The 288,358-nt window shown below is 41.7% G+C and overlaps 1 protein-coding gene across 1 annotated transcript; it reads right to left on the bottom strand.

Moving 5' to 3' along the window:
• Positions 1-145,741: 145,741 nt before the first annotated feature.
• Positions 145,742-288,122, bottom strand: HIBADH (3-hydroxyisobutyrate dehydrogenase). Its single transcript, XM_007053647.4, has 8 exons — positions 287,962-288,122; positions 267,909-268,069; positions 259,906-260,015; positions 251,751-251,872; positions 164,244-164,377; positions 163,570-163,646; positions 154,297-154,453; positions 145,742-146,766 (listed from the first exon to the last, which is right to left on the bottom strand). The coding sequence occupies exons 1-8, from the start codon at positions 288,041-288,043 to the stop codon at positions 146,608-146,610; spliced, it is 1,002 nt and encodes a 333-aa protein (XP_007053709.1). The 5' UTR covers positions 288,044-288,122; the 3' UTR covers positions 145,742-146,607.
• Positions 288,123-288,358: the final 236 nt, after the last annotated feature.

Below are 288,358 nucleotides of genomic sequence, written 5' to 3'. Positions count from 1 at the left end.
AAAATATTGAATAGCTGCTTGTCAAGTCCTCTCTGTACGTTGAAGGAGGCTGGGGTCCAGAGGAAAAAATAGATATGATCATGTAATTAGAGACTGTATCATAATGTATATGTACCAGGGGGCTGAGTTAAGGTTGCACAAGCAATCTTAATTCTAACACTTCCTAACTTTTGGGTGATTGGCTTTGCAACTTCAATAATGTTCTTTTAACATACTTGAGGGTTTTGTGTGTGTGTGTGTCTATAATATGTTTTATGTGCTTTAGGGCTACAATGTGAGATACTATGTATGATACTACTGTACCTATCATTATTTTATACCATGGGCTAGCAGTGTCATGTGCGTATCATGCAAAGTTAAAATACTTAGGTGGCAACATGAGCTAGTTCGGGCACTGGACTAGAAGTTGGGAGACAAGAGTTCTAATCGAAGCTCTGTCATTGATCTGTTATTTGACTTTAGACAACTAATTTCACTTTTGGTTCTCAGTTTCCACATCTTTAAAATGGGACTAATTATATCCCCCTTTATTATAGTGCTCTGAGATCTAAGGGCTAGATCCTCAGTGGGTGAAAACTGGTACAGCTCCATTGATTTCAGCTGAGGATCTGTCCCTATGGATGAAACACGCTGTAGAAGAACTAGATATTATGACTAGAGACAAATTTTCAACCAGCCTCTGATTTCATTCATATACATTTTGCATGCACATGTATCTGTGTCCAAAAACTAAATTTGGTGTAATTCCTCCTGCCAACTAGCAATGCTGCAGGTGACAGGACATGACCAATGCTCACTGTGCTAACATATGCTTGTTTTACTATTACCTTGTCATCTACCTCTCTCACTTCCCATTTGTTTGTTTCATCCACCTGTTGTAACATAAATTGCAAGCTCTTTGGGGCAGTGACTCTTCTTTGGCTAAGTGTTTATATGGTGCCTAGCAAAATGGGGAATGGACCTTGTTGTAATAGTGATAATTAACCACTGGTGTGCATAGATTGGGTAACTGCCCATCTAATCATTTGATTTGCATGACCAAATGTAGGATTTTGTGCATGTAAATGAGCGTATGTTGAAAATGTATCCACATTTACAGGCTAATTTGAAAATCTGGTCTAAGGAAGAAAAAGTGCTGGACATATTGGCCCAAATTTTCAAAGGAGTCAACACACATCAACTCCCATTGTTCTGATCACTTTTGAAAAGTTGGCCTGTAATAGCACTTGTGTTCCAAATCAGGATGTATGCAGTATTGTTGTAGCCACATTGGTCCCACAATATTAGAGACAAGGTGGGTGAGAAAACATCTTTTATTGGACCAACTTCAGCTTGTCTCTTTCACCAACAAACGTGGGTCCAATAAAATTAAGATATGACAATCATTTTAACTTAATAAGAAGTTGCATTACCTGTTTTTCATACCTAGATTTAAAGGTATATGGATATTTATTGACTGGGAGGGGTAGCAACAAAAAAAAGTTGAAAAACAGGTATGTTCTAATATTGATGGGTGGGATTTTCCACAGTTTGCTCTAATGACAGTGCAATAAGTGAAAATACCAGCATACCCCACTGCATGTCAAAGCAAAAATACACACAAATACTTCTGTGACTGAGGACAGGAATAACTGACACTCCAACCTTCAATCAAAGGTTTAAATCCAGGACACATGCTTTTCCAACTGGTTAGGTAGGGAGAACCAGTCCTATATTAATAGGGATACAAAAATGAGAAGAGGAGGGAGTATAAAAAAGGCTACTCATAAGTTCTGAGAGACAAGTTCAGGATATAATTCAGCCTTTCTACATGCTGTATTTGAAGGCCAAACCTGAGGTCCTTACAGTCTCAATTAGAATCACATAGCAAGGGATGACAATAAACAAAGGGAAGGGAAGGAGAGGCTAAGGTGTACCATAGTAAAAGATTATGAGATCTGCCTATAAACCAGTAGGATGTATTACCGTTCACATACAGGGTCTGAACTGAAGGCCGGGGGGCAGGGAGTTGGTGGGGGAGCGGAGGGGAGAACAGCAGTGGAAGGATGACCAAAGTGAGATTTGAAGAAGAGCAAGCTGACAAAACACCCAGGAGCTGTGACAGTGGGGGAGAAAGTGAGAGCCACCTGCAGGAAGTTACAAAAGGCCTAGCACCCATTGAAGTCCGTAGGAATTTCTCCATTGACCTCTGTCAACGCTGGACCAGGCCCAATGCACTACCCTGATACAGCATCGGTTGCAAGCAAGGGAACCCTGGTAGAAGAGAGGAGATGAGGGGCAGAGTTGTGAAGAGCCTTGAAACTTCAGGAAAGGTTTCATTATTGACGTGTCCTCTTGGTACACAAAATATGCATATTTTCCCACTTCTTCTACCCAGATATAGATGTGTATGTGTGTGTGTGCACGCACATGTGTATCTTTTCTAGTTACTACTGATGTATACTGGTTACAAGCCCTCCTTCAAAGACATAAGCGCTTCTAATTTCTTTCTGACTTTCACAGATAATGGTGTTTGACATGGCAGTTTTAACAGCAAGAATTATACATTTCAGTGTAGAAGGAAACAGACATTTGACTATTAAGTGAGATGCAGATCTTTTAGCAATGGTTATTTAATTAAGCAGGCACAACTCTGCGACGACAACAACAGACCTGTGCCTGTTTTGCCGAGGTTGAATTCATCTCAGTGTACAATAATACTTTCATCCCATTCATGACTAGAATCAGAGGGGATGTTCTAGTCCTATGTAGATAAGGATCAGAGGTTAGGGAGAGAAATATTCAAATGAAAGTATAAATATGGAAATACACCATATGCCACCTATGTGTGCCAGCCTAGCTTTCTGGATGGTCTTGTTTTCTCAATACATACTGCAGGCTTTGCTTTAGCTGGAAAACACATGTTTAAAAACTGGAATCCTCCTTCCAAAGAAAACTGAAAACATTCAAAAACCCACCCACTCCACAATATAGTCTGAGAGGATCCTGAAATCTCTAACTCCAAGAGAGTCACCCCTCTTTAGTAGCAAGTGACTTTTTCTAAGAAACAGCATGTTTGGGGATATGCAATAACCATGAACAAAGTAACACGATGTGACATTTGGGGGATCACCTGGCGCAGTAAGGGGTTCTGTCACTGCCTGCCTCAGAACTTCGGGTGCTGTAATGCTATGCTGCTATAGCTCAGAGCTCCGATACCAGCTCCCAGTCTACAAGCAGAAAGCTTTCAACCCTGACTTCTACCCGCCTAGTTATTCCTTACCGGGTGACCTCAACAACCCCCTCAGATCCTGAGCTCCCCCAAATCCATCTCCCTGAGTTCTTAACTACCAGACACTTGGACTTTTCCCCTCTGGTTCATCACCCTGGAACACGTGAAACATGCCCCGAATTATTAGTTCATTTTGAGACACACATTCCAGACTGTATGCTCACCAGAGACCTGTTTGGGGTAAAAATAAACAAAATATTTATTTAATAGCACAATCACAGGCTCAGAAATGAAACAGTAAGGGAGAGAAAACACATACATGTTACACAGAAAATAAACATCAAGAGGCAATCTCATGCTTTACATTTCTATATTAGCCAAATTCCCTTTTCCAATACAAGTTACCTATTGTCTCTGAACAGTTTCCCAGCATGCCCTCTGTCCAAGAGGGGATCCACTTTTTTATGAACAGCACCCTGCTAGATACTGGCCCTCGGTTTCTGGATAGCCTTCCTTTCAAACCCCTTCTCTTTTAAGGGTTTGCAGGGGTCTTTGTTTGTTTGTTTGTTTTCTTTTCTCTAAGGGCAAGTCTACACTCAAAATGCTGTATCAGTGCAGCTGTACGGCTGTTGCACTTTAATGAAGACACTCTAAGCCGACACGAGAGAGCTCTTCCGTCTGTGCCGTTAATCCACCTCCCCGGGAGGCAGTAGCAGCTCTCCTGCTGACATAGCACTGTCTACATGGGGGGTTAGGTTGGTATAACTACGTCACTCAGGAAAAATCTGCGGAAAAAATGCGAAAAATCCACACCCCTGAGTCACGTAGTTATACCTATATAGGTCTGTAGTGTAGACCAGATCTAAGACTATGGTGAATTGTGGTGCGGGAAATTCCCTCCTCTCTCAGGGCTTTTCTATACTTGAAATGCTATAGTAGCACTACTGTAGTGCTTCAGTATAGACACTGCCTATACCAATGGGAGGGATGCTCCTGTCAGCATAGGAAATCCATCTCCCCGAGAGGCGGTAGCTAGCTCAACAGAAGAATTCTTCCATTGACCTAGCGCTGTCTACGCTTGGCGTTAGGTCAGTGTAGTGTGGATTTTTCCCTGAGAGAGACTTAGCTATACCAATGAAAATTCCTAGTGTAAACCATGGCCCAGTTTTCCAAAGCTGAGCTTTCTTTTCATTTCTGTTTCAATGTCTTTCAATTAAATGTAATGGTCCACCATTGTGTCTTTCCTAGGTTGTACATGCTAGGTACTTGCAGTTAATTTTATGTAAACAACTAACCCAGGATGCCAGGATGACCCTCCTTGCCTGATTACCAGGGTTCCTAGTGTTCCGTGATAAAAGCAAAATTCTCTGATTAAAAAAAACCAAAGATCTACATATTTCCATGATTAAAATGAAACACTGAACTTTAGTTTCCCTAGCCACAATATACATAGGTATCAGTTGAACACATACAGTACAGAACAGAACATTACCATGTACATGAAATTTGTCCCTGGCCAGGCGCCCAGCTATGAAGGCAGTGCAGAAGTAAGGGTGGCAATACCATACCATGCCACACTTACTTCTGTGCTGCTGGTGGTGGCGGCGCTGCCTTCAGAGCTGGGCACCCGGCCAGCAGCCGCTGCTCTCCACTCTGCCTTCAGAGCTGGGTGGCCGGAGTAAAAACTAAAGATTCTCTGAAAAAATGCAAGTTTGGCGTTTTTCCATGGCAAACAGATTTCTAGGATCCCTGCTGATTACTTCACCCCCTGTTCTGAGGTGATGCTGTAATTGTACCACAGTTCCACACATACATACATGTACCCGTTCATAACAATAACCTGTATGCACATCTCCTAATGATCACCAAGACTGGAACATTACAAACTTTCATAAAAGACCTTACTTGACATATATTTGTACATAATAACATTATATACAATCAGTAGATTTAATTGCTTATTCTTTGAGGTTCAGACCTCCTGTTCTTCCTGTGGAGTCTGGACACTGACTGTCACACAGAATGCCCCATGGCATCAAAGTTTTTCTCGCTGCCTGTCTGAGCACTCTCTGTGAGGTTCATTTTTGTGTCAACAGAGCTCAGCTAGGCACTTGGTTTAGCAATACCTTGATTCTCTTGGTATGTTCACATGTCCCATGATAGAACTGACACAGAACTGGCTATAGAATCGGGCCCTTAAGTAGAAATATATAATTATATATTACTTAACACTGAATTATACTTAGGACTTATATAATGCTTAAAATGTTCAAAGTTCTATACACACACAATGTACCATTTAATTTTTTAATTTGGTTAAAAATGGATGCAACAGTACATTTTATGGAGTTTAGATGAATACAGTACATTGTCTTCCTTGGAGGCATCAGCAGATGAAATCATCTGGTGGTTACAGTCATAATATCTAAAGACTGAAGCCTCCTTTATTACCTTTTTCAGGTTTTCAAATGCCTGATTATGATTGGCATCCCATGTCCAGTGGGCATTTTTACACAGGCTGCTCTCATGTTGTTAGTTTTATCAGCCAAGCTGGGTTCAAACTTCCCTACCCAATTTATGATTCCTAGGGATTTTGATATCCCTTTTTTGTCTGTTGACACTAGTATATTGGTAATCAACTGTACCCTGCTGGGCTCTACCTGTACCACTTCTTCCATCAACCTTTCTCCCAGGTATGTTGTTCTCTGACCTTAAATTTACATTTTTGTTAATTTAGCTTTAACCTGGATGAATGAACCCTTTTTAGCACACTCTGGAGCCTTCTGTCATGTTCCTCTAGCATACGTCCCCACATTGAAACGTCATCCATATATATTTAGGTACCTACAGCACCATTAAATATTTGTTGTACTTTTCTGTGGATCACTTCAAATGCAGAACATAACCCAGAAGATAGGCTGCAAAAGCAGTATCTCCCAATGATTGTGTTAAAACTTGTGCACAAACTTGTGTTCCTTTTTTCTAAGGGACTTTGCCAAAATCCAGCAGATGCATCTACTGTGGAGAAATATTTGGCATCAGCCATTTCTCCAAAAATGTCTTCCCTTATAGGTAAAGGATAATGTTCCCTTTTTACATACTTACTAAGTTGCTTGGGGTCTAGACATAGATGTTCAACAACTACTAAAGAATGGACACACTCTGTTGGTTATTCTACTTTCTCTATCATGTCTAGTGCAACCAACCTGTCCATTTCCTCTTTGAGTTTCTGCATAAGAACAAGAGCTACATTCCTAGTGACATATATAGTGGGACTATTGGTGCCAGTCAACTCTATCTTATATTCTGTTGATAGCTTTCCAGTTTCCAAGTTGGAACTAGTCCTCAGAGTGTGTGATCCCCTGCAACTCCAAAGAGGATGCTCTCTGCATAAGGTCCAGGATCTGACATGCTTTCAACCCTTGCATTTGTATGCTTTTCTCTTGCACAATTACAAACATTATCCTTTCCACACTGTCTTTTACCTTTACTTCAAGCTCACGTACACCAACATTAACTTTACCTGTATTTTTTTCAACATGCCTTGTTTTTTTCTTTAAGCCCTGTATAATAGATTCTGGCACCATATTTGTTTATGCACCAGTGTCCAACAAAAGTCCCATTTGTTTCTAAAGTAATAGTCCCATCACTTGGTGCTGCTGTTTCATGTATATTTCCTATGAAGAATTTTTTGCTGGTGCTTGTTCTCTTCTTGGTACAGGGTGTTTGAGCATATGTTGTTGCTGCTTTCAAACTCTTGCAAAGTGGTTAAGCTTTTTGCAGTTGTTGCAGCATTGTCCAAAAGCAGGACATGGCTGCGTCCCATGTCTACCACCACACATGCATGCATCTCTTTTTGCTGCCTTCTGGAAGCTCATTCTAACTTTTTTTTTCAGATTTCTCTTTAGAACTCTAAAATCTATTTTGCCTCTTTTGTTTTCTGTAACTTTGAAGGACTATAATCCTGTCCACTGCTTCAGTCTATTTTGTTTTCCCTCCAACAGTTTCCATCTGGCCCTGAGTAACCTCAGATGCCTGGCAAACTCTGACTGCCTTTTCTAAATTCAAGTCTGAATTTCCAACAGTCTCTATCTCAGCTTTATGTCTCTGATCCCTATAACAATCTGGTCTCTAATCAGGGAATCTGTGGACTCTCCATAATTACATGATTGGCTCAGCAGTCTGAGATGAGTCACAAATTCTTCAAAAGATTCTCCCTCGTTTTGAGCTCTCATACGAAAGTTGTGTATTTCAAGTCTCATTCTTTTGGGGACCACAGTACTCCTCAAATTTTTGCAGCACAGTCTCATAACTAGTCTGCTCTTCCTGGCTTAACTGTAGACTATTATATACATCCAGTGCTTCTGGCCCAGCTACATTAAGGAAAATAGCTACCTTTTGTTTATCCGCCTTCTCAGTGGCTCTGCTTACAAACATGTAGAGGCTGAGTTAATACTTGAAACTCCTCCATTTGTCTGCTGCATTGATGGAGAATTTGAGCTCTGCTGGGGCTCTGAGCTGCTCCACTTCCTGTCTTTGTCCTCTTCACCCCACTCCTGGTAAAATGTAATATTTGTGGGTTCTTTTGAAGGAGATTTAGGCAAAGCTGAGGGAGATGGTTCTTTATTACAAGTAAGATCTCGACCATCTGACCACTCTCTCCGAGAGTCTCTCTGGCACCGCACCTCCTTCTGCTTAGTCAGACTAGGTGTAGCCAACTCCCAAGCATGGCTCTCGTAAAGTGAGATCCTCACAGGAGAAACATGGGACAGAGATTTGCATGATCTAACAGACTTGCTCAAGAGAATCCTGACAGATATTTCGTAACAGAAAGATCCTTAGAAAGACAATTCTTTTGCATGCTGATGAGTCTGTTATATTAGCAGATGTTCACCTTTTAAATAAAAATGTACTTTTAAGAGCTCCTGTGAGACATCACAATTATCCCCCCTTATTAAAAGGTACTTTGATTGATATTATTACAATTGTTGAAACATCCCTCAGCAATAGAAAGAACTATTTTACGTGCAACATATTAATTCACTTCCTTCATTTTAGACATTGCAATTCAAATATTTCTTGAATACCTTGTGGAATATTAAACATTTTCAAGCAACGAATTAAATCCAAGACAGTGTGTGTGCAGCTCTGCAACCAGGTCTCCCAGCTGTGCAATAAATTGCTGGGAGAAACAATTAGTGTAGAGTAATTTGTTACAGAATGAACCAAAAATGTATCTTAAAATGCCAATGCTAAGTGTGCTGACAATTAAGAGGAAATTACTTAGCAAAGATGCCATGTGTTCATACCTTGCTTCAGCTATAGAAATTTGATGCCTAAGTCCACATTTTGTTTAAAAAGTAATTGCACATTTTGGTCAATGTAGTATCTTTACTGAAATCAGATGGTATTGCGTAATAAGTTTTTAAGCAGAATTTCACAATGACTTCAGATATAGTACCTCTCTACTCTACGGGAAATCTGCATTTGAATGAAACCTGGTATACACCATAATCATACCCTGTTTTTTCCATGCCCCATCAAAAGTGCTAGAGGAGCTTTAGGATGAGAAAATAGAAACATCCGATGAAGTGAGCTGTAGCTCACGAAAGCTTATGCTCAAATACATTTGTTAGTCTCTAAGGTGCTACAAGTACTCCTTTTCTTTTTGCGAATACAGACTAACACAGCTGCTACTCTGAAACCTGTCATTATGCAAGGAACTGAATTTAGCCGTATGGAATGGAAATCTATCAACTTCATGAAAAAACTCGTACAGATATAGACAGACATCATCTTCCTTTCCAAATGCAAACAGATGGACATCATACCAAAAGGACTGAAGATAAAAAAGCCATTACAATCTACATACCACACAGACTATGCTGACAGCTTGTGCCACACACTCTCAAAGAAACTGCGGAACCTCCTGATCAACATCCTCTAGAGCAAACAGGGAAAGATTAAGAATGAGCTCTCAAAACTGGATATTCTCATAAAAAAACAACCTTCCATACAAACTTCCTCATGGCTGGACTTTACAAAAACTAGACAAGCCATTTACAACACACACTTTGCTTCTCTACAAAAGAAAAAGGACACTAAACTATCTAAACTACTACATGCCACAAGGGGCCACAACAGTGGTTCCTTTAACCCACCCAGCAATATTGTTAATCTATCCAACTATACTCTTAGCCCAGCAGAAGAATCTGTCCTATCTCGGAGCACTGAATGCATCCAATGAAGTGAGCTGTAGCTCACGAAAGCTTATGCTCAAATAAATTTGTTAGTTTCTAAGGTGCCACAAGTACTCCTTTTGTTTTTGTTAAGTTTAAGTTACAGTGGAATGGTCTCTCAAGTGAAGTGTTAGAAGTTCTGTTCGCTGATTCACTGAAAACTAGACTGGACAAAGGGTTTAGGAATATACCATAAGGAATAGTCCTGCATTGGTGGGTGGCCATTTGAAGTGCTTACAGGGGAAGTGCTCAAAGAACTGAAAGAGCAGACATTTACTCAAGAATAAATTGGACACGCAGTGATCGGTGTCAATAAAAGAACCTAGGTAGATAAAATTTTCAGAACAAATTTAATTCCTGTTGCATAGAATGGGTTTTGTCATCTCATATAGATTGTTTAATTTTTCTATGTGGTTCCTTTGAAATGACTGCTATTGTTCGAGAATAGATTTAGAGTGAAATTCTCAAAAGCACCTAAGCAACCAGAGATGGACTGACCAGAAGCTGTGGGGTTCTCTGGCATTGAGGAGTCCCAAGTGTACATAGGGATGGCATAGCTGGCTCCTATACCAGCCCCTCTGCAGTTCCATGCATAAGGGCATGTAGGGGCTGGGAGGAGATATGGTCAGAGCAGAAAGTTGGGGTGCAGTTGAAAACAATCTTATAATAGGAATTTAGCATAACTATTGTCATAAATATAAAGGGAAGGGTAAACACCTTTAAATCCCTCCTGGCCAGAGGAAAAACCCTTTCACCTGTAAAGGGTTAAGAAGCTAGGATAACCTCGCTGGCACCTGACCAAAATGACCAATGAGGAGACAAGATACTTTCAAAGCTGGAGAGGGGGGAAACAAAGAGTCCTCTCTGTCTGTGTGATGCTTTTGCCGGGACCAGAGCAGGAATGCAGGTCAGAACTCCTGTAAAGGGCTAATAAGCAATCTAGTTAGATATGCATTAGATTCTGTTTTGTTTAAATGACTGATAAAATAAGTTGTGCTGAATGGAATGTATATTCCTGTTTTTGTGTCTTTTTGTAACTTAAGGTTTTGCCTAGAGGGATTCTCTATGTTTTGAATCTGATTACCCTGTAAGGTATTTACCATCCTGATTTTACAGAGGTGATTCTTTTACTTTTTCTTCAATTAACATTCTTCTTTTAAGAACCTGATTGCTTTTTCATTGTTCTTAAGATCCAAGGGTTTGGGTCTGTGTTTACCTATGCAAATTGGTGAGGATTTTTATCAAGCCTTCCCCAGGAAAGGGGGTGTAGGGCTTGGGATGATTTTGGGGGGGAAAGACATTTCCAAGCGGGCTCTTTCCCTGTTATATATTTGTTAGATGCTTGGTGGTGGCAGCAATAAAGTCCAGGGGCAAAAGGTAAAATAGTTTGTACCTTGGGGAAGTTTTAACCTAAGCTGGTAAAAATAAGCTTATGGGGTTTTTCATGCAGGTCCCCACATCTGTACCCTAGAGTTCAGAGTGGGGAAGGAACCTTGACAGTTGAAAACAATCTTATAATAGGAATTTAGCATAACTATGATCACCAATGCTTAATAAAAACACGTTTGCACTTATTCAACACTTTGAAAAAGCATTACTTTTTCCAATTATTTTTTTACATCTTAATTATCCCATAATATAGAATTCATTTCACCCTGGCCCTGAAAAAGTCCCTAGCCTACAACCTACTTGCTCAGGCTCTATGCTGGAGATTCACCTTGGACTTTTCATACCGAATTCTTATCCAAATGAAGTCAATGACAAAACTCTCTCAATCCTATTATAGGATTTGGCTCTTGAGGGGTTTTCAAAAGGGTACACATTATGACTTATGGATAGATATATCTATCACGCTGTCTGGAGTGGTTCATGACCATAAGTGCCAGTTTCAGAGCAGACTGTCAAAAAGCAGGGCAGACACCCCAAACTAGTTGTATGTTCTGTAATTAGATTTCACCAACCCAGTAACAAATGTGAACCTCCATAGTGCTTACCGTGGAGTCACAGACAGTCCCCTTGAGCATTCCATCCCCTCTATTTTGCCACTCAGACAAGCTGGACTTAATGATAGTTGGTTGCTATACACCAAAGATCCCAAAAGAGTCAGGTTGCTTCCAATGCCAAAAGACCAGTCACTTACCCCGGTTCAACTTGTCTGTGGTGTGAGATCTGAGGTACAAGGCTTGTAGCCAATCCTTTAGTAAACTAAGGATTTATTAACTAGGAAAAAGAAATGAAAGAGTGATTTACAGGTTGAAGCAGGCAAACATACATACACAAATGAGTCACAGTGGATGGTTCCAAAAGGTGACAGAGTTGTAGTCATCTGTTAGCACTGACTGTCTTTTAGGGCTAACCCAGGTTGACCTGATGAAATCTCTGCTTCTGTTTCCTAGCTCCAGTCCTGTGAGAATCAAAACAGCAAAGAGATGGAAAATGTTCGTGTCAGCTGTCTGTATTTCGTTCTCCCAGCTTTCAAACTGATGGGAGGAGCCCTTTCGAATGTCGCCTATGCAGAGGCAATTAGCGAAAGTCTTTGTATTGTGATGTACCACAATGGCCCATTTAGTTTTGGTAGTCCTTCCTGAGGGCAAGAGGCAATACTTTTCATAGGGCTTTAGCATTTAGTACTGGGTAAAGTTTTTCCTTGTTTATTGAGTTACACAGTGCATAGCAAACATTTTACAGCTATATAGCAAACACAGAAGTATTACCTTATAGCTTGGGATACAGACATTATAAGAAGGATCAATACTCATAGCAAGTTACGAGCATTTCATAAAGTCTAAACATTAAACACATTGTTATAAGTCCAATACCCATCTTAACAATACTAACCTACAAGAGAGCTGGACTTGAGGTTTCCAGCAATGAATTTGTCTGTGCTTGGGTAAGGTTAAAAGCCTTGGCAAGAGCTGGCATCTAGTCTGCCAGTGTCACAACATCATGATCTCAACGACAGCCTCTGCCTAGAGCAAACTCAGGATGTCTACGGAGAGGGAAAAACTGCTTCCGCTTTAGAAGCTCTTGTCCCACTTTACATCTTGTACCTTAATGTAAATCCTATCAGAAAAAAGCATTATACTATTCCTGTTTGTGTGATGTACTGGGCTCAATAGAAGATGGTGCGCTCCATAAGATTGCACAAAAGAACCTGTCATAGAAATAGTCAAAGCTAATTTTGACCTAGTTTGGAGGCAGTTGTGTGACTAGTGCTGTGTGAAGCATTTGTAATTAAATCTGAAGCTCAGGCCTGATTCATCAAGGTTCACAACCAATATTTAGTGAGCCTGGACCTAGTTTTGTACAAACTTGGCCTGATGGATAGTTTCAGGTGAAAATCATAAGAAACTTGGTGCTTTCATGTGGTTTGGCTTGGAATTTGTGGGGTTTCTTTTCACAGCTGAAATTAAAAGTGGCATTCGAGGTGCAAAACCAGAAAAAGTTCACACAAACTGCCCAGACAAAGTTAATATAAAACATCTAGCTCAGTGGTTCCCAAACTTGTTCCACCGCTTGTTGCAGGGAAAGCCCCTGGCGGGCCGGGCTGGTTTGTTTACCTGCCGCGTCTGCAGGTTCGGCCAATCGCAGCTCCCAGTGGCCGCGGTTCGCTGCTCCAGGCCAATGGGAGCTGCTGGAAGCAGCGCAGGCCAAGGGACGTACTGGCCACCGCTTCCAGCAGCTCCCATTGGCCTGGAGCAGCAAACCACGGCCACTGGGAGCCGCAATCGGCCAGACCTGCGGATGCAGCAGGTAAACAAACCAGCCCGGCCCACCAGGGGCTTTCCCTGCACAAGTGGCGGAATAAGTTTGGGAACCACTGATCTAGCCATTACCCAGTTTGCCCAAGTAAGTATTGAAGACTCTGAAGAACATTAAACATATCACAAAGATGTCCTCTGAAGCAAGGGAATTATTTGTAGGCCAGCAAACCTCAAAATCTATTCTAGTACCTACATTTCAATCAAATCCATTTTATGAACTTCTAACTTACTCCCTCTAAATATGTTTTAGATAACCATAAATGAAAACAATTATGTCAAGCACACTAGAATCAAAGAATGTTGCAAATTGGGAGACTTTATACTGCTGCACTCATACTACACATATGCAGGGAATAAAATACCAGATCTGTTCGGACAACCTCTCTCTTCTCTTTTGGCCATCAGCCTTTCATATTTGGTAACCTACATCTGAGAAGTTGCTACTTTTGTAAATGTGAATTGAGCCAATAGACTTGGAATAGCTAGTAGAAATGGGCCTGAATCACAAAGTTTGGATCCAGATCAGAACTTTTGTGAAGTTCAGAGATATTCAGATCTGAATGTTTGGTTTGTGCCCATTTCTAGTCACCATCCTAGTAATCAACACATACCCATGTACTAGACATATCTATGTAATTGCATGGGCATGTATGCTTTCACCCACCTGAGAAAACCTTTAGATTCCTCCAGGTGTCCTCCTAGTCATAAAACCCCATTTTATATGAAATTCATAGATTGTATTTGGCCCTTAGTGAATCAGATATTCCATGCAGGTTCCTTGCATTCACAGAGACCTTTAAAAAAAAATTCAGTTAACCATTACTAATTTATTCCCTGAATTATTGTCACCTGGATGCAATATATGCTGTTGAAATTATATACGAAACTAGATTGTAGAAGTGTGAATGGAAAGCCAGTCCATCTCTAAATAGATTAATTTACTCTTGCATATAATAATATTTTGCATTTCTATAGCACCTTCCATCTGAGGATCTCAAAGAGCTTTACGAACATTATTTACAAACCTCTCAGTCTTCTCTTCCCCAGACTAAACAAACCCAATTTTTTCAACTTTCCCTCATGTTTTCTAGAGCTTTAATAATTTCTGTTGGTCTTCTCTGGACTTTCTCCAATTTGTCCACATCTTTCCTGAAACGTGGCACCCAGAACTAGACACAATACTCCCGTTGAGGCCTAATCAGCTCGGAGTAGAGCAGAATGATGTTTGCTTTTTTTGCAACAGTGTTACACTGTTGAATCATATTTAGCTTGTGATCCACTATGACCCCCAGATCTCTTTCTGCAGTATTCCTTCCTAGGCAGTCATTTTCCAGTTTTTAGGTGTGCAACAGATTGTTTGACAAACTGCATTTGTCCTTATTGAATTTCATCCTATTTACTTCAGCCCATTTCTCCAGTTTGCCCAGAACATTTTGAATTTTATTCTTATTTTCCAAGACACTTGCAACCCCTCCCAGCTTGCTATCATCTGCAAACTTTATAAGTGTACTCTCTATGCCATTATCTAAATCATTGATGAAGATATTGAACAGAACCGGACCCAGAACTGATCCCTGTGGGACTCCACTCGATATGCCCTTCTAGCTTGAATGTGAGCCACTGAGAACTAATCTCTGGGAGCAGTACTTGCATTGTTGGGGGGGTAGCTGGAAGTGGAAAGTAACTGGTTTAATTTACTGAGTGACAAAAAAAGGGGTCAAGTTTGCAAGAGGGATGAGAGGTGTCAAGTGTTGTTTTGAGAGCCATACCCTATTTCCAACAGTGATGGGAGGGTTAGTCTTGTGGTGGCAGTCAACAAACTTATAGTCTGCCTTGGCAGCATTCAGCTGATATCTTAGTTCCCCCTGGAGGTGTTGGAGGTGTTTGACCAGGTCAGAAGTGGTAGAGAGGTGGGAAGTTGAGGGTAGGGACAGGGAGAACCAAGTGTGGAAACTAGCTGGAGAAAAAGGAGCTCTAGGAGGTGGACTTATCCTCAGAATTGTTATAGGCAAACTCCGCAAAGGGTAGGAGTAGGTAGAGGGACCAAGGCACGCCGGGGCTTAGGTGGGGGACGGCAACATACCTTGCACGAGTTGATGTATGATCTCATGGAGGTAGACAAGCTGGGCCACCAGAAATGTCACACAATCAGTTTTATGGTCTTCCAGTGTCCAAAATAGCAGTCTGAGTTGAGTTGTGGCACAGTCAGAGAATCGCAAGGTAGGGCGGGCCTTCAAGGCCATAAATGCAGTCTTTGAACAGAAGTACCCCATCTCTAACAGAGACATCTGGGTGGGGATTTTACAAGGGCTAACAGGTCCATGTTCATTAGCACACTGGCAAAATGACAGGGCTTCAGTATGGTGGAGGATTCTGATAGTCCTTTCTTGTCATCAAGGTACACTCCCTTGCAGGAGACAGCATTGGGCTTGCTGTTGCAGCCTCTGGCCAATAATGTAGCATGAACTCAAAACAGGAGAAAAACAGTGACCATTGGATCTGCTGCTGGTTGACGGCCTTTGCAGACAGCAGGTGTTCTACATTTTTATTGGTGTTGAATACTTGGACAGGGAAATGCAAGCTTTCCAAATGGTGACTCCTCTCCTCAAAGGTAGCCTTGATGGCTAGCCGATCTTTGTCGTAGATTTCATAGTTCTGTTCCTTGGGAATTAGCTTTCTGAAGTAGAATGTGCCTGGGTGGAGAATGCTCTGTGACCCCTGCGGTTGTGACTGTACCACTCCAATGGCATAATAGGAAGCATCTGCCTCAACAACAAAGCGCTTGGATGGGTGTGAGTGCTTCAATGTAGGTGCAAATGTGAAAGCCTTCTTTAGTTGCTTGAAAGCCAGTCGGACCGCTGATATCCAGCTCAGTGTATTTAGTTTGTCAGAAAAGAAGGTTAAGAGATGATGGTATAAAAGCACTTACCTGGGGTGAGATTTCTCATAGATGAGAGTTCTTTAATCTAGCAGAAGAAAGTATGACAACATCGAGTGTCTGGAAGTTGAAAATAGACAAATTAAGACTGGAAATAAGGTGCACATTTTTAAACAGAGTAAATAACAACTAGAACAACCTACCTAAGGATTCTCATCCCTTGAAGACTTTAAATCAGAAGTTATAGGCTTGATGTAGAAATTACTGGATGAAATGTTATGATCTGTGTTTTGCAGAAGATCATAAAAGATGATATAATAGTCCCTTCTGGCCTTATAATCTGTGCGTGAAAATACGCCCTTTTGAAGTTAATGGCAAAAATCACATTGACTTCATTGGGGCCAGGATTTTACCCTATGATCTATGAATGACTGTTTTTTTTCATAAACAGACCGCCAACCAATCCAAACTTTGTCATTACCTCCGCACTGGCCAATCATAGCCAATGATTCCAAACTTTTCTAAAGCAGACTTACGCAAAAAGTACTTTCACACAGCTCTCAGAGGCCTTTACTCAGCAAAGCATTTAAGCCTTCATTTAACTTAAGGTTACACATATGCTTACCTGCGTTGCTGAACAGGGATGGATTTAAGCATGCTCTCAGCTGAATCAGGGCAAATCTTGATTGGCTGACAAGTTAGTTTTTTCTTGATGGAACATGCTACCACAGAAAGAGAGGGTATTGATTTTGTTTTGCTTTTAAATTTTCTAAATTTTGTTTGTGACCTGAATTCTTCTGAGAGGTTTTAGCGTTTGAAAAACACACCTTTTATTTCCTCCATACTACAAGCTATTAAGCAGGATGTGACCACATAATCTACTGGCCCCAAAGCCAGAAACATACACACCTGAATCAACCAGCCACCCAGAGAAAGATTGCAGGCTGACAGCTCTGGAGACTAAAGTCACAGAAAAGATAACTCGTGGACAGTTCAAGCTTCTCCACATTGCTCTATAAATGTACCTCAGTCCTGACCTGGAGAATACCACCTGGAACGGTCAACATTCAATGCTTGGCCTCGCTGCTGATCTTGCCAACAAGGTCAGTTCAAATTGTCATGGGTTGGATTTTTTTACACTTATCCTCTGGGAACTGGGCTCAGAGCACCAAACCACTCGTTTCACACAGGTCCCTCTGAATAGCCATCAGAAGGTAACATCAAGAAGGGTTGTTCTATCGTGTCTAACAGACAGTGAAAACTCTGCCAAAAATAAATTTGAATTATTTGTAATAAATTGTTTGGGATTTTTTAATGTAGGTGATCATCTGCCATTGGTTAGACTGAGCTCATCATTTATTTCTTTGTGACCTGTCAGACCACATTTAAACTCAAATATAGAGTAGTAAGAATCTAATGCCTTAAACTACAGAGATGCTGTCACCTTCTTGCCACTCCAAATTTACCAAATCAAATACCAGTTTAATTCCAATTATGACTACACAGTCACATCAAGTATAATTAAAACAAGAGATTCATCATTTGATTTTTGCATGCACCTACATTCTTGTTCAAATATTGTCCTCATGCCACTATGCAATTAAGCACCTACCTGCCAAGGTCTCTTTCTGAATCCAGCATCTCTCTCTCACCCATCCTGACTTGCATATTAATATCACATAGGAGACTCACAGAGAATCAGAATATATAGGGGTCTGCTCCTATGTCAATGGTATTTAAGTCAATGGCAAAACTCCCACTGACTCCAATGGGAGTAGGATCAGCTACACAATCTGTTTACTACCCATGTGTAATCATATATATGCACCTGTCTGTTTACAGATTTGGAGTTAATATCTTATTATGTAAAATCTTAATTAAGACTAAATTTAAAAAATGCTGATACAATGTAACTTTATTGTTTGTAACATACTAATACATAATGTAATCTACCATAGCCAGAAAATCAAGTCCCATTAACCTAAAGCTGTCAAGTCTCATCAAAAATAACAGCGTCTAATGCTAAAAGCTGGCATATAAAGTGTGAGTGGACCGATAAACTATCCTTTCCCCTGGGCTCTCTCTCTCTCTCTCTTTTTTCAAACGACCCTTCCCAAATAATAGAACACAGTGTTTTATGTTTCAAATGTACCATATGGCATGATGTGAGTGCAGTTTAATTACGTATTAGCATATTCTTACAACAAGGATTGACTGGCTAAAGCAGCTTGACAAAACATGAATTAAAAATATTTGCACGAACTCTTTGGGAGTAAATCTGGCTTTGTGGTTGTCACTTTTTTTTTCCGCTTGTGCATGTGTGATGGTCCCACTTTATCCTTCACAAGTGGGTACGGTGAAAGAGAATTGAATCTAGCTGCCCATTTATCACTGTGATTGTAACTGTCGTGGTAAAGATCAGGAGGCCTTTGAGCAAGTACAATTCACAATGATGGCCAGAGGGTTTCACCCCTTCCCCAAATTGTACAGCTTCCAAATAAGTGCGACCGAGGCTGAAGCATATTTTCCTGTTCATTTACAAAGTGGAGAAATTTGCCAGGCAAGATTTACCCTTCTTTCTGCCTCATTAAGCCTGTTTCCTCACTGATACGTTTAACCACCCTTATGCTATCCTTGGCGATTGCAGCTGATCAATGGCATCATTTGGTTTCTTAAGAAGGAGGAAGCAATTAGTAGCCAATTTATAGGAGAGAGGCCTGTGAACATGAGCCTTCTCCCACTCTCTGCCTGCTCTTCTATTACCGCCCCTCATTGCCAGGTTATCACATTTTTTTATAAAACAGATTTTTAAATGGTTTATTAAAGACCTCCATCCTACCCTGCTTGTCTACTCATCACTTGATTCCCTCAGTTGATACTACTGGAAGTATATCTCCATTTGGCAATTCCAGGGGCACTATCTCTGACTAGAGATGCTGTTTTTGCACCAAGTCCTGCAACCACTTATACACATGAGTTCAATGGAACTACTCATGTGAGTAGCAGCTCATGTGTGTAAGTGCTTTGCAGGACCAGACCCTATGTTTTTCAAATTAGCTGGATCTGTTCTGTATTGACATTTCAAGCTCACAAGGTTCAAGGTAATTAAGGAAACTCTTTACACATGCCCCTACAATCTCTGAACACTGATATTTTTATTGCAGTTTGTCCTGAACAATTTTTACTTTACTTACCTAAGGTAAAATTCATGCAAGTGCAAGGGAAAAGGACTGAGGCAGCAGATCATTGTAGGAGAGGGGACTAGTGGAAATGGAGGGAGAAAGACTTGAGTTATAAGGGAGAAACAATGACAGAGGATATGGGGGAGAGATTGGGACAAGGTCTGTGCACCACTAAAGTCGTCAAAAAAGGTTTTATGTGGAACTCAAATGGTGCATTGGCCTTATGCTGGCCCTCTGTAAAGTAATGAATGGCACCCATATTGAAATGTTAAGTTTCTTCATAGTGCTTGATACAGGGATAAGTACCCTGGTCTGTAGGCTAACAACAACAAATCAGCCTTTTAACATAATTTCTTCAAGCAATATTTATAATTAATGCTTGTGTTGAAATATTTAGAAATATAAAAGAACCATAGCTTTGTCAATAAAATGTAGTATGGTTAAATTTGTGAGATAATTTCCACTATAAGCCCAATTTTCACCCACCCCACACTCAGACCTGTTGCTGAAAAAAGCTCCTTTCTGCAGAAAATGTTTCACTGTGTTGACCTTCCCCAGCTAACTATGTGGGGTGGGCTGGAATGCGGGTGGGGGATGTATTAATGAGAGGAGTCATGAGGTTGCAATAAGCAGACAAGCCATTTTGGAGTCACAAGGCTTTGTTTCCCACTTTTTGACAGTTGGTCTGATGGTTTTGGTCCATCCCTAATTCCAAAGGGTCATTCTGTAAAAACCTCAGACCTGCTTTCTGTACTAATCCTGGACAAGAACTAGCACACTGTGCTATTTTTACAAAGCTGGAATTGAAAATAGATCTCTAATTATGTAGAAACCTGCATGAGAGTTTTTGTAAATTTCACATTTTATTCTGCCCTTTTTTTTTTTAATGTATGCTTTCCAGCTCATGCCTGCCAAGTGTGCCATATCTAGAGTGACAGACATTTGCCCCTGCTCTGGCACTCATCCCAGCTGAAATGTCACTCATCATCAAGACTGCAGAGTGAGAAAGGTTTTTCCTCCATTTCTTCCTCCCAGTTGCTAAAGGCTTGGCTAGGAGCTGCTGCAGGGGTAAGCTCACACGTCCTCCAACTCTGCCTTCCTTTTCTGTCGTTCTGCTAGCCACTCAGTGAAGGACAAAGGGGAAGGCAATGGGGAGAAGAGACGTACAGTAGAGAGGAGGAGGAAGTCAACACTGGCTGTTTCATATTCACTCACCTACCTGGGCCGTTGGAGAAGCACCACCACCCATGTGAAAGGTTCGGAGGAGACAATATTATTGTGAGGGAAAGAGAGAGAGGAGCTTCTGGAAGTAAAGGGGAAAAAGATAGGCTGTGGGTTGGATATATAGGAGGGCGGGAAACAGGACTAGAGGGTGACGAAGAAGTGCAAGGGAAAAGGACTGAGGCAGCAGATCATTGTAGGAGAGGGGACTAGTGGAAATGGAGGGAGAAAGACTTGAGTTATGGTCAAAGGGAGAAACAATGACAGAGGATATGGGGGAGAGATTGGGATCAAGAGAGGGAAAGGGAGAAAAAAAAGCTTGAAGGTAAAATAGGGGCAAGATGATTCTGTAGCTTATGCACAGGACTAGAAGTCAGGAGAACTGGGCCCCACTTCCAGCTCTATCACATGTGGACTCAGGCAAGTCACAGGAATATTTTGTGTCTCCATTCACCTATCTGTAAAAAAAAAAAGAAGAAGGCTAATAGTACTTCTGTGTTTCACAGGGAGGTGAAAGTGCCTTAAAACTCTCAAATGGAAGGTGTTCTATTACTGCCCATTTATTATTAATTAAAATTAAAAATTATTATCAGAAAAACCTCTCTCATTTCACTCACGCTCATGAAAAATGTCACTACCTAGGACTTGGTAGCTACACTAGCCCCTTTTGTTCTAAAGACAGCCTTCAAAATGTAAACCGGTTTCTAGGCTTCTACCTTTGTTACGGTAATCGTTCCTAAAGCCCACGGTTTATTCACAATAATTTGTTCATAAAAATAATAGGAGCTTTCCAGTATAGTTTTCTCTTCCCATTTCCCCCATCCACCCACAGACACTGGTTGCCAGAGCTCCTGCTTTGAGTTCTTTATCTCAGCAGTAAGCATCTTCGTCCCCACCTGTCTGCAAAAGGGATGGTGGGAGTGCTTAAATTTGATTGAATAACTGATGTGGATTTCTAGCCCATAGGTGGAAGGTGAGCAGAGATATAGGAACAGTTAAGGTTTGTGTTGCAACTGCAAATTTCTTGACTTTCTAGCCATCAGAGATTTATTTTAAATTATAACAGTATGGGGGAACTGGCTGCAACTTCATAGTTAAGGATGAGTACAGTTTTGCACTTAAAGAAGAAATTCAACCTCTTTGTTGTGTATGAAAAATACAACTTAGCCTCGGCAAACTTATAGCACTTCCTCTTTGAGTATATTATGAATTTGCTGAAAAATTTACAAGTACATTTGTAAATTTATATGTTAAAAAATCACTTGAAAACTGGATCTTTAAGAAATTTAGCATGTTTCAGTCTTTGTCCTGAATGATTTTAATAACAGAATCAAATAAATATGAAAAATTTCCAACATAGTTAAACTTAATTGAAAACTTGTTGCATAGGCTGCATTTGAAGAAATGAGGCTGTCATTAATGATTATTGTATCTAATTATTATGATTATATAGACTATAATAGGGTCAGGTCAACAATTCGGGTAACTGTTGTGGAAATGCACAGATAAGCATCCAAACAGCCCTGTAGTGATCCCAAGAAGGGAAAAAAAATATAAAACAAACCTAGTGCATCTTTACAAAACAGTTTAATCTAATTTGAGAGCACAAATACTAAAATGCCTTAATCATACCTGTATTTTTATTGTATGGTGTTGCTGCTACATGTGGGGGAAGGGGCAGAGTTAAGGTTGTTTCGGTGCTCTTACTGTACATTTCTATACCTTAACATATTTGTGTTTCTTTTAAGTGTATCCTTAATTCTGAATTTCCTGGGTTTGTAATGCTTGGTATTGCGATAATTACAACATCTCTATAATACTTTTTCCCTTTAAGTTACTGATATGTACTCTCAACTTTAACTACATTTTAATGGTTTTGAGGGTTTTTTTTCCTTTCTGGTTTTTGTCCTGGAATACTGCTGAGGTAACAAAGTAAAAGCCTTCTGCATACATGTCAGAGTAGCATGAGGCTTTTGTCTTTCCTGTGATGAATTCACTGATTTGAATCACATGTTGTTTTACATTTGGTGATGTAACAAGCTTTATCCTTCAGTATAAATTAAATTGGTTCCCTAAAGAAAAATCAGAACATATTTTCTATAGAGTCAAGCAGACTCCTGATGGTGAAGGAACATTGGTGTATGAACATCCTACATGTCGTTAATATGCAGGAGTAATAGCAGTGGCCAATTGAGAGGAATGATGCTATAGAAGCACCACCCACAGCCTTTCTTAGGATAAGGATGACCCATAAACATAAATTTTGAAATGGTTCCTTGGGATTTCAATACAGATTAGAGATCAGACTATGGGGTGCAATTTTGAATAGACTAACAGTTGTACAGAAAGGAAGAAACTGGAAAAGTTTAGTGCTAGCCAGTTGCCTTAGAAGCAAAATTGTAAAATTTAAGAAAAAAGTCTGGATAATTGCCAAATAAATGTCTCAGCTCTTAGTCATGTGATGAGTTTATTTCTGTGGAATCCAATCCTTTTATTTTATTTTAAACACTTGTGTTTTAATTACTTGTAAACCTCTAAGACATTACTATAAGCTTATCAGGCTTCATTATATGACATTTCATTTTGCCCCAGGAAGCTATATTTTATAAAAAGGCATAAGAGATAAAATGCATACCAACCTTCAAAATTCTAAACAAGGAATTAATTTGATGGATAAATAGTGGTCAGCAAGCACCACTATCTTAGACTCCAATATGAGAGGGTCCTCTTTTAGAATCAAGAAAGCCAAACAATCAAGAGAGCATGACAACAAAATACTTCTGAGTTTTTTCTCTTTTTTTTAAATGATCTTAGACTTCAGTTGTTACATGCAGAAAGAACAGCTGTGTCATACATCTTCCAAATCTGCAAAATGTTTGCACTAAATCACAGATGAGCCTCCTAGGAAATAACTTCAGAAAAGCTTGAATTCATCCTTTTGCAGGATATGCAATCTAATCAGTACCCAGGGCAAGGGAGAACGGATTAGAAATAACAGACTTTGTTTATTTTTGTCTGGGAACTATGGAAATGTACATTTATGGCTTTATTTGAGAGCTAATAGTTATAAATATTGTATATAATTCAGTATTACTGCCTACATACGCCTTAAATAACTTAAACCACAGAAGGATCCATTTAGAGTAGAGATTGGCTGACACCAAACTTCAAATTCCTTTGAATTTCAAGGAGTGGAGTTCATTTATGAATATCCAGATCTGAATCCACTGGCATGGGGATGCTTCTGGATCATATCCACAAATGGCCTGGTTTCTGGTTCAAGTTCAGCTGTGGTCAATATCTTACAATAAACATTGAGTTTGTGAGGTTTCTGCCATCTTGGGCAAAATTCTCAGGAGAACAAGTCTGAAAATGAACTGATCCCTGAAACCTCATGTACGCTTGGTTTGGCCTCAAGCTCAAGCTTCAAAGCCTATTTGTAAACTAGCCTGATTTTAAAACTTCATTTACCCACATCACTGCTGATGTGCTCAGTTGGTAAGGCCTCAGCTGCTTAGCAATTTGACTTATCCAAAGAAGACAAGTGTACTAGATAGTTTCCTGTTCATCAGGGTGTGTCATAAATATAAAGGGAAGGGTAAACACCTTTAAATCCCTCCTGGCCAGAGGAAAAACCTTTTCACCTGTAAAGGGTTAAGAAGCTAAGATAACCTCGCTGGCATCTAACCAAAATGACCAATGAGGAGACAAGATACTTTCAAAGCTGGAGAGGGGGGAAACAAAGAGTCCTCTCTGTCTGTGTGATGCTTTTGCTGGGACCAGAGCAGGAATGCAGGTCAGAACTCCTGTAAAAAGTTAGTAAGCAATCTAGTTTGATATGCGTTGGATTCTGTTTTGTTTAAATGACTGATAAAATAAGTTGTGCTGAATGGGATGTATATTCCTGTTTTTGTGTCTTTTTGTAACTTAAGGTTTTGCCTGGAGGGATTCTCTACGTTTTGAATCTGATTACCCTGGAAGGTATTTACCATCCTGATTTTACAGAGGTTTTTCTTTTACTTTTTCTTCAATTAAAATTCTCTTTTAAGAACCTGATTGCTTTTTCATTGTTCTTAAGATCCAAGGGTTTGGGTCTGTGTTCACCTATGCAAATTGGTGAGGATTTTTATCAAGCCTTCCTCAGGAAAGGGGGTGTAGGGCTTGGGGGGATATTTTGGGGGGGAGACGTTTCCAAGTGGGCACTTCCCCTGTTATTTTTGTTAGGTACTCTGGTGGTGGCAGCATAAGGTACAGGGACAAAAGGTAAAACAGTTTGTACCCTGGGGAAGTTTTAACCTAAGCTGGTAAAAATAAGCTTATGGGGTTTTTCATGCAGGTCCCCACATCTGTACCCTAGAGTTCAGAGTGGGGAAGGAACCTTGACAGGGTGCAAAAATGAGATCACTCGACTGAAACACTCTTAGCCTTTTCATTATTGAATCCATATAACCAGAAACACTATGTCCAAGGAGATATTGTTTCCACAAATGATCATTCAGTGCACCCACAGAAAAAACAGTAAAAAGATGTCTTTTGGTAAAGATATGTTGACTTAGACATTTACTAGGTGTCACAGCTCAGGGCAACTGCACCTGTATTTCCCCTCAGTGATTCCACTCTTAGGCTTCTAAGGGCGGAGACATGCATCTCTCTCTCTCTCTCTCTCTCTCTCTCTCTTCTGAGTCAGATACTCCAGACTGAACAGTTCCCTGCCTTCTATGTGTGATACCCAGCAGAGGTGGGCTGCTTAAGCAAGCCTGCATGCTTCCTCTTCACAGATGTTTAACGGTCTGACCACCCACTGTTATAGTTACCACACAGATCTTTTTATGTAAGTCTATTTTATTCTTAAGGTAAAAGCACTAGAGAAAACATATTGAAAACAATAAAAGAACCTTCATGCATGCTAATAAACCTGCCAGAGATCACCTCAACCCTAACATGTACTCTTGCAGGAGCAGTCCTTCAATAACACAATGGGTTTCCTTGTGGCTTTCAAGTTCATCACAGCTTCAGCTTCAGAAAAAGCACACAGACTTATGGGGCCTCAGTAGGCCCAGTCCTTCTAACCCTTCCCTAAGGATTGGAGCCTTGTGTGGATTGGGGTCCTGTCCATTTGCTGGATCAGACAGAAGGCCTTGAACCTGTTTAAAATCAGGCTATTTATCCAAAAACCCTTTCTTTATCTGTTGGTCCCTGGAGAATCCAATTTAAACTAGTATATACAAACCTCTCTGGGTGTGGCTTCAAAAGGACAGATAACCAGAGTAAATACAACTGCATCTCCCTTCTTCTAGAGGAGTTACATAAAATTTCACAACAACACATACACAATTGCATTTTTACTACAATGGACCACAAAGATAGTTAACCTAATTCAATAAGGCTTAACTTAATTCAGTAAAGTTTATTTTAATTCCATAAGGTTTGTCCAGGATATTGCTAGTCTGTCACACTGAATATCTTAGGTGGTGTAGTTATCATCTTTACTATTTCATAAGCAGAAGGGGGGAACATTTATCTACCGTTAAATATTACTATTATTAGTTATTATTATGTAATATTTATTATTAATCAAATTGTAGCTGGCAGTTTGTAAAGGAAATGTGTGTGGGGAACATGTCCGTGGCACCTAACAGTGGATTAAGGGATAAAGAGGTAACAATTACCAGGGCTACTCATAAATCAATGCTCCGAGATACCTGTATTATTGCATATGTAGCCATCAAATATCCAGCTCCATGGAGCACAGATTAAAGAGCCTGTGAGCTAGAAATTAGAGTAAAAGACTAGGAGCAAGGTGCCATGAGATAATTCTGGTAGAGCTACTTTAAAGATGGATTCGCTAGGCTTGTTAATTCTATTTTTTGTTTTACACTGTTCTCACTGCTATCATTTCAGTCATACTTTTCAAATGTCCCTCATTTTGAGTAATGTCAGTCATTTTAGTCTGAAAGTTACCTACATTCTGCACAAATTTCATAGTCCCTTGGTTTTATTGTTAAAAATTATTTACATCAGAAATACAGGCTCATGAAACTGAGGTTATAAAAAGAGTTATTTGTATTAATAGGATGAATGTGGCAGCATTTGAAATTTCCTGCATGAATAGTTTTATTGGCATCTCACATTTGGGTCTTGTCAGGTACAGAGGCATTGACTTGAGTGGAGTTACTCCTGATTTACATCAGTATAAATGTTAGCAGCAGTCTCCAGCCCAATGTCTATCCTTAAAGAAGTAAGCGAAGTGCCTTGTGTGCCTCCTTCAGTTTGGAAAGAAACAGTGAAGTAATGAAAGCAGTTGCCTCACTGAAAATCAGATTCTGTGCCTGAGGGCAGCTTGCCTAGGTAAATGAAAGACCAAAACACATCCCTGGTTCAAAACTATCATTACATAGGATAAGGACATGAAAATGTTTGGTCTATGGAAGATCAAAACCACAGAAATATCCAGCGACTGAATTTCACTCTGTTGCGAGCTTGTTCCAAAGCTTCTATTGCTGTTTTTTTACTGATTAGGCTATCTCAACTGAACTGACTAAATGGTGACAGACTTTTAAAAATTCAGCTTTATCTCCCTTTTTCACCAACCAGGTCATGGACAGATTAATCTTGGAGGTTTAATTCTGTGGAATTATATTACATTAGAATCCATTGTTAGAATAGCTGTGGAAAACATTTTCCATAGTACCATCTGGGATACAGTAAGACTAGTGTATTAATTTTGATACCCCACAACACTTGAGTTTTATTAATTCACATGGCTAATTATGTTATTCATCCACTACCATGGAGCATGCCAAAAACATTATTTTATTCCTCAAAAGGAAGAATTGTGAATAAAAACTAAATATTGTATTACAGGAGTTGTATTACATGAAGCTACATGATATGCTAGAATGTGGCTGCCTCTCCTTAAAAAAGACCTCGTCATGAATGAGAGGGCCAAATTTATCAATGGGCCATTAAAGTGATAAATTTAACTTTATTGCATCTTGTTTCCCTTATTTTAGCAATTTAATATTTATTTATCTTGATTTCTAAACTGAGCACTTGTCATTACTAAAAGTTCTCATACAAAAGTTAAAATTATAGGCCTGGTAAGACATCATTAGAAACATCAGCCAGCTTCGCTAAAGTGCCCATCAACACCCGGTGGTGTAATAAAAGCAAGCAGGAAGATCTACCTCAAACTTCAGAGTCTTTGCAAGAAAATCATTTCCTTTCTAGTTTTGTAATGCTTCATAGCACTGCCTCTAATCATAACTAATGCATACTTTGTGGCTAATGGTCCAAATATCATACATGATGGCATTTTATCTGAGGAAGCATAAAAACGGTGCAAGAAATCATTACAGGAAATACAAAGCAAATGTGAAAAATCAGCAAAGTTTAAAATGAAATGTTCTCTCTTGATTTCATACGCTCTTGGCAGAATAATGCTATAGCATATAATTATCATTAGTTGTGCTGCTTTAATTGAAGTAGTATAAACCAGTCTGGTATAACCTTGTTTTGGAAGACATACTAAAAGTTCTGACTACATCTCAGCTGTATTAGCTGCACACTTCTCAGAGACTCCAGAATGAAAGACTATCTACCTCGCCATCACTTTTACATTTTCTTCATTTCAAGCTTTGATTTGCTGTATAAAAAGATGGGCTGAAAACTACAAATGTACCTTCAAACAGTGTCAAAACTGAAAATAATAAGTGGCAGTGAATTACTGAAGGCCTGCTCATGAGTCCAGGCTCCACCTGCAAACCTGAGGAGCTGATTGTCCCTGTCAAAATAATTAGCATGTATTCAGTAACACAAATAGTTAACAATATTGACACTGAGATTTTTTTTAAATCTTGGGGTGCACCAGGGTCCCACTTAAAATCAATGGGGCTCTGTGTAGGATCTGCCAGCATGGAGCAAGTTGCAGGATCAGGACCCTAGACATATAGGAATGACCTTACACAACATATTTTAGCTTTTGTGGGACATAAGTTTAAGAATAACTTACTGGCCAGAGGCTTTTTTCAAATCCACTTTTCCCCTTATGTAGCACCCACCGTAGAAACCTTTCAGAGATGATTTTGCTTAAATTATGTGAAAATCCAAAATACACAAACATATGAACTGAGCCACTTGCCATACATACAGCAATAATTACAATCTATATGTAAAAATCTTGCTGCACTTCCTGAAAGATGAAAAATGAAACAGAAGCAAATGAAAAAGGCAATGCCAAAGACCGGAGGATCCAAATTTCCAGAATTGCATACACTTGTGCTTATGATTTCATGTGTTCCCAGTTTGAAACATGCAAACTCCAGCATGAAGATGAACATTGATTTGCACACAGATAAAAGTGTCTGCACATGCAATACAGAGTATGCGTGTGCACTGAATCTTACACACACACACACAGCCGGTACATGCACACAAGAGTGCACGTGATTTGTCACTCACTCTTTCAAAATACAGCTCAAGATATCTGCACTCTTGATTTAAGATCTTTGAATGGCTTCAGGAAATTAATGTTTGGAAGTAGTGAGTTTCATACTGTATATGGTGAAGCATGCAAACAAAGAGGCTCAATCAGTGATCCTTCAGATTAGATTATACCACGCAGCCAAAACCCTCCACCTCACGAGGCACAAATGTAGGGTATCGTGTAAAGACACAAAAAATTGTTCATTCAGAATATTTCAAATGCTATTAGATTTGTACCTTCACTGTAAATATATTTTTCTACAACCTCAGTTTCATTGATTCTTTATTTCCAATGTAAATAATTTTCAACAAGAAAAGTGAGGTAATGCCTAATTTGTGTGAAACCTAGGTAACTTTGAGTCTAAAATGAGTAATGTCCCTCAAAATGAAGTACCCTGGAGAGATGTGCACGTAGCTTCTCGGAAATTATGGCTTCTGGTGGATTTGTTTGGCTTAACTGAAACCAGAGAGTGTTGAAGGGAAGCAAAACGTTATTCAAATCTCTTATCTGCGTCACTGGAACTTTGCTGATCAGAAAAAACCCAACAATGTATTTGTTGGAACAATATCCTTTAACAAATTTTCAAATGTAGAAATAGTAAAGAACTAGGCAATAACAAAAAAGATTAACGAGAAACCCCAAATATATTTCCACAAAGCACAGTATCAACTGAGCTAAATCTTAATTTTATGTACCAAACACTTGTACCACATCTATATTCTGATATATTCCCAGGCATTGTCTCTAAAGGACAACCAACTGCACAATGCAAATTTTTATGCACCTAAGTGATATGTGCTCAGAATAGTGATTGGCCCCCTGTGGTATAGGGGGAACATGAAAATCTTTGCTAATTAGCTACCTTATAAAAAGGAATTTTAATGATTTATATTATGCAATCAAGTATGAGAATTTTGTTTCATTATAAAGTGCTATACTTCACTGTTATGCCAGAGCAACTACTAATTTTATTTTGAGATCAATAGTTTGTATGTTGAGTTAATAACTGTGAAATGTTAACGCAGTATCTAATAGCAATTTAGGCCTCTTGGTTCTAGTAACATCCTTCTAATCAGTACACTGTTCTGTGGTGTATATGAACTATCTATAGAGACCGCTGAATCATATAATGTAGAGAGCTGCTGCTGGCTCCTACAGCCATTTGCTAGTTTAGATAGGCCTTCTGAAAGAGATCACAATGCAGCTTGCTTTTTTTATCTTGTTTGTCTAATAAAATCTGTGTAATTCTGAAATGTGTTTTCTCAAGAAGTATAATGCATATTTACTCTCCTTTAGGTAGGTTGAACCAATAATGATTGCAATCAATACAAAAGTCTTTCATCAGTATAGTTTTATTATAGAAGCTTTAAGGGTCTCCAACTATCAGATGCACTCACTTACATTTTGTGGGTGATTTACCAGATGTACCTTGTGAAAACTACTTAAAGAAGTTTAAAATGTATTTTCATTTGGAATGAGTTAAAATCCTGATAGATCAAGGGACAGCAAAGAGCATTTTATCTCTACAGTAGATTGATAACCGGTAGGCTCAGTTTTCAAAAGCATCTCATCACAGCCTCTGAAATTGTATGAGCCGTTGGTGCATGCAAGTTTTTCAGCTCACAAATATGCGTGTTTGTATAGGCCAAAGCTGACATATAAAAACCAGGCATGCAAAATTGCAGCTACGAGTTTAGAGACCCCCTTTGAAAATTTGGCCCTAATTGTCTATTTTGTTGGATTTACTGCCAATATATATTTATGGGACAGGTGAAAACCACTGTATTGTCTTTCTGTTTATTTTCCCCAGTTCAGTCATTTAGGTTCTGTAACATTTCCTTTGTGTAAGCAATGGCAGTTTAGGGCCTGATCCTGAGAAGTTCTAGGCGCCCATAACTCCCATTAAAATCCAGGGGCTTTGTAGATGCTCAGAAATTCTCAATCAAATCCCTTTGATTGCATGGACTCAGTGCTAGGAAAGCTACATACTTGACAGTCACACTGGACATCATGAATTTTTGATACCCCAGTGCTGCCAATTCCCACAATTTTTTCACAATTCATGCAATGTTTGATGGTTTACTGGAAGCCCCAGCTCCTGGGAACAAGTGATTATATGAGAATCTTGACTTTCATCTTGATAAAAGTAATTTTCTAGCCATCATGATGGCGGAGAAAAGCTTGAAAATGTGACCCAACTGCACCCTGAAGTCTCTAAAACCAGAACTTTATTTTTTTAATTTCACAATTTGTAAACAATCTCATGATTTTTAGGGACTCAACTCAAAATTTGGGAATGTTTGGGATTGGCCATTAATTCCATTGTTGTTATTATTTATTATTAATATTGTAATATTTATATTGAGGTAGCATCTAGCGGCCAACCTGGTCGGGGCTCCACTGTGTTAGGCGTTGTACATACAAAAGTAAAAAGCTATGGTCTCTGAGCCAAAGATCTAGAGAATATGTCTTCTGAAATTTCAGGCTTGAAAAAAGTGTGCCTATTTTAATCGAATGCGAAAGCTAGTTTTCTTGCTGGAGTTTTTTGACTACAAAATCCTATAGTGCAATTCAGCCTTACACACAGATACTTTAAATCCGTATGTACAACTGCAACATTTTTTTCCTCACAATAAAATTTCTATGTAAAAACAAGGCAGGGAAACATCCTCCAAATGGAATGCTTACTATGAGCCTCTCAAGTACGACAACCATTTAAATATTATTTTGGTTCTGATGCGGAATTCCATTCCTATTCAAAAAATCACATAAGCACATGTTAAAATTCAATGGGACTTATTACTTTGCCTATGTGCCTTGCTGAATTGGGATGGAATTAAGTACATGCTTACATGTTTTGCTAAATTGGGGACCTGTAGCACCCTTGAATTGTAAATATTTCAAAATAAACCGAACACGGCTTAAATATGTATAAATTACTTGTCTTGTGTAGTTGACAGTAATATAGTAATATAGGCCTAATCACATCAGCCACACTATCAGAGGCTCGTTCATCTGCACATCTACCACTGCGATATATGCCATCATGTGCCAGCAATGCCCCTCTGCCATGTACATTGGTCAAACTGGACAGTCTCTATGTAAAAGAATAAATGGACACAAATCAGACGTCTAGAATTATAACATTCAAAAACCAGTCGGAGAACACTTCAATCTCTTTGGTCACTCGATTACAGACCTGAAAGTGGCAATTCTTCAACAAAAAAACTTCAGAAACAGACTCCAACGAGAGACTGCTGAATTGGAATTAATTTGCAAACTGGATACAATTAACTTAGGCTTGAATAGAGACTGGGAGTGGATGGGTCATTACACAAAGTAAAACTATTTCCCCTTGTTTATTCCCCTCCCCACCCCCCACTGTTCCTCAGATGTTTTTGTCAACAGCTGGAAATGGCCCACCTTGATTATCACTACAAAATGTGTCCCCCACCACCCCCCGCTCTCCTGCTGGTAATAGCTCACCTTAAGTGATCACTCCTGTTACAGTGTGTATGGTAACACCCATTGTTTCATGTTCTCTATGTATATAAATCTCCCCATATATTTTCCACTGAATGCATCCGATGAAGTGAGCTATAGCTCACGAAAGCTTATGCTCAAATAAATTTGTTAGTCTCTAAGGTGCCACAAGTACTCTTTTAGTAATATAGTAGGTATTACATTGTAATACAGGCCAAATTAATGGAAAATATCCTAGATTTAAATATCTTTCCTTTTTTATCTAAACTAGGGAGAAATCCATGTGACTAGAACAAACCTAAAAAAGGAGCAAAAAAGCTCATAGAAAAGAGAATGCTATTGTGTGTACATATTGAAAATGAGAGAAATGTACTGAATATAACACACAAATTAGTAAAGTTACTCATGCCAGAAACAGGTCATTTCAAGTGAATGAAAACAGATGAAATTTTAAAACCAAGCTCTACTAACTCAGTTTATCCTTGCAAATAAATAAAATTCTAGCAAAATTGTATATTGCTTGTCCATACATTATCTGTATAGAGATTATTAGGAATTTGTGACACTGGTAATGGCAAATTCTGTCAGAGAGAACTTTTCCATGCCAACTGAATATGAATGGTCAAACTGAGGTCAAATGTCAAATTAAAGACTTCATTGCGTATCTAAGAAAAATTACCTTTCAGTTTAATAGTCCAGGAGGAGTCCAACCGTTGCTATAGTCATTCAGGGTGACACAATAATGTATATACTACCACCTCTGCTGTTATTGTCATAATACCTAAATTCACACTAAATATAAAAAGGCAGAAAAGAAATAGGCAATTTAGCTTGAAAACAGCAAAAGTCTAGTCAGATATCCATTCCCTATAGAGATATGAGGCAAATATTACCATTTAATATACTTGTCTGTTGAAATTGAATCTTCAGATAGCAACTTTATCAGTGAAATGCTCCTCTACGTTAACTTAATAACAGTACTTATCCACATCAGAGTTGTACAGGGAAGCAGTGTGAAGGGTTCTGTCTTGGAATTCAGCTGGCGTGGGTTCTGTTCCCGGCTCTTCCACTATGTGACCTCAGGCCAGTCACTTAGTCTCAGTGGGGCTCAGATTTCCCATTTGTAAAATGGGAAGAATGATATTTCCTCACTTTGGTAAAGCTATTTGAGATCTAGGTACTGAAAATGCTATGTAAGTGCTAAGTATCATTCACTTTTGATGAATAAGTAAGTAATGTTTTTTTAAAAATGCTTTAAATGCACTGTATAACTGCTTACTATTATTTATTAATTGTTTTCTGGTATCTTGCATATTTCAGTTGAACTTAATCAACTATTAATAGCTCCTTTGATGGTCTATGCCCTTCCCCACCCTGGCAAATGAACATTCATACTTGACTATTTCTGTGAAACATCCTTCTGTTTGATCGCTTAAAATGTTGGTAAATGTTGATGATTGACGGTGAGCACTGTGGCGTTACCTGAGAACAGCAGCTGTCGTCTTTATATCTTGTAAAGTCTGCTTCATATGAGAACTTCTTTTGTAACACATGTGCTTCCTCTGTATGAATATGTAATTGAACCTGCGAGGAACATGCTATGTAGCTTGCTCACATAGCAAAATTTGTGAGTTTCAATATTTTCATTACCAGGATAACATTCCTTAGACTCCATTAAAATGTCTTTTTATAGAAAACATTCTTTCAGAAGCACACTCCAGGCAAGACTGTGGTCAGTTATCTTTGATGGCTTACTGGATTTGCAGAACTAATCTCACGTACCTGATCTGATACCGTGTATTTGTAGAACAGCATTTCTAACTTTCTATATATTACTCTGGAAAAAAAAGCTGCTTTGCAAATAAGTCCTCAAAATGACATTTACATCCTTCTTACAAGAAATTAGTTGTAGCTTAATGGGCAACTATTTAACAGTTATATATTCTGAGGATTTCCCAAGGCCTGTCCTATTTTGACTAACAGAGTTGCACTCCTCATTAGATTTCTTAGTGCCAGATGGTATTCCCCCTGAAAAGTATCCTATTCTGGAAGTAGTTCCGTTGACTTCAATAGGACTATTTGTGGATTAAGGTGCTATTCAACATGATTTTCCCTAGCCCTTATGTGGGTGGGCAGAGGATAGGGAGGAAGGAGCTCCTGCCATCCCGGCATACCCCCCCATAAGGGCGAGGAACAATTACAGTCCTTATGCATAAGAGAGCACAGTGCACTGAAGAGATGGGGGAGGAGTCAGGATAAAGGCCACACCCTCTTCTCTATAGCAGAGTGAGCAGCATAATACTGCGGCACAATCCCTCCCTGAGCACTGACAGGTAGTGCAGTTACATACCACCCCAGGTATGGGGCAGTGCCTTTATGAACATAATCCCTCAGATTCAGGACAGGCATCTGGGGGTATCTGGTAAGCAACAGCGTGTCCCAGTCTCTTCCCTTTCAAGTGCACTGTATGTGCCCAAATCACTAAGGAAAAAGTGATTATAAAAAAGGTTTGTCTCATCATGTTTTGTATCAGAATAGTCTGTGATTCAGATATGTTGAAAAGACAGATGGCAATGGAAAATCTTAACTAAATGCACAATTTACATTGCTTGTAGAGCTAGTGCAAAATTTTTCACAACAGTTTTCATTTTTTAAATGAAAATTTTCACAGAAAATATGAAAATGTTTCAATTTTTCAACAAAAACAGATAATTTTCACAGGAAATTAAAAAAAAACAACTAAAATTCCTACAAACATCAATTAACATTTTTCAATCAGCTGTAATTGGAACAGTTATAGTAACCTGTACTGTTCACACATTAACTAAACATTTCCCAGTTTAACTTCCCTACAACTCAGTCACATGCCACATAGAAACTTTGCAGTGACCTGTAACTTAGAATTTAAGATTTAACCATCATGTCAAGCACATTCCCTTCTTTTATTAAAAAAAGGTTTTGCATTTCAGCCCTGACAAAAACAATTTGCACATTATAGTGGGTCTGGCAATGACCACTATTGTTAAGCTTGCCAACCCACTGTTTTTAGTGGCTGCTAAACTTCATTTTCATGGTGGAAAGTTCTGAGGCTTGATCTCTACCTGAACTTGACTCTTTTTGGAACATTTGAGCAAATATTGTTGAGCTGTTCTTGAGTGTGAGAGAGGAAGTCTGCATGTGGTGCACAGTAAGGAGTGCATAGTTGTCGTGTCCCCTAAAAGCGGGAGCAGGGGATCTGTCTGAGCACAAATAAGGTTAAACTCTAAATACCACACTGAGCAGAGTAATGTCTCAAATTCCCATGCACCTAATCCCTTTTCTGAAAGAGTACAGGTAGAAAAAAAATAGAGTGGGATCTGCGTGGAGAGAGAATGAGCTGTCTGAGGAGAAATGATATTAGGGACCCCATGCAGCTATGGCATTTAGCTCTGTATTTCCCTTTGTCCTTACTCTGCAACTAGACAAGTAGACAGTATTAACTGTGGGGGCCCTGGAGCAGTGCTTTCACTAATGCAAAAACAGATTACCGTGTACTCTTCACATTTTACCTTAGATTTTCTATGGGCAAATCTTTACAACTTCCTTATCCAGGTTCATCTGGAGACATGTTGCTTTGCACTCATGTTTTCTTATCAAAGACTGGCAAAATAAAATGAAAAAGTTTAAAAGTAGCAAAAAGTGAAAGGTGGGAAATCATGTTTTTCTCCACCAACTAATAGGAAAAGGACCTGCCAGTTTTGGTGGTTTAGTATAAAATATGGTATTTCTTGCACAAACTGGCAAATATTTCTGGTACACCAAACTCTTTGATGCATCTATAGTGAATATTTACAATGAAAAAACAGTCCAAATCTGACCTTCTCAATCAATAATTATTTCACAACCTGCATTAAATTTTCTACTGAGTAGCTCTGTGGTTTTCTATTCATTTTGCAGGAGGCCCTGTTGACCTTCAGTCACTGGAAATCTCTATGTGTTGTTATGTGGATGTCATTAAAATATAACATTTATCTGCTGAGAACAACATTATGCTATTTATGAATCCATATAATTTCAATAACCAAACTCAGCAAGATTATATTGCTCTCTCCACCTGTAATCGCAGAAGAGCTGATTCATCTGTCCATAATCATAGCTCACCAATGCACTGCTTCACTGAATTTTGCAAAGTGACTTGTTTTCTCATCTTTCCTGCATAACCTTTTTTCCCCAGTAAAGGAGCCCTCTCCCAAAGGTGTAATCAATTAAAAACTCAGATTACTACCAGAGACACATTCATGTGACATATTCTTCACTGCCTTGATAATCAGAAAGAGCTATATATTTTTTAAAACTTATTTAGCAAGTTTTAACAAGTTTACAAAGCCTTGCCATATAAATATCAGAAACAAAACAATCATTATAATAGTTAGCTTCTGTTTAAAGAAACGTTTTACCGGAATATAGTCATCAGATCTTTGTATTTAACAGTGTTTCCATATTACAGCATGAGCATCATTACAGCACCTATTATATGGCATTTCTAATGATTTTTATTAAATTGAGTGAAATATCAATATACACATATTGAGCAGCCCAGGTTTGTCTATCAAATGTTAATATCCAAAACAATTGGATAGGTGTGCTGGCTTTTTTGCAGGTGAATGCATTTTGTACTGAATAAAAGGTAACCAAATGTCTAAGTATCTATCTGTCTTCTCTCTATTTTGCTGGGGACATAACTGATATGTTAATTTTTCCATACCTACAACCTCCCATATATTTTTGAACCATTCCTCAATGGTTGGGCTATTATTCTTTTTCCAATGAGAGGCTACAAATAGCCGAGCAGCTACTCACAGATGAGAAAGTAATTTTTCATTTCCTCTTCTGTGACCATTTCCACTAGAAGCCCTAGGAGAATTACCGAAGGATCATTTGGTAATGAATATCAAACAATTTATGATATTTGGTTATGGATTGCATCCCAATATTCTCTAATGACTGGACTTGTCCATGCTGTATGTCTAAAATTCCTCTCCCCACAATTTTTCCAACATCTATCCCCATTCAATTGCTCTACATATTTTTAACTGTACCAGTGTGAGGTACCATTGAAACAGAATCTTAAAGAAATTTTCTGTTATTGTGCTACAGTCTGAGGTTGCTGGTTCTCTTTTCCAGAACAAATCCTATTCCTTGGTAATTTGTCTGTCCAGATCCTTTTTCCAGGATGTCATATATGGACTTCTTTTGCTAGGAAAGTTGTCTGCAAAGATTGATATAAAGTAATTATAATTTGTTTGTTTCCTAATTGGCTAGATACCATTGCATCTATTAAAGTTAGCTTTCTGTATAAAACAGATTTTATAGAAAGTTGAGAAACATAATGCTTGATTTGGAAGTACTGGTTCCAGGGGTGAATGGGCGAGTTAAAGTTAATTTTGGAACAATATATATTTTAATAACATGAAGATAAATTAAAATTCATGAATAATTATTTTTTAAAAATAGATATTTTACCTTTTCCTTAAGTTGTGATAAAATAGGCCTTCCTTCAAGGATTGAGATAATTTCCTTTGTACTTCTTTATTCACTACCGTGGCATATTTACTTCATCACAAATTTCTTCTACATGTCAGGTTTTTCCACCTTAAATCCTTTAATGATTAGTATCATCCTTTAATGATATGGCCTATTTGTTAAGGAATAGAACTTTTGATGGAGGCTATAAAATACTACTTTAGCTTTTTCACTCACAAGATAAAAACACCGCAGGATCAAAGGAAATGCTATAGTGCAGTAGACTCGTGATGATTCACCAAAGCCAGTATCTGATCCCTAACAGTAGCTTATACCAGGTGCTGCAGAGGAAAGCATCCACTCCTCTTTCCTGCAGTAATACACCTGAACAGTAGTGCAGAACTAAACCTTGTGGGATCAGGTATTTCTGCCTGAACCCAACCTAGTGATCAGTTCGAAGCGTTAGAATTAGCCTTTCTAAACTTTATTCTACCTTATGGCACTTAAGAGATTTTTCTTATTCATAACGCTTTTATCATCATTTCTATAGCAACGTTGGCATGCATGACACTTTTTAGAGATGTATAAAGACATTGGGTCAAGGGAAGAGTTAATGTAAATCACACACCCACATATGTGATATATGCCATCATGTGCCAGCAATGCTCCTCTGCCCAGTACATTGGCCAAACTGGACAGTCTCTATGTAAAAGAATAAATGGACACAAATCGGATGTCAAGAATTATAGCATTCAAAAACCAGTCGGAGAACACTTCAATCTCTTTGGTCACTTGATTACAGACCTGAAAGTGGCAATTCTTCAACAAAAAAACTTTAAAAACAGACTCCAATGAGAGACTGCTGAATTGGAATTAATTTGCAAACTGGATACAATTAACTTAGGCTTGAATAGAGACTGGGAGTGGATGGGTCATTACACAAAGTAAAACTATTTCACCCCCCTCACCTCCCCCCCCCCCCCCCCCGCTGTTCCTCAGACGTTCTTGTCAACTGCTAGAAATGGCCCACCTTGATTATCACTACAAAAGGTTTTTCCGCCCCCATTCTCCTGCTGGTAATAGCTCACCTTAAGTGATCACTCCTGTTACAGTGTGTATGGTAACACCCATTGTTTCATGTTCTCTGTGTATATAAATCTCCCCACTGTATTTTCCACTGCATGCATCCAATGAAGTGAGCTGTAGCTCACGAAAGCTTATGCTCAAATAAATTTGTTAGTCTCTAAGGTGCCACAAGTACTCCTTTTCTTTTTGCGGATACAGACTAACACGGCTGCTACTCTGAAACCACGTATGTTTGTAAGTGTAAATCGAGGAGGGGATCAGAAGAGTGGGCTGTAGCAGGAAAAGCATACAAGAGGAAAGTGTAACCTAGAAGGTTTAAGAAAAACAAGAGGGACCTTTCCCAGAGTTCCAATCCCTCTCCCATCTCCTCAGCCCACAAAGGGAGTGTCCATCCAAACCATTCCTTAGGATGGCTTGGTATGCTCCTCCCTGTACAGGATAGTGCAGAGGGAGAGCAGGACAGTGAGCTATGGCTCCACCTCCTCCCCACTCCCTTTCAGAAGTTTTGCACCCCTGGGGAACTAAGAGAGAAATCCCTGCACTCCCCCTGAGCACAGGGACTGCTGTTGTCTCTGGCCCTTATGTGGGAGTAGGACAAAAAGTGGGGGTAAGTTCTGCCTGTGCACCATTACTAGGACAGGGACAACTTATTATGTAACCTCTGTGCTGAGGGGCTTACTGTCGTCAAGTGCATGTAGTTTTATTATAATACAAAACAATGTCTTCTACAGACCATGGCTCCTACACCAGTCTTCCCATTTCACTGGCATAGGGGATGTGTTGGCTGAGGCAAGGACAGTGACCAGGATGGGGCAGGGCAGGTTGGAGTGGAGCTCCCTTAGGTCAGTTCTCAAGCAGGGTGTTATCTCTTTTAGAGACTGTAGCCAGCTGTAGTAAGGCATGGTCCTTAATCATGGAGCAGGTCCTCAAGGAATCAATTCTGAAGCACTTAGAGGAGAGGAAAGTGATCAGGAATGTCAGCATGGATTCACCAAGGGCAAGTCATGTCTGACTAATCTAATTGCCTTCTATGATGAGATAACTGGCTCTGTGGATGAGGGGAAAGCAGTGGACGTGTTGTTCCTTGACTTTAGCAAAGCTTTTGACACGGTCTCCCACAATATTCTTGCCAGTAAGCTAAAGAAGTATGGGCTGGGTGAATGGACTAGAAGGTGGATAGAAAGCTGGCTAGATTGTCGGGCTCAACGGGTAGTGATCAATGGCTCCATGTCTAGCTGGCAGCCAGTATCAAGTGGAGTGCCCCTCGGGCCAGTTTTGTTCAATATCTTCATTAATGATCTGGAGGCTGGTGTGGATTGCACCCTCAGCAAGTTTGCAGATGACACTAAACTGGGAGGAGAGGTAGATATGCTGGAGGGTAGGGATAGGATACAGAGGGCCCTAGACAAATTAGAAGATTGGGCCAAAAGAAATCTGATGAGATTCAACAAGGACAAGTGCAGAGTCCTGCACTTAGGATGGAAGAATCCCATGCACCCCTACGGACTAGGGACCAGTTCTGCAGAAAAGGACCTAGGGGTTACAGTGGACGAGAAGCTGGATATGAGTCAACAGTGTGCCCTTGTTGCCAAGAAGGCCAATGGCAGTTTGGGATGTATAAGTAGGGGCATTGCCAGCAGATCGAGGGAGGTGATCGTTCCCCTCTATTTGACATTGGCGAGGCCTCATCTGGAGCACTGTGTCCAGTTTTGGGCCTCACACTACAAGAAGAATGTGGAAAAATTGGAAAACGTCCAGCGGAGGGCAACAAAAATGATTAGGGGACTGGAACACATGACTTATGAGGAGAGGCTGAGGGAACTGGGATTGTTTAGTCTGCGGAAGAGAAGAATGAGGGGGGATTTGATAGCTGCTTTCAACTACCTGAAAGGGGGTTCCAAAGAGGATGGCTCTAGACTGTTCTCAGTGGTAGCAGATGACAGAACGAGGAGTAATGGTCTCAAGTTGCAGTGGAGGAGGTTTCGGTTGGATATTAGGAAAAACTTTTTCACTAGGAGGGTGGTGAAACACTGGAATGGGTTACCTTGGAAGGTGGTGGAATCTCCTTCCTTAGAAGTTTTTAAGGTCAGGCTTGACAGAGCCCTGGCTGGGATGATTTAGTTGGGGATTGGTCCTGCTTTGAGCAGGGGGTTGGACTAGATGACCTCCTGAGGTCCCTTCCAACCCTGATATGATTCTATGATTCTATAAGGCAGAGCAGTCCCTAGACAGCTCTATATTGCATTAGAGCTGGGGAAGGGGCAACTTGAAAATTAGGAAGCCATTTCCACCTCCCTGATGTCCCGCAATCCCCATCTCCCTGCCTGGAACTTATCTTGGTATAGGAGAAAATCTGAACTCATATAGGTAATTTTTTGGCTTTTGTGAAGGGATATTATTTTGTGAAGTGACTCATATGTCTACGGTGCAAGACTTCCATCACTGGAAGTCTTTTTATCAAGTAGAAAATTGGGAAACTGAATCATATATATGCATAGGGCATGCTGAGGAATACCTCAGCAACCAGTGCTAAACAAACACTGTATTGGATCAGAGACTCAGCGGGCAAAAATGGTCATCACCCCATCATCTTCAATGGAGCTAGTCTGACTTAGACCCATTGTGGATCTGGCCCATGTATTAAAAAGGATAGGAAAGCCAGTTTCTTAGTCATCTCAGGTAAATTGAAGGAATGCTCTGAACAGAAAGACAACGCCTTTTCTTTGACTTCTTTAAAACATTTTTAGGCCTTATTGTTAATAACATTAAAAAGGAGATGAGTAATAAAGATACGGGAGCAGAGTTTATGATGAGCAAGAGTACACTTTGGGAAGAGTCCCCTCCCACCACTTAGCTCAACACTTTGTGTACACATCCTTCCATTCAGATTTTTTTATTACTGTTTGCCTGGGGGTAAGGGTGGGGATGGGGAGGGGGGAGAAAGTCCTGTTAAAAGAATGTGAGCAGGAGTCAACTGACTTCACTTTCCAGTTTTCTCTAGCTGCATGGATTCACGTACTTCCCATAACTTAGCAGTTTTCTGCCAGTCATGACAGCAGACCCTTCACTGGGTGAAACTCAGTACTTCCCTTGCAAATAAAGCAAATCATCTGACAAACTGTATTCTTCCTGCCTTCTGTGAGCCATTCAGTGACTATTTTACTGAAGGAACAAGGGAAAGTTTATAATAGGATCAGTTTTGTTTGCAATTTGTTTCTAATAGATGCCAATAAGCCAGTTAACTAGGCTCTACTTAATGGAAATTTTATTGTTTTCCCCCCCTGCAGTGCACATGACCTTTTCTTACAAGCATTTGTGATTCTTGAAAACATGTATCTGCTGCCTTGCCTCTTAGAGCAGGGATATGACCACAGGCTCTTCTGAACTTGTTCACCAGCCTTCTGCCTTCGACCAAAATACTTTGATCATCCTGTCAGTGGCAAATTTACAGCAACATTCTGGCTTTTGTTCCGTGTGTATTTCTCCAAATATAATATCTCCCTCAAGAAATCAATGATAAGCTGTTAAACTAAAGAGCATGGTAACATCCACAGAGCAGTAAATTAATGGTCTTTTGTGGATAGATGGTTACAGATTTCATCATAAAAAATGGATAAAAGATTACATATCACACAGAGCGAAACTTTTAATAACTCAACATGACTTTTCTTAATGGGTTTTATTCATTTTAATCATTACAGTGTCAATGATGATTATAGCCTTATTAGATTCTAGTGATTGAGGAGCCTGTTTATGAGATATTGAAACTCTTAGTCTGCTCAGAAGTGCACAGCAGTCTGTGTAGGTTTGATGTGTAACTTCATCTGTGGGAGTAAAGCTTGTCAGAAGAGTTTCAATTAATACTTTTACTAAATTGCTCCTGTCTTTAGTGACCTAGGTCACAGACGACTTAAGGATTCTACAACATCAGCTTCTCAAAACAGTACCCCAGCAGCAGAATAAATCAGAGAGATCTGTGGAGTTAAAAAAAATAAAATAAAAAGGAAAAACCACGCTGTGAAAGTGGACCAGTCTGCTTTCCCATATAGCAACTACATCAATATCGAGTCTTTTCCTATCATTCTGTACTAAACCTTGCTTCTTAATAATAGAACTCATCAGTTTGAAGTGGAATTCGGTGTACACTTACATTACGTGTAAGATTGTCATAATTTCTTTTAATATTTCCTGCGACATGAATAGAACAGTACAGATAATGGAAGAGATAATTAATGCTATCACTATTGGATTCTGGGAGGAAAATTGCATTCTGGGAAAGAAAAATCTAGTACTATGTTTTACCACTTTTAAAGTGAACAGATGTTAGTAATTCCCTTTAATTTGAACAGGAATATAAAACACCTTCATCTTGATTTTGTATGATCCTGCAGGATGTCAGTGGAGAGCACACTTTCCCTTTCAAAAACTTTGATCCAATCTAAACTCTGTCATTTTAAAGTGACTTCAAGTGTGTGCATCATTAAAGAAATAGAATATGTTTAGCAAGCACATACACCTCCATTGTTGTCAGGTCAGCAACTATTCCCTGTGTTACAAATTAGTGATAGGGAAATCTCAAAAGGTTCAGAGTTCGGTTTGAGATAAGAACCCAGAAGTTTTGGTGTGTATCTAAACCTTCTCTGCATCAATACATCTTTCAGGTCTGAAACATTTGGCAAGAAATCTTGAAAGAATGCTTTTTTCTTGAGATTTCCAGACCTTCCCGCTTCCACTAAGGCCAGAAATACTGCTGATTGATTCATGTCTTTCCCATGGCATCTTTGCACTGACTATATAAAGGGACCACAAAACAGTCACATTGTTGCCTTTCTCCATCCCTCTGAATATCCCTAGAGCAAAAGACGTTCTTCACTAGGCCCAGAGCCAGTTTTTGTTCTCCCTCCACCTCCACAAATTCCTAATATGGGGGCAGTCAAAGGAGTGGGAGAGAGTGTGTCCAGAGTGGGTTTTGTGCCAGGTACTCAACCAGTCTCAACAGTCCTTTGGCTGGGGGAAGGGAAAACAGGACACAGAAGCCACCCCCTCTCCGTTCCTGCACAGAGACCTATACTGGTGCAGGGATGAATCAGGGCCACTGAGAACCTTTCTTACTCTACATAAAATCTTTCCCCTAACTCCTGTGCAAGAGAGAGCGATGGCAGCTCCTTCCCTGCATATGGGAACAGACCCAGGTGTGGGATAAGCAACGTGATGTGGAAGGGAATATGGAGGGATTACAGAGCAGAGCCACACTCAGGGGACCACACAGCTGCCAAAGAGCATGAGGAATTCATGAAAATGAGTTCCCCACTGCCACCTAATCTTGTCCCTCATTCTGACTTGCTGAGGCACTGTGGTGGCTACTGTGGTTTTGAGTCTGCAGGCCAGGGCCGCATTAACGCAGGGGTTTTAGGGGCTGCAGCCCAGAGCCCCAGGCTAAGGGGGGCCCTGGCACAGCAGGGCTCAGGCAGGCTGCCCGCATGGCGTGGCCCCATGCTGCTCCCGGAAGTGGCCAGCCGTTGGCATGCCTCTGCAGCCCCTTGGGGGCGGGGAAGCAGCTCTGTGCACTGCCCCTCCCCCAGCACCATACCCGCAACTCCCTTTGGCCAGAAACTGGCCAATGGGAGCTGCAGAGGCGGCACTTGCAGGTGCGGGCAGCGCACAGAGACACTCTGTTTCCCTCCCACAAGGGGTGCGCAGAGACATGCCAAGAGCCAGCCGCTTCTGTGATAAGCGCCTCCCAGCAGGAGCCTGCACCTCACACCCCCTCCCCTTGCCACAGGTCAGAATCCCCTCCTGCACCCAAACTCCCTCCCAGAAAGAAAATGATATAACAGCTGTTCTAAGGTAAGAAGTGGGCTATTTTGAATTAACAACTATATTCTACATGTAACCACAGAACAGGTAACCACAGGGGCTACATTAATGCATTAACCACAGAACGACTTTATGTTAAGTAAAAGGCAAGTTTAGTATAGCGTTAATAGCCTCGATGCCATAATTGTGATAATTTTGTTTTAAATTAGGAAAAAGACTCATATACAGGGGCTCCACAAAATCTAATAGCCCCGGGCCCACAGGAGAGGTAATCTGGCCCTGGCTCAGGCATCCCCACAGAACTACCACAGAAGGGAGAGGGGGTTGGCGACTGGTTGACAAAATGATCCTTTTTGGGTGGTGCTGAGTCCAAAAGGATACATTCTGTCCACCCTAATTTTTATGGGGGATACATTTGGCCTCAGAAGCTCTTCCTTTCCAAATGACAGCAGCAGGCTGTGAGTTGCCATCTTCTTCCACCTTCCCAGTTGTCATTCAGAAGAAAAGGTCAACTCCACCCCACTACCCATGTTAAGACATCAGTGCAGGCTCTGTCCCAGTTCCCCCATTCTCATATAAGGCAACGGGAAAAGTCAAGGCTCCATCAGTCTGCACTAACTCATTTAGATTCCCCCTCTGAACATAAAGTACAAGTCTGCAATACCAAGAGAATTACCAGTGTGTAAGTCAACAAAGGAAGTCTGAGTTTGCCGTAACAGGTGCAGATTCCCCCACTGCACTGCTCCTCCCAAGAGAGGCAGCAGCTGGGGGACAATGCAGGGGCATGAGGCCTCCATAAGGGAAATCCGTCCAAATCATGAGGCCCATAGCTTTTGTGTGTGGAGCAAACCCTCCAACGAGCTGGAAGAATGAAGTGGAATCCCTGTGAGATTAAAGCCATTGGGCAGATTTCCAGCCCCACCTTGCATCACCAGAGCAGTGCACTGGGAAAACTAAATTGACAGCTATGGCCTCCCTTGGGGTATGGGAACTCTCAGCTGGCATCAGGAAGCATAACCAGCTCTATACCTGCCCCCACCCTATTCCCCAGCACAGGGGACATATTCCAATGACTAGAAGACACTGCTGTGCAGTGATTCTCACTGGTGTAACCATTAGGGTGATCTAACTTGTGCTGGGGGTTAATTTGGTTGTCAACTAGCCCCAGGATCAGGGGAGGTAGAACGGTGATTTACACCTACTTATGTCACCTCCTCCCCTCCGCTGTCTGGCTCAGCTGAGGATCATCCTCATAGTGTTATATCTGAATAATATTGTCACTCCCTATATACTCATGTAAGGTAGCTTGCATCTTTCAGCTCTCACTTGGGCAAAATTCTCACCATAGTCATTGGAAGTTTATCCTTAGAAAGTATTTAGCTCATTCTGACCAATTCAGTTCAGTCCCACAAATGCCAGTTTATGTATTATTTTTATTGCCACTCACCACTCCGCTTTCCACTCTGCCTAACGAGTTTCTTTTTAGAATTTTTGGATAATCTTCCGGGCTCATTAAGGGAGTCAGACCTCCCCTTACACCCACATTTCCAATTCTTCATGTTTAGAGGGTTCTGGATTCCCACCATTTCTTTTTTATACATTTGAATCTTAAATTTTATGCTTTTTATGAGTTAGCTATTAATACTTTATGTCTTATATCATTGTATTGTTACTGAATAACCCTATCTGCAACAGAGAATAATAACAGAGAACTCATTATCTATCAATAGATGGGGACACAAATGGATACCAAAGGTAATATACATGAAAAATAGTCTGTCAAGAAATGTCAGACCAAATGAGCAGGGATTTGCAATCATATACAGTAGCTACAATGACTTTCATTGTTGATTCACCCTCTGATTATTCTGTTTGCACTGCAGACAAAATGTTCTAAATGACGACCAAGATAATAAGTGAACTATCTATCATCTATTTTATTCTTATAGCCAGTGAGAGAGCCCTGCTGATTCACCACAATAACACCTTTCTCAGTGCCCAAGGTTCTGTGAATTGCTTCAAATAGGCAATAGAATTTTATGGTTATACTGGTGTATTAGACACCACACTACTGGGGGAAAAGCCATGGCTTCAGCATTACAACAATTATTGTAGCATGTGCAGTTGACTTTTCTCTTAGTCATTTCAGCAGGTGCATTAAAAAGGTAACAAAACAGCTAAAGGAAAAAAGGCAGGGACAAAGCTGGTTTATTTTAGAAATGGCTCTGGCTATTTTTAAAATAATCCAGCAATCAGTTTTTAAAACAGAGCTCAGCTTCACCAGCCAGGGCAATCCAAATAAAGCCCACATGCTCAAGCTTAGGTCCATATCCCCTTTTTTCAGGGCAGGTTTATTAATCAACCAAGAGAATGCTGATCATTCAAAATCATGGAAAACACTTAGAAGCAGGAACCTTTCCTGCTTTCCATGGCTGGGAAAGGGAAGGACAATCCTTCCTTCCCCATTAGTTAGCCCTTCCTGGCTACTAGTGAAAGCCTTTTCTTTGGTCCTTCACTGACCTACGGTCTCTCCTCTCTGCCCCCTGCCTAGCAGGGAAATCGTTTGTGTGATTACATGTAGGGAGCATGACTAGGAACAAGCATATGATCTGCAGCTACTGACCCCAGTTTGAAAGGATCAGTGGGTACACCAGGCACACTGGTGCATGCACACATGCTCCAAGACCCAGTGCTGTTACACAACTTCATCGTGATCTAGTTTATGCTGCATTTTAGTAATAAATATGGGCTAGACAGAGACCTTGTTCCTAGAACTTAGCGAGCAGCTGCCCAGGACTCAGCAAGTGACAGGCACCTCAGGGGGTGCTATGGGCTATAGTAACCTGCTATGGGCCCAGATCACTAGCAAATTACTTCCCCTCTCTGTGCTAAGGTCGGGGGAGAGCAGACCCAAGACTCCACTCAATTTCTGGCAGGCGTAGGTCCATGGAGCCTGCTCAGCCTATCAGGAACAGACTGGAGATGCAGGGAAGCCACCCAGAGTGTATTCACCCCTGTGTGAATCCATAGGGAAAGTGACAGTCTTGGCCTATATTAACAGGAATACACAAACAAATATATCAAAAGTGTTGAGATGGAAGCTGTAGCCTCTTTATTGTTATGGAATGGTCCTATAGAATTAAATAGAAAAATTAATAAAGTATATTTTTGAGACACCCCTATGGATTTCCATAGAAAATTTTACCCCTGTTATAGAACTTCATAGGATGGTTTAAAAACAAAATATGGAAAACTATTATGCTATATGTTTTAGAGTAATTTCTATAGAGCTCAATAGATTTCATCCCTATTCAGTTTTAGAAGACTCTCCCATCACAGTAAAAAAGTCACCCAACAAATGAAAGCTCAAGCTAGCCGAAACTGGAAGGTAAAGTAGTTGGAGTATGTGAATATGGTGAACAGGATTTGGCCAAATGTGTTAAAGCCAGAGTAAGGTAATTCCTGTGCAGGGATCCTTGCAGCATATCCTATGAAATATTCTCCCTTTCAGATAAAGTATTAAGGGACCTGTAATGAAAGCAAATAAATGATGATTGTGCCTCACTGCCTGATCAAAGCCATTAAATTAATGTTGAATGTATTGGTAGTATAATTGTATGATAAAATAAAATGGCCTAATATCTCTACAGTGAATGAGCCAAAAATACCTACTCCAAATATCTAGATATTTTTCTTAAGGTCAAGCAGCCTATTCCATTTTCTAGAGCTTGCCTGATAGGTTCATGGTCCCATCTTCTTTCTTTTACTATGGTAATAATTAATTGTTTCTGTTCTATACCTTTGTCACACGTAATTGCCATTTTATCATTCCCAATGGGCAATTTTACTAAGACTTTTAAAAAGCTGAATTTAAAATGACTAATGCCATTTAAAAGAAGGAATTCAGTGTTGCAAAGCCTATCACAGCCTTATGCTGTTTTCTGTGCTTGTATTTTAAGATAATTAAGAGATCTCACCATAATGCATCTTTGGTAAGGTAACCCTGCCAATGTATTAAGATACAGGCCTATGCATAAAATATTCACACTTGGTGGTGAGGTGGAAAGCTTTTTCCTGACTTTTTCAAAATATTTCAGCACATCCTAACATGCACCAATAAAAGTCCTACTAGTTAGCTATCACCGGAATTATTTTAACTGCTTTTCAGTAAGGAAACAGATCCAGGGAGAGAGGCATGGCAGATATGAAGGGCTTGATTCTTCAAGCTCTTACTCATGTGAGTAAGGCTAACAAGACTACTCATGTGAATAAGGATGATTCACGTGGGTAAGAATTTGCTAGATCGGACCCCAAATCTATTGTTTATAGAGCTTGAAAATATTAGTTTAAAAATGCTAAACAGGGCTCTTGTATCTCTTAAGTACACTGTATGTTCAAATAAAAGAGAAACCTTTATCTGCTTACAGACAAACATAGCCTAATTGTTCAGAGGTGATGAGCAACCTAGTGTCATCTGAAGACAATGGGATCTGTAGAAGTCCATGAGAGGTCCATGTTTGGAGTCCTTAAAGGATTCAGCCTGTTCATTTTTCAAAGATCCTGCTTTTGTTCTAAGGCTTTTACCGATCTACTCTGAATTAATAGTTTCAAAAATAGTTTAAATAAAATCACTTATATGAAAAACACTGGAAAAAACTGGATTTTTATGAAACAAAAGAGCTAAAATATAATGGTATGACACATTTTACATTATATATTACGTAATATTTTTTGCAGTTTTATGATGCACTCTTTTTAATGTAACATCAAAGCGGTTTGAATCAGGTGCCCACTATTAGGAAAGGTTAAAGTCCTACAATAGACTAACAAAGTAAGGCTAGTCATTAGTAAATAAGGGTTTATGGAAAACGCATAAATCATAGGGTCAAAGAAGGCATCAAAAGTTGAAGCTTGGGTAATTTATCTAATATAATACACATATTGAAGGGAGTCTAAGAGTGGAAAAAATACAGTTCTTTTTTATAAAATATTGGGAAAGGGCAGAGACATAAATTGATCAAATGGCACTAGCTGAAAAGACTCACCAAGAGTCTGAAATCTCAGCAGATCTATATCTCACAGAAAGTGTACATTTCAGCATAATCTGCATGTCAGATTATTAATACAAACCTATGTCCAGAATGCAGTCAAAAGTGGGATTTGAGAATTATCTGGCACGGACATTGCTAGATTTGCATTATGCTAGGCAATGTTCAGAAAACTGCATGGTTTCACATTACAGAGACTATACTGTCCCACCACTGAGAGCAGAGTAAGGCGGACAGAATGGAGCATATCATTCATTTCTGTTGCAGAGATGCCTTTCAAATAGGAAGAGTGAGACAGTCTGTCGCTGATGGCTACTTGGCACTGCACAGAGCTGTTTTCTCAATAGTGATATTCCCACAACAGTTAAAGTCACCTGGTACTGGACACATGACCTGCAAGAAGTCTTTTGATTTGACACCTTATGATGATGATGCTTTTGGCACACTCTTTTCTAATTTGTGATTAACAAGGATTATGTTGTTTTCACTTTTTAAGAGCTATTTATAGGGCAATGGGAGGTTTTTCCCTGAACCACCATGTGTCAATGGCATGGTTTTAGTCTTAAAATGTAACTGCACCTTTACAGTCAATTGGAGTGATTTTACTAAAAGAGCTATTTATAAAATACAAAGGATTAAGTAAAACCACAGTAGCAATGCTTTCCATTTACACAGCACACATTTCTTCCAGAAGACGCAGAGCCCCTCAAACTCTTTTTCAATGAACGACCACTGAAATGCAGCCACCTCTGGGTGGAATATGCTTTCTGTTTACCAGTTCCCTACACAACAGTTTAGGACAGTAAACAGAGAATAACTATCCAGCTGAAATTATAGTAGAAATCAATGGCTCAACGCTTGCTCCCACTGAAGCCAATGGGAGGAGGATCAAAACCTAAAAACAGGCCAGAAAATAATTATCTGAGAGGGAATTTGGCTGAGACATCAGGGTTAGAATGCACTTGTTAATTCAGGAGAAAGTTCAGCTTGACATAGGCCAGTATCCATAACAAATAAAAGATAGCTGTGAGGTATGTCAGGTTACCAATATAAAATCTTGAGTTAGGGTGGGATTTTTAAAAGCACTCAGTGCTGGCTTAGATCTATTCCCACTGAAGACAGCTGTAAAAAAAAAAAATCCCATTCTTTCTTTTAAAATCTCTAGGTCTGTAAGCCTTGGGGTGTGGAAGATGGGGAGAGAAAGAGAGACTTAAAACCTGTCCTTCCCTGCATTTCACACCCCCTCCTCTCCACCCACAAACCATAACTATATGGGATTCAACTGTACCATTGGCAACATCGCATGCATCTCTATAGAAGAGGGTCATATCTTTGGCATCCCCCCAGAAGAGTAGCAACCTATGCAGACTATGAGCATTGGTATGTTCCAACAAAGCACAATCCATATTGAGGCAGGGGTCAACAGCAGAGGCACACACAAGAAGGGCAATAAAGGAAATGGAGCTGTGAACACGAGAAAAGGAGGTATACAGACTACAGCTGAGCAAACCTGGTATGCTTCTCACCTGTAACACAGATAGAAAATGGCATTCAGAGTAAGTAAACCAGAAGATGCTTTAAAGTTCCTGGTAAAGTGCTGGAAAGTGAGTATGTGCCGGGGAGGCAGCAACCATAGACAACAAATACAACTGACACTACTGACATAGGTCACTGATTGTCTGGAGAGGCCTTGCCTTCTAACAAATAGTTTCCTTTTGTTGTATCTCTGCAATTGCTGGCGGTTAATGAATACTAGAATATGGATTCCGTACTCTAAGTGAGATATGCACTTGGACCCAAGACTTTATTTACCTTCCCAGCTGGGCCTCCTGCATGGCTACTTATACCACTCCAGGCTTCTTACAGCCCTATTACACGTGCCATACAGAGATGTGCCCGCTATTATCACTTTACACTGCCTCCTATTCCCTGTCACTGCCTGGATTCGTTACCAATGTTTTGTTCTCTAGCCATTACCCTTTGGACTGTGTATTGCTCTCTTTTGAGACAATCCCTTTCCCAATCCTCTGTCCTTATGTGGCCACATTGTAGCCTTGCTGGACCATGGTCTGAGCTGCTGAGCACCTACTTTCAACTCACTCTTCTTCTCTAACACATGTTTTTGTGTGTATCTGGACATCACAATGCCCATGATGTAGACCCATAATGTCTCTTTTTCACTTCCTCTAACAGCTAAAAGAAAGATTTAAGCCTACAGTCAATAATTAATTATTATTATTATATTGATTATTCGTTGAATCTCAACAGTGTGCTCAGAATATGCTCTGGAGCATCAGATCTGAATGCCACTGAAATGCTTGGTTTTGTTTCACTTCAATCCCCTCCTCAGTTCTCACTTCAGTCAGCACCACAGAGTCAGTTGTCAGTTCCCTCCACTCAGCTTTCTCTTCCACCCTTAATTCTTTCCTTTTGCATTGTAAAGTCTATCCCTTTAACCATAATCTCTGGCTAACTCCCTACATCTGATTCCTTTGGCCAAGCAGACTTACTTCATTACAAGTTGTTCTCTCCTCCTTTGCTTCAGCCATTTTCTTGATCCAACAGCATTATTTGTCCTCTCTCACTGATGTCCAAACCTTCCATCCCTCTTGCCTATTTGCAATTACTGACCCCCTCCTTAAACCATTTCCTGCTCCTGCACCTTTCTCCTTCTCCAGGCAAGATCTTGCAGACATTCTCAAACATCAACAAGATCTGCCGTGACCTACTTCCTATCTCTACCAGTTTCTTTCCCCTCCCTCTCTAACAGCATTTTCTCCTTCTTCCCTGTGACTGATATTGAGGTTTCTTGGCAAATCTCCACTTCTAATCCTTCCACTTCCCCCATCCCTTTCTGTTTCTTAAGGTCCCTTGACCCCACTCCTACACTTTGTCTTGTCTTCCTCATTATCTTCTCACTCTCTTCTGTCTCCACCCCTCACATTACAAACCCATCCCTTGAATCCACTCATTTCTCCAATTTAGGCATCATCTCTTGTCTTCCGCTTACCTCTAACCTCACTGCACACACCATTTACAATTGTTGCCTTGAGTTCCCCTCCTCCAACTCCATCCTGGATCCTCTCCAATCTGGCTTTTCCCCACTGAAATTTGGGGATAGATTATATCATTTAACAAGGAAAATATTTCACCAAGACAATGCCTGTCACCACCTGACCTCTACTTATACTGTTCTATCCCTTTCCCCTACTTTCCCCCATTTATATTTGTTTTGCCTTTTTAAGGTATAAGTCCTTGGGGGTTTATTTAGTTATTGGGTAATCCCTAGCACATTAAGAGCACTGTGAAAAACATAAAAAACAACAATACAGTGAATCCTAGTTCAAATAATCAGAACACAACTATCATTGATATTATATTATAACATTCAATAATTTCCCCAAAAACTCTACAAACCCAAACTGACTGACACTGTGAATGCAATTTCCCTCAATCCTATTAACATTTCAAGTGCTCACTACGTAGGAGTCCTGATTTTGGTTAGGCTAGTACAACTGAGAGCCGAGTTTGGTTTGATGTACTTTTTTTCTTTTTTGCAGATACTCCTGTTATTTAGGTATTACTGTACGTGACTGTACTCTGATTTTCATGCACCTGTTTGATTACTTTGTCATTTATTTGTTATTCTCCTTGGCTGATTTAGTTACCTTTTCTGAATATTTTTCCATGGTTTAATAAATTGTGAAAGATAAACACATTAAGCATAGCTAAATTTAACTCAATCTTCCTTTATTTTAAGAAACAATTACATGGGTTCATTTACATTCTTTATTATTCATTTTCCTTATAAAGCCTCAAGAAGCATGTAAATTACCAGTCAGTTTTATTACTTAAATGTTCTAGCCATCCTTACTTAAGATTAAAGTCATTCTTGTCACAATTGCCCTCCCTTCTTACAAGAGAATTCAACTTGTGGAGAAACAAATTCAGTATAAATGGGTTCTGCTGCACCTCCAAGCTTTCAGCCTAGATTAGGGCAGGATTTTAAATCAGGAAATGACATATCTGAGCAGTGATCAGTTGTGCTATCCAGGCAAGTCTATTTAAAAGCACTTTCCATTTTAAATATAGCAATAAAATACCAGACTAGCAAACCTTCTTGATAAGGGTAAAAGCAATACATCCAAATCCAATCTAAATTTGACATTGCCTCGAACAAGAATTCACATTGATAAGTCAGGACTCATTTACAGGGCCATAAATGGGTGTGTAGCTATAATTTGGGTATTAAACTTGTAAAATATATTGATGGCATACAAGGGCTAAATAAATAATTTACTACAAGAAAATTGGAAATCTTTACACAGTACTTAATTGACCAGCCAGTCTCACATGTTCTTGATGACTTCCTAATTTACATTTCCTTATTTTTCACACTGAAATTTTCCCCATGTGTATTTTATTTTCAACTTTAGTGAATGATCACAAGTTAGTACATTTCTGAAAATATGATCAGTTTCCATGTTTGTTTCATCTGTCAATTACATTCTTTTGACATTTTCATTTATTTAAAAGCATGAATGAATCAAATGCCTTTTCTGGGTGGATTAGCTGCTTTTGTTCTTAAAACTAAAATAAAATTGTCTTAGTGAGCAACCTAACTGTGAAAGGGCCTGATCTAAAACACTGCAGTTAAGAAGTGTCTTTGCAGTGACTCCAATGGGAGTTCAGTGTGCCCCAATTCATTAATATCATAAACTGTATCTGATATGTGTCATGAAAGGTATCATTGGAAAATTAATAACACACCAATCATTAATATTCTTGTGTGGTGTATATACAGCAGTGGTCTCCAACCTTTTTATGCACAAGATCACTTTTTGAATTTAAGTGCAACACAGGATCTACCCCGTCCCTTCCACAAGGCCCTGCCCCTTCCCCAAGGCCCCGCCCCACTCACTCCATCCCCCCTCCCTCCATCACTCGCTCTCCCCCTCACTGGGCTGGGGCAGGATTTGGGGTGGGGGAAGGGGTGCAGACTCTAGACTGGGGCTGAGGGGTTCGGCATGTGGGAGGGGGCTCCAGGATGAGTCTAGGGCAGGGGGTTGGGGTGCAGGAGGTGGTGAGGGGTGCAAGCTCTGGGAGGGGGTTTGGGTGCAGAAGGGATCTCTGGGCTGGGGCAGAGTATTGGGATGCAGGAGGGGTATGGAGTGCTGGCTCTGGGAGGGGGCTCAGGGCTGGGGCAGGGGGTTGGGGTGCAGGAGGGGGTATGGGGTACTGGCTCCAGAAGGGGGCTCAGGGCTGGGGGTTGGGGTGCGGGCTCCTGCCAGGCAGCACTTCCCTTGGGCAGCGTCCGGTTGGCAGTGCAGTGGGGCTAAGGCAGGCTCCCTGGCCCCACGCTGTTCCCAGAAGCAGCCATCACGCCCCTGCAGCCCCTGGGGGGTACACGTGGCTCCGTGCACTGCCCCTCTCTGCAAGCTCTGCCCCTGCATCTCCCATTGGCCACAGTTCCCTGTTCCTGACCAATGGGAGCTGCGGGGTCGGTGCTCACAGGCAGAAGCAGCGCACAAAGACCCGTGCCTTGCTCACAGGGGCCTCAGGAGTGTGCTGACCACTTCCAGGAATGGTGTGGGGCCAGGGCAGGCAGGAAGCCTGCCTTAGCCCTGCTGTGCCACCAGACTTTTAGCAGCTGGAGATTGTGATTGACTATCAGAGGCTCCAGGATCAACCAGTCAATCACGATCTACTGGTTGGTGACCACTAATGTATGGTAAACTCTGAAGGGACCATAGAAACATGAAGGAAATGTGGAACTAAAATATGTTTACCAGACAAATATTGGGAGTGGGTAACCAGGTTTCTCTCAGACAAAGGATAGGTAGATGCCTCCAGCCAGGTGTCATCATAGTCAATTAGCAATCTCATGTCAAGTGACCATTCATTTGTATTTTAATAAACACAAGTGGAGGAAGAAACCAGCATGGAATTCTCTTCACCAACAGACTCCATGTATCCTTCCACACAGCTTGAATGAACTTACTTTACTAACCTTCAGAAGAAGCCATTTCAAAGGTTCACTGGACTATAAAAGAGCAGGGTAAAGAATCCCTAGCTATCTTTCACCTAAGAAGACAAAGAAACCAAGCAATTTGGACTTTGTGGGAGATCCTGACCAGAGGAGTGATCAGCCATCTTGCTGGAAGATAGTGTGGTAAAAATTTTACCTCGAACCAAGACTGTAAATTTATTGTCTTAGCCCCTAGAAAGCATTTTCCTCTTTTATTTGCTTGTAACTATTTCTAACTGTACCCTTCATATTTGAACACACTTAAAATCCTACCTCATTTTGTTAATAAACTTGGCTTAATTACAATCTAAACCAACCCAGTGCTGTGTTTGAACAGAAGTGACTGTTAACTCCAGTTAAAGTGATAAGATGTGCATTTTGTCTCTTTAGAGGAGCAAATGAACCTTATTATTCCTCTCAATGGTCCAGGAAAGGGTTGGACATTGAAAAGCACACAGTTTTGGGAAAATTCGGGATGAGGAGGTGTTGGGGGTCATCTTGCCAGGTGTAACCAAAAAGCTAGTGGATACCAGTGTGTGGCTGGGCTGTAACAGGCAGGCTGCTGGAGTCAGAGTTCCTCGTCCAGAGCTGCTTATCACACAGACACTAAGTGCATGCTTCTGTGCTGGCTGGGAGGGTCCGTTACAGCAGCAGAGCATTTTAAGACTCCCAGAGTTACAGGAGGCAGTGGCACAACCCCTCACTGAACCGGATTGCACCCCAGAACATGACGGAGTTAGATTGAAAACTTTTACAAAGTGACCTAAAATGCTCAAGGCTAGATCCTTGGCTGGAATCAGTGTAGCTCTATTGGAGTCAATTAACTGTGACTTCAATGAAGCTACACCATTCATACCTGCTGAGGATCTGGCCCTGTAGCTGTACAAGCCCGGCATTGCCATCCCCCGCAGTCGAAAATCGTGAGTCAGACCTGTGTCCCCTGTAAGCTGCGCACTTACACGGCCACCCAGGAGAAATTCAAATGCTGCCCAGCTGAGTAGCAGAGCATGCACAGCTGGCAGCATGTGTTCAGGTGCCCCACCGCCCCCATCGCTCTGTCCTGCAGCTGCCCCTGGGACCCTCCTGCTGGCTGTGCGGTGAGGGAGGGGAGGGAAAGGAGGATGCTGATATCAGGGTCTCCCCCTCTGCCTGCCCCTGTACCCCATCTCTGCAGAGCAGGCGATGGGGACACAACCTGGCTCAGGTCTAGGAGCTGCTGCGGTGAACAGTGAGTCAAGTGTCTTTCTTAAAGAGACAGTGCACTGTTTCTGAGATTTCCCCAGCAGCCAGCTCTCACAGTCTATCTCTCTCTTTCACACACACACACACACACACACACACACACACACACTCTGTCTCTTTCCCACTCACCTCCCAACACATACTTGTATTATTGTTGTTGTTACTTCTTGGTACTTCCTGCAGTGTATATACATTCTCTGTAATTTTATTCTTTCAAAGTGTGTTATTTTAGTGTTTTGACTGGTCTATGCATTTCATAATTTTTATTTCTCTTACACTTAAGTTTAATTTTTTGAGTAGTGAGTTCTAAAATGCCTAACTTGTCCTGGCTGGAGTAATTAGCCCTATGTAACTTTTAAAAAATATATATTATATCTAGGTGTTTTGTTTCTCCTGGTGGTGCACATCCGCACATACCTTGGTGCACATAACAAAATTTATTCCGCATATGGATGGAAAAAATTAGAGAGAACATTGAGTCAGACCCCAAAAATCACCAGGTTTTATTTTTAAAATAATATTTTTCAGTTTCTTTTTCTGTGCCCCCCTTTGGTTTCTGAGCCTTCAGGGTGCACTTGCTTCATGTTTTCAAGCTTTTCTCCAGCATCATGAGGACAGAAACTTACTTTTTTTTCAAATGAAAGCTGAGCTTCTCATGCAATCCCATGATTCCAGCATCCTGGGCTTTAAGAAAAACACCCACAATCATAAGACATGCAACGAAAGTGTGAGAGGTAGCAATACTACAGGCTATTGGAACTTGGTGGATGTCAGGGTCTGAAAAATGGCAGCAAAGAACGACATAACCAGAATCATCTCTGATAACAACCAGTTGCATCAGTGTAAGAATAGATTCACAGCTGCCTGAGAGATAAAGGGCATGGGAGTGCAGCAGGAAAAAGGAGGACTGACATATACAATCAAAATATGAATAGCCTTTTTGGGCAAAGGGTGAATATAGATTCATAGATTCTAAGGCCAGAAGGGACCATTATGATCATCTAGTCTGACACAGGCCAGAGAATTTCCACCAAAATAATTCCTAGAGTATATTTTTTAGAAAAACACCCATTCTTGATTTTAAAATGATCAGTGATAGAGAATCCACAAGGTCCATTGGTAAATTGTTCCAATGGTTAATTATACTCACTGATAAAAATGTACGTATTATTTCCAATCTGAATTTGTCTAGCTTCAACTTCCAGACACTGTATCATGTTATACCTTTCTCTGCTAGACTGAAGAGCCTATTATTAAATACTTGTCCCCATGTAGGTACTTATAGACTGGAATCAAGTCATCTGTTAACCTTCTCTCTGTTAATCTAAATACATTGAGCTCCTTGAGTTTACAACTGTAAGGCATGTTTTATAATTCCTTAATCATTCTCCTAGCTCTTCCCTGAACCAACCCTCCCCCCGCCCCCCCCCCACAATGTAGCAACATGCTTCTTGAATTGTGGGCACCAGAACTGGACACAGTATTCCAGCAGAGGTTGCACTGTGCCAAATACAGAGGTAAAATAACCTCTCTACTCATATATGTGGTTTATGAATGTGACTCTTACTCCAGTCTAGTTTCAGGTAATCACTACCTCCACTAATGTGAACCCTCAGGCCTTAACATGAAATTATTCCCATTGACATCACCTTTCAGCATCCCCTGCATGCAATCAGGCCCCCTCTCAGAGCAGGGAATTCATCCATCTCGCCCTGGAGAGAAAGGTGAACTCACCTGCTCCATGTCCTTCCCCCCTAAGGAAGCAGATCAAATTGCTGCTGGGAGTGGGAGGGGAGAGCAGGCATGGCACTGGTAGCTCTGCAGTGAGGAGCAGGAAGAGGTGGGGAGCTCAGGGTTGTGTTTGGTAACCATCCTAGCGAACACCCCTATAGCAGTACCCTCCTGCTCTTATCTCTCTTCATCTTTGGAATCTCTGTGTTCTTTCTGCTCTTATTCATTAGGTTGCCCCAGCTTCCTTTAGAGGGCTGTCACAAGTGCTACCCCCAACCTCCACCCTCCTCGGTCTCTCCCATTACTGGGGGTGGGTGGGCGGGTGGGAAGAGTACTCCACTCCCCTAATTGTTCTAGGTTACTTGGCAGGGCACAGCACATGTGTACCTGCCCATTCTCCACTGACTCCTTTGTGTGGCAGAGTGGAGTTGTTCCTTTCTCTAAGCTGCACGAGATCCCTCTATTAGGGTAGTGAGAGGACACGGGTGTACCTATCTGCCCCTCCATTGCCTTCTGAGGGCTGCTGCAGTCTGACAGTGGCTCTAGTTGACCACACTCCAGCGAATATGGATTCTAACTGGGTAGAGGACTTGGATAAAAACTTACAATCAAGAAGAGAAAAAAAAAGGGATCAGTCAGGAGCCCTTAAAATATTAAATAACAGCAATATTATAAATAGTGATATATTTAAAGGTCACGGCAGGCTTTTTACCTTCCCTGACCCTCACTTTCATGGAAAGTAAGCAAAGCAAAAAACAAACCCTGCACCTAGTCACACTTTAAATCTCCCTTTGGACAGTGCATCTAAATTCACATACCCCTTTAAACCCTACATGGACTATTCAGACTTTGAGTCCAGGTGCACAATAGTAAGCGGGATTACACAGCCATTTATTTCCTCCAAGGGAGTAGGAAGGGAGGGGTGGAAAATGGCTGGAGCATTTGTTCCATCCACCTATCCACAGGCCAGCTCAACTGAACCAGTGTATGTGACGTGGGAGGCATAATTTTACTTCAGGCCAGCAATAAATTATTACCCCCACGAGTAAGGAGGAAAAGGTGTGTCTCTGAGTTACAATGTCTCTTGGGACTCCTTCTGTGGTGGTATAGCTTATGCATCACCCTACAGTCAGGACTGTGCCTAAAGTTAAAATCTAGCCCTTAACTTATTTCTGATTCTATTCTTTTGTTAGTAGCTTTCATTACTAAACTCTTCTCTTTTGGCCCCTTGGCACCTACTTAGGCATTCACACATTCATCAGGCCAAATTCAGAGGTAAAGTAAAGGCTGTATGTATAATTTACATGCTGGTAAGGTGTCAGTCTAAGTCAGTCAGTCTAAGGGAGTCTAGAAGGCATCTAAGTCAGTATAATGTATTCATTATGGAGGCCAGAAGCTGTACTTTTTACCAGGTTAGAATACGTCTTAAACTCACCACTGAAGTTGGTCCTGTGTCTCCAAAGTGCCTTTAAATAATGTATTTTTGATCCAGGGTGTCTTTAAAGAAATGAATGGGAGAGGACGTTGACTCAGAGTCAAAAGTAACTCATATACAGTAGAGGCAATAAAACTTTACATACTAATTTGGTAATATAAAATGGAGAGATTACACTTCCAGGGCAAAGCCCACAAGATGAAACTCCACAAGGACCCTCACATGGATCTTTCCACAAGTTGTTCCATTCAGGGGCCGGTTCTGAACAGGGGAGAACCCCCAAATCCCTAGAACATTCAATTTCCTTCTCAGAGATCAGGGCCATCTTCACAAAACTCTATGTCCCCACATCAAATGTGGGGTACTGCACCTGCACCCCCATCCATGCTGTCTGGGTTTCTTCCCTCAGTAACACTCCCCAACTTCTGTGAGGAAAGGGAGAGATGTGCATGAAGGGCCCCTTTCATTCACTGTCCCTGTGGGGGACGGGAACGGAACATCCCTCTCACGGTACTTAGCCACAGTGAATTATATATTTATTACTTTTATGATGCAATAAGTATATCCTTTGCCTAGTACAATTTCCATGTACAGTATGTGCAATACACAGTGAAGGTGTATTTTATTATTGCTGTGTTTGCTCTTGAACTGTTTGGGCAAGAGAGCCGCAGAGAGTGCTCTGAATAAAATAGCCATTCTGGCACTGTGACAGCTATGGTATCTGAGTGCCTCCTCCCACTGGTGTGTGATGTGCCTACATAAGGATATACTGATCTGAGTCTCTCTTCCCTCCAGGCATTAGGGCCTGAATTTTGTTGTGGTTCTTTTGGGGATGGGGGAGGGTTAGGTGATGATAGTGTGGGAAGCTCAGATTAAAAAAAGGGGGTTTCTTACTTTTCACTTTCATCCAGGATTTTCAAAGGGCTGCACAAACATTAACAAATTCTGAACACCCGAGTGCTGTAAGTATACATTTTGTCCATTCTACAGATGGGTAAAACTGATTCACAGAGCGGGTAAGGGATTTACCCAAGGGCACGCAATGAGAGCGAGGAATATAATCTAAGAGCCTTGCTATCTAATCCTCATCTAGAGCCATTTGAGCACACTGCCTTCCAGATGAGTTAATAGGACAAAAAGAGGTTTAATCAAAGAGCACAAACTCAGTACAGATACACTAACCACAACTCTCACTGGGGTTATGTAATCAGTCACATAAAGAAAACAAGGAAGGGGAGGTATGCATCACGTTTCACCATGTATTCTGCTGATGAATAAGTAAACAAGAACTTCTGCCAGAGACTGGATCATATTTTAATACTCAAAACTGAGCTTTTGAAAGCGTTCTTCTTTTCCAGCTATGCTCTCCAAGATGCATAGCACAAGTGGGCACTGAACACAACAGAATTAATTGAACAATCACAGCAAAGGAGGTCAAAACCCAACAAACAGTGTAGCATCTAAAATGACTCCAGAGAATTTTAACAGATGGACACTTGTAAATCTAACAGGATTTCCTACTGGTGAGAATGCCTTAGGTAAAATGCAGAATGTCTCATTAAACTGTCAGCCAGCTATGAGGTGTTGCTCATGTGGATAACACCAGCTATACAATTCTACTGTAAATTCATACGAAGATATATTAGGAAGGGGCTTGAGTTGCAAAATTCAGACCTGAATCCAGACTTAGAACCCTTTCAAAGTTGAGGGGGTGCTCACGTCTGATGTTTTGGTCCAGCTCCTTTAAAGAGACCGGAGTAGAATTAAAACAGGATCCCGGCACCAAAGCCATATCTCCCCTTTCATTCCCAAAGTTCAAGGGTGTTTGGTGACCAGCCTATGTAGATTTCCACCCAAATTAGGAAAATATTTTAAAAGGCTTTTCTGATCCTTTTGTTATAGCTCTGTTGTGATTTAAAATCCTCTTACGTTGCTGATGAAATGCAGAGCGTACTGATTAAACTCTATGTTTCTCCCAAGTAGGTGCTGTTACATCAGTTATTTGAATGGTAAGTCAAGTAAATGTAGCGGTTACATATTTTCATTTTTACAGGTTTGCACTTATGGCATTGGTGATCTGGATAAGAGCACTTAATCTCTTGCTGAAATACTGCATCTGACTCTTTCTCACATTTAGTAAACCTATCGTTGAGATCTGTGAGTCTGTTGTTCAAGGCCACACTCCTATACAATCAACCTTCTTGTAAGAAATACTCTCTGGAGGGCTTATTGGCATTTCTCGCAGTATCTGAGTTCAAAGGAAATGATTATAAGTTAAGACAGAGCTCTGTTCTTTAAAGCACCACAGCATCTACATCTGTAGAGTGATATATAACATAACAACAACTTCCAACTGAGGAAAGCTTAGCACAGCTCCTGCTAGCTTGGCAATAGGAGGCTTCCATTTGGCTCAGCTGCTAGAATTACTGCTTACAGACCATAAAGGGCCCAGCTTGAGTTTCAGCTGTGGAGGCATGTGTGTTGCACACATAGGTTCAGCCCCAGGATGGGATATCTGCCAATTCTCTAACCTCAGATGAAATATCTAGCCACTAGCTGACAGGCAGAACGTGCTTATTCACTGCCCATCAGCATCAGACAACTAGGCTGCAAAACAGCTTAAGGACAAAAAGAAATGTGTGAAACCACCATTTTCTGCTTTCTGAGGATTACTGACAGGCTTTGCACCTGTTAAAACTGCCCTTCATTTTAGTGATATTCTTGGCATGAAAACAATCTGTAAATATAAATAGCTCCCGTCCCTCATCACTGAAAGGCAGGCACTCTGGGGTGGAATACCAAACATGTGGACCAGTGTCATAAACTCTACACAAAAGCTTAGAACAGACCCTGAGGGGCACATCTTATGGCCCAATTAAAAGAGCTGAGAGAGGAAAGGTTGAGTGTGAGGGGAGCACATGCAGCAGTCAAAACACCCTGCAAACCACAGACCAGAGGAAGCACCTCCAGGGGGACTCCCTGTGCCACTGTGGCTAGGGGAGTTTTGAGGATAGGCTGCGAATGGGATGGGGCTGGTGGATCTGTGACTATGCAGACACACTGACCAAATCCCCCTGCAGAGAGTAGGCACAGAAGCCTGGAGGCCAAACTAGTAACTGTAGGGTTGTATTTGCCACTCTGCATCCTGAATGAAAGATTTCATCCCACCAACCCCCTGCAGATCTCCCCAGTGCATGGCTCTTTTATTTAGTCTTTGTACTGGGGAAAGAATTTGGTCCTAAATCCTTCAATCTTAGTATTTGCTCGGGGGGCGGGGAGAATGTGACATCACAGGTGAGAGAATTGTGCATAGTGTTATTACAATTCAGATGTGTCAGTCCCAGGATGTTAAAGAGGCAAAGTGGGTGAGGTAATATCTTTTATTGGACCAACTTCTGTTGGTGAGAGGGACAAGCTTTCAAGCTTACACAGAGCTCTTTTATTATTTTTTTTTAAATTCAGTATTTGAAAACCATTTTTGGTAAAACACATTGCCAATTTTTTTTCAGTGTTTAATGTCTGTTCTTTTTCTCCATTTCTTCTCTCTCTAACATGAAGGATTCCACCATTATTCTGTGAGGCTTAAGTCTACTGAGTCCTCTAAGACAGTGGTTCTTGACCTTTTGGGGCTCAGGATCCATTTGCAAATGTTGATGGCTTGTCGCGACTCAGTAAATAGTCTGGGGGTGGAGGCCCTGGGGTGGTTTCAATTGGGTCCTGAACCCCAGGGTGTTGGGTCCTACCCAGCACTCACCCCCCAGTGGGAACTCCTGCATCTTCTGTGCTGTGGGCCTGGCTGGGCTTGGCTCTCTGTTCCAGGCGTTGCAACCTCCGGGGTTGCAGTGTCACTCAGGTTTGGCCCCGCCCCTCCAGACTGGATCAAGTTTGTGTGAGTGGAGTTGTGTCCTGGCTCATGGGGTTGCAGTGCAACTCACTCAAATCTGACCTACCTGGACTCCCGTCATCATGACGGCTGGGCCAAACATGAGCAGCGCTGGGACCCCAGAAATTGCAGTGCTTGGAGCAGGGAGGTAAGCCCAGCCAAACCTGTGGGACAGGAACTGCTACGCAACCTTTTGAAACATTCTGGCAACTCAGTTTTGGGGCCCGACCCACAGATTGAGAAGCCCTGCTCTAGGATTCTACCCAGCAAGCCTGTGGGTGGTTAGAACTCAGCACAGAGACAAAGACGTTTTTCTGAGAGTTCCTTTTGCATCTAAAATTTTCATTTCTATTCATGTTTATTTCTGCAGAGTTTGAGGAAAATTTCTTTGTTTTGGCTGTTTCACAATTTTCAGCTTTTTTCCTACTTTGTCATGGCTGTCTGTGATGATCCATTTTTATTTGACCTCTACCATCATCAATCAAATTTTTAAGTGCCTATTTGCATATCATTGTTTTGTCAAAGACTTCATGACTTCAATAATTCCATCCCCTCAACACCATTTATAGCTCACCAGCCTTACTCTTTTTTCAGTCTTTTGCTTATGTTTTTTTTTTAAAAAATCTCTATTTTACAGGTTGCAATAGGGCTAATGGTAAAAATAAGGCTACCCTTTCAAAATAAGAATGCTAAAATAAATTTGCACAAGTAAACAGACAACCCTAAATGCATGCAGAAATGTGGAGTTTGTACATGCATTTACCTGTGCATGCTCTGTTAGAGTTCTGCTTGAATTAAAATCCTGGAGCTATGCTGTGGATCTGAACTTTGTGTGTCTGATTCTCCTCTCACTTGCACTGGTGTGAATCTGGAGGAACCCTGTTGAAGTCAATGAAGTTATACAGGTTTAAAGGCAGAGGAAGAAGATACTTGGGCCTCTACATTGGAGAGAAACAGATACAAATGTTTGCACATTTGGGGTTTGCAATCCTATCCTGTCCTATTGTGTCCCTATCCAGGCTGAGCAGGTGGTATCCACCCTTTACAGACATCTGGGGGATCCTACATTTTGACATTTGTACAGATTGTTATGCATTTAAAGTGTCATTACATTGAATTGTAATCCAGATTGGAATTTAACCAAACTGCAGAGTGTTCTGATTTAGCTCTTTATAGAGACAGGCTCAAGATGTGAAGTCTGAGGGCTGGACTTGGGTCCAACACTACACAAAGTATAGTACAGCTTTGAAAAATTTACTCTGTAAACTGGCAAGGCAGGGTCCCATTTCATCTCACTTATTCCATATAAAATTTGCTCAGTTCACCAGAAAAATATATTTCTTCTAACTGGCAGCTCTGCAAATACAACCTGCGATCTGAGAGTCAAGCTGGGTTCTTATTTCATGCATTGTCCTCACTGGGCATATTTGAAGGTAGAATTTGATCTGCAGAATTTATATTACTGATGATGATATATGAGAAGGAAAGAACCTGCTGAGACTCTATGAGAAACAACAAAGAACACAGAACCACACAATGCCCTTTCACAGTTATTAGCAAGAGCAGAACAGCATTTAAAAGTCTAACTTCCGAAAATCTGGGACTACCATATACAAGAGTAGCAACTAGTAGGAACTCATTCAGTAGAAAGCAGAGATACGTCAGGGAAGCCAAGCCCTGGTTTTGCAAAAACTTTTTGGTGGCATTTTCATTTTGTAGAATCAGAATGAAATTAGTGGGGCTTGGAGCTAAGTCTACTTTATTGAAGAAAGAAAGAAAGAAAGAAAGAAAGAAAGAAAGAAAGAAAGAAAGAAAGAAAGAAAGAAAGACAAAGGGTTTATTTTGACAAAAAACATGTTAATCTGCAACTTTCTGATGTTTTTCTCATTAACCTTTTTTTGCTGAAAACTCACAGCTTAACACTAATGCCAGTACAAGAAAAAGACCTAATTTAGCCTGCATATCAAATGTGTAGTCAATACAATAAGAAGAGTCATCCCTATTTAAAGAATGGAAAGCTACTACATAATTGAACTCTCTACACAGATACAAGTGGGTAGGTAGGGAAAGATATAAAGCCTGATGCTATTAGATTTACAAGTCCAAATTTAAAATACCATGTACAGCATTTTCTTGGGACAAGAGGAGAGACAAAGAGCAATTATCTTGTTATGAAATTTTATATATACAATAGTTAAGCTACTAGGAACACAGACTATGCTCTTCAGTAAACATCTTTTTGGTGATTTGTTAAACAAAATGGAAAGATGTATTTTCTAGTAGAAAGCGGAATATAGAGTGGATACAAACACTCTGAAAAAGCAGAATGTTTTTTTCAAAAGGAGTTACATGGGCATGAATAGCACCTGTTTGAAAAGAGATCATACTCCAACAGCTTTAATCTGGGCAAGCAACTTTGCACTGTTCTTTTAATAAGTTTATGTCAACTTCAATAAGACAAGAAAGAATAAAGCATGTATTTCTTATGTAAGCACAACTGTAAAGTATGTGGGCCAGATTCTCAGCCTAACTGGCACAAAGGGAATGTTATGATAAATTTGTTAGTCTCTAAGGTGCCACAAGTACTCCTTTTCTTTTTGCGGATACAGACTAACACGGCTGCTACTCTGAAACCTGAGATTTCTCACTGTGTTTGAAGGGCAGGGGGAAGTCTTGAGGTTGGACTAGCTTATGCTAAGGACTAGTCTGGTCCCTAGAACATCCCAGGATCAGGAGAACAAGCAAAGGTGAAGGAAAGTCATCTTGTCATCCACCTCCTTTTGGGTCCTGCACTGAGCAGAACTTGGCCAGACCCAAGCACTGAGGCCCTACTTTCTTGAAGTCATTCGCTCCTTCTGATTACCAAAAGAGTCCTGTATTTCCTCTAAGAACCTGTTTGGGCACTCAGTCCTCGGCACATTATTCCACTTTGTACTCTTGGGGGAATTCTGCACCAGTTCGCAAAACACCCTCTCCCAGAACACACAGACCCCTCCAGCACTCCCAAATAGCCTCTCCAGCACCCCCAAATGTCCCTTTCCAGTACACACATATACCCCCACATACCCCTCAGATATCCTCTCCCAGTACACACACACCCCTACAGCATCCGCCAGATACCTACTCCCAGTATACCCCCCCAAATGCCCCCTCCCAGTACACACACACCTCTACAGCACCCCCTACAGCACCTGCCAACTGTACCCCCTTAGCTCCCCCTTTTCCCCCATCAGTAACCTCTATTTAGGAAACTCTATATGGTAACCCTACTGGGGCAGGGCAAAAAAACAAGAATTGAAAAAAAAAACTACTAAAAGACCGGAGGGGCAGAGTTTTCCCCCAAGGTGTGCCCAGCTGGCATGTGCGACACACCTAGACTGAGGCATCCAACAAAAGCATAACAGAGAAACAGCGACTGGGTTGCCGTAGGGGTTTTTTAACTCTCTACTCCTGGGGGGATCTTTTTTGTTGTATGTATTGTTACAGACATACTTGCTGACAGGTATTTTGCAATAAATTACCAAAATAATTGAAACTGGCTTGATTATATTGTGTTATTTTGACAAATAAAATATGCAGAGTTTTGTAGAATTTTAAAATAGTGTGCACAGAATTTTTAGGTGCAGCATTCCCGCAGGAGTAACTCTGTACACCTGTATCTGGGGTTTAAGCACAGTGCTAACTCCCTGCTAGCTGGAAAACAAAGAGGTCCTGTGAACCTAGTCACAGTACCTACACCTATGTCCACAACTTCCAGAGAGAAACAAAGTAATTAATGTAATTCACAAAAACAAATTGATTAGACTACATTATTGATTTGTCAAAAGATATTTTCTATGGCAATCTATTTCTCAGCTGTATAGGAATTACAGCTGGAGAGTGATCTAAATATATAACTTTCTCTTAGTTCCCTATAAAGTGAAAAAAAAATAGCGGAAACAGTTCTTAATTAAATAAATAAACTTTAAAATTCTCAGAGGACAAGACCATATGCTGAGTTCCCACCCTGAAAGGAATTTGTAGCAAGGAGTTACAAGTTCCTGAAAATAGCAGATTATAATAGTGATTCAAACTAAACTACATTGGTTCTAGCAAATGTAACTATAATGCATGTTGCAAATGACAGACATGCAGGGTCTTATTCTATATCCTTTCAAGTCAATTAAAAGACTCCCTTGGCTCCAGTGGGCATTGGATCAGGCCCTTAAGCCACAGAGCAGGATAACAGAAACAAGACTTACTGTAGTTGTGAATCACAGCCATGCCTTTATGCTCAATTTAACATACAGTTTAATGTAACAATTGCAAAAATTGCTATTTTCCATACTGCTGATTCGGCAGACTTTAAAAATCCTGAGTATGAAATAAATATCTTGATCTTAATAAATGTCTAATTTAGGTATGGATAATATATTTAAATGTGAGAAGATATAAATGATATATTTTTATTGCATTTCTGGTTACCTTTCTGTATTGATTCAGATAAATGCAAACTTTAAAAATTACAAGGAGCTGTCTAAAAACATTTTCTTATCATAAGTGACATACTGGAAAAATATTATGCAAAGTTTGAAGATTAAATACACTGTATCAGTGCAATCAACATTTGAGTATCTCCCAAGTGAAACTGTGGGTATATCATGTAGATGTAGTGATAAAACATTGCATAAAGAATAAAATTGGAATCAAAGTAGTATTCTTCTCAATTATTCTTCGTTAGCTGGACTGTCTGTGTCAATATACCATATTCCTTTGCAGAGAAAAGGCTCAGAAAGATGGGATAATTATGAAATATTTTTGGTACTTAGAATTGTGTTGTTACTGTCTTCGAATAAAACATTTACAATTTTTTAGAAACATGCTTTGGGAAGTTTTAAAGAAAAATTATTCATAATACAATAAAATGTGTAAGAAAATGGATTACTTGACATAATGGAGTGTGCTGGATAAAGTGGTAATTTAAAAATGTGTATGAATCCTCTTTAGCTGGATGAATTGCTAGGGGGTTAAATTCCCTCCATGAAAGGTTCTTACCCTTGCCAGGTAACTCTGTGGCCACTTTCTCTATAGCTTAGTACTTTATCCAGGTCTTTTGATTACTCTTTTGCTATTTGACCTATTCCATGACATTTCTGAATCACCATCATAGATAGATCCCAGATACAAAACAAAGCACTTAATTGAATGATCCATTAAGACTCTAATCTCCTCCATTTCCTTGCTTCAGCCACAGTTATTTTTTTTCTTTCCTTCCCCCTTCTTCTTCTGCCTCTTCCCTCTCATTATTCTGACCTTGAAGAATCAAGACAGATATGAAGATGAGTCAGGTATCCAGACCGCTATTAAATAAAACTCCCTATATCTATACAACCATTCCTCAGCTGTCATTATTGAATGAAGGTCTTGGTCAAAAGCTGGTTTTGGCAACTTGCTATGAAAACAGTCAGGCTTGAATTTATTCAGTCTTTCACTGAGAATGCTCAGCCCTGTGTTCCTGAGACTTTCACCCTAATATCCCTGAGTTGCAACATTCCCCCTAAGCACCTCTCTCTCAGTAGGTTGAAGATGGATAAGCAGGCTCTAAGAAAGCATGCCTTGACTTCATAAAGGTCCTCACTTGGGAGTAAAGCTTGACTGTAGCCATGCCAGACCAGCCTCACCTGGAACACCTATAAATGAAGATCTCTTCCCTTACCGCCTTGTTACATAAACTATCAGGAACTCCTGGGGAGCAAACCCTTTGGTCCTTCAAACGTCCATACTGGCCCTCTTGTTCTCTCCTCTGAATACTGCTTTGTGGTCTCGGGGCACAGCCACCACACTCAGCTTGCTGACATAGAGCTGAATTCAGCCACTATATTATTAGCGGCTGTTTGACTTATATACCAACTTCCAGTTTGCATGTGCTAGTACACACAGCTGTGCCAGACGTTCAGTGAGATGCCATTCCTATTGAGTCTGCCTGAAGAGTTGGAACAGATGTAACCAACCTATTACAGCTCCGGTTGACCAATGCTCCATTTTCAGATAAGAAAAAACACACAGTGCCAACTTGAAGGTCTGCTTGTATCCAGGGGAGGACTCCCACTCCTGTAGACCAGGATGTGACACCACAGCTGATCTCACAACACCCCTTTGCTATGGCAGCTCATGCACTCCTGGATAGGAGCACTATTGGCCCTTTACCAGGCATGGATGATCAGCACCACCAGGGAGCGGAAAACCATGTTCTTATAGAGTGGAATCGTTGGTGGGAAAGAGAGTCTAACACACTAAGTACATTCAGTAGTTCATTGCTGCTCCTGCTTCTTTGTTCACTTGATTTTAGATCCTGCACCAGGCTCAATATGCTACTCACTAGCTAATCTAGAGTTGCCACAAACATGTACCAGCTTTGCCTGGTTTCTTCTTCACACTGACTGTGGAGCACATTGCAGACAATAACTCGTGTGGTGGAGGAGTGCCCAACTCGACATCTGGAGGGCAGATTACAATGCCTAGCCTCCCTTGATACAGAGGTTATCCTATGGTAATGGAACCTGGACAATGAGATCTGATGTCTGCATTCCAGGAGGATGATAAAGGGTCTTAAATAGCAGGTCTAGGACCCTGCCTGTATCTAGGATCTAATGGGGAGCCAGGGAAGTGTGTGGAGCTATATTGTGATGTTCACTCTTGCTCAAAAATGGAAGTGCAGTGTTTGAAAGTTTCCATGTAGCTTCTCTCTGAATTCTATTCCTCCCTCTGCCTGTCACACATTCCTTTGCCTGCCCCTAGATCTCTCACTGCTTTCAGACTTATTCTTTTTGGCCTGGCCTACACTACAAAAATGACCCAGTGTTGACAACAGGTGTTGGCAGTGGGTGCAGCTGAACACAGTTTTCCTGTGTCTTTAGTAAAGTGTCTTTAATACCATTTCCAAAACAGAGGTTAAAACTTGATGAGTCCACAAGACACTAGACTTCACCAGCTTCTTTCCTGTAGGCCAAAAAGACATCATGCGGGAATGTGAGTTTCAGAGCTTCAAAAGAACGTCACTGATTTGTGAGGTCAGTAAAGACCGACTCCCAGAGATGAATTTGGCATTTGTTCCCACATGTGACCTTTTGCAATTCCCGGCCACTCACTGTATTATAGTTGCACACATGCATAATAATTCACTCAGCAACATCTATTAGTTCTTCACCTTCTAACTGTGCAAGGTGTTAAAAACAAAGGAATCACAATTGATAAGTACAAGAGAAAAAGCACTGAGCACTCTAAGTGTAGGTATGGGAACTGGGATTAGGGACACTTGATAAAAGCTAAAAAGAAAGACGAAAAATCTCCCTTCTCTTTCTCCAGCCTATAGGGATGTAGTGAAAATAAAGTCTTCTTCCCATTCCAAATTCTTCATTGTGAGTTTTACTCATTATCTTATTTACAACAAAAATATTGGTTTATGACACATGTATGTGTGTACATATGGCACATGATACAGGTTACAACCCTGCACCCAAAATAAATATCTGGATCAGTGTCCTACCTCATTTGCATAAGTATCCAAATTATTCAGACATCTCCTCTTGTGTTTTTTTAAAGATGCAGCCCCCAGTCTTACCATCCTCCTGTTTGCATATAAAAATCATTTAAATTACATTTTAAAATAGTGCCTGTCTCTCTACGATCTCCTTCTACTGCAAATCTCCGGGGATGTTTAATTCCTGCCTATTTACTAGGAGAGGTTGAAAAGTTCAACATGTAAAAAAAAATCTGCTTAATGGTTTAAAAACTGCATATATATTAAACTCTGAATCACTGAGTGGCTACAGTACAGAATTGGTTTGGTAAACTTATAATTAATCAGTAAGAATGAATCTGCAAAATGCCCTCTCTGGGTCAGGCTGGCTCAATAAGAATATAAACTACATATGTTGTTCTTATTAATTGTGACTAATCTTTTTTGGAAAGGAAGAGGGTTGGATTTGCAGCAAGTAAACTCATCTGAGCACTCTGGCAAAATCCCATCTTGCCATTTGCACAAGGCAAAGAGGTTCCCTATGTCATTAAGCAAGTGTGCATACAAAGAACAAGATGCTTTAGCTGCTGCTCTTTCAAAGTTTGTTTTCTTTTTCCGTCTGCTTTTATCTGATCCAAAAGCACATAATGAGTGTGCATGTATTAACAACATATAGTAAAGTTCCTCATACTGACTGCAATGATTCAGTAAGTTGGGTCAAATATAAAGGGCCCTCCTAAAAGTGTTTTCTTTATCCGATAGTTTTGCTTTCAAAGGCTTCAATTTCAAGTTTCATTTCTCCTGCCCTTCCTCCTTTTTTTTCAAATGACTTGTTTGAATTGTGAGGGTGGGGTAATTATGACCAGTGTCCATTTACTTCAGCTTTATAGCAGTGTAACTGAGAGCAGAAGTTGACTGTAAGTGATTTTATTAAGAGGCAATTTTGGGCCATGCTAGCAACAATATCCCCAACTCTTTGCAAAAATCGCACAAGATCTTTAACTTCCACCTTCTAAACAAACCTAGTTCTCTTTATAACAGGGAGGGCCAAATCAAGCTCTAATCAGTACAGTGTCAGGAATCAAAGATACTTCCCAGGGCATTTTCTGCTCCAGAGTCCCACGGACCACAACAGGATTCCACACAATGAGCCAGGGTACATTTGGTCACTCCTACTACGAGGAGCAGAGTGCACCCTTTCCCATCTGCTGGCTGAAGTTTGCTGTTTACTCCAACATATGTGCTATTATGATGGGACGGCTAGACACCCCTCTAAAGCATAGACCATTCACCCCTGGGTATAGGGTACACTGGCCAGAGTGTTAGTCAGTGGGGTCTCTCTTACAGGCCAATTCAGCTGCCACAAAATCAAGCAGATGACTCAATTGATTTCACTGAGTACTGGACCAGGAGCCTAGTGCTCATTTGAGCACTCTGGAAAATCCTGTCCTGCCATTTGCACAAGGCAAAGAGGTTCCCTATGTCCTATTTGCTTCCCCAGCCTTGCTTACCAATGTAGCCAAGGACTACTCTTATCCCTTAGATTACATAGTGCACGAGGTTTTTGCTCTCAGACCCAAAAGCCTCAACACCATTGCTGAGCCATCAGGGAAGGATATGAGTAAAAAGTCACCATATAGATTCAAGACTGCTTTCATAGAGCTGATGTTATGCATTCTGATATACACTGGGTCCTTTAGCAGCACACTTAGGACTGATTATTGCCTGCTCCTTGTCACAAGTTACCAAAGGAATGGGGATCCCCCTACCAAGGTGATTCATGGGGTTATGCAGGCATTGGTTTTTAGACTGCACGAAGATAAATGTCACCATCACCAATGACTTGAAGAATGAAATTAAAAGGATAAACATATCTACCAGAATGAAAATACATTGTAGGAAAAAATCCAACATGTTGTATGGTCTGAAAAACTAATGTGTTTGATTTAGTAATAATCTCTTTGTAGCATAGTCAATGCTAGGGAATAAGAAAAAAACGAACCACATATCTGAGGGACACTAAAAAGTATGCTCCCACTGTAAAACACTGACTCCTTAGTTGATTTATTCTAATTATTTAGAAAAGTATCTTTATAAACAAATATTTTATTTACTAGCTATTTTAAAATACATTTATGTTACTAACAATTTAATGTTTTAAAGTAAAGCAGACCAGGTCTGATAAGGATAGTAACATTCAGTGACAGAAGGTATTGGGTTCTCTAGAGGAACAAACCCTAATGATTCTTGCAGCCACAATCACCATAGTAACAGAAATGCCACTTATATTGGCTTTCCTTGTCTATGAAATGAAATATTGCTACTCTAGGGAATTTACAGAATTGCTTGCAAAGGCCTTGATCCGGCAAGGTGCTGAATACCCCCTGTATAGTTCTGAGAGCCCTTAACTCCCACTGAAAGAGATGGTTTAGGCCTTATCCCTTATGCCCATCAAACTGACTGGGAGTGTTGTCATCAGTTTTAATAGGAACAGGATTGGGTCCTTACTAAGATTATATGGTATTTATTTGAGACTATTAAAGATTACAAAAATCAGCCATTGATACAGTGCAGTGAGATGTTAAGACAGCCATGAGCACGCTGGTTTAATTTGCAGGATTCCTATTGTTTTCTTACCTGATTTCAGTCTTATCCAGCCAAGCATCCAGACTGTGAAGGGTACATCTACACTTTTTGATGTACAAGGTACCAGAAATAACTTGGCTCAAGTGGCCAAGATAGCTGTTCGTAACTTAATACAATTTGGGATTGTGCAGACCCAGAAAGGGATCTTATTTATCACAGAGAAAGCAGACTGGGGCAATAATCATCAAAGTAATATTTACCCCTTAATAACTGCCTATTTTTATATTGGTGTTAGAGGTTAATAGCACTGTTATTTACTTCTTTGCCAAAGAGTATTGAAGGATGTGAAATGTAACAGTCAATAAAGCTGAGCTGTCTGATAAATAACATTCATATTATTCCCTGGCAAATCCTTTTGCAACACAGAACTATAAATAACACTAAGAAAGCAGTTCCTACATTACAAGTTTACTGATGCGTAAAATGTAATTTTAAAAAAAGCCCAAAGCCCTAGGACTGTGACATTCTGTTACATGATATATAGGAAGAGGTTCTTGGAAATTCAACACTAGTAAGTATAAGAAACTGGGAAAGAGAGACATCTCTGTAAAGATGCGTTAGAGAACCAAAGTCCAAAGAAAGACAGATACTTCTATTCAGTGAGTGGATAATCAGGTAACTTTATCAGTTGAAGGGAGCTTCGCAATAATGAAACAATGATGATATTTCTGCCTTAACAGTCCCACATGGGATGGTGAGTCTATGATCAGAAGAAGATTCTACTCTTATTTAATATGTCTATTTTAGAGATGGGCCCAAACAAAAATGCTGGATCTGAAAACCAGAAAAACAATGAGCTTTGGACAAGTGCCCAGCTTTAATTTGGTTGATCGAAAGAGTGGATTTGATGAATTAATTATGCATATGGGGAGATCTAAATTGGAGGATTCTCCTGTTCAGTAGTGCTCAATATGGACCCACCCCTTCTCCACACTGGCTTAGCAAAAGGGGGTTGCAGCAGCCCTGGCACTCCCAGAGAAATTTTCTTGCCTCAGAATAATTCTTTACTCCCAGCCTGCCCGGAAGCAGAGAGCCATTTAAAAAAATAAAAAATAACCCTAAACAAGCCAGAAAAACACTGGAGAAGATGGAAATGGAAAACTACAGAGCACATGAAGTGAGTCAGAAGGGAATTTGTTGGGGAAAGGCAGAAGGAATGAGACATAAGTCCTGCTGTTTGAAGGCCTGTAAATCCTCCCTACAGCCTGCTAATGTCATTGCAGATAGCAGAGATAAGAGAAGTCTCATCCAGGGGAACCGTCCTGAGCAGTGAGCAACCTTGTTAAGCAGGTTTACCTCCATTCAGTTACTATGTTGAGCTTTTCTCGTTGTGAAAAAGAAATTTCATGAAAAGGCACTTAAAATCACTAAGGCTTGGTCTACACTATAAACGTAGGTCAACGGAAGCTGCCTTAAGTCAACCTCATAATGTACAATGTCCAGTGACACTATCAGCAATTGTTTTAACATATGTGTGTAAATTTAGGACAAAATAGATAGTAGTTATCTACTTGCTGGAATACGTGTAGGATAAAGAAGGTGTGGTGATGCATCAGCCTGAACAAGCTACACCACTAATGAGCTTCTCTCACTCACCTGAAACAAATGCCTTCACTTCCATAATCTCCCTCATTCACTAGGTGCACAGCTACTTTTGGCAGGCTATTGTAACTGCTTTCCTGCACCTGTATACCGGGGGTACTCTTGTATTTTCCACTGTTTATTATAATGAGAGCATGGCTGAGACTCAATGGAGATTGTTTATAAATGGGAATCATAATTTCACCTCTCGTAAGGATCTAGACTATTGTACAGTGTGCAGATATCCATGGACACATAGAGATCTTCATGTGTCTGGCAGCATTTTCTCCTCCCTTTCAATGGTTGAGCAGTTACTGAAATATAAAGAGTTTGGATTTTCTACCAATTGTTCTCTGGTTTGTTTTTCATTTTACTGCTGTCTGAATGATTGAAACTCTGGAGGTGCAGTTTCATTCCACTTCAGTCATGGTATAAAATATCAGCAATGACACTTCCAAATCATTAGGTCCATTCTTAAGGAAGGGCCTAATTCAAAGACCATTGCAGTCAATGAAAAGACTCCCTCTGATGGCAGTGGGCTTTGGCTGAGGTCCCCAGAAGGGAAGAGGGTGCTGCTTTGATGTCAACAGATAAAAGGTGTCAAAATCTGTAAATGCAGCCACCCAATTTCACAGTGCTGAGGCTGCCTTTGCAGAGCTCCCAGCCTCTCCTTCCCACCTTCCCATGTTCTTGTGACAATATGGACACTAACACTTCCCAGTTAATAGTTAATGTTGTTTAAAGAAACAATGGGTTCTGATTACCCAACACCAGCATGACAAACACATTGCGCCAGAAGGGAAGATAACATGGGTTACCACCACTGCTGGCTCAAGGGATTTTGTTGCTCTAGCCAAATTGGAAATAGCCACCTTTTCCAACCCATAGTCTATTACACTTTAAAGTCATGCAAAGTTTTGCTTTGGTAGACAGCAGCCTATTCTTCCTGTATAGTAAAGCAGGGGGCCATATAAACTACCACTACAAGTTATTGTGTACAACCTACTAACATAACTTTTATATACAGTATATAATAAGCATAGCTGGTTCCTACATAACACTTTTCACATGTATATCCTTAAAGTGCTTTACCAGGGAGGTAAAGATCATGATTCTCTCTTTATACATGAGGAAACCGAAGCCACAGAGATGTGAACTGACTTGTCACCCAACAGCTCAGAGGCAGAGCCAAGATTAGAACCCAGGTTCCCTGAGTCCAACTCCAGGCCTAGCCACTACCTCTCCTTTTATAAGAGAACTTTGAGTTAACTTTGACGTTTGCAAAATAATATATGTAGGGATAAATATATTAAGGCAAAGTAAAAAGCGCGAAATCCCACACAACACTGAGAGTGAAATGGTGGGAATTCCAGAGTTCTTTAGATGGAATGTAACTTCTAAAACATCAGGGGTTTCTTTGCCCAATTAAGAATATGTGCAGCATAAATTGTAGGAGACTGGGAATGCTTAAACCATAGAAATGTAACAACAAAAATAACTGTACTATTGTTGTTATTAAAAACAATCTTACTTACATTTGAAGAATTTCAGTCATATCTTCCCAAGGGAAAGAAAGCATAGTTAAACGTGAAATGGAGATGTGTTCCCTTTGGATTTTTTCCCCCAATTAACAAACTTCTGCTGCAAACAGGGAACAACAAGAGCCATTTTGCAATCAAAACAACTTTATTTTTTGCCTTTGTTCATGCAAAAAAAAAAAAAAAAAAAAGACGTAACTCAGTTAATACACCTTAAAGACAAAAAGGAAAATGGTTCTGCAGCCCTGGGCTAAGACCTATCTAATTTCTTTCAAAATGGGTTCAGCCATGGTGGCTGTCATAACCAAAGGATAAATTCTGTGAAGATTATGAATGTATCCATGTGGGAAGCAAAAACAAATATGATGTAAACCCACCTTTTGTCATAGATAAATAGTTCTTTACGTAGCAAGCCCATGAGTATTTAGAGCAAGGCTGCAAAGTCCAATGAAGTGTCAGCTCAAGCCAGCAGCATTATCATTTATTGTCAGCTAGAACCTTCATCACTTACAGCCATCACTGGAAATATTGCTGATGATTGATACTGATGGCAATGATGATTACTCTTGCAATAAGCTAAATTAAAATAATGAAGTAGTGTGGCACATAAATTTGTTGTTACCCAAGGAGGATAACGTGTAAGCAGCACAAGGAAGTCACCAGCTCACAGAGCGCTCATCCTTCAAGTTTGACACAGCTGGGAAGCCAAGGAGGCACTATGTGTTATTTCCCTACTAATAGCTCATCCCCAATATACATACCTATATAAATAATTGCTGGAATAGGCATGGCCACAATAACCTCTTGGATATTGATTGTCTACTGCAAAAAAGTAAAGCATATGTTGTTATTAAGGGGTGCTGCTTGTCTCTGAGAAACTTCTTTGTCAGTCAGGGTTCTTTGGGGAGTTGTTCATCTGACTCCCTGGTTGTGACATGTTAAGCTATCTTCCTTCCCACTCTTGGTAACCCACACAATCAAAGGTTATAAAGGATCTGCAGGGAAGAGAATTAGTTCTGGCCTATCTCATTCCAGGCAGCTATGTTAGAAAACCCAATGACTAGGCTATAATGTCAGTTCATTTTTCTTTTCTAGTCAACTCAAGCTATTATCTTCCCTCACAGAATCTCAGAATAAGAATCTAAACTCTGGCCCACACAAAAAGCTGGACTTAAACCTGGGTCTCTGTCAACCTAACACAATCTGTGGAAGTCTTAAAACCATAAGCAGCTCTTGGCTCATAATGGAAAGATCAAAGGACTGTTTATCAAATCATCTAGCTTTATAAACTAGAATACCAACCAGGAACCCCTAGCTTTATGGTTTGGGCCTATTAAAATAATTACTCAGACCATAGAAGGCTATAAGCATTTGAGAGGGAGCTTGACCATTAATAAGTGGTTTTTTTTATTGTTAGATTTGTACTTCTGATTGACTTCAACCCATTCCAGCTGGGGTGGGGAGGAAATCATCTGGTGAATTACACATCTGGCTAGCAGCACTTAAATGAAATGATGTACAAAATACTGATTCGGGGGAAAATCATGTAACAGCATGGAGAACATCTCTTTGCTCCTGTGTAATATGTCATATTCACAGCAGGATTATGAATGAAGTCTCGAGTTGCCACTCATGTTATTTGGTTCAGTCTAGTTTTGTCACTTCCTTTACTTGTCTTTTCCTATCTCTGGCTGTGAGACTATCTATCTTTTATAAAAAGAACAGAGGTACTTGTGGCACCTTAGCGACTAACAAATTTTATTAGAGCATAAGCTTTTGTGGGCTACAGCCCACTTCATCAGATGCATAAAATGGAACACATAGTAAGGAGATATATACATACAGAGAAGGTGGAAGTTGCCATACAAACTTTAAGAGGCTAATTAATTAAGAAGAGCTATTATCAGCAGGAGAAAAAAACTTTTGTAGTGATAATCAAGATGGCCCATTTAGACAGTTGACAAGAAGGTGTGAGGATACTCTATAGACTCATAGATGTTAAGGTCAGAAGGGACCATTATGATCACGTAGTCTGACCTCCTGCACAATGCAGGCCACCGAATCTCACCCACCCACTCCTGCAATAAACCTCTCACCTAAGTCTGAGCTATTGAAGTCCTCCACACTAAATCATGGTTTAAAGACTTCAAGGTGCAGAGAATCCTCCAGCAAGTGACCCATGCCCCATGCTGCAGAGGAAGGCGAAAAATACTTAACATGGGGAAATAGATTCAATATGGTAATAACCCAGCCACTCCCAGTCTCTATTCAAACCCAAGTTAATGGTATCTAGTTTGCATATTCATTCGAGCTCAGCAGTTTCTTGTTGGAGTTGTTCCAGAAAACACCATCCTGGCCACTATGGATGTAGACACCCTCTACACCAACATTCCACACAAAGATGGACTACAAGCCGTCAGGAACAGTATCCCTGATAATGTCACAGCAAACCTGGTGGTTGACCTTTGTGACTTCATCCTCACCCACAACTATTTCACATTTGGGGACAATATATACCTTCAAGTCAGAGGCACTGCTATGGGTACCCGCATGGCCCCACAGTTTGCCAACATTTTTATGGTTGACTTAGAACAACGCTTCCTTAGCTCTCATCCCCTAATGCCCCTACTCTACTTGCACTATATTGATGACATCTTCATCATCTGGACCCATGGAAAAGAAGCCCTTGAGGAATTCCACCATGATTTCAAGAATTTCCATCCCACCATCAACCTCAGCCTAGACCAATCCACATAAGCGGTCCATTTCCTGGACACTACTGTGCTAATAAGCGATGGTCACATAAACACCACCCTATACCAGAAACCTACTGACGGCTATACTCACCTACATGCCTCCAGCTTCCATCCAGGACACACCACACAATCCATTGTCTACAGCCAAGCTCTAAGATACAATCGCATTTGCTCCAATCCCTCAGACAGAGACAAACACCTACAAGATCTCTATCAAGCATTCTTAAAACTACAATACCCACCTGCTGAAGTGAAAAAACAGATTGACAGAGTCAGAAGAGTACCCAGAAGTCACCTATTACAGGACAGGCCGAACAAAGAAAATAACAGAACGCCACTAGCTGTCACCTTCAGCCCCCAACTAAAACCTCCCCAGCGCATCATCAAAGATTTACAACCTATTCTGAAAAACAATCCCTCACTCTCACAGATCCTGGGAGATAGACCAGTCCTCGCTTACAGACAGCCCCCCAATCTGAAGCAAATACTCTCCAGCAATGACACACCACACAAGAAAAACACTAACCCAGGAACCTATCCTTGCAACAAAGCCCGATGCCAAATGTGTCCACATATTTATTCAAGTGACACCATCCTAGGACCTAATCATATTAGCCACGCCATCAGGGGCTCGTTCACCTGCACATCTACCAATGTGATATATGCCATCATGTGCCAGCCATGCCCCTCTGTCATGTACATTGGCCAAACCGGACAGTCTCTACGGAAAAGAATAAATGGACACAAATCTGACATCAGGAATCATAACATTCAAAAACCAGTAGGAGAATACTTCAACATCTCTGGCCACTCACTAGAAGACTTAAGGGTGGGAATTTTGCAACAGAAAGCTTCAAAAACAGACTCGAACAAGAAGCTGCTGAGCTTGAATTAATATGCAAACTAGATACTATTAACTTGGGTTTGAATAGAGACTGGGAGTGGCTGGGTCATTACACATATTGAATCTATTTCCCCATGTTAAGTATCCTCACACCTTCTTATCAACTGTCTAAATGGGCCATGTTGATTATCACTACAAAAGTTTTTTTCTCCTGCTGATAATAGCTCATCTTAATTAATTAGCCTCTTACAGTTTGTATGGCAACTTCCACCTTCTCTGTACGTATATATATATATATATATGTGTGTATATATATATATATATATATATATATATATATATATATATATATATATACGTAATCTTCTTACTATATGTTCCATTCTATGCATCCAATGAAGTGGGCTGTAGCCCACGAAAGCTTATGCTCTAATAAATTTGTTAGTCTCTAAGATGCCACAAGTACTCCCGTTTTGGTTTTTTTTGCGGATACAGACTAACACGGCTGCTACTCTGAAATCTATCTTTTATGTTACTTTGCCTGGAAGTTTGCATCTTTCCTTTTGGACTCTGTATGATAGGTACTTTCTTACCACTTTTCTTTAAGCTCACACCAAGGTTTTAAAATAACCTTCTCCCTAATAAAATAATACTGTTAAGGTAGGCAGTATTCTGAATAAATTACTCTCTCCTGTGAAAAGAAAAGGAGTACTTGTGGCACCTTAGCCCTGGTCTACACTAGGACTTTAGGTCGAATTTAGCAGCGTTAAATCAATGTAAACCTGCACCCGTCCACACGATGAAGCCCTTTATTTCGACTTAAAGGGCTCTTAAAATCGATTTCCGTACTCCACCCCGACAAGTGGATTAGCGCTTAAATCGGCCTTGCCGGCTCGAATTTGGGGTACTGTGGACACAATTCGACGGTATTGGCCTCCGGGAGCTATCCCAGAGTGCTCCATTGTGACCGCTCTGGACAGCACTCTCAACTCAGATGCACTGGCCAGGTAGATAGGAAAAGAACTGCGAACTTTTGAATCTCATTTCCTGTTTGGCCAGCGTGGCAAGCTGCAGGTGACCATGCACAGCTCATTGGCAGAGGTGACCATGATGGAGTCCCAGAATCGCAAAAGAGCTCCAGCATGGACTGAACGGGAGGTACGGGATCTGATCGCTGTGTGGGGAGAGGAATCCGTGCTATCAGAACTCCGTTCCAGTTTTCGAAATGCCAAAACCTTTGTCAAAATCTCCCAGGGCATGAAGGACAGAGGCCATAACAGGGATCCGAAGCAGTGCCGCGTGAAACTTAAGGAGCTGAGACAAGCCTACCAGAAAACCAGAGGGGCGAACGGCGCTCCGGGTCAGAGCCCCAAACATGCCGCTTCTATGATGAGCTGCATGCCATTTTAGGGGGTTCAGCCACCACTACCCCAGCCATGTTGTTTGACTCCTTCAATGGAGATGGAGGCAACATGGAAGCAGGTTTTGGGGACGAAGAAGATGATGATGACGATGATGAGATTGTAGATAACTCACAGCAAGCAAGCGGAGAAACCGGTTTTCCCGACAGCCAGGAACTGTTTCTCACCCTGGACCTGGAGCCAGTACCCCCTGAACCCACCCAAGGCTGCCTCCTGGACCCGGCAGGCAGAGAAGGGACCTCCAGTGAGTGTACCTTTTAAAATACTATACATGGTTTAAAAGCAAGCATGTGAAAGGATTAATTTGCCCTGGCATTCGCGGCTCTCCTGGATGTACTCCCAAAGCCTTTGCAAAAGGTTTCTGGGGAGGGCAGCCTTATTGCGTCCTTCATGGTAGGACACTTTACCACTCCAGGCCAGTAACACGTACTCGGGAATCATTGTACAACAAAGCATTGCAGTGTATGTTTGCTGGCATTCAAACAACATCCATTCTTTATCTCTCTGTGTTATCCTCAGGAGAGTGAGATTCATTCATGGTCACCTGGTTGAAATAGGGTGCTTTTCTTCAGGGGACACTCAGAGGAGCCCGTTCCTGCTGGACTGTTTGCCTGTGGCTGAACAGAAATGTTCCCCGCTGTTAGCCACGGGGAGGGGGGAGGGTTGAGGGGGTAGCCACGTGGTGGGGGGAGGCAAAATGCGACCTTGTAATGAAAGCACATGTGCTGTGTATGTAATGTTAACAGCAAGGTTTACCCTGAAAGAGTGTAGCCACTGTTTTATAAAATGTGTCTTTTTAAATACCGCTGTCCCTTTTTTTTTCTCCACCAGCTGCATGTGTTTCAGTGATCACAGGATCTTCTCCTTCCCAGAGGCTAGTGAAGATTAGAAAGAAAAAAAAACGCACTCGTGATGAAATGTTCTCTGAGCTCATGCTGTCCTCCCACACTGACAGAGCACAGACAAATGCGTGGAGGCAAATAATGTCAGAGTGCAGGAAAGCACAAAATGACTGGGAGGAGAGGTGGCGGGCTGAAGAGAGTAAGTGGCGGGCTGAAGACAGGGCTGAAGCTCAAATGTGGTGGCAGCGTGATGAGAGGAGGCAGGATTCAATGCTGAGGCTGCTGGAGGACCAAACCAGTATGCTCCAGTGTATGGCTGAGCTGCAGCAAAGGCAGCTGGAGCACAGACTGCCACTACAGCCCCTGTGTAACCAACCACCCTCCTCCCCAAGTTCCATAGCCTCGACGCCCAAGAACGCGGTGGGGGGGGCACTGGCCAACCAGCCACTCCGCCACAGAGGATTGCCCAAAAAAAAGAAGGCTGGCATTCAATAAATTTTAAAGTTGTAAACTTTTAAAGTGCTGTGTGGCATTTTCCTTCCCTCCTCCACCACCCTTCCTGGGCTACCTTGGTAGTCATCCTCCTATTTGTGTGATGAATGAATAAAGAATGCATGAATGTGAAGCAACAATGACTTTATTGCCTCTGCAAGCAATGATTGAAGGGAGGAGTGGAGGGTGGTTAGCTTACAGGGAAGTAGAGTGAACCAAGGGGCGGGGGGTTTCATCAAGGAGAAACAAAGAGAACTTTCACACCGTAGCCTGGCCAGTCATGAAACTGGTTTTCAAAGCTTCTCTGATGCGTACCATGCCCTCCTGTGCTCTTCTAACCGCCCTGGTGTCTGGCTGCGTGTAACCAGCAGCCAGGCGATTTGCCTCAACCTCCCACCCCGCCATAAATGTCTCCCCCTTACTCTCACAGATATTGTGGAGCACACAGCAAGCTGTAATAACAGTGGCAATATTGGTTTTGCTGAGGTCTAAGCGAGTCAGTAAACTGCGCCAGCGCGCCTTTAAACGTCCAAATGCACATTCTACCACCATTCTGCACTTGCTCAGCCTGTAATTGAACAGCTCCTGACTACTGTCCAGGCTGCCTGTGTACGGCTTCATAAGCCATGGCATAAGGGGTAGGCTGGGTTCCCAAGGATACATATAGGCATTTCAACGTCCCCAACAGTTATTTTCTGGTCTGGGAATAAAGTCCCTTCCTGCAGCTTTTGAAACTTACCAGAGTTCCTGAAGATGCGAGAGTCGTGTACCTTTCCCGGCCATCCCACATTGATGTTGGTGAAACGTCCCTTGTGATCCACCAGAGCTTACAGCACTATTAAAAAGTACCCCTTGCGGTTTATGTACTCGCCGGCTTGGTACTCCGGTGCCAAGATAGGGATATGGGTTCCGTCTATGGGCCCACCACAGTTAGGGAATCCCATTGCAGCAAAGCCATCCACTATGACCTGCACATTTCCCAGGGTCACTACCCTTGATATCAGCAGATCTTTGATTGTGTGGGTTACTTGCATCACAGCAGCCCCAACAGTAGATTTGCCCACTCCAAATTGATTCCCAACTGACCGGTAGCTGTCTGGCGTTGCAAGCTTCCACAGGGCTATCGCCACTCGCTTCTCAACTGTGAGGGCTGCTCTCATCTTGGTATTCATGCGCTTCAGGGCAGGGGAAAGCAAGTCACAAAGTTCCATGACAGTGCCCTTACGCATGCGAAAGTTTTGCAGCCACTGGGAATCATCCCAGACCTGCAACACTATGCGGTCCCACCAGTCTGTGCTTGTTTCCTGAGCCCAGAATCGGCATTCCACAGCATGAACCTGCCCCATTAGCACCATGATGCCTGCATTGGCAGGGCCCATGCTTTCAGAGAAATCTGTGTCCATGTCCTGATCACTCATGTGACCGCGCTGACATCGCCTCCTCGCCCGGTATCGCTCTGCCAGGTTCCGGTGCTGCATATACTGCTGGATAATGCGTGTGGTGTTTAATGTGCTCCTAATTGCCAAAGTGAGCTGAGCGGCCTCCATGCTTGCCTTGGTATGGCGCCCGCACAGAAAAAAGGCGCGGAAAGATTGTCTGCTGTTGCTCTGACGGAGGGAGGGGCGACTGACGACACGGCTTACAGGGTTGGCTTCAGGGAGCTAAAATCAACAAAGGGGGTGGCTTTACATGAAGGAGTATTTCAGGCAGGACTTCACGGAGGGTTCCAATAATAAATGGTGCACCTAAGTTACTGTTCTTATTGGAACAAGGAGGTTAGTCTGGCCTCTGATTGATACATGGCTAGATTTACCTCGCTGCACCTTCTCTGTGAGTGACTGCAGTGTGACCTAGAGGAATGAGTCCCCTGGACAGGGGATGGGGGGAAGCAAATGAGTACAAAACAAATCTAGTCTATTTCTTGTTTTGATCTACTCCATCTATCTTTTACATCTTTGGCTGGCATCAGACAGTGCAGAAGGACTGCATGCCATCCACATCTCATGGCTGCTCGGCAGAAGATGGTACAGTATGACTGCTAGCCATCCTCATCTCTTGCCTGCCCGGCAGAAGATGGTACAATACGACTGCTAGCCATCCTCATCTCTTGCCTGCCCGGCAGAAGATGGTACAGTACGACTGCTAGCAATCCGTATCGCCTGCCTGCTCACCATAAGACAGTTCAATAGGACTGACTGCAGGACTAAAGAGAATGACCTGGTCAAGTCACTCCAAATTTAGTCCCTGCACCCATGTCTGCCCAGGCGCTCCCGGCCAATGTGGCCAGGAGCACCTCGGACATGATGATGACTGTTACAAGTCGTATTGCACCGTCTGCTGCCAGAAGGCAATGGGTTGCTGCTACTGTGTAGCAATGCAGTACCGCATCTGCCAGCACCCAGGAGACATACGGTGACGGTTACCTAAGCGGGCTCCATGCTTGCCGTGGTATGGCGTCTGCACAGGTAACTCAGGAAAAAAGGCGCGAAACGATTGTCTGCTGCTGCTTTCACGGATCGAGGGAGGGAACGGGGGCCTGACGATATGTACCCAGAACCACCCGTGGCAATGTTTTAGCCCCATCAGGCATTGGGATCTCAACCCAGAATTCCAATGGGCAGCGGAGACTGCGGAAACTGTGGGATAGCTACCCACAGTGCAACCCTCCGGAAGTCGATGCTTGCCTCGGTACTGTGGAAGCACTCCGCCGAGTTAATGCACTTAATGCACTTAGAGCATTTTCTGTGGGGACACACACACTCGAATATATAAAACCGATTTCTAAAAAACCGACTTCTATAAATTCGACCTAATTCCGTAGTGTAGACATACCCTTAGAGACTATGGGTATGCCACAAGTACTCCTTTTCTTTTTGCGCATACAGACTAACACGGCTGCTACTCTGAAACCTCTCTCCTGTGAGTGAGAAGCAAATGAGACAGCTGATACCCAGTCTAAGTAGAAAGGATCTGACTGAGGCTCTCCTGTTACTCATAGGGATGGGCTCTGTTAAAATTTCTCTGCTCCAGATCTACAGGTGATCTAAATCAATGTCAATTTGTGCCATTTGAGAATCTGGGCCAAATAAAATACATATATGTATACCTTTTTGGCTCACTTAAGAAGAAGCTGAATAGAAATCCTGCCTGGAGTTCATCCTGCTCTACCTGTTTGTTCTGTTTACTGCAGCTTTGCCCCATCTTTTCTCCTACAACAAATGAAAACAAGTTCTTATGGGGAAAAAAATTACACAAGCGTAAAGGAGGAAAACACCATCCGCTGAACTGTGCTTATTGTAAAACTGGTGTCCTGTCAGATTATGTCTGAACTAACAGTCCCCTGTGCGTGCTGGAGAGTTTTTTTCTTCTGTAAGAAGCTGTTCTACGCAGCATGCTGGCTGCACGCTGGGAAAGCATTAAAAAAGTCAATAAAAAGTACCCATACATCATGAGATCTTAATTGAATTTCTCAGATGAGAGGGAAACATTGTGTATGAGAGAGAGAGAGGACTCCCATTCCTGACATGTAAGCCAGGATGACATTTTCAGAGGGTGCATGGGGTCCAAGTTTACAATACAACACATTCCCCCCTGTTTTGTGAGAAACTGATTATGAAAGGTGCTCAAATGACCCAGTTTATAAACTTAAAGGGAAAAATAAAGTCAAAAGTATTTTAAAAGGACTTGTGTAAAAGATAGACCCAGGGAGGGAGAGAGGGAGTGCCATCATGCATGCATATGAAGGACTGGATTGTTGGTAATATTATCATGTTGATGCTTCTCAAACTGAGAGAGGCCCCACTCAGTTAGGTACTGACAGAGTGAGCATAAGGGAGCTTGCCGTGCGTGGGAATAAGAAGCTTAATTAGTTGTTAGTGGGCAAAAGTAAAGAAAAACTGTAAAATCAAAAACAACTACAAGACTTTAGCTACTAAGTAAAAGATAGAAGTAAAACCTAATTCGATTTAGCACCCAGTCACAGTTCAGCTCTGAACGTTGAGGACCAGACAGCAATAGATTTTGGGGCTGCACAGTTTAATACAAAGCAGCCCTGATTCAGCAAAGCATTTTTACTCAGCAAAGCATTTAAGTATGTGCTTAAGTTTTGCTTCACTGCCTAGGAACAGCCTTAAGCATGTGCTCTAATGCTTTGCCAAATCAGGCTCAGAGTGCAGAGTGCGCACATTGGGGCTGGCCAATATTTTATGATAAAAAATTGCAGTTTTAACAAATGAATTTTTAAGGAAAACTGTCCGCTTTCCCCAGAAAATGACAAACTTTCATTGAAAAATTGAATACCTGAAAGTTGAAAAATTTTGACTGAAAATAAAAGAATTTCTATTCCAAAATGTCACTGAGGTACAAACAGCTTATGGCCCTCAGAGCCCAAGATTAGGCCCCGTTTAATCAAGGTACACTCATGGCACTTGTATAGGGCTCCCATCTCAGCCCCCCATTCTCACCCACAAAAAAACTGAGTGGGGCTCAAATTTGTCCCAGTCAGCCTCTGCCCCCGCAATGGAAGAGAAGGAGCCATATGAGTGTGGGGTGGGCAAAGGGAGCAAGAAGAGCTGTGCAGAACTTCTCTAGCCCAGGATGTGAGCAAAGTGCTGAGCTGGTGAGTGGCCAGGAAGGTCCTAGGGACAATGGGTGAGGGGCTGGGGGTGAGTTGTTCATGAGCTATGGGGGTGAGTGCAGAGAACTGGGGGGGCTTCAGCATAAGAGGTTGGGGGCAAGCAAGGAATGTTGGGGCTCTGTGGGTGAGTTGTATGGGAAATGGGGGATGTCGGGGGTGAATGGGGGATGCTGGGGGCTTTGGCTAGTGGGGCTGAGGTGCTGGAGGTTGCAGCGCGCGGAATGTATGTGAGGGCTGCTGGGATTGTGTGGGGCTGTCAGAATAAATGGGAGATGGTGGAGAGTTGTTGAGGTATATGTGAGATGGGAGGGCCATTTGGGGGACCTATGTGTATGGTGGAGTGGGACAGGCATTCAGGGATCTGTGGAACGTGGGCTATGCAGGGGGCAGGGGCACTTTGCTGTCTAGTTAACAGAAGGTGGAGGAGCCCGATTTCCATATTGCACAAGGCCCCAAAATTCTTTAATCTGGGCCTGTCCAAGGTCATCATCTTGAGGCCAGAGTTGTTGAACTGATGAGAGAAGAGAGACAAATTTACAGAGGCAGCATATAGATCCAAGTAATTTGCACCCAAAACAAACAAAAAAGTTAACAAATGAGCACTCAAAACTGTTCATGTTAATTGTGAATAAATCTTGCAAAAAAGCAGAAGTTCCAGAAAACTAGAAGAAAGCAATGTTGCATCAATATTTAAAATGGTAAACAGGATGACGCTAGTAATTATGGACCTGTTAGTAGTCCAACATGCAAAATAACGGAACAGCTGATACAGGATTCAATCAATAAAAAATTAAAGGATAAAGTGTAATTAATGCCAATCAACATGTTTTGATGGAAAATATGTCTTGTGAAATGAATTTAATATAATTATTTGATGAGATTACAGATTCAGTTGATAAAGGTAACTATGTTTGTGTAATATACATAAACTTATGTAAGGCATTTGACTTAGTCTTACAAGTTATTTTGGTTAAAATTAGCATAGTACAAAATCAATGTGTCACACACAAATGGATTAAAAACTGGCTAAATGAGTCTTAATGAGAAATCATCAATGAGTGGGAGTATTTCTAGTGGAGTCCTGCAGGGATTAGATTCTTGTCTGAAAACTTTTCAATACTTCAATCACTGGTCTAGAAGAAAATATAAAATCATTGTTGATAAAGATTGGAGGAGATAATATTGAAAGGGACAGGTCACTGTTAGCAGTCTGGATAATTTGATAAGGTGGAAGCAGGTAAACAATATGTATATTATGTGATGGGGCAAGGCCAGATGACTATAGAAAAGTGGTGGGAGATAGATATATTAGCTCCAGGCTAAACAAATCCCTGGTACCAGGTTAAGTGAAATGGAAGCTGCTCCAGGTCAATTAAGACACCTGGGGCCAATTAAGAACTTTCCAGAAGGCAGGGAGAAGGCTAGATTGATTGGGACACCTGAAGCCAATCAGGGGCTGACTGAAACTAGTTAAAAGCCTCCCGGTCAGTCAGGTGGGTGTGCATGTCAGGAGCTGTGGGAGGAAGTTGTGCTGTTGGAGAGGCTGAGTAGTACACACCATATTAGGCACAAGGAAGGAGGCCCTGAGGTAAGAGTGAAGTGGAGCTTGAGGAAGTGAGGGCTGCTGTGGGGGAAGTAGCCCAGGGAATTGTCCATGTCATGTTTCTAAAAGGTCAGCTACCATAGCTGATACTATTAGGGTCCCTGGGCTGGAGCCCGGAGTAGAGGGTGGACCTGGGCTCCCCCCCACACCTTTGCCCCCTGATTAATCACTGAGACTGGGAGACAACAGAGACTGTGCAAGGAAGGATAACTTCTCCTCACCTCCCTTGCTGGCTTATGATGAAAATGGCTCAGTAGACTGTGACCCTTGTCTCTAGAGAAAGAAGGGTTAACGTGGAGGGTCACAGTGAGCCTCTGAGGCTAGCGAAATCCGCCAGGAAATGTGGGACCCACAGAGGCAAGGACAGAGCTTTGTCACAATTAATAAAGTCATATCCGGTCATACACTTATAAACAAAGAACGTAGGCCATACTTACCAAATGGAGGGCTATATCCTTAAAAGGATTGACAAGGACTCTGAACTCATGATAGACAAACAACTGAACATGAGCTCCCAGTGCAATGCTATGGCTAAAAGGGGTAATGTGATATTTGGATGTATATACAAGTGAATATCAAATATGAATAGGCATGTGGTATTACCTCTGTATAGAGCATTGGCAAGAACACTACTGGAATACTGTGTCCAGTTTTAATGTCCATGCTTTAAAAAGAAAGTCAAACTATAGGGGAGGGCTCCCAATACACAAGAATGATCTGAGATCTGGAAAACCTGTCTTACAGTGAGAGCCTTTAGAAGCTCCATCTACTTAGCTTATTGAAGAAAAGAGAAGAACTCTTGATCACGATTCACAAGTAACTACACAGAAAGAAGATTTCTGTTATTACAGGTCTTGAGTAACAAAGAAAGACATAACAAGATCCAATGGCCAGAAGTTGATGATAGAAAAATTTAAACTAGAAATAATGTGCAAGTTTTAAAAGTGAGGGCGATTAGCCATGGGAACAGATTGCCAAGGGAAGTGGTAGATTTCCCTTCATGTGCATCTTTTAACTCAAGACTGGATGTCTTTCTAAAACATGTGCTGTAGTTCAGTCAGAAGTTATTGAGTTTGAATCTATCACTGTATGGACATTGCAGAGTAGGTATACCTCAGAGCTGGCTCCCCCGCTCATGCAGTTGAGGAAGCTGGTCATATGATGGGAGGGTACCAAGGTGGAATGGAAGGCATCTGGAAGGGACTCACCTTCCAAAAGGGTTGAGGACACTGGTTGTTGCTCCTGAGGGTGAGTAGTGAGGTGGCAAAATTTGTAGACGAGACACAATTATTTAGATTAGTAAATAATAGAGAAGGCTGTGAGGAACTTCAGAGAGGTACCTAGTCAAATTAGGTGAATAGACAACATGGTGAATAAATAAGTTGATAAATTAATTCAGTGTTGATTAATGCAAGGTAGTGCACACTGGAGGGAATAATCTGAACTCATATACATTGCTGGAGTCTAAATTAACTTTAATCATTCAGGAAAATGACCTGGGCATCATTATATGCAGTGGCAATCAAGAAAGCAAGCAAAATGTTAGAATAAATGAAGAACAACATAGAGAATAATACTGAAAATATTATAATGTCATGATATAAGTCAATGGTATGTCCTCACATGAAATACTGTGTTAGTTCTGGCCCCCTAATTCACAAAGGATACAAACAAAAAAGAGAAGTTCAAAGACAGGCAGCAAAACTGACTAGAGACATGGGAAGATTTCCAAGTTACGAAAGACTGAAAAGACTGGGATGATAGTTTAGACAGCAGATGAATAAAAGGAGATGATAAAGGTATACAAAATAATGACTGGTACAGAGAAGGTAAATTGGGTGCTCCAATTTATCCTCTCCAATAATTCAAGAATGTGGGGACTTTTGCTGAAATCAAAGGGCAACAAAACTTGTATAAGGAAATCCTTTTCTCTTTTTCTAACCACACAGTGACTAACCTGTGTAACTCAAGACATCACTGTGGCCAAGAGGTTACCAGGACTGGAAAAAAGCTCAGACGTTTATAGAGACAAAGAGAATATCTATAGTAGCATAAGGCTCTGAATCAGTAGTCCATCCCTATTCAGCAAAGCACGTAGAGGAGAGATTTTCAAAGACACAAACGGCAAGTCAGTGGGAGCTGGGTGCCAAACTTACACTTGTGCCTTAAAAAATCTCCCGCTTAAGCACATGGTTCACTTTAAACATGTGCTTACATGCCTTTGATTTAAATGTCAGAGACTGGCTACTAGACTGGGCTGATTTGATATGGCCAATCCTATCTTTCCTGTACAATAAAACTGATATCTCTTTTCCTATTGTTAATTTCTTTCCTTTCTCTTAACTTCAAGGCACAGGGAAGAGTTAATGTTTTTCATCCAGGAGCAGAAGACTTCAGAGAAGAGCACCGCCATGGAATTTTTTATTTTAGGCACTACGAGAGACACACCTGCCATATCTCCTATTATTTCCTCAGAGGATGAGGATCTAATACTACTTCTGTGGGGAATTCTCAGGTCTAAGTAGTTTTCAAAAGTATGCCAGGGTACTTGCTTCTGCAATGACCTATGTGAGGTATAATACCAGCCTACTAATTATTAGCAACAATTATGTAATTTAAAAATAACCTTTTGGGCTAAGAGTAGGTATTTCAAATAGAAGTTTTGGGCCTGATCTTGCACTCATTGAAGGCAATGTAAAAACTCCCTTTCTCTTTTATGGCACCAGGATCTGGTAGTGTCACCCCTACGAAATAACCAAGGTTTTGCGATCCTCACAATTATATTATATGTGCCTCATAAGTTGTCACCTAAAAATATAAAATAATATATTAAAGCAATGGTCAAAACTATGCAACCAACACACTGGGGGGTGGGGTGGGGTGATGAGGGGCAGGGCAAGAGATGGGGCAAAGAAGTCATTTGCAGTTTCTCTATCCGAGTGCTTTAGTGTTTTGAGCCTTACTGTACACTACTTGTAGTATATTTCATAAGGGATCATGTGGTAAAATGAAACCCAGTGTGATGTGGCTTGAAAGTGGAAAATGCACAATGGGCTAAAATCAGCTGGGCCTGAGGAAAAATTAGTGCTACGGGTTTTTTTTTTTAGAAATACCACTGCCAATTCTGTTGTGTCTTGTACCTACTAATGGATTTTAACTTTATTGCTGCCCGGTTTTATTGGAGCTAATCAGAATGAGAGGGCTCCCACATTACTGAAACAGTTAATTTTTTTTGAAGCCAGGATACAAAAGTGCAGTTTAAGAGGGGAGCAGATCAAATCCATGTGCAGGTCATTTAAGAGCTCAGTCTCATTTTTGAAATATAGATTAGGCACAATAGTATGAATTCAGCATTTCTAAGTAATGTTGTTTCATTGATTCTTTAGATCAGCTGGACTGGGCTTTAGACAGATACTTAAAAATGAGTTTTAAACCTTTACCGTCTTTCAATATTTTATAACCTGTCAGAAAATCAGTTAGGGACTCTGCTTTTCTCAGCTCCTGATATCAAAGCAGCAGATTTTTAGCAAGAATGAGGGGGTTATTTTTTAACATAAACTAAATGGTAGTTGCCATAAAAGTGCTCAGTCAATCATAGCTTCAAGGAAATTCTTGGGTGAACAGTTTTCAAGGTGAAGTGAATGGCTATTTCCTGCCAAAACCTAAATGTACAGTGTTGATGTCATCACTAGTGCTATCACTTTGCAGGCAAAGCCTCAGGTCAGGTCTTGACAGCTAAGGGCAGGAAGCTATGATCTTCAAATATTCTATTTTGAGATGCATCGTTTGTGTAGTCCTTTTAAGGCTACACATTCATTCTTTTAGGGCTTGATCCTGTCAGCTGCTGAGCACCCTCAGCTCTCATTGAAGCCTAATCAGGATCCAGCCTTTACTAATCAGGTGCTAATTTATATTTACAAGCTTTTCTATGGAGTTCATCACTGGAGTATCTGGGGGAACATGCATATTAATTGAATTACCCTCACTATACGCTGTGAGTTAAGGAAGTATTATTATCCCTGTTTTGAAATGGGGAACTGAGGCAAAGAAATGAAATGATGACTTGCCCGAGGTCACACAGATCTGTAACAGAATAGAACCCAGATCTCCTGAGTCCTTAGCGCCTTCATCACAAGTCCCTCTGTTTTGGCAATCCAGGGTCCAGTCCTTTACTTCTGTGGGAGCTGAGGGATATCAGTGCCTCACAGGATCTGGCCCACTGGATCTTAAACAGTTTTCTTCTTCTTCTTCTAATATTAACTTGGTACTTTTCACAAGCATTAAGCCCACACAATTAAAAAGAAGACATTTTAGTTCAACTGTAAATTACAAACAGTCCATTTAGAGAACGAAACCTTTTCTTTCCTGAGCTAACATTCCAGAACCAAAATTCTATGTACACCCCTCTCCCACTGATCTACCTTAGCATGGTTGTATTGAATACCTTCAGCTAGCAATATGGAGGAAATATGGTTCAACGGACAGGGCGCACAGGGTCTGGAAGTCAGAAGCCCTCAGTGTAATTATTGGTTTTACCACTCCCCTACTGTGTGACCATGGACAAATTGCTTAACTACACCATGCCTCAATTTACCCACCTGTAAAATAGGCATAGTGATACTCACCTATGTTTACAAGGTATTTTGAGATTGTGGATAATAAGTGCTTTATTATAATTATAAAATTATAATATAATCAGAATTATAGTTCAGAATATATTTTAATATCCTACATGAAACAGCTGACTTTATAAACCTAGTTTCCCTAAAAACACAATGGCTGCTAAACTAAGAAATCGTCCAGTCAAATCCTGGGACCATCCAATTTACTATAGTTAAATTGCAGCGGTAGCAAAAAAGAAATGCAATATTTGTTAATCTGCCCAGGGTACTGTTTAGTGCACAACTGCACATGGAACTATTTAACTCTTGTGATAGTAAAACACTGGAGATCTTTATTATGTTGACATTTAATAACCAGTTGAAAAAGATGAGAAACACAAAGCAAATTGTAGTCTCTGCTGGAGTCTACTGAAAAGAGAAACAAATTATCTCCTTCACTTAAAAACTAACAAATTGTAGTACCAGCCCTGATAGCCAGCCTGACTGGCAATGGACTCAAAACTTCAGGTCACACAGCAGCTGAAGCTGAAAGTAATGTGAATGAAGGTGATGTGTTTAGCCCCAGGAAGGGTGGAATTAAACGGTCTGCCAGTAGGAAGAAGGAAAAAAAGCTAGAAACAGCAACAGTCCCTCACTTCAGCAACAACAGCCCACAGGAAGGTGGGGGAAATAAGGGGGGCTAAAACACAGCGAGTTTTCTCTTCAGTGTACCTAGCAGGAGATTAGCAAAGAATATGCTTAATTATTGCTTCCTGCCCACCTGCCTAGCTCCTTCAAGAGCCAGGACTCACTCAAATAACATTCACTCCCTTGGCAAATTTACTCATAATGTAAGTGGTTACAAATTAACCAAGCCTGTTTTCTTTATTTTAAATGAAAGGAATTATATTTTTTCCTTCTAGTTCTTATGAAGACCTGAGGATGACCTTTCTCATTTGAGATGAGTGAAGGCCAGATTATTAGCTGGTATAAATCAATTTAGTTCTGTTCAAGTCAATGGAGCTACATCTACTTACACCAGCTCAGGATCTGACCCTGGATGTTTACATTCATTGTTTTATTTACTATTTCAGTGTTGTGTTATTCTAGCAGGCACTGGATTTTTTTTTTAAATAATTCATGCAGTAACTTCATCTTATGAGTCTCTATTTTACACAAATGATCTGGAGTGATTAAACTATCTTTAAAGCACCTTGAGTGCCGTTAGCAGAAACAACTGCAAGTATTTAAAAGAATATTTAATACCATATACTGCCAGCATGCATGCTGGGAAACAAGCTCACATCCCAGAGCCTACCTTGGGCCAATCACTGGAGAATGGTTTAATTGGTTAATCATATAAATTACAGTCACTTAATCATTTTAATCACCATCAGCCAATTAGCTCTGAGTTATGGGCTCTGAGGTAACAGTTATGCAAATGCTTGTTCCGCTGCAAGCTATTAACAGCCATATTTTCCAGATCAAGCTGACAATGACTGATGTGGAGAGGGAAGTGAAGGAAAATGAGCATTTGTTTAGTTTAAACTTCTTTCCTGCTAGATTACAATGAGGCATATGACAGGAAGTGGCCTTAAAATGTAACAATTGACTTTTCCCCATTGAAAGTAGCCTTCCCACGTAGGATAGGGAAGGTTATGCTGGTCCATTGTGACCAAGAAGATTCCACTTCCACCAGTGAAGAGCACGATTTTGATTATTCCAATGCCCTAACATCTCCATTACTTTTAGTGAACTGTTTAACTAGTAACACAGAAGTAAATACCTGTTAGCATTCTATTACTGGGAGTTTGCAATAATTAATGGAGGCAGATTAGTTATTGTTCAGTTATGCTTTGATAATTTTCTAAAGCAGAGACACGAAGCCATCTGTATATAGCAGTGGTTCTCACTAGTTATTGTTCTACCAGAATTACCCCATTTTCCTGAGTTTATGGGCCAGATTCTGATCTCCATTACTTTTCTGTAACCCCACTGGTTTCAGTGGAGCTGCTCCAGATTTACACCAGAATAACAGAAATCAGTAACTAGTACTGGAAGCATAAGTTGTTCTCAAATATTTGCCCTGGGCTGAAAACTATGGGGGAGATTCTCCCCCATGTTATTGCCATTTTGCATCCATCTGCCTAACAAACAGGATAATAAGCCCGGCAGATCCAGGCAGCTGAGGATTCCCCAGCATGTTTGAATCTGCAAATGATGTAGAGATAGTATGTTCAGGGTATTTGTCTGAACCTGAATACTGCTGGAATCCAAGCACTTCTAACGTGCATTACTTTGCATTTATCAATATTGAACTTCATCTGCCATTTTGTTGCCCAGTCACCCCTTTTAGTGAGATCCCTTTGTAACACTTCACAGTCAGCTTTGGACTTAACTATCTTGAGTAATTTTGTATGATCTGCAAATCTTGCCTCCTCACTTTTACCTTTTTTGAATAGCACAGGTCCCAGTACAGATCCTAGGGTAATGCCATTATTTACCTCTTTCCACTGTGAAAACTGACCATTTATTCCTACCTTTTGTTTCCTATCTTTTAACCAGCTACTGATCCATGAGAGGACCTTCCCTCTTATTCCATGACAGGTTACTTTGCTTAAGAGCCTTTGGTGAGGGACCTTGTCAAAGGCTTTCTGAAAGTCCAACTATACTATATCAACTGGATCACCCTGGTTCACATGCTTGTTCACACCCTCAAAGAATTCTAATAGATTGGTGAGGCATGACCATGTTGACTCTTCCCCAGCATGTTGTGTTTATCTAGGTGTCTGATAATTCTGTTTTTACTATAGAGTCAACCAATTTGCCTGGTACTGAAGTTAGTCTTACCGGCCTGTAGTTGCCGCTGGAGCCTTTTTAAAAAAATCAGCATTACATTAGCTATCCTCCAGTCATCTGGTACAGAGGCCGATTTAAGCAATAGGTTACATACCACCGTAAGTAGTTCTTCAGTTTCACATTTGAGTTCCTGTAGAACTCTTGGGTGAATATCATCTGGTCCTGGTGAATTATACTGTTTAATTTATCAGATTATTCCAAAACCTCCGCTACTGACACCTCAGTCTGGGACAGTGCCTCAGCTTTGTCACCTAAGAAGAATAGTTCAGGTGTGGGGATCTCTCATATCCCCTGCAGTGAAGACTGATGCAAAGAATTCAGTTAGCTTCTCTGGAACAGCCTTGTCTTCCTTGAGTGCTTCTTTAATACCTTGATCATCCAGTGGCCCCACTGATTGTTTGTCTGACTTCCTGTTGTACTTTTAAAAAAATGTTATTAGTTTTTCTGTCTTTAGCTAGTTGCTCTTCAAATTCTTTTTTGGTCTAACTAATTAAACTTTTACATTTTACTTCCCAGAGTTTATGCTCCTTTCTATTTTCCTCACTAGGATTTGACTTCCAGTTTTTAAAGGATGCCTTTTTGCCTTTAACCTCCTCTTTTACTCTGCTGTTTAGCCATGCTGGCATTTTTTTGGTCTTCTTACTATTTTGTTTTTGTTTTTTAATTTGGGGTATACATTTAGTTTGAGCCTCTATTATGGTGTTAGTAGTTTCCATGCTGTGTGCCGTTTCTATGCTGCTTATTCCTTTTAATTTCCATTTAATTAGCTTCCTCATTTTTGTGTATTTCCCCTTTTTGAAGTTAAATGCTATGGTGGTGGGTTTCTTTGTATTTTTCCCCCTACAAGGATGTTAATAGCGACCATAATGTAATTAAATTTACCAAGTGGGTCAGCTATATTCACCTGTTGGCCAGATCCTGTGCTCCATTTAGGACTAAATCAAGAATTGCCTCTCCCCTTGAGGGTTCCAGGACTAGCTGCTCCAAGAAGCAGTCTTCAGTGGTATCTAGAAATTTTATCTCTGCATCCCGTCCTGAGGTGACATATATCCAGTCAATATGGGGATAGTTGAAATCCCCCATTATTATTGGGTTTTTTGTTTTTGTAGTCTCTCTAATCTACTTGAGTATTCACAGTCACCATCGCCATCCTAAACAGGTGGTCGGTAGTACATTCCTACAGCTATACTTTTATTATCCAAACATGGAATTTCTATACATAGAGATTTTATGGTACAGTTTGATTCCTTTAAGGTTTTTACTCTATGCTTTCTTTCATAGATAGTGCCACTCCTGCACCAGCACAACCTACTCTGTCATTCCTATATATTTTGTATCCTGGTATTACTGTGTTCCATTGATTATCATCGTTCCACCAAGTTTCTGTGATGCCTAGGGTATCAATATCCTCATTTAATACCAGGCACAAAAGTTCACACAGCTTAGTATTTAGACTTCTAGCATTAGTATACAAGCACTTACAAAAATTTGATAATATTTAGTTGTCTACCTTCATGTGATGTAATTGAATGGGACTCTTTTTTTGTTTGACTGTTTCTCTTCAGTTCCTACTTTATCAACTTCTATACTCACCTCTTCACTGGGACATATAGTATCCCCTTTAATAAATCCTCCCCTAAGGGATGTCTGTCCAAACTGCGTGCTGCTCTGCACCTATCAACTTTCCCCCACCCGTAGATTAAAAACTCCTCTGCAGGAATTTTTACATTACATTAGAGTGGCAAATCCATTATGTTCTCAGCAGAATGGTCTTTGCTAAGCCCTCAGCAGAGCTACTTATGCATGGCAAGCACTGTTTCTTCTGTCAATGTCATTCCACAGCACCACAGATTTAGTCCACCTGAAATAAATAACTAAACCTATCACTACTCATTAACATTACTCAAAATAGAAAATAAAAAAGAGGCCTGATCCAGATCTTTAGGTTTGGTCTACACCTAAAACTTAGGCTGACCTAGCTGCATTGCTCAGGACTGTGAAATACTTCACACCCTATACAACATAGTTAGGTCAACCTAACCCCTACTGTAGACACAGATAGGCTGACAGAAGAATTTTTCTGTTGACCTAGCTACCACCTCCAGAGGGAGTGGATTTACTACAGTGATGGAAAAAAACCTTCCAACACAATAGCAAGTGTTTACACTACAGTGTACAACAGCATAGCTGGAGCACTGCAGCTGTGACATTGTAACAGTTATAGTGTAGACATACCCCGAGAAGAGCTAGGGGGAATTTTTTTTCAGTGAATAATTTATTTGCCAAAAAATGCAGTTTCCAGTCAACTGAAACTATTTGCAAATTAGGGTTGAATTCAGCAAATGGCTTCAGCCAAAACAACAAAGTAAGAAAAAAATCCAGAAAAAGTCCAAATGATTCCATTTTGGTACTTTGCAAACAAAATATTTTGAACTTTTTGTTTTGAAATTTAGCTAGATTTAACCGACAAACAGAAACTGAAAGAGTAAAATCCATTCCAAAGCCAAACAACATTTTTCATTTCAGGTTGAACACAATGCTTTGTTTAAACCAAAATGACATTTTTTCAGTTTCTTATTTTGGCCACCAAACCAAAAAAATCCAATTATTCACCCAGCTCTTGTCTTTCATTAGGCTAGAGTAGGGGGCCTCAGGGCTACAAACAAAAGTCTTCATATGCCAGAAATCACTCCAAAGACTTAGTTTCAGTCAAAAATAAGATTGAGAGTCTCCTGCTTGGAGACCCCTCTCTGGCAGTGGAAGAAAGAGGGAGACTTTTAAAGAGTCTGTAAGACAAAAGGTTTTCCTGCAGAGGGGACAGAAGACTGTTAGTGGCCTCTCACCAGGATTGAAGCTCATTGCCTGGGAGAGTACAGTCTGTCCCACAAAAACACTGTTTCCTACACTGACAAAATAGATTTTTACACTGCCAGGTCAAAATTCTCCAAAATCCTTTCTGAGTTCAAAAAGTAGCAAGAGTCCAGGCTCCAAAGAAATTTATAGTATGCCAATGAGTGTAGTATAGATCCTGGCACCAGATCATCCTGTTGTTCAGAAATGGTTGCCATTTTTTTCTTACATTTTCAACAAACTTTTTGTAATTTTTTTAAAAAAAATCTTGCTTTCATTCCACCAATGTATAAAGTAGTCAACATTTTCCAAAAACTTTAAATGTTGATTAAAAAAACACTTGTGTGTAAAATTTTGAATTTTTTCATAAAAAAGGATCTTCATTTGTCAGTTGTTTCTCTTGTTTTTCCTCTGATGGCCTCTCCTTCATTCTTTGTGTCTACTGGCAGTTTGCACTGTGCGAGGAATGCAAGATCTGGCCCCAGGTAAATTAGGCTCTATTAAGTCAGGTCAGTGGCCTTTGATTGTTATCAACTGATTAGAAAGAGAAAGACAGATTTACAATAAATAAGTCAGTAATTTAACATTTTTTTACCTGGTAAAAAGTATCTCCTTTCTGTCTGTTTATTTTATGCAGTGTAGTTGTAGCCATGTTGGTCCCAGGATATTAGAGAGACAAGGTGAGTGAGGTAATATAACAGAAGTTGGTCCAATAAAAGATATTACCTCACCCACCTTGTCTCTCTCTGTTTATTTTAGTTAATCCATTAAGGCGCCATTATTTATGCTAACATGCCTAGACTGAATTTTTTTTATTCTATTGACAAACCTGTCACTTAGGAAGGAATATAATGTTGCTACTAGTTTTCCTGATGAGTGCTAGCTCTGAATACATTAACTACAATAACAGTTTTAATATATTGCCACTTAGGAGCAAGGTGGTACTTGTGTCTCAATCCTGTATGTGCAGGGATTGCACTGTACGAGGGATTTATTACTTAAAGATAATTTAGGTGCAGATAAGCACCTAGTGGGATTTCAAAAGCACCTAGATGGTTAACTCCCATGCAGGAAGAAGCCATGTCATCAGAAATTCTTGTGTCCCACCTCTAGAGCACAAGCAGAGGGAAAGGGATTAGCCAGGTCAAGAAGATATTCTCTGACCATAAGAACATCACACCAGGGGGCAGGAAGTCAAGAGGACACCTACAAGACTATCAAGAGATCCTATCTTAGAAAGAATACTTTGTAGAAGGAGACAAGATCCTTGCATGGTCCTGGGTAGACAGGAGATATTGGGGTCAGCAGGGGAAACAGTAGAGAGAAAAAAGAATGGAGACCTGCTTTTTTGACTGGAGCTGGTATAAAAAAAAAGAATCATAGAATCATAGAATATCAGGGTTGGAAGGGACCCCAGAAGGTCATCTAGTCCAACCCCCTGCTCAAAGCAGGACCAAGTCCCAGTTAAATCATCCCAGCCAGGGCTTTGTCAAGCCTGACCTTAAAAACCTCTAAGGAAGGAGATTCTACCACCTCCCTAGGTAACGCATTCCAGTGTTTCACCACCCTCTTAGTGAAAAAGTTTTTCCTAATATCCAATCTAAACCTCCCCCATTGCAACTTGAGACCATTACTCCTCGTTCTGTCATCTGCTACCATTGAGAACAGTCTAGAGCCATCCTCTTTGGAACCCCCTTTCAGGTAGTTGAAAGCAGCTATCAAATCCCCCCTCATTCTTCTCTTCTGCAGACTAAACAATCCCAGCTCCCTCAGCCTCTCCTCATAAGTCATGTGCTCTAGACCCCTAATCATTTTTGTTGCCCTTCGCTGGACTCTTTCCAATTTATCCACATCCTTCTTGTAGTGTGGGGCCCAAAACTGGACACAGTACTCCAGATGAGGCCTCACCAGTGTCGAATAGAGGGGAACGATCACGTCCCTCGATCTGCTCGCTATGCCCCTACTTATACATCCCAAAATGCCATTGGCCTTCTTGGCAACAAGGGCACACTGCTGACTCATATCCAGCTTCTCGTCCACTGTCACCCCTAGGTCCTTTTCCGCAGAACTGCTGCCTAGCCATTCGGTCCCTAGTCTGTAGCGGTGCATTGGATTCTTCCATCCTAAGTGCAGGACCCTGCACTTATCCTTATTGAACCTCATCAGATTTCTTTTGGCCCAATCCTCCAATTTGTCTAGGTCCTTCTGTATCCTATCCCTCCCCTCCAGCGTATCTACCACTCCTCCCAGTTTAGTATCATCCGCAAATTTGCTCAGAGTGCAATCCACACCATCCTCCAGATCATTTATGAAGATATTGAACAAAACGGGCCCCAGGACCGACCCCTGGGGCACTCCACTTGACACCGGCTGCCAACTAGACATGGAGCCATTGATCACTACCCGTTGTGCCCGACAATCTAGCCAGCTTTCTACCCACCTTATAGTGCATTCATCCAGCCCATACGTCCTTAACTTGCTGACAAGAATGCTGTGGGAGACCGTGTCAAAAGCTTTGCTAAAGTCAAGAAACAATACATCCACTGCTTTCCCTTCATCCACAGAACCAGTAATCTCATCATAAAAGGCGATTAGATTAGTCTTAACCTATGTCTTAACACACCTTAGTCAATCCTGCCTCTGGCATGCCAAGTCATTGAGTGCACCCAACAGACTACTACACTACAGTGCAGCTCACATTTTCCCCACCATAGATAAAATGGTAGTTCACAGTTGTTGAGTTCTTGGAGGAGTAGGAAACATTGAATTCCCCCATTGACATTCTCCCTTGCAGTGATTACATTTATAGATTGAAACAATGTTTAAGGTCTAGCGGTAAATTGAGACAAAAATCACAGCTCTACTGCCTAAGATATGTCAGAATAGAAATGACACAGTTAAATTAATAGGGGCGTTCTGTTGTTAAGACCTGGGAACATGGAATACGAGCCAGGTCTGGGCAATGAATGTTAAATGCAGCAGTAAAATGGGTAACATTAAAAGTATAAAAGGACTATTATAAACTCCTGATTAAGCTTTCTTAATAAAAACTGAAAGCTGGCAGTGCAGTAAGGACTATTGAAAGTTGTGACTGTGTTCAAATACTGACGGGGGCAGGGAGAGGGAAAGCAGAGCATGAGGAGAAATTGTAAGTTTATTTTCTCTTTTAGTTTTTATTATTAAAGTTTATAATAAAAAGGGGATAAATGGACTCCTCCATTTACGCAAGCAGAGGGGAGCTTGATACCAAGGATATGGCTTAGAGACCACAGAAGACAACTAGCTCTGACTCAGGCATGCTCCTACTTCATCTTTGATTTCACAGAAGTCCTTCCATGGTTGTTTCATGGGTTTTAGATTCTGTGCAGAAGACAGGGGTCAAAATAAAAGAGAAGGCAGGGAGAACATAGTTTTCCCTCCTCTACCTAAAGAACAAAGGAGCTCCCCCTCTTCTCCCTGGATTGGCTGAACAGCACCACATCTCCTTGGCTGATGTAGTGAGATCTCTCCCTCTTGTTTTGGTCTACTTTATTCACTGAGAAGAGGTGGGTGGGTTGGTGATAGGAGGGGATATGTGGGCTCAGAACACATGGGGTGAAAATCCTCACTCCCCCACCATTGACTTCAGTGGACCAGGATTTCACCTGTGGCGCTCAATCCCTTTTGACACTAAAAGAAAGCAGGTTTAGATTTTTATCTACCCCCAAATTTCTAACCATACAGTATAAGAAGCAGTTAGCAAATGATGAAATCTTCACACATAAAGAAAAGGTGATTTCGGATTAGCTAACCCTTTCAAATGATGTATCATTCTCTTTATCATTAACTCCTCTAACCACCATGATATAAATGGTGTTTATGTAGTATTGAGAATATAACATACTGAAGGATAAATGAATGTGGGCTGGACAGCATTTGTGGGACAGGGAGTAGATAGTATATGAAATATAGGAAAATCACTACTTGTGAGAGAGGGTAGTGAGAAAAAAGTTTGGTTGCAACATTCACTAAAATAGGGTTTGAAAACTCAAGTAAATCCAGTTAATTGATGTCCAAGATTCCATAACCAGCATAATACACATTCATTATTAGTTTGTAATAGTTATGGGTGAATGAATTTAATCATTATGGTAAATCACAGGGCTCTTACCCAGCTTCCCCAGTGACCATATTATCACAGTTGTTATGAGAAAAGAACATGTGCATTAAATTCTGCCTGGATAATGAGGTGGCCCCCACACATTTCAGTTTGGAGTCTTGTGAGCTGTGTCTACATTTCAGTACAGAGTAATATCCTTTAGTGCACTGAATACTGACAGTGAAAGTGCTTAGGCTTTTCCTACAGGCCAATTTGCAGCAGTTTAGTCAAATTGGTGCAAACCCTGTGTGGACACACTTATTTCAGTTGAAATGTGGCTGAGGCCATGACTACACTATGGCTGCTACAGTAGCATAGCTACGTATCTGTAGCTCTGCCATTCTAACCCTGTAGTGTAGATGCAGATTACAGCAAAGTAAAAACAGGAGTTTTTCTGCTCCTCTCCCACCTCCCTGAGCACTGTTAGCTAGGTCAATAGAAGCATTCTCCCATCGATCTAGCTGCATCTAAACTGAGGGTTAGGTTGGGATAGTTACGGCAATCAGGGGTGTGTATTGAGAAATGTAGCTATGTTGACCTAAGTTTTCAGTGCAGTCCAGGTCTTATTTTGGTTTCGCTTAAACATGTTCCTAGTTGACTTAAATTAAACTGAATTGAGATTCGGCCTTTTGCACCTCTTTAAAACTGGTTTAAAAATCACAGCTTAAGTTAAAAAATGCTTCAGTTCTGCATGTAGACAAACCCTAAAAGGTTTAAGTTCACTTAACTCCTAAGCATCACCTGAATTAATTACATCGCTTCTGTGTTGTGGAAAACATATCTCAAGGCATGATCCAGCTCCCATTGATTCAGTGGGAGTTTTGCCATGGACTTCAACGGATGGGAACAGGATCAGACTTGGCTCCCAATGTGGTGCTCAATCCTCTGGACCACTCTGCCTCTCCTTAACCTCTCTGGCCTGATACAAAGCTCACTGGAGTCAACAGAAGTGGTTCCCTATTCATGGAATTCCAACTGTATCTCTGCATTGTTTTCCACACATGGTGATTTTACAGAATTGAGTCACCAATCAGAAACTCAATGGTATACATTAAAGACTCTACCCAGTTCTATTGCAGTCAATAGCATAATTCCCATTGACTTCAGAGTGCGGGACCTGGCCCTTAATAAGAATAATTCTGTTTCCTGTCAGTTCATTTCTTATATGCTGTATATTAAATTAATTGGACAATTTTTACCCTGAAAAACTCCATCTTCTTCCCACCACACACCCTCCTTTGAGTCTTGCATATAATTCAAGATAACTGATAACCAGACTGAAAAATATCTGCATATGAAACAGCTGTTGATCCTGATCTTACAACCATTTCCTTCAATTTTAATTACCTTTACAAAGTAACTTACTATGAAGCTTAATAGACTGTTTTTATTGTCTTCTATTGTCTTCTTTTATGGTTTTCCAATAATTTGCTCAATCATTTCATGTAATAGTTAATATTGATTAAATTTACGTAGGAATTTTTCCTCAGAATAAGGTAGATTAGATTTAGTCATAAATATCTGACTAAAGCTATTTGGTTTATTCTTGCCACTTCTAAAATGATTGTTGTTGGAGTAAATACTCAAACTAACTGAGATTACTGGGCCTGCTTCACCACTGGTTTATTCCAGTTTGAGGCTGGTGTAGTGGATTTATATTAACTTAAATCTGGAGTAATGCAGTGGTGAATAGGATGTATGTAATTATCTTCTGCTTTTTTTAGTGACTCGCTGATGATGACAATGACTTCTCTGTGCACACTCTTCCAGCTGCGGTATGGAATTGCATATGCTGACATTAAATTAATTATAGAAGAGCTTCAAAAGAGCAGTATGGATCTGATACTGGAAGGTACTAAGCAGGTAGTGCTGAGTAGTCTCTACTCCCATGCAGGAGGGTACTCAGCATCTCATAGGATTGGCCACTCAGAACTGTTGTGGTTCACATTCATGACAACCAACTCATCCCAATGAGAAACCAACCAATATTTCAAACTTTGATCCAACCATAAATTGACTGCTGTTCAATTAAACAGAAATCAGATCTTTACTCACTGGTCCAGAAGCATTAACACCATGTATTTCTCTACAGCAATTGTTTTAGTAGTCATTCTACAGTCATAACCAGAAAAGTAAATAAAAGACATTTTGATCTGACAAGTTGTTGTTCTGAATCTTTCAATTGTCTACAGGAGTGGCATGAGGAGGCAATTGAAGTAGAATCGTAGGGATATGGGCCCCAGCCATCTGAGGGAGACTCCCCATAGTCAATCAGAGAGAAACTAAGTGCAAAATATTCAAAAAGTGGCTCCTGATTTGGGGTATCTAATTTGAGACACTGAGCTAACAGGGAAAGATCAAGAAATTAATTGAGAAGGGCACTGGGAGGAAGAGTCCATTTTAATGGAGTAGGAGAAGAATATCAAGTAATCCAAGGCAAGGCAAAAGATTTTGGGGGAGTTAGGCCCGATTTAGTCTTTATCCCCAGTGATAATATAAATCTAATGGGATTCTAATCTGTGGTGCCCTAACAATCCATTGGGTTTAAATGGAAGGGAAATGGATGATAGGCTAATCATCAACCACTGCAAAGTTTTAGGTGCCACTAAAGCATCCAGGTATTTCTGATTCTAATTATGCCATTGATATATTGTCATTTCAGGTCTCAAAAACTATATTTACTCGCACAAAAGCTGATGGTGACCTATTTTATTGGACTAAAAAACCAGGCAAGCTTTCAAGATTCACAGAGTACAGTATGTGCGCATGTAATTATGAGAGCTGAATCAATCAACATCCTCCCAGTACATCCGTGTCTCCTCTTTGTTTTTTCCACAGCTAGTTTCAGAGCAAGTGCAGTCCTCATAAGCTTTCCATTTATAATTGATTTAATTCACTTATTTTCAGTTAGCGCAAGTTAGCACCTACAACTTCTTAGCAGGAGGAAGGCTTGTCTAGGGGATAGGGCATTAGGCTGAATCCTGCATTCAATTCCCAGCTCGGCTTTCTCTTTTGGTCTTGGACAAATCACTCAATCTCATTTATATCTCAGTTTCCCATCTGTCAAGGTGGCTAGTACTTCCATGTCGTGAGGATAAAAATCTATTAATGATTGTGAGGTGATCTGATACTACAATGATGAGGTATCATTCAAATACCTCAGTAGATTCCTGGCTTTTATTCTCCATACACAGATTAACCTGGCTGGGACTTTTATGTCTGTCATGTCCCAGTATACCTGGAGAACTTGAATCAAAGCACTGAGGCATGATAGAAAGGTGTATATATAGCTATGTCCCTGATTCAAGAAAGCTGGGAAACACATACTTAAGTTCATCTCTATTCAGGACAATACTTAAGTATGTGTGACATTACCCAGGGTACAATCTGGTCTGTTGAACCCCTCAATTCTCCAGCCTGGGGTGCCTTTTACACTGCTTCACTATGAGAGCAATCACTCCTGGTCTGCCCACACACAGCCTCCAGCATGTAAATCGCTCCCAGCTATATTGTATGAGTGCTAGTCAGCCATCCACCCATTAATTATATTACACAATGACAACAGCAAATGCCCAGTCCCAGACTTGTCCCCAGAAATGTGTGTCTTGTACTGCCCAGTACCCTTCTGGATAGTATAAGCTTATAGAAAGTCTGTCATTTCATTAATAGAAAATGATTTGCACATATCTTGTTATCCCAAATGAAGTTCCCAAACACTTCAATCCAAACAATTGTTTAGATAAAACAATAAAAGAAGTTTATTAATTACAGAAAGATAGATTTTAAGTGATTGCAAGTAATGAGGCATAAAAGTCAGAATTGGTTACAAAGAAATGAAAGGTAAAACACAAACTAAAGCCTAACTTAACAAGCTAAGTGAACTTAAAGCAAAAGGGTGTCTCTCACCACATCTTCTGGCAGTCTTACTGGTTGAATCTTTCAGCAAGGGTCCCTCCCCAGTCCAGTGATGTTTCCTTTCTCTTTAAAATGTTGTTGATACCACGAGTAGAGATGAAGAGAGAGATAATCTGGGGAGTTTGCTCCCTTTTCTTATAGCAATTGTCTTCTGTGAGAATCATCTCCAGCTGGGGTTCAGGTGACAGAAAGTCTGTTTTCATGGGAACCTCCAGCTGTTCTATTGCCAAGATGTAAACTTCTTGCTCACACCTTTCTTCCTGCCAAAGAATGGCCATGTAACCAGGTGATAGTCCATTTGATTATGTTGATACCTGCCTGAGGTGTTGGCTAGCCTTTTGTTTCTGGGGAACTGGTTTGAAACTGTTTCCCCAGACTTGGAATATGTTTTAAATATCAGAATTTTATAACTTTACATGCAATGTTGCCACATTTTAGCAGGAAAATAATGTTCAGCAGATTGAGTTTTTAGCTGATGCCTCACAAGGCATATTTTGTATGAAATGTAGCATAGTCTTTTAAAAAGTGTGAACATAAGGGTACAGACTGTCACAGTTTGTACTTAATTTACAGCACATGCTTAAGTCCCATTGAAGTAAAAACTATTATATGATATGATAGATTGTTTGTTTATTTTAAATTATCCTAACTAGTTGTTTGCTTTGCAACATCTCCGTAACTACAAAACAGATTTTGATCATAACTTCAGTCTCTCAATCTGCTGTAATAGAAGCACTAAAAAACCAGGACAGAAATTAAATGGTCCCTCAGGAACTCTCGCACTTAAGAACGGGGGAGGAGAAGAAATATTTGCACATATCTATATTTTGTTGCATCAATTTAACCATTTCTGTTTACAGCTTAAAAACATAGCCATACAGTGCAGCCATTTGCAAACCATGTACAGTGTGACAGATTAAAATTACTCCACGTGGTGCTCCCTGGGGCCCATATGGCCTGTTACACCCAGGAGGGGTTTCTGTCCTGCAGGTGCAGAGGTGGTGGTTGTACTGCCATCTTTGCTTAGGGATTTCACTAGGGGATGGAAGATTTAATTTGAGGACAGATGCCTGCTGCACGAGGCTACAAAGGCATGCATTGGCAACTTGGACCCATACATTCTGTGGCCTTGCTTTACCATAACCTCCCTCCAAATATGCATTCCATCACTGGCTGTCCTGTGCACTGGCTTTTAATGGCAGAAGCTGATGTAAGCTAGAACTAAATGTCACCATCTGCTTATATTCCTCTTTGACTGTACTTTTTCAGTACTTTTTCAGGGAATTCAGTCAGGGCACTGCTTGAAGACATGTTACTAGAACTCTTCAGGATGCATTGGCTTGCTTCACAATAGCTGAATCAGACAACTAATAATTTGGATTATGGTCTGAATGCCTGAAAGGTGACTTTGTTTTAAGTGGATGAGAATCCAGGAAGCATGCATGGAGGTCCTTTAAAGGTTTGCATCTGCACTATGAAGCCAAATGTGAAATGGACATGGGACTGGGACATATAGAATAGAAGCATTTGATTGCTCTGACACATAACAATTTTCTTTCTGTGTCTTTCACCCCTTGGGCCATTTCAAATTCAACTGTGGAAAACCTGAATTAGCCTTATCCTTGTCAAATCACTTACCACTGGCAAGAAGCTCCAGTTCCCATTTTGGAGTGGGAGACATTTGCATGCCTTTTGGATATCTGCTTATTACTGTGGTCACCTTTCCATACTGGGGTAAGCATCTGCCATGCTTCAGGAGGAGCTCCTTCTTCTTACCCCTCTGTGAAGAGTTGACACTATTTTAAGACAGAAAAGCACAGCATAGCATTGACTTTCCACCGTTGTTATTTCTTTTAAACTAAGAAATCAATTTTGATTTAAAAAAAAATTGTGTGAGTAGCAATCAGAGAATAAAGTTATAGAATCATTTAGAATCAAATATGATATTGAAATTCAAGGAAAATGGTGCACAATAAGTATTTACATATACACAGTCAAAAAGTTGTAAGGCAGGTATTACCCACATGTCCAGTACTGACACTTTGCCTACCAATTCTTTTACAAAGCATTCCTGGAAATTATATTTCCCATAATGAACTACCACTATATATATTGGTCTACTGATAGATCTGCTATTTAATCCTTTGCTGATGATTGAGCTAGCGTGCTAACAATAGCCGTGTGGCCACAATGGCGCAGGCAGCATCTTGGGCTAGCCATCCGAGTATATACCGCTGGGGGCAGGTGGGATTTTACTTGGATAGCTAGCTCAAGTCGCCGCAGCCACATTGGTATTGTAGCACACCAGCTCGAGCAGAGCCAGTGAGTGTATATCTAGCCAAGCTGGGAATTGCGCCTCCCAGCTGCTGTGTAGAGACACCCTCAGTGTGCAAAAAATCATGAGTCAGCCCAGAAAATCTTGAAATTGGCTTAATAAGCATGAGATTTTAAAAACCAAAGCAATACATTTGGGGTTCTTTTTATTTGTCCTCTGGTTTCTCAGCTTTTAGGGTGCACTCTGGTCATATGTTATCCACATCCTGCCCTTTTTCTACACAGTTATGAGCTCTCTCATTGGCATAATAAACCTACCCCCACGAACAGCAGAAGTTATGTCGGTGGGAAAAGCTCTCTCCTGTTGGCTTAGAGGGTCTTCACCAGCTGCGCTGCATCGGTACAGCTGCACCACTGCAGTGCTGTATGTGTAGACACTGCCCATAGATACTTTTCAAAGTGCTCTCCTGCTGACACAGCACTGTGCACATGAAGGCTTATGTTGCTGTAACTTATGTCGCTCAGGCGGGTGGTTTATTCACACCCCTGAGTGACATAAGTTATGCCGACATCAGAGGCAAAGTACACTTTTGCTGGGCTCTGGGCCAGAGCAAGTGGGGGCCCCTCCTCACCCCTTCCATCTGCAGTCCTCCCCCGCCCCACTCTGGTGCTCCTGCCGGGGAGCAGGGTTGGGGTGTGGGGGCCTCCCCACCCTCAGCTCTCCTGCTGGGGAGCGGGGGTGGGGTGCAGGGGCTTCCCCTGTTCCGCAGCAGGAGTACCAGGCAGGCGAAGCAGGTCAGAGCACTGGGGCGCCCATTTTTCCAGGGCCTCTGGGCACCGGCCCCATTGGCTAATCCGCCACTGGTCAACATAAACTGTAGTGTAGACATATCTTAAGGATCCTTTTTAGGCCCACGGAAACTCAGGATAGCTGCTACTTCTTCAGCAAGAACTGCAGCCATTATTTTGGTAGCACTGAATCTAGATTTATGGTATTCCATTAAGAAGGAATGCATTAACTCTACAACTGTCACCACCACATTGATGTCAAAGGAAGTGCTTCACATGGCTTTGCTGACTTGATTGATATACTATTTTTCATCAGTCTAGTCTCTCTGAGATGAGAAAAGCAAGTCTGTTAGGCCTCGTCAGCTCAAGGGAAGTTCAGTTTTGCACACTTGGCTAATTTTGCTTCATTCTCTGGCACTGGCCATGACAGCCAACAAACACAGTTTAAAAATGTCAGTTTAAATTTTTCACTTTGTCCAAGTAGAGGGAGGCCAAAATCAGAGCAATGAATCTGAACCGCCCCCCCCCCCCCTCCCACCACAAACAAGAGCAGTTTAGCTCAAATTCCAGGTCTAGAACTGAACTTTGCAAGTCAGGCCTTTCATTGAAAAAGGCCAAACAGGCAACCACAAACCTTGGGGAAGCTGCAGGGTAAGATCAAAGTTAAGATCCTAACTTCATGAGTCAGATACTTCTCTGTGTACAACAAGCATGTTGAAAAAAAAAATCACACTGAAAAACCTGGGCAGTCTATTTATATGGCACCCATTACTATAGTATCTGAACTCCTCACAGTCTTTAATGCATTTCTCCTCATAATACAGAGATAAGGAAGTATCATGATCTTCATTTTACAGATGGGGAACAAAGGGAATAAATGACTTTCCCAATGCCACAGTGGAAGTTTGTCACTAAGCAGGGACTTGAACTCAGGGGTCCCAACTACCAGACTAGTGTCTTAACTATTGGACCTTCCACAAGGATGGTCAGTCCTAACAGAATCAGTCTGATACAAACCAGAAGAGTGTCACAAGGCTAGGACCATAGACAGTGCTATATGCTATAATACAAGAAATAGACCAATTCAAGAATGATGTACATGCCCCTGAGTTCTTTGCTTTCCCTTTCGACCATCAAAGTAGACTTGATCACAGAAGTAAACATTTTATCCACCTAGATGGCATTGTTTTGTTCTGATGTATTGAGGCTTTTGATTGTGTATCTATCAGGAAGAAGAAGGATTCTGGGTGGACTCCTCCTGAAGGTCGAAAAAACAGACTGGACTTCTACATAGAGTGCTTCTGCCGACATACACGGGCTGAAATTGTGGAAAAGCAGCATCACTTGCCCCATAACCTTAGCCGTGCAGACACAATGCCATCCACAGCCTCAAAAACAACTCTGACATCATAATCAAAAAGGCTGACAAAGGAGGTGCTGTCGTCATCATGAATTGGTCAGAATATGAACAAGAGGCTGCTAGGCAGCTCTCCAGCACCACTTTCTACAAGCCATTACCCTTTGATCCCACTGAGGGTTACCAAAAGAAACTACACCATTTGCTCAAGAAACTCCCTGAAAAAGACAAGAACAAATCTGCAGAGACACACCCCTGGAACCCCGACCAGGGGTATTCTATCTGCTACCCAAGATCCATAAACCTGGAAATCCTGGACGCCCCATCATCTCAGGCATTGGCACCCTGACAGCAGGATTGTCTGGCTATGTAGACTCCATTCTCAGGCCCTACACTACCAGCACTCCCAGCTATCTTCGAGACACCACTGACTTCCTGAGGAAACTACAATCCATCGGTGATCTTCCTGAAAACACCATCCTAGGCACTATGGATGTAGAAGCCCTCTACACCAACATTCCACACAAAGATGGACTACAAGCCATCAGGAACAGTATCCCCGATAATGTCACGGCAAACCAGGTGGCTGAACTTTGTGACTTTGTCCTCACCCATAACTATTTCACATCTGGGGACAATGTATACCTTCAAGTCAGCGGCACTGCCATGGGTACCTGCATGGCCCCACAGTATGCCAACATTTTTATGACTGACTTAGAACAACGCTTCCTCAGCTCTCATCCCCTAATGCCCCTACTCTACTTGTGCTACGTTGATGACCTCTTCATCATCTGGACCCATGGAAAAGAAGCCCTTGAGGAATTCCACCATGATTTCAATAATTTCCATCCCACCATCAAACTCAACCTGGACCAGTCCACACAAGAGACCCACTTCCTGGACACTACGGTGCTAATAAGCAATGGTCACATAAACACCACCCTATACCGGAAACCTACTGACCACTATGCCTACCTACATGTCTCCAGCTTTCATCCAGACAACACCACACGACCCATTGTCTACAGCCAAGCTCTTCGATACAACCGCATTTGCTCCAACCCCTCAGACAGAGACAAACGACCTACAAGATCTCTATCAAGCATTCTTACAACTACATTACCCACCTGCTCAAGTGAAGAAACAGATTGACAGAGCCAGAAGAGTACCCAGAAGTTACCTATTACAGGACAGGCCCAACAAAGAAAATAACAGAACGCCACCAGCCATCACCTTCAGCCCCCAACTAAAATGTCTCCAACACACCATCAAGGATCTACAACCTATCCTGAAGGATGACCCATCACTCTCACAGATCTTGGGAGACAAGCCAGTCCTTGCTTACAGACAGCCCCCCAATCTGAAGCAAATACTCCTCAGCAACCACACAGAACCACTAACCCAGGAACCTACCCTTGCAACAAAGCCCGTTGCGAACTGTGTCCACATATCTATTCAGGAGACACCATCATAGGGCCTAATCACATCAGCCACACTATCAGAGGCTCGTTCACCTGCACATCTACCAATGTGATATATGCCATCATGTGCCAGCAATGCCCCTCTGCCATGTACATTGGCCAAACTGGACAGTCTCTACGTAAAAGAATAAATGGACACAAATCAGATGTCAAGAATTATAACATTGAAAAACCAGTCGGAGAACACTTCAATCTCTTTGGTCACTCGATTACAGACCTAAAAGTGGCAATTCTTCAACAAAAAAACTTCAAAAACAGACTCCAATGAGAGACTGCTGAATTGGAATTAATTTGCAAACTGGATACAATTATCTTAGGCTTGAATAAAGACTGGGAGTGGATGGGTCATTACACAAAGTAAAACTATTCCTCCCTCCCCCTACCCCCTCCCCGCTGTTCCTCAGACGTTCTTGTCAACTGCTGGAAATGGCCCACCTTGATTATCACTACAAAAGGTTCCTCCCCTCCCCCTGCTCTTCTGCTGGTAATAGCTCACCTTACCTGATCACTCTCGTTACAGTGTGTATGGTAACACGCATTGTTTCATGTTCTCTGTGTATATAAATCTCCCCACTGTATTTTCCACTGAATGCATCCGATGAAGTGAGATGTAGCTCACGAAAGCTTATGCTCAAATAAATTTGTTAGTCTCTAAGGTGCCACAAGTCCTCCTTTTCTTTTTCCGAAGTTTTCTGTTAATTTTATTCCCACGGTGTTACTGGAAACGGCCCTTTTATATTAAAATTAAGTACTCATCATAATCAGAGGAATATATTTTATTAAATATTTTAGGACTAAATTAAAGTTAACCTTCATCCTAACCCTTCCCTTCTCAGCTGTTAATACTTTTTCTTGTTTAAACTTTAAAGTACAAGAATGTCATCCATTTAACTACTGCAGCCTTCAGCACCTTTTTCCAGGTAGAGGCCTGCTTAAAGTTACAACAGAGAGGTACTTTTGTTTTTATTCTCATTCTTTTTTGTTGAAAGACAAAAGCAATAATTACCATATATCTGTATATAACATTAACCATTTATTTTTGAATTAAGGCAAAATTAAAATGATTTGCGAACTATTTTAGTATATCCCTGAAATCACTTACTCTGTGTATATTAATTCATATATAGACATGCTTCCTGCTTTTGGGCAACTATTGCTTATCTAATTCAGCTAACATGGAGAATAAATAGTCAGTCCCAGGACATTTGGTAGGCCAGCAATGAACCAATGAACCTGTCCTTGACTTCCAAGAGCATAGCGTGTGCTGATTAGAAACTCAGCGTATATGTACCACTGAATCCAGAAGTAACATAAAATATCCAACAGCTACGGTGAATCAGTCCTAAATGAAATGTCCTATTAACATTTGGAAAATCAGTGTGTTAAATTCTTTTCTCACGTGCACCATTGACACAATACCATTAGTTAATGGGTTTGTACCGGTATAAACAACAGCAGGTTCTTGCACCTTATGTCCAAGATGGAAACAGTACAAATACTCACCTTTTAGTGTCTTCTCCTGTTCTCCAGCTGCCCATATTGTACCAAACACAAATGTACGACAGTTCTTCTGTTCCAATGGATGTAATGGGCCCACAGTAAACCCACTAATCAACGTTCTTGGAATTGAACTGTAAAGAACTCTCTCAATGCTGTATTCCTTCCCAACATTACAATAGATGCTAAGGCTGATCATTGATGATAATTATCACTTCCATCCTGTTCTGTAGTCAGCACATAATGTCAATTGATCTTTCTTGATACACTGGTGCAATTCTCCATATAGAAATGAATGAATCATGACACGTACTGAGGCAAATATACAGCAGTGCCAAAGATGAGTGAGCTTAAAAATAAATGTTAGGTCCATTTGTCCCTCATCTTTGTCTCTAAGCCAAAGCAAATGTGTGTTTTGCACCTAAAGGATTCTACATTTTCCTTGAGATCGTTTCTTGTCTAAGTCTCCTACTTCTATTAAATGTGAGCTATTGCACTGGGTTATTTTAATGTAGGTGATTCTGAAAACTTTTATCTCTCAGTACTTGAATTTATAAAACTTATTTATGAGGCTTATTTTGACGCACCAGTGCAGTGAGAATGCTGAAACTACTGAGAGTCATGAAATGGTGTCACTGGAGAAGTATCCTTTACTTTGTTCACAGCCTGGAAAGATACTTGGAAATCTTCCTACATTTTTAGATGTGGGGTATGGTATTGTACTGATTAGCTGGACACCGCTCCTTTCCAGAACAGGTGGCAGAGCTGTCTACTGAGAAAGCACTTGCCTAAGGAACACTTTGTCTATTTTGGCATTTATATGACATTCATCACCGTGGTATCAAAGCCCCAGGAATTCTGGTAAAGCTCCCATTCAGCAGTCTTCAGGGCAGGTTGTAAGGCACATGTGTTTGGTCAGTCTTTTAGCTAATTGACAATACATCAGCTGACAATGAGAGGGGAATTTGGCTGCAGATGTTTCCTAGTGGCAGCATGCTTGTGGCTTTTAGGCTACCCTTTTGGGTAGGGTAGAGCTTAATTCTTCTGTTTTTGTAAACAACATGGATAAGGTGATGAGCACTTAAATATGCAAAGCATATTCCTTTATGCCAGCATTTTATAATCATAATCTTTAGTTGCCATGGGTTTGCTTTCATAGAATCATAGAAGATATAAATGTAGAAGACCCAGCATGTGCTTTATTTGCTAATATTTTAAAAAGAAAATTTTGATTGCCAAAACCACTATAGAAAAGAAATTCTGTGCACCAACAAAACACTCTCACATCTTTCTATTTTATCACTGCTATGAAATAGCTGTTAACTAGAAGAACTGCTACAGTAATCATCTGTTTCTTTGCTTCAGAATTTGTACTGATGCATTAATTAGCTGTATGAAAGCGGGTGCTTTACAACCATACATATGTGGTGTAGTATAACAGGGCTAGTCAGTATAGTACAACAACTTCTCTTTAGAGGATTTCAACAGCCAATTTTTATTGTATTTAATCAAAAAGAAAGAAACAAGCTGACTGCATTGCTGACTGTTGAGTTAAAACATGTTTTACCAATTCATTTTTCAATAGACTTTCACAGCTGAACTGCATCAACTTTATTTTTGCTATAAAACTTTATATAGGTTCATTCATTATTCATTTTAAACAAACAGTGTAGTATCAGGTTGGCATACTTTTCTAGCAAAAATCTGTTGACGCACTTGCATTCATTTGTCATGAAGATGAAAGTGATAAAGTCCTTGCATCAGAAAACTCACTCAGATCAAGTTACATACAGTACTTCACTGATAACTCCCCTTAGTTTGCTGGAACAACTTAAATTACATGCATATATTGACACTGAGGGGCCGAGTCCTGTGATGTGCTGAGCCTCCACAATTCCTGCTGGCGCCAATGGGATGTGAGGGCAATGAGCACACTGCAAGATTAGGTCCTAAATTATACACACAGTGGATACAGGGCAACGCTGCAAGTTTCTGAATGGCTTCAATGGTAGTTGAGGCCCCTCAACACTTTATAGGGGGCCTGCTCGGCCCGAATGGAAAGATTCCTATCGACTTCAGTGGGCTTTGGATAAGAATTAGGCCCAAATTAGGTGTTCTACTTTACCAATTATTTTACTCTTAATCCATTACCCAACCTTTATTAATTACATTCTATGGGCCAAATTCTGACATCCATTTACACTCATTCAACCCTAGTCACTACAATGAAGTTGAGGGTACATAACTGATTATATGATTCATGTGGGCTAAATTCTGCCATCTGTTTGGCTTTACAACACATTTTTACCTAAGCTGCCTACTGTAGTTCCTGATTAACTCTTCAGATATGTTTTCAAATAACTGAGCGTTTCTACCAACATTTGCACATTACAAACAGACTATTTTACAGCTGTTGGGATTATCCTCAAATTAAGTTCTTCATCATGTGCTCTGTAACCTCATGATGGAAACTTTTCTTAGTCGTACCATCCTAGAGTTAATGTTAGTCTTTATTATGACTTACAGATAATAAATACTCACCTACTGCAGTGGTATTTCAACTGCATCTGCCAAAGGTTCTAAAACAGACCCAGGAGGGATGGGGCAGATGCAGAATTATAGAACACACACTGTTTCAGGCCACAGGTCCAGACAACACAAACCCACTACTACGTTGCTCAGATCAGTACAGCTGGCATGTGTGACAGAAATATGCTGAGTTGTGCAAAGATAAGTTAACTACTCAGCAACATGGATTATTGCAGTATTAGAAAGTGATGTGTCCAAAACATGCATTTTTAATGGATTCCCAGACTGCTAGCAGTGAATATTTTTTAAATGATGCATGGATAGTTCAGTTCTAAAGCTACGTACCATGTAAGTAGTATACCTGTATGTTTTTGCTTACCAAGTGGCATTTTAAAAGTGTTTTGGAGCTAAATCATATTCAAAGAGCTAAATCCAAATCCACTCCTACCATACTGGTTCAAAAGTACTGTATGCAGATGAGGGCCACTGTGACAAACTTGAGAATGGGTGATCTCATGACATTTTTCACCATGTTCTCTCAGGAACACCTTATGAGATTTCCTTGTCATTAAATCAGAACCTGAACCCCTCCCAAAGCCAGCCTGGACCTTGAAATCCATCCCCTAATTTTAAGGTGATCTCAAACCACAACTGGTCACCATCTCCTGAGCTCATATGCTAAAGGAACATCAGACTGGTTATGTCCTTTTTAAAGTGATATGCTCCCATTGGAAAGAGGAAGGCAGATATTTTTAATTTTTATATATTATAGTAACTTACATTTCTATGGCATCTTTCACCCTAGTCATCCTAGAATGTTTAGAATGTTTTAGAAACTATACAATGGGATCATTCATCGACCAGTGAAATGCATCTCCTTGTGTTTCACAGCAGCGCTACACTGCAATTTAGGAGAGGATGTGGAGAATTTTAATGGCCACAAATGGACAGGACCTTGGTTTTAAGTTTCATCCAAAATGTGGTGACTCCGTCAGCCTAGTCCCCCAAGAGCAGACTAGGTCAGCAGTTCAGTTCTGATTGCAAAGGGAGCTTGCCACACACTAAATCACTACCAACTCTTACGGCAGCTCCACACATTCATTGGGACCTTCTAGCCAAGTACAGACTTACCTCAAATCCTGCTTAGCTTGTGAGATCTAATATGATTACACCACAAAATGGTAGTCATTGAGAGGTTTTTCAACCAATTACGTGAAATCTTTGGAGCTCATTAATCCACTCATTAGAAGGTAGTGGGGAGGACAAAAATAGCATGTATTATGACTGGAAAAACGTTTGCCACCCAATCTACTCATTATTCTTGTCAAACTATAAATTAACCCATCAGATCTATTTTCAGCCATCATTTTAATATATATATATATATATATATATATAAAGAAATTTGCTAAAAACAACTATCATTGAAGCATAAAATCCAAACACATATTATAAAATATTAACACAGAAAGCTTGATCAATAAATTACATTAATACATTGATCATATGATCTTACTTTTTTATAGTGTAGCAGTTCGCTCAAGGATATAAAACATGAACTAAGAAAGTATAGGTTTCAAATTATAACTGAATTACAGCACTATCCAGACATGCATGATTCATTCAATAAAGATGGCAGTTCTCTCAGATTAGGTGCATTTCACATAGAACAACTATACAAATAAATTACTGTCTCAGTGTGCATAATTTGCTAATTATAAAAAAATCTATCTTCTGCAGGGGGTGAAACTCAGTCTTCTGTGTTTAGGGTGGCCAGACAGCAAATGTGAAAAATCAGGACGGGGGTGGAGGGTAATAGGAGCCTATATAAGAAAAAGACCCAAAAATCAGGACTGTCCCTATAAAATCGGGACATCTGGTCACCCTATCTGTGTTTTTTATAATATTCATTGGTACTTTAAAAATGTAGCTACTAAATGAAAGCCAAACCTCTACAATATTTATTTTTGTATAGCATTCCTATCACAGAAGGATGAGATAGAAAAAAGTTGATTTACAGAGCTGGGTAGAACTGTCATGGAGGCAGAAAAGGAAATGACATACAAAGATAAGGAACATTCAAAGAGCAGAGAGCTTAACTAGTAAAGATCGAGGCCAAGATTTTCAGAAGTGACTAGTGATTTTGGGTGCCTCCATTTTTTGAATGTCCAACCTGAAACATATTAAAGGGGCCTTCCTGATTTTCACTAAGGTATCTCTAGTTAATCACCTCAAATCACTAATCACTTTGGGTAATCTTGGCTGAAAAGTAAAATTTAAAAGTAAGACAGATTAAAGTATTTTCTTGGACTATAATCCAGTGCAGAAAGAATGGAAGGGTGTGGTGATTAGGGAAGGGACAAATATATAGGATTTAGAATCAACTGCTTGTGTAAGTAAAGTGGAAGGTTGAAGACAATGGCTCAAGGGAAGAACTGGCTCCTATCAGAGTTAACAACACTGACAGAATGCACCGTTATGATTGAACCAACATCAAGTAGCAGCTGAATGAGCACAGAAATTGTCTGCAGATGTAGTCTCCCTAGAAGAAGTCTGAGCCAGAAGCACAATTTTTAAAATAACACTTTGTGCATAATTTTAGGCTATGTCTTACCAATGTTGAACAAAAAAGGGCAAATCCTCATACTTTTGTCATGGTTCAGCCATGTTACAACTCCAACCCTGTGTGTTGCAAATACTCTTCCACTTTCCAAGTAGCAGGTCATGAGCAGGATGCCAATATTGTGCCTGCTCTCATGCCAGCGTTTAACAAGTGAGTCACAACAGCTATGTAAGGCAAATGCAACTAAAATGGCCAGACCCTCATCTGTGTACATGAACATAACTCTATTGGAGTCAATGGAGCTACACCACTTACACAGTCTGAGGATGTTTCCCAACAGATTTAGATAGCAGTTAAATGTCAACAGAGAGAAAAAAATTGGAAGGCTGGACTGATACAACAAAAGCAAAAGATTCCTTGCCAACCCCAAAGAAAGTTTAAGATGAGATTCTGAACCTCCCAAAAATGGGACAGAGGGCAGTTGACCAGAGTTAGTCTTGTTCACAACATTTCCATTCTTCTCACAAGCTCTAAGAATGGAATAAGAGGTACTTCTGTACAGCCAACATCAGCATAGCTTAGCTTGGCACAGAGAAACTTAATAAGACCAGAGCACTAAACTAAGTAAGATAAACTGTGCTATGTCAGCAGTTTGATCAGCAAAGTATACAATAATGTACTGTACTATTAAGGTATGCAATCCAATTACTAAAATATGTAAAAATTGAAACAAACATGCAGTCTGATTAGATGAGGTTATAAAATCTATGGTAGCGAAGGCTACATCTGAATCAACTACGTTTATGAAAATTAAACTAGTAGAGCATGTATTTCTACCACTTAAGCATACAGCTATTAGTAAAATATTCAAAACTTACTAGAGACAAAACATGCAAGTCTTGTTTTTGTGTAAAATGATGCATACAAGCATCAATTCCATTATGACTTCAGCACTACTGAAGTAAGCTATGTATCGAGCTGCACATCTGGCTTCACCTACATCAGATGAGCTTCCAATAATTTTCACCTTTGCTACTTTCTCATCATGAAAACTGTCAGGACCTGATTTTCAGTACTGCTCTCTGTTTCAGTAGGCACAATACTGCACATGCAAATATCTGTGCCAGTATTTTTGCACCCACAATAGAGTGCAGCACAAGTAAGGGAAGGCAGAAGTTTAACTTTGGCCCACAAACCCGGTACACCATTTACCATGAGGTGCTATTGACTCCCTTGCAGTATCCACCAGGGGCTGGATTTGCTCCTTTATCTTTAAAAGGTCACAGAATTATTGGCCAAGTGTTCAGCTTCCAGTCATCCCTCTTGTTCAATGTTTATATTAAGCCACAAGGGGAGAATGTGGTCTGGATTAGACTACAGAGTCATCAAAATTGTGATGCTCTGCTTCCTTTTCATCAAACCCAGATACAATTCTTGTTAACCTAACAGTATCTGGCAGAGGTAGAGATATGGATGAAAACTGCCCATGATTCAACCCAAATACATACAAGACTAAAGTTTGATGGCAAGAAATGCCAAAGAATGATGGAGCAGTGTCTGCATTATTTACTGTATGTATTCTTACCTTTAGCAAAATAGTTTCCAGCCTCAGGATTCTATTGGTTCCATCACTGCTCTTGGACTCCCTCTATCATGATTTCGTCATGAGTCTCATGATAGTTATTGTTTTTCTTAAAGCCCCAGCTCCTGGAGTCAAGTGGGTATGTGATGATTTCAGCCTTCATTCTTAAAGAAAAAGTAAGTGTCTAGACCTTGTGTCTGTGGAGAAAGCTTCAAAATGTGACCCCAGTGCACCTAAAGGCTCAAAAAGCACAAAGCACATAAAAGGATTGTGGGTTGGCAATACTGTAAACCTCACGTGGTCTATCACACTAGGAGCTATGACTGATGATGAACACAGAAACCCTGCTTCTGAGTGCTGCAGCCTGCCATGAGCACATATCATCTTGACTCTCGTCTCTGCACCGGCCTCCTGTGTGCCTCTAGATAAAATTTGTGGGGTTGTTTATGGTCATAGAAGCTCTGAATGGTTTAAGATCTATTTCTATTGGAGAATGTCTCTGGCTGGCTCTTCCAATGCCAGCCCTCAAGCTCTCTCAGTTTCAAGAACCCACCTTTGGAATTTGTTCTCCTTGGCAATCCACCAGAGCCCAGTCCTAGCAGCTTGCCATGCATAACGCAAAGCACTTTTTGTTAGTCTGTTTGGGTTTTGTTTTGCTTTTAGTGGAGAGGAACGGCACATTTAATTTGTGATTTAGTCTTTGTAATTGCAGCACCTCGCTGCCACGCTTATAGGTGTTATAGAAATTAGTACATAAAAAACATAATTTGAGTCTAAATGCACCCAGAGGATCTCTCTTGCTTGAAGAGCATGGATGATTTGTCTCCATGTATTAACTTTTCCATCACAACATTCTCCACACTTCGCACATGAAAGGATTATATTATGTAAGTGGAAAGGAGTGAAAATGCAGTAGCCAGTTTCTGAAAAGAGCTCTGTTGCAACAAATTGTTGAATACATCACATATTACAGCATCTTGAGGGCCACTGCCAATTACATAAAAAGGTGGCTGCTGCCCAAGAATGCATATCTGCCTTCTAATTTATGACCCTTCTGCTTCCTTTATTATCCCAAATTGACACGTTTTCCTTGATCTCTTTCTCTTGCTCTGGAGATCCATTCAAAGGTGATTTTCCCCAATGAGGAAGCAAGTCTTTAGGCAGATTTGTTGCTGTGTGTTTTAGTAACTAGGAGGCTAATTATCCCTCTACTTGTAGGTGTTATGTCTGTTCATCTGCTGATTGCCTTAGCCTTTTGCAAACCTCCTCAATGGCCTTTGGCAACAGATCTGTGTCTCTTCTGTCTTCATGAAGCCCTGCCTACACATCAACCAAGTGAGGCCATCCCCTCGAAAGTCTGATCAGTAGTATCTGATTGCTGGAGGGCTTGGAGTGATTAAAAGGGACATGCTTTTTTCTTTTGTCTGAGTGTTTTCCATTCTGTTACTTTTAGCCTTAGCCTCATGTTTCAGTGAGTTTTCTCCCAGCAGGGAAACTGCCTGCTGCAGGGCGCTTTGTTGCTTTCATAAATCTCTAATTAGATCCCTATCTGATTTAACAAGAAGTCAATGCTGTCCCTCGTCATCTTGAAATCCTTACAAATCTTTGCTTTTTGAAGTCTTCTGAGGGGAAGAAGAAAGCTCCCTACCCACCCCACTATTAACCTTTTCTCCTTGTCTTGAACAGTGCTATTTGTTATCCTCCCCCTTTCTAGATACAATAAAAGCAACCAAAATTGAGAAGTAAAAATAAACTACTTATTATATGTATTTTCATATTTGAAGGATGCTTGTGTGAAATAAGCCCAGTTGGAAGCTTAATGCTCTCTTGGTTGGGGTTGGGAGCATTTTATTTGCAGTGGAACAGCCCACAACACTCCATTTTGCAGCAAGATATTATTAGAATTTCCAATACTAAGATCTCCACGTCTGTTTTCCAAACAAGACTATTTTCCTCTAATTTAATCCAGCAACCATGATTCCTGGAATTTACAAGAAAGAGGATCATCAGTGGAATTCATGAACTGGGGTTCATGAACTTCTTCTCCACTCCAGTTAGGTCACCCCTTACAGGTGTGGAAGAAAGGAATAAGTATAAAGTCTTTCTAAACTGTTTGAAAGCTAAAAAAAAAATGGTTTGGAAATTGGAGATAATGCAACTTGAGCATTGACTATATATGGCTGGTTTCCCCCCAGGTTTTTTTTTTTTTTTTTAAAGGAAATGTAAAGTTTTCCAGAAATCTGAAAAGATCATTGTTCTTCATATAGCACAACTGGGATTAAGGATAGCACACTTGCCTAGTAACAACTGAAATAATAACAACACTCACGTTAAATCACCAAAACCAACATTAAAATAATGGTTAAGGGCTGACTTCTTTTGCAATTTATTTCCCAGGCAAGCTCAACTGAGTTACAACATATGGTTGCTAGTAAGGGCCAGCATTTTATCCAATTTTCAGGTCCAATGACTGGGGCACCAGGAAGTTAACTTGACTTCTTTCAGGTCATACATACTTATTACTATAGGTGACCATGCTTCCTTAAAAGATTACTATGGTACATGAGTACGTCAACTCTTGCAACGTTACTACAGGCATGATCACTCTGCTATGGAATAAATTACAGCATTTATTTATATGGAACTCGATAGTTTTACATTTCGTCTTCAAACAAGAAGTGCCTATAAATCAATTTGAAAAGAAAGCTATTTTAAATTACAGGAGCACAAATATTAATAAATAATAACAACAACAACAACACATCATTCTGAGGCGGTTTTTTATAACGTACAGTAAAACAATCAAAAGCTGGATTTTGAAGAAGACTGAGCACCCGCAGATACAACGGAAATCAATTACAGTTTTGGACTCTCTTGGCACAAAAAAATCAAGCCCTGTTTCACTGCTATGATATAGTCCTTCATATCTGATGCCAAAAAGCTTTACAAAGGAATGCACCTTTATCTCAAATACACCTATCCTTTGGCCTCAGTGTCATCTAAAGCGGTGGTACAATAAGGATCTGAAAAATATATTTGTCACTGGAATCATGGGGTCTTTAACGTTTATTAGGGTAGGATTTCAGTTTAATGTTACAATCGAAGAACTATATAGAAAAGAACTGAATCACAGGCACACCCAAATCTTTCAGTTTTTCATAGATTTCAAGACCAAAATGGAACTATGATCCTCTGACATCCTGCATAACATAGGCCACAGCAATTCCTTTAGAGCTCTCTACTATCAAGCCCAATAACATGTGGTTGAACTAAAGCATATTTCTTGGAAAGCTATCCAATCTTGATTTAAAGACTTAAAAGGTAGATGAATTTACCACTTCTCTTGGTAGACTGTTTCAATGATTAGTTACCTTCACTGTTCAGGTTTCAGAGTAACAGCCGTGTTAGTCTGTATTCGTAAAAAGAAAAGGAGTACTTGTGGCACCTTAGAGACTAACCAGTTTATTTGAGCATGAGCTTTCGTGAGCTACAGCTCACTTTCGGATGCATAGCTATGCATCCGATGAAGTGAGCTGTAGCTCACGAAAGCTCATGCTCAAATAAACTGGTTAGTCTCTAAGGTGCCACAAGTACTCCTTTTCTTTCTTCACTGTTCAGAATTTGCATTTTTCATTCTATTTGAATTTTTCAAACATCAGTTTCCAGCCATTAGCTGTTCCTATGCCTTTGTCTACTTTATTAAAGGGACCACTGTCAGATATATTCTCCCCGTGTAGGTCTCCTAGACAATAATCAAGTCACTTCTTAACCTTCTTTTTGATAAACTAAATAGATTGAGCTCCCTAAGACTCTCACTGCAAGGTATATTTTTCCAGACATAATATAATTTTGTAGCTCTTTTTTGAACCGTTTCCAGTTTTCCGACATTTTTTTTGAAGTGTGGACACTAAAACGAGACACAGTAGTCTACTAGCAAAATTCAGACACTAGCACTGATATGAAAGAGCTGGAAGAGAGCTCTGGGTATTGACATGCAAATAAGCAGGCATACCCAAATCTTGGTTAAACCCTACACTAGTTGAAAAGATACTGGGTATAGGACTTCTGAAGCACAGTAGGACATTTATTGGCTTGGTTTTGCATGTCAATACACAGCATGCTATCCCAGTTTACAGTGAGGTTGCAGCAATGCTGATATCTGAAAAAGGATAGGATTTTTGTATGTTTTAGTGTGATCTGAGGGTTTTTTCCATGCAATTTGTGAGCAAAAATTGTACAAAGTTTCCCCCACTTTTAACCTTCACACCTTTATCCAAATAATATCAAATTAATTTGCATGGCACCTTTTATGATTTTATGAGTGTATTTTAAATGGGGTATGCCAAGGTGCAGTTACCCTTTTGATCTAGATCAGACATAACAAGGTGAAAGGCCAGCTAATCAACACATTAAAGGCTGAAGTATTCCACTTTAAAGCTTATGGTATAAATTCACAGCACCACAGAAGAACACCTAACTGTGGAAATTATTGTGAGGCAGATTTGATTAGAGTGAAGTGTAAAGTCATTCAGAAAACAAGCTGTTGAAAAGTTGCCTAAGGCTGGCAACAGGGATAAACTCACAACAATGAAACACACGTTAGAGCAATATCAAAGTCTGGCATAATACTACCTAACAATTAAAAAAAAAAGACACAGAAACCCTTCATGTGTCCACATACTAGACCTCTATGAATGCATAAGGAAAACAGGGAATTTGTTAAATTGTATTGGCCCTTTTCAATTGCTTTAGAGCAGCACATAGGCTATATGGCAGAAAACGTTGACATTTCTGCTGTGTGTGTCTCACCAACTGTTAGGTACATTGTATTATTTTCAAAAATGACAAACAAAATAGACTGTTTCTCCAAAGGTCACATCTATCACCGTTTTCAGTTTCTCATTTGAGTCAGTGCATTAGGGTTTTGTCGTTATTCTATTTTACTTATTTATTTACTTATTTGGTGAAGCAAATAATTTAGGAGGATTGTTCCTTATCTGAATAGTTTAACAAAATCCAAATGTTGTTCATAGAGTTGAAAGAATTAAAGAGACCACTAAAGGTTGCAACACAGAAAGTGAATTTTGACCCTTTCTGTTTACTATTTGTTTATGATTTTCTCAAATTTGAAATTAAAGTCTATCTAGATTGTTCAGCCACCTAACTGCTGCATCACTGAGGGTAACAAGGCATTGCAGTCCACACTGTAATCTTCTAATTATGAACTCCTGCTCCACCACATGTCTGAGCATCTGTGTTGCTGCCCCGCAGTCCCGCTATGAAGACTGAACTAAGCCAAATTCTGCATTGTGACAGCTATTCCGGAACAGAGGCTTGCGTTAAAAACAGGTAAAGAACTATTAACTCATGTAGGCTATCCCATATCAATGGAAGGTTTTTGGCTACTGCCCACAAAACCACCCTGGTTAATGGATGAATTACATCACAGGAAATTAATTGGCAGAAGAATAGAAGTCCACTAGTGTAAAATGTATTCTGAATTCAACTGCCAACAGCACAAAGATTTTATGAAGGATTATGATACTGCAGTTAAGGAGATAATGCAAAGCTCCTTTGCCTTGACAGCCACAAAAATCACATCCAACAGAGCTACCCCAGAATGAACAGCCTCATCCAGACTGCACAATACAAGCATCAGACATAAGCACCCACCAGTGCAAAGAGGTCTCATCCTACTTCACAGAAAAGATCAAATGCATTCACCAAGGAATTTGCTGAGGCAGAAAACTAAACCTCACTTTAACTGTAATAAATGTGCAACACACAGGAGTGCTGGTATGAGGATGAACTTTATTTTCTTGTCCTACTCACCTGACACAGATCAGGGTTACCAAAGTGTACATCCCATCACATGACAAGGGTCAGCATTACTGGCACCAATGGCTTTTACAACTTCATCATTATTTGAAAATGAAATGCAAATAAAACACTACTAAATACAAATAATCACCACAAATAAATACAGGCAAACACACAAATGAAGAGGTCTATGATAAAGACCTGGCTAGACAAGCTGAACCTCCTGACAGACAAGAGGATTTCTCTGCCTCTTACTCAAAATCTCTCAGTTACCATCTCTGAACTGCAATAGTTTCAGATGACATAACCACTTTTTGTTCTTCAAATGGTTCCTTTCACATTGCCCTATTTGGCTGCTGGCATGGATCTTCCACCTGGAACCTCGTTTTGTTGCTCTAGGTTGTAGTATGACGATTGGAACTGAAGAACAAGAGGTTGGTTTCTGAATGAACAGAGTTTGGTCAGACACCAAGGACTCAAGAATAAAGCAGTGGCTCTCAGGACAAGTGCTATGACTCTGGCCCTACCAAATTCACAGTCATGAAAAACGCATCACGGACCATGAAATCTGGTCTTTTGTGTGCTTTTACCCTATACTATACAGATTTCACGGGGGAAACAAGCATTTCTCAAATTGGGGATCCTGATCCAAAAGAGAGTTGCAGGGGGGTGGTCACAAGCTTATTTTAGGGGGAGTCATAGTATTGCCACCCTCACTTCTGTGCTGCTTTCAAATCTGCGCAGCCAGAGAGCAGCAGCTGTTGGCCAGGTGCCCAGTGCTGAAGGCAGTGCCCCAGCAGCAGCAGCGCAGAAGTAAGTGCGACAATACCATACCATGCCACCCTTACTTCTGTGTTGCCGCCTTCAGAGCTGGGTGACCAGAGAGTGGCAGCTGCTGACGGAGGGCCCAGCTCTGCAGGCAGCAGCGCTGAAGTACGGGTGGCAAAACCATACCATGCCATGCTTACTTCTGTGCTGCTGCTGGCGGTGGCTCTGCCTTCAGAGCTGGGCTCCCAGCCAGCAGCCGCCATTCTCCAGCTGCCCAGTGCTGAGGGCAGAGCCGCTGCCTGCAGCCGTACAGAAGTAAGGGTAGCAGTACCACAACCCGCCCCCCCTACAAAAACCTTGCGACACCCCCACAACTCCACTTTGGGTCAGGACCCCTATAATTACAACACTGTGAAGTTTCAAATTTAAATAGCTGAAATCATGAAATTTACGATTTTTAAAATCCTATAACTGTGAAATTGACCAAAAGGGACCGTGAATTTGGTAGGGCCCTAGCTATGAGGAAGCTGTAGGCTTCTATATGCCAACGGACATAGTGGGGAAGAATGGGAAATCATCCATTGGGAGTCTGTTGAGATGCCAAGTGTGCCAGAGAGCATAGAAACTGAGAATAATCCTGATGCTAGCCCTGCAGTCTTGGAAGAGACTCTAGAGAGAGACAGGTTAATAAATTTAGAAATGGATAATAAAAGCAGGAGTAATGCAGTACAGTCACCCACTGAGGAAATCATATTATATCAGGAATTAAGTGCCTACTTGAGTTCATGGCAAAGGCAGAACTCTGACTAGGCTACGCGATAGTAAACTATGGGTGTTCTGTGGGATTAGAAGTTACTTAAGTGTTTGTTGATAAAATAGTAAATATGTAGTATGATGAGTGGAACTGAAGAAAGAGGGTCAGGATTAAGGAGGAATAAAGTTTGGTGTGGCACCAGGGTTCAGGAATGCAAGCTGGGACACAGGCTGCTGCATTCTAACTTGAGAACCTCAGCATGTAACATTGGCCATTCAGCATGCTTAATAAAAGACTTCTTTTCTAGAACTCTGCCTGCTTGCCGCAGCTCTGATTACACTGGTGTTTTTCATGGTCAGTGGCTGGGTGGACATGCATTACTTCTGTTACCACCGTGAGCACTGACATGGCAGATGTCTTCAAGAAACACAGAGCCAGTGCCCTCCTTTGTTTTCATATACTCTGTAGGAGTCCTGACCCTCAGGAGATGTTTTGATATATGCCTTCGTTCAGGATGGAACAGCTGTTAGAGTGGTAGGTTGCCAGCCACTTTCTGTTTGGAATCCAAAGTTCTCTCCTATTTATAATGGTGAAAACCAGCAAAGAATACCTTTTATAGAAACCATAAACATCTCCTTCAGAGAAGTGAACTTGTTTATATTTTGAGGTCTAAAAAATGATATTAGATTCAGATAACCTTTCTAACTACTGCCCCATCTCCAACCTCTCATTTCTAGGCAAAAACTTTAAGCAAGAAGTGACAACCTAGCTTAAATAACAATGTGTGACATATGCCAACATTCTGGATGCTTTGCAATCAGGTTCAGATGGGAGCATGACGTGGAAACAACCCTAGTGGCACTAACAGATGACCTCAAAATGGTAATAGATGTTGGCCACATCTCAATATTCAGACTACTCAACCTATCAGCAACTTTTGAGACAGTTGACCAAGGTGCTGTTGACCCACTTACATAACACAGTTGGAAGAGATGGTGCAGCACTCCAATCAGTCCTGTTCAAAAGGACACAGAGAGGTAGCAGGCTGCTGTTTTTCTTCCTCAGAGGTGGTCACCTGTGGATTGTCAAAGAGATATCTTCTGTATACATGAGGTGATGCATCCAATGTGGTGTCATCTGCAAATTTCAATAATGTGTTGTTAATCCCCTCTTTCACGTCATTAATGAAAACATCAGGACTAGATTTAACTGCAACACTCCACCACAAAACTTCCTACCACACAGTACATTGCCATTTATCATTACATTTTTTTGGTCCATTAGCCAATTATCCAGCCACATGACTTCTGTTAAGTCAATTTGAATTAATATTGAGCATAAGATTTTTAAGACACACTATGACACTTTAATAAAATCCAGAAATCTACTGCATTCTTTTCATGCACTAATTTTGTACTTGTACCCAAATAATCTAGATTCCTGGGGGAAAAATGGCTCTTTATAAACCCTTGTTGTTCATTAAAACACTAAGAGCCTGATTCTGGTTTTGTTTACAGGGGAACCCTTCACCCTACATTGGGTGAAATCCTGGCCCAACAGAAGTCAACGGCAAACCTCCCAGAGCAACCAACAGAGCCAGGATTTCACTCACTGACTTTAACACAGTCACTCTTGAGCTACACTGATATAACTGCAAGAAGAAACAGGTTCAGAGTAACATAGATCAAGCCAGGTAAAGATCTACAGAAAAGAAATGAAGACATGTACATAAAATCAGAACAGGATTTTCTATTATGTTTCTAGCCATAAAAGTACAATACTTAAGTTCTAGCTATAAAGAAAATGGCATAATTAAACTAACAAATATGCTTAGTTTTATCATAATTTTCTCTGTATACATGAGGAAGTACAAGGAAAATGGATCTTTCTTCAATATTATATGTTTTTTGGTAAACACTTTGGTAATGGTCTTTTAATACAGCACAATATGTTAATTTATTGCATGCAATAAAGGCTACTCACACCCATCCTGATATTTATTACTTCAGGTAGGAAGATCACAGCTTTCTAAATGTAACCGAGTAACTGTAAATTACTGTTAACAGCTACATGGGAGAGAAAGAAGTAGAAAAATCACCTCAACATTGATTAGCAGTTTCTATTTCACCTTAGTGTTTTTGGAGGTGATGCTTTCAGTTTCAGATAAAAAAGTAAGGTTTTTTTTTTCCTGAAACCCTTATATGCCTGAAACATCTGCTAAAGACTCCTTTTAGAACTAACACCAAAAGGTATTCTTTGTAACTAGCTAGGTCATTGATACAGCAACATTAGTCATTACATTGTTAAAAACTAATTTCCCAGTAATAAGGGTAAATAATTTAGAAATCTGTTTAAACCCAGGATTGTAAAAGCAATATCAAATAGAAAATAGATTTCAACTTGTTGCCTCAAGTTTATTTACATGGTTTCCAGAATACGATACTGATCATCTTCATAAAGAATACAAAACTAAACCAGTGTTAAAAGTCTTGCTTACACCCAACATGAAGATGGAAATTCAAAAAGTTAAGACTGACATTTATCCTTGATCCAATGTTCCTATTTTTTCAGAGGGAAATATTACAAATCAGCATTTTCATAGGGCAGTAAATTAAATATACATAGTATGTTACAAAATATAGAATAAGATCTAATTTGGGTCTCAATTCTGCTCTCACTTACATTGGTATGAATCAGGAGAACCCCCTGTGGAAGTCAACAGAGTTGCATAGGTGTAAACATAAAAGAGAAGTGAATCAGGCCCCCAGTCTCAGTCCTGAAGAGCTTACAATCTAACATCAACATGGCAAGATGCAGGCAGTGCTTAGGCACTATAGAAAATCACGTGTCAGATAAAACAGCTCAAGTAAGGAAGGGTATAGAAAGAGACTATTGTTGAAGTGGCCACATAGGAAATGTGAGAAAATAGGCTTGATGAAAGAGGGAGAGGGTATTTATTGGCTGGTTAATGGGGAAACTGTTTCAATAGCAGATGGTATGATGGAAGCTGCAAATTAAGAGTGTTGAAGACAAAGATCCTGATTCTCCACTGCCTTGAGCCTTGCATAGTTATAAACCGAGTGCCAAGTGAGAGTAAAACGCTTCCATTCTCATTGGCAGCATTAACATGGGAGTAAATGACTACATAAGATGCACGGCAATGGAGAAGATTGGGTTCAAAGGGAGCAGTAAGAAGACAGAAGAGCACAGGGAAGTAAGGAGGTGAGGCAGAAGTAAGAAACCAGAAGAGAAACCTAGACAGGGGTGAGGTTAAATAGGGTCTTGGAAGGGGAAAATGAGTTTAAATCAGATGTGATAAAAGAAAGCCAGCAAAATCATGTGAGGCACTGTAGTTGGCATGATTGTGGGAGAAGAAGGTAACTTTAGCAGCAAAAAACTGGATAGCACTGGAGTGTAGGGAAGAGGGATAAGAAAGGCTAGAGACAGCGAAGTTATAGATGACCAAGGTGTGAACAAGATCTTTATTAGCAGAAATAGAGGAAAATGATGGATTTTGTTGATATTATACATGGAGCAATGAGAAGGCTTCATGGGAGTCTGGTTGTAGCCAGATATCAGACACAGGATGTGAGCCTGAGAAACAAAGCAAGGTCAAGTTAGTAACACAGGTCGGGGTATATTTTAAGCGGTACGATTAACCCAACTGTGTCTAACATATAGACTCTCTGTTAACACACACTCTGAATCCCTATTCTCATTTTCTCACACCACCTCTGAAATCAATATGTTAATGCCGTGGCTCTCAACCTTTCCAGACTACTGTACCCCTTGCAGGAATCTGATTTGTTTTGCGTAACCCCAAGTTTCACCTCACTTAAAAACTACTTGCTTACAAAATCCGACATAAAAATACAAACGTGTCACAGTACAGCATTGCTGAAAAATTGCTCACTTTCTCATTTTTACCATATAATTATAAAATAAATCAATTGGAATATAAATATTGTACTTACATTTCAGTGAATAATATATAGAGCAGTATAAACAAGACATTGTATGAATTTTTAGTTTGTACTGACTTCACTAGTGATTTTTATGTAGCCTGTTGTAAAACTAGGCAAATACTGTATCTAGATGAGTTGAGGTACCCCCGGAAAACCTCTGTGTACCCCTGGCTGAGAAGCACTGTGTTAGTGGATATTTAGGGAAGAACTCAGCCAATTGTGTTTAGAGTCATTATAATATTGTTTCTAGATACAAGAAGTTTGCTCTGAAATTTTCTGAATGGTTCAAGTGACACTTGTCATGTTTTCTCTAGAGTTTTTTCTCTCTCTTTTGGGAATGACTTGCTGCTCTGTAGCTTTGTTATCGAGAGGAATAGCAAATCACTGGTTAGTCAGAAATCAAATGAGAGGTGAGTATCCTTAACAATGCAGAACGCACTGAAGTACTGTAGCTCTTTTATACTTTCTGTGAAACGGTGAACCTCACCATCTGTTGTATTTGTTGCAAAGACAGACTGAGCCTCTGTCTTCATATTAAACAAAAGTAATTGCTTGTATCAAATGATATTTAACTAGAGAAAGTGTAACTGCCTAGTTTTCAGGATGGCATCAACTTCCACACACAGAACTCCAAGCACACACGTCTCACTTATTCTTATTTTAAAGTGACAGCTATTTTACAGCCTAAAATACCCCAGCCATGAACTTTTTAGATCACGGATCCTACCGCACAGTCCAAACATAGGTCCATTTCACAACACTTCAACATTTATCGGTCAGGGAAGCAACATTGTACATTCTGTGTTAAACTGATGACCAATGCAACAATGAGCAAAAGGATACACCTTCTTTCCAGATTGTCTATCTATGACCCATTTTGCCCAACCCCCATTTATCTTATATTAAAGATTTCAGGCAAACAAGGCAAGCTGTCCGCCACCAAATCCCTATTAACTACTGAGCCATGCGAGGGCCCTCATTTCTAAATAATTACTGTTCTCCTTCCCACAAACTAATTTTCTACTGAGATTTCTAGCTAACAGGAACCTGGTAGCTTTCCTGAAAGTAGAGGCTTCATAGCTCATGAATGTTTGAAATAGGGCTAGTGCACAAAGTTTTTCCTATGCAAATCAGCGCTGATGAGCACTTAACTAATCTGTTTACAAACCAGAGCTTCTGGCAGGCCTCAGTGATTTTCTATCAAAGCAAACTACCCTTCTTTATGGGCATCTGGTTGTCCCTGAATAGGTAGTTTAAGCATATATCCTTTCTTCAAAGAAAGATCAAAAGCTTTATTACTTCTAAATGAGTGCATTATTTCCACTTACTACTTTCTTGTTTGTAATGTGTTAACAGCACCATCGCAAGTTTGCCTTGAGACTTACTAGTTTATCAAAATGCAACGGTTCCTTAATAGATCACTAGGTAGGTTTTACCAAAAAAAAAAAAAAAGGAGCCAACAACATGTAGTCCATCAGAGAGATGGATAATAAAGACCTACATTAATAAAGAAATCAAAACACACATTTCTATATAACTGGATAAAGGGCAGAAGAAATTGGGAGTATATGCTCAAGAGTTTATTGTGAATTTTTAAAAGATAGCATGTAGTTTGGTGTAGCTACATATGGAAAAGGCTGTTTCTCATTTTCTCTGTAAATGTAAAAGTTGCAATGAGAAAACCCATTTCAAAATGACGTTGCAATTTTGTTTATGTAGCCAGTGTATGAGCAATTTTCTACATCCCTATCACTTTGGCTCACAGTTTGTAACCGTACCTACCTACTAGCCCTCATTTCTCATTTACCTACTAGCCCTCATTTCTTCCAGATCGAGTGACACTTTGTGCACTTGCCGGCACTATTGTGAGCACATGGAAAACAAGAAAGAGCTAACATCTTATTTCCACACAAACTGGAGATAAACACCGAGACCAGCTACAGAAACAAAAGCTGGCTGTTCAAGACAAAGTCCATAAATAGGCTCTAGGCAGCCAGGCCAAGACAGACCTGCAAAACTTACACAGAGGGCCCCAGGGAGTGGTTGGAAATGCTAGTGTGATGTTTACTGCTCCGATTTTAATGCTGGGTGGGTGTAGCGGGGTGGTTACCCACTCCAGCCCTGAGAGGGCTGGAGGGCTGGGAGAACAGCCCAGGCTGAGTGGGAACAGCTGGGGCCAAGCCCCAGTTAGGGCTCAGCTGGCCCTTATAAGTGGGTAGGGAGCCAGGAGCAAACAGACTCTCTCTGGCTCTGACAGGGAGGGACCTGGCTGCAGAGACCTGAATAGAGGACCCAGTTTGGAGCAGCGTTGGGGGAAAGGCCAAGGGAGCCGGGGAGCTCTGGCCTAGGAAAGCTCCAGACCTAGGAAGGGCTATTAGGTACGGGGGTTGCAGGGGCAGCCATGGGTAGGCAGAGGCAGCAGGTCCAAACCCCTTTGCTTATGATGAGTAGCTGATACCCCTGCTCCCTGGGCAGACTGCAGTGTAAGTGAGGACTGGCAGTAGCCAAGACTGAGGTGAAGTGGCGATAGTGGGGCAAATTAGTGGCTGGGGCAAATTATGGGTTCCCCTATTCTCCTGTAACAGGAAACCTCCCATCCACTATTCCCCAAAATTCCTCCACAAATAAGACACACCAGTGCTAGACAGTTGCTACTCCTCACTGCCTACCCTTGACGGAATAACCCGTTCCCCACCCCTCATGTGAACTAGACTGGTATAAGAAGTTGAAGGTTGGTGCAGGAAGCTGGGTCCCACAATTGAGGTTGGGAGATACAACTGAATGGCTTTTCAGAGGGGCTTATTTGTGTGTGTTAACTCTTGGGGGAGTTGAAGAGCTGTTGCTCTAGTTTCCTTTAACAGATTTTTAATTCTGGCAGGGCAAAGTAGTTATCATTGAGCACACACAGAGCGTGTAGCACTGTACAAACATTATATGATGTAATTACATATATATATATATGTTTAATATACAATATAACCTAGTTGAGAAACATATAGCGCATTAGAAGCAGAAGTTCACAGCAGTGCAAGAGTCTTGGTCGAAAGGTTTAAAAAAATTTTTTTCAAAAAGAGCCCTGCTCTCTGCAATATAGGCTCAATCAAAGTTGAGTCAGATATTGTGTAAGGGCCAAGACTACATGGATATCCTGGCATGTCTCAAGTCCACATGTCTGGAACACATTTCTTGACTAGAATTGGGCAAGCAAAATTACCCTTTTCGTTGCTTTGACTTCAAATATCCTTCTAGCACAATCAGAGGTTTTTCCAGTGTTAGGAACATGACGCAGCCAGGTCTGTAGCCCTGGTGAGAGCTTCTAAGGTGCATGGTTTCTCCACGAGTTGGCAGACTAATAGGCATTCCATGTGTTTTACCACAGTCACATGTGCCTGGCCCTACTTCTGCGTATTGTATTTTACCTGCCAATTCTCCTTCAGTGGCAATTTAAACATCTCCAGCTCAACCAATCCTTCTCCACCCTTGGGGGAAGGCTTCCGCGACATCAATGTGCATGTTGATGTCCTTCTCAAACATTTTGAGCTGCGTGCACTACATTTCCAGTCATGAAGCCATGGGTGACTTTTTTAAGTGGCCCTGCTGCAGCTAAGAAGCTTTTTCATGTTTTCAGGTGGCTAACTGCTGCAATGTGACCATATAGCAGATGTCTGGTGCTTTCAACCTGTCATATTGTTCCATTTTGCTTGTGACCACTCTCCTAATATCCAGTGGAGTCATTCTGGCAAGCAGATAGTCTGTTCACATTTGTTGGCTTTAGACATCCTGTGGTGAAGCAGCAGCTGTCATTCAGTACAGGGTCCAGCTTCTTTGCATGAGTTGATCTTTCCCACACTGGACATGTGTATTCAGCTGTTGAATGGCAAAGTACAAGTATGGTGGATCTTAGTGTTGCTGGGTTGGTTCCCCATTTTGAATTAGCAAGCTTCCTGAGTATGTTGTTCTGGGTGCTAACATTGCCATTTGTCTTCTCCACGTGCACTTTGAAGGAGAGAGTGCTGTCTAGTGTCACTCCAAGAGACAAGATTCCAGCGGTGGGAAAGGGATACCCCATTCCAGATGATGTTGAGTTGTCTACTGGCTTCATGATTCCGAAAATGGAAAAGACTCACTTGCATTTTGGCTAGGTTGGTGCGCAGTTGGTTCTTGGTGTAATAGACAGGGCAGCAACGTGTAAATCATTGGCTTATATAAAACTTTTTGTGCCAAGATGGATTGGTTGGTCATTTGGGTACACGTCGAAGAGTATTGGCGAGAGTACACTCCCTCGTGGTAGGCAGTTTTTCTATTTCCGCACTGACTCTGCTTCCTGCATAGTTTGATGTAAAAAAAGTCAGTTCTCTAATAGAGATGGTATCAGTTGTACGAGATGGTTCTTTAATCATGTTGTATTTTAGTGAAGGGCCTTCAGTGATTCAATGTGTCATATGCTGCTAATATGCTGACAAACACTGAGCCTGTTACCATACCCTTTTTGAAGCCATCTTCAATGTATTAAATGATGTTCAGCACTTGACTGATGCATGATTTGCCTGGGCAGAATCCAGCTTGCTTTGGGATTAGGTACTTTTCAACAAGTGCTGATAGGTAGTTTAAAATGAGACACCTATACAGTTTGTAGAGGTGACATTGTAGTGACATAAGCCTGAAGATCTTAAGCTCTGTTGCCTTCTTCCCCAGCTTCAGGAATGCTGCAATACGTGCTCACTGCCAGATCTTGGGTACTTTAACACATACTCAGCAGCCGCTTAAAAACAACTTAATTCTTTGCGGCTGGTCTGAGGTGTTTGTTTGGTATGAATGTCATCTAGACTGGCGGCTTTGCTATTCTTGAGGGTGTTCATTCCAGAGGTTTAATTAGGTCATTATGTACTGTGCCCTAAAATTATAAGTCTCCTAGTCTTCTTGCCACTTAAGCCATGTCTAGGGGTGTTTGTTCAGTGCCCTGCCATTTTCTACAAGTTGGTATGCACCCTGGTCTGCAGTAATGTTGTAGTGTTGCTCTGCCTTCCTTGGGTCATTGTTAAGCATCCGGATGGTTATCCATATTTTCTTGGTGCTGTGGGTCACATCCACGTGTTCAGTGAGATTCTACCACAACTTCTGTTTTTCCTCTTTAGTGCAGAGACCAGTTCTTCACCATCTGCAATAGTATCCTCAGCAAACGGGGCTGCTTCAAACATCTGCATGTATTTTGCATACCAATCTAGTAACTCGGCTGCTAGTCCTGGTACATAATTTTTTCTGCAGACTCGTGGAATATGCTGCTTTGTGGCAGTGTGTACTGCATTGACAAACTGGTCATACTTTTCTGGTATTGATTCGCTCTTTCTTACAATGTCATTGAGGTTGTTGGTGGAGCTTTCCATTACACCTTCATAAAATTAAAGTGGTGCTGGAATGGTACTGAATTCGGTGATATACCTTTCCAGATCTGGTGGGCGAGTGCTGTGAATGTGGAATCAGACCCAAACTAAGTTTGTTACACAAACCAGCTATGTTGTTACTGACAAATGCTAGATCAGGGTTGTAGTCCTGTTTCCACTGGCTGCTGTTGAAGGAACTGGGGTCATGAATTAGCTAAAGGAATATGCATCTGCCCATGATTCAACTAGTTCACCATTTTCAACAGTTATGATGTAGCCCCATTTGATGCTGTAACTGTTAACCTGGAACATGACAAAACACTATGTGGGGTAGTGAACTTGAATTGTTTGCATAGTGGTTTGTAGACAGACGTGATGGAAATGCCACCAATGTCTCAGTCAGGACTTCAATGTCATTATTATTAGTCATAGATGCTGTGCTAATAAGATCAGGATTGACAAAAATGGTGCTGCCATATTGATTGTATGGTCCTATCCGGGGACAGTTGTCCTATCCGGGTGTCTCCTGGAGGAATAACACCCGGCAGTTGTAGTCAGTGCACATTTTGGCTTTAAGGTCTTATTTGGCACCCAAGAACCCTTACACACTTGCTGATACTATTATCAGTGCCAGCCCTGATGAGCACTGTGAATGACACTGACGACTGTCAATCTTCAGGAACAGTCGGTCGGTTATGCTGACATTGACATATTCTTTGGTTATATTGTGTGGTAGGTGCTTTGACTGGTTATGGACCTTTAAGCTGGCCTCCCAACCACCATCATACAATGACAGCATAAGAGTTTTTAAATTACAGTTAAGAAAATGTACTATTGTCCTAAATCTGCAAAATTTAGTTATGCATGGCCCCCAAGACAATGAGAAATATCACTTCCAAGCAAGGTGACATTTACTACACAAAAGGAAAAGAGAGCCAACTATACAACAGTACTGAGAGTCCTAGGAATAAAGCAGCATGACATGGAGATAGGAGATCTAAAGAGGGCAAGGTGGTGTGGAATTTGTAAGTGTGTGTACACAAGCTTAGCTGTCTTCTATTAAACTGTAAGCTCTTCAGGGGAAGGAGTTGTCTTTTATTCTGTATTTGTAAAACACCTAGGACAACAGGATAGCCTATCATGCCATACTGTACAATGTGTTTGCAAACTAGACAGTCATGGAGAAAGCAAGTCTCTTGGAAAGAAAGAGAGACCTAAGAGGAAGCACTAATTAGGTACCCAACCTGAAGAGAATTTTTAGTACTACTACCTGGGTCAGATTACCTTCTTAGTTTAGTTGCCTTCTTTTCTCTTTCCCTCTGAATGTTGGAGCCATACGTAAGTAGTCTGTGCCTACCTCCACCAGCTGTCAGGTATCCAATGTATAAATACTTTTTTCAGAAATCAGACCATGTGCAAGACCAATGTAAAGTGTCGTTTGAGTAGAGAGCACAAGTTCACCTTTGAGAGAAAAAAGCTTGTCCTGGCTAAATTTCAACTCTATTCTGCTCACCCCGATTCCACCCTGCAATTACAGTTGGCTATAGTATGATTAAGTTGTTTCTCTAAACTATTGTGCAATGATGCTATGCACTGTAACAGTTTCTGAATTTCACAGGGTGGTTGCATTTCAATTGTCAATTAAGTGATAGAGGTATCAGTCATGTACTAGTTACACTTGTAAAGTGCTTTGGGATCTTTTGAAATCTGTGTTTTGTATAAGCTGCAGGACAGTGTATTACTATTTCCAAAATCAAGGTAATGCCTGGTGATTAATGGCCTACTATTATACCAACACCACCACAAAAAGCCATCCTGCTTTCTGGGCTCAGTAAAACCTTCAGTTAACTAGCAGAGAGAATAAATTACCTCTGACCCCTAATGAGAATGAAGACACCAAGTCAGGGTTAAGATCAGTAGGGAAAGGGGAAAGGGGAGGGGGGGGGGGAAGGGAAGAGAGAGAATATTCAAACTGCTTTTAACTACATAGAAACTATATTTAGAAATCTATTACTTTTTAGAATTTATAGGTTTTAACACACCGCAAATATTCACTGAATGCATGAATAATGCACAACTGACATATGTACACCTTGATCAAGGTTTAAAAATACTTTTCCATATATTGAATCTACTCCAGTTCTACTACATGAAATAATTCATTCATTCATTCTCTTTATCATCCTGACAACAACAGTAAAATTTACAGTTTTTCCTTATTTACACAACTTTTACTAGCCATACTAGAGACTTGTCAGGCTTTGCCAAATAAAACGGGTGAAAGTGACAAGTCTTTCCAAATCTGAAAATACCAGAGTTTAAAAGATCGGTTACACATCTGTTAGGCTGTTGCATTCCACAGAAAAGAGAGTCTCAACTGTTGCAGGTATGAACCTGTCAGATTGAGAGCATTTCTGGTAATTTGTGGACACTGAACTAAATTCATTCCAATATTGTATAATAGCCTTTAAGTTTTGTATGGTTTCCATTAACAAACATATCCATCTGTCACTGAAGTCAATGAAAAGACTCCCACTGACTTTAAGGTTGTATAGTCAATGTTAGGGTGTATAATCAGTGCCTAAATCCATAATACGGAAGGGAACCTAGCTCTACAGTTGTTTCATCACCTCAAAAAATACAGTAAATTCATTTTCTTAGTACCTTTTTGGAGATTGAAATTTGGATGGTAGTTTCCACTCTTTAATAAATTGCCACACACCTCCAGCACATACAGTGACAATACACATCATATGCCTGACAACCATGCTATAGTGGAAAACCTTAACTCCTACCTCACTCTTCCCCATAGGAAAACACCACATACAGACGTGTTATATCCAGCATGTTGAAGTGTAACATGTACATTGAATTGCATGATGTGTTGTATTCTTGTGGTTACATACGCAGTCAGAGTTACAGCCTTATGCTACAGTGTGATCATGAGGAATGTGATGTGTGTACTGAATTGCTGTAGACATTGGAGGTGTATGGGAATTCCCTATAAACGGAGAGAAACTGTCAGTGGAAAGGTTTCAGAGTAGCAGCCGTGTTTGTCTGTATTCGCAAAAAGAAAAGGAGTACTTGTGGCACCTTAGAGACTAACAAATTTATTTGAACATAAGCTTTCGTGAGCTACAACTCACTTCATCGGATGCAACTGATGAAGTGAGCTGTAGCTCACGAAAGCTTATGCTCAAATAAATTTGTTAGTCTCTAAGGTGCCACAAGTACTCCTTTTCTTTTTGTCAGTGGAAAGCAAGGAGTGGAGAATAATGAGCATTAAAGAAGGGTATTTTAAGAGGACATTCCTTTACTTTTAAAGGGAACACCCCCTCACAAAAACCCTTAAGCAACCTTAACTGGTTTGTAACAAAGTGTTTTTTGGGGGATAGGAAGAGACCTTGCATACTGAGATAAATCCACCCCCTTTTAGTGCTAACCAGGCCTTCCCTTTTTAGGAACCATCGGAAAATATTGAGGTCTATTGCATATCTTTTATATCTCCATATTTTGAAGATGGCAAAGTATAAGGAATATCAACTACAGTTGCTGAGTATCCCAAACAATGATTGTTGCCTGTCACAGGGTAGTTGGTCCCTGTCAGCAGACTGGGCCCCGCTCCCCTCTGTCAGAGCAAGTGGGCCCAACTGAGCCACTTAAAGAGGGCAGGGCTACAAATGCCTGTCATGGGCAGGAAGAGGAGTGATTGGGGCAGGCTGTGTATGGGGCGAGGCACTAACTCTAATGATGGGCCCCTGACAGGAGGGAAGAGTGAGCTGGATTTTTGATGCCCAGTGAAAGATAGGGATGTGTGTGTGTGTGTGTGTGTGTGTAAACAAAGGCAGAGTGAATATGAATAAGACTGCTTAGATATACTTTTACTCCACCCCCCCGCCCCCAACTTTAGTGGTTAACAGTGGTTTCATGTTCGGCAGAATTCATTAGATATAGGCAGTTTCTCATCAAGCATGATGGAAGGGCCAGTTTAATATTCAAAGTAATTTAAAAATGTTATCTAAAATTTCCCTTTGGAACATTTACATAGTATGCAGTTAACTTGTTGCATCTAATTTGGGTGTATATACTGTTGGGTCATTAGTGTAGAAATATAAGAGTTTAACATGCTTTCTGTTCTGCTCAACAAGTTATCATTTTCAACATCTGTTGCTGGCAGTGACAACAGCCTTATTACTTGGCTAACTTGTATAGAGTAGTAAACCCCATGCAGAGGGGAAATTACAATTTTATATACTGTACATACAGTTCTAATATGAATACCAATATATCTAATTTTCCCTCTATAGAATAGGAAAATATAAATTCTAATATAAATTTTATTATTGGCAGGGCTGATTAAGGTTGCCAGACACTTCCCATTATAAGACCCTCTTTCCAGTTGCTTATAACTTTGCCAGATTTAATTGTCTGGGCTGAAACTTTCCAGGTTTCCCCAGCCAAAACAATTCAGCCGTATACAAAAATGAGGATAGGAGAAAACACAGTTTTGTGCTTGTTAAATTATGGCAACCTTTTCTCTGAACAGTTTTTCAACCCCCATGCTTTGGAGCAGGAACTTGAAATTTAACAAGTGGGTGGCTATTGTGTCAGGAATCACTCTCTGTTGCCATGAAAATCTTCCCACATTTGCCTAAGTTATAAGCCTTTGAAAAACTGCAGCTCACATATGCTCAGTAGAGACTTCTTCAATTTTATCGACTAAAATCTCTGAAGAGTCAGTCCTCACTGAGCATGCTTGAGCCTCTCAGATCTTACTGCTGAACAGACGACACATGCTCCAACCCCTCAGCTCCTACTGTGACCAAACTACACATTTAGCAAGCCCCACAGAGCAACTGAGCATTCTCCCTCCAGACTGGGGCTACAGAGGCAATGCCTGGCTACCCCTGTCATGGCTGCTCCAGGCCAGCGTGCGGCCATGCACTAGAATGAAGAGCAAGGAATGTCTGACAGTGACACCCCTACTGGTATGCAGGCAACGAGGAGGAGGAAGCCCTATGATTCAAATGCAGAGGGACCAGGTTCTTCCTGCAGTTCCCTGCTTCAATCACTGCACACCTTCCAACTGTGCAACAGATGAGGGACGGGGCCTATAGACAGGGCCAGCCTTAGGGAAAATGGCACCCTGGATGAACTTGTATTCTGGCGCCTCTGGCCCCCATGGGTGGCCCCCAGCATTTCACCTGGCCGTGTGGGCCCCAAACCCTAACCCCTGCACTGTTCCCCCATCGCCCCTAACCCCTGTATCCCCCCTCCTGCACCCACATAGGAAAATTGACCTCGATGCATGGAGCGCTTGGTATTACTCCTCACTCCCCTGTTCACAGTCCCCTAAGGGGGTGCAGAGGAATGTTGGAGAGCAGTATCTGTGCATCCGCACTTGCCTCCTTCTTCCATGTTCCTGCTCCAGATGAAGCCAGGAGAAATATGGGCAACCTCCTCCCCCCACCCCCCAGCACTCTCCTGCCAGCTGGGAGCCACTTCTGACTCTACACTGGCAGCAAACACCTCTGTGCTGCCGCACGGCGCTCCCCTTGACCATGGTGCCCCTGGGTAGTTGCCCAGATGGCCCACCCCTAAGGCCAGCCCTGCTTAACGACAACAGCCTCCTTCACTACGCAGCCCCGATTCATTCCCAGAGCAGGTCCTCCTATTCACTGAATGAGGCAGGAGTTTTGTGGAAAAATCTTATGTGATCATGTAATTAAAGACTGTGTGACAGTGCATATGCACAGGACGAAAATAATTAAGGTTGCACAAACCATCTTAATTCTGGCATTTCCTAACTTTTGAGTACTTGACTTTGCAACCTTAATAATCTTCTTTTAATGATGTTTGTTTTGTGTGAAATACTAGGTAGATTCAGAACCACTGCAATTGAGCAGATGAACTGCTAATTTTTATCTAATTAGTGATAGGCAGATGGATAATTTGGAAACATATGCTTGTTTTTAATAGTATAGTGCCCATACATAGTTGTAATAAAAGTCCTAGAATAACCTAGAGCTTTATTTAGATATCAAAACAAGCTTGGAAAGGAATAAACAGAACAACGGTAATATTTAATGAATTTTGTATATGTTGTTGCTAATTTATAAACATCTATGCCCAAATTTTCTGAGTTTTCCATGCACAACTGGTGCCTACGTTGTGCACACAACTGTGTTACCTGCATGCACCTATTAAATGCATCACTGTACATGCAAAATTCTGAAAATGTAGGATGCATAGAGACCATTAAGACCCCAATCCTGCAGATAACTTTACGCGTGAGTTGTCTCACTGAAGTAAACAGGAATACTCATCTTCAGAATGCTAGATCAGGGGTAGGTGAATGGCTAGGGAAATTAATATGCAAATATGCCACCTTACACATTTTACAATAAAAGCTACACAGTGCTTATGAAAGACTGACTGTAGAAGAGCAAAAAGTGAATGACATAGCACAACTTTGCAGCTATTTGTATTTTTGCAAACTTACATTTAAAAAAACCAAACAACTCCATAGCAGGCACTTACCAACATAGATTTTTATTTGATTTCAAAATAATGGGATTCATTTTATTTATATTTATAATAATCCAGTAATTATCTAAAGCAAATGTACATTTGTCAGAATTTTTAGTAGGTGCCATTTTTGACTTTTGAAAATATATGACAGGGTGCAAGAAGGAAATATAAAATTGGGTTAGTCAAATATAGTACTGGAGCTTTATAAGAGAGACATATATACTATGTTATTTTAACTAAGTCTACCAGTTAAACATGCTGTAACAGCTTTCCACTAATTTACACACCCCCATAAACATAAATCTGTAACACTAATCCCAACAGAAATCCACCACTGATTATCAGGCCCAAGCTAATAGTTAAAAATAAATAGCAAGAAAATGAAAAAAAAGTTCTGTTTCTTCATTGTAAGGACCTTCCCTTTTTCCATGAAGGCTTTATCTTTATTAAAAGTTAATGAAAGCTGGTTTGTCACCCTATGTTATTACTATTGAAGATTCAACTTAGTTTGCACAATTTAGAGCCATAATGTCAGTTGTTTTATATGCAAATCATTGGGTACTTAGTTTAAAAAAAAATACTTAACTGGATTTTGTGAATATGCTATTATGGTTCTTAAACAGTTGGTGTATTTTTTTTTTTATTTGACCAAATAAAGAACCGTTCTCCCGGCCTGTTTTTTTTTAAGAATTGATGCACAATCCTAGAGTTTGCTGAGACCTAGACAACCAAAAGCAGACAGGTCAGTGTGGGTTCATGACTTGTGACCTTTGATTAAACCCATATACTTCTCAAATGAGCTATAAGGAGGTTCCAAAAAATTGTTTGGTTTCTAATAGTGTCCATTGCCAAAATAACAGCTCACAAGTTCTCCTCCTCACGTAAAAACTGGAACACAGCTGAGAAGTCTTTCAGGGCATAGCCCTTTGCACACATGATCCTGTATATCTGATGTGCTAGAGATCCCAGAGGAACAGGTGTTTTCGTGTTGGTAGCAGTAATCTGTGCCAAGCCAAGATCCTGAAAGCAGAAAAAACATTGGGAGAAACAACAAGGAATTAAGTAGCCATATGAGTATTACCAGCTATTTGGCTTCCTTGTAAAGAGAAGCCACTGCCAACAAACGAAATACTGCAGCCTTAAAATTCCAGCCCTGGAAGAAGGCAGGTATTGCCTTCATTTTTTTGTATTGCTACGGGAGCTGCATCAGAAAGTCGAAAACAGCCTTTGATTAATTTCAAACAAAAACTGATTTTTTTTTTTCCAGTTTTTCCTCAAATGAAATGAATTCAGGAAAAAAAATCCATTTGAAGCACCTGAAATGGGGGGGAAAAACCAACTCAAAACAACCTTTTTCATTTTTGGGGGTCTCGTTCACCTTTAAAAATATATTGTTAAATTTCTAAATGAAATACCATTTAGAGAAAAACGTCAAAACATTTTGACATTTTCCCATTGTTTTTCTGGCTGAAACTATTAGCTAAATTTGACACAAATTCAGTGAATAGTTTGAGCACTGCAGAAAGTGCATTTTCCGGTGAATTTATGCTGAAGAACCAAATAGACCCATCAGTTTTTGGCACCACGTTGGAGCTCAGCTTTCTCTCTCAATCACTGTTTTAGAAGTAAAGAGGCAGCGTGCTGAGTGGCAGGAGCAGAGGACTCTGTCAGGATTCCTGAGCTCTGTAATTGACACTGCCACTGACCATGTGACACTTGCATAAAACCAGCTTCTCAGAGCCTCAGGTTAACCATCTTCAAGTGGGCATAATAGTATTTACTCTCCTCAAACCCTCCTAGGCTAGCCTGGTCTCTTGAGCTGCATGAGGAGTTTATACCAGGAGAAAGGCGCATTCTGTTTCCATCATAGCTCTCACCTGGGGACCACTTAAGATTTGCCTTGTCAGCTGGGAAAGCCCTGTCCATGGAGACCGTAGTAGGGTTCTGACAGAGCAGGTTCCTCGGCTGTCCTGACCATGCTCATTTCTCAGCTAGTATTGCTCCACTTTCCTCGGCATATTAGCCTAAAGGTATGTGTAAGCTGCAGCGGGGAGAGAGCAGACAGACTCACGCTAGCAGGGCTCACACTAGCATACTAAAAATAGCAGTTTGGATGTTGTGGCTCAGGCTGGAGCTCGTGAGTTTGTCTGCTCAAGCTGGTAGTCTCTCTCTCTCAGCTTCATAGGCTACATCTACTTGGGGATAAAAGCCCTGTGTGGCAAGAGCCGTGACTGCAGTGGTGAGTTGACTTGGGCTCATCGGGCTTGGGCTGCGGGGCTAAAAATTGCTGTGTAGATACATGGGCTGAGGCTGGAGCCCAAGCCCTTGTACCCTCCACCCTCACAGGACTCCAGAAAAGAGGTTACTGTGCTGTCTGGTCAACACACTGTTGACATCATTGGCTGGTAGTGAGCAGAAGACCGCCCTAGCCCCTGAAAACCAGTATGCTGCTTTCTTGTAGAGATACCTTTTTCTATGAATGGACACGAAATATAAATGGGCTCCCCAACTCTTGAGAATGTGTTTATGATCACGATTTTCCAGTGGTACACTCTAAATTCAGAGGGACCATTCACTAGCATAGGCAGAATTTCCATAGATCTTGGTATGACCATTCAACATGGATAATGAGTCCCTACTCCAAGACTGCTGAAACACAGAGCTGCTAGTTGTTGGGGGTGTACCTGACCTTTTGCTTGACATCATAAGCACATGACCCCTAAATGGACAAGGACTTCTCTGACTCCAGTGTAAGAAATGAGAGAAACAATTTTGCTCTTCTCTCCCATGATGGATGTGATTCCCTCATGTTCTGTGTCAGGCTGATCTCTGAAGTAGCATCGATGCTGTTACATAACAATATACTGCTAAGCATGATCATAAACTTCAGATTGTGACATTTCCAGCATCTTTTCTGTAGCTGCTTGAAGCTCCTTGAACAAGACAACTTTGACTAATCAACATTCAATAAGATGTACTTTGTATCCTCTTAAAGCAACTGCTAGCAATACTTGCACTTTTATAAAGGGGATGAAGACCTAAGGAAAGGAGCTATATTTACCTAAAACAACCCAATCCTGGAAACCGTGTGCCAACAGGCATCCTGCAACTTTATCAAAAACATATAATCTCAGGGCGCAGTCACTTGTCTTCAGCAGTTATATTCTGAATTTCTTCAGATGACAAAGTTGTTCTGACTGGGATCCGGCTCTTCCTGACCTTTTGGGAAAGGCAGAATCAGAATATACTTTCCGGCCCCTCTCCCCCTCTTGGGAACTGACACAATGGCTTCCAGATGTCTCACTATCAGAGACTAAAGCAATTTTTGCTGGACTTGGAGAAATATCCGTCTTTTATGGGGAAGCAGTGGCCAACATTTTTAAAAGAATGTTTGTTGTTATTAAGAAAATACTTTATCTATTTTTAGTTATTTTCTAGTCTCACCTGAATCTGATTCTGCCATTCAAAGGAAAACCCAAAGACTGTCCTGACCTAGTATCAGAAACTCTTTAGTAAAAAAAAAAAAAAAGAAAAATGGAAAGCCCTACTTCTGCCCCTACTCCGTCTGGATGAATCACCCTGACAAGGGTCAAGATTAATACGATCTAAATCTAGCTCCTCCAGGAATCCTAAAAGGAAGGCTGTTATCAACACCTTTAATGTTAATGGGAGGAGAGGACTTCTGATCTGTAATGTCTTCTCTGTATAACCCTCTGACCCTTAAAAGGAAAAGCAATAAATCTGATCTTTGAAGTGAAATCTCCAGACCACGGCTCATATTAGAGAGCTTGTCTAGACACTAGGTTACACTCCAGACTTCGAGACAGAAGAGAGGTGATTTCCAGAGAGGTGTCTTATAGAAAATTTGCTGCCAAAAAAACTTGGAGCCTATAACTTTGTCTGTAGGATCCATCAGTGGTGGAATACTTTAATAAATCTTTCAACTATCACCACGTTTGACATCTCAGAAGATGAAGTTTTATGACCATCTTAGGACAACAGCTATCTTGTGGTCATTTGACTCTTTAGATAATTTTTCTATGTAGACAGTCATCTTCTCCACTTCAAGAGATGCTCTTCCTCCCTTTCTCTACAAACTCTTATTATTCATTATTGTTTTATGTGCTGTGCAGTTCACAGGAAAAATAAAAGAGTAGGTCCCTGGCCTGAAGAATTTACAATCTAATTTGAATAATGGCATGAGTGGGTGGAACAAACAAAAGGATAAATTCTCATCTAACAAATCTCTTTAAATACACTAGGGACTGGACTGTTTAGTACCTGGAAGAGGTCACCACACCACCAATTTTCACCTTTTGGGATATTCAGTAACAGATAGCTCTAGTGCTTTAGCTAAATGCTTACTCAAGTAATTCTTCGATGCAGAGGGAACAATGTGTCCCCTGAGGATTGTTCAAGAAGTGCTAGAAAAATCTACTGCCTCTCCGTCCCTCCTGTGTTACAGATTCAAGATTAGATGAAGACAGTCCAATACTTCAGCTTTGCTCTTTGGGGGAAAGGAGGAGGAGGAGACTCAGCTGAGGGCAGCTAGCAATCTGACTATGATTTACATTATGAACACTCTTGTGCTTTAGGAAACCTTAGCTATCCCTGACACTTGGATAGGCCAGAGGTTGGCAGCCTTATCAGTGATAGAAATTAAATTCTGATTTTGAAGACTGAAGAGCTAAATTAGTTAGCTCACATCAATTTTAATGACAGCGCACACAGCTTTGCACTGGTGTCTCCTTTTTTCCTGTACCCTTTTCTTCTACCTTTTTTTTTCTCTTCTATCGACTGCTTTCTATCTTTCTACTCCTTCCTGTTCGCTAGTAACTTTCCTTACACCCCTCCCCAATCTGCTACTGCTCCACCAATATGCTCTATTTTATTCACATTAGAAAAATGCCTATCATAGTACCAGGGCACCAGACCCAAAAAGTTGTGGGTGGCATTGAAATTGTCCATACAGGACTCACCTTTCCACTCACTGCCCTGGTGTCCTTTATATTTTTCTTCTACTGTTTTTCACTATATGTGCAAGAAGATCAACAAAGTAAAACTGAGGTGGCTGATGGATGGATGGCGCTCCTTCCAGGCCCCTGCCACCATGACGGAACAACACTGACCCTTGCCTCGAGAGTGAGGCCCCAGGTGCCCCCTTCCAGTACACACACACACCCTTCCCATAACCCCAAATACCTCCTCAAATACCACTCTCAGTATACAAACCCCTCCAGCACCCCACCAAATACCCCCCTCCTAGTACATACACACCTTAGCACCCCTAAAATACCCCCTCCTAGTACATACACACCTCTAGCACCCCTAAAATACCCCCTCCCAATACACACAGACCCCTCCAGGACCTGAAAATAACCCCTTCCAGTACACACCCCTCCAGTACCCCCAAATACCACTCCCAGTACACACACACCCTTCCCATATCCCCAAATACCTCCTCCAGCACCCTCCAAATATCTTCTTCCAGTACACACCCCCCTCCAGCACCCCCAAATATTCCTTCCAGCACCCCCCAAATACCCTCTCTCAGTACACTCTCCTCCATCACCCCCAAATTCCCCCTCCCAGTACGTACGTACACACACACACACCCTTCCAGCACCCCCCACCCCCAACTGTACCCCCCTTCAGCTCCTCCCCTGCATCCTCTTTTGGGGAACCTGAAAGATAGTAACCCTAGCCCCATCAGTTTCACTTTCTAGGTCTGCTCCTGGGTCTCTTCATTCACCTGACCGTGTGGGATATTGGGGGTGGGGGTGGCACAAATAAAGGACGAGAGAAGGGAGGCAGGAGTTTTGTTTCTTCTGTATCCACTCACTTTCAGGCTCTCAGACAAGTGGGTGCTCACTTCAACATATAAACTGCCCTAATCCTGCAAGCTACTCCTGCATCTGTCCAGAGCCCCCCTGAAAACAATCTTGTGATGGGGAGACAAGTGAAAAATACTAACAGGCTAATATACTACGAAATATTTTGAGGTGGTTAAAACCAGAGAGACCAGCAAAAAATCCAACTTCCTTCTGCACACTGCAAATCCCACACATACTCCTAGACAGGCCCCAATCCCGCAAACCGACCTGGAAGGCTTCCCACCCTGCAGAGGTTTCATGCAGGCAGCAGGGCTGGCCCACAAGAATCAGTTTGCAGCCTAAGTATGAAAGAGGGAGAATGTGCGTGTCTATGTCACATACACACATGCGCGCCAGGGTAGGATTTTGGGTTGATGGTTTGTTTTTGCAGCTTTTGGTTTAAACTCTGAAGTATTAGAGTCAATGAAAAAAAGGCTCGGAAACTAGGAAGAACCCACACAAAACTTCCTTTCTGCAGCTTTTACTCCGCTTGAAAGTGAAGATGCTGTGAACAGGCCTGTGGCATGCAAGCTCCAAATATTTATTAAAAAAAAAAAAAAGAAGAAAATTAAGCTCCAAGCCAAAGTGTTCTGTGCAGCAGCAGCACAGCACACAGAGTAAACTCCTGCGCCCTGGGGAGCTTATTTTATAAAGACAGATAAAGATCCCAGGGAGCCTGTGGGGTTTTGGAAGACGATAGAATGAAAGGAGGGATGGAGCCTGGAGCACTGATGGGAAAGTAGCTTCAGGCCTAAAGGGTAGGCACAAACAGGAAGGAGGGAGAAGGGAACAAGAGGGGATGGAAGAGAGAAAGTTGAAAAATAATAAGAGAAAAGAACAAAGGAGGAGAAGGGAGCAGCATTGTGCAAAGACTTTAAGAGCAAGGATAACAGATGTGAGAAGACACTGACAGGATGGGATGTCGATCAAGTGAGGAAATTATTTAGCTGCTGCATTGTGGATGTACTGGAAAAGAGCAATATGGGACCTCAAGAGAGACCGAAGAGGAGAAAGTTGCAATAATAAGGAAGATACTGAAACTTTCATTCTCCCACCTCTTTCATCAAATATATTACAAGAGAGAGATGATTACTGTCTCTCTATGCGCCATGAAAGCGTCACTTCTCCACCTCCAATAGAGAGAAGGCAAGGAAATATGGCCTCTTTGTATCTGTATTTGACCTGTTAGATGGATGGATGGCTATCTATCTGGCTGGGGCAGTGCTACATTTGTTCCCTGAGACTCCCCCTCCCTGTAGAATATATTTATTGGGGAGGGGGATAGTACTGCTTCTCTCCCGTTCCCTTCCCTTTCCTTGGGCGGCAGGGCACAGGGGGTATCCAGGTAATCGAGACTGCCATAAGGGGCCAGCTGATGGCTCTTGCCTGCCAAGGGAAGGAGATAGCATCTGCTTACCCTTGTTGTTGGTGGGTGGCCATTTTGGGCCCACTTTGCTCTTGCAGCTATTCCATCACCATCTTGCTCACCCTTACCTAGTGAGCTGGATCTTTTATGATGCTAGGGGCTAGGCCAGTTGCCAACTGGATGGGAATTTTCCCATGTGGCAAAAATGGCAAATTGCCGTGTGGGTTTTCTCACCTGCCACCCAGCATCTCAGAGGTCTGGTTTCGGGGAGGAGTGTTTAAAAGTTTAAATTACACTCACACCTTTGGCGGGTTCCAGTGCAGTTGCTGGATTTAAAATGTCTGATGTAAGGACTCTGTAACGCAATGGGCTGCCTGGTCATGGGCCCAGAGCATGACACTGCATATCTCATGCAGCATATGGCTCCCCTCATCTCATCTCTCCTACGTCCTGCATGGAGACTCTGGCTTCCAGCCTGGATCCCTGGGCAGGCCTTAGAGCTTAGAGGGGTAGTTCATACCCACCTTCAGGACATAAGTACACAGCTGAAATCCACCCTGGAACAGCCCAGCTGAGTAGTTAGGGTTCCTCATTGGTTAAGGGTTCTTAATTAAATGCAGAGGTCACAATTTTAAATCTTATTGTCTCCATGTCCACATCAATAGGTATAATACTTACACCTACCCCACAGGGGTGTTGGGAGGGTTAAGTCAATCAATGTTTGTGAAGCCCTTTGAGACTGTCAATTGGAAGATACTGTGGTCCAAATCCTAGGATATTGTAAATCAGATAATTCTACTGAAGTCAATAGAAATACACTGATTTATATCATCTGAGGATCTAATACTACACAAGTGCTAGAAATTATTCTATATGGTCACTAGTTGACCAGGAGCATGTGCTGCTGGAAGAAGTCCAACTTCGAAGAAGGAGGATATGGCTTTGTTGACGGTCTTTGGAACATAGAGTCATAACACTAACCTTCACTGATCCAACACTGAGAGAAACCCCCTTATAAATCTACAACCACACCTATCAAGGACTCAGCTGATAATTCAGAGCTACAATAACTTGTGGTCCTCTCCAGGAGTGCACATAATTCCAAACACCATTAACAATTTTAACTGAGGGAAGAACATCACATTCCATCCAGTGGCTGCTGGAATTGTGGTACACTGTTAGAAGTCCGGTATAAGCGATCGATGATATTCAGGGAGACCACACCCACAACATAGAAACATTTCTCATGTATTCTGACAATCAAGAACAATAAAACAGTTCTTTCCATACTTATGATTTATATTTATATACCTTAGCCATGAGCGTTGTTCCAAAGCCACCTTGGTAATTATTAGCAGAGGGTACTCCTTCCATTACTCCTGGAACAGGGTTGTAAGTGTCGCTTGACCAACAACGGCCCGAACTCATATTTAGGATTTTAGCCAGCAGTTTCGGGTCAAGCCCAAACCTGTCAAAGGTCAAGGAAGAGAAGTGTTAATGTCAAAATGCACAAGATATGGGTGACTTGTTTTATATGCTAGGACCACACTATCATTTCTCTCCCTTTATTGTAAGTCAAGAAAAATGACAGAGTATTGATATGGGGGGAGGGGATCCCCTATCCTAAATTAAAGGGTATCAATCTATCATTTAAGCAATACGTTTTCAAAGCTTCTGCCTTCTGCTCTATGAAAAGACCTTTCCCCTAACAATTTTGAAAATGCAAGCGAAATAAAGGCCTTCTGAGAATAGCAGTTCTCTTGCATGCCTATTACCAAAAGTAGTTTTCAGTTCTTCCACATACTACTACATACCTGTGCTTCATACCTTTACAGCTAAATGATAATCTTAGAAACTGGATGAACTATTTCAAAACTAAGTATTGGCAAATAAAAGGTGCACTATGGAAATATGTGTTGGTGAATTTATGGGTGTATATTTACTTTTTAATGAAAGCAAAGTAATATTAACAATAAGGAGACTGAAAGATGTTATCCCTATTAAAAACATTTACTGTTGTTCACATTTGCAAACTAGTTTTTATTATTATTAAATCTTCATTATACACTCTTGCTTAGGAAGCAAGTCTGCATGAAACTGTGACATATGCTCTCTATCTATTCACAGACATGCATTATAGTTCTGGGTCAACTGCTGATAAGGTTACTGATCCTGATAAAACAAAGCTTGTCCGAGCAGAAACATCATTTGTTCTAGCACTGAGCTGATGGCATAAACTGCTGTTCATTGTGGACTTTAAAAGAAATGTAGTCAAGATATTACTTTAACACACTGAGTTTTTAACCTTGTTATTATTTTGCGTTTTTGCTGAATATCAAGTTGCAAATGTAATTTTACACCAATTGCATTTATATCAATAATTGGTAGCAATATTTTTTAAAGGTTCTATTTATATTCGTTGCACTCTCCATGAAAAAAAGAGATCAGACACAATTATCTCCTAATGCAAAGCAGAACAAGAATTTTTGAAAGAGACTTCACAACCTACTATAGCCGTATACTTCCTGCAGGAAAACTGACAAGACTAAACATAAAATATGTTTCGTACCACAATTCCAAGTCAGTTTTACCCAGGGCCGGATTATGACATTCTGAGGCCCTAAGCTATGTCAAGTGTAAGCAGCTCCATAAAAAAAATGAATTTATTATTTTCACAGAAAGGACATTGAATATATAAACACAAAAGTTCTCACAGAAAAACAGGAGAGGATATATAATTTTTTTAAAAGCCATAAATAAGGAAAAGTATCCTTCTTTTCATATGAATAAATGAAAAAATCATTTGATTAATTTTGTTAGGGAAATACAAAGTTTATCCAGACTATATATAAAATATATTTACAAATGTTTATTCCGATTTAATTTTCGCTACAAAAAAAATGAATTGTTGGGATTTTTCTTTGCCATACTATAAAAATGTAGTGAAGGTTCCCAAAACTGACGGAGGGAAGCCAACACAAATTTATCCTCCTCAAGATCCACTCGATCGAAGTCTATAGGATGATCACCTGCAAACTCAATCATGTGAAAAATGGAAAGCGTTTCAAGCAGCATGCACACTAAAATACACAATTGTACATATCTACAGATCAAAAGAAGAAAGAACACACTAACACTTAAGAAAACGAAGAAAAACAGGACCGAAGGCGCTACACGACTGAGCGTGCTGGACCGTACACAAAAGATGGTGGCCTTCCAGCTATTACCAGCCAAGGGGGATGCTATACATGACATCTCTCCTAGAACGAGTCCCATAGGAGTATGAGCTTGGCAGAATTGCTTCATGACACTGCCGTCTCCAACCTCACATTTTCCCCGCAGTGAGTTTATTTATTGAAATAAATTATGAAGGCGGGTCAGAATTTTACCAGTAGCAGCTGGCCAACAAAATGCTGCCTTAGGAGACTGATAGTATTTTTACAGGTAAGTCTGCTAATTTTACAAGTGCAATTATCAGTTTTTTCTCAGCTCTAGTCTCCCGCCTATCAATAATGAACAATCATTGAAGGGTAAGGGTATTTGTGTAGCCAGGTGTGTATATTTTTGTCATATTTGAACAAAAATGTCTATATTTAGAGAGAACATTCTTTTCCCCATATTTCCCTTACTTATCAACCAATTTTGATCAAATTTGACATGGAGTCAGTTTTTTCTTTTTTAGAGTCCCCTCATATTGTGAGGCCCTAAACTGTAACTTAGTTAGTTTATGCTTTAATCCTGCACTGGTTTTACCTTCTCACAAAGAGAAGGTTCCTCCTCTTTGCACCAATTCTTTAATTGTGGCAACAACAGATCAGCAAGGTATCCAAACTAATCATAGGAATCTCTGTTTGTAGCATGTAATATTTAATTTATGGGAGATTAAGGGTCATTTATTAGTGGATTTTGTAAAAATACAAATTTAAAATGTAACATTTATGTATTTAAGTTTAAAATATAAAATGACACTTTATATGGTGGGTACTAAGGTGTGGATCCTGCTCCCTTGGAAATATGTCTCAGCTGTTTCCTCCTCCTTTTAAAAACACCCAATATTTCAAAGGTGCTTTTTAGAATTACCACTGTTAGTCCCATATTTAGGGCCTGATGCAACAGCCCATGGAAGTCAGTGGATAGGTTCCCACTGACTTCAATTGGATCAGGGCCTTATTACCCCCTCTCTCCCTCCTTTTTGAATTGAGCTTTCAATTTTTATTTCATTTGATTTGATTTTTAAATTGAAAGTGTTTTCCCCCCACCATTATGTTTTGATTGCATTTTAATCATGTTTTATCTTTTATAGTGCATCAAAGGCCTCAGCAAGGAGTACTTTATGAATACAAATATTATTGAAAGTGTTCTCATCCAAATAAGCTGTAGATTGGAACATTGACTAAAAAGAATATTAAGAACGTGTAGGACTCCTGATCTCTCATCCACACAGCACACTGAATTGTTTGTTTGTTCTGTTGTTACAGCACCTCCACTGGATGTTAACTACAGCTTCCAGTAGAGTTTACACTGCAAGATTGGGGTGGGGAGGAAGGGGCGAAATTTTAAAATACATATAATCCCTCCCCCTCAAAATGAGTATTGTCCTGGTAGCATTCCAGTCAGTTCCTTGAACAAAATATATTTTAAAAATACAAATATTGTAAATGTACACCGAATGAATTTTCAGCACTAGATGGGAAAAGGCAATGTACAAATGTTTTCGCTTGTGGTGGGGGGAAAGATTTTTGTGTCAGTTTGAATCTCTGTTTTTTAAACGCTGATGCTCGTATGCACTATGCAGATTCAATTCAGAAGACCTGCGATGCTTTTTTTTTTTTTTTTGTTGGCAGCAAGTGTATCATTAAAAAGAGCAAGTTAGAAGTGTTTTGCATTTCATCTTTCTGAGAATTCGTCTACTGGTGCATATATAACTGACAGTTAAAATTAGACATGTATTAAAATCCGTTACTGAAGAAGTCCTCTGTCTTCCACTGCGCTCAAAGCTTGTAATGTCTGAAACCAGCTAGAATATACAGTAATTGTCATTCAGTGAGAGTCTATCCTAGAAAGTCATGCTTCAGTGGAGAAGACTGAGTTTCCATTTGAAATCAACAAATTAATCCAAGACAGGTATCTGAAAGGGCAAGTTTAATAGGAAGCAGCTACTGGGCTCTCAACCATGATAAAATGTTATTGCTGTTTCCCTGTAAATTGGCTAGGAACATATGATACTTTCTGCATAAGAGCTCCATTGCTGTTCCAGAGATATACTGCTCAAGCTATCAAAATGATGACAGTCTGTCAGTCCCCATAATAACTTGCCACTGGATGTGGCAAGAGTATGTGCACGCGCGTGTGCATTTACAATTGCCAAAATGTTCTTCCAGACACAGAGAAAGCAGCCAATATCCCAAACATTATTTATAATGTAACGCAAAAACAATTGCTGTGTCAAATCAATGCATCTTCAACACAAATACTAATGAGCTACTAGGGAAGTAGAAACTAAAGATGGACACACACATCTGGATAAAAATAAGAACAATTCTAAGCACTGTTAAAAACCCAACCACATTCATTGAAGTTTGAAAAAAAGACTTTACCAACTTGTTTAAAATTTTCACAAACTTCTCACCTGTTTCAGTCTGTAGCAGTAACAAATCAGCAGTGAGACCCCACAAGAAAGGCAGTTCTGGGATTCCCTGAATGAGACTAGGAAGTAGCTAAACTCTTGAGAAATTTCCAGCCTGAGGTGCTTTGGGCAAGCAGCATCTGATCTTTCAGATAATTATTCAGACAGAAGCTTTTGAGACTCACCCATCACTAGTAGAAATGTGTACCCCAGCATGGTTTTTATCATCCAAGTACCCTGAGTGGAATATTAATAATCGCACAGGGCTCGATCATGCCATTTAGGTACAGACCTACATCGAGGGCAGCACAGTCACACTGCCCCAGAAGGCGATCTAGCTGTCTCCAGCCATTCCTTCCAAAATTTCCCAGTGTTCACCCAGTGCTACATCCCCACAGGGGGGCATAGCATGTTTCTTTCCTGTATGCCTGCCCAGCTCTTCTGTGATTGTCCTTCCCATCCCCTCAACCAGGGACTGCTCCAGGCACCAGCGTTCCAAGCAGGTGCTTGGAGCGGCAGTTGGAAAGAGGTGGCAGTTTTTCCGCCGCAATGGCAATTCGGCAGCAGCTTCTCTCTTTTGCCGTCCACGGCAGCTTGGGGCGGCAAAAACTGTAGAGCCGGCCCTGCCCTCAACTCCACCTTGTGGTTTCTTGTGCCCCACAGATGCATAGGGAGACAGCAATCCAGAGACTGGAGTGCAAGGATTACAACTGTGCTTGGCTGCTAAACAGTGGCATAAAAGGAGGAGGAAATTCTTGTGTCCTCAGACCCACCTGCACACCCACAAAGCAGCCAGGCACAACCTGGCGCATAATAAAAACTGTATAGGAGAAAAAAAGAATCTTTTGCTACACTTGCGGTGGCCACTGTAGTCTCTCTCGTGGTAGACAGGAGACTGGACTTGGTTGTAATAAATATAAAGGGAATTCTTTATGAAGAAAACTTCTGGTACAGACAAACCTTGTAGCTCTTTTGTGGCTCTCTAGCTCCCAAACTAATTATAAAATCTTGTGCTACCTATTGTCACCACCACACAGGCTCTTCTTAAAGGTATGTCTACACTGCAATTAAAAACCCATGGCTGGCCCGTGCCAGCTGACTCGAGCTCAAGGGGCTTGGACTACGGGGCTCTTTAACTGCAGTGTAGTCATTTGGGTTCGGGCTGGAGCCCAGGCTCTAGGACTTATGAGGTGGGAGGGTCACAGTCTCATACATCTATACTGTAATTAAACAGCCCCTTAGCCCGAGCTGAAGCCAGCTGGCACAGGCCAGCCATGAGTGCCTAATTGCAGTGCAGACATACCCTAAGACTGCGCAGGCAGTCACAGAAAGGACTCCCAGCTACATTGCAGGCAGCAGCAATCTCCACATGACCTAGTTGTAAGTCAAATATCCACAATAGTTTATTTAAATTTTCAAACTTTATCTTGCTAATACTTCATTTTTTTACCTGAGAACCCAAAGACCAATAAAAGAAGGCCACTAGAAACTGAGATGGTCAGCAACCCAACGAGAAAGAAGAAAAAAAGTAATCTGAGGTTGCTGATGGTATCAATATATATTTTAATTTCTCATTAATGAAATTTTGGTGCATTCTGTCTATTACTTTGTCACTAATATATTATAGCTTTTAGCAATATACATACACACTCATATGTACATACATACGTGCACATGCCTGTGCACATCCACACCCATGTGCTAAACCTCTCTCATGACTAGAGACTTTCACTATCAGACTACAGCACTAAACTGGGAAAAGAAAAGCTCAAAAATCAAAATGTACATTACTTTCCAGTATTTTTGCCATACATCTTTCTTAAGCCACTTAAAAATCCAAATTATAAATCTGAAACTAACTAATAAGTAAACACTTTTAATAAAAACAGCCATCTTCATTTGTAAAAGAAGTTTTCATACAAGAAGAAATATGGTTCCCACCCTATTAAAAAAAAAAAAGAAAACCCAGAGGAGCAAACTGAACACAAATATAGCAGTCCTGTAGTGCTCGAGATACTGCTTTTTGTGGGAGTTTACTACTGGGAAATTTATGCTCACTGATACCAATTTCATAGATGCTTGAACTAGGGGTGCTGGCTTCAAGTGGATTTCATTATATACAGGGTTTACAGTTTGTAGAGTGGGGATGCTGAGAGTCATTGAACCAAATGGTTCCAGCATCCAGTATACTATATTATGGAACAAATCTGTCATTTCAAAAATACATATGTAAATCTCACAGAAAATAAGAAGTACTTGTTTTAGTGATTCTAAACTAATATAAAGAGACCCTCTGCCTGTACGAAAATGAAAGAGATGCAGCACTGTTGGCAAATTCTGTAGTGGAGTAGAAGTTCATTAACACAAACCCAAATATGAGGGCTTGTTTTAATGAAGTATCTTTCTTGTAGGAAAGAGAAACCCAGGGAAGTTACTTTGTTTGTTTGCAGGATGTTTTCATTTGTGTATTCAATTTCTCTTTTTCTGCTGGACATTTCCTTGTTCCTTCGCACCCCTGCTCAATAGCCAACCTTCCCTACCCAACACACACAAAAAACCCCTAGCAGTTTCAAGTTAGTAAAGCTACCAACAAGCTTTCTCCATTGCCAGAAGATGGAGTTTCAATGCCAGACACGTCAACTTAGTTATGCTCAGATTTTCACTTCTCTAACCCCAGCCACTACTGTCCTTTGGGCTTATCTACAATAAACAACTTCATCCCGTTTGAACACTGTTGGGAATAATCCAGTTAGATGCTATGATGATGATGTCCACAACCTAGTGGCCAGTATAGACTGCAACAAATTGTGCTCAGCATCATGTCAATTAACTGTGATTAAACCCAGTCAGGCAAGGTGTTTTGAAGAAGGACACCACCACCATGACTTGGAATACTGAGACTAGGTCACACACTGGGTTTATAAACACAAGAATTTCACCTATGGAAAAATTCTACTTTTGTTAAAAGTGGAAAAGGTGCCTCCATGAGCTTAATCCAAAGCCCATTAATGCCCATGGAAAGACTACCATTTACTTCAATGGGCTTTCATTAGGGCCTATACAACAAACCCTAATGTTACTTTGTATGATGACAAGTCTGTATTTAAGCGATGCCCAGTATAGGAACAGCAGGTCAAGCTGAGCTGCATTACCATTGCTGTGAGGTGGGGAAGCTTGCACAGTGCCTGCCTTCACTAAAATCTGGCATTAGCATGCACTAGCAGAATGCTACTTTCATACAACCCAAATTCACTCAACACTCTTGAGAGAAAAAATTAACCTGTAATGAGACAAACCTGTAATGAGACAATCCAGACACTTGCAGGCTGAAAATACCTATTAGTTTCACATGGGATTTGATACCAAGAATGTGTGTTCAAGGCCTCTTAAAATACATACATACACACATACATATACACACAAACAACAACAAAGTAGTAAGTAAAATAATCCCTAGAAATGTGGACAAAAATATAACAAAGTCATATGGAATTGATTTTTCATTAAGTGAACCAAGACTTAAAACTGACCATGATACAGCTTTACCATCCTGAATTACAATAGTTGTATACAATCCTACCAATTTTATTATGGCTTGGTACAGATATGCTTCACCATCTATCGTACAGACACTCAATTTTAAAATGTAAATGGTACAGGATATTGATAAACCAATTAGCACTGATGCAAAGCAAATTCCTCTTTTATCTCAATTACAACATGACAACTTAATAGGTCAAGATAGTCTAACATCTGAGACAAGGGCAATTCAATAAAACAACTGCATCTTGATATGGTAATTAAGAGGAAATGCGAATCCATTACCCTGCCTTTTGTGTGAGTGTGCGTGTGCATGCATGTGTGTGCATATGCCCTTTTTTATTTATTTAAATTCTGAAGCCCTCTTGCAGTTTCTGTCATTTAAATCAAAAACCATAGTAGGACATGCAATAGTGAATTGACAAATATCTGCAGTATCTGTAGTTTCTAGTGGGCGGTTGTAAAGGTGTAGCTAAAGAGATGAATAATTCATGAAAACCCTAAGAAGCTATGCATTTACAGGATAATCTTTTCAGAAGCACAGACATTTCTTATTTATAACCCTACAAACAGTATTTATAGTGATGTAAGCTTGGGCAAGGGAATCAAAGGTAAAAATATTGCAAAGTTTAATTAAATGGCTTGTTACATGTAGAGGCTCACGCAGGACTGGAAACGTAAAAATTTCTAACAAAACGAATACTTTAAAATTAAAAAAAAATTGGTTTTAGAAATTAAAATATTTCAAAATGTTGCTACCTACAAGTTAGATACATCACTTGTTACAGAAAAATGTTGTTCTTAAAACAGGAAACAGTTTAAGCGAAGTAATGGAATATATTTTGGATTTTTCACCAGGAAGTATCTGTTATGACTAGCATGCGAAACAACAGTAGTTAAGTTTGACAGGAGGGTAAATTGACATTTTATGACTGCATCCTAGTTTCTTTTGAGATATGCACAAATGCTAGAGGTTTCTTTTTAACACATTTTGGGGCAATATTTAATGTAGGCAAATATAGCCAAATGGAGCCATGTGGGAGCAGAACACTTGTGATACCCGGTACATTAGCCTATGCGTCAAACAAATATACCTCCATGTTATCTGAGTACATTTACATTTTATAGTGCATGTATCATCAAAACAGAAGAAACTGAGACATCATAGAAAAAATATAATGTAACTTTAGATATTTGTAATATTTTATGGCCACTGCAAAGAACATTCCTGTTCTCAAGGGTCCTACTCTTCGTCAAATAAACAAGCCTTATTGCATTCTAATAATGAAACACTTCTACCTTTTTTTCCTGGCAGAATCTCATCTATGCCTTCTGATCATCATTCTCTAGCCACAAAAAAGTCAACCAGCACAGCTCATAAAATCTGCTAATATAAAAACACATAAAATCCAACAAACCTGATTCCAAGATTCATAGCCTCAGCAGTTCCAATCATACTGATAGCTAAGAGCATGTTGTTGCAGATCTTCGCAGCCTGAAAATAAATTAAATACTAAGTAAGATTCTCTGTTTCCATGTAGATATCACATAGGAATTTTTTTCACCCAGCTCCAACCGGATTTTGACTGAATATGGTTAAACAGCCTCTCCCTAAATGTAACACCTGTAAGTACCAACGTACTATAGCACCAGGTCAATGAAGGTTGACCTATGGATACTTCAGATAGTGTGAAGTATATTTGTTTTGCTAGCACAATAACTCCGCTTGCTTTGATTTGAGTGTGCGGGCTACTTGCTCTTTCAGACTATACCATAAATCTATTTCACAGTTTTTTAAAAAGATTGTGACCACTGAAAAGTACAATCTTAACAAGCCAAACTGCGAAAATGCTAGTTCAGATGTGTATTATTGGTTACCAGTCAAGATGCTAGGTAATGGTACCATGAGATATTTTATAGAAGAATTTGCACCTTTTTGCTGATACCAACATCTTGTACTGGATTTCATTGTGGATTCTAGATAATTTACCGGGGGTAGATTAAAGGGAATTAAGTTAAAATGGAAGACAAGTATGGTAACAAAAAGGGAAAGGCCAGGCTGATTGAATACCAAACATTCCACAAGCATTACCTGTCCAGTTCCAACCTCTCCACAGTAGATCACATTGGAACCCATGCATGTCAGCAGTTCTTTGGCAGCATCAAACTCTTGTTCCACTCCACCAACCATGAATGTAAGGTTCCCAGCTCGAGCAGCTCCAACACCTGAATTGAGAGGAAAACATTAGATTCAATACCAACCTTTTAAAAATCCAAAAAACAGAGACAAAAAAGGCTCAACATCTGATTTTTTTTAAAATATATTAACATTTTGTTACAAATATTTTGCATACTTCTAATCAGAAACAGAAGATCTATTTCTCTGAATTAAGGGAATTTGAGACCGATGTCCCACATATAATTTATAAGGGGAAAATGTATTGCATAACAATGTAAAAAAGTTTTAAAAAATGATTAAACATACAAAATATTTACAACTTCATTCCTATAAATCTGTCCCACCTTTATCAAGGGTCAGGAAACAAAGACGATAATTCATTGGCTACAGAATTTCCAAATGGCAATACATCAAGTTTTAGCTTATGATATCTTTTGTTCTAGGGGAAAATAAACAATTCTGATGTGAATTGCATCCTCTTCAACCCTGTCTCCCAGACAAAACTGATTTTAATGGATGTAACTGCCCGGTGAATTTGGCCCAAGGAGACTACTTGGAAAAGTGATTAGCAACTTAGCTTTACAGTTCATTTTGCAATACAGCTAGGAACCTAGACACCATAAATTGTCTACGCTATGCATCGAACCTTGACCTATTAGAACAGACTGCTGCAAGTAATGGCCTACTTCTGAATTTAATATATTCAAGCAGTTCCAGTGTTTTTACAAATAAAAAATCCAAGGGAGGGAATTCATTTTTCTTCCACATTTAACTATTTTGTTTCCACAAAAAATCAAACTATCTTTCCGTTAGGGTCCATACTGCTTTTAACCAATTAGTTACGATAACAACTATTATTAAATGTTTTAATTGCAGTAGTAGTAGAGATCTAATTGGCATCGGGCCTCATTGTGCTAGATGTTGTAACATATGAATTTACAATCCCAAAGTGCTTACAGTCGAAGGCAAATCAGAATTACCTTTGTAAAAACTAACCTGAAAAAGCCATCAGAGCAAAACTCCCTCTTTTAAAATGACATTCAATGGGACACTTGCTCCATTTAGTTTTTCCTAGTTCACGGAAGCATTTGACTTTTTTTAAAAAGGTCACTTTTATAAAAGTATGATTGGACCCCAATCTCAATTAAATCCATGGCAAAATCACCACAATAACTGAAAACCCAGTTACAATGCAGAGGTTTTGATGAATTGGTCTGTAGCAGTTGATCCACTCTCCTGGCAAGTCCTGCCCCTACCGCTGCAGGTACAAAAGGCCCCAAGGCAATGGAACCAGTGCTGTACTGCTACACAATGAAGGGGTCAGGATTTGAGTAGGGGATTGGACTGCCTTTGTATGTAGACCATCACAGGTTTCTTAACAGCGTGGCACTGCCAGAGTATCCACCACTGTAAAGCTCTTCCCAACACTATAAACTCCAAAGTTTCAGCATTGCAGCCACCACTCCTCAGCCATTGGATGGAGGATTTCCTCTCACCTTCTCTCTTCATGTAACTTCCAATGCCCACTCCCAGAAATCTGGGACAGAGACAGGAGCCTGGATTTGGGGCCTAAGTGAACAGATGATTGTCATATTGTTGGCTACTAATTTACCATGCAAAATGTGTCTGCAAAGATCACTACATAATTTTCATGCTGTTCCCCTAGCTATTTTTATGCAAACCACATACTGACCTTTTCTTACTAATCCTGTGATCTGACCTGCAGCAAATTAAGTGGACAATTTAAGTCAAAGCTTACAAACAAAATCCAACGCTATCCATCATAGGTCAATAGCCTTGTATCTAGATTACAGACTGCTAAATAGCTTCAGAGAGTCATTTATTAGAGCAAAATTAATGCTGACAATAGTTTTCAGCTGGTTAATCTTTTGACAGCTGCACTCTCTCACTCGTACAGATGCTTACATTTTAAGTAAAAAAATTAAATTAGTTAAGCAAAAGAAAGAAAAAGAATTTGTTCTATAATGAGGAAGCCGTGGACATTTGTACTTCTAAAAACAAAAAATCATTCATATCATGATGGGTTTTTCCATCAAGATTCCTCACCAACTGTCAGCCAACTGATCAGAAACAAACAAGCAATCCAGCAAACACACAGTATTGGTAATTTGTAGTCAATTCAGCCTCAAGATGTCATCACTTCAGCTCCAAATGGAAGCAAAAGGGCATAAGGACATGCACACCACTAATTTCATTTCATGATTTTGGAGTATAATAAAATATCAGCACTATAGTTCTTAACAGTACTTGAGGCGAGAGCATGAAGGCGGTACAGTGGCTTGAATTTAAAGGAGGAGCACTGGTCACCACTTTTGTTCCTGCATTTTATGTCTCACACACCAATTAATCAATCAACTCTTTTGCAGACCCTCAAGATCCTTATGTCCCTTCCCCTTCTCATCCTTAGAGAATGGCGGATAAGAAATTACATTTGTGATCAGCACAGAATTTCACTTGTAAGATTCTCCCCTCCAGCAAGCCAATGTCATTGGACTCACAAGGCCCCAATACTGCACTGGGTTTCTCTAGAGTTGCCTCTGTTGTGTCTCTGAAGTCTTACGGAAGTCCTGATGGCAGAATGCAAAGCAGGATCGGGAACCAACTAGCACACTGCCCCATATTCTACTTTTCTTACCATATAGTCATATGACTATAACAGTACAGAACAGAGAGAGAGAGAAGGGAAAACATTTTTCCTACAGCAAAAATATTAATAAATCAAATTTTAAAATCTAAGATGATTTATTGCTGCTGGAAGGTATGGGCCAATCTTTGAAATCCTGAAGGTGGAGCCCTCTAGAACAAAAGACCTACTTCCTTAAACGTGGGAGGGACCACAGATCTAGGAATCAACTAAACGCTGGGAACAACAAAATGAAAAAACAGCAATGGAGGTGGAGGTCAAAGGTTTAAAATGAAGGAGCTGTACAGGGACACTGCATAGAGACCCCAAAACAGCACTCACTGCTCCCTGAAGGAATCCAAGGAGTGAGCAGAGGTCACCCGAAGAAACTCTGCACAGAGAAGAGAAATGACCAGGGAATGAAAATAAGACACATTCTCAGAGAGCCTCCCCATCAAGCTTCCACCTCCTGGATTGGTAGATGGCTATCTTGGCCACTGCCAGTTGAAGGGGATGTCTCGCATAGAGTCATAGATGGGGTCTGCATAGAGGGAGTAGAAGTGAAGAAATGTTGCAGCCAGAACCACAGCAAGATGTTCTACAGGAGCCATAAGAGGACTGCAACCTGGCATAATGGAGGTAGGTATGTCTCTCTCTCTAGTTGCCTGTAAGGTGTGAGACTGACAGCCTTGGAGTCTGAAGTCCTCTATTTGTACACTGAAAGGGTACAATATTAGGTAGTAGCAACAACACTGTTATGCAACCTACCTCAGTCATATCTAGAAGGGCCACCTATGGGGTGAGAATTAGTTCAGTTTCCACGATTCCCTATTCAGGCTGCCAGAGGTGTAGTCAATTAGTGTCAAAAGTGGTGATGTGGACACTTGTCCACTAAAACCTGGATCATAGAATCACAGAAGATTACCGTTGGAAGAGACCTCAGGAGGTCATCTAGTTCAACCCCCTGTTCAAAGCAGGACCAACCCCAACTAAATCTTCCCAGCCAGAGCATTGTCAAAGCGGGCCTTAAAAACCTGTAAGGATGAAGATTCCACTACCTCCCTAGGTAACCCATTCCAGTGCTTCGCCACCCTCCTAGTGAAATAGTTTTTCCTAATATCCAACCCAGACCTCCTCCACTGCAACTTGAGACCATTACTCCTTGTCCTGTCATCTGCCACCACTGAGAACAGCCTAGCTCCATCCTCTTTGGAATCCCCCTTCAGGATGGAGAACACGAGCTCATTTCCTTGAGGTCCAAGAGCCTTCAGATGGTAATGGTAACTGGTCACTACTGACCTGGGACAGGTTTGTGCTAAGTGATCTACAAGTGAAAAGCTCTGTACCTAATCAGTAATCCCCCGAACACCTATTTCTCCTAATTAATTTAGCCACATTTATTTAAACCTCACAGCATCTTATACCTTGAAAATCCTGAGGTGTGTATAAGACCTGCTGGTATGGCAGTATTTCCAGCTCTAAGAGCTAGGCTTTTTACAACCACACTCCAAATGTTTGCAATGATAAGAGCAATTTGATAATACCCAGCTTGTTTATTATTTAGGAATGTGAACTGAAAATCACTGAAAGAAAATAACCAATTGCATTTACATGTAAATGATTTGCTCTTATTTTAGAGCACCATTTACCTTCTCCCCAAACAAAATATAGTACATTAAAAAAAATAACAGACCAACATTCTAAGGTGTGCATTGTCCAGTTACATTGTTGAAAACAAAAAGCTTCCCATTGCACCTAAGTGTGTGCATATACCAAGATAATCAGAGTCTTGCTGTGTGTTGTGTACACACACACACTTTGTAAATGATTTTATTGTTGACAAGTTAGAAAGAAAAACTAAATTTAGCTTATCCATTGATTATGAAAACTGTATGATCCTGTGACTGTACTGGAGACTGCAGCTCCAACCTTCACCCTGCCTTTTGGAACCGTGAGAGGTTTAGGCATAAATATCTCTTTCCTCCTTGTTCTATTATGTATACAGTGGATTGAACAATGTTGTATTTAAAACTAATTTATGATCTGAAACAGATTTAAAAACAAAAAAGAAAACAGGGTTAGAGTTTTAATGCTCTCCTGTTTTACAATGTTGTACCTTCTAGTGTGAGAGTTTAAGTTTTGACTGTTATGCTTTGGAAAATGCAAGAGAATACTAGCTCCTTATTCCAGTATTTTTGCAAAAATACAATTTAAAGGACTATAATCCCTAAAACAAGTAGCTTCTTGTCATCTCTTTGCTGCCTTTCACATAGGCTTAACTTGAGATCTGCATGTGTTTGTTTTCTTTTAAGGGTTATGTGATTCGTATTAAAATTCTTGCCAGCTCACATGAAAAACTTTGTCTTAAGCAGTGCACAAGTTACCCACTAAGCACCAAGATACAGGAAGAACCTTCACCAAAATTCTGTGAAGGTTACCATTGTTTTGTTATATGTAAAACCAAAACAAACAAAAAGCACTTAGAGGAAACACCAGTTATAAACCTCAATCAAAATTAAAAGCAAATTATTTAAATTCTGATATGTACAATAGTAGATTAAATGTCATGTAATCATACAAAGACAAACAGGGAACCATTTTCTTCCACTAGTTTGCTAAAAATAGACTTACGATGTCTCAGACTTGGGAAATAAGGGCAATGCTCCCAGAAATTCCAACAAAAGTAAGTATATTTCTTAATATTATAAAATCAGGCAGCCATATAAAGCTAAGGCAGCCATATAAAGCTATTTTATGGCTATATAACTAAACACAGTAAATCACTTAATTTACTCAAAAGAACTTAAAGGTTTTAACCAGTGTGCCATCAAAAGAGATAAAGAAGAGGGCCGATGGGACCTGGGCTGCAATGTGAGCCGTCTTTAAAATGCAATTGTTCTAATCATTTTCTAATCAGCCTCACAAGGGGCTGCTGTCACAGGGACCATTTACGACTTGTTATGGTGTCTCTATTGTTTACCAGCGACATGCGCTAAAAAGGCGACAGCTGGGACAGAAAGCTGCTACTCAACGAACAATATAATCCCGTGAAAGTAATCAACAAATTTAAGGGTGTTAATTAACTTTACACTTTATCATGTTCAATTAGTTGTCCTTTCTAGAAAAGATTGCCGTGCACAATCGGTTTAGAGCGTGCCATGTTTGATTTGTAAGTGATCACTGTTTCTGTTTCAGAGTCCATGTCAGATGTTCTCTTGGGTTTTGGTGACACAGATGAATGGCTCTGCACATGTTAGGGTGTGATCTGGTTTAACATAAACCAGCATAACATAACCCCTTGTTACCGTATTATTGGCCTTAACCAGGATGGAAACAACATGCACATGTGTGCGTGCGCACGCACACGCACGCACAAAAATATACCCACAAATAACTATCGAGGTGGTTCTACAGACAATACAGAGTTTAGTTTCTGCTGAAACACGGACACACAAATGGACAATTTTTCATCATTATTTCTCAAAGCAAGACTTGTCTTTTAGGGGCACGTTTGGGATCATTTCCTCCCAGCAAGATCTCTAGTTTTGCTGCATTATGCACTACGCACAAGAATGTTCTTACATTTTACATAATGCACATAGCCTTTTTAATGGCAGCTGAACAAATGCTGGATAGATGTAGTAAGTGCTGGTGTATATAAAATTCTAGAATATGATTTTTAAATTTCTGTGCTATTTTTATATAATTACAGTTTGCCTTTTTCTCCCTTTAATGCACCTGTTCCTGCTTGCTAATGGGACAAGACAAAGCTCATGATGAAGTGACAATGTATTCACAAGTGCACCTTAATGAAAGTCACTGCAGTTTCTCTGTATTGATAAATAGAACTCTGCATCAAAATATTTCATAAGCTATTGATGTTTGAACAAAAATGAAAACTGAGGTTTAGGTCAGTGCTTTGAAGAAGTACGTCTTAGTGCTCAGTATTCTGATTCCTAACAAAAAAAAGAGTTTGTTAAGGAAGCCTCAGTAATCTATATATATATATTTCTTTTTACAGAATAATCTAGTTATACGATTTATTGAAATACATCTACACAAAGACAAGACTAACTAGCAGATTCTTGGATAACATGTCAACTAACTACATACTGACAATTGTTTATCTACTTATATTGTGCACAAAAATCTTCACTAAAAAAAATTCAGAAAAGTTGTTAACTTTGAAAGCTAATAATGGGCTAAGTTAAATATTTAAGAAGGAAATTACAGGCTACATCTGAAATAGCTGAAACCACAAAACACAGCAGCAGAAAACATTCATTTTGTGCAGAAGATCTGCAGGGAGAAGGGAAGCGGTCGATAGATCCCTAAATTGGAAGCAATAGCTGCTCTTCTATCCCAAGTTGGCAGCTGCTACATTTGCAGACCTGGTTCATTATTTACCCATAATGACCATCAAGCTCCAGTCAATGTCAAATCACAACAACTGTCAGCAGCTCTTTTAATTAGCCTTGTTTGAATTCAGATAAATATCACAATGGCCCAGCTTCTGCTGAAAGGAGCAACAGAACGCTGTAAGAGGTGAGCTGCTCTCACTTCAGAACCTTCAGACTGTGCTGAAATCTAAAGAACTGAAGTAAGTATATAGGTGTATTTTTTAAAAAAACTGAAAAGGGGATGCAAGCGGTTCTTTTCACAATCTCCCCACAATGGCCCATAATTCCTGTTTATGACAAAATTTGTGCTTCTGAATTCTCAACTCATGAAGCATTACTCTAAAGTCTAAAAAAAGTAAACATCTTAATGCTTTAATTTTCTCCTTATTTAGAATGGTTTAATTATACTTCTAAATGCCCAGTTTTGCATATTTTGTAAAATTGAACCAAAAATTAAGGAATGTACATATATACTGGATTATCCTCTCTCCTAATTTATCTCCTTCTGTTTGTTATCCTCAGGGAACGTAATTTTCCTTTGCATCAAGCCACTCTCATTCTTCCTGTGTCAGCAGTAGAATAATAATCTCTCCACCTCCTCCTTCCAAGTATGGACAAGTCTGAAAAGGAAGACTGGATTGGACAGTGTGCATTACCAACAGGGCACCCAGAAACCAGATACTCGAATGACAGTAGAGCAGATTGAAAAGGAGAACGTGTGTGGATGAGGTGCTCAGTTTGTTAGCATCTTCATTCTGGGTGGGCCAGCATGAGATGGAGTACTAAAATATCTGACTTTGTTTTCTAGAAGCATGTTAAAAAAAAGATACAAGCATGCAGAAGTGAATGTTGCATCTCTTAATACTTATATCCCAATTGGGATTGGGCCCAACTACGCTAGGTGCTGTACAAAATATAATAGCAGTCCCTATCCTAAATAATGTATACTGTCTAAAGCACTAATCCTGCACTGTAATCAGTGCATAACTGCTGTGCCTGCTAAGAGCCCCACTGACTTCAGTAGAGATAGGGACTCTAATGCATTGCCTTTCACATGCATGCATGCATCACAAGCATATATGGATATAAGCCATAGATCCATATGGATGTTGCAGTGATACAGTGTGTGCCTGTAGGGCACAGATTTAATTAAGTTAAACACCACCAGGGATCCAAGGTGGTGCATATGGAAGGATAAGGAAGTGGTTAAACCAAAATCAGAATCGTTAATGAGAAGATTTATGCTTTGAAAGAAGTGTTGAGTGAAATTACGTAGGGATCAGTACTTGAACTTAGTCAGGGACACCAAAAAAGTAATAAAACTCCAACTAATTTAGATATGTTATATCGAGATGCCAAAACCCAGAAAACAATATGCATTCTTACTAATTACAGCACAAAAGACAGAGCAGAAGCTGTAGTCAAGGAAGTTTAATATGAAAGGAATGGGTCATGACAAATTTACAAGAAGCTTTCAAGAAGTCATTGACACCTCAGAAATTATTAGCCAAAGAAAATAGGTCACAAAAAGGTAAATATATGTAGAAGTTACTGTAGCTTCTGCGACAAAATACAACCCAAAGAAAGTTATGATGAGGTTGTTCTGTATGCTGCAATTTATAAAGTACTGTGTTCAGTTCTGGTCACTGTAATGTCAGAGAGAAAGATTACAGCACTTGAAAAGCTGCCGAATAGGGTAAAAAGGCTACTACTCCTAAAGGAAATAAATTATGATGACAAAGTATAAAAAAATTCTTTTACCTTTACATTTGTAATGCCTAAAATAATATATATCTAAAACCTGTACAGAATCATTTAAAATCAGTAGGTAATGCCAGTGTTCTCCCCAGCCCTCTGGTCAAATACAAATCCTAACAAAAAATATTAGTGTTCATATTTGAATTCTGGAATTTATTGCCTTACCACCAATGCCTGACATTTAGCTCAAATGCCCAAATCCTCATGCACATCCACAGTGCTATATTCCAAAATATTAAAATGACAATTGCGTTGGCAGTATGTGGAAAGAAAGGCAGTCTCTCAGAGAGTCAGAGCCCAAGTCTTAGGGCTTTACAAATCAAAGGCAACACCTTGAATTTTACCCAGCAGGGAATAGGAACATGGTACAGCTGGCAAAGAACTGCTGCAATATGTTCCTGGCATCAATTATGCCAAGATTCAGAGCCATCTTCAAGGACGGTCCAGTACGGTCCAGTCCAGCCATCTTCAAGGGCAGTTGTTATGGGTTTATGGACCCCACACTAAATCAGGGCAAGACACGGAGCAGTACTGGCTTAGGGAGGTCCCACCCCATAGCAGCTAAAGGGAAAGCTTCAGGAAGTGAGGGTGATGACTGGAACTGTGAGGGGCATGGCTATAGTATTGTTAAGGCTACTCTGAAAGCAGTGATTCAGATCCCCCCAACTTTGGGAGTTGGAAACTCACTAGAGCCTGAGAACAACAAGACAGCATCCCACTGTCAGACTAAAAGGATACTCCTAAATCTGTGACCACCCCCCACATGGAGGAGCTATGGCCTGATCGGAACCAACCTAAGAGGGAGTACAATTTGGGGTGGACCAATGAGAGATACAAACACTGTAATGCCCCTCTATGACCCTGGGACGTAGGTCCTCTTACCTTGCTCCCCCACCCCTCTGCTGTAACAGAACCCTAAGGGGAGTGGAAGTGACACTCAGGAGGGATTGAGACACAGCGCATACACCGCCCCGCCAGAATGACCAGATCAGAAAAAACCGTGGAGCCACTGCCTGACCACGGCCAGCTGGCTATCAGACTGACTCGCTTATACCAACCTAAAGGAAAGATGTCTGCATACCCACAGCTAGGTCTTGATTGAGAAAAAGATAGCTAACACATTACCAAAAGTGGATAAAGTGACTCTCTCGGCCAATACCATCACCACCACCACAGGTTCCAGTAGTACAGTAGAACCTCAGAGTTACGAACACCTCAGGAATGGAAGTTGTTTGTAACTCTAAAATGTTCATAACTTGGAACAAAACATTATGGTTGTTCTTTCAAAAGTTTACAACTGAACATTGACTTAATACAACTTTGAAACTTTACTATGCAGATGAAAAATGCTGCTTTTAACCATCTTAACTTAAATGAAGCAAATCACAGAAACAGTTTCCTTACCTTGTCAAATCTTTTTTAAAAACTTTCCCTCTATTTTTTTTAGTAGTTTACATTTAACACAGTACTGTGTACTATACAGCAGAGGTTCTCAAACTGTGGTCCGCGGATCACCAGTGGTCCGCAAGCTCTTCAGGTCGTCCACGGATCGTTTCCTCTAAGGTGCGTGCCTGGGCGGCCACACACGAGAAAATGAAGGGCCACCCACCTAATTAGTGGAGCTGTGTAGGGTGGCTTCACTAATTAGGTGCCTGGACCCTGGAGAAAATGCACATGTAAGGTGAGGTGGTGGCCTTGAGGGGAATGGGGATAGGTGGGAGGGGGCAATGGGCAGAGAAGAGGGGGTGGGGCGAATGTGGGACATGCAGGGCTGCAGGGGCCAGAGAAAGAGGCGACTTTCCCCAGCTCCAGGGCTGTGGCTGCCTGGGAGAGATGGCCCCCCTTCCCAGCCCTAGCTCGGTGGCTGCCACAGTGGGGAAGAGAGGGAGAGACCCTCCCTCCTTCCCAGCCCCAGCTTGGGGGCTGCTGCGGTTTGGGGAGAGAGGACACATCCATCACATTAGAAAGGTAAGACTATTGGTATTAAAATATGAGTTGTGTGCTTTTATTTGTAAAACAAAAAAAAAGATTATTATTATTAAGGTGTTTTTTTTTTTAATATAGTGCTTTTATCCAAAGCGCTTTACATTAGTTAGCTAACGGTACAAACAACATTTGGAAAGATCATTAAGTGGTCCGCCGAGACTCTCAGCAATTTTCAAGCGATCTGCAAAAAAAAAGTTTAAGAACCACTGCAATACAGTATTTGCCTTTTTTTTTTGGTCTCTACAGCCTAGTTGCATACTTTTGGTTCCAAATGAGGTGTGTGGTTGACTGGTCAGTTCGTAACTCTGGTGTTTGTAACTCTGAGGTTGTACGGTATATAGGAATATGAAAATATCATTGAACTGTGAATCCTGTGAACAAATGGTAGACAAACTCAATTAAAGGGGCAGTAGCCATCCCTGCTATACATTCAAAATCCTTCCACCAACCTACTAGCATCATCTCAATCTTTTCTGGATTAAGTTTCATGTTCCACACATCTAAGGTGACCAGACAGCAAGTGTGAAAAGTCGGGACACGGGGTGGGGGGGTAATAGGAGCCTATATAAGAAAAAGCCCCAAATATCGGGACTGTCCCTATAAAATCGGGACATCTGGTCACCCTCCACACATCTAAACCCCAATCCTAGTCATGTGCTGCAAAAGTGAAGAGATTTCATTGTCTAGGTCTAAATAAGAGACATCCATATACTGATAGCATTGCACCACAGATCTCAGAAACCATAACACAGTGAACTTGAGTGGTGATAGAACAGAACCTTGTTGTACCCTGTGAGAAAGATCTCTAATGACAGATGAATAGTTATAAAGCCCCACTTCAGTTCTCTGAGAAATGAAACAATGGAAACACAGAAGGAAGAGCTAGCCAGGGTGTGCAGACAAGTCAAAATCTCATGGTTACTGGTATCAAAAGCAAAATGACAGAACCAAGAGTCCACATGGACATCACAATTTTTACTTTCATCTATCTTGACTGATGAATATAAATTGTAAGTTCACCAACACACACTTGCAGTTGGACAGACTTATCCCTCTCTGCATTTACAAGGAACAATTGGCGACAGTCACAAATGGCCATGTTTTGAGACTGGACTGTACTTTGTTTTATCTGATTCTATGAGTCTTAAACACATTAATGCCATATAGAATACAGGTGTCACTCAAGAGTTTAAACCTCAATTTTACAACAGGGAAATGAGTGATTTTTCTCTTTCAAGGAAAAAAGGATTTAGAATTTTTATTAACTTTAAAATATTTTCCAGTAATAGCATGACAGGAGTAACACAATATCAAAAAGACACAGCAAAAGAATTTGTTTAATACAAAATAGGAGAACAAAACTATTCCCTATGCTTCAGAAATGGTGCCTTTGTCCTTCCCCTTCTCTCCCAAGGCATCCCCAAATAGGCCCCCGTTCACCAAAACATGCAGTTGAATAGGAAAGGTCCTAAGCATGTGCTTAAGTCCCTCAACAGAGACAGATCTAAGGATATACTTAAGTATTTTGTTTAATCAGGGACTCACTTAAAAAGACAACAGCTGCATAATCCTGCAGTCATTTAGGTAAAATTTTGTTGGTATTTCTGCCCAGGTATCTGTAGCCGCGTCTAATTGTGTGGAGGGAATAAGGAAATCATTCAAACAGAAAATGACAAATAAATGTTTTTTTTAAAAACACTGAACAACTTAGAGAAGAAGGGGATGGAAGGGAGACTCCCTGCTCTCAGACTTATAGTTTCAACTTCAAGGAGCAAAAAAATGTGGAAGAGAAGAAAGTGTGACATGCATATGTACATAATTATGCTTTTTGTAAAATAAGAGTATTCAACAGTAGCAATAATTAAATTCTCAAACAATATAACACATTTTATATATATTAGATCTATATAAAACGTGAAAAGTGATACACATATGCTTCAAAAGAAATCCAGTGCTGGCGTTTTCTGTTGGAGGCTTGCCCAGCAGAAAAGTTTGAATTTTAACTATAGAGTAGTCTAGGACTTGACATCTAATAGAATTTTATTGGATCAAAAGGGAAAAGCCTTTAAAAATATAGAACTACAGGTTACATTGTAAGCTTGTGAACCACTATGTTGTACTAAACTAAATGGGATGGGGGGGCTAAGGTTTAGAACTTTCTGGATAATCTGAGACACCATAAAAATGTGGGTTTTAGACGCTGCTATCCTTACCCCCACCCATCTTAGCGTTTGAGCTTTACAGGGTATAGTAAACAATCCACATTCTATTTTATTTCTTTCTTTCAACTTCTCCTCCTAAGTACAAATTTACTTGCAAGGTGTGTTTTCACTTAATTTTGTATCCATAATGCAATGAAATATTTTCCTCAAATAATTTCAGTTTAACCAAACAAAGAGGAAATTACAGAAACTTTTATCCAGCCGTGGAAGAGCCAAGAGATGTAGCAATACAAGACTACGAACAAATGCTATGAAATCAACCTAAAGAGAAACATTACAGAACTTACATTTGATGAATTACGTGACTGTGATTATAAAATTCTCTCTTACAAAAAATATCCTACGTGGATCCTCTATTCTGCAAGAGGAGTAATAAGGGAGCTGTGGCTAGTTAGGTTTTCTTATTTCAGAGAATCCTATCTCATGATACTGCACTTCAGTGTAAACTTTAATGCATTGATCAATGCCCTGAAAAATTACTTGATGTAATTTACACATTAATTTTGAGCAGCTATGGTGTAATTAAAATCACACTGAACTCTTTAAGTACTTCTTAATACAAAGTTTAAATTGGAAACATAAAAAGTAGACTGAAATATCTCATAGCAGAAAGCAGAAAGATATCATTAGATCTCACCTTTCTATTTAAATACACTGTAGCTTTACAAATCTTTATACGCTCCATAGGCTTAATTTCCATGGAAATGAGAATGTTTTCAATGTGTTTAGTACAATGAATCAAAGTTCAAAAAAGCCCCACAACAAAATAAATTGTGCTTGTGCACCCCATACTTGTCAACTTTTAAAAATAAATATACTTCCTCGACATCATTACATTAACACACTTGCGGAAAAAAAAATACTGCAAACTACTTTTCTTTAAAGGTAAATGTTTGCAACAGTATTAAATAAAATGCCAAGTTCTTCCACTTAAAAGGAAAAAAAAGGAAAATTGCCTTTTGCCCATGAACAGAATTAAGAGGGTAACAAAGTTAATTATTTCTCATAATCAGTAATTATGATTAGATAAGAGAGTCTTTGGTAATGAACTGTTCTAATGATGGAGGACTTGCATCCCAAGAAATATAATAGTACATTAGCATAACTGTGTATGCAAAGTACATAGAACCACTGCCACAGTTAACTTGTCATTGAATGATTAAATAGGAATTCATAATTAGAAAAATCCACAGCGTAATTTATTGGCCTTCCTGACAGTTCTGGTTCATTAGAAGTTGATTACCAAACAGTGACCTCTAGTGGTCCAGGATTTTCTCATGCTCTCTTGTTGTCTTAAAGAGATAGCTTTCAGCTGGTATTTAACCTAAAAAGCAATTAATTTGAGGAGCTAAAATATGTTTTTCTTGCACATTCTAGTCAGATTTTCCTCTTCCTGTACCCCTAAAGTACATGCACGGTACAAAGTATAGTTCTAGAAAAATGTTTACCTTACTGTGGTCATTTATAAAATATAAAGATGTATATTCTAGCTGAAAGAACAGGAAATGTTGAACTCAGTCTGAAAGAATTCAGCGCTGAGATTAACATGGTTTTCACAGTAATTAATATTTATATACCAATTAACATATGGACAGCATGTCTTTTAACAGTATTAGAATCATCAGTTATCTAGTGCTGGATGTAGAAATTAGACTAGCTCATTTTTTAAGTAATCCTTGATATCAGGAGTATAGTGCGGCTAAGCACCAGAAGATTGACTCATAAAAAAAAGCCTCCTAGATCTGTTCCGAGTAGAATAACCATGGGTTATTTGGTGCAAGACATCCATTTAGCTGTAAATCTGCAATACTCATTTGACCTATACTCCAAAAGAACACATCTTTAAAAAAAAAAAAAAAAAAAAAAAAAAAAAAAAAAAAAAAGTAAAATTTGCTTTTAGGTGCAAAATTCTCTAAGCCTTCAGGAATGGAATTTGCTTCAGCCACCTTAATTAATAATTCAGTGTTAAGCCATTATAAAACCTCTTTTTAAATTATCCATTATGATATGTTACTTTCTCTCGTTTCTAGAACAATGACGGAGTTAAGATAAAAACATATTTTGCCATCTATTTCAACAGTGAATGGCAAGTAAGAGAATAATTTAGAAGCTTGCAACAAAATTTATTTTTTAATGAGAACTTATGTTCTACAATATATAGGAAAAACAGCTTTTTAAAATTTGTTGTTTTTAGTTTCACATCAAGTTGCATTTTCCAGAGTTAAAAGAAAATATATCTTTCTTTTGATTGTTTGTGAAGCCTTTCACACAGACTGACTATGAAAATAATATCCCTTAATTAGGAAGAGCAGAAAATGCAAAAGTGTTCAGGTCCCCGTTTCATACAAAACAGAGATTTTTCACCCAGGACCGTTCCAGCTTCCCAAACAGGGGATACTTCTCTTGACCTCATATACTGCAGTCAGCTTGAATAATTTTTGCATGCATAGGGAGTAGAAAGGATGGAGGGTAGGGATGAACACCCACTTTCCTTGATTCACCATTTCTGTAGACCAGTTGTTTGTGACTATGATTTAATATAGTGGCTAGACAATGAGTTGGGCTTCCCACAGCAAACGAATCACCATTTAATGCTATTATCAACAGTTCATGACCCACCAGCACGAAATGTCAGCCTGATTAATTTAAATGCTGCTGACCTCAAAAAAGGTAAACCACCTTATTGTCAGAATATTTTATATATTAAAAATACACAGAGAATATAAACATCTGATTAAGCAAAATCTTTAAAATAAAATCTATTTGCTTTTGCTCTGCTGTATGCCTTAAAATATGCAAAGCCACAAAATAATGTTTTTAATAAAATGCATTTCATTTGCTAGACTAGAACGCAACCCTTCAGATGATATGCCTCACTATACATTAAAATACACAGTGTTGTTGTAGGACTGTTGGTCCCAGGATATTAGAGAGACAAGGTGGGTGAGGTAATATCTTTTATTGGACCAATTTCTGTTAGCGAGAGAGACAAGCTTTTGAGTTTACACAGAGCTTACAGTGACCTGAAGAACAGTTCTATGTAAGCTTGAAAACTTGTCTCTCTCACCAACAGAAGCTCTCTAGTGTACATTAAAGTAACATTTGAAAGGTGAGTTCAAAAAGTCTGACCTTTTGTATGTTATCAAATTAGGTTATGAGTTTAGTTTAACAGTTGTTTCTCTCAATTAATACTATGAAATAATAATCAGAAATTGTTCATTTTTCCTCTGAAACCAATGAGGTTGCATGACATTCAAGTCAGTGCAGAATCTGGCCTGTGTATTAGAATTTTCTACTTCTATTTCCTCTAATTTAGGGGCTGCATAAACAAGATAGGAATATGCTCCATATCTTCTACCAAAAATAAAGCAGAGTTTAAATGGTCCATCTTGAAATTCATACTTTTTGTTTTGCAAAGAGAAATTATTACCTAAAAAAGATAGAGTATCTATATCTATCTATATATCTGTATTTAAGGAGCAGTTATTTAAGTGAAACTGCATGGCTCATAGAAAAAAGTTAATTTCAGCCTAGCAGTGCTTAGAAAGTTTACTGGGTGTAGATTAGAAATCTCTAAAGCTCCATATGAATTGAGTTTAACAGAAACATTCTTCTCCCACATCTACTTCACAATGGTCAATTTTGCTCACGCAATTCTGCAACACCATATTAACAGCCCTAGTCAGCGGGTCAGCAGATTTTTATGGATCACTTCACTCCCTGATAAAAGTTTTGGGTTTTTTTAAGACCACAAACTGCAATAAAGCTGATAATAATTTGGCTAATCCTTCTTATAAACTCTCCGTCCAAGATCTCTTTCAAATTAAAGCAAACAGGGGTATGACCTAGAACTGTTAAGTCTCCTTTCAGTATTTCTATATATCACAATATGTAAATTTCTCATAACAGATATAACATTACTTAGAGAAAACAAAACTAGCCATCATATCAGAAACCAATATCCCAGGCTAAAGCTGAAAGGACTATAATATAAACAACCTAAAACTGGGCAAGATGGCTCCACTGCTATGTTTTTAAAATCTTTCTGGCAGAAATTAATCCTTTTAATTGAGTACATTCTCTACAGAAATAAAAAAGAATGGTAGGCTCCAGGAAACTATGCAGTATGCATCCGATGAAGTGAGTTGTAGCTCACGAAAGCTTATGCTCAAATAAATTTGTTAGTCTCTAAGGTGCCAAAAGTACTCCTTTTCTTTTTTCTTTTTGCGAATACAGACTAACACGGCTGCTACTCTGAAACCTATGCAGTATGTATTAGTATACTGATAGGATCTACACTTTCTCTTTGCGCTATAAGCCAATTTCACTTCTCCATATAGGCATCAGAATTTATGCCAAAATACAGGGAATAAGACCACTTAAACAGATCAATACCAAACAGTCCAGTTTTATTTCTGAAGATCATCCTCAAACAATCTATGACACACATTGATCTGTAACCATTTGGCCCATATGAAGAGACAAGAATTTGCCTTGCCACCTCTTGACATATAGAAGGTTTTTGAGTGGGTTGACTGACCTTTCCTAGTGCGCTGCCTTGAATGATATGGATTGAAATTTAGAAAATATATACATTACAGTTAACATCAGAAGCTAACATCTTACTATAGAAATACTCCTGAAAACTAAATCCAGACGAACGATGCCCACTCTCACATTCCTGTTTTATCAAACATTGCAAGAGGGCCTCATTGTGTTAGGCACTGTACAAACATATTACTAGTGATGGTCCCCATCCCAAAATGTTCACAATTATAAAATAAAGACAAACAAGTAGGCCAGGCTGGAATGGGAGAGGAAGACGACAGTAAACAAAAATAATAGGATATTTTAGCACAGGCTGTTTCCACAATTTTAGTCAACTGGTAGAAATAAATCATTATCCAACACTTACCTAGCTTTTAATCAGATGGTTGTTTTCTGTATGCATTACAGCAGAGGTGAGGAGGGACTTGAAGAAGGAAATGGTGATGGCTTTATGGATTTTGTCTGGAGCCTTTCCGTTGCAATAGGGGCAGCATGGGACAAAGCATCAAGATGTTTGCAGGAGAATTGAAGAAGTGGCCCATTGAGGCTGGTATCCTTTGCAGAGTGGATACCGAAGATGATCTCACAATAAAATAATTGGACAGATAATTTGGCCTCATCCCACCAGTGGCGGGCTCTGAAGGTTAGAACAAGTTTATGTTTGGCTTACCCCCTTCCACTGCATCAAAACAGGAACTTAAGCAGGGGAGCTGGAACAGTTTATATAGTGGGGGTGCTGAGAGCCACTGAACCAAACTGTAAGCCCTGTATATGATGGAAACCACTTCAAAGCAGAGCGTACTGCAGCACCCCTAGTTCTAGCACCTATGGACTTAAAGAAGCCAGGAAGCCGATCTTAGCAGCAGCATGGTGAGTAGACTTTGGGGGGAAGGGGCAAGGATTCAGGCCAGAGAAGATCAGACTGAATGATCAAGGAGGGGGATAATTAGGGCTTGGACAAAAGTTTCATTAGGGTGGGCAGACAGGCAAGATCAGATCTTGGACAAGTTGTACAGAAAAATGCATCAAGATTTAGACACTGCCGAGACAAGTGAGTGAAAACGGTGTCAGAGTCAAAGATAAAGAGAGATTATAGGCTTGAGGTGATCCTATACTAGATAAATTGGAGGATGGTGATGCTGTGGACCGTGACAGAGAAAGGAGAGTGGTGAGAGCCTCAAGGAACAGATCCGGTGCTCAGTCTTGGCTATATTAATTTTTTGTTGATGGGTGCTCAAAAAAGAGAGATGTCAGCAAAACAGGCTGAGATTTTAGTTGGATGCAGGAAGACTAGTCTGGAGTATAGATGAGTCATCATCATAAAATGGAAGTCAATTCTATGTTTGCATATATGATCACCCAGAGATATGGCATAAAGGGAGAAGAGGAGGGTGCCAAGGAAGGATCCCTGAGGAACCCCCACCAACAGGGGGAGAGAGGAAGAAGACTACTACCAAATGAGACACCAAAGGGACATTCAAAGAGAGGAGAGGAGAACCAGATGGGAATGAAGTTATAAAAGTCAAGAGCTGACAGGATTTCAAGAGGAGTATGATCAACTGTGACAAAACCAGCTGATAGGTCAAGGAAGATGAGGGTGGAGTAAGGGCCCTGAGGTATGAGAGGAAGATAGAGAGGCAAGAGTCAAGATCAGAGATGAAGATGGATGAGAGGGAACTGCAAGGCAATAGATGACAACAGCTTGAAGGGGAGGGGAGAGAGGAGACTGACTGAATGCTGTTCCATGGAAGTGGGAAGAGGGAGGAACTGAACGTGCCAGGAGAGGGAGGAAGAAGAGGAGGAACCTGATAACTTTGCCACAACCATTTGCAGATATTCAAGAGGAAGCTTAGAGAGAGGGATATGAGATCTAAAAGGGAAAAACCATTAAACCAGAATGGATGATGGGGAAAGGCATAAGAGGAGAAGAAGGTGGGGATGGCGGGAGGACCAAGGTTGAGTTGGTACAATTAGAGGCGAGGGTACTGAGTAAGGAAGAAGAGAGAGGGGGTAAAGTTGCCACCTCAAAGATACAGGAAAACTGGCCACTGCCCCCTGCCTACCTCAGCGCCCCCCACCAGCCTGATGCCCCCTCTTCCCCTCTCAGGCATCCCCTCATCAGCAGACTGACCCCCTTACCCCACCCTCCTGCAGGTGGTGGTACAAATGGGGGAGGGTATCAGTTCAAGGACTGTTTGCCTCTTACCTCTCCATGAGTCCCTAACCACTCCTTCCCAGAAGACTCAACTGTTGAGGGAGAGCCCCTACTATCCCCTTCCAGGAGCCCCAGCCTCCCTCACCTGGTCCCCGCTCTTTATCCCTCCTTGCTGGCGCGCTTCAGGTCCATCCCACTTCTAGGTCCCTGGTGCTGAGAGAAGCCACTGCATCTTTCGAAGACGGAGTGCTTGGGACGCAGACAGGGATCCGGGTGCTGTGGTGGCTGTGCTCCCCTCCCAGTTATGTGACATGTGCATGCCAGAAGTTACACGCTGCACAGGCACTACTGTGTTTGCACACTGCAGTTTACAGAGGGAACACTGGTGCCATTAAAAAAAAAAAAAGCACGATATTTTGTAGCACCTGGCAAAAAACATCTAGGTGGCAACCTTGAAGGAGGTAGCATAGCCGGTGTGAGATGCTGAGGAGGTAGCAGGGAGGAGGAGGACAAAGGTAATGCACTGAAGGGAAGAAGGGAGTACCATACAGTCATATTATTTAGTTATAGACAAGAAGCAGTTAACTGAGGAACCAGAACTTGAATATGTTAAGCAATGAATTAAAGTACAGTGAATCGCTTATGGATCAGATAAATTAAACAAAACAACTGCAGGAGGAATCAATCTGTAAATAATCAGTCACTGGAATGCAGTGTCAAATAGGGAGCACTAAGCAAAGCTCAGAGCAATCAAGGCAGCGGGGGGGCGGGGGAGGGGGAGAAAGCAGAGTGTTATTGGTTCCTGAGTTAGATCAGGACTGAAGGATATCAGCAGCAGCATCACAAAAATTTATTTTGGCAACGGAGACAAATGAGAAGCAATGAAAATATTACAGGACTTGTAACTGAAACCACAAAACATAAAATAGCCTCTTAAAAAGATGAGATTACTTTATCTTCATATTGCACAACCTCTATCCTCAATACCTACAGTTTGACAGGAATTAGATTGTATTGGTTAGACTGATATGATATTGTTGAGGAAATCTAAGTGGAGTTGAGTTATGGTAACGGTGAAGCACAAGCCTCTTGTGGCAAAGACTATGGTACAGCGTTGGACAAGGAGGGAACTGAGATTCAAGTATGGGAAGTTAAGGGGAAGTTTGTGCAAGCAGTATAGGATAACTACCCAGAAACAGATTTGGCATCAGCTGAAGAGGAGTGGCACCACCTCAAAAGAACATGGATTGCCATGATAGAAGAGGTTTGTGGACAATGCAGACCTTATCTAGTATCTGTACATTCATTTCACAACCATATTAATGACCAGTGTGACCCTGACTTCATTTAAGATGTCACATGATATTCTTTGGTGAAAGAGAAAGTACAAACCAAGGTCAAGATATTCTTGTAACCTCTTTGCCAGTTGGCACTGAGGTGTTCATGCGTCATATGGTGAATACACTATGTAGATCACCTAAAACTGTAGACCTGTAGAACAACAAGCTCCTTTGACGTAAAAGTTGGCCCTCAGTCTGCTGCGGTTTATCACACTGATGGACTATGTCAGCAGGAAGACTCCAGTGGGAAAAGATGAGAAGCTTATGTATGCAGATGATGTAGCAATAAGGGCATCCTCAGAAGAAGATCTAGGGGAAACAATAAATCAGTGGTATGACCAACTAAGCAGGTATGGAATGCAAATGAATATGACTAAGAGTGAGATCATGTGGGTTAGTAGAGGTGCCACAGGAAAACTGGATACAGAGATTAATGGAGTACAATTAAGCCAGACAGACCAGTTCTAGTGCCTAGGTGGCTGGGTTATGGAAGATGGAGAGCTTAAAAGTGAGATACAGTCCCGACTGGGGAGTTCTGGAAGAGTGTGGAATAACATGTCAAGAGTTGTGTATGACAAGCATATGCCACTGAGCCTGAAAGCCCAAATGTATAGAACTATGGTGTGCACTGCAACGCTGTATGGTGCAGAAGCTATATGGTTGGTAAAGAGACAGTTCAACAGCTACCAGTGTTCAAGCTGAGATGTCGTCAAGCATTAAAAAGAGTTACCCGAAGAGACAGATTTCAAAATGAAAGCATTAGGATGGAGGTCAAAGTCTGTAATGTGGCTGACAAAACCCAGGAAACACAACTTCACTGGTTTGGACACATACAGAGGATCAATGAAGATAGCATGGGGTAGATAGCATGGCAGGAGAGGGTGGAAAGAAAGAGACCCAGAGGAAAACTGAGGAAGAAATGGATGGATTGCATCAATGAAGATGGTAAGCAGGTGGACCTGGATATATGTAACTGGTTCAGTAGACTCACTCATTAGGCTAATTTTTCTCCTCCTCACAAAAATTTCAGGAGAAAGCAAGAACCTGAAATAAACCTTTTGTAATGTGTCTAGAGAGACCATGGGCCACATGTATGAACTGACTTCTGCATGTTTTCTACTTGTTTTATATACTCCCTATACAAATACCTAAGATCTTCTTTGAAAAGTTAGAAAAGAAGTGCAGCTAGATTTTTATGGGCCTTTAAAAACCATTGCCTTCAGCACAGGGAGGCATTGGGCATCAAAACTTTAAATGTTATTGAGCAGCAAATTTAAGAACAGCAGCAGCCTGGAATGAAAGTTAAAAAGTAATTGCATTGGTTCAATCTCTCTCAGGCTTACCATGGTCTGAAGAGAAGGAGTCTATTCTTAAGAAGCATCCTCTTGCTATTGCAACTCTGAAATGTGGGCTTCAATAAAATGTATTAAAAAAAGAAAAACTAGGAGTGATACACAAGATAACAACACCAGTTACCCAACAATTATGGTCTAGCGGACAACAGTCCACCCTATTATAGCAATTTGTTTCAGAATGAAAATTCATTCCCTGAGCATTATCAGTAAAATTAGGGTTCTCCATAGCTTTCCTTCCTACTGTACCTATACTCCCTCTGGGTAGTTTAATCACAGAAAAATATCAGAACCTAAAGACAATTGATTTGCACAAAATTTTTATTCAAGGATTCTCAGTGGAAATGAATTACCAGTAGAATTTATACAATTTTACGCAGTTTGAACAAAATTTAAAAAAATTAAATCAAAGATAAATGGAGGAAAAAGCACTTAACTTCCATAAGGAAGAGGATGAATGAATGGAGAATAATATACACAAGAAGCACTGCTATTGATGGAAACTCAGTATAAATGCATATATTAGGTAGATTATATTATATCCCTTCCATGTTAATATGTCTCACAAGCAGTTTGGGACAAACTGCAACAGAAATGAATTTGGTATGTCTAATTTGGTTCTGCCCCAAAGTATAGACAGATTGGCAGAAAATAATAACTGAAAAACAAAAATATTATTGGAATGAAAAGTATTGAACTCTCCCTGAAGGAAATAATCTTAGGCATGGGTAATATTGAAATAGAAAATGTGAACAAAAAATCTTATAAAACTGTCATTCCTGGTAGGGAAACATACTGTTATGAAAGTTAGTATCTATAACTTGTTAGGCAGATAAGTTAAACAGTGTATGGAATGTAGTAGAAACAGACGGATGGACTTACTCAACAATCAGCTCAAAAAAACCCAGATCTTTTTTCAAAATTTGTTATGGAGAACTATCCTTTTTTCAAAGTGAAAGAAACTTGCATTAACTTACTGTGACCCGGATTGTCACCTCTTGCATTCCAAGTTGTAGGGGAAGACTTTTTTTGAGAATTTCCCTGTGAAAATTCCAACAGGCTTTGACACAGAGAAAGAGAGGGCAGAATTTACCTCCTCCTCCCAGCCCCCCATGGAAAAACCTGCCTCCAAAGTTGGTGAATCCAGGGGTGTCTATAAGCGATGTGGTGTATAACCCACACAGGCCTTGAATGGGTTAATGTGGGCCTGAGGGTATGTCTACATAGCATTTTGGAGCGAGCAGGAGTGAGCCTCTCAGCCTAGCCCAGCAGACGTGGGCTAGCAGGTGCTCCATAAATGTCTGTATAGACAGAGTTTTGAAATTGTGACTTGGGCTGGAGCTTGGGTGTGGAAGCTAGGGAAAGGGGGAGTGTCAGGAGAAAGCCCAGCTGGGATCCTAGCCTGCCTACAGAAGGCTGGCAAGCAGCCTGGAGAGACAAAGCAGCGACTGAGAGTGAAACAAACTCCAGTGGTAAACCCTGATAGAAGGGCAGGTTCTAGACTTCCAGTAATGTAGAAACGCCCAGGAGGGGTTCAGTTAAGGAACAAAGCAGGGGGGAAAGAGTAGCAGAAAAGCATGAAAGGCCCAGCCTAAGTGAGGGTGGAAATTGTTTTGAGTTCATACTTTTGGTTTGGGTTTGTTAAGAGGTTTCCTCCAGGGGAGGTCCCTGAAAGAAGAGGGAACTGAGAGAAGATGTAGGGAGAAGGCCTGAGGAAGGCTGAGTTGGAAGAAGCCCAGGGAAACATCGGCCAGAAGTGGGGCTGAGTAGACCTTGGCTGCTGGTTATAGGGCTGGAACCCAGGGTAGCGGGAGGACCTGGGTTCCCCACCAGCCTCTGAAGGAGATGGCATGAAGCCCCCACTTATATAAGGGGGTAAGGATATTGGAAAGCCCTGAGGCAAGAGCGTGAGGACCATGGGGTCCAGAGTTGGAGACGCAGACCCTCATCAGGATATTCATCTGTTTTATGTTAGACTTCCTCTTACTCCAAAAGAGGTGGATGAAATTGTGAGCTGGATAAAGGGCTGAAATCACAGGAAGAGAGATGACAGAAGCTACCATTGGCAGCGGAGTGCAAGATGGAAAGAGAGCCACTACACCAGGCCTGGCCCCAAGGATGCATTCCAGTGGTGAGAGAACTCCTCACTATACAAGACTAGGGGGGTTCATGCAGAGTTATTGTACCCTTAATATGGCCCTGGCCCCAGCTGCACCTCCTGTGCTCCCATCCTTCATTATAGACAGCTTCAGTGGAGACTCCAGAAGGTATCAAGAGAAGATAGTGCTGCCTAGGACTAAATTCCAGCTAAATTCTCCAGGGCCAAAAGGAGACTGATGTGCATCCGTTCATGGCCCTGCCTCTGGTCTGGCTACTGCTCCTCAGGCCCATCCCAACTAAACCCCTTCTCTCCATGCCCCGCCCCAGACTTTGGGCTCCCTAAAAGGTCAAAGAAAGGATGCACCTGCACCTCCCTTTTTCTGTGGAGGAAAGGAGAGCTGCTTGCAGAGGACCCCACCAGACACATATCACAGAGGGCACAGTTACTATTAACTACTAGCCCTCCTTAAGACCAGAAAGAATTCCATAACGGTAACTGTAAAGGAAAAAAGACATTTTAGAGAAGCATGTACATTAAAGGTAGTTTAGTTCCTCAGATTTTTTTTTTAATCTGTATGTTCAATTTCTGAAGCAGCCTGATGTCAGAGTCTGCGCAGAATCCTCAGGTGGCACATGACCAGGATTCATCACCAAATTTGGTCCGCTGGTTGGAACATTAGCTTCCGTGTCTTGGGCCGAATACTGATGGGGAATGCGACATGAACGCTCATCCATCAAATACTAAATGTCTGTACCAGCCACCAAGCAAGTGGCACACAAGCCAAGTATCCATGTCAGGAATTACTGAAACTGTCAAACTGCATACATCCATCATTTAACCAGATTTTCGAAACACAGCCAAACATTATACTTTTATCAGGAAAGCTAATTATACCTGCTACAACATAAGCAATAGCAAAGTTCCTTAACCATGTATCGTTAGACATTTAAGCCTTATTTTCACATGGGTCAGATCATTTCAGCAATGGCTTCTTTCCTGTGGTAGAGAACAGCTTTGCAAATTATATTACTTGTCACCGGTTACCTTATATACCCATCTCAAGAGCAAGAGCACTCTGTATTATCACAAACAGACAGAGGAGCAACAATGGATCAGAGGTGTCAAAGTGAGAAGAAAACTCAGCAACCCCTTATCTGAAAGGTCATTTTCCTACTCCCTCCAACTCTACTGTACTGCTTAAGAAGAAGTGTACTTAATAAATCAAATAGCAAGGTAATAGTTGTTTCTAAATTAGGTACCCATCCAAAAAAAGTTGTCAGCTATCTTGTTCAGGTAACTACCCAACATTTACACTGTACCAGAGTAGACCAACAGAACTGTTGAACAATTACATCAAAAACTTCCACATTTCTAGATGTAGTTCCAGTAATATTCTATGTAAATACATGCAAAAAGAAATTTTAATATAAAATGAAAGATTGCTGAGGTCAGTTCACTGGGAGTACTAATTTGTTACACAGGATGAAAATGCAGTGAAAATATTCTATATCCTTTCCTACAGTCTTATACTGTCTCCATACTTCAAATTAGAATATTTTCCCCCAAAACAGAATAATATACATGATAAAAAATTAAGGCTATAAAGGATGGCCAATTTAAGGGTTATTTCTCTATAAATATATCCTTTCTAAACTGATGGACATAAGCCAATTATTTATTCAGCTTTACTTGGCATTTTTATTTGAAATGGACTTCACTTGAGGTTATTGTTTTCCAAGCCAAACCTGCGTGCACACCAAGTTTTAGTTGTATAAATAAACTCAAAGGTTTATAATTTATTACTTGAGCCTGTTCTGTGAACAGATTTTCAAAATTTAAAAAGCCACTGACATATTGTGACGTTCCCCTGGTGTTATTTGGACTGGTCATCTGCTAGGTCACTCCAATCCTTGACTCTGGGAGCCAGCCTTACCCTGGTCTGCTGCGAGAACCCAGACTCCTGGGTTGTTCCCACACAGCCTCTAGCATGTAAGCTGCTCCCAGCTATGTGAGTGAGCACTTTTGGTCAGCTGCTGCTTGGATTGTGCAACCTAATGACACTAGCCAATGTCTCCGGTCCTAGACACAACCCTAGGAACCTCCATCTTGCAGTGTCCAGTCATGCCCGCTGGATGCTGCAAGCTTGTATGAGTTCATCAGTTTGACAAAGAAATTGATATGTTCCAGGCTTGTTATCCCAAGGGGAGTCTCTGACACTCTTCAAACCAAAGGCACTGCTTCAAGTAGAACAAACAAATAAATTTATTAACTACAAAAGATAGATTTTAAGTGATTATAAGTCAAAGTACAAGTCAGATTTGTTCAAAGGAAATAAAAGCAAAACGCATTTTAAGCTGATCTTAACACTTTCAGTGCCCTTACAAACTTAGATGCTTCTCACCGCAGGCTGGCTGGTTTTCCTTCAGCCAGGCTTTCCCCTTTGATCATCACTTCAACTGGTGGTGTCTGTAGATGGAGGTGGGAGAGAAAGAGCATGGCAAACGTCTCTCCCTTTTATCATGTTCCTTCTTCCCTCTTGGCTCATCCCCCCTTACCTCATCATAGTCCCAAACTGACCAAGGAAAGCGGGGTGACTCACTCGAGAGTCCAACAGATCCTTTGTTGCTGCCTAGGCCAGTGTCCTTTGTGCCTATGAGGCTGGGCTGGGTTTGTCCCATACATGCCCTGATGAGTTTTGCCTGGATTTGTTTTAAGCCATGAGGACACATTTTCAGCCTCATAACTATACACATGAAATTACAGTCTATAACGTTACTATAACAACAATGCTCAGTGCATCACGAGCCTTCCAAAGACACCCGACATGACAAACTTTGCACTGGATACCACACAATCATATTATAAGGATGAACATGGGGGCGCAGGGTGTTCTCCCGAGGTACAGAGTGTCACACATATTTCTAAATATTGTCACCAAAAATACAACACTTAAAACTCGAAAAAATCAAGTCAGTCTTCAATTTTACAATTTCTCTTATTAATTCTCTATTTGTAGAGAATCTTTTAAAGGGGAAAATCCCTCTCTTGACAGTTTCTCCAATAGTATCAAATATCCTTGTTGAAAAAAGGAGTTATTTTATATTGAAGATCTTACTGTTATAGCTCTACATGTCTTTTACGACAAAATGGTGTACACACAGAGTGAGATTAAGGCATAGGTACAATAGGTCCATGCCTTGGCTGGCAGTTTCTATGTCACATGATGAGAACAGAATCCACCTTTCATTTCTTAAAAAAACACTAATGCTCTCTCGGTCACAAAGAAAAGCTTAAAAATGTGACCCAAGTGCAATCAATGACTGCCTAAATGCATAGAGAGCCTGAAACAACAGCTTCATGAAACATCTCATTCATCTTAATTCTGAAATGTGCTGTTCTGGGAGCCCCCCTGACATCATTACCCAGCTGAGGACTGTGTTTCAGGTGGCCTTGCTGCTGCCATCCCCTCATAACTCTGTGGTACTGTAAGGAAGGCAACCCTAAACATAGGCACCTCTGCTCAGACGGGTGCCGAGTCCTGCTTTTTGGAGGGAGACCCCAGCCTCCCTGAAGACAGGGTGTGGTGGTCCAGAGACAGAGGCCAGCCTGACCAGGGAGAGCGGAAGTGTAGCTCCCTCACTAAACCAGTAGACAGCTCTTATGTGGGTGGCCCCTGCTACTGACAAACCCAGAAGTGGAGCCATGGTTCCGGAGTGGGGCTATGGGAGCCTTCCCAGGAGGTGTGCACCTACAGCCCCAGACTGGCTTAATCTGGGCCTGGTAACATGGCTCTGTTGCTGTAAGGGTAGGCTTGGCCCAGCACAGCTGTTACAGGTCCTGAGCCCTTTAAGGTCAAGAGAATGAAGTTCCAGGTCATATGACCAATCACGTGAGCAAAGCAGAAAACAAAGGCAGGGCCTGTTGCTCAGTCTAGAAGAGACATGGGCTAGGTGGGTCTCATGCTCTGTCCATGGAGGAAGCCCCAAAAGGAGTGACAGCTGAACCAAGCCCTGGAAACTTTTGGGAACAGAGTGGTCTGAACGAGCCTTAAGGGAAGCCAACCCTGAGGGGAAAGGTCTCCTGTATAAACTGTTCAGCGACATGACACCTCCAACAAGACCCCAACAGGGCTGGACCCATTGTCCTCAACTTCAATGAACCACAACACAAGCCCAGCTAACACATCCCAGTGTGATTTCAGGGCCCTTGGCTGTAAACTCTTTGAAGCAGGCACCTTTTCTTATGTCCGCAAGTGCCATGCAGTCCTTAAATACTATTTAAACCATGCCTGTCTTACTTGCACACCTTACTTTGCTGTTGCACAATTAACTTACTTAACAAGCATTTAATTAAATACATTTTTTTTTTTTTTTAACTCCAGTTAAGTTTTTGGGAGAAATTTTCTCTAACAGTATCAGATGTTATAGCTAAGTGACTTAGAATAATAAAATGCCAAATTCAATTAATTCCTTTAAAAAAAAAAACACTCAAAAGCATTCTCAAATACAAATAAAAATTGGTTATTGTTGGAGTTTTAAGTTTTCATTATTAAATGATACCCAAGATATAATTTTAAAAAAAACGTATATTAATCTTTCACCTATGTGGAATGTGTGTGCAACTAAAATGGTTGTTGCCTAAGCACATGGACTACCATTTAGGTTACTGCTTGTGTTATTTTTTCCTTTTGCAGCATATTTCTATGAACCTCTCATTATAGCTGAACCTGGTGAGTCTAAAAGGTAACAGTACAATCCCAATGAGAGGGATAAAGGAAACAAGCTGTGGTGTTTAATTGAAAAGGTAACAAAAGGCATGAAAAATTCCCTTAGAATCTGCATGCTTGGTTAGAGGCACACAAATCCTCCCACTAGTATTGGAACTAAACATGCAGAGACTATCTCAGACTGATATATTTCTAACAAACTGCATAAAAATACATTTGTCTTGTCCTTGTTCAAGAACAGAAAGGCTTTTGGAAGGTTTGGTCTCAGTAGTGAAGCAGCAGCTACTTAAACAGAAGCAGATTTCTCAAGCTTCTACTGGTGACTTGTTACATCGTACCACTCGTCCCTGCAGGTCCAGTACCCTGACAGGCAGTATGAAAAGATTTTCTAACTGGGCCATTGGCTGTCAGAAGCCACCAGCTGGCCTGCCAGGGCTTTGCAATTGCACGGGCCAGCTGACAGTCTGGGTGTTGCTGACCATGCTGAGCAGCGTGCCACCCAGCTGCTGTGTGGTCACGTCCATCTGGAGATCTCCAGCCAGACAAATCTCTACGCCTGTCAGATCTCTTCAGCAAGCCTTGTTATGCAAATTCAATTACTCAAGTGTGCCCTATTACTGCTGGCTAACTGCTCCTAGAACCAATCTCATACTGACAGTCCATTCACAGTTTTACTCACTAAAAGTACCTCATTTATTCTTGCTCAGCTATTCCCTTGTATCATTAAAGCAGAAGAGCCAAAGTCCACAGTACTGTAACCTCTCTGCAGCGGGCTACTGCTCCTTGCAAAGAGCTTGGAGAGAAAGTAATTTTAAAAAACCCCTTCTAATCAAACATGATCTTGTTAAAGCCACAGTATCTACAGAATTTCAGACATAATTTTACTACAAAAAATGTGAATTTTAAAACTCTGAACAGAAGTCTGGCTAGTCTGACATCCATTTTAAAAGCATGAAACAAAATAGTCTGGATGTTCGTGAACTGTATTTTGCATACTCACTTCATCTAAAGTGATCTCTGTAAAGCAAGCAAGATCTTTTAGTCAGACATTCTACACCACAATGATGTTTAGATTTGTTTATTTAATGAGACTGTTTTATCAGTAGCTTACATTTTCCTAACACATTAAAACATTGGATCCAATTTACCAACAATCTTTTAGCTGTCCATGTTTGCCTGGTGAGAAGATATATAAAAAGGTTTACTCAGGGATGTCATCGTGCAAATACAATGATAATTATATAAAAGCTATCTGGCCAAGATTTAGAAACTAAGAGTTAAATGATAAGCCTTTTAAGGTGACTCCCCCAGCATATCAATACAATTTCCTGCATACAAAGTCATTTTTAAAGTGCATTTATTTATATTTTGAAAAATAATTTGTGATGGCCACAGAAAACTAAGAGAATTTTAGTAGTTAGAACAAGTTACTGTAACTGTCTGTGTCTAGTGTATATATGCTAAATTTAAAGTATATCTGATGTTTGTAGCCTAAAAGCCAGAATAGAGATCACACTTCAGCTGTTGGTAGATCTTTGCCTGGATTCAAAAATGCAAAGTAAATAATATCAAGTAACTTACAATACAGTTAGTTTACATATGGGCGTGCATGGTGTTTTACAGAATAAGAAAGATAAATATCTTACAATCTAACTCAGATAATGTAACAAAGGACAACAAACCTTGTTAGATGAGTTTTCTCCACTTTCATAGCACTGAAACTGCCTTTCCATATGTGAACACTGGTCTATCTTATTAGCATCTGTCTAACTTTTTAAATATAAGGTGAGTTGGAAGGTTGGCTGAAAGGAGAAAGTATCAGAGAGATCAGAAAAGGAGAATTCCATTCGCTCATAGAATCAAGGAGCATATAATTGTAAAATAAGGAAAAATCTTCAAAAATTAAAGCCCTTCTTTTCACAGGTGTATCAGAAAAAGCACTGTTTGTGTAAGAATTCATGAAAGTGAGAGAACCAATGACTTTCTGAGTCTACAAGAGCTCTCTAAAAGCCAGTGGGACATAAGCATATGCTTAAGTACTTTACTGAATCAGGGGTTAGTTAACGAAGACAACGCAAGAAAGGGTTTGTAGGATGGGGAGGAATGGGAATGTACATCACTACAACATCTGTTTTTGATGTAGCAACACTGCTGTTGAAGAAATATTAGAAACCTTGCTCCTACTGATGTTTGGAATTTTGCTATTGGCTTCAAATGGGAGTAGGGGAATTACCTTTCCCCTTCATACTCTCTTGTTTTAATAAATGCATTTAAGTTTATCTGTCATATTGCAACTTCTAGGAAAGACTGGGACAGCCTAAACAATAAAAAGGCTCTAAATCTAATAATGTTTATACTCCAAACACGCACAAAGTTTCTACTCACCAAAAATGCAATTAAGCAACAGTAAAGTTGTAATACTAGTGAAATTCACTGAATGATACTTTTCAAACAAAACAACATAAGAGCAAAGATGATCTTGTCAATAAGCATCAAACATTGCCCAGAAATCATTTATGGTTAATACCACAAGGTGAGCTGTACCATTAAAGTATAACAAAAAAAGTTACTGTTCTATAAGTTCATATTGTTATTAGACTGAACCTCTGCAATATTGCATTCTATTTCATAATTATGTGGCAATAGTATTTTTGCCAAATCAATAGCTGTCCAAATAAATGGACACTACTAAAACGGTACTACCCACATCTCCTTGGCACACATACAAGATCATGAGTCTGAAAAGAGATTTGATCAAATTTTATTGAAATATACGCTAACTTAACTAGTCTGATTAGCTGGGAAGTATTTGAAAGGGGATATTAATACATCTGTTTTTATACAGCCCAATATTGATTCTGCTCATTTGACTTTCTACACTCCTTAGTCACAATAGGATAGGTTCTGTTACACCTCATAACCAGGACCCCAAGTTAGTGGCAGAGCACAGCCAAACTGCACGGCCTTAGGAGTAGTTACCAGAGGAATTTTGACTCAGGGAGGCAAAATAAATCCCATAGCTGCTTGGTAGCTGGTGGAGCATACCTCTAGGGAGCAGGGAGCCAGCTCGAGTGCATCTATCCAGTTCTTCTCGCTGGTGCTTTAAAAAAAAACAGGACCCAATCCCTTCCTGTCCAGCCCTCAGACACCAAGAGGGAGAAATCACAAGTGATTGCACTTCTGATAGTCCAGGGACTGAGCTGCACATGTCTGCTGGACAGGGACATGTGGGGGGAATGAGGGAGAGGGAAGGCTTCTTGCACCCTTTCCCTTGCACGTCCTTGTAGTAAGGGAGACACATCTGGCTTATTAATAGCACCAGAAATTTGAAGAGTATACTGGGCTATGCTCTAGCACATTTCAGGAGGCTGCATCACTACATGTTGTTTGGGCATGAGTTACAGCTGGTAGTCTGTAATGGAGTAAAGGGAAAAAAGAGCTCTTGGTGTGAAAAATAGATAAAAGTCACAAATGTAGAGTAAACACATTTCAAAAGTTAAGGTCACACAAGTCTTTGAATTGCCAATACTGCAAGGTTCTAAATCACTTAAGTAACCGTTTAAAACAGTTTAAAAGCTATATCCCAGTTCTCAGAGAATATCTCAGAGAAATCATGGACTCAATGCATGGAATACTCATGACAAGTCACTAATTATGCACGTTTCTGCTCTGAAGCCACACAAGAAGCCTAGGTTTTAAAGTTGATAGTTCTTAATGTTCTAATTAAAATGGACTCAGATGCTCACTATCGTCCACATACATCCAAAAATCCCAAAGTTGCATGAAAGTTTATATCCCTCTAATTTGTTTTAAAAAAATCTAATATCTTATGTAATATTTAATGTACCTGTGGACGTTCTTATTAGCCATACACACATTTAATCCTTAAACTCTGCTAAACTCTTGGCTCCAAAACAACTTTTGGGATTGAGTTCCATGGGCTAATCATGCATTGCATTTAAAAAAAAAGTGTAGTATGAGTTTTAAATTTGTTGCCTTTCAGTTTCATTGAGCATCCCTTTGTTCTCATACCATGAGACAAGGCAAACCAAGGAGTGCACTATCACCACCTCTACACCATTATTTTGTATGCTTCAGTCATGTTACCTTTTAGTCACCTCCTCTTTAAAGACCCCACATTTTCAGCCTCTCTTTCTCTGAAGTCTTTCATGCCTCTAAATAATTTTGCTTACCTATCTCTGTATCTTCTCCATTTCAGCTATAGAAATTTAGAGGTAGTGTGACCAGAATTAAGCATAGTATTACATGTGAGGACACCCCCTTGATTTGCATAGCGGTAATTATTATTAGCATTATTACTAGTAGTAATAGTATTTTCTATCCCATTCCTCATGCAATCTAATACTGTTTGTTTGAATACTGCTGCACTTTGAATAGGTGTTTTAATTGAATTGTATACAATGATGCACAGGGGCAAACCCCCCACTTACTTGGAACCCAGCAATATATAGAAATCATTCAAATAATTCTTTCCAATATATATTACTTAGTATTTATCAACACTAAACTGCATCTGACATCATGTTGCTTAACTACCTAGCACTGTTATGTCTCTCTCTTTCCCCACCTTACACTGATTCTTGCATGTACCAGGCCTGCCTCTTCTTCCCGCCCTCAGCTGGTGGGATTGCGGACCTCAGCACCAAGTTCTTTTTCTTGTGGGAGCCCTGGGGTATCTTCTTACTGGCAGCCTTTCAGCAGGTGCTTCATCCTCTCCCTTTATCAAGAATTTACTCTGGCTGCCCTCCCTACCACTATTCCAGCCATTCACTGCTGGGATTCAGGGTTTCTCCCTTCCCGTTGTTGAAATACTGGAAATGAGGGCTCCTTTTCACTAAAGCATGCTCCCTGAATAGCAGCTGGGATCTTGTCAGGAAGTGATCTCTGTGTAACTGCTGTTCCTCTCCTGCATTGTAGGTAGTCACTGCCTCCCAGACCTTGTGAAGTTAGAGTAGAAATTGTTTAAACCCAAACTCCATATTAAGACAGACAAAATAAAAATGGGAGGGGAAAAATCCACACAGAATGGGACCTAAATCTTTAGGGCATTTGAAATGACAGAGTTGTATGGGTCCAAAAAATGGCAATATCCCTACCTCCACAGAGCTGCTTACAGGTGATCTTGCCCATTTTATTCCAAATCAGAATGATAACAAAAGGAAGATGATAAAAAAACGGGGGGGGGGGGGAGTGTAAAATCTACATGTCCATCCCTTTCAGTTTAAAAGAAAGATAATTGTGTAAAATTATTGATACAGTTCAAGAAAGCCAATGCCTTCTTTGAAATCCTTTCTTTTAGGAGTATGCACAATAGATTAATACAAGAGTCCCAAAAGGTCATCATTATTGGGTGATTTTCAGATTATTTGAAAACTGAAACGGTCAGGTCAGAAACAGAACGGTGTCTATGACAAGTGTTTGTAACAAAACTATGGAGAGTAATTATTCTAAAAGAAAACAACAGATGGGAACGGTTATTTCCACATAGAGAGCTTCTGTCCAGCACATACTAAAATACAAACATAGCTAATTTATTATATACTACTACATCTGCTCCAACCAGAAGGATACTTAATAGACCTCTCCAAAAAACCAACTGTAAACCTAGCACCTTTGGAAAAAAAAAACAAAAAAAAACAGAACCTGTACTTTGCAGAACTAGGCAAGACATGTTTCAACAGGACCCTTGCACCACTGCCACCTCCTAAAAAGTACCCATGTTTGCAACATACACTTGAATAGTGTAAAAATTCCAAACAACCATTAAAGAAAAACACTACAGCTTACAATATATACCTCTAAAACATGTGCAAATGAAAACAATGTCATGAGCAAACCCCTGACTCCCCAAAATAAAGGGTAAGGAGAAACTGGTGATTATGTCAAAAACCAACTGAAAGACAAAGTCTTGAACTTGTTAAGAAAGTGGCAACCCTCTTTGCTTAATAACATCTCCTTCAACATAGCACGAAATGAACAATTATAAAAATGATTAAAGTACTTTGCTTCTATATATGTTATATATACACACACAATACACACACTTCTCCAAAATTGTTTTGGTTCTGCTACTTTTTACTACAGTGTTTCAGTCAAACCAATCCAGAAGTGCCATAACCGTTCTCTATTGATGCTGAGCTGGCTGGACAGGAGTGCACATCTTTTAAACTTTAAAACTGAAAATCACAGAAGATTTAAAAGTTAAGCAGATCAAACCAGATTTCCATTTAGACTATGACACTAATGTCCCCAGTCTGTCAAATCCCTCTGAAATCTCCTTCAGTTGCTTTGGTAAATTACGGCCTCCTTGCATAAAATGCATGCTATATTTTGATCAAAGTACCCATATTTAGTATAAAAGCTTCAACATATTTAGGGTATGTGGATGGAGATACTGCGACAATATTTCTGAGTTCCACTGAGTGTCACTGTGACATTGGCACATAGTTTTCTGGACAGTCAGTCACAAGGTCTGATGGTAATTGTAGAAATATGGTTGACCTTTCACAATATGCTTTTAGGACTGAGTTAGCATTATTAATTAATAATTAACTTATAATGAATAATTAACTAATATTGTTCTGAACATGCATATGAAAGCAGCTTAGGATGACTGAACCTGGGAAGTTCTCTCATCTTTAATTCTATTTTTGTTTTCTGAGCAAACGGCAAAGACGTCCTGGTCATGTTTTTCTCTGCATTCTTGGATGGCATCTTCAGCAACTCAGACATAATATTCTGGAATTTCTGTTCAGTTGTAGAATCAATAGCATTAAGGAGAAACACTTGTAGGCACTATTGGTTCACTTCTGATTTCTGACAAGTCATCTTGTATTAATGACATTGTTTAGTCTTAATTAATTTTTCCACTCCTCCTTCACTTGCAGCATCTAGCACTGGACCCACAAGTTTAAATCTGCTTGGAGAACTGCTAAACTGTGGTGGAGCAGTTATGTTTCTTTGGATGGGCAAAGAGATGGGCAGTAGAATATTGCACATGCTGGAACCTGGACACCTGGGCTTTGGAGTGGGGACTATAGAGAAGGGATTTGCAATATCAAGGGCAAAAGAAGACAAGCTGTGGAGGTGGTGATAGGCAGATTTACAAACATGGGAGTTTGAGGAGGAGAGTCCAAAGTCAAGGAGCATGTCAGAGGAGGCAGATAAAAGGCCTGAGTACAGAAAGGAGAGAGATTTATATTTGAGACCTGAGGAGAGCAAGGAGAGAGATTTATATTTGAGGATGTTTTTCTTACCTAAGAGAAGCACTTTTATTTGAAACACTTAGCTGAAGGAAACTGAGATGAAGCCACATGTTTTCTTGGTCAAGGAAAGCAAGAATGGGGGGATGGAGGAAATGGGGGGGCGCCATCATTACAAAGGTCAAAAGACACATACAATTAACCATCAGGGTAGAAGTGGTAACAGATAAGATAAGATAACTAAGAGGGAGAAGGTAAGTGGGGAACAAAAGAGCTGAGGATTGGAGAATTTAACCTTGCAGGATGTCATTGAGGAAAGGTTTTAGCCATAGCTCTCAATCATCCCAGGTACAACAGCATCCTCCTGATCCCCTCTATGGCTACTCTAAAACTTTCTGTATCAGAGGTTACCAGTTCCTCTGCCTACCACAGCTTCTTCCTCCTCTGCTTGTGCACAGCTCACTGGATAGTAAGATTCCAAGTGAAACTAAGTGTTGACAAGTTCATCTTTGCGTCAAAGCCATCCACATAGTATTAAATGCACTGCCATTCAGTCAGACTCTTTTAAAATTCCCATTCTGTGAATAGGACAATGGGTCGTGGAGCAGTGCGGCAGGGAAGCAACTAAGGGAAAAAGCAGAAGGTGCCACAAACCACATGACAGTTTCTGCCACCTTCTCCAAAGTTCCACTCAGATAGCCCTAAAAACTCATACACCACACCCGTCACCATGATAGCCAACCTCTCCCATCCTGATCATTACTCTGATCATTAGCTCTCTGCCCAGCTAAGCAGGTTGGTTGTTGAGTACCTACTCTTGCTATATCAGCTAAGTGGTCTGTTTAAAAATAATTGCTCCTCTGCTCAGCTCCCCATGGCCAGGTAGGGTGCTCTGATTACTGCAGCAGGTACAGGTGCAAAGTATCAACAATGTAAGCAGTTCTCCCTGGGACATTGGTGCCCAGGTCAAAGAATGAGTCAGAAGACAGACGGGAAGGGATGGAAATGTAAATTAAAGACAAAAATTCAAATCTCCCTCTAGCACCAAGCAAATCTTTCCTTAAGCCTGTGGTTGAAACTTGAAAGTTCTGGTCTTGATGGTAAGGTGGAATCGTTGTCAAAAAGATTTGACAGGCAGGAGAATTACTAAAGAAACCTATTTACCTATGGAGATGACCTGGGTAATGAAATGAGCCATACTGGCAACAGCTGCACCTCGGAAAGTGGTGGGGGGGGGGGAAACCAGAATGATTCATAGCCATCCCAATAAATTTTTTATTAATTTCATGGATGATAGTGTTATTGGTACGATGTCCAGCTTGAGAATCCTGCTTATTTATAAACACTCAGACACCAAAGCCTCAACAACAGAGATTTTTTTTTTACATGTTAATGAAATACATAAGATTACTCACCTTGGGAAGCTTCAACAGTTATACAAACAATGGTCCAAAACCACCAGTCCAAACTCTACACTCTGAGTTTCTCACATAATTCATACATACAGCTGGCCATACTCTGGACTGAACCTCGGGCAGGGCATGGACATAAATTTAAGAACTGCTCCCTCTTACCCCAAAACCTGGCCAGATCACTTCCCCTTCTTGTTAGAAATAAATTACCAACAATAAAAAACAAAAAACAAAACAATCCACTTCTCATCATAAGGCAAGAAAAAGCCCATCACCATGGTACCTCAGAAATTCCTGAGTCCTGTTAAAGTCCAAAATTAATTTACAGAAAAATCTAATTCTTTTATTCTTTGGCCTCTTAAATGGTTAATGAGGCATTAGCCACTAGTTAAGGAGTGGCTGTAGGGACACTAATATCAAAGCCTTCATTCCACCACAGTCGTCTACCACATGTTATTCAACGTCTGCGACGCTAATGGGATAGCTGATGAAATAACATGGGCTGAAGTGCCAGAAGTACATGGATGTCACTCAGTTAAAACTGCTTCATGTCAAGCATAAAAAGCAACCCCTCTTTCTCAAAGCTTAAAAAAAAAAGCTAATCAGTACTTAAATGAAGAGCAGCTGGCTAAAGATAAATTCAGGGAAGATGGAGGATGCTGGTAGGAAGAGGGAAGTGATTTGAAGAACCCACCCTCTACAATGGGGCATGTTATAGAAGAGATATCTGCCCTCAGATTGTTGTCAGTCTACAGACATGGGGATCCTCTGGACTCTTCCATGGTATTACATGCCCATATATCTACAGTGGCAAAATATACTCCCTTCCAAGCCACAGCTGGCTTGTTGGGCTCAAAGCTGGACAGTGATCCATGTTTCTATGAATTTCAGGTTTCGTTATTACAACTCATATCCAGGTTTGAAGTCACACCCTTCTGAAAAAAAGCTCTAGGTGGTACAAAAACTATAGCAGCCTACCTATGTACCAACACAGGTCACTCTGAGCACACCATCCCAATGCTCTGCTAGTTGCACTAGTTCCCCCATTGAACAGAATCCACTGTCCTGATAGAGTTAGAGCCCTATCTACTCAAGAGACTGGTTCACCCTCCATGCCTGTGGTCTTCAAATAATATGCTTCACTGAAATATCAAAACCACTGACAATACGTGCACAAATGTGTGAGCAGGTGCACAAAGATGTGAAACAGAAGTTCCACAGGAGCTAGTCCTAAATTATGGAATTCAATCCCATATGGAGATAAGAATAACCACAAACTCAAACTCAAATATGTTTACTATATTACAATATATATCTCACACACACCCTAATGCAAACACAAAACCCTATAAACGAATCAAGCTATTTCTCCTATAGGTAAGAAAGGAGACAGTTGCAATTTCTATTATTAAATACTTGGGAGGTGTTCAAATATTAAGATGATGGAGAGAGGAAAGAGAACATGAGCATACACATAATGATGGTCATCCCTCTATAATTCAAGAGTAAGAAATGTATGGCTTATGCGTTTGTTCACAGCCAGAACAGGACTTACATGTCCTACCTGAGGCAAAATATGTTGCTCTGGCAGATAAGGCTGATACCATGACTGCTGTAAATACTGGCTCTTTGTTTTCTTTGTTATGCCAGCCTATTTTCAGAAAGCTCCATTTTATCGTTAGTCACCAGTTCAGTCAGTCAGCAACTATACATTTTAATGCTCTGGGCCATGGCCGTTATTACACAGATTAAGCACTCTTAGACAATATTTTCCACCAACTAGCTCATGACAGATTCATTGCTTTGGTGTATACTTCCCATCTATTCAGAGAATACAATTACTTCATCAAAGATGCATTTCAGCAGCTTTCCTGCATTCGAGTGAGACTAGCTCACTCCAGAATAGTGTTGGTTATTTTATCTTGCCATTTTACAACTGAGAGTGACCACAGAGATCTTATATGGGAGTTTGCACATTATACTGGTAGCAAACCCATGGCTTTTCAACATATAATTGGGTGGAAAGCATGCACTGTACAGTTTGATCTTATGTTGTTTCCATATGACAGCCAAATACACAGCTAGCTTTTTGGATAGAGAATCATAAGTGTAGGACTGGAAGGGACCTCAAAAAGTCATCTAGTCCAGTCCCCTGCAGGCAGGACTACTTAATAACTAGACCAATCTTGATAGGTGTTTGTCTAACTTGTTCTTAAAAACCTCCAATAACAGAGATTCCACAACATCCCTAGGCAATTTGTTCCAGTGCTCAACTACCCTGACAGTAGGAAGTTTTTCCTAATGTCCAACCTAAACCTCCCTTTTAAGCCTGTAATTTAAGCCCATTGCTTCTTGTCCTATCCTCAGAGGTTAATGAGAACAATTTTTCACCCTCCTCCTCGTAATAACCTTTTATGTATTTGAAAGCTGTTATCATGTCCCTCCTCAGTCTTCTCTTCTTCAGACTAAGCAAACCCAATTTTTACATCTTTATTTATAAGTCAAGTTTTCTAAACCTTTCATTGTTTTTTGTTGATCTCCTCTGGACTTTCTCCAATTTGTTCACATCTTTCCTGAAATGTGGCGCCCAGAACTGGACACAATACTCCAGCTGAGGCCTTATCAGCATGGAGAAGAACAGAAAAATTGTTTCTTGTGTCCTGTTTATAACACACCTGTTAATACATCCCAGAATTATTCTCTCTCTCTCTTCCCCCCCCCCAACAGCGTTACGCTGTTGACTTATATTTAGCCTGTGATCCACTATGACCCCCCCGATCCCTTTTGTAAGTACTCCTTCCTAGGCAGTCATTTCCCATTTTGTATGGTGCAACTGATTCTTCTTTGCTAAATGGAGTACTTTGTATTTGTCTTTATAGAATGTCATCTTATTTACTTCAGACCATTTCTCCATTTTGTCCATATCATTTAGAATTTTTATCCTATCCCCCAAAGCACTTGCAACCCTCCCTGCTTGGTATCATCCACAAACTTTAGAAATGTACTCTTTATGCCATTATCTAAAATCACTGATGAAGATACTGAACAGAATCAGACCCAGAACTGATCCCTGTGGGACCCCATTTGATATGCCCTTCCAGGTTGACTGAACCACTGAATTACTCTTTGGGAATGGTCTCCCAACCACTTATGCACCCACCTTATGTAGCTCCAGCTAGGTTGTATTTCCCTGTTTATCAGAAGGTCATGCAGTATCAAAAGCCTTACTAAAGTCAAGATATATCACATCTACCACTTCCTCCCCATCCATAAGGCTTGTTACCCTGCCAAAGAAAGCTATCAGATTCCCACCACCTTCATAATATATGCAGTTCCTGTAACAAGCAAGGGAGAGCAACCTTTCTCTCCCCTTGCTGCCTGCTTCTCCCTTTCCACTTCCTTCCTGTGCCTATTTGTGGGCTCTGGCTAATGGCTTAATTAGCCTTTTTGCCCTGCCCCACCCACAAATTAGGCACAGCTCTGCTTAGTCAGCTCCATTGTGCCTTGTTTGATTGGAGTTGCTGTGAACAGCCTTTCTTTCTTAGCACTCTGTCTTAGCCTACCCTATCCTTGGTCATCCTCTTTCTTCCACTAGATTTGTGGAACATTTTCTTGTTATCTTTTATGTATCTAGCTAGTTTAATCTCGTTTTGTGTATTGGCCTTTCTAATTTTGTCCCTACATGTTTGTGGTGTTTGTTTATATTCATCCTTTGTAATTTGACATAATTTCCACTTTTTGTAAGGCTCTTTTTTGAGTTTCAGATCACTGAACATCTCCTGGTTAAGCCAGGATGGTCTCTTGCCATATTTCCTATCTTCCTACAGAGAGGAATAGTTTGCTGTTGTGCCCTTAATGATGTCTCTTTGAAAAATTGCCAACTCTCTCAAACTGTTTTTCCCCTTAGATATTACCTACCAACTCCCGGAGTTTGCTAACATCTCCCTTCTTGAAATCTTTACTGGGCTCTTTTCCCTCCTACCTTTCCTTAGAATCATGAACCATATCATTTCATGATCTCTTTCACCCAAGCTGCCTTTCACTTTCAAATTCTCAACTAATTCCTCCCTATTTGTCAAAATCAAATATACAACAGCCTCTCTCTCCTATAGTTGCTTTCATCACCATCTGAAATAAAAAAAATTGTCTCCAATGCATTCCAAGAACTTGTTGGATAATCTGTGCCCTGCTGTGTTATTTTCCCAACAGATGTCTGGGTACTTGAAGTTCCCCATCACCACAAGTTCTGTGCTTTGGATTATTTTGTTCATTGTTTGTTGTCTGCTTTCATGCTTTTCCACCTCAGCAGCCCAGCTACGCTCCAGCTGGAGCCTGGGATTTTGAACTGTCAAGGACCAGTCAAAGAGGAAGTGTTTCCCTGATGAATTTGTGGTGGACATCCCAGACATGCTCAACAAACAGGTAGAATACCAAAGGGAAAAGGATTGACAGCAAGTGGAAAGGCACAGTCAGGCAGCAGAGAGTGAGGAGAGAATTACTGACCATGAGGACAGACTTGCCATACTGTTTCTGGAACATTGCTCAAGGGACAAAGATAGAGCGCAGCAGAAAGACCTATTTGAGAGGCTATTTGCACGAATGGCCCAAGACTTTAGGCTCCTGCTCCACCTGCACCATGTCCTGCATCCCCTCCACAGTACCATGTCCTGCAGACCAGGAGTGCATTGGACAATAACAGGTTGGGTGGCCCATGCAACTGGAACTGAACACCAGTTGGAGGGGGCAAATTTACCCTCAGCCGTCCTCCATTCCCCCCTGCAGCGGTGCCAAGTGCATGCTCAATGCGCTAGAAAAGGAAAGGAGAATGGGGGTCTAGGGGACATGTAAAAGTGTAGAATTTATTTGTTTGCACTGGTTTCGCTGTTTTGCACTTTCAGTGTTTCTGTTATGCACTCTGTTTTATTAATGGTTTTGATATTGGTTTATTACTGGTGTTTTGGTGTTGTAATGGCAGCTGGCCTGCCTGTCAAGGCTTTAATTTTTTTTTTTTTTTTTTTGAGGGGAGGGATTTAAATACAATCAGGCTCACAGATAAAGGCTTTTAACTTATTAAAAAGTTGATTACCATCCTGTATAACATAATATAATGTGTATTTTGAAGAATAAAGATAGAGGCAGAACTGGGAAGTTATATCCCAACACAATTTCTCAATACATCTATTTAGATCAATCCATAATGAAAGTACACAATTCATGTCGCACAAACTACTGTCCTCTCCCTTGTATAAGTAGTCATCTCATCCACAATTAACAATTCATGACAATTATTCACATACCCCATTCATAGCATATAGCAAGAGTACTTTGTTTACTGTAAAAAGTGCTGTACAAATACAGTAGAACCTCAGAGTTAGGAACACTTTGGAAATGAAAGTTGTTCGTAACCCTGAAATGTTCATAACTCTGAACAAAACATTATGGTGGTTCTTTCAAAAGTTTCCAACTGAACATTGACTTAATACAGCCTTGAAACTTTACTATGCAGAAGAAAAATGCTGCTTTCCCTTTTTGTTGTTGTTGTTGGTAGTTTAAACTTAAAGCAAACACAGTACAGCACTATGTTTTTTTGGTCTCTGCTGCTGCCTGATTGTGTAATCCCGGTTCCAAATTAGGTGTGTGGTTGACTGGTCAGTTCGTAACTCTGGTGTTCATAACGCTGAGGTTCTACTGTACATCCATAAATATACTGTTCTCCCTCTTCCATTGGTCCATGCAATTCCATAATGTGGGTGCACAAAGCATGATTTCTGTTGCCCTTGTGCATCTTGCTCCAGTTATGAGTGGGACACTTTCTGGCTGAGTGTTCAGCGATCTATTACTGTTTTATGTCTATTCATGGGTAAATGGATCACTTTTGGATTCATGAAGATTGTGAGAGCCCAGCAAGCTATAACAACACGGACAGCACTGATGACACTGGAATCCAAACAGTTTTGTGAACAGTGTCAGCAGGATTTCAATCTGCCAGACACACATTCAACTACCATTCTACAACTCCTCAAACGGTAATTAAACCTTTTTTTGCCAAGGCCTCTTAGATCAGGGTACGTTTTCATAAACCAAGGCAAAAGGGGATATGGGGTACCCCTAGAGAAACAGTGGGGATAGTTACTCCATTTATGGCAATGTCTTTTGGTGGGAATAGTGTCCCGGCCTGCCCACGAAGGTAGACTCTTGACCAGCAGAAAACCCTGGCATCATCAACTTTCCCATGCTGGCGTCAGCCTTTGTGGTCCACAAGGGCCTGCATAACAATGGAGTAGTACCCTTTGTGGTTTATGTACTCAAGTGATCCTTCAGGAGGGCAAATTATGGGAACAGGAGTCCCATAAATGGCTTTGGCACAGTTTGGAAACCCCATTCTCTCAAAACCAGCAATTACTTCTGGGATTTTTTTTTATGCCCACCACCTTTGGGTACACCACACACCTGATTGCCTCAGAAACCTCTGCCACCACTCATGGTGACTTTCCAACACCAAACTAGTTATCAATGGACCTGTAGCAGTCTGAGGTAGCCAGCTTCCAGATGGTTAAAGCAACCCACTTCTGGACCAGTATGGCCACCCTCACGTACATGTTGTGACACTAGAGGGTCATGGAACCTGCTCACAAAGCTCCAAAAAATGTAGCTTTCTTCATGTGCAAGTTCTTGAAGCACCGCTGAGTATTCCAGGTCTGTATGACAATGTGATCCCACCAGTCTGTGCTCGTGGCCCTACTCTTTGCACACCTGTCAATGTAGGGGGCAATCAGTGACTATACTGAGAGTCACAAGAACAGCATCAGCCAATTTGCGTCTGCCATGTCTGTATCGTCCTCCGACAGGTAGCCTTCAGTAGCTCAAAAATGCCACCAAAAGGTCCACCAGCATCTCATGGATGCTCTGCCCATTTCCTGAAACAGGAGTCAAAGCCCAAGCAGGACAAGTTCCTGAAATAAAGCCTCCTCCTTGTTGCCAGAAGCATGCAAAAGATGGCTTGGCAGGATGTCATGGTGGGCAACAACAACTTCCTCTAAAGTGCTGTGTGATGGATAGTCAAGGTTTCCCACAGTGCACCATGAATAAATGGCTACAGCGGCTACTGCTGAAGAGGGTGCTAGGAAGCCTGGGATAGACCAGTTTGACTCAGGTCTACATTATATAATATAGACACCTGAGGGCAGGTGTGAGACCCAGGTCCAGAAATCCTAAACCTAGGGTCAGTATTCAGCGTGGACCCTCAAACCCAGGCTTACAAGCATCAAACCTGTGAGCTCAAGTCCCACAGACCGTGGGCTTACATTGCAATGTAGACATATCTTTAAAGTAGGACAAAAAATAATAGTCTTAATCTGCAGCAAGGGAGATTTAGGTTCAATATGAGGAAAAACTTTCTAACTATAAGGGTAGTTAAGCTCTGGAATAGGCTTCCAAGAGAGGTTATGGAAACCCCGTCACTGGAGGTTTTCAAGAACAGGTTGGACAAACACCTTTCAGGGATGGTCTAGGTTTACTGGGTCCTGCTGCATCCAGGGGGCTGGACTTGACTTCTGAAGGTCCCTTCTAGCCCGACTTTTCTGATTCAGTAATGAAGTATAGTTGTATAGCAAGATGTGAATTCTATAAAGCCTTGGTTACATATGATGAAAGAAGGATATGATGTACTTTAGTGAGGGCGTAAATAAGCATGTTGTCGAGGGTGATCCAGTTAATATAGTGTACTTAGATTTTCAGAAAGCCTTTGACAAGGTCCCTCACCAAAGGCTCTTAAGTAAAGTAAGTACTCGTGGGATAAGAGGGAAGGTCCTCTCATGGATAAGTAACTAGTTAAAAGATAGGAAACAAATAGGAATAAATTATCAGTTTTCACAATGAAAAGAAGTAAGTAATGAGGTCCCCCAAGGATCTGTATTCGGACCAGTAGTGTTCAACATATTCATTAATGATTTGGAAGAGGGGTGGAAACAGTGAGGTGGCAAAGTTTGCAGAGAATACTAAATTACTCACGATAGTTAAGTCCAAAACTGACTGCTAAGAGTTGCAAAGAGATCTCACAAAACTGGGTGACTGGGCAACAAAAAAGCAGATGAAATTCAATGTTGATAAATGCAAACTAATGCACATTGGATAACATAATCCCACCTATACATACAAAATGATGGGGTCTAAATTAGCCATTACCACTCAAGAAAGATCTTGCAGTCATCGTGCATAGTTCTCTAAAAACATCTGCTCAATGTGCAGGGGCAGTCAAAAAAGCTAACAGAATGTTAGGAACCATTAGGGCAGGGATAGATAATAAAACAGAAAATATCATAATGCCACTATATAAATCCATGATAGTATTCAAGGTGAGGGCCTGAGTGCACTTCTAGTAGCCTCATCTCAAAAAAGATTTACCAGAATTGGAAAAATGACAGAAAAGAGCAACCAAAATGATTAGGGATATGGAACAACTTCCATAGGAGGAGAAATTTGAAAAACTGGAACTGTTCAGCTTAGAAAAGATGCAACTAAGGGGGGATATGATAGAGATCTATACAATCATGGATGGTGTGGAGAAAGTGAATAAGGTAGTATTATTTATCCCTTCAGATAAACACAAGAACCAGGGGTCACCTGACAAAATTTATAATAGGCAGCAGATTTAAAACAAACAAAAGAATGTATTTCTTCACACAAGAGTCAACTATGGAACTTGTTGACAGGGGATGTTGTGAAGGCCAGAAGTATAACTGGGTTCAAAAAAGAATTAGATAAGTTAATGGAGGATTGGCGCACCAATGGCTATTAGTATGCTCCAGTATGCTCTTATGTTCTGTTCTTAACTGAGAGAAGTTAGCAGGCAAACAGTTGTATTAATAAAATGTCTGTGGACTAGCAATATAGTAGACATAAGTATATTTTCTTCTAATTTAAAAAGGTTCTCCAGTACCACTAGAGAAAGTAAATCCAGGTAACAAGCAGTCTATATTATTAGTTATTAGGGCTATCAAGCAATTAACAAAAATTAATCACGCAATTAATCGCTCTGTTAAACAACAGAATACCCTTTATTTTAAATATTTTTGGATGTTTACTACATTTTCAAGTATATTAATTTCAATTACAACAGAATATAAAGTGTACAGTGCTCACTATTTTTTACTACAAATATTTGCACTGTAAAAAACAAAAAAATTGTATTTTTCAATTCATCTTATACAAGTACTGTAGTGCAAGCTCTTTATCATGAAAGTTGAACTTACAAATGTAGAATTCTGTAAATAAAACTGCATTCAAAAATAAAACAATGTAAAATTTTAGCACCTGCAAGTCCACTCAGTCCTACTTCTTGGTCAGCCAATCACTCAGACAAACAAGGTTGGTTACAATTTACAGGAGATAATGCTGCCTGCCTCTTGTTTACAACGTCACTTGAAAGCGAGAACAGGCGTTCTCATGGCACTGTTGTAGCTGGCGTTGTAAGATATTTACGTACCAGATGTGCTAAAGATTCATATGTCCCTTCCTGCTTCAACCACAATTCCAGAGGACATGCTTCCATACGGATGATGGGTTCTGCTTAACAACAATCCAAAGCAGTGCGGACCGATGCATGTTCATTTTCGTCATCTGAGTCAGATGCCACCAGCAGAAGGTTGATTTTCTTTTTTGGTGGTTTGGGTTCTGTAGTTTCCACATCAGAGTGTTGCTCTTTTAAGACTTCTAAAAGCATGCTCCACTCCTAGTCCCTCTCAGATTGTGGACGGTACTTCAGATTATTAAACCTTGGGTCGAGTGCTGTAGCTATTTTTAGAAATCTCACATTGGCACCTTCTTTGCATTTTGTCAAATCTGCTGTGAAAGTGTTCTTAAAATGAACATGTGCTGGGTCATCATCTGAGACTGCTATAACATGAAATATATGCAGAATGCGGGTAAAACTGAGCAGGAGACGTACAATTCTTCCCCTTAAAGAGTACAGTCACAAATTTAATTCACGCATTATTTTTTTAACAAGCAACATCAGCATGGAAGCATGTCCTCTGGAATGGTGGCCGCAGCATGGAAGGGGCATATGAATGTTTAGCATATCTGGCATGTGAATACTTTGCAATGCCAGCTACAAAAGTGCCATGTGAATGCCTGTTCTCACTTTCAGGTGACATTGTAAATAAGAAGCAGGCAGCAGTATCTCCTGTCAATGTAAACAAACTTGTTTGTCTTTGCGATTGGCAGAATAAGAAGTAGGACTCAGTGGACTTGTAGGCTTTAAACTTTTACACTGTTTTGGTTTTGAGTGCACTTATGTAACCAAAAAAAAAAAAAAATCTGAATTTGCAAGTTACACTTTCATTATAAAGAGATTGTACTTCAGTACTTGTATGAGGTGAATTGAAAAATACTATTTTTTATTTATCATTTTTGCAGTGCAGATATTTGTAATAAAAAATAGAAAGTGAGCACTGTGCACTTTGTATTCTGTGTTATAATTGAAATCAATATTGAAAATGTAGAAAAACAGCCACAAATATTTAATAAATTTCAATTGGCATTCTATTGTTATAAGTGCGACTAATCATGATTAATTTTTTTAACCGTGATTAATTTTTTGAGTTAATCGCATGAGTTAACTGCAATTGACATCCCTATTAATTAATGTACTTAAATTCCTGTGAAAAAGTTTCTTGTGAAATAACTTTTTTTCTAAAAATTATTAAAAAATCATTTCATTCAAACAAAGTTTAAAGCCCTCTCTCACAGCCATTGCACTATACTGGTTCACAGCACTTATAGCCTCTGAAGGGCTTCAGGTTGACATAGATTGTGAAGGCATGATGAAGTTTAATCATTTCAGGCAAGTTGAAAAGCTACTCAATTCTTACAGTAGAAGAATTAATGCTGTCTATAGCGCACACACACAAAGACAGCAGCATTGCCCACAAAATTAGGACAATCATTAATATAACTGAAATAATTAAGCAATAAGAGAAGAAGAGGTGTGTTACTGGATTTTACTGCCACTTTTATGGCTGCGATACATTGTTAGACATGAGGCTGAAGGTCGAGTGCAATAAACATATCAGATAATGCATTATTACCCAATAATGCACACCCTGAAGTGACACATTGGCATTATAAAATGGGCATTTTTTTGTTGTAAGCAAGTTTTAAAAGGTTTTTGTTTTTCATTTTATTGAACTTCTGATATGAGAAGCAGGTCACTATAGGATAAGAGATGAGGGAGAAGAGGTTTAAAAAAATTAAAAATAAATACTTGATTTAACATCTGTCCCCTCCACTGTCACCCTAATACCGCATGCTTTAAACTAAACTGTGGAGAGTTCTAAATACTTGCAGGGCCCTCTGCGTTTCTGTCACTCTTCATCCTCCTCAATCCAATGTACACGGTCCCAGATTTATTTTATGTTTAAAATAAAATGTAGGATCACATTGATTCAATGATGTAGTTTATTAGTTGATGTATTAAGGTTTCATTCTTAAAAGGGAACAAAAATAAAAAACCGTCTTCATTAGCCTCATTGATTATGAAACAGTAAAAGCCATGGCAGAAAAATGACTTGAGATTCAGGGAAACAGAGGGAGAAGGTCTCTATTGCTCTAGCAAACAATTTTAATCCATTAACTGAGTTACATGCCCAATAATAACCAGCTATATGACTAACCCCTAGAGCAACCATTGTCTGCCATGTCTACCCCTCCCCTTTTTATCAAGCATACAGAGCTACAGGATACTAAATAATGTAGTAAGGAACTTAAATCCCTTAACCTAATAACTATGTATGCTTCATCTCACTTTTCAACATGCACACTCCCTTTATTCATTTCACATACTCTCCATGCTACCCCATGCTATTTCAATGGTTTTTTTCTTCCACATATTATTTCTCCAAAGGAATAAATATTCTTCTGATTTCCCAGTTACAAACACAAACACCCTTCTTTCACTGCTTAATTCTTCTTTCCCCTCAACTCAGTATTTTGTGATAGTACTGATTTAACATTTGTCAGAATCAAGGAGGAACAATACATTCCTGTGAACCACAACCTTGCAACTGTTATTCATTTTCCTTGGAACACAGGAGGACATCACAGTTTACACTGCAATGAGGTATAGTTCAGAACAAATAAAATACAAGGAAATGCATTTACTTGAACAAGTCTTTTGAAATACATTACAGCTATAGAAGAGATGTCTGCACCCTTAAAAATTGCTCTATTTCAGTTAGAATGACCTCCATTCAACATGATTGTTCTTAACTGTTCTCACTTATGCTCTATTGCCCAATGCACCCCAGCTGTGAACTCAGATTCTACAGCAGACCACTTGAATTTCTGCAGATTTCATTTCTAAATACTACTTTGGGGCTTTTAACACTTTACTTTATACACTCTCTCCCCATTCTTTTTAATATACAGCTTACAGACTGATGATCCTAAAAGACAGCTGTGTTTGCAAGAAGAGTTAAAATAGTGTATAATTCCACTACTCATTTTGTTCATTTCAAATTTCAGCATTCCTGGAAGTGGTGGAACTAATGCTACAGAGTTTGTAATTTAGAAGCTTTGAGGTGTTTTCCACAGAGGCAGTGTTAATTTTTCCTCTATATTTACTACTAAGGTAAGTATAAATTGATCTTGAAATGCTGCTCTTCTAGACTTTGTTATACACTATTTGTAACTATTACAGAAAATAATGTTAATCATTGTCAGTGTAGTGTCTTGTCTTTATTTTGCTGCACTGACTTGTGTTTGATAAAAATATAATTTTTTGTTATTTTAAAAAATAAATAAATATCTGAGTTTGAAATATGCATAGTTAGCTTGGGTTTTTTAAAATAAATCCTTTTTTTATGTCCGTCTTTCCTAACGGGCTATATTTTTAATCATAACCTTAATGTTTGGCCAGTGCAGAATATTAAGAAGCAAACATGCACAAACACTCACGCACACACGTATACCCCCTACTGTATACGCAGCTACACTTTTTCATTCTTAAAGATGCATCTTTTAAATCCTATTATGTAAAGTAGGAAGTTTTAAAAAGTTTTTAGCTAACACCATATGCTGTATAATTCTTTTCCCATTTTCACTGACCGAGGACAACAAAGGAAAGAACATGTTAAGTCAAAAACTGTCCAAGTAGGAAATAAATCATAATCCTGTAAAGTTTACAGCAAGGCTGAAGGGTACATATTTTCTACAGATATTTTATTCTAAATTTTAGCTTACTGGAACAGATTTTAGTAATTAAACAATTTCAACATACACCAAAATCGGTGTTTAACAAAGAAATTTATTTATCCAAGTACTTTTAAAATTAGCAAAGTGGTATACAACTTTGATATGGGTGTGACAAAATATAGACATTACTAATGTAAATGAAGAGTGAAAGAGGAATCTGCAACTCAGTGAAAAAACAAGTAATATTTTAGTAAGTTGTTTCTTTCTTCCCATTTCCCCACAAATCAGTGCCTAACTTTTTAGGCTGGTAATAATTATTCCATTTTTTTCCTTTCATTCATTCCTTCTTGTTTTTCACCCCTATACAAGATTCCCACAGCTAATTCCACTAGTACTGGTGCCATTCCTAGCTGAAATCAGTAGAGCCAGAATCAAAACTGTGATATGATTAAATTGTTCTATAAGTGAACAGTTTAACGTGTAGAGATTTCTCCCTCCCCCCGGCCCCAGCAACCATTATTTTTAATGAGGCTAGTTTACTTTTGGAATCTTGGCAACAAACAGTCATTTACTCCAGTCCTAGAGCAATGATTGCAAAATGAGCAAATATAAAGATTACATGCAATGTAAAATCTGCATGTGCATATCATTATGTCACAAAATCACGATGTGCTAGAAGAGAGGCCCATCAAACTACTGCATTTGTTAATGAAAAGAACAGTTATTCTAAACCAGTCTACTGTATCAGATTTGATAAAACAAGTGTTAAATAAATGCCTTGCTTAAAAGCTTTGATGAGAAAATCTAACACGTTAAACCAAGAAACAGTTCAAGGACAGCAGGAGGCAATTCCAGAACACAGGCGCAATCTATAAAGGCAAACTACCACAGCTTTTTGATGTTAAGTAGCAATATCAGCATACAACAAAGCTTAGAGGCAGACTGTTGTATCAAGTTTAAAAGTGTAATATCCAGGGTCAAAAGTCACAATTACCATATACTACCACTATTTTCAAGTGAAATCTAGGTCAGTTTTAAACAAATAGTAAAACACTATCTAAATTATAATATTTCCTCTTTATCCTCCTAACACTTGAGCTTTTAGATTTTTGGTTACGTTGTATTGCAGATACTCTATAAGACTAGGGCAACATACACACTTGGACTTCAACAAGGTGGGAGGTCACAGACACTTACTTTGAAAACATATAGATTTCTTAAAACAGGTTACGCACATTAAATAGTCTAAGTAAGAGAAGGGGCAATGGTACAAAATGAGTGACACTTCATAAAATTGTAGATAAATTACCAGAGTAGTGCATTAAAGTACTCCCTATATAGTAAAAGCATAAAAACAATGGGTAGACTCAAAGAAACCTAAAGTACAGTATGAAAAAAATTGCCTTCTTTATTCTATGGTTTTCTGATTGTATTATATCAAATGAAATTAAACTGGTCAGACCAGATGACACATGTTATTAGCTATTTTATTTTGTTAAATGGTGAAAGTTTTACAGTCACACTTAACGGGCAGAAGACTTCTTTGTCTAGTTGAGGGGAAAAAAACCCTAAAACTAATTAAGTTACAGAATAATTTCACGTGAATCATTAAGGTGTCAATAAAAAAAATTCTCCTTAAATAAAAAAGGGGAAAGAGAAGTTTTCCAATGATCATTTTCTTGCAAATTTAGAGTGGAAGAGAATGTTGACGATTTGGACAGAATCCTTACACTTGGCAAAAGGAAAATGCATAATTCCCTTCCATACAACCACCCACCACCACCACCCTCCCCCACATCTCCAGAATGAACACGAACACACACACACACACACACTTTAAGAAAATAATTACATGAATGAATGAATCCAAGTTGACTCATTAAGTTCAACTTGTACATTCAATTGTATTATCAGTGCATCACAGCAAATACCACACCACCTCACCAAGCTTTGACGTGGCAATTTTAACATGGGTTTTATCTTGCCCTCCTAATAAAACCGAGTAAAATCCCTTACTGTTTCCTAGAGATGCTAAAAAGCCATCTGTTATCTTATTAGTTACCACTACCAGAAAGGTTTTTAAAACAGGATTTTAAAAGTTACAGAAAATAATAAAAAAACCCCACACTTCTGTCCAAATTTCCAATTCCACTTATTGACTATTCTAAGCAAGTTTGGTTGCAATGCCACCTGGTGGCTTAGAAAACTAACAGATTCTGTTTGAATAATGGTTTGGCAAATAAATGCAATATTCTATAAAATACTAAACCTTGCAAAAATTGTTTAAGTTAATCTTTTGCATTTATTAGTATACAATTTCTTTCATATTGATTTGTCAGTGTTCTGCATTCTAGGGGAATTTTTAAAATTCATACATACAGTACAAACTAAACTGGAATTTTGCAATTGTTTTGAGTCCTGTAAATTGAACTCCTGGATCAGAATGTATACACACTTCAGGCTTCTTAGAATTAGCCCCCAAAAAGTTGAATTTTTTTCCATCTGAGAAAAAATGAAATGCTGCAGAAGTCTTAAAGAAGGGTTACTGAACTGCTTTGTAAAATTACACTGTATAATTAATTCCATAGTAAGAACGTTTTTATGGTGTGTTTTGGTGACCTTTTATTACCATCAAGTTCACAATGCTGGTGGGCTGCCTTTTAATCCCTCCGCAGACAAAAGCCCTAAATAAACACAGATCCCTTCCTGGGAAAAAGTCCACTCTGGTTAAATGGTAAGGAAATGAGTAAATCATTAGTAATCTTTAAAGCCAAAGCTATAAACTCAAGTTACCTTAAGTTAAAATGAAAGTGTCCTGCAAAAGTTTCAAAGTTCTGTCACAGATAGAAATCTCCAGCTCTTGACTCCAGACTAGGCGCCAGCTGATAAACAAACAATTTAAGTCAAGAGCTGGAGAATTCCCAGCTTTTTCATTTAATGGCTTTGGCCAAGAGTATTTATTGCCTCCAGTTTTATTCTCACTTAGGTCTAAGAGGAAATTTAAACTCATCATTATCTGAAAGCCCCATATGGGCAACAGTCAGCTCACCTGATACAGCTCCTTTTACTCTGCATAAGTTTTAGTCTCCACTAGAAGTGATGTAATAGTGTAAACTAATTAACTGTAGTTTTAGGTTGACTTTTTAATAGGCTAAATAAATTTTGTTCAGTATGGTTTATATTCCCACTTGGAGCAGTAACAAGTCCAAAAAGTTTAACTTTACAGTTTCCAGTCCAAACTACAAGTAGCATACATCCGTAAAGGACAACTGAAACAAAAAAAACCTCTCTCTCTGCACAATAACACCACAATGCTACATGCAACAACTCTGGGAATTCTTTGCTATGGATGAGTTTTTCAATTTTGAAAACTCTGCAGAGCTGTGAAAGGTAAAATTTTAAACACAACTACTTCAGACACATTTCAGAAGTATAATCCCAATATTTACACAGAGATACAAAAAATTAAAATTCTCAGTTCAGTACGAGTTATAGCAAAGTAAAGCAAATTGTCAAATTTAAGTGTAAATATCAATTAAGCATTTTTGGTAAAAGCTCCGAGAGGCTCAAACTAGGGTGATGAATGCAGGAGACATTCCAAGATAAAATACTTTTATCATGGAGAAATCAGAAGAGGGAATCATTCTATGCCCTCATCTCCTGCACACTAAAAGAAAATTAAGTAGATGTATGCTTGTTCATCCAAATGCTTATTGTTTGGATGAAGTTATATAAACCATTATTGTGATTCAGCAATGGTCATTTTGGTCCCCCTCCTCCTAACAAGACCTATTAGTTTTATCTTGCATAATTTGATTTAATGCCTTGCTACTAGAAATTTTACAAGTACTACAGATCAATACAGTTATGCTTAGCAAAGAGAACACACTGACTTTCATCCCTTAAGACTTAATATAGCTCACACTTTAAACCAGGAGGTTCGGTTTCCCCATCACCTCACCCCCCAAAAAATTCTTTCCTAACCTGACTTGGCTGAAAAAGGCAATTAATTGCTCCAGTTTCTGCCAAGACTCTCTTATTCCTTTAAAATGAGGACAGCGTTTCTAAAAACAGGTAACACCCTAAATATGGAAAGAATGAGAGGAAAATTAACTATGATCAACATTTAAAAAAGGATTTTCATTTTGTGGACAGGTGTCTTAAAACTATTATACTTCCAGTATGTGCTAAAAATAATTGGCCTCCTATATTTGAAATTATATACTTTAAAAAGATATAGGAAACAATTATTAGTGTTGCTGTATACATTTGTGAAAATAATTTAAAACAAACTGATTTTAAGAGTTTTTTCCATCTCTGTTCTTACCAAACAGGACAATAATCCAGATAATTAAAGAAATAACACATAGTTCAAGCAGTTACCAATCTAAGACCATCAGCAGAAAGCCTAAGAAAATGCAACCCTTACAGAAGTGAGTCATTTCAGGTCAGGTTAAGGTCATTGCAAGGCAGAAAAAGAAGCCCATGCTGCACTTGTCTGCCAAGTATCTGGTTTAACAATGAATGGACTGCAATTAAATTCTCATTTACATTTCCAAAAGAAAAGGGAAGCCCAAAATAAATTAGACTTCTGTTGTTTTCCATAGAAGTCATGTAAAGCTTCACATACATTCTCATTTTGCAATATGTCAATTTATTAAAATAATTTGTTTACTTTGTCAAAAGCATTCAGAAAGGTGGTGGTAAGTAATCATTGGATGGCACAGTACTGATCACAAAGCATATTACCAGTAAGTCATATGTTGAAAGTGATATGACTACTGCTAACAGATGACATAGTATTAATTAGATATAAGATAAATACTTTAAAGGTGACTTCAGCTACCTCTATATGTGGAACAAAATGTCACTGTTTTTAGAAATGAACTTACATCAATTAAAGAAATTATTTTTATTTTAAATGTCACTCCTGTCTTTTCCACTTTCGTCTTACGGATCAAGCATTCAAAATGAAGCCTCTGATTGTGCACACAAAGTTTCTAGTAGAGAATATGTTTTGTGCACTATTGTGTGTGCATACACAGGATGTACATCCACTTAGACCCAGACACTGCACACAAATGTGTGTGAACAGAGCCCCAAATTGGGGGAGAGGGGGATTTGTTTTCTAGTTTTTGAGTCTCTAAGATACATCCCCTTCATGTTTTCAGTCTTTTCTCCAACCATGAAGGCTAGGAGAATTTTAACAGATGCTGGTATTTTCATGTTCTCTCTTGATTCCAGCAGCAGATGCTTCAAACAAACAAATATCCCACCTACTATCACAAGACTTGCAATACCAAGATCATTACATCTGTATAGAGCCCCACTGTTATCAACCAAATTCCGTATAGGCTCAGGAGTCGTCCCCCCCCCCCACCTCCATGGGGATCCAAACGCAAGATTAGAACCTAAAAATCTAATGATTAAAATGCTTTGTCCGGACTATTTCATCCTAATTTAGCATTTTATCTTTGCCTACAAAATGTATATACGGACACCAGTGAGTTATTTATGACCAAACACCAGCAGCACTGCTGAATGAACCTAATTCCTTAGTTCAATTCCCCACTCCCAGGGTAGTTTTCCTTTCTCCTGCAAAATGTCCAGGTGGCTTGGCAGCCCCAAAAAGACTTAAAAAGGAAGACATAATTATAATGGGAGAGATTATGGAGCCTTACCCACTCTGGTGAGCACTTATTCATGTGGTTAGCTCCATCGGCTTCAATGGGAATTGCTAAGTGTACATCCACCTGAGTAAGCGTTGCATAATCTCACTCCAAGACTGCAAAGTGACTGAATTACATTAAACTTCACTTCCAGCATTTCAGGGAAATGTGTCATGCAGAGGAATGCATATGTTGGAAAGGAAGGTGGAGAAACATCAGGTGGATACACAAATGCAAGAATAGCCACATAACTGTTTTACCAAAATGGTATTAAAGACAAACCCCGTTTACTGGTAATGTACCTAAGCATTTGGAAGTTAGAATTTTAGACTAAAAACATATGGCTATAAAAACACTTGGTAGTTTCTCTTGCTATTGAAGTCTAAGTCAAGTACTTACAGACAACTGTACAGCAGCTAATAAACCAATTTTCTCCCCCCCCATCCCCAACCCCCAAACTTTTTGATTTGTCACGAGACATCCAGACGATAATGGGAATTTAGGTCACATTATCTTTTATCCCATTAACTTGTGTGGAAGACATTCAAGTTGTTAAAGAATCAACTGATAAGGATTCAAGAATGCAGTTCTTTCCCAGCTGAGATTTCACTGGAAACAGTAGTCTGAGCTGTAGCTTGAATGAGGAAAAAAACTGGACAGTATTTCTGCTTCAGTCAGTGAACTGAAAAGTAAGGGGCAGTATTTAAAGGAGTCAGCCAAAGTTGTACTGGAAAAATCATCAATACGAATGATAATGAGGACTACAGTTTATGAAGTCTAAATACATACATGGGTTCACGATCATATTTGCAGAAGTCAGTTACATAAGTAAGTGAAATCTATTACTACCTTTCCAAGAATGGCAAACAAGCGGTCTGAATTTGCGTGTCCAAGTTATATTTCAATGAGGTTTTTGATATTAAATTGAAAGTAACACCTCACTTTGCTACTAAGATTTAATTGATGCCAACACCAATTCCTTTAGGCTTAACTCAAACTTCAAACACAATTTCATCTAAAAATAAAAAGGATGAGATTTTTCAAAGCAATGCAAGAGATTCAGCTAAACATCTTCCATTATCACCTGTACGGCTTTGAAATACCCAATGAGGCTGGTCCTGTGAGATATTCTGTGAGGCAAGATGAAGGCCTTAGTGTTTAACACAACACTATAGCTAAATAACCAAGCACGTGAGCACCCATTCTGCAAACTGTTCAGTGTAGGTGGACCCCTAGGCCCTCATGGAGCATCACTCTTCTTGAATTTGTTTGTTAGCGTGAATAAATTGGAGAGGGTTCAGAGAAGAGCCATGAGAATAATTGGGCCTTTTAGTGAAAAACGTAAGGAGCTCAATCTATTTAGTTTAACGAAGAAAAAGTTTAGGGTGACTTGATTAAATACCTACATGAGGAATAAAAATTGGATAATGGGCTCTTCAATCTATCAGACAAAGGCACAACAAGATGTTGAAGATAGACAAATACAGTCTCAAAATACAACTAGGGTTCCCAACTTTCCAATCACACAAAACCAAACACCCTTGCCCTGCCCCTGCCCTTTCTCCAAGGCCACGCCCCTCTTCCGAGGCCCTGCTCCCCTCACTCCATCCCCCCTCCCTCTGTCGCTTACTCTCGCTTATTTTCACCGGGCTGGGGGAAAGGGCTGGGGTGCAGGAGAGAGTGAGGGCTCCAGCTGTGGGTGCGGGCTCTAGGGTGGGGCCAGAAATGAGGGGTTCAGGGTGCAGGAGGGGGCTCCAGGCTGGGGAAAGGGGTTGGAGTGCAGGCTCTGGGGTGGGGTCAGGGATGAGGGGTTTGGGCTGCAGGAGGGGGCTATGGGCTGGGACCAAGGGGTTCGGAGGGCAGGGGATTGGGGTGCAGGCTCCAGGAGGGAGTTTTGGTGTGGTAGGGGACTCAGGGCTGGGGCACAGGAGTGGTTGGATGGTTGGGGAACGCAGCTTTACCCAGCACAAGGGTTGTGATCAATCAATAACTCTGACAGATCTCCTAGCCCCATCTCCTTCCTGGAGAGCTCCACCCATTTTGTGGACTGCAATGGCCAGCTTCAGGCCTCCAAGTGGAGCTTGGCAATTTATGCCTCCAGATGGACTTTTACTACTGGGGTCCAGTCTGGTTCTTCTGCTAGTTAAAGCAAACTGTGCCTTTGGTTAGGGGCAGAAGAGAAAGTGTTAGGAGCAACTTTAAAAAGTGGTTTTAGGTAATTTGATGTAACCAAGGAAGGGTTAAATGACTACAAAATAAAATAAAAACACCATTTTCTTTCACTATGTAGGTTGACCAAAAAGCTTCTGAAACCAAAATTAAACCCTGTATTCCCTTCCACTCCAAATACTCACACTCCCTCTCCCTTTCTCTAATAAACAGTGGCCAAACTGATTTAAATGAAATCTGTAAAAGAATCTGTGCTTGGAAAGAAACGGCATGTTTAAGCCCAAAGCAAACTAAAACCACCAAGTTATAAACCTCTCAAAGAGAAGGTTTATAATGGAAATGCCAACAGACCTTTAACTATAGTGGTGCTGTTAGGTGCCAACATATAAATAATTTTAGTTTTTGTGGTCACCTCACCATAAATTAGATACAGTGCTAGTAGAAACAGTAGGGTTCTGATTCAGTAAACAGTAAAGACCAAGAGTGCATGTTTGTATTTTAAGACAAGCATAGCATAGATTTGACATTGGCTCTGAAATGAAGTCTATAAGGGGCTGCTGGATTAAAAAAAAATTAGTAAGCAAGCCATGTTCTGAATTCTTGAGAGCCTGTAAAGTAACAGCTCCTTAACAAGCTCTGCTGCCTACTGTTTCAATCTTCTAGGAATCCTTTAAGCAAGTTACCAAAAAATGCTCCATTCAACCTTTTTATAATTGTCTCTTTAGAAAATTTAGTGTGTGCACGCACAGAATAAAGCACAATTACTCATACTGGACACAAGCAATGGCTGAATACAATACATAAGTGACCACATTCTGCAAAAAAGGAGCATGTGATGGCTACACAATGCCACATTAGAGTCACTTGCTTCATTACTAGGTATCTCAGTTTACACTGGTGCTTGTCACATTATTAAAAAATGGGTTGGTATATCCTAGTTTGTCTCAATGGAAGAGTGATGCACTTAGAGGACCAGATATACTCATACTGGCAAGGGGAAGTAAGAATTCTCTCTCTAAGGTAGCCTGGTCTCCCATGCCCTTGGCAAGATGGGTGGGAGAGGTAACCAGTGGTACCACCAGCACACCCCATTTAAGTTTCCACCTGGAGTGAGTAGGAGCTCTAAGCTACAGTCGGGATTCAAGCAGAGGCTACCCAAGAGGATGCCCTGATTCACTGAACGTTCTTAGTTGGCCCCTGGTTACAGCAGATTTACTCTGCCACCAGATCACCCTCAGAACCCTCTGCTGAGGTGTATCCTGGGCTGAACATATCCCAAAGAAAATCAGATGTATGCACTATTAACCAGAGCCTTACTAACTCATTATTCCACCAAGCTGGTAATATTCACACACTCTCTCAGCAGACCCTTAAGAGTGCTATAGTGAGTTCAACAGTTTTACAAAATATACTAAGATTTAATACTCTACCCAAAAGTATTACAAAATAAACACTGAATTACATTTAAACTAAAGACAAGATTATGCCCCAGTACAATGCAGCTACACTGAATAAAACCCCTCCCACACTGTCCACACAGGGCTTACTCAAAGACTATGTATCCACCACAGCTGGGGGCGTGCTGCCCAGCTCCGGTGAACAGACATGCACTAGCTCTGCTCTAGCTAACATGCTAAAATCAGCAAAGTAACCAGAGTAGGAGGAGCAGAAGCTCAGGCTAGTTGCCTGAGTATAAACCCTTCCAGACCCCTGGGTGTGTACTGAAATGGCTACACCCAGCTATACTGCTATTTCTAGAGTGCTCGCTCCAGCAGAGCTACCGCATGACTGTCTACTCAAGCTGTTCCTTAACTTTAGCAAAGCTTTTGACACGGTCTCCCACAGTATTCTTGCCAGCAAGTTAAAGAAGTGTGGGCTGGATGAATGGACTAGAAGGTGGATAGAAAGCTGGCTAGTTTGTCGGGCTCAACGGGTAGTGACCAATGGCTCCATGTCTAGTTGGTAGCCGGTATCAAGTGGAGTGCCCCAAGGGTCGGTCCTCGGGCCAGTTTTGTTCAATATCTTCATAAATGATCTGGAGGGTGGTGTGGATTGCACCCTCAGCAAGTTTGCAGATGACACTAAACTGGGAGGAGAGGTAGATATGCTGGAGGGTAGGGACAGGATACAGAGGGACCCAGACAAATTAGAGGACTGAGCCAAAAGAAATCTGATGAGGTTCAACAAGGACAAGTGCAGAGTCCTGCACTTAGGACGGAAGAATCCCATGCACTGCTACAGAGTAGGGACCAAATGGCTAGGCAGCAGTTCTGCAGAAAAGGACCTAGGGGTTACAGTGGATGAGAAGCTGGATATGAGTCAACAGTGTGCCCTTGTTGACAAGAAGGCCAATGGCATTTTGGGATGTATAAGTAGGAGCACTGCCAGCAGATCGAGGGAGGTGATCGTTCCCCTCTATTCGACATTGGTGAGGCCTCATCTGGAGTATTGTGTCCAGTTTTGGGCCCCACACTACAAGAAGGATGTGGAAAAATTGGAAAACGTCCAGCGGATGCAACAAAAATGATTAGGGGACTGGAACACATGACTTATGAGGAGAGGCTGAGGGAACTGGGATTGTTTAGTCTGCGGAAGAGAAGAATGAGGGGGGATTTGATAGCTGCTTTCAACTACCTGAAAGGGGGTTCCAAAGAGGATGGATCTAGACTGTTCTCAGTGGTAGCAGATGACAGAACAAGGAGTAATGGTCTCAAGTTGCAGTGGAGGAGGTTTCGGTTGGATATTAGGAAAAACTTTTTCACTAAGACGGTGGTGAAACACTGGCATGCGTTACCTAGGGAGGTGGTGGAATCTCCTTCCTTAGAAGTTTTTAAGGTCAGGCTTGACAAAGCCCTGGCTGGGATGATTGAGTTGGGGATTGGTCCTGCTTTGAGCAGGGAGTTGGACTAGATGACCTCCTGAGGTCCCTTCCAACCCTGATATGATTCTATGGGAAGCACTTTCCCAGCTGCAGTGTGAACATACCCAAAAATGCAGCTGGGGTGATGGAGTGGCAGGAACTGCACACCCAATACCCACTCAGGCAAGACGACAGGGAGAAGGTGGAGCCATGCCACTGCTTCTCTACATGCCAGCCACATGGGAAGTACGAGAGGGGCAGGAGAAGCTGCACTCTGAAAAGAGGCAGTGACACAAATTACTCCACCCAAGCTGTCCTCTTGTTTCTGGGAAGAGGAAGTTTTCACTGAGTCACAATTTTTTTCCCGGGTTCTGGAAGCAACACACCATCCCATATTCAAGGCAGAGTTCAAACTCAATCTGATCCTAAACAAACAGTGTACATTTTATGATACAAAATCCTCAGCCTTTATTTTGTTGTGCGTTAATTTACCAGCAGTAAGTCTCCCAGTTCCCAGTGCAAGTTAGCAAGAGTCTACTGTGATAATTGTTTTTTCTTGAATGCCTCATTCCTTAGAGATTCAGAAATTTTTACTAAAAGTTTGGTTCCCTCCAGTAGCCAGAACTCTGCTTAACTTGAGGTGTGCGTATATATCTTTTGGAAAAGACATAATAAGTAGTGTGTCATCACAAAAGTGACCATATCTGCCAAGAAATGCCTTTATTAGGGAGCATGACACATTTAAGGTTGTAAATAGCTTAACCATTACTAGCTTGATTCTGAATTCCTGCCCCCCGCACCTCCATCTAAATTCCACGAAAAAAGTTAGTTTCTACTCAAAATTTCTTATGCATGTTGTCTAGCGAGATGAAGGTTTTATGGTGATGGTGGTTCTTTTGTTCTGTTTTGTTTTGTTTGTTGTGAAATATCTGAAATATTAATCTGACAAGGTTTTCCGGTTGCAAGTAAGAAAAATAATACTTTTTCCCTCCTTTTGGAAAAGGATACATTTTTTTCCAGCATATTCCACCTCGAAGGCCTTGTTTAGAAACTCCAAATATATTTCACTCAGTTGTCTCCAAAATCATTGCTTGTGTTTTTGACTGTTGGGAATTTTAGTAATAATAAGCAATCATTGAGTTATTCACCACAAGTCTTCAGAAACCAGTAAAGCTTATGAATTAACACAGTTAACCCTTCAGGCATTCAGATTAATCCAAGCTTCAAATTACATGTCCAGTCCTTTCTGATATGTAATTAATTTTTTTAAATAAAAATAGGTCATAGGTGCAACCTTGCCAACCATTTACATGTCATGTATACTCATAATCCAAAAATATTGCCAGAACAAGATAAAGTCAAAAGAAGGCTTCTTCAATATCTGGGGGTTTGCAAATATACTAGTGGTTGTGACCAGACATACCCAACAACTCTGGCTTTTCATAAAGCGGAGGAAGTATACAGAAACTGAAAACAACATGACAGCAAGAATGCATGTTATCTTTGACAACACACAAATCATCATACTGTGTGGGTTACCCAATAACCAGGGTGTTACAACAAAGTACTGAATCCAGCAAGCCATATCTTTTAAACCAAAGTTGAAAACTAAACATCAGATATCTCACTGGCAAGAATATTGCAGATAAACATTAACAGAAAAAGAAAGAAAAGTTTGCCGACATTCTACTCAACTTAAAGGGCCACCATCAAATAATTTAGGTCAGTATTTTTTAAACACCTAAAGGGTTTAATAAAATTTTATACAATGTTTTCACACTTTTTTTTTTTCATTTCAGTGGAGATATTTTTATTTTAACATTCCCCTGGAGTACTGAAAAGCCAAACACAACTGCACTGTGCTGAGAACCAGAAACAGAAACCTGAACAAACTAGTTTTAGGGGACGGTTTTCAAAAGCACTCAATGTTGGCCTAACTTTGCTCCACGTAAGCCAATAGTAAAATTCCCTTTTATTCTTCTTAGGAGCAGAGTTAAGCCAATGCTGGGTGTGCTTTATAAAATCCCACACTCAGCGTCCAAGCTAAATGAACTACAAGGATTAACGAAGCAATGTAAAGCATGCAAATTTTTTTTTCTCCCCAATTTCAAGAGTTAAGATCTCAGGTCAAACTTCTAACGCAGCAAACCATTTTGGTTTCATTTCAGTTTTACGTTATACTTGGCATAGAGGAATCTTAGTTACCACAATAATCCTTTTTTAACCCAGGAATGGAGTTAAATGAATCTTCCTTATTCTCTGCGTTACAGTGGACTCTATGTTTCCTCTCCACCAGACCAAATATTACTTTTCTGTGCAAACCTTGGCATGCATCTTATATTCAAATCTCATGAGCAGTACAGGGCTATGCAGTTTCATTTGGTTATGCATTTTCATTTAAAGCGAAGTAGTGGTACTTCTATCTGATCGGAAGAGGAACAAATTTAATCAAGTTAATCCAGAGTTTCCACATAGTTTCAGGTAATCAAAGATCAATCCTTTCAAAGAGTATGACCCAAAATGCTGAATCAATGAAAAACTGACATGATTAATGTAGATACCTCTACAAACTGTACTACTTTCACAATTTACTTTTCTTCTTTTTTGAAAATAAAGAGCGATTGCTTCTGTTAGAACATTTCCCCTTTTTATCAGCCCAGTTTAAAAAGAGAAAAGTAAAAACAGAGAGGTGCCCTCCATTGTGGGGCTAGTAGTCTCAAACAAATTGGCTTCTTGTACAGTCGCTTGGAATCAGATGTGTTTTCAAATACATAAATAAGTCCCCTTCCTTGCCCAATCAGCTTCATAGTTTTAAGAAAAAAAAAATGGAAAGAATCCTAATGTGAACATAATTCAGATGGGACTCAACAGTACGTTCAGTTTCAGATCTATTGATCTTAAGGAAATCCATTTAAAAGATCAATAAAAGTGACATTTTCAGAAGTGAGCTTCAAAGCCCCTACTCTGCAAGATGTTCTGTGTTGGTGGACTCCTGCACCTTCAAAGATCTATCAATTTTATTTATTTTTTAAAATAGCATAAGATTTCAGTGGGGCTACACACAGGCACAGGAGTCCACCCCATTGCAGAGCAGCTTACAGGACTGGAGTACTTAGGAAGCAAGGCACTGAGGTACAGTAGTCTGATGGATGTCAATGAGACTACTCGCGTACCTAAAATCAGACATGTGCTTAAGTACCTTGATGAATCAGGGTCAAAGTCTGCAAATGCAATTTAAGATGTTAATGCAGATTGTCTTGTTGAACAAGTGGTTATACATATGAAAATGCACCTGTGAATTTAAAGTCTGTTTTGAGGCATCTTTGAAAACATCTAATGGGTGTTCTCAGTCAGTTACAGCAATTGCTTTTAGTTGAGAAAAAGATTCTGACTACATTATTTTTGTATGCTAGATGAAACAGAAAAATCCAGTATACACTTTTCTTTAAACTAGAGGCTTCATTAAAAAAAATTCCCCATAACATTTAAAAATAAAAAAGAATGAACAGTTGTATATAGCTTCACAGCAGCCTTTGCATTCCAGAGGCACCAGCCTACACCACCTGCATCCCCTTAAAAGTCAAAGCACTTATAAAAGGCCAATCACCAAAATAAATTAAAAAGAAACAAGGTTTTCCGTTGGGATTATGACAGACTAGAGTTTGAATTTCTGTAGCCTCTTTCTCACTTTGTGTATCCCAAAGCACCTCACTTAGTGGTGAGTTAGACACTGGCATTGAAGCGACTGTAGGTAAACAGAGCAGCCATTAGAAATTCAGTAACAGCTCACATATTAGAACCAGTTTTATTGAGAAAAGAAATGAATGTTGGGCATAATTCCAGGGTTATACCTATTCTTTTCAAAGAGTGCCATGGGGATCTTTAACTTCCATCTGGACAGTTTTCCTTTAACTGTTTTTAAACACCATGTGTGAAAACACAATAGAATTGTTGAAAATAGGAAAAGACCTATTAGATTATGTAACCCATCCTCTTGCCCATTAAATATTTTTCCCTACAGAATACTTTATAGTGCTTTGCCCAGTCTATTTTTAAGCATATCAAGAGGATTGGCTTCTACCTCCCATCCCTCCCTGGAAAAGCATTCCATAATCTATTAAGAACATTATTAAGAAGTTTTTCCTGGTGTATTCAGCCCACATTTTTCCTTTAAAAAAAAAATTATTGCTAGTTCTATCCCAGTGGACCACCTAAATAATTCCCTTCTCTCTTTAATATTTACACCTTGCTATTATAGCCACATTATATGTTAAACTTGACTAAATCAATCCCCTCATCCCCATTTCTCTCCCCACCCCACTTTTTTTTTTTTTAACATATTGATACAAACTTTGTTTACCCAGTCTCAGTCTAATACCTCTCCAGTTCTCCATAATATGTAAAAACAGAAAACAAAAGACGAGTAAATTTATTATCCAAATTCTTTTGCAGCATGTTGTCCAAGCCTGTTGATATTTATACTGAAAGTTTATATATTTCATGTGTTCAATAACTTGCATTTTATAAATAGCTAGATTTCCAAGATTTTTAATACTTTCTAGTTGTCCAGATTGCACCTCCTTTCTTCCTACTTCTTGTTAAAGACTTTAGAAATAAATACAGTAGTCAGTATTTCAGAAACTTTTAAAATAATTTGTAACACTCAATTTTAGTGGCCCAACTTTCATTCTAATATTTCTTCCTCCTTCATGCCTGCCTGCTCCATTCCCAATTCACCTGTAAATCGCCTTTATATTACCAGCTACCGCTATGATTATCAACAGCTCATTTGGCTTTCAGAATAATATCACAACATTTTGCATACCATCTTTAATATAAACAGTCACATAAAATGATTAATACTGTAGTCTGAATCACAAAAAGCAGCAATGCAAAAAACATTGTATGTAGACTATATTAAAGAATTCCACTATAACACAAATAGGGAGAGAGAAAAACAAGCAGTACAGTCAAGAAAGAAAACAATGGACAAGACATGAAATGGAAAGGGGCAAGCAGAGGAAGGAGACAGAGAGATGGGAAAGCTCTTCCCGATGTCAGGAGCAGTACAGGTTTTACTGTTGCCAGCTGTATAGGGGGCAAGGTTTGTGAAGTGGGCTGGAGCATGTCCATGAGAGTTATAAAACAAGGCATAAATCCAGAAATATCAGTAGTGCAAGAAGTGGAAGTGGGCAGAGGAGCATCTTCTTCCACTTATGATAGGCTTGCCAATGAGAAAAAGGGTTAGATATCATGACCGAAAACAAATAAAATAGTTTTGAAGATGTTCGTTCTTCTGGGTATTGTTCCAAAGATCCTAATAATTAGTTTCTACTCCAAACAGAAACACACACACACACACACCCCCTCTGAAGAGGCAACTGAAGTGCCTCCCCTCTTCATATGCTAGAACAAAGAGTACTGTCTCTCTCACAGCAGAGATGACAAATCCAAAAATTATGGAGTTTAAAGGACCACATGTAGACAGTGGCATCAGAAATAGGGCGCAGGCACTCAAAAACTAATTAGTTTTTAGAAAACAAAAATCCTCACATCTTTGGAAGTTTGTCTAATGAAACAAAAAATTGAACCAGGACTGTTTTGTCAAAAACATATTGCTGAAACTTTCATATTGCATGAACGCAGCTCTCTTTTAACTTGCGCATAATTTTGTTCTGCTTTGAGTCCTCTTAAGGTAAACTCTACTGACCTGTTTGCTTGTATTAAGCATGTCCCTATGAAGGCATCAGCTTGCACAACTACCGAACTGGTCATATCAAAATACTGAGACATAGCTGCTTAGGGTAATGCTAGCTTATTTGCTCTGGCATCCACTGATACAACACATAATTTTTAGCAGTTACTGCAATGGCGCAGTCAGCTTTGCTTCACTTGGGAAAAATACACACTGGATCTTTACTACAGCTGACTTTAAGGCTAGTATATTTCCATCACCTGATATAGGATTTGACCATGCCAATTTGCTGCCTTGGATGCTATGATCCACTATAAATATTAACTTCTTCTATTTGGAAAAAGCATTATGAAGTCAAAAAGTTCAGATTTCAGGGTGCTGCAGTAAGAGCACCTTAAATTGTTTAATGGTTAGTAGAAGCTGGTGGAAGGCAAAGAAAAGGGAAATCCACTACATCCATTTTGAGATGGTTGTGGAAAAAGGAACTCTACCCTTGTGTGACCATTTTCAGCCTGGAGATGCACAATGAGCTATTCCAGTATACTGGTGGTTTGCCCCCTCCTTAATCACCAAGTTAGCATGAGAACTGCTCTATCTTTCACAGCCCTTTTTAATCAGCATCAGACCACCATTTTCCATGGATTCTCACAAGAGACGTAGAAGTGTCAAGGCTGCAGTATGTGGTGAAGGAAAACCCAGTCATAGTCAGGCTGACAATACTTCAGACATTCCTGGAGACAGTCTTGCCTACAACTCTAGGAAGTTAAAAACCAAACAAGCTCATGGATTTTGTTTTTATATACCACCTTTAAGAGACTGCAACACCAAGTATTTTGAGTAGAGGAGCGGATGGATATCTTCTCCTGGATTTTTTCCACTAGTCTTTAAAATAATTATATTCTTGTACGTCGAAAGTTAAACATAAAGGTTCACAACATTGATAATGAAACAAATTGCTTTTGAAATTATAAAACATTATTTTACATGACTCTAAGCAACTGTAGTTTTAAACACGGCACAAAATATTGTGATAAACCCAGACCAGCTGGGTACAGCAGAGTAGCCCTATTGGGATCCAGGAAGTGGGCGGGCAAAGTTCGCCCACCGCTAAAGGATCCCCCCCCAGCCTAAGGGGGAGATCCACAGGACCTGGAGGCCAAAAAATTACGGGGGACAACTAATGAAAAACAGGGACGGGAGTGCGGTCAAAGGGTCAAAAGAAGGGAACCGGACGGGGACACCGAGCAGAGAACCCCAGACAGCGCCCACTGCTCCTCAAAGGCCTCAAGGGAGTCGGTGGACGCCGCCCAGAGGAACTCTGCCTGGAGGCGTGAACGGACGGAGGATCGGAAATAGGCCCCGCAGTCGCAGGAGACTCCATCGGCCAACCTCCTCACCCTGGTTTTATAGATGGCCACTTTAGCCAGGGCCAGGAGGAGGTTGACCAGGAGGTCCCGCGACTTAGTGGGGCCACGGACAGGGAGTGCGTAGATAAGAAGGTGAGGAGAAAAGTGCAACCAAAACTTTAATAAAATATCGGTGAGGAGCCGGAATAGGGGCTGCAACCTGGCGCACTCCAGATAGACGTGCGCCAGGGTTTCCCTCACGCCGCAAAAGGGGCAGGTGTCCGGGATTGGGGTAAACCGCGCCAAGTACACACCCGTGCTCACGGCCCCGTGGAGGAGCCGCCAACTGATATCCCCGGCGGGCCGCGGGACTAAGGTGGAATAGAGGCTGGCCCACCGGGGCTCCTCACCCTCTAGAGGTGGCAGGAGGTCCCGCCACTTTGTGTCAGGGCGGGACGCGAGGGTGAGGACATGAAGGGTGTGGAGCACGAGCGTGTAGAGATGTTGTTTTGGCGCGGTCTGGAACCGGACCGGCTGCAGCTCGTGCAGCCGGCTCACGGTGAAGGGGCTGGGGGGTTGGTCGGGTCCACGGGGCAGGGGCCCGATGAAAAGGTCCGGAGGGCCTGGGGTGGAGGGTGGGCGGGGCGCGCCCTCTCGCAGGACCCGGTCGAGGTAAATCCGAGCAGCGGGCGGCAAAGCGGCCCTCACCTCGTGAAGTACGCGCAGGGCAGTACGAGGTCTGGAGAGCCCCATGCGCTGAGCGAGCGTCAGGGGATCCAGCCAGTCTCCCCGGTCGTAGTCCAGGAGGTCTCCGACTTTGGTGACTTCTGCCAGGACCAACCTCTGGCGCACCGAGGGGGACTCCGCCGCCTGCACACGGAGGTAGGGGTTATGTAGCAGGGGCTCCGCGAGGAGATCTTCCCCCACGGAGGCCGTCACGGACCTGGTCGCTGCAAACAGTTTCCAGGTCCGGAGGAGGTCCTGGTAGAAGACCGGCAGCCCGGAGAGGTCTCGCGGAAGACCCCTCGGATGGAGATAAAGGAGCTGCCGGTCATATCGGAGCCCTCGGAGGCGGCGCAGGAAGGCGTGCGCCAATATGCTCCACGCCGAACTACCTGCACCATAAAGGAGCCTCTGCAGGGCTTGGAGGCGGAAGACATGGACCTGAGTGCGGAGACACGTCAGGCCCTGCCCTCCCTCCTCCAGGGGCAGATGGAGAACCCCTGCAGAGACCCAGTGCAGTCCTGACCAGAAGAACTCCAGAATCAATTTCCGGAGGTTGGCCAGGAAATCCGGGGCCGGGACCAGGGTGTTGAGCCGGTACCAGAGCATGGACAGGACTAGTTGGTTGAGCACCAGTGCCCGCCCTCGAAAGGACAGACACCGGAGCAGTCCCGTCCACTTCCGGAGCCGCTCTACCACCCTGCCCTCTAAACCTTGCCAGTTCTCCGGCAGAGACGGATGCGTGGCGGAAAGGTAAACGCCGAGATAGAGCAGCGGACCCGCGCTCCACCGGATGGCTTGAAGCGCGGGTGGGAGGGAGCTCGCCTGCCGCCAGTCCCCTACCACCAAGCCAGAGCTCTTGACCCAGTTGACCCGGGCGGAGGAGGCTGCCGAGTACACAGCCTGGCAAGCCTCCACCCGCGCTAAGTCGCCCGGGTCCTGGACCACGAGGAGTACATCGTCGGCGTATGCCGACAGGACCAGCCGCAGCTCCGGCTCCCGTAGCGCCAACCCCGTCAACCTCCTGCGGAGGAGACAGAGGAAGGGCTCGATCGCCAGAGCGTACAGCTGACCCGAGAGGGGGCACCCCTGCCGTACTCCTCGCCCGAAGCTGACCGGTTCGGTCAGGGTCCAGTTGAGCCTGACCAGACACTCTGCGGAGGCGTACAGCACCCGGAGAAAACCCACAAACTGGGGACCCAAGCCAAACGCTCGCAGAGTGCCCAGGAGATACCCGTGATCCACCCTGTCCAACGCCTTCTCCTGATCCAAACGACAGACCGTCCCTACACCCGAGTTCCAAAAGGTCCCGGACCAGATACAGGTTGTCGAAGATGGTGCGGCCCGGGATGGTGTAGGTCTGGTCTGGGTGGATCACGTCCGCCAGCACGGACCCTAGCCGCAGCGAGATGGCTTTCGCTACGACCTTGTAGTCCGTGCTGAGGAGCGAGACGGGACGCCAATTTCGTAAATCGCGGAGGTCCCCCCTCTTTGGCAATAAGGCGAGCACGGCTCGCCTGCACGAAAGAGGGAGGACCCCGCTCTGCAAAGACTCGGCCCAGACGGTAACTAAGTCTGGGCCGAGGACGTCCCAGAATGCGCGGTAGAACTCCACGGTCAGCCCGTCCATGCCCGGAGATTTATTGGTGGGCATGCGGCGGAGGGCTTCCGAGAACTCGGCCAGAGTGAGAGGCAGCTCTAGCCGGTCTCGGTCGCCCGCGCTGACCGTCGGGAGTTCGTCCCAGAGCACTCTGCAAGCATTAGGATCGGTCGGATCCGGGGAGAAAAGGCCTGCGTAGAAGGCTCTGGCCCTCCCGCACATCTCCACCGGATCCGTGAGGGGGGTGCCGTCCTCTGCGAGGAGGCAAGTGATGTGCTTCTTGGCCCCCCTCCTTTTCTCCAGGGCGTAGAAGAAGCGGGAGCCGCGATCCATCTCCCGAAGGAGGCGGATGCGGGATCGAACAAAAGCACCCCGGGCCCGATGGTCCTCGAGGGCCCGGAGCTCCTCCCGCTTCTCCCGGCACGCTCCGCAGAGGGATGGATCCTCGGGGCTGGCGGCCAGACGCCTCTCCAGCTCTAAGACCTCCCGCTCCAACTGCCCTATCACCGCATCTCTCCGTCGGCTGGCGCCCCGGGTGTAGTCACGGGAGAAGAGCCGGGCGCGTACCTTCCCTAGGTCCCACCACCGCCGCGCCGAGGGAAAGGCACGCCACTGCCCTCGCCAGGCCAACCAGAACTCCCGGAAGGACACCACGAAGCCCACATCCTCCAACAAGCTGTTATTAAAATGCCAATAGGCCGGCCCCGGCCTCTCTGCACAGAGAGAGACCGTCACGGTAGCCAGGTGATGATCGGAGAATGGGGCCGGCCGGATGCTGGAGGAGTGGGCCTGTGAGAGATGGAAACGTGATAAATAGATGCAGTCCAACCGGGAGTAGCGCGACCGACGGGCCTCCACCCGGACAAAGGTAAACGTCGAGGCGTCGTCCGGGTGGTGGTCGCGCCAGACGTCCACCAGGGAGTGATGGTCCACTATCTCCCGGAGGACGTCCGCGGCGGCCGGGCACTGCTCAGTCCCCGAGCGGTCCCGCTCCTCGAGGGTTGTATTGAAGTCCCCGCCCAGGACCAGACACTTGTGAGGATCCAAAGTGCCGAGGAAGGCGGACACCTGCTGAAAGAAACGTAGCCGCTCCAGGCCCGATGTCGGGGCATAGATGTTGACAAGATTGACCACGAGCCTCTCCAAACGGACCCGGAGGTGCAGCAGGCGGCCCAGCACAGCCTCGGCGACCCCCAGCACCTCGGGCCATAGGTCGGGGGAGAACAGGGTCGCCACTCCAGCCGTACGAACTGTGAGATGGCTAAAGTAGACCCTGTCCCCCCATTCCAGCCGCCAGCTAGCTTCGGCGGCCGGATCCGTATGGGTCTCCTGCAGGAAAATCACAGAGTACCCCCCCTCCCGAAGGAAGGAGAGCACCTGGCACCTGCGGAGACCCATCCTACAGCCCCGGGTGTTTAACGTGACAATGGTAAGGGGTTCCATGAGGAGGACTGGGGGGGATCCTCACCGGCAGGGACTCTCGCGGTTCCCAACGGGCCGCACAACAATCCGTGACCTACCCGTAGGTAATTAGGGAGTCACGGAAGAGGCGGACCCGCTGGTAAGTCGTGGCAGCCTGCTTCCCGGTCCTTTTACCCTCCCCCATGAGGGCCCTCGCGGCCCGGAGGATGAGATGGAAATCCCCCCATCGCTGCAGGGCGAGTTGCACCTTATTACGGGAGCCCTGGACGTCCTCGAGGAACTCCCGCATCTCCTCCCGCAGCGTATGGGGGGCCGGGGCCACTAGCCCCCGGCTGTCCTCCGGAGGGATTACTGACACAGCCCCGTGGCCCACCGAAACGGGTAGACAAGGGGCAGACCCCCGACGTGGCGCCTGATGGGCTGGCGCCACGCAGCCCCCCTCAAACCCTGGCTCGAGTGGGGGCGGCGGAGGGAAGGTGGCAGCCCCTAGTGAGTCGGGACTGGGGAATACAGAAGCCGCTCCCTGGGGGCTATCCTCTAGGAGCGAGGCGATGACGGCCCCAGGGGCGGCAATGATAGCATGGGAAGTGGGGGGAACAGGTGCGGGGTTGACATCAGGGGCAGGGCAGGGATCCGGAGTGAGGGCAAGGCAAGGGTCGGATGCAGAGCCAGGGAGAGGGGCAAAGGTGGGATCCAGGGCCCCAGGAGCCAAGCCCTTGGAAAAAGGCTCCTCTCGATCAGGCTCTGGGGGGTGGGGGTGGGGCAGGGGACCCTCTATGATGCTGGGCTCTGGCACCACGGCTGGCATAATAGTCCCAGCACCGTCAGCGGGGTCCTCGCCTAGGGAAGAGATCGGTCGCCCCACGCCCTCGAGGGGCAACTCATAGGGCTCGGGTCCCAGCCGCAGTGCACCAGCGGTCGCCTCGGTGGACTCGGCGGCTAACAGCATGGTGCCACCCACGGCCGGGCAGATGGAGGAGCCCTGGGAACCCTCGGAGGCGGGAGCAAAGGTAGCGGTTAGGGGAAGGGGACATAGGGAAGGCGGGGCCGGGGTGAGGTCGCTCAGATCGAGGCCCGCTAGCAGAGGGTCGTCCTCCCCCTGGGTGACTGGGGTCAGACCCAGGGCCTCGATCTCCTCATAAATGGAGGGGAGCTCTCCTTCCGCCACCCAGGAGGTCTCCCCGCTAGTGCCCGAGGCGACACTCGCCCCGAGGCTCACGGGGCTTGTGGATGGTAATGGGGCAGGTGGGGCTACATCGGGGTCCTTGGGGGGAAGGGACTCTAAGGGAGGGACGGTACTGCCCTCCCGTGCTGCCACGTCTTCCCCAGCCGGCGCCAGGGGATGGTATACGCCCGCGGGCAAGGCAGAAGGCTCGGCATCGGCGCCCCCCCTTCTGGTCTTCTGGGGGGCTTCCGCATCGGTGGAAAGGAGCTGAGCTCGAGCCTTCCGCTTGCCCCGCTTCCCCTGGACTAGGGCCCAGCCCTCCATGGCATCATCGGGGGGCTGGCTAGCAGGGGTCGGGTCAGGGGGCAAGGATGATGGCTCAGGGACCGTGGGAGGCAGCGGTGGGGCGGAAAAAGGGAGGGAAGAGTCCCCCTGGGGCGGGCCCTCTCCCACGCTAGGCGGCATCCCTGCCGCACCCTCCTCTAGGGGCCCCGCCGAGTTGCAGGCAGCAGAGGCGGGGCTCTCCCGCTCGTCTGGGCGTGCTGGGGGCAGTGCCCCTTGGGCCCGAGCGGGAGCAGTGATGGACTGGATGGGAGGAGGGGCGGCTTCGGGCGCCGGGCAGCCAGGGGCGCTGGCGATGACGGGGCCAGCGCCCTGCCGGGGCTCGGGGGTCCCGGATGCCTCTCCCTGCCGGGCCAAAGGGCAGTCCCTCCGGACGTGCCCTGTCGCCCGGCAGAGGTAGCACCGGGCCTCCCCTGTGGAATAATGCACCCGGTATTGGGCCCCCTGGTAGGGGATCAAAAAGGACCCCTCAAGCACCTCTCCGTCACGCGCCGCCGGCGGCAGTTGTAGCTGCACTTGCCGGCGGAACGAGAGGACGTGACGGAGGACGGGGTCCTTGCAGCCCAAGGGGAGAGGGCTTAAAACCGAGATGGGCTTCCCCAGGGTAGAGAGGGCAGGTAACAGGGCGGCATTAGGAAGGAAGGGAGGGACGGAAGTCAGGACCAGGCGGACGCCCAGGTCGTCCAGCGGCTCGAGGGGGACGAACACGCCTCCCACCGCCAGGCCCTTCTCCACCGCCTCCTGGGCGGCGGCCTCCGATGCCAGGAAGAAGACCACCTTCCCGTACATTTTGGAGGCCGCCACAATGGCTGTGGGCCCCACCACCCTCGCCAACGCCCGCACGTAGGTCTCCACGTGGGGCGAGGCGGGCACCAGGAGGCAACGGACGCCGTGCTTCCTGGTCATGGTGGGAAAGGGGCCCCGGCCGCTATAGATGGTAGCGGAGGCGGCGGGGGGGAGAGATGATGTAACGGTGGGCGCGGGGGCTGCCACCACCTGGGCGTACGCCCTGGGGGCCGGGGGAGGAACACTCGCAGAGCTGGCGGAAGGAGCAGCGGGGTGGGAGGCTGCGGCCGGTGGCGGGGCCGCGGCAGTGGGGGCAGCCCCTGCCATGGAGGGCCTGGACTTTTTGGCAGGGCCCTTCCCCTTCTTCCTACCCCGGCCCTTCCCGCCTGCTGGTGGGGCTCCCCCAGAATCTAAGGGGGGGAGGGACGTGGCAGCAACGGAGGTCACCCCAGTGCCCGCCGCTGCCAGCGCCCCGGCGGGGGCGGTGCCAGTTGGTTTGGCAGCGGCGGCTGAGGTAGAGGCTCGGGGGGGTGACGGAGGAGCAGGTGGGGGAGGGGTATCAGGGGCTGCTGGAGGGGCCCCACCCGTCGTATCCCCCGCCATAATGATCAGGGAGGGAGGGAAGGACACTGGGAAGAGAAGGGGAAAGGGGAGGCAGGTGAACCACTCCTCCCTGCTAGGCTGCAGGCAGGGGAGGAGGGCACCAAAGGGGATGGGCTGGACAGGGGGGTTTCCAAGGGCTTGTGGGGGACAGTCACCGACTCGGGGTAGAAAACCGGCTCCTCTAGCTGCACTAGGGGAGGGGGGTCATAACATTTGGGGAGTGTAGTGAGGTCGGGGCAAACTCAAACGGGGGAAGGGCACAAGCGCATGGGAGGGGACATGGGCGCACTGAATAAGGGGCCAATTGGGGTAGGGCTATCACATGGGGGGGGGGAGCCAGGCTGGAAGCAGGACACGGAACCTAGGGGCTGACTTCAGAGACAAGGGCGGGGCAAACATGCAAGGGCTGCAGAGGGAGAAGGGCGGGGCAGGCAAACAAACTGAAGTCAGCCAGGTGCTGGGGTAAAGGGGAGGGCAGAAAGGCTGCTAGGGGAAAAAGGGGGCAGGGAGCCAGGGACAAGGCTGGGGGCTGTGGAAGGGGGTTAGTCCAGGATGGGGCAGGGGGCACGTGCGCCCACGTGCGCTTGCAAAAAAAAGAAAAAAAAAGTCAATGCGGGCTGGCTGCCGCTGCAGGCCCCAAAGGTGGTGAAAGGGGGCAGCAGGCCCAACAAGCAGCGGAGTCCCAGAAGCAGGAGCTTGAGGCAGATGGTGAGTGTCCGCTGGGGGTGGTGGAGGGGGCAGCGCCGACGGTGGTGGTGGCGGTGGTGGTGGGGGGGACACACTGATGGACTAGGGGGCAGGCTCCACACCACACCCCCTGAATCCCTGCAAACACAGTCAGCACCCCCACCACAAGAGCACAGTCCAAAAGTCACTCAGCTTTTCTGGCCCCCTCCACAGTGGTCTTCAGAGTCCGTGTGCGCTCCCCCAGCAGCAGATGGCCTTGTCCCCTCCTCCTTCGGGGTCCGGCAGCTCTCAGGCAGCAGCAGCAGCAGCCCCAGGCAGCAGCTCGGTGGCCAGGCAGGCAGAGAGGACCCCTCACAGGTGGTGTTGATGGTGGTGGTGGTCTTCACAGCAGCGGTAGCAGCAACGGCTGGGACAGGGGTCCCTCACTCCCCCCCCTCTGGGGAGCGGGCCAGCAGCCCCCCCCCCAAGGGGCTGTAGTTGGAAACGAAGCAGCAGCAGCACCCAAGGGTGGGGGGATCTAGCAGCTGGCCAGCAGCCAGGTAGGGGAGATGGTGTCCGGCCCGGCCAGGGAAGCAGCTGGAGCAGGGGCAGGGGCAGTAGTGGCAGCAGCAGCAAGGGCCCAAGGCCAGCAGGAGCAGCAGTCTCCCTCCAGACTAGTGGGGTACAGGAGTCTGGTAGAAGCAAATATACTGGCCACTGGATGAACAGTTTTCTGTTCCCTGACTGACCAGAGCAGGGGCTGCTCCAGGCTAATGAGAAAACCTGACTCCAATTAACCTGCAAAGAGTCAGGTGAGGCCATTAAGCTAATGTGACCACCTGACTCTAATTAAGGCCCCTCTGATAATATAAAAGGGCTCACTCCAATCAGGCAGAGAGGGGCCAGTGAGCGGAAGTCTGGCTGAAGGGCTGGTTAATGAAGACACCCTCAAGTCATTGGTAAGGGAGCCCTAAGGTAAGGGTGAAGAAGGGAGAAGCAGGAGAGCTGTGGGAAAGTGGCCCAGGGAAATGTAGCAACTCTGGCAGTGAAAGGTTGGCTACCAACAGCTGCTACCATTAGGGTCCCTGGGCCGGAACCCAGAGTATAGGGTGAGCCTGGGTTCCCCCCAAACCACCACTACAGAAACACCTCCTGGGAGGGGAAAACAGGCCCCTGTCAGGAGGATAAACTATTTTGGCATAAAGGCGTAGGAGCAACAGAGACTGTGGGAGTTCTCTCACCAACCTCCATTGCTGGTTTATGACGAAAAGGGCTCAGACTGTAACCCTGGCCCTAGAGAGAGAAGGGCTACGTGGAGGGTTGCAGTGAGCCTCTGAAGCTAGCATAAACTACCTGGAAGCACGGGACCCATGGGGACAAGGTCGGAGCTCTGCCACAATATATAATATGCAAACATACTAAATGCAATATATTAAAGTATTACTGTGAGCTGCAAGCCTAAATGTTCTATGAACAGTAAAATCAGAATCCTGTAACTTCATAAAAAAAAAAAAACTATTTTGGTTTTGTTCTGTTGTTTCTGATATACATCAAATACTTTCCTTTATATACGACGCAATGGGAGAAGAAAAGGAGTACTAGTGGCACCTTAGAGACTAACCAAATTTATTTGAGCATAAGCTTTCATGAGCTACAGCTCACTTCATCGGATGCATTCAGTGGAAAATACAGTGAGGAGATATATATACACACACACAGAACATGAGAAAATGGGTGTTATCATACACACTGTAAGGAGAGTGATCACTTAAGATGAACTATTACCAGCAGGAGAGCTGGGGGAAGAAAACCTTTTGTAGTGATAATCAAGGTGGGCCATTTCCAGCAGTTAACAGGAACGTCCGAGGAGCAGTGGGGGGTGCGGGAAATAAACATGGGGAAATAGTTTTACTTTGTGTAATGACCCATCCACTCCCAGTCTTTATTCAAGCCTAAGTTAATTGTATCCAGTTTGCAAATTAATTCCAATTCAGCAGTCTTTCATTGGAGTCTGTTTTTGAAGTCTTTTTGTTCTAATATTGCTACCTTTAGGTCTGAAATCGAGTGACCAGAGAGATTGAAGTGTTCTCCGACTGGTTTATGAATGTTATAATTCTTGACGTCTGATTTGTGTCCATTTATTCTTTTACGTAGAGACTGTCCAGTTTGACCAATGTACATGGCAGAGGGGCATTGCTGGCACATGATGGCATATATATCACATTGGTAGATGTGCAGGTGAATGAGCTTCTGATAGTGTGGCTCATGTGATTAGGCCCTATGATGGTGTCTTCTGAATAGTTATGTGGACACAGTTGGCAACGGGCTTTGTTGCAAAGATAGGTTCCTGGGTTAGTGGTTCTGCTGTGTAGTATGTGGTTGCTGGTGAGTATTTGCTTCAGGTTGGGGGGCTGTCTGTAGGCAAGGACTGGCCTGTCTCCCAAGATTTGTGAGAGTGATGGGTCGTCCTTCAGGATAGGTTGTAGATCCTTGATGGTGCGTTGGAGAGGTTTTGGTTGGGGGGCTGAAGGTGATGGCTAGTGGCGTTCTGTTATTATCTTTGTTGGGCCTGTCCTGTAGTAGGTGACTTCTGGGTACTCTTCTGGCTCTGTCAGTTTTTTTCTTCACTTCAGGAGGTGGGTATTGTAGTTGTAAGAATGCTTGATAGAGATCTTGTAGGTGTTTGTCTCTGTCTGAGGGGTTGGAGCAAATGCAGTTGTATCGTAGAGCTTGGCTGTAGACGATGGATCGTGTGGTGTAGTCTGGGTGAAAGCTGGAGGCATGTAGATATGAATAGCGGTCAGAAGGTTTCTGGTATAGGGTGGTGTTTATGTGACCATTGTTTATTAGCACTGTAGTGTCCAGGAAGTGGATCTCTTGTGTGGACTGGTCCAGGCTGAGGTTGATGGTGGGATGGAAATTGTTGAAATCATGGTGGATTCCTCAAGGGCTTCTTTTCCATGGGTCCAGATGATGAAGAGGTCATCAATGTAGCGCAAGTAGAATAGGAGCATTAGGGGACGAGAGCTGAGGAAGCGTTGTTCTAAATCAGCCATAAAGATGTTGGCATACTGTGGGGCCATGCAGGTACCCATAGCAGCGCTGCTGCCTTGAAGGTATACATTGTCCCCAAATGTGAAATAGTTATGGGTGAGGACAAAGTCACAAAGTTCAGCCACCTGGTTTGCCGTGACATTATCGGGGATAATGTTTCTGATGGCTTGTAGTCCATCTTTGTGTGGAATGTTGGTGTAGAGGGCTTCTACATCCATAGTGCCTAGGATGGTGTTTTCAGGAAGATCACCAATGGATTGTAGTTTCCTCAGGAAGTTAGTGATGTTGTCGATTTTTAGAAATTGATTTTATACAGTCAATTGTGTATGTCCACACTAAGCGCATTAAGTCGGCAGAGTGTCCTCAATACCGTGGCTAGCATCAACGTACGGAGCAGTGCACTGGTGGGTAAGCTATCCCACAATTCCTGCAGTCTCTGCTGCCCAATGGAATTCTGGGTTAAGCTCCCAATGCCTGATGGGGTAAAAACATTGTCAAGGATGGTTTTGGTTACATGTCATCACTCGCTCCTTCCTCCCTCCCTCCGTGAAAGCAACGGCAGAAAATCGTTTCATGCCTTTTTTCCTGGGTTACCCATGCAGACGCCACACCACAGCAAGCATGGAGTCTTCTCAGCTCACCGCTGCTGTTGTAAGCATTGTAAAACACCTCGCGCATTATCCTGGAGTATGTGCAGAACCAGGCTCAGAGACACCAGCACGATTGTGATGAGGACATGGACACAGATGTTCCTGAAAGCATGGGCTGTGGCAATTGGGACATCATGGTGGCAGCGGGGCTGGTTGATACAGTGGAACACCAATTCTGGGCCCGGCAAACAAGCACAGAGTGGTGGGACCACATAGTGTTGTGGGTCTGAGATGATTCACAATGACTGCAAAACTTTCACATGCATAAGGCCACTTCCATGCAACTCTGCGAGTTGCTTTCCCCTACCCTGAAGCTCAGGAATACCAAGATGAGAGCAGCCCTGACAGTTGAGAAGCAAGTGGTGATAGCCCTGTGGAAGCTTGCAACGCCTGACTGCTACCAGTCAATCAGGAATCAATTTGGAGTGGACAAGTCTACTGTGGGGACTGCTGTGACCCAAGTAGCCAATGCAATCACTGACATTCTGCTATCAAGGGTAGTGACTCTGGGAAATGTGCAGGTCATACTGGATGGCTTTGCTGCAATGGGGTTACTTAACTGTGGAGGGGCGATAGATGGAATGCATCCTTATCTTGGCACCAGACCATCTTGCCAACCAATATGTAAATCGCAAGGGATACTTCTCAATGGTGCTGCAAGCACTGCTGAATCACAAGGGACGTTTCACCAACATCAACGTGGGATGGCCCAGAAAAGTGCATGACATTCGCATCTTTAGGAACTCCAGGCTGTTCGAGCAGTTGCAAGAAGGGACTTACTTTCCAGACCAGAAAATTACCATTGGGGATGTTGAAATGCCAATAGCTACCCTTGGGGACCCAGCCTACCCCTTGCTCCTATGGCTCATGAAGCCATATACAGGCAGCCTGGACAGTAGTAAGGAGCATTTCAACTATAGGCTCAGCAAGTGCAGAATGGTGGTAGAATGTGCCGTTGGACGTTTAAAAGCTCGCTGGCACGGTTTGCTGACTAGGTTAGACCTCAGCGCAACCAACATTCCCATTGTTATTGCTGCTTGCTGTGTGTTCCATAATATCTGTGAGTAAGGGGGAAGATGTTTATGGCAGGGTGGGAGGTTGAGGCAAATAGCCTGGCGGCAGATTTTGAGCAGCCAGATAGCAGGGGGATTAGAAGAGCACAGCGAGGCGCGCTGCGCATCAGAGAGGCTTTGAAAACCAGTTTCATGACGGACCAAGGTATGGTGTGACATCTGTGTGTGTTTCTCCTTGCTGCAAACCCGCCCCCTTTGTGGATTTTAATTCCTTGTAAACCAACCATCCTCCCCACCTTCCATCACAGCTGGCAAAGGAAATAAAGTAACTATTGTTTTGAAACCATGCATTTTTTTTTAAATGAATAAAGAAAGTGAGATAACTGACAAAGTAGCCTGGGTGGGGTGGGGTGGGGTAGAGGAGGAGGGAAGGACAAGGCCACATTGCTTATTGTAGCCACATTAAAAATCAAAACTGTTTGAATGACAGCCTTCTGTTGCTTGGGCCATCCTCTGGAGTGGAGTGGCTGCGTGCACAGAGACTCCCCCCATGTTCCTGGACGTCTGGGTGAGGAGGATATGGAACTTGGGGATGAGGGCAGGCGCTTATATAATGGATGCAGCAGGGGTCTGTGCTCTTGTTGGCTTTCCTGCAGCTCCAACATGTCAGTTTGCTCCCCCATTAGCCTCAGCATCACCTCCTGCCTCTGCTCTTTGCGCTCACTTAATGCTTTCCTGGCCTCTGCCACTAAATGCCTCCATGCATTAAGCTGTGCCCTATCAATGCGGGAGGACTGCAGAGCTCGGAAAACATGTCATCGTGAGTGCGTTTTTTGTGTGTGGTTTTTTTCACCTTCTAATCTGCAATAACCTCAGGGACAGAGATGATAGGGGGAGCATAGAAACATTTGCACCTGGGGGGGGGGAGATAAAAAGGGAGAGTAAAATTTATGATCCTTTTTGTTTTCAGAAATGTGAGATTCTTTCACAGCGAATCAAGCAATTCACAGCAGACAGCACTTGTGCTTTACGTACAAGGTTGCATTTTGCCCTTTATATTGCGCACCTGCTGGTACAGTGACACATCACAAACGGATGGGCAACAGAATTCGGTTTCCAGGCAGCCATGGTATGCGGGGCTGACTTCTTACGTCTTCATAACGTGGGAATGATTTCAAACTGCAGCGCCATCCTTTCCCATAGCAAGCAACGCCAGTTGGGTTTCACATTTAAAAGGACGGGCTGTGGTTTTCGGGTGGATGTGCAGCACACACCTCCCCCCCACCCCACAGCGTGGCTACTCTCTGGGATTATCCCTTTTAGCCAAGCACAAACAACCCAGCATGAACAGCGTTCCTTCACTGTCCCCTTACAAAAATTTCCCTATTTCAGCCAGGGGACCATGAATGATATCACTCTCCTGAGGCTAACACAGAAAGATAAAGACCGAATGTTGCTTGAATGTGACCAAAACCCAGGACCATTCGCTGACATGCTTTGTGCTGCAATGATTCCAGACTACTTGCTACTGGCTTGGCGTGGTAAAGTGTCCTACGGTGGAGGATGAAATAAGGCAGGCCTCCCCAGAAACCTTCTGCAAAGACTTTCAGAGTACCTCCAGGAGAGCTTCATGGAGATATCCCTGGAGGATTCCCGCTCCATCCCCAGACACATTAACAGACTTTTCCAGTAGCTGTACTGGCCGTGAATGCATCCCAAGTCTTCAGGGAAAATCAAACATTAAACATTATTGCTTTTAAACCCTGTACTGTAGTAACAAATGTGCACTCACCAGAGCTGCCTTCTCCTACTCTGGGGTCCGGGATCCCACCTTGGGAGGGTATTGGCTCCAGGGTGATGAAAAGGTCCTGGCTGCCAGGGAGAACAGATTCACCGCTTGCCTGCTGCGCATTCCCCGCCTCTTCCTCATCCACAAAATCCTCCTCCCTGTTGCGTGAGACTCCCCCCTTGCAGGTGTCCATGGACAGTGGTGGAGTAGTGGTAGGGTCCCCCCCTAGAATGCCATGCAGCTGATCACAGCAGCAGCATGTATGGGACTCTGACCCAGAGTGACCTTTTGCCTCCTTTGTCTTTTGGTAGGCTTGCCTGAGCTCCTTAACTTTCACGCGGCACTGCTGTGTGTCCCTGTTGTAGCCTCTCTCCACCATGCCCTGCACAATTTTGGTATATTATACATAGCATTTCTTCTTTTTGATCGGAGTTTGGCCTGCACAGATTCTTCTCCCCGTACAGCAATCAGATCCAGTGTCTCCCTTTCGGTCCATGCTGGAGCTTGTTTGCGATTCTAGGGGGACTCCCGTGGTCACCTGTGCTGCTGAGCTCGCCATGCTGACCAAACAGGAAATGAAATTCAAAATTTCCCAGGGCTTTTCCTGTGTACCTGGCTAGTGCACCGCAGTTCACACTGGAGCACTGTGGGATACCTCCTGGAGGCCAATACCATTGAATTGCATCTGCACTATCCCAAAGTCGACCCAGCAAGGTCAATTTTAGCGCTACTCCCCTCCCTGGGGAGGAGTACAGAAGTAGATTTTAAGAGCCCTTTCGATCGACAGAATGGGGTTGGTTGTGTAGACGCATTCGTTTTAAAATCTACCTAACGTGGCTAAATTCGACCTAATTCTGTAGTGTAGAACAGGGCTTCATGTGGTACAATATCCACTTAGAGTTAAATCAGTATTACACCTCAAGGCTGTATCTTGCCTCCACTGAAGTCAATGAAGTTGTCATGTTGTTAAGGACTAGATTTTGACACCCTGACTCATGATGAAATATCCTACCCTGCACAAAGTGCCACCGATTTCTTCTTTGTATGATAATTTGTATTTATAGGAGGCTGTTGTAAAGTTGCCAAACCAAAATTGCCCAACCGAAAAAAAGGATCAATTTATTATTAGTCTAATTGTAATAGACATTTATTGGTTTTCATTGCATCCTCATTAGGCATGGAATACTTATATTCATGAAGAGCGAGCAATAGAACTCATCTCCTGTTTTTATTCACATCAATACAGTGCTGGCAAGGATGATACAAACTTTCTCACATAGACCTGCCAATGATCCTAATCCCCAATGTAAAGCGATTGCCATCTCTAGACAGTATTAATAATTAAATCTGCAGGCAACAGTGGGGATGAGAAGTATTTTCCAGAATTAATACATACAACACTGTAACGGGTTTGTGTATTAATTTCCAGTTAGAAACTCCTGAATCTAGGCTACAAGTGTGTATAACAGGGATACTCAGACTGAGGCTCGCAAGCTGCAATTTGCTCTTTAATGTGTCCCCTGCGGCTCTTTGCAGCACATGATATTAAAACACTGTGTGGTTTAATCATTAAACCAGTCTATGTTATTAACCAGCAAGGATGCTTTTACTAGGTCATTAAGCACTTGTAGTTGATAAAATATTTGGTCATTCATTTTGCTGTGAGAATAGTACATATAAATTCATATTCTCTCTCTCTCGAAATATATATACAAACACACACACACACACGCACCATTCTCACTGACTGCCCAATTATTATTTTATCAACTACAATATACAGTGCTATAGTAAATGAAACAATGAATTCACACTACTGGGGCTCTTTTGGGTAATGTTGATCGCTAATGTGGCTCCTGAACCACTGAGGTCTGCGTATTACTGGGGTACAACATGCCAGTTTCTCACCAGCCAAGAAAGTGTGTCACTACTCCATGGAATTCTAGGTCTGTCCTGAAATAAGCCTTATAAGAGAGAGTACAAAATGCAAATAAACTGTCAAATTAATGTTGCAAACTGGAGGTCATACGTACTCATTTCATTTGGAACCACCAACTTCATATACTCAAGGCCAGCATTTTCTCCATGAGCTCTACAGCCCAAATGATTTCCAAAAGATTATTCGGAACGTAAACATATGCTTTCACAAACAGACAAATATTAACTTCCATTAGGAAACAGCATAACCCTGGGCACAAGTGGAACCATCTGTCAATAACGCACTGTAAATATACAGGTACAAGGATGATTGTTCTTGTCCCTTGCCTGCCATCCCCAACCCCCACATTACTGCATTTCAAAACAACACAAGGCCTGTAGATTCTCGAGGAAGTACTGTACTTCTGCTGGTCATTAGACCAATATTAAATAATGTAATCAAGATATACAGTAATTCCTCCAAAAGATCCTTTTATGACTTACTGCTTAATGTTATGTTTTATTACTGAATTCTTTATCTTTTTAATTCTTCTAATGCGGCACTTAACATAGAACATACCCTGCAATTGTCCATTTTCATTTGGTTTAGTTCCAAGTTATATCTTGTACAGTTAATGTTATCTTTATCTACTAGAAAGCTAAATATTGATTTCCCTTCCCCAAAAAATGCTAAGTTGCTCATGATATTTTGTATTTTATTGGCATTACAAACTAAGTGAAAGAATTTTTATTCAGATAAAACTTTATCTGTTATTGCTTTAACTAGATCTCCATTTTATATTCCCAAGCAACAAAAAGCAGCCAATACAATAGTTTGAATGGAATGTTTTAAAATAAATGACCTCAGTGAGTTCTGGGTAGAAAGAGAACAGGGAACACTTTCAGAAGATAACCAATCCTAGCAGCCAAACAATTTGTGAAATTATATTTGGAGTGGTGTAACAAAGGGAACCACATAAAAGATCTCAATGCTGCCAGACAGATAAATATGACAGGCTATGTTTCAGTGGTTCTCAATCTGCTTGCAGCCCAATCAGCACACAGCTACGGCCCATGTGACATCCTCAGGGCCAGACAGGTAGTATATATATTGCGTGGATATGGCCCACATCACACAGAGAACTGCATATACGGCCCACAATGGTAAATAGGTTGAGAACCACTGCTATGTTTAGAAAAAGATTATGCAAAAAACAGAAAAAAAAATGTGATGGGGGGGGGATATCTATTCCCAGGCTAACCATTTATCTAATTTTACAAATCAGAAACATTTTGGCTGTGGAGTAAGAACCCTTCCTTCCACATCCTGTCAGCTGATATCTTCTAAGTTTTTCTACCCTCTGTTCATAGAAACAGAGAAAAATGTTGGCCCCCAAATTCCAATTGCATGGCCAAATTCAGCCTCAGTTAGATCTTGAAGGGAATGAAGCTGCACAGAGTAGAAGCAGAATTTGGCCTTGCAGACTCTTTATCATTGTGATTATACACAAACTAGAAGAACCCAGTTTGAACTTCAGCTCCAAGGGCCAGTTTGCAAGACTGCCAGCTTGGAGAGGTGAGGGGGAGGAAGGGGGAGAAGGAACATCTTTTTACTTGTAAACTGAGAAAGTTTTATCTGAAGTCAGTAAAAGATAATAAATATGAAACCACACAATGCCATTTACACAGTTATTTTTAGAGTAGAACTGCAATTAAACTCTGGATGGCCAAGAATAATTGTCCCAAATAGTTCAATAAAACTGTCTGGTATTTTTTGTTTTAAATTTCAAGACTGCCTTTGCTATGTTGCAGGTTGTAAAAAATGTAGACAAGAATTAGGCTTTAACAATGATACGTTAGTGTGATTTTTTTTTAACATCTAATTTTACCCAAGAAAAGGGGAAAGACTTGCATATTTTTAAAAATATGCATCTCCTGACACAGGCAATACTAATGTCTAGGGTATCAGTCTCCAACCTCAAGAGTATACAAATATTACATACACACATTCCAATCATTTTCAAACCAGAGACAAGAGAAAGTTTGCTACATTTCCACTGTTAGCCATTATGGGATACATTTAGTATGTTCTACATAAACATTTGAAAAATCATTTTTAAAAACTGTCCTGCCTTTTTATTTTTAAATCATTTGACTGACGCCCTAAACTTTAAGCTAACTTTTCCCAAACAGGAAGTTGGTGGTTGTTGGTTTTTTTTTTAGGAGGGGTGTGTGCAAATAGTTTGCTTACTAGTAGTGCTGTCCTAGGAAACTTGGGACAAAAGAAACGACCATAGTGCTGAGAGAAGGCTCCGTGAGTTCAGATCCAGCCTACAACCACTGCAGCAAAGTGTGCAGCTAAGGCTTTAGGTAAAGTTACAGGCAGCTTCTTGAAGGCCATCAGCCTTCCCTCCCTACTCTTGCAGGAGACACTAATGTAGCTGGCTGTGGAAACACCAGAAATGTACCAGGCTGCAAGATCAGGCAGAAGCCTACAAGCCCAAGCTACCTTTCTCTGTTGCTGCAGCACTCCTTTCAGCCAAGAGAGCACAAGTAACATGCCCCACCCAGCCTTTAGAGAGGGCCAAACACCACACCCTGAAGCAACTGTGTGTGCCAATGCATGTGTTGAGGGAGGCAGGCAGCCCAAGAGCATTAAAAATAATTAACAAAACCAAGAAAAATATATCTATACAAGTGAACAAATAAAGGATAGGAGGGGGAAAGAAAACATTAACAAAAAGGGGTAGCAACTGTGCCAGGATATAGCACAAAGAGTTGCTCATAGCAATAACAAGAGGGGGGGGGGGAAGGCAAGGGAGGGGGTAGGATGCACCCATAAAGAAATGTCTTCTACAACATACAGGATTATATATTTAGCGAAGAGACTTACCACCAGAAACAGGAGCATCCATGAAAACAGCTCCCATTTTTTCAACTGCTTTAGCTAGTTCTTTTGAAACGGCAGGGTCAATAGTACTGGAGTCTATTAACAATGAACCTTTCTTCACTTTCCTAAAAAAAAAAAAAATATATCAATAAATAAAATATTTGTTTTAGAATAAAGTAGAAACTGCACATGACCACACCTCTGACTGCTGTCACTGGCTAGTAAAGCCAATGCACTCGATGCAAGAAAGTGGCCATGGATCCTTTTCAGATCACAGTCTTAAAATCCTAGTGTGAGTGAGACCTGCTAAGGTACCAACATATATACCTGTTCCTCTTGAACTTCATTATACGGGGTTGTGGGTTTGTTTGGGTTATTTTTTGTTTGGTTGGTTTTGATAATCCAAAACCAGTCACTTAAAATGGACTAACAGATACATAAAACCCTTATGAGAATGAACAAAAAAGGGATGTTCTGCCTAAACCCTACTATAACACAAAGGATCAAAACGACTTGCATTGTTTAGGTACAAATTCTATCAAACAAGATTATATATAGTTCTATATGTGGCAGACTTAAAATATGTTTATGCAATGAACGGTAGAGTACTGTATATAGATGTAACACCCTTCAAACTTTTAAAGTTACATACACAATGGATCTTTCTTTCCATAAGCAATTTCTTTCATATAAAAGTATCTGACCAGAATTACCTATTCCTTTCAATGCAGCAACCTCCTTGTATTTACCACCAGAACTTGCTCTAAATAAAAGCTATAATTACAAATTGTAAATCCAGCAGATTGAAATGGGTAAGAGGAATGTGAAGCAACATGGAAAAAAGTTGTGGGGGTTGGTTTCCCCCCCCCCCCCCCCACTGGGGTCTGGTAAATGTATGTAGCATGGACAAATTCATTTTTCATATTGCGCCTTTGAAATGTACAAAGTAAAATGCAGATATCACACACAAAATATGTCTTTAAATGGCAGCTGTCCATATTTGGGTCAAAAATCAAATTCAGACTGCTTCTTTGCCTTCTTCCTCCTGACCCCACCTGCAATTCTTGCTCAAAAGAGCCCATAACACTCAGTTCACACAGCACATATTTCCAATTAAAAAAAAGGTAATAATTTAAAGTTACATATTAGGCAATAAAACCCCATTCTATGATCATATGTTGTATCCAATTTCTAGTTAGAGTACAGTGCAAATACAGAAATAAAATTCAATGTATCACTGTGTTTACACTGTTGCAAGTACACAAACACATCTTGCTGTTTAACATAAATGGTTAAATTTTGCTCTTGGATATACAGATACACACATTTTTGTATACATAGCCCATACTACAGCTCCAGACTCAAACATTACCCAACATATGAAGTTCTTGTCCTATTTAACAGAAGAAACAGACTGGAGAGATTACTTCGGATACAGCCTAACAAAAGCCAATTCTGAAGATACCATTGGGTTACCTTCCTCCAGGTTCAGAACAAGCCCTCAAAACGGGGAACTGATGGAAGTCTGTGCAACCACACAGAATATATACCAGAGATTTTCAAACTGTGGGACACTGGTATGCCCTCCACCCCCAGCTGACAACAGGAGCCCTGGCCAGCAGCCCCCGGAGGGAACACAACTAAAAACTGTAACTCAAAGGGGAGGGCTCAGCTCACAAAGTTTGAAAACCACTGATGTAGACCCACACCTCTTCTGGCAAATGGAAACTTCTGGAGTATGACTAGGATCATTCTTAAGCTCTTGGGATCAATGCTTTCTTGGCAAGAGTGAAGAATCCTTAAAAATGGTTAAAGTCCAACCTATCATCAAAAAATAACCACTCAGCACACAATCTGGCACTTACTGCTAGTCTCTAGCTTTCCTTTATTCAGTAAGGGAATTGAGAAGGCAGCAGGAGGGAAATTCCATTTAACTGCTTTCAGGATTCTAGGTTCCCTACAGCTTGAACTCACTGTCAGAGTACAGACCTACTGGCTGCCTTTGACACATGATTAAGTGCTACTGATCCACTCACGGAAGACTACCACTGTGGAGAGCGCCATGCCAGAAACTCATCAGGTTTCACCTGAACAGGTCCCAAAGCACGGGGGCAACTGCTCCTCTCCAAAGGTACTAATCTATAGATTCCTTCAGGGCCAAATTCTGTCCTTCCATTTTGCCAGGGATTAAGGCAAGGGAATGCAGGGAGGAAAGTGTCCCACTCCTCTGCTGAACACAGAGGGGAGCTCCCCCTCCTCTCTCTGGTTTGGATAAGGGGTGCTCCCCCACAGTTTCTCCTCCTCCTTGCCTGTTGTAGTAAGATTTCTGTCCAATCTGCCCTAACCACACACCTGATCAATATTTATTAAGAGACTCTAAGACTATGTCTGCACTTCCACTTGTCCCCAGGTACTTGTCCATGTACTGCTGTCACATGTACCCTGTACCCACACTGAGTGTCCACACATGCTGTGCTTGGCCAGGGTATATGCTGTGACGGGTATATACCCACATCCAGACGTCCCTTTTGGTAAACGCTGTTAGTGCTTCCAATTCAGGATCTGTATCCCAGAGTCTTGTACATCACAGGAGACATTCTGGGAACCGCCTTGCTGAGTGTTGCTGGTACTGTATGGCACCTTCACACTTTTGGCAATGGCAGCTCCCTCTCACCTCTGCCAAACTGCATGGAAGGCATGGAGCAAGTATATGACAATGCGGTTCTGCGCCTGCTGGCAGGACAAATGTTTGTGCAGTGCACTACCAGTTATTGGATGGAATGGGTCCAAAACTATTTGAAACACCAAAGATGGCTGACCAAGAAACTGCTTTATGGAAAGCACTTAATCATTCTTAACATAACTGAAAACCAGTTATGTAAGGTTTTGGGTGGAGGGCTTCACACATTCCTTCTTCACAATGTTTTCTGAAACCGGAGCTCACAGTACTTCACTGTTACGAATGAGTACACCCCTGGTTGCAAGTGGTGATTGTTTGGGGGTGAGGCAGGATGAGTCATAAAAGCACAGCTCAGTGTCAGATATCTTCAATGTTAATTTAGTTTGGTTTCTTCTGTCTGTATTGTTGCCCAAGTTATTAACAAAAGCGTAAACACATTTCAGTTAACTTCTCTTCTATTTTCCATTCTGGTGCTTTGGACAGCAACAGTTATTTCACAGCTTAGTTCAAAGTCATGAACCCTGCTTTTCTTAAAAAAATAAATAAATGGCTAGGGGCAAGAGATGGAGAATGAACTGCATTTCTGTGGCACCAGAGTTACAGAACTCTCAGTCACGTCCTGTGAGTCCCACTGACCCATCCCAAACATGTGTAAAATATCCCATTGACCATACTCGGAAAGCAAGGTGAACACACAAGTGAAGTGAACGGAAACTTTTATTTAAAGAGATACATGGAACACAGAACTACAACATTAACAGGCACTACAAATGAACAAAAACAAAAAGATCAAATTCCCAAACATTACTGTCTGTGGCCCCATCTCCTTGTCCTTCCACTTCCCCTCACCCTCAGAAAGAGGGGGAAAACAGATGCAGAATATTGTGCAAGGGGGCAAACAACGATGACTCCTAGGTGGAGTTTGGGGACTGAATGTCGGCTGGGATCCAGTCATTGGATCGTTCCACTCCTGCATGCTCTGGAGGATTCCCCTTGCAAGGGGTTTCAGGTGCCAGTGGAGGATGTTGTGACAGGTGTCCAGCATGCTCTTCCCCACCACCAGGAGAGGACAGTGGGGTGGATCCACCACATCAGCAGCAGCCTGCTTGGCAGCTGGAGGAGGAGTGGGCGGAGGCGGCGGTGTCTGTTCCTGGGGAGAAGCAGTGGCCACAGAGGCAGGCAGGCCCTGAAAGTGTTCTGCCACCAGTTGTTCTAGCAGCTGCGTGAGTTCACAATCCCGTTCTCTCTGGGCATACTCCTGTTCACTGTGGTGTGACTCCAGATCCAGGAACCGGTTCATCAGTGCCTCATCCTGCCTAAAGGCCCAATTCTCCCTCACCCTCAAGAGCTCAAACAGCTCCTGCTCCTTCTTTCAATGCCAATGAGCAGGTCCTCCATGGCCCTTCTTCATCTGCTATCTCTGGGACACTGCTCCTGCCCTAACTCAGTGGAGTGGGTTGCATTATATTTTATTTCTTCTTGAAGGAACCTAAGAAGCCGTCCCCCATAATATAACTGTGCTGCCAAAGGTCACAATATTGATACTTTTTAGCATCTCACGGAATGCAACTGTTAGTCTCCTTCCTTCTCAGACTGCTTTTGCAGCCCATGAGGAAGGCGCCGAGGGTAATAATGGGAATACCTGCAGTGCTATTATTAAAATGCTGTAATGTTTACAGTGCATGGAGGGGCTGGTTGGGATGGGGTTTAGTTCCTTTCCAGGGGTACTTCACCACTCATCTATTTGTTCTTTAAAGGCTGGACACCATTTGGAGAACACAGAACTTTTCAAGCTACCAAAATGAAAAAAAGGTGTACTTCCAGTGCTGTGGAGGGGCTCTAGCCACCTATGTCAGACAGATGTTTTTACTAATGACCACCTATCTATGTATTGCTGAGTGGAGGGGTTTGGTGAGCTATAAAGATGGACCAAACATTTGCACTGTCCTTAAACCTGAAGAACCAGTCTGAATTTCAACTGCATGAAAAATTTGTTGAATTATGCTTATAGGACTGGGAGGTGATCTGAGAGGCAATTGACCATTTTCCAAGCTAGTAGACAGTTCCCAGGCACAAGAGGAAACGAGAATCACTAAGAACATTCATCCACCCCCTAGCCAACCCTGAAGCACTAGAAAGTCCAGCCCCTGTGTCCAGCGAACAGCACTGAAAGGGACAGAGCGTCACACTGCAAGTGTATTTTCTTCCCTGAACTTTCTGATTAATATTGCAAGCCTGTCACCTCTCCACTGCTAAAGGACACATCATTGTGTTTGTGCAACTGCCCAAGAGGATCCTACATCCACTTCTGCTTCACCTGGCTCCTGCCGAGTGATTTAGCACAGGAGAGGTCAGATACCAGGGACTGGGAATGGTCATAAACAGCTGAAACGGTCATAAGGAGAATAGACCGTTCTGATACTCCTCGGACAACCAAAGTGTTCCTTCCCTTTCTGTTTCCAAATCTGACAAGACAAGTCACCAACTACTCCCATTTCCCTTCTGCAGGCTCCCATTTGGAAAGGAAAAAGGAAAAGGGGGGGGGGAGTGGGGCAGAGGGGTGATTTGGGGTTTTTGATCAGCCGTGTCATACAATTGTTCTTCCTCCCCCCCATCCCCTCACACACTCGTTTTCCCCCCAGTTCACACAGCCCAGGGACTATCACTGTTCACAGTGTTGACAGTGAAATGAAGAGACAGAGGGACTGCTCGTTAATATTCTTTTGTTATGGCTTCTGCTAAGTGCATTACAGTGGTTCATGGGATTTCACTGAAATCATTGATTTACAGCTATGTCCTGCTTGGGGACCATGTTGAGGTAGAGCAGGGAGGTGGGGCAGCTTCACCAGAGCAAGAGGGGATAGATTGTAACTTACCAGCTTCGGGTTCTGGTTCGTGCAGCGGGTCTCAGTCCTCCTCAGGCTCTTCAGGGGAAGGCTTCCTCACTCAGGTCTGCTGGGCAGAGGTACAGAATCACACGCTCCTCATCCTCCAGGTCACCCAGGGCTTCCTTGGCAGTCCCTGCTGTCTTCTTGCCCTGCCCCTCAGTCCCATCATATGGGGAGGCCGGCGAGTTTGAGAAGGTAGTCATGAATCACTTCAGGATCTGTACTTGAATCCCTGGGGAGCACCCAGTTCAGCTCATCGCAGCATAGGCACATGCTAGGTCCCCTCCTGGAATGATTGTTTCAGTCCATCACCCTCTGGGTACAGGAGCCTCAAGCGCTTCCAGAAATCCCAGCACTGGGATGGAGTTTGTTGAATGCCCGACTCCTCCAGCCTCTGTGAAATCTTCCAGTAGAGGTGTATGTTCCTACCACTTCAGTTGAAGTTGAGGAGGACAGTGTACTCTGACCACACCTTGATGAGCACACTGGTATACTCCAGAGACCAGGTGGCAGTTCTTGGAACATGATCCATAATGGCCTGTGCTGATTAACAGAGCAGTTCAGCAGAAAACTGTCCTGAAGTGCTCAGCGCAGGATGCTACTAATGGTGGCAATGGGGGATAAGGGTCTGGCAGGAAAGGGAATGGCCCTGGAGGACTATTGAGACTCGTGACCTGGTAATATGCCCCTTGCTCCTGTCCATACTGCACTGTAGAACATGTATGGGCCATGCCACAGAAGAGGCATGTACATACCCACATCCCTCATGCATGCTAGCTTTCTTGCTGTGCGCTCTCCTTCAGGAACCTGCTTCAGCACTTCAAATGTAGACAATGGGGAAGGGGTTATGGCACAACAATGCACATGTACAGTTGCAAGGGTAGATGTACCACAGATATCCTATGGACTCTAATATCAACATTAGACAAGCACTCTTCATTCAACATGTGTAGAGCAAAGATTTTCCATTCAAGTTAGAATGCCTGATAAAACTGAGGGCCTGGGTGAAAATAGCAGGTTCAAGCTCAAAAACAAGGAAGAACCTCAAGGAGCTGGCTAGAACTCACTACTTTCCCTTCCCACCCTCACACACCAAGGGTTTCCCCCACCAATCATGATGATGCAGAACCTTGGAATCCTGCTAGGGATGATGCTAATCCTTGATGTTTTCATTGCAGCAATGGCCAGAAGTGCCTTTGGCTAGTCAAGAGACTCTGGAACTTCCTACCAGACGTAGAGCTAACTGTGGTCACCTATAAGCAAACCACTACCGAATGAGACACTTTAGGGTCTTCCCCAGGTAGAATTAACTGAAGACCACCCAATAACTTCAGAGGGTTAAGCATGTAGCAGCCAAACTCCTGATTAAAACAGATCATACCAGTGCTCTGACCCCTACCAGCTATAACTACGTCTGATTCATTTCAAGGCCCTGATCCATCTCTTTAAAGGCCTAAATGGATTAGGAAGCAACATCTCAGTGACTGGCTAGAGCTTTGTGTACCAACATGTTGGAGCATCCCTATTGAGCGTACCTGAATGGTGAACCTCTGATTTGTCCACTCATGAATTAGGGGTAGAGTTTTCCTAATGGAGTGCCATCTTGTTATGAACTGGAGTTTAGGTGAGCCAGAAGGACAGATGGAGCTGTGCTGATTTACAACAGCTGAGAATCTGGCTCCAAATCTTAACATCTTCAAGGCACAGTTTAAATGATATGCATATTTTCAAAGGAATTCCCCAAACACCCAAGAAGAGGAGCAGACTAAATCCTTTTACACTGTGCCTCGTGTACTTATTAAAACCATGAGGTATCATTTGTCATGTTAATGGACATTCTAAAATGTGAATGAAAGGTGATTTTATAAAAGCCCTTCAGTATATCCAAAAGCAGAATTCAGTCTTGAGTTAGAAAAGATTAATATTAGACAGGTCAATGATTCTCACTTTTCAATAATCTAGCCATTCTTTTTCCACTCACAAGTCCTAGAGTTTCTTTATCAATTAGTCTTTCAAATAAGAGTCAATTGCAAGGATTTGTAAACTTGTTAAAAATTTAAAATAAAATTAAATCAATTAATAAAGTTTGTCCAGATATTCTATGGTAATGTTCTGCACTACTGTGAGCCAACATGGCATCATCTCAGATCTAACCCAGACATGGGATTTATTGACTCCAAAGGATTTAAAAAAAAAAAAAATATGCTTGAGCAAATGATTCATAGCCAATGGATATGGAAACACTGGAGAAGAACTATAAAACATCTATGTATCATATTCATAGGAATATGCACTTATTTTCAGAAAAAAACACCACGTTTAAATTGTGTCCCTCCTTTAAACTTCACAGATAAATCTTGTGCTAATAAAAGATAAAGTTATTTTAGCCAATGACATTTAACTAATATTTACTATTGAAAGAATCCTACAGTTAGCAAATCAATCAACAACCACCACCAAGCAGATAAAAACAATCAGTTAAATGCACTTCAGGCACAGCATTTAGTTAAAACAATAGAAAAATCACTTGATAAAAGCAATATTGCCTTGATCATAAATGGAAATTAACTAGCACAGAGCAAATTCTTACTTTAGAATTCCATTTGCTCCTGTGTAAACTTCTATGGCATTGAGGCTGGAGGGTAGCATAGTAATAATCCTGTCTGCTTTTTCTGCTACTTCTGCTGGGGAATCCATTACCTTAAAAAAAATAATAAAAATAATGTAACTGCTGTTGAAAGACAGAAAGAAAATATATCTTCTTTAACGACTTTTAAAGCACCACACTTAACAGCTAGACAAAAATGAAAACACAGGAAACAGACCACACCATTCGACAAGCTCTAGTGATAGAGGGAGAAAAATTTGATGAGGATCCTGTCAGAGATTCCTCCAAATTCTCCATCCAGGGGTGTGATTATAATGCTATCCATGGATTCTCCAAGATTGAGGGCTAACTAACGATCTACTACAAGCACAAGGCCATCTATGCAAAATGCACCTCCACACGCTGTCTCTGGGGTAGTCCCATAATACTAGAGAATTAGTCCCACATGGATGACTGCCCCTACTTCCCTTCTATAGATACTGGGAGGGACAGGAAAAGACCCCCCTTCCACAGATGTATTTAATTTTAGAGCAACACACCTTGGTTAGCTTTAACTAAAGCTACCAACGCTGCCAGCGGGAACATATTGGCAGCATCATGTGTGTTCTGGCCGACTGCCAGGGAGGCTTCCAAAGGCCAAGGCCCTCTGCAAAAAGAGCAGTTAGTCCTGGAAAAGTTTTGACAGCAAAGCCATCCCAGCCAATCTTAAATTACTGCAATAGCAAAACTGATACACAAAGTGAAAAAAAAAAAAGAGTGAAATCTTCAGACTTTTTGTTTCCACCTTGCCATAATCATACTGTCACCTACAAATGAAGTCAGATTATGAACAGGTAAATGCAGCCAACCCTAAAAACATAGCCAACAACAATATATATTATTATAAATTAGTAACAGAGACCTATTAGAATGACTAGACCAGCCAGGGCAAGACTGTCGCAGGCAATATAATTCCTGAAGTGCCACAGAATTTAAATCCAGAAGGGACCATCAGATCATGTAGTCTGACCTCCTCTATATCACAGGCCACTAAATTTCACCCCAATAGCTCTATATTGACCCCAGTGACTTTAGTCCTCAAGAGATGAAGGCCTGGTCTATATTAGGAAATTAGGTCATACAACTATGCCACTGAGACCTAACCCATGGTGTCAACCGAGCTACTCCCTCTTGGGGAGGTGGATTACCTACACCAACAGAAGAACCCCCCTCACTGGCACATGCAGTGTTTTCACGGAAGTGCTACAGCTGTGCTTCTGCAGCATTTTAAGTGTAAACTAGCCATAAGATGTTGTGTGCCAGAGGCAGAGGATAGACCCCTGAAATGACAGGGAATTGACTGGTGAGATATGCTGAGATGACTAAGCGAACCATAACCCATGCTGCAGAGAAAAGTAAAAATTTCCCCAAGGACAAGCAACACACTAAATATCTTCTGCCTATTAAGGACAGCAAGCAAAGTAAAATAACTTGATCAGATGTGAGATTAGGAAAACAAATTTTTACTTTATAGAAAAATTAGAGTGCAAGAATAAGTTTTATCATTAAAATCAATTTTACGGCACTGATATGCCTGATTGATATTACTGTTATGACCAATTACAATGCAAAATAAGTTAACACAAGTAGAGCTGCATTCATATAGTCTAACCTCAAAATACAATTTGTTACATGAAAAAAAAAAAAGTTTTACTGATGGAACTTAAGAGTTGGGTTTTAACAAAAGCAACATGAGAAAAATATCTGACATATCACACTTAAAAACACAAGTCCAGACAACAATAAAAGACAAAACCACATAAAAGACGAAGAAAAAGACAAACTTCATTGCTACAATTTGAGTGATTGTATTTGAAACATTGCAGAAAATGTATAAAAAAAAAAAATCACAATTCAATATTGAATTCAAAATGACAACTGCTAATAAAATTTTAAATGTATATAGAGAAAAGACATTTTAAAATAAGTCCTAAGAGACTTGTGCTTATTTTCAATACATTAACTCCCTTTACATCACAAAGAAAGATTGGATGGAAATTCATCTTTGGAGAAGCGTTGCAAAATTAAAATCAGCCAAAGCCACCAAACCTAAAAATGAATAAGTTTTGGTGTCCCAGCGCAATAGTTTATTTGCTGACCACAACAATCTCGCATTACTTGACAAAGTTACAGCGACAATGAACAGAAAGGAGTTGTTGAAAAGAAAAAAAAGGTATTCATTCCTTTTCTGAGCCCCATCTTCAAAAATCAATCAAACCGAAGTGTTTCTGACAACTGTTTTTGTTTTTAAGTAAAAAGTTAACAGCTCAAATGTCCCTCACCAGAAACTTCCATACAGGTTTCAGCATGTCCATCCTGCTAATTATCGAGCTGTTACAAAAAATATTCTGAGACATGGCATCTTCAGGAGACAAATCACACACACACTGCGGGTGAAATCCTGGCCCCATTGAAGTCAATGGCAAAACTCCCACTGATTTCAGTGGGGGGTAGAATTTCATCCATAACGTTTTTCCACACTTTCCAATAATATTTCTGTGTGCCTTCAAACTTCTTTAAAAACTGAAGTTATTTTGAAAGAGATACAATGGTAAAGATAAAATACTTTGTCTCTTTTCCTTCACATCCAATTATCTTCGTTTTTGAGTTAGTGAATGTATTAACATAAAGATTGTAAAACGCAATTTTTAATCTATTAGCCAGTCTGAGACCATTAGGGTTCCAATCCTGCTTACCTTACTCACATAGGTAGTTCTTTTGATCGTAGTAGGATCACTTGCAGGAAGAAGGTGAAGGAAGATCTTTTATAATTTTTTCACCTATTCAAGAGCCTAAATATCACATATTCATGCTAAAGAATATACTGGATAGTATGATTGTCTACTTCTGAATAAACTCTGAATCACAAAGCATAAATAAAAGATTCTGCTTTTTAAATCTTTTTTAAAAAAAAGATTTAATTAAGGCTTTCCGCATAACAAGGCACTGTTAATGTTAGCGGGAAAAAATAGTTTGGTTAAAAATGAAATATGGATCTATGTTTATTTGACCCTAAACCGGTCCAACCATCCCTACTCAAATGGATATCTATGAGTTTAAACAATAAGTAAACACATAAAAGGACATAAATATTAATCTCTCATATACACAATGTATTTATGAAACTCTAAACGTCAATAGGGCCCATTACCTCTTATTTAGGATGGTTGGCTTTTTCCTTACTTTTAAACAGTGACCATGAGAGAGAAGTTGAAAAAGGAAAAATGGGACAGTTTGGGTAGCTGGGTTTACCCAAAAGAATGATTAACTTTTTCTTCTTTTTGTTTTAAATACACAATATAGTATCTGCTGAGCGGTAAGACACAGTTGCAGACAGTGAAAGGAGGCAGACAGATTCCAAAACACAAAATTGACACTAGGTAGAATGAATGAAGCAATATCAGCAGAAGGGCTTACTGCTGGTTAGTATGTATGATGTGTTCCCTCCGTGCCCAATCCACAGATGATGGGAGTCTGTCCTTCTTTAGTTCAAGCTGTAGAAACTCATGCTTTTAGTTCTGGGGGTCTCCAATCCCCAGTGCTGGTCAAGATGGGACAGCCATCACATAAGCGGGGGCTACACCAGAATTTTAATCTGGACTTGCATGCAGCTTCTTATTTGAAATAACTATTTCCAGCTTTCTGACAGGTAGGGTTGCCAACTGTTTAATCACACAAACCCAAACACCCTTGCCCTGCCCCTTGCTCCACCCCTTCCCAGGGACCCATCCCCCCTCCTTCCATCTCTTGCTCTCCCCCACCTTCACCAGGTTGGGGTGCAGGAGGGGGTGCAGGGCACAAGCCCTTGGAGGGAGTTTGAGTGCTAGAGGGGACTCAGGGCTGGGGTGCAGGAGGGGTGAGGGCTCCGTTCGGGAGGCACTTACTTCAGGCGGCTACCAGGTGGCTGTGCAGCAGGGCTAAGGAAGGTTCCCTGCCTGCCCTGGCTCCACGTCACTCCCAGAAGAGGCCGGCAAGTCTCTACAGTCCCTAGGGGGGACAGGGGGCTGAGCACCGACTCCATAGCTCCCATTGGCCGGAGCCCACTGTACCACCCACCGGGAGCCGCCCAAGGTAAGTGGGGCCAGGGGGCTTCACGCGCCACTTCCAGAAGCGGCCAGCATGTCCCTGTGGCCCCTGGGGGGGGGGGGGAGGCCGGGGGCTCCGCACGCTGCCCGCACCCGCAGGAGTTGCCCCCGCGGCTCCCATTGGCAGCACATCCTGGCCAATGGGCGCTGCAGAGTCAGGGCTGGAGGCGGGAGCAGCGCATGAAGACCCCCTACCTGCCCCCCAACAGCCACAGGGAGAGCCAAGGACCAGGGCAGACAGGGAACCTGCCTTAGCCCCGCTGCATTGCTGGACTTTTAGTGGCCTAAAATCTCCTGGTTTGGCTTCAGTATCCTCAAAGAGATAGGGCCTGATTCCAGGAGACTCCTGGAGAAAGTGGGAGGGTTGGAACCCTACTGATAGGGGTGGAAATATCAGTTATTTATACTGATAGTACAGCTGAAGATTCAGCAACCTGTTTCCATCCTTTTACGGACATTATAAAGTCACACTATCTACACTGTACTGGGTACATAAATTAAAATCACTTCAATTTAATAGTTTGCCTGTATGTTATGGTTGCAGGGCAAAGCTGCGTTAAGACAGTCTTATACATTAAAAAGAACACACACAAAAATCCCGAACTAAAACCTTTGCCCCATTCACACCACCCAGAAAAACCTGAATAGGTTTCAGAACTGGTCCAGTAATATATATTTCCTGTGCAGACAGAGCCTCTATCAGGATAGACAGATGTACAGAAGACATTGAACAATATTTCTTTCTATAAATGTTTATTCATTCTGTCCATGGAAAAGCCTCCTTTTTTTAAAAATAGTGGGAAACACAAGTTCCGCCAATCTATTGTTATTTATCGTAGCGCCTAAGAGCCATACTCATGGACCACGACCCTACTGTGCTACTTGCTATACAAATACAGAACACAAAGATGGTCCCTGCCCCAAAGGATTTGCAGTCTAAGACAAGAGTGCATTAAATACCTCTGAGGGAGAAAGCTCTAAAATGCATATGATGTGACAGGAGAAACTGTACCAGGCCTCAGAAAAGCTGGAAGTCTGCTGACTGTGTTTATAGTATATATGTGAAACAGCTATTCAATTACTCTTCATGTTCTGATTCAGAGCTCTGCAAAACAAACATTCCTTTAAATCCAGAAGAGAATGAGAAGAGGAAAATTATGCAAAATCATGAAGCGTGGACAGTCTCTTCACAAATCTGAAAGCTTTTTTGCTATTTTTAAAAAGGAGAAGCCCTCACACTTGTCCCTCAGTCACTGAAATAAATCTGCTTAATATTTCTAGAGGAAACCACTTCTATTGGCAGTATACATCTCATTTACTATTTGCACTGTCAGAAGTTAACTAAAATACTTTGAAAGAAATAAAAATGTTTAAAATTGTAAGTAATTGGGAGTACTTGCATTACTTTTAAAAAAAAATTGCCAACACAGGAATTGCCATACTGGAGCAGAATAGTGGCCCACCTAGTTTAGATCTTGCTTCCAACAGGGGCCAGTGCCAGATGTTTCAGAAGAAAAAATTCTGCAGCAGTAGGCAGTTATATGAGAACCAAACCCCAGAAAAGTTTCCTTCTAACACCCAATCATTGTAAGTTGGTTGATGCCCAGAAGCATGGAGGTTTGCATCCCTTCTAAAGTTCTTGTTTAATAATTTAAAAAAAATATTTACTATAACAACTCAATTCACAGTTCTGTGTTTCTCCTGCAAGGCTAAACACACCCAAAGTAGTACAGAAAATTCAGTTTTTTAGGCTTTTTGATGAGCCTCTAGCATCTTCAACTATTTTAGTTAACACCCCCTACAAACGCAGGTCCTAAAAGGTATGTAAATGGAGTCATTATTGGAGAGACTTCCAAATTCCCACAATTGGGTCACCTCTAAATCATTTTGAAGGATCCCTTTTCCTGTGATTACTCCTTCTGCCACTCCACATAGAAGCCCATCCTAAGCCATACCGCCTCAGAGCACTTTTCCTAAGTCTCTTGTAGCTCCTCCCCTACACTCAGATGCCTCTTCCCTTTTCCTTACCTCTCTCTGCCTTTCATCCTCTACTACAGGTGCCTGGGTTTAGCAAGAGAGGCTATTACTACCTGCTATTCATCACAGGCAGGTAGATGGCCACCTTCCTGCTAGTAGGCCATTCATCCAGTTTTAAACATACAGTCCTGCTTTTGTAATGCACGTCCCACGTCTGGCATGGAGACAAAACCGGATGTGGCTTTGACAGCCAGGGACACCATTTTGAAGAGAGTGCTGATCTGCCCCCCACCAGCATGACCTCACATGTACCCTGGTAGTGTGACGTTCCTGGAAGCACCGGAACGTCCAGTATTTTGGGGATGCATAATTGGCCACCCTATTTCTGACATATGTTGCTTCCCCAGTTGACTGCTTCTGAGACTATTGTATTAATTGGGGAACGAAGCAGTGGACAGGCAAAGACACATCATCCCCTCTCCACTCAACAGGTCCTAGCAGTAGCAGGAATCACCTGCAGTGAACACGGACATTTGACAGCCTTCACTGCTCCCTGCTCTCTTCTCTGGCATTCCTGCTGGTTCTACCCCACACCCCAGATCAAAGGAAAGGCAGCCCTTGCCACCCAATGTTCCTTTTGCAGTAGCTTCTACAGGCCCCCCTGGACTCAAGTTTCCAAGTCCTGCAAAATCTGCTGGTGTAGGATTTACACCTCTGAAAGAAAAGGAGGAAATTATTTTCAAGGGGTTTTTTAAGTGTGTTATTTGTATTCGAGACTAAATATTGTGTTCAGGAGCATAAACAGGCTTTTGGCTTTACTTACTTTTAAAAGTATTTCTGCTCACCTTTAAAGTCACTTAATATCTCATGTTAAGTCTTGCAGCTGATGCCAAGGATTCTATTACTAAGGCAACAATGAATTGTATGAATGGTGAGCCTTGACAAGTCCCATTGTATTCCTGATATCCTTTGTTCAATCAACTTTTCAGTCTTTTTTTGGTTGTGTGTTTGTATAGTGCCTAGCACTATAGGAGCCCCATTCATGGAATAGGGCACTATGTGCTAACACAAAACAAAATAATAAAAGCCAAGAAACAGGCTGTAAAGGTTACTGACCCACTTACAGCTTCAAATCATTATTCAAAACCAGATGGAATTAGATGTCCAATTACTAGTAGTTTTCTGCCCTGCAGAACACCTTGATTGTAACAGTAACATTTTCACTATTTAAGAATACAATCAGCTCTAACAATTAAAGATCTTAGTTAGAATGGTATTCCTTGCACCTACTCACACTTCCCTTACAACTGCTGAATATTTTCCCTCCCCACTGTTCATCATATCACATGCTGAGTAGCCACAATATTATTTTTGTTCTGGTTTCCACTTAACCTAGCAACATTTTTTGTCTTTAGCTCTTTTGTGCTCATTAGTCCTCCTACAAATAATGGGCAAGTGCCAAGAGCCCTGTAGCATCTAAACTTAAAAAAAAAAAAAAATCACAAACTCTTGCTCTGAAGCATGGATCATACAATCATACAAGATAATGGCTAGGATCCAGGGCCCATTAAAAAGCAATGAGAGGGTTGCCATTGACTGCAACAGGGTCAAGCTATCACAAGATGCACACGTGTGAGGTGGGGAGAGGGGGAAGAACAGCTAACTAGCTTTATAATTAGCAACACATATCCATCATTTACTTTCCTTCCCTCCTTTTTCTTTTTCTCCCACTACAACCCTCCCATCAAAATAAATAATCACATCAGTAATTTGTTGTTTTAAATTATGCTTAGTGATGTGTACCAGAGTCAGAATGTCTAAGAAGGAAAGTCATTTTAACAAATGCACAGTTAACATTAAAATAAAGAAAGTGGGTTACTATACCTGGGCTCCCGAGTCTTGAAATTCTTTGCCAGCTTCTGGGAATACATCATATGCAACAACAGGATATCCATGTTTTACCAGGTTTTTTGCCATTGGATTTCCCATGTTACCCAGCCCAATGAATCCAACTGGGGTTTTGGAGGCCATTGCCCTAGAACACACTGATTTCAATACAATAAATGAATATTTTGGAGAAATACACCTTAAAACATAAGAATAAAATCTAGTGAGCAATTTAATTGGCTTCTTTGAAACATGGGGGGGTTCGGGGGGGGGGGCAGGGAAGTAACTTCAAACCCAGTTATATTTAAGTTTCAAGTGGACAGATTTAAAACCTATTCATATAAAATGTAAACAGTGTCCCATTACTTTTTACCAATATAATCTCAGTCCGAGTCAAAGCAATTTTACATTTAATTTTAAAAACATTTCTCCATCTTAAATATTGGATTTTTTAAATTGAATATTAATGAATGATACCTAACCAATAACCCTGAAGACAGAAATCCCATTTAGCCACAGAACAGATAAGGTGGGTGAGGTAATATCTTTTACTGGATGAACTTCTGTTGGTGAGTGAGACAAGCTTTCATGCTACACAGATCTCTTCCTCAGGTCTGGGAAAGGTACTGAGGGTATGTCTACACTACAGAATAAGGTCGAATTTATAGAAGTCGGTTTTTTAGAAATCGGTTTTATATATTCGAGTGTGTGTGTCCCCACAGAAGTGCATTAAGTGTATTAATTCGGCGGAGTGCTTCCACAGTACCGAGGCTAGAGTCGACTTCCGGAGCGTTGCAATGTGGGTAGCTATCCCACAGTTCCCGCAGTCTCCGCTACCCATTGGAATTCTGGGTTGAGATCCCAATGCCTGATGGGGCTAAAACATCGTCGCGGATGGTTCTGGGTACATATCGTCAGTCCCCCCTTCCCTCCCTCCCTCCGTGAAAGCAAGGGCAGACAATCGTTTCGCGCCTTTTTTCCTGAGTTACCTGTGCGGACGCCATACCACCGCAAGCATGGAGACCGCTCAGGTAACCGTCACCGTATGTCTCCTGGGTGCTGGCAGACGCGGTACGGCATTGCTACACAGTAGCAGCAACCCATTGCCTTCTGGCAGCAGGCGGTGTAGTATGACTGGTAGCCGTCCTCGTCATGTCCGAGGTGCTCCTGGCCACGTCGGCTGGGAGCGCCTGGGCAGACATGGGCGCAGGGACTAAATTTGGAGTGACTTTACCAGGTCATTCTCTTTAGTCCTGCAGTCAGTCCTATTGAACCGTCTTATGGTGAGCAGGCAGGCAATACAGATTGCTAGCAGTCGTACTGTACCATCTTCTGCCGGGCAGGCAAGAGATGAGGATGGCTAGCAGTCGTATTGTACCATCTTCTGCCGGGCAGCCATGAGATGTGGATGGCATGCAGTCCTTCTGCACCGTCTGCTGCCAGCCAAAGATGTAAAAGATAGATGGAGTGGATCAAAACAAGAAACAGACCAGATTTGTTTTGTACTCATTTGCCTCCTCCCCTGTCTAGGGGACTCATTCCTCTAGGTCACACTGCAGTCACTCACAGAGAAGGTGCAGCGAAGTAAACCTAGCCATGTATCAATCAGAGGCCAGGCTAACCTCCTTGTTCCAATAAGAACAATAACTTAGGTGCACCATTTCTTATTGGAACCCTCCGTGAAGTCCTGCCTGAAATACTCCTTCATGTAAAGCCACCCCCTTTGTTGATTTTAGCTCCCTGAAGCCAACCCTGTAAGCCGTGTCGTCAGTCGCCCCTCCCTCCGTCAGAGCAACGGCAGACAATCGTTCCACGCCTTTTTTCTGTGCGGACGCCATACCAAGGCAAGCATGGAGGCCGCTCAGCTCACTTTGGCAATTAGGAGCACATTAAACACCACATGCATTATCCAGCAGTATATGCAGCACCGGAACCTGGCAAAGCGATACCGGGCGAGGAGGCGACGTCAGCGCGGTCACGTGAGTGATCAGGACATGGACACAGATTTCTCTGAAAGCATGGGCCCTGCCAATGCATGCATCATGGTGCTAATGGGGCAGGTTCATGCTGTGAAACACCGATTCTGGGCTCGGGAAACAAGCACAGACTGGTGGGACCCGCATAGTATTGCAGGTCTGGGACGATTCCCAGTGGCTGCGAAACTTTCGCATGCGTAAGGGCACTTTCATGGAACTTTGTGACTTGCTTTCCCCTGCCCTGAAGCGCATGAATACCAAGATAAGAGCAGCCCTCACAGTTGAGAAGCAAGTGGCGATAGCCCTGTGGAAGCTTGCAACGCCAGACAGCTACCAGTCAGTTGGGAATCAATTTGGAGTGGGCAAATCTACTGTTGGGGCTGCTGTGATGCAAGTAGCCCACGCAATCAAAGATCTGCTGATATCAAGGGTAGTGACCCTGGGAAATGTGCAGGTCATAGTGGATGGCTTTGCTGCAATGGGATTCCCTAACTGTGGTGGGGCCATAGACGGAACCCATATCCCTATCTTGGCACCGGAGCACCAAGCCGATGAGTACATAAACCGCAAGGGGTACTTTTCAATAGTGCTGCAAGCTCTGGTGGATCACAAGGGACGTTTCACCAACATCAACGTGGGATGGCCGGGAAAGGTACAGGACGCTCGCATCTTTAGGAACTCTGGTCTGTTTCAAAAGCTGCAAGAAGGGACTTTATTCCCAGACCAGAAAATAACTGTTGGGGATGTTGAAATGCCTATATGTATCCTTGGGGACCCAGCCTACCCCTTAATGCCATGGCTCATGAAGCCGTACACAGGCAGCCTGGACAGTAGTCAGGAGCTGTTCAACTACAGGCTGAGCAAGTGCAGAATGGTGGTAGAATGTGCATTTGGACGTTTAAAGGCGCGCTGGCGCAGTTTACTGACTCGCTTAGACCTCAGCGAAACCAATATTCCCACTGTTATTACTGCTTGCTGTGTGCTCCACAATATCTGTGAGAGTAAGGGGGAGACGTTTATGGCGGGGTGGGAGGTTGAGGCAAATCGCCTGGCTGATGGTTACGCGCAGCCAGACACCAGGGCAGTTAGAAGAGCACAGGAGGGCGCGGTACGCATCAGAGAGGCTTTGAAAACCAGTTTCATGACTGGCCAGGCTATGGTGTGAAAGTTCTCTTTGTTTCTCCTTGATGAAACCCCCCACCCCTTGGTTCACTTTACTTCCCTGTAAGCTAACCACCCTCTCCTCCTCCCTTCGATCACTGCTTGCAGAGGCAATAAAGTCATTGTTGCTTCACATTCATGCATTCTTTATTCATTCATCACACAAATAGGGGGATGACTATCAAGGTAGCCCAGGAAGGGTGGTGGAGGAGGGAAGGAAAATGCCACACAGCACTTCAAAAGTTTACAATTTTAAAATTTATTGAATGCCAGCCTTCTTTTTTTTTGGGCAATCCTCTGTGGCGGAGTGGCTGGTTGGCCGGTGGCCCCCCCACCGCGTTCTTGGGCGTCTGGGTGTGGAGGCTATGGAACTTGGGGAGGAGGGCGGTTGGTTACACAGGGGCTGTAGTGGCAGTCTGTGCTCCAGCTGCCTTTGCTGCAGCTCAACCATACACTGGAGCATACTGGTTTGGTCCTCCAGCAGCCTCAGCATTGAATCCTGTCTCCTCTCATCACGCTGCCGCCACATTCGAGCTTCAGCCCTCTCTTCAGCCCGCCACCTCTCCTCCCGGTCATTTTGTGCTTTCCTGCACTCTGACATTATTTGCCTCCACGCATTCGTCTGTGCTCTGTCAGTGTGGGAGGACAGCATGAGCTCGGAGAACATTTCATCTCGAGTGCGTTTTTTTTTTCTTTCTAATCTTCACTAGCCTCTGGGAAGGAGAAGATCCTGTGATCATTGAAACACATGCAGCTGGTGGAGAAAAAAAAAAAAAAAAAAGGGACAGCGGTATTTAAAAAGACACATTTTATAAAACACTGGCTACACTCTTTCAGGGTAAACCTTGCTGTTAACATTACATACATAGCACATGTGCTTTTGTTACAAGGTCGCATTTTGCCTCCCCCCACCGTGTGGCTACCCCCTCAACCCTCCCCCCTCCCCGTGGCTAACAGCGGGGAACATTTCTGTTCAGCCGCAGGCAAACAGCCCAGCAGGAATGGGCTCCTCTGAGTGTCCCCTGAAGAAAAGCACCCTATTTCAACCAGGTGACCATGGATTAGATCTCACTCTCCTGAGGATAACACAGAGAGATAAAGAACGGATGTTGTTTGAACGCCAGGAAACATACACTGCAATGCTTTGTTGTACAATGATTCAATGTACCTGGAGTGGTAAAGTGTCCTACCATGAAGGACGCAATAAGTCTGCCCTCCCCAGACACCTTTTGCAAAGGCTTTGGGAGTATATCCAGGAGAGCCGCGAATGCCAGGGCAAAGTAATCCTTTCACATGCTTGCTTTTAAACCATGTATAGTATTTTAAAAAGGTACACTCACCGGAGGTCCCTTCTCCGCCTGCTGGGTCCAGGAGGCAGCCTTGGGTGGGTTCGGGGGGTACTGGCTCCAGGTCCAGGGTGAGAAACAGTTCCTGGCTGTTGGGAAAACCGGTTTCTCCGCTTGCTTGCTGTGAGCTATCTTCTTCGTCCCCAAAACCTGCTTCCGTATTGCCTCCATCTCCATTGAAGGAGTCAAACAACATGGCTGGGGTAGTGGTGGCTGAACCCCCTAAAATGGCATGCAGCTCATCATAGAAGCGGCATGTTTGGGGCTCTGACCTGGAGCGGCCGTTCGCCTCTCTGGTTTTCTGGTAGGCTTGCCTCAGCTCCTTCAGTTTCACGCGGCACTGCTTCGGGTCCCTGTTATGGCCTCTGTCCTTCATGCCCTGGGAGATTTTGACAAAGGTTTTGGCATTTCGAAAACTGGAACGGAGTTCTGATAGCACGGATTCCTCTCCCCATACAGCGATCAGATCCCGTACCTCCCGTTCGGTCCATGCTGGAGCTCTTTTGCGATTCTGAGACTCCATCATGGTCACCTCTGCTGATGAGCTCTGCATGGTCACCTGCAGCTTGCCACGCTGGCCAAACAGGAAATGAGATTCAAAAGTTCGCGGTTCTTTTCCTGTCTACCTGGCCAGTGCATCTGAGTTGAGAGTGCTGTCCAGAGCGGTCAAAATGGCGCACTCTGGGATAGCTCCCGGAGGCCAATACTGTCGAATTGTGTCCACAGTACCCCAAATTCGAGCCGGCAAGGCCGATTTAAGCGCTAATCCACTTGTCAGGGGTGGAGTAAGGAAATCGATTTTAAGAGCCCTTTAAGTCGAAATAAAGGGCTTCATCATGTGGACGGGTGCGGAGACAGAGCAGAGGGGAGCTGGGGCAGGGAGCGGTTCCTCTCCCTACCCCGATATTACGCGGTCTCACCTATAACACAGTAAGATTTTTTGGCTTCCAAGGACCGCGTTATATTGGGGTAGAGGCGTATAAGGTCATAGAATGTATGCTAACTACTTAAGCTAAGGAACTGTTCAAGGTGACATGACCTGTTAACACCCCTGTAGTCATGGAAAAAAATGGGAAGTTAGTGGATTACAGATTGCTGTAATAAATCATAAATCCAATGTCTTTATTAAGACAATGGTACATAGCATCTAGCAAAGTTATGATTTTAAACTCCCAGGCTTGTCTCTTGAAAGTGTTGTGCAGATTTCCTTTGAAGATGGGGACTGATAGATCAGATAAAGGGTGATTACTTTTTGAAAAGTGTTCACCCACAGGTGATGTGGCATTTTGTCTTTTGTCATTTTCCTGTGTTAATTCATTTACGAGCATATTGATTGTCTGGTTTCTCCCACATAGTTGTTATTGGGGCATTTAGTGCACTCGATGAGGTACACCACACGTCATGATAGTAATATGCAAGACCAATGGATTTTGAAAGGTGTTTTGTTGGGGGTGTTGATCACGGCAGCAGTGTAGACATGTCTGCCGGTTTTGCAACTGTTGTTGTGGTAGGGCCTGGTGCTACTCAGAGTTGGCATGTCCTGGTCTGTGGGGAGCTTGCTTCTGATGATAGGTTGGGGGGTTGTTTGAAGACCAGAAGAAGGTTAAGGAAAGATTTATTTCGTGGAGTACCTGTCCCAGGCCTGAGGAAGAGCTCTGTGTAGCTCAAAAGCTTGTCTCTCTCACCAATAGAAGTTGGTCCAATAAAAGATATTGCCTCACCCACCTTGTCTTTCTAATATCCCGGGACCGACATGGCTACAACACCACTGCATACAACAAAGGGGAAAGGTGTCTGGTGGCTGAAATAAAGGCTGCTTCTCGGAGACACAGAGGGCTCTCACAGAGGGACTAAGGACAAAGGGGGAGAGCTGGAGCCAGAAATGGATTCCAGCTTGGCTGGCTGACTGCACTGGCTTGGCCAGGATGGACTATATAACCTTTGCCTCTCTTTGCTAACCTAAGGACTTTCAGATTCTGTAGGCCAGGTGACTAATATATTACCTTGTTTTGAAAACCCTACCTACTGTAGCTGCAAATACTCACTGAGAGCATTGCGCCGTGAATGGGTACAGTACAAGCCTCCTGCAGGTGTGTAGCTTGGCTGAATTCACAGCAGGAAGGTCCAGTCTTGGAGGCCACGGGCCTGCCCCTTCAGAACTGTGTGAACCACTAGGGCTCGGCACACTAAAGAGGTCACGCCCATGAGACTGGTTATGGGCTAGGGCATAGACCTGACTCTGTGGATCTGTGAAAACAACCAATTCATTTCACATAGGTTGCCAAACCACTATCAGATGGTGACTGGTCACTACCGTCTGTGGCCAAATGTAAACCACTGAAAGAGAGTCTCCATGACACATTGTCAGTCCCTTGAACAATGGCATAAAGATTATTTATAAAATGCTACAGTCTTCACTGCAGGAGCAACTTTCAAAGAAGTACAAAAAAATAAGACAAAAATATAACATGATGTACAACGTACTAATACAGTGTGCTATGGCAGTTTATGGATACATGGAAAATAATATAGTTTTCAGCCATTTTTAGCACAAGCTACTGTGTATGAGTATATAATGTCAGGCAATGCATAATTCCCATAAATACCAATGTATAATAATTCCTTTCTAATCATTCTAAACTAAAATAATCCTAGCTCAATGCTAGGGCAGATGCCAGTTTTTAGGTCTTACTACCAGTTACAAAAAAGACAATTTTTCCTTGAAAGGAAGAGAAAAATCACATTCAGATTAAACATTAAAACAAGTGAAGACCAAACAGACTATGAGGAAAATAAATTAAACTATCCAAATTCAAAAGAAAAATTGCATATCCTATGCTTAGCCTTTCAGATGTCACATTGCTTAAAGCAGAATCTTTCTTAGTTCAGAAAACACTTCATTATTTTAAAGGTTTTTTCTGACTTTAAAGTGCCTTCTTAGCTAAGAACAGTCAGGCTCTCATTTACACCACTATTTTGTTAGTGTCATATTTAATAAGTCAGGTGTATCAAGAGGGCTCCTGTTAAGCCCTGGTTTCCACAAACGCCAACAACAATGATCTGGCTGGATAAATATGGCCAGTTTTTGTTTTTGTTTTTTAAAAAGACTACACTGTAATTTATAAACATGTTCTAATATCTATATGTCCAAGTATGCAAAGAGCAAATCACTATAAAACATGCCAAACATAATAAACAACTGAACAAAGAGGCAACATACACCCCTGACCATACTCTTCTTGAAATCTAGTCCTCTCTTGGCTTCTGTGATTCTGACCTCTCCTGGTTCTCCTCCTGTCTTTCTAATTGCTCCTCTCATACACCCCCCCCCCCCCCGCAACTTTCTGTGGGGATTTCACAGGGCTCTATCCTTAGTCACCATCTCTTTTCCCTCTATATGTTATCTCTGGGTAATCTCATCCACAAACACAAATTCAAGTACAGTCTCTATGCTGATGACTAAGGCTAAGATTTTGTCATGGATGTTTTTAGTAAAAGACACAGACAGGTCACAGGCAAAAAAGAAAATTCACAGAAGCCGTGATCTGTCCATGACTTTTATTAAAAATATCCGTGACAAAGTGGAGATCTGTGGGTCCGCACACAGACCTGAAGCAGGGCAGTGCACAGGGGCTAGGAGCTGCCTTCAGCAGCTGGGGACTGTGCAGTACCCCTGCCGCCAGCAGCTCTGGGGGCCCACAGCGGCCAGGAGCTTGGGGGTTCTCCCAGCCACAGCCAGGAGCTGCAGGGGGTTTCCTACTGCTTGCAGAGGCCAGGAGCTCGGGGGTTTCCCCACCGCCCATGGCATCTGGGAGCTCGGGGGTTCCCCTTCTGTTTGCAGCAGCTGGGAGCTGGGAGGTACCCCACCACCCACAGCGGCCAGGAGCTGCAGGGGCCGCCAGAGGCAGTGCGGGTACCCCACAGCTCCCTGCCCACATGGGCAGTGGGGGGATCCTACAACTCCCAACCACCACAGGCTGAATGCATGGAGGTCGCTGGAAGTCACGGATTCTGTGATTTCTATGACCTCCGTGACTAAATTGTAGCCTTACTGATTACTCACAGATCTACCTCTCTCCTCCAGAACTGCCTCCTTCTCTCTAAACTACAATCTCAGCCTGACATCTCCTCATGGATGTCTTGCCATCAGCTCAAGCTCAATACAGCTAAAACAAACCTTGTCCTCCTGAACCCACTAGATTATTTCTCAATCACTGTAGGCAACACCAACCTGCCTGTCACTCAGGCCTGTAACCTGGAAGTTATCTTTGACTCTGACATCTTTCTGGGTCCTTTATCCAGGCTTTATCTAAACCTTGCTGATTCTTTCTGCATAACAGATCTAAGATATGGCCTATCCCATCAATCCACATAGCTAGTGCTCTCATCCAGGCATCATCTCAGTTACAACAGCACCCTTCTCTCTGGCCTTGACAAATGCAGTCTTGCCCCACTCATATCCATTCAGAATGCTGCTGCAAAGATCGTTTTCCTAGCCCATCATTTTGAACATGTTACTCCTCTCTTTGCATCCTTCCACTGGCACCCCTTTCTCCATTGCATCAAACATTAAGGTATTTATCTTCACTTCCAAGGCCCTTCACAACCTATCCCCACTATAGCTACCATCTCATTCACTATCAAGAAGTCTACTTCTGCCTCCATCGCCCATTTGTTAAATTTTCAAACAACCACCTTTGAGTGCTTTCTCCTATGCTGCTCCATGCACTAGGGAGGAGCTCTTCATAAACATTTGTAAAATTACTTCATTATTTTCCTTCAAAAACCTCATTAAAACTCTCCTTTGCTGTGATGCCTAAAAAAAACCCCAAGAAAAAAAACCAACCTAAAACTTGACAATGGTTAATCTGCTGGTGTGCTATCATATTGACTGATACTGTCTCATTATTTACTAATACTCTACTATTTGTCTACATCCATTTATTGTCTCTTGTCCTATATTTAGATTGTAGGCTCTTAGGGGCAGGGACCATTTTTGTTCTGTGTCTGTACAGCCCCTAGCACAATGGGGTCCTGGTTCCTGACTAGGGCTTCTAGGTTCTATGGTGATATAAATAAAAATAAACAAAAAGAGACAGTCTGATTATACTAATTGGAACACATTTCAATGCATGGAAAACTGGATATTTTCAAAGTTATAAAGTAAGTTACATCATAGTTTTTATTTCTTATATAATTTTGGGTTACTATACCAGTAGTTAAACCAATATTGAATTAGCCACATTAAGAATAATACAACTTCACTTACAACTTTGAAAATATCCAATTTCCCCTGTATTTCAATCCAGGAAAACCTATTAAAATAAACTGCCAAAGTTGCTTAGTAGAGGCTGTTTTCAACTAAAGGTATTTAGAACTTTGATTTACTTTAAAAGTGGTCTCTTGAGACCCAGAGGATTGCTGATTTGAAGTGGTTTGGAGGGAAGCATCATTGTAGCAAGATCCACTTCCCATATCCATATCCTAGTCAGAAGAGGCACAATAAATATGTCAGATTTAAAATATTCAAATCATCCAACTTTAGAGATAGGCTGATAATTGATTTTTCTGTTCCCTGGCAGTTCTGAAAAACTGGGGAAAAAAATTTGGTTTGAGTTGAACTGAAGCCAAAAAAACTGAAAAATTTCAGCAAAATGTTTTTCAATCAATTTCAGGTCAAATGAATCCTTCTGAATTCTTTGGCTGGTGGCAGCAGACTTCTTATAACCATCATCCCAGGGGTTAGAGCACTCACCTGAAAGGTCCAGGTTCATTTCCTCCCTCTGCTGGGTGTAGAGCCAGGATTTGAACTTGGGTCCACCATATTGGAGAAGAGAGACCTAACCACTGAGCTCTGGGATATTCTGGAGCAGATCTCTCTCAACCTTCCCCGTTAAAAACCGTTCTAGTTTTTAATAAATAAATAGCGAGCAGGGACTTGAACTTGGTGAGTGCCATGACAACCATGCTATAGAACCACACACTCTCTCTTTGTCCCTATTACTATATAAATGACAATTAATAGTTACTGAGAAATAGTCTGCACTAGAAGTGCTACATCGGCGCAGCTATGCCACTGTAGTGCATCTGGTGAAGACCCTCCATGCTGATGTAAGAGAGCTCTCCCGTCACCATAACTACTACACCTCCGCGAGAGGCGGAAGCTATGTTGTCAAGAGAACATCTCCCGCCGACATAGCTCTGGTGTGGACAGTGCTTCGGTCGCTGTAATTTGTGTGGCTCAGGGTGGTGGCTTTTTCACTCCAGAGCAACGTACATTATATTGACATAAGCGGTAGTGTAGATCTGCCCTGAGCTAGACAGAGAGAGAAAGGATCTATACCCTGGTGGTTAGGATACTCACCTAGTACATGGGAGACTCAAATTCAAGTTCCTGCTCTAATAACCAGATAGTCATAGAAAATGGAACAGCTTCAATAGGAGAAATTGAGGAAGACCTGTCCCCAGAATATCCCATAGCTTAGTGCCTAGGGCACTCTCCTGTAATGTAGGAAACTCAAGTTCAAATCCCTTCTCTACATCAGGCAAAGGGAGGAACTGAAAGGCCTCCCACAGCCCAGAGGAGTGCTCTAATCACTGAGCTAAGGTTTTAAGGGAGGCCACTTCCTCCTCCTCCGAGTCCTCAATAAAAAAAGTTTGGCCCTAAACTATTTGACAAGTTTGTTAATAATTTTGAGTTGATCGAACTGCACATTTTGGCAAATAAACTATTTGTACAAATTTTTTACCCAGCTCCTAACCAAGTTAAATTACCCTTCACTTATCAGGAACAGAACCACAAACATTGGTTAAGCATATGGGTCTGAAATTCACTGCTGGCATAAGCATAGGTACAACTCTTAATTCTGGTGGAATTGTGCATACATACAGCAGAAGTTAACTTGGCTTGGTTACAATGTCTTCAGGCTCAATAGCTGAAATACTTGACAACAGAGCAATTGCATGAGGAAACTCTTGGCTAGGCCTTCCCTTCATTTTACTCAAAAACAAAAACTCTGATCCTGCAATCAAATCTGTGCAGGCAGACCCTTTCTCCTATTTACTTGGAGGACCTACCTGTACTGATCCAGTTGCAGGATCACGGCCTTAGAATGGAAGGATTTCAAGACTATTGAGCTGTAGCTCACAAAAGCTTATGCTCAAATAAATTGGTTAGTCTCTAAGGTGCCACTAGTACTCCTTTTCTTTTTATAAATTTAAAAGTTTCTCTTTTAAAATGAGTTTACTACTACTAAAATACTCTCTGATTTCACAGTTTTGTTGAAGAATTCTATAAAACTGAGTGAATCTCTGAATGCCTGTTTCTTGATTAACATTAACAGGCAATCAATGGGTAAGATACTTCCAGTGTAGATGCCCCCTTGCCTTAATTTCCTAATGAGGTAAGTATTATTTTACAGACACTGAGCTGTTGTGAGGATTCATAAACAATGTTTGTACGTTAAAGATAAAAATGTAACTACTAAATATTTTTTTCCAAACATGCATGTAATGTTACAATTCACATTTGACCCTGTGATTAAAGTACTATATTGGGTTTGTTCTCTTTTCATCCCACTTATCATTAGGCTAATAGAGCTAATCTGCAGTAGAACACTAAAAGTTAGTGGTGCTTCAGTCAACTGTACGGCATCAACAGAAGCACCAACGAATTGAGTAGGTCCACGTTACCAACCCTGAATTGATATAAGGTTTGTTTGTGTCCACAACAGGGCTGCTTAACACAGATTCAGTGGGGATGGGGAGAGGGCTGTTATCTTTGATAAAAAGAACAGCACTCCCTCAGTTAGCAAAACTTCTTAGTTTGCTAGCAAAGCCTCTCCACTATCCCACTATACCTGCTTCAGCAACCAGCAGTCCCACCCAAGAAGTGCCTCCCAGAAAGGGTTTCCCCCATCATGACCCCACATATTTTAATCTCAATCTCTCCCCCCCCCCCAATCCATTCATCCATCTGGAAATTACCAGATGAAACTGCACATCTTGGCCATCTGATACCCTCATACAGACATGTCCACAACCAAAATACTCTCCCTACATGTTTCTCTCTTAGCTAAATTTATGCCTCCAGTACAAATGTACAAAGTCAGCAATCCAGCTGTTGTTTGCCAGCTGCAAGCAGCAGTTCAAACAAGCCACTAGGGAACTCACAGCAAGTGTGCTAAGGAGCTTCACTGGGTGAGGCAGCTGACAGATCTGAGAACTGTCACAGCTGACTGAACCAGTCATGACACTATGGACATTACAATCAACTGATCTCTCTAAAACCAGGCAAACCCTTAGACTAATCAGAATTAACAAGGGAGGATGACAAAACTAATATGTGCGTAGAAAGACAGGGAAGAAGAGAAGAGAACATACGAATGACTGGCACTGCCTTTAATAGGCAACTGTAAATTCCATTTAAGGCACCCAATCCTGCAAACACTTCTCACAGTCAATGGGACTTTATGATAATCACATATAAGTGTTTGCAGCAGAATCAACTTAAACACCTAGGATATGTCTACACTGCGCTATAAGACTGTGCTTAGGCTTGGGTTCAAGGCTAACCCCCCTTGTATCCACACTGCTATTGCACCAACCCAGGGCTCAGACCCAAGGTCCAAGCCCTACGGCTTTGCAGCATAGGCGCAGCCCCACTTGACTCACGTCCTGGGAGTCTGCCAGATGTATTCCACAGTTTCATGGGCCAACTTCCTTAGTCCTCTCGATCCCAACAATCTGTAATGGACTGTTGAAAATGGAAGCCACCCCCACTCCTTGGAGTATGGCAGTTGCTCCCATCAGCATTTACCCATTCTCTTCTGATCTCCGAGCTGCAAGCTGATTGGCAAGCCTCCTGGCAATGGAGGTTGAGCAGAGCAAGTCTTTTGCAAAGCATGCTGCTTTATGGTTATGGGAGCACAGCCAAATTTTGGTGAATCTCTGGTGCAAGGCCAGATAAACTGGTCAGCACAGGCACCAGGAATGACCAGGCATACCAGCAGATAGTTAAAAAGCTGGCAGCTCTGCAGATTTTCAGGATAGGTGACCAGTTTAGGGAGTGTATTAAGATGCTGAAGAGCAAGTACTGGAAGACCAGGGACAAGAACCACACCTTTGGCAACTCTCCAACAACATGCCCATTTGATGAGGAGTTTCACTCGGTGCTGGACACGGAGTGCCTGGGTCCTGGGCACCGAACCAACTGTGCTTCATGATGACTGGGATGATGCCCAGCTGGCCCCTGAATCTAGCATGGGGACTGTGGGAGCCAGAAGCAGGTTCTGAATGAGGTGCATGAAGTGACTATTTACGAAATCAGTCCCTAGCAGACTGTGGAGCAGGATCAACGGCAAATTCTAGGTCCCTATTAGGAAGAGCCATTTGATTCCCCCACCTCCGAGGAACAGACTGCTGCTGAGCCTGCGGCAAACCTGGTAGAGACAGAAGCCACCCCAGATGCCAGTAAGTGTAGGACTTCAATTTACAGTTAATTACAATAATAAGAGGGATTTCTGCTCTAAGAAGCAATGCAAAAATTACAATAAGCCCCAGCTACCAGCGTGTTCACTACTGGCAGATTGTATCACAGCATCTTGGCATTTCCCCTTCCCTGCCATCCTACCATATGGAATTCAAAATGGTGACTGGGAATTTCAAACATTTATAAAGAGGCATAAAGGGCATTTTCATTGTAAAGTAACCAGTGCTTGCCACAGTCATTCATGTTCTCCTTTCAATAGTAAGGGCTTGAAATTTGCCACTCTGTAATCGTTTCTCCTCTGTCTATGGAGCCCCACCTGGAAACAGTGCACTCAGTGTGTGTGTGTTTGGGAAACAGTCTTCTATTTCCAAATCTAGCCCATTTCAGTTAGAGATATTCCATGATGTTTTCAGGTCACAAAATCATTTCTCCCAAGTCTGAGTGAGGTATCCATTTTTACCCAGAACTTGTACTAAGTGCAGAGAGGAGGAACGCTGTAGAGTTCTGCGTGTTTGCATGCAGCAACAGGGTAAACCATGTGTGAGCTAATATAGCATCCTGTTAATTCCCTCAGAAACTCTGACCCAGTCCTGGTTGCTCAGAGCTGCAAACGTTTCCTTAAGCAGGAACTCCATACAGTCAAATAGAGGGAAGGGTGTATTTGACAGGTCCTCCTTTAAGCCCACTCCACTCACAGATGTGCTGTTTGATCACTATACGTTTGAATACACTGCAGGTTTCTCACCAGCAGCTTGGAATAACATCTCCCTTTGCCCCACAAGAACTGTTATGTCCTCCAAAATGTGAAAGGCCTGAAATGATAGAGAAAGCCTTTTGCAGCAAGGGCACTATCTGCACCCCCTGCAGAAAAAAGGTTGTAATTTTAACTTTACTATTGTCTCTAAAGTTAACAAGGCTGTGTCCAGAGAAAGTACATGGACTGAAGCATTCCTTCACAATATATGATGGTTCAGTTGAGAAATGTAACATTTTATGTCCATGAGATTCCACAAAAATTGATTCTGTGCTCCTCCACTGACCTATTTTAGACAATAACCCTCTACTTCTTGCCCTATTTCAGGGCCTCTCAACCTCTATTGCCTGCTGTTCATCGGGAACTCAATCCTGGCCCAACATACCTGGTGACAAGCAGGCGGAGAGGCTGAGACTTGCAATCCGCGTGAAGGACAAGGTTTCAGAGATTGAGCAGACGCTTGCAAAGCAGTTCCTGTGACAGGAACAGCGGCTAAGGGGGAGGACCGAGCTCAACAGAGAGAACTGTTTCATCAACTTATGTTCATCATGGCTGCAAGAGCACTGGCTCCTGCTGCCTCCCTACACGATGGCCTGATTCCCCTGCATTGTACCTCAGGCATGCAGTAGCTTGGATAACTCTATGTCAGGGTGGCCCAAGCATTCACGCCTCATGAGCAGCTGGCTATGCAGCTTTCCTTCTTCAACCCCTCTTCTGTGGATACCTGCAACTCCCTGTCCCAGTGCCAAGCGAGTAGAAAACAGGAAAAGAAGGGGGGAAAAGAATGCAGGGCCAGGAAGCATATAGCAGTCGTCTATTTACCAAGGTACAGCAATTCACATTTCAATAAATTCTATACATAAACCCATGCTGCCCCCAATTCATTAATCATGTCATTCATAATTGCATTGGATGGCAATCAACCCATACACCTTCCAAAGCACTAGACACCCTGCCCCAACATTTAATTAGCCACTTTCCGCCCCCAAAAGCACATTCGTACAGGTACTATTCCCTTTCGTCCATTGGGCCATGTAAGTCCATAATATGAGAACACAACGTATCCCTGACTTCTGCTGCCTGGGTACAACCAGCTCCCACACTGGTAACTGCACTTGCTGGCTGAGGGTACCGATCCAGCAGCCCCTCACTGTCATAGGTCCATTCAGGGGGAAATGGTTCACCTCTAGCTTCACAAAGGTTGCGAGGAGCACAGCAAACTACTGTAATGCAGACAGCATTGATGACACTGGTATCCAAATGGGTCTGTAGACATCTCCAGTGTGATTTTAATTTGCCAAAAGCACATTCAACAGCTATTCTACATGTGCTGAGAGTGTAACTAAACCCATCTTTTACCAGGGTAGTCGTTTGAGCATTGGCCTGCTGAACTCACAACCCTGAGTTTAATCCTTGAGGAGGCCATTTAGGGATCTGGGGCAAAAATTGGGGATTGGTCCTGCTTTGAGAAGGGGGTTGGACTAGATGACCTCCTGAGGTCCCTTCCAACCCTGATATTCTATTAAACAAATCAGGGTATGCTTTCATAAGCCAAGGCAAAAGTGGGTATGCAGGGTTCTCCAGAACAACAATGGGGACAGGAACTCTGTTTATGTAAATATCATTTGGTGACAATAGTGTCACAGTCTGTCCATGAATGTAGACTCCTAAGCAGCAAAAAACTGGCATTATGAACTTTTCCAGTACAGCCCACGTTGATATTCCTAAGCCTCTGTGGTCCAGGAGGACCTGCATAACAATGTACTAATACCCTTTACAGTTTATGTATTCCTTGAGGAGGACAAACCGTTGGCACAAGTCCTATCAATGGTCCCGGCACAGTAGGAAACCCCATTCTCTTAAAGCCAGCAGTTCCTCCGGAATATCTTTAATGCCCGTCACCTCAGATACCTCTGCCACCATTTTATCCACAGCTTACTATTTGTCAATGAACCTGTAGCAGTCCAGGGCAGCCAGCTTCCAGACAGTTATAGCAACCCACTTCTGGACTGGCAAAGCTGACCTCAGTTGTCTCTCTTAATATTGAACGGCAGGAGCAAGCCGCTCCAAAGCTCCAGAAATGTAGCTTTCTTCATGCGAAAGTTCTGGACCCACTGCTGGTCATCCTAGAGCTGCATGATGATGTGTTCCCACCAGTCTGTGATTGTGGCCCTGCACCAGAAGCACTGGTCTATGTAGAGAGCATCAGTGACTATGCCAGTTGTACTGAGCAGCATCTGTCAGTGTAAGTCTACCATGCCATGCCAAGGTATTCTTCCTTCTCTTCTGCCTCCATCTCCTCCTCCATCAGGAAATCTAACAGGTACTTTTGGTGGAGCAAAAAACATCACCGAAACGTCCACCAGTGCCTCACAGATGCTATGCCAGTTTCCTGACACAGGAGTGAAAACACAAGGAAGAGAAGTTCTTCAAAAAGGTGTATCCTCCATGCTGCTGGCTCCAGTAGCTGGGAGCACACAGACCAAAATGACTGCACAGCAGGCTGCGTTGGCAGACTGTTCAAACTTCCTGTAACATGCAGGGTGGGCAGTAAAGTTTTCCCCACAGTGCATCACAGTGGTAGTGTAGAGCAGCCACATTTCAGGAGGGTGCAACAGACTCTGGGATATGGTTGGTTTGATTTAGATCTGCGTGCTGCAGTGTGGACGCCAGACCCCAGGTTCAACACAGGTTAGAAAAGTCTTAATACAGGGTTAAAAAACAGTGAACATAAGAACGGCCATACTGGGTCAGACCAAAGATCCATCCAGACGAATATCCTGTCTACCGACAGTGGCTAATGCCAGGTGCCCCAGAAGGAGTGAACCTAACAGGTAATGATCTAGTGATCTCTCTCCTGCCATCCATCTCCATCCTCTGACAAACAGAGGGTAGGGACACCATTCCTTACCCATCCTGGCTCACAGCCATTAATGGACTTAACCTCCATGAATTTATCCAGTTCTCTTTTAAACCCTGTTATAGTTCTAGCCTTTACAACCTCCTCAGGCAAGGTGTTCCACAGGTTGACTGTGCGCTGTGTGAAGAAGAACTTCCTCTTATTTGTTTTAAACCTGCTGCCCATTAATTTCATTTGGTGGCCCCTAGTTCTTATATTATGGGAACAAGTAAATAACTTTTCCTTATTCACTTTCTCCACACCACTCATGAGTTTATATACCTCTATCATATGCCCCTTTAGTCGCCTCTTTTCCAAGCTGAAAAGTCCAAGCCTCTTTAATCTCTCCTCATATGGGACCCATTCCAAACCCCTAATAATTTAGGTGCCTTTCTCTAAAGCTTTTCTAATGCCAGTATATCTTTTTTGAGATGAGGGGACTACATTCAAGCTCAGGGTTCCCTAACATAGGCCAGCTGTCTCAAATCCCACTAACCCTGAGCTTACATTGCAGTGTAGACATGCCCTTAGAGTAAAATCCTGGCTCCAGTTAAATCAGTGGAAGTTTTGCCATTGACTTCAATAGAGCCAGAATTTCATCTCAGACTGCAGTCATTGCTCTCTCAGGTCTCTATGCAAAAATAAAGCATATATATTTGCCAAACTTAAAACCTGAAGTAATGGTTTATTCCCCCCCCTCCCCCTCAAAGATTATATATTTCAAAGAAATAACTAAAGTTACTTTGTGGTACTTCAGGAGAACTGAATTCTGAATCTCCTCTCTCTTGCATGTGATGACAACATTCAAGCTGTCATGTTTAAGCCAGTGAACAAAATCATAATGCTACTTCAAAGCTTTTACAGAAACGTCTTTATGAATAGGATAGACAGCACGTATGAAACATAGTGACAATTACTACTGATAATATTGTGGCAAAAGACACCCGATAGACCTATTCTCCGTACCATTTGTGTATTTCATTTAACTTCACTAACATGTGACCAAGTGTATCCATTATTCCGTATTCCACCTGAACAAATAAAAACTTTTTAAAAAGTCAGACTCAGAACTGTGAAAAGCTTTAATGGATTGTGTTAGTGGGAGAGCTATTAAAGTAAAACAATACCACTAAAAGTTCATTTTAAAATAAAATTAAGAGTCAGACATTTATAAGTTTGTCAGATCAATGAAAACAAAAGGCACTAGAAGCTTTAAAAAAAATCACTTTTAAAATAATAGAGTAGTTTCAGGTGCACTCTTTGCTGAATCCCCTGTCAAATTTTGTGATCTTAAAGTCACGTTCCCCCTTTTTAAAAAATATACACATACATTTCTCTTCGGTTACTATGTGAGAGACCCCCAATAAACACAGGGGAAACTGACTGAGCTACACAAGGGAAACAGTAAAATTGACTATAAATGAAGTGCTGTCAAATGCACAAAATAAACATATTAAAAAGACTGTAGAAAAAGATTCTACAATTTATTTCACTTATAGTAATCTTAGGTGTTACTTGTAGCAACAGTAGGTAGAACAATTTCAAACAAAAGTACGATCTTTAAATCACCAGTGTACCTTTAAAAGGAAAGATAGAAGACAAGGAAAAGGTTATAACTTGGGCCCTAATCCTGCATATACACTTGCTTAACTTTGCATTCAACTGGACTACCTGCGTGTGTAAAGTGAAGCAAATGTATGCACTACCAGGGTCTTGAATATAAAAAAAAGTGCTGCTGAATTCAGCTTTGGCTCAAAAATAATGAAATATAATCATTATTATAAGAAAAGCAGAGTATGAGTACAGATTACAGGTACGTGCTTTTTAAGTCACAAGCGTCACATAAACTTCTGTGGGCTGTTTTAAACTCTATGTATGCTATTTTAAATAAACATGTTAAAATATTTATTATACTAAGCGACTCATAAGATTAAGTATTGATATGAGCCTCATATAATTTTACAACCTGTCTGGCTTTAATAGAGTGCACAATACTTGTAAAAGGTGCAAAACACAAGTGATAATCCTCTCGTGCTATGAGGCACATTTATCAGGGGTTTCAAAACCCAATGCATGTTTCACCTAAGGAATTAGAAGCTTGTCAGGAGTGGGGAGTCCTTCAAGTGCACTCAAATCCGGAGTGCAGCTCTTGTGTGCCAGCAATTACCACCCACCCCACCTCCACTGTTTTCACGTGATAAGAAGTTCTGGAGCGACGCTGTCACTGGAGTGACTCACATGGCAATTTAGCTAGGGGGGGTAGGAAGCAGCAGCAGCAGCAGAAGAAGCAGAAGCTTTTCTCTGGCTGGTTCAACAAGGAGGCCTGGCCTTTTAACACAACTAGGTAACAGTTTGCAACCCCAGCTCGCGCTGCTAAAATGTCACCAAAAAACCCAAGGCAAAGAGGGAGAGGCGGCTCCTTACCCATTGCAATGCTGGCAGCGTGCACCTTCCTGTGCTTGTATAACAGCCTGGCGGAGCCTCTGAGCATCAAAACTGCGGCCATGCCGCTTCCCCCAGCTCCGCTCCGCGTGACCTCCACTTAAACACCACTCCCGCCTCCCCTCTCTGCCTGTGACCGTGAACGGGGAGGAGAGAGAGGAGACGAGTGACAGCCAGGGTAGCCAACCACCGCCTGGCCGTGGCAGCCGCACACCAATGAGAGGGGACATCCTTCTGCGGTGACCTGCCGCGTTCGCCTCCAGCCCCATGATAGACAGCGGAGCCGCCTGCCTCCCCTCGCCGCTCAGAAACCGAAGGAGAAGGGTTGGGCTGTTCTGCTGGGCGGCGCCCGCTCGTGGGCAATTGCTGCGGGAGTAGC

This window comes from Chelonia mydas, chromosome 2, assembly GCF_015237465.2.
Source record: "Chelonia mydas isolate rCheMyd1 chromosome 2, rCheMyd1.pri.v2, whole genome shotgun sequence".
Classification (NCBI taxonomy): domain Eukaryota; kingdom Metazoa; phylum Chordata; order Testudines; family Cheloniidae; genus Chelonia; species Chelonia mydas.
The sequence above is the reverse complement of the archived record's forward strand: the minus strand, read 5'-3'. Positions and strand labels throughout refer to the sequence as shown.

Coding starts and splice junctions, on each gene's coding strand:
- HIBADH (XM_007053647.4), bottom strand. CDS start 288,043: ATGGCCGCAGTTTTGATGCTCAGAGGCTCCGCCAGGCTGTTATACAAG. Junction 164,378..251,750: donor GGATGCTCCTGTTTCTGGTG/GTAAGTCTCTTC, acceptor CTCTCAATTCAG/GTGTTGGAGCTGCTCGAGCT. Junction 146,767..154,296: donor GAACAACGCTCATGGCTAAG/GTATATAAATAT, acceptor TTCTGCTTTCAG/GATCTTGGCTTGGCACAGAT.